This window comes from Zootoca vivipara, chromosome 4 (genome assembly GCF_965207765.1).
Source record: "Zootoca vivipara chromosome 4, rZooViv2.hap1.1, whole genome shotgun sequence".
NCBI lineage: Eukaryota > Metazoa > Chordata > Lepidosauria > Squamata > Lacertidae > Zootoca > Zootoca vivipara.
Genome location: NC_142587.1, coordinates 82,570,782 through 82,806,374, shown reverse-complemented (window position 1 = coordinate 82,806,374; position 235,593 = coordinate 82,570,782). Strand labels below are relative to the sequence as shown.

Below are 235,593 nucleotides of genomic sequence, written 5' to 3'. Positions count from 1 at the left end.
TTTGCTTTTCAAGTCTTGGAGCAGCGATGGAAATGTTTGCTTTGGCCAGAGCCCGCAGAAGTTATCAAGCTGTGAGGTAGCCAGGACATAAAGCTATCCAAAGGATGGAGGGTGTGTGCAGCCAGCCCAGACCCTGCCAACCTCCTGCTCTCCAGATGTTTAGGACTGCAGGGGCTGATGGGAGTTGTAGTCCGAAACGTCTGGGAGGCACGTGGTCGACACAGGTTTCACTGGTCAGCTCTGCTCACATTTAGCTTTTTTGGATACACACTGTTACATAGCTGTCAGTGTCAAGTTTTCCCTTTTCTCACGAGGAAGCCTATTCAGCATAAGGGAATTTCCCTTAAAAAAAAAGGGAGAACTTGACAGCTATGCTGTTATATTATTAGTTGCCATGGATATGCAGTAGGCAAACTCAGGTGGCCCAGCACCTATTTGAAAGCACTCTGCTGCTCACCATCAGGAATGGATTTCTACTTCCCCAGGGGACACTCTCTTCTGGTAAGTGGAAGTAGATTGTAAGCTTGCAGGAGGAAGCAGTGTCTGGCTGGAAGCCTGAACAGGAGCACCTGTATTAGGGGAATAGGGATGCATTGAAACCTTTGGTTGCGGGTCCCATCTGCATCCTTTATTTGCAAACAGGGCCTGCAACAAAAGATTGCAGCACAAATTGCTGCTGTTCAGCACTCCATTCCCCACACGTGGTGTTCTTTTGCGGGGATGTCCCACATAACCTTGCTGAATGTTTCTATTAGACTTGCACAGTGTCCGATTTCAGTGGGTCTATTTACCCCCAAACACACTTTCCGAGATCCAGCTTCCAAACTACAGTACCACCTGCCCACCAGAAGCAGGTCCAATTAGCAACTGAAGCCACGCACTTGCTTCCCCCCCTCTTTTTTCATTCAGTTTTGCATCATTGTGCAGCTGCAAAGGAACAGATGACACTAATGTTGAGAGAAAAGTGTGTGTAGGGAAAGGGAAAGGACCCCTGGACTGTTAAGTCCAGTTAAAGGCGACTATGGGGTGCGACACTCATCTAACTTCAGGCTGAGGCAGCTGGTGTTTGTCTACAGCTTTCCACTTCTGGTGCAACGGGACACTGATGAGTGCCAGAGCGCACGGAAACGCCATTTAACTTCCCACCACAGCAGTACCTATTTATCTACTTGAACTGGTATGCTTTCGAACTGCTAGGTTGGCAGCAAGCAGCTGGGACAGAGCAATGGGAGCTCACCACCGTCGCACGGGTTCAAACCGCTGACCTTCCCATTGGCAAGTCCAAGAAGCTGAGTGGTTTGGACCACAGTGCCACCCGCGTCCCTTGTAGTGGTCCCTTGTGTGTAGTAAGGAAGTAAGGGTATATAATTTGCCAGGGATGGACATTGGCCTTTCAGATTTCAGTGGTGCCTTGTACGAAGCCAAAATTCAGCGCCCTTCCCGCCTTCTGTTCTGCTCAATTCACTAGGTCATAGTTGCGATGCCCTGCAGGGGTTTCTAGGCCCAGCGCCCAGGGCGGCGGAACTGGTAGCTCTACCTTAAATCTGCATTTGCATACAGGCACATGCCTTGCCACACATTCAGAATGTAGATAATGTAAGAAGTGGAGACAGGCTAATTACGACTTATGGGCACTGCCCCATCCTTAGTCTGCCCTCACCCACCTTGCCTGTCTACTTGCAATCAGCCCAGGGAGTGATGCTGGCTCTTGGCTTCCTCTTCCTCAATCTCAGTGCTGCTCTTGTAGAATTCAGCAAAGAGGAGGATGGGGACAAACCTATAATTAATTGACCCCGCTGGCGATACCTGCTGTTGACTCTGGAACCATCTACTGCTGAGCTCTTTTCTTTCCATTCTAACCAGTCCCAATACTAGTGCATCAGACAGGGTATCCCCTTAGCTTCGCCCCTGGCCTGTGTGCATTCAGTAGTACAGTGTTTCCCAACCAGTGTGCCTCCAGGTGTTTTGGGACTACAACTCCCATCATCCCTAGCTAGCAAGACCAGTGGTCAGGAATGATGGGAGTTGAAGTCCCAAAACATCTGGAGGCACACTGGTTGGGAAACACTGCAGTAGTAGGCCTGTAAAGCTGCAATGGGGTACATGCAATGTGCTTTTTTGGGGGGGGGGGTTCCTTAGCGCTTGATGCAGAAGCTGCCAAATGGTGCAGCACAATTGCTAACAGAAGTCAGACCTTGGCTGGATCTAGGCCACATCAAGGAAGCGTTTCATTAAATATGTTGCAAACTTTGCATGAGAAATCGGGTTGGCGGAATGGAACCCCACAGCGCCATCTGGTGTCACAGTGTAAGAATGCATAAACAATGCATATAAAGCGTTTTTTCTTTGCCAATGTAGCTGAGTCCCTTGATAGCATTATAATACCTGTGTTCAGATATCTGCACTGATTGCCCATTTGCTACTAGGCCAAGATCAAGGTATAGATTAGTGTATAAAGCCGTTAACAACTTGGGACCAGTTAACCCATGACACTACGTTTCAGTGCCTGCTAAAAACATTTTTGCTTAAACAAGCCTACCCAGCATGACTCTTCCCTTTGGATGTTGTATTGCTGGAATCATTCTCTGGCATCAATCGCTGGCTTAGCATCTTGGTTTGGGTAAGCATGATGAAGTGAATTGGTTTTTCCAAGTCCTGCTCCTGTAGAGGCTGTTTCCAGCTTGCTTTGAAGTGGTTCATGAACTGCAGAATCGTCATTTTAAAAATGCCATCTCCTCTGATGCCCTACAGTGAAACTTATTCATCCAGAGACAGTATTCCTTAAGGACTTCTGCTTTTAAAACTCCCCCCCCCTCCCAAAACAAGCTGACTACTAACATGTTTGGATATATTTCCCAGACTCATTTAGACACATAAACATGAGTGGTCATTTTGATTTCACTTGTATTCTGTCAAGCAACAAAGACGCTCTTTTGTGTGTCATGCATAAAGTCTCTGCACCTGGCCAAAAAGAAGGGGGGGGGAAGCCTGACTGGGATGGTTACCACAGCCATAATTTAATGTTGCTGGTGGCAAGTCCTGCTGACACATATAGTTTTAATGAATGGGAAGATGTGAGAAGTTCTTCAGCTACCACTTTGTTACGTTGCTCGCATGTTCACATACAGTGCTATAGCGTGGGATACTTTAAACCCCCTAATTCTCAACGAGTGTTTTCAAAGTTGTTTTTTTAAAAAAAAACAAGCTAGAAGGTATGTTTAAAAAATTAAGGCAGAGTACAGGAAAGTGTTCCAAAATAATCGGCAGGATCTTGCAGCAATTAGCCCAGAGGCGCTGAAGAACTGTAGGATCAAGTCTGTTCCTGTTTGAATTAATTGCTATATGAGATGAACTGTGAAGATTAGCAGGTATTATGCCAGGCAAGTTTAATTAAACCCATGCATTAAATTAGATGGGAGAAAATCACGCTGTGGTGCGGATGTAAATACAAAGCATTTCCTCTGGATTGGTGTGCTCAGCTGTGAATTGGAATGAATTTATACGGACTTTCCCCCACCTCTAATAACTAGCTCATGCCAGGGGAGAGGGTGTTCAAATAGTAGTAATAATAATAATTATTCATGTGTTCAAATAGTAGTAATAATAATAATTATTCATGTGTTCAAATAGTAGTAATAATAATAATAGTTTGGATTTGATATCCCGCTTTATCACTACCCGAAGGAGTCTCAAAGTGGCTAACATTCTCCTTTCCCTCCCTCCCCCACAACAAACACTCTGTGAGGTGAGTGAGGCTGAGAGACTTCAGAGAAGTGTGAGTGTGACTAGCCCAAGATCACCCAGCAGCTGCATGTGGAGGAGCGGGGATGCAAACCCAGTTCACCAGATTACAAGTCCATCACTCTTAACCACTACACCACACTGGTGTGGTGCAGCGCAGAGGGGCCAGGGGGTTGCACATGCCCCACCTCCAACATACCTCTCTCTCTGTCTGCTGCATCCTCACCTTCCTGCATTAACAGGCTTCCCAGGAAGGCCTCGAAGCACATTCAGCCAAACTTGCTTAGAAATCCCCTTTTCAATGTGAGAAGGTCCGTATTGGAGTGAGTGGGGATGGGGAATTGGGGGTGTTGGACAGATTCAGGGCTCTGCTCCTGAGCTATATTGGGAGCTGCCCAGAGTGGCTGGGGAGACTCAGCCAGATGGGCGGGGTACAAATAATAAATTATTATTATGTTATTACTTTTAACTATGATAGAACCCTCACTAACACCTATATACTTGGTGGAACAACTGGAATGGACTGAGTCATGGGCTGGTGAGGCTCGAACCCACAACCCTGAGATTAAGAGTCTCATGCTCTAACAACTGAGGCAGGCATGCCCAAAGTCCATTTTGGGTGCCTAATCTGTTCCGCTGGTCGGTTTAATCTGGCCCCTGCGGTAGTCTATTTCCTGGAGTAAAATCCTAAAAAAAAAAGGTAAATAACTTTGGGGTAAAATCATAAAAAAGGTCAACAACTTCAATCCAACAACTTTGGTCGGCCCTCATGCATGTTCACTTCATCAAATCTGGCCCTCTTTGAAAAAAGTTTGGACAACCCTGACTGAGGTACCTCAGCTTGTCCATGGGTAAATAGCCCTTGCCTTGCCCTAAAAAAAGTTTAGCCAATATGATCTAAAATGTCCGAAAGCAATTGGAATTCCAGGGAAGGGCAAAGTTTCAGCAGGTACCAGCCCAGCCTTTGTTGATGCCAAATCACAAAAGACAGAGTTGAAATGTAGGTCATTAAAAAAAAAAAATGATGGCCTCTGAAGAACATTCTGATCTGCTGGATCACGAGGTAGGCAAAAACAGCATTGTGGAAAAATTAATTAATTGGATGTATTACTACAATGATATATGAAATGCAACACAGCCCACAGCTGGTCCAATCATTACTCCAACCAGGAAAAAAAATCCAATTTGTATGTATCCTCTCATATCTGATGAATGTAAACATTGCAATGGAACCTACTGAAGAGGCCGACCAGGTGGGTGGGTGGGTGGAGGATGTCAATACTCCACATCTGATAATAATTATTCCTAAAGTCACAATAATTATAACTCCCACTATTAACAGAAAACAGTTTGTGCTCCCAGCTGAGTTCTGTGTAGGCGTTTGCCTCTATGCACTCTCAGAAAACATGCACTGGTTAATCCTGCTGTCCATTCTGGCTTGACTCCCAGCTTCTGCATATTCTTCTGAAAGCAGAATTTTCACTCTGTCTAGCTGAATGCATTTCAAAACAACACTTATCTGGTACCCACCCACATCCACACTTTGTTGTGAATGTATTGTATTCATTTTGAGATGAAATGATTTTTTTCCCCATTTAAAAATTGGTACCACGGTTTCCTGAGAAATCTCTATGTGGGACAAAAAGCTACAGTTAGAACTGGATATGGAATAACTGATTGGTTCAAAATTGGGAAAGTAGTACGACAAGGTTGTATATTGTCTCCCTGCTTATTTAACTTATATGCAGAATTCATCATGCGAAAGGCTGGACTGGATGAATCCCAAGCTGGAATTAAGATTGCTGGAAGAAATATTAACAACCTCAGATATGCTGATGACACAACCTTGATGGCAGAAAGTGAGGAGGAGAACCTTTTAATGAGGGTGAAAGAGGAGAGCGCAAAATATGGTCTGAAGCTCAACATCAAAAAAACCAAGATCATGGCCACTGGTCCCATCACCTCCTGGCAAATAGAAGGGGAAGAAATGGAGGCAGTGAGAGTTTTTACTTTATTGGGTTCCATGATCACTGCAGATGGTGACAGCAGTCACGAAATTAAAAGATGCCTAATTCTTGGGAGAAAAGCAATGACAAACCTAGACAGCATCTTAAAAAGCAGAGGCATCTCCTTGCCGACAAAGGTCCGTATAGTTAAAGCTAGGGTTTTCCCAGTAGTGAGAGCTGGACCATAAAGAAGGCTGGTCGCCAAAGAATTGATGCTTTTGAATGATAGTGCTGGAGGAGACTCTTCAGAGTCCCATGGACTGCAAGAAGATCAAACCTATCCATTCTGAAGGAAATCAGCCCTGAGTGCTCACTGGAAGGACAGATCCTGAAGCTGAGGCTCCAATAATTTGGCCACCTCATGAGAAGAGAAGACTCCCTGGAAAATACCCTGATGCTGGGCAGGGCTGTCTCAAGCAGGTCGGGCGCCCTGGCGTCGTGGTGCGGAGATTGCTCTGGCGCCCCCACCCTGGTGGGCGGACGCAGCACGGCTTCTGCACAGATGATGAGATGGTTGGATAGTGTTCTAAGCTACCAACATGAGTTTGACCAAACTGCGGGAGGCAGTGGAAGACAGGAGTGCCTGGCGTGCTCTGGTCCATAGGGTCAAGAAGAGTCGGACATGACTAGACGACTAAACAACAACAACAACAAGTCAGGAATTTGTCCTCTCAGTTTTACCCTGGCCAGAGCCACAATAGACTCATGGATCATTATCTTATGATATTTATTGCCAATCCCCACAGTGCAAGAAGGACATTTGAATGGATGTAGATTTTCTGCAAGAGAAAGATCAAGCGAGCAAGAATAAAAGGCGATAGCTTTCCAGTGCCAAGTCTGGCAATACAGTTCTGTTACCAGCAATTGTAAATATTTGACGTGGGCCACCTATGACTGCTGACTACCAGAAAGGCAAATATTTAAGAAATCCTTGGTATACATTAGCAGTGACTAAACTACGACAAGCCTTCTGATGTATATTTTGCTATAGGAGTCTTGGTTTGAGTACCCAAATGAAATGAGTACAGTGGTACCTCGGGATGAGTAACCAATCAGTTCCGGGGTGCCGTTCGCACCCCGAAAAATACTCAACCTGAGCGGCGTTTTAGCACCTGCGCAAAGAACAATTCTGTGCATGCGTGAAGCACACAGAACGCTTCTGTGCATGTGCGCGCGGCGGAACCCGGAAGTAAACACTTCCGGGTTTGCCGTGTACGCAACCCAAAAGTACGCCACCCGCAGCATACTCAACCCGAGGTATGACTGTATACACTTCCAGAGTTAACACTAAATGCATTACTTCTGGTAAATGAACCACCATACCTGCTAGAGCAGGCATCCCCAAACTGCAGCCCTCCAGATTTTTGGCCTACAACTCCCATGATCCCTAGCTAACAGCACCAGTGGTCGGGGAAGATGGGAACTGTAGTCGAATACATCTGGAGGGCCGAAGTTTGGGGGTGCCTGTGCTAGAGGGTCCCGGAAATTTGTGCCCCTGGCTTTTTAGACTCGTCTACCCATGTACTATCTGAAACCAAAGGGGCACATTGGTGCCAAATGTGTATTTTATTCCAGTTCTCCTGTCACTGCCCATGAGTTCTAGCAAAGGAGCAATTGGGAGCTCACTTTAAGCTCCTGATTGGTGTTTTGTAGCCACTTAGATTACCTGCTACACACCTGGTGCCACATATGATGATGTCAGGTGTAACGCAGGTGGGTTTGGTTTGCAAGGAATGAGCCAGAGGTTCCCCACTCCTTGTTTACATGGCATTTCCCATTCTTGTTTACAGAAAGGTGAGTTCCATCACAGTTACAATGAGGGTCCAAATACTGCTCTCATTCATTTCCCTAAGGATACGATAGAAAATAACTGAATGGAAGAATACCCTTTTCCCATTTGGTCACAGAGAAGTGGTCTCGGGCATATTTCCCACCTGCAAAACCCACCATTTATTTATTTTTTTGATAAGTATCTATCAACATTATTGATTGTATACCAGTTTATCTGCCATGGAATTGTGAGTTTCACAGACTGGTAAGGGTGCTGAGATTATCTGAAATAAATCACTATCTCCTCCACAGAACTACGATTCCCAGGGTTCCCTGGGAAGAGGGACTGACTTAAATAGGTTCTCGCCTCTTCTCGTTCAACTTTCTTCCTCACCACTCTTTTGACATTACTGGTTTGCATCTTTTTGCAGCTCTTGCTCTGTTAGTGAGGCACAACCATAGTTTGCACCTAGCCAAAGGAGGTAAAAAAAAAAAGTTGTGTAATAGGCTCAAATCTGGAATGAACTGAAGAAACAGGAACCCAAAACAATGGGTTGGTTCAGGCTAAGGCTATATTACTGCTGGCACTTAATTGTAAGCCTACCTACATATATCTGTTGAACAACAAGTTCCATTGAGTTAATTAAACCCAGATGAGTGAGTACAGGATTTCAGCTTAAGACTGCAACCACACTGAACCCCATGGGGCTTGCTTTTGAGTAGGCACTAATTTATTTCTTTATTTAAATTGTACAAACCTGCCCTTTATCAGTTGATCTCAGGGCAGGATACATATTGCATGAAGCAACAATTCAGCACATAAATACTGCTTTGCGGTCATAACTAATCCGGGATAAAGCCCTAAATGTGCCAAACAGATAAAACAATACTGCACTGTAGTCAACAATCCCCATTGCCTGAGTAAACAACCAGGACTTAGCCTGGCATTGAAATGAACTCACCCACAGGCACCAGGCGGGCATCCAAGGGGCGGGCATTTCAGAGCTGCGACACCACAGCAAAGAAGACCCTCTCTCTCATTGTCATGTAATGGCTGGGCAGGACAACAGAGGAAGATATGCTCCCTCAAATATCAAGTTCCCAAGTCATTCAAACTTTAGGGCTTTATAGGCAATTACGAACAGCTTGGAATTGGACTGGAAGTATACAGTATTGGGAGCCAGCATACTTGCTTTAGAACTGGTGTTATACATTCCTCTTAGCAACCTAGCCACAGTATTCTGCACTAGCTGCAGTTTCTGGGTCATCTTCAAGGGCAGATCTAGATACAGCACAGTATGGTATTCCAGTCAGGTTTCCAGAGTATGGACTACTGTGGCTAGGTTCACCCTGTCCAGGAATGGTCATAGCTTGAGGGCCAACCAAAGTCAATGAAATACAAACTCTGCCAGTTACAAGGTTGGATCTCACCATACTCTCCCGTTCCACACTATGCACCCGTTCCTTTAGTGGGAGTGCAACCCAGCCATTAACAGATGGCCTTTCTCATTACTGGACACGGGAACTACCAACTCTTGTGTGCTCTTGTGTGACCAGGATTCAATATCTGTTTATTGGCCCTTGATCCAGCTAATTACAGTTTCCAGGCAGCTGTCAAGGACTTGCATTGCATCACATGCGTAAGATTCCACCACAACTGAGTTCCATTTATTTGGTGGGAACCAAATTGTTGTGACTAGGCTGTCCCACTGACTCCAAGGAGATCTGGCAAAGCCCTCTAAACCCTGATCCACCATACAGATGGAGTGAAGGTGTCCCTCTGCCCAGCCCTGCCTGGCTGTGCCATCGCAAGGAAGCCCTGCTGGCGAGGGGTACCCCAATGGGCCTACACAGATGGGGAAGGGAGGGGGTGCAGAAGCTACTGCCGTAAGCATCTCCCAAAGCAAATGACAATGGGTCTGTGCTGGGAGTTGGCACAGTAAATGGGCATTTTTTTGCTCTGCAACTTCTGATCTGGCTGGTGTGAGTGACAGGGCTGCATAGCTCCATCAAGCTCACCCCTGTTGCCCAGAGGTTAGGACTGTAGCCAAAATTCAACTAAGTTACAGCACAATCCTATACAAGTTTTATCCAAAGTGTAATTGAATGAAGTTTGTTCCCAGATAAATGAATCTTAGTTGCAACCCTAGTTCTGGATGCAACCCAATATGTTTCCCCTGAGAGTAAATTTACCTATCCCAGGAGCTGTATCTCTGCTTCCAAACACAAGCTTTTTTTAAATTACTGGTTAGATCCAATTAAGTTCTACTCAGGGTAAATACACTGAAATTAGTGGAGCTAAGCAGTGTCCATTAATTTCATCGGGTCTCCTCTGAATAGGACTGAAACTGGATGCAACCCTAAATTTTCCGTGATGAAGAACTGGCTTGGGAGTTGGGTGTTAACTGGCATGTTTTAAGAGTTGGTTTCCTGTCTCCCTTCCTCCCATTCCAATCAACTCCATTTCGAACAAGTGTCAACTGATGAGAAAAAACGCAGGACCTATGCTGCTAAAGGTACAGGAGCCCTGTTCTCTTTTTCCCAGCTAGCTAGCCTAATCTAGGACAAGACTGCCATTGTCTGCTGTAGTCTAACTGGTATACATAGCTTTGCCAAGTCTCCTGCAAATGCTCTCACTAGCCTTGCTTGCTACCTGATCACCTTTTTAAACTGGGGATGCTGAGCATGGTATGTGCTTTAACCACCTTTCGTTTCATTTTTTCAGAAATGTCTATTGGCTTGGATCATGGATGTACTCAGTACTACCCTGATGTTCCTGGGTTTCTATGCAACATTATCAGCTTTCATGGACAAACTAGCACATTACCTATACACTCCTTGCCTTTCAATATTGCAGCTAAGCACACACCTCCGTTTTGCATACTCCGCCAAACCCTTCCCTAATGTGGGTTGGTTGGTGGCATGGATGTAAGATTGTTGTTTATGTATTCACAGACAGAACAATTCAAAACAACCAAATTCCCCGAAACTGTAGCAAAGAACAAATGACCAGACAACACACTGTACTGTACCAACAAACTGGATGGCCGTAAGCAGCGCTTACTTCGTTTATTTAATTTTGAAACTGCAAATCCAACTGCTCAGTCTCCAAAACAATTAAATTATACTGAATTTTGGTATCATATATTTGACAGTATCAGAGGAACTAATGTGTAAAACACACACAGCCAAGCGCTATGGCAGTAAAGATCAATTCATTCTTGTTTAATGGACCCAGGACGGCTTTACTTTTTAAACAGGTCAACTTGCAACTTCTGGTTCAAGGTACTGCCACCCAGCAATGACATCTTCCATTATATTAAAAACTAGCATATGGTAGGTAGCTGAAATATATTAATTGTGCGGTAGTGACTATCCAAAGAAGAAGAGGACGACTAAGAAAGGCCATGAGATTTAATGATCTGAGCCCTCTTCAGAGAATACCATATAATTTCAATACCTCTAATTGCCATCAGGTTGCAAAGCATGAAGAACAATTGCTAAATTAACCACACCAGCCAATGCAGTTGCTTAACCACAAAATCCTGAATGGCATCTGAGAACAAACCAATGTGGGCTGCTGGTCAAACACCAAAGAGAAAATAATGTAGATAATATTTGCTACACCTAAGCCACGTTTTGGAGGGGGAGGCATAGCTCAGTGGCCAAATCCATATTTGGCATCTAGGAGACCCCAGATTCAGTCCTTAGGATTGCTACTCAAAACATTTTAGGGAAGGCCAGGAAATAGGCATTCTTAACAACCTGGAGAGCTGGGTCTAATCAGATCATCCTGGCCTAAATAGATTAATGACTCAGTACAAAGCAGGTTCATCTATATATATCAGCTGAAATATCAACATAATATTTAAGTGTATCTCAAAGGAGGAGACTTAATTTCAATTGCTGGACCTCATGGCTGCAAGAATATGATTATCACCGTTTTTGAAACTTCCAATGGATTTATTTTAGGGTCTGACTTTTATTTTCCTATAACCAGCTAGTGCCTCCTCAACCTACAAAGCAAATATTCCTACTTTCTAGTACTTATCCAGTCTTAACCCAGCTTCTTAGTTTCTGGAGGATACATTAGAAAAGGAACTAGAACAAACCTTTCTCTGTCTTTTGTGAACATCCAGAAATCAAATTGCAGAAGTCAAGTTGGGTCTTCTCTGTACTCCTTTCCCCATCAGATAGATATCCATAGCGAGTATGTCTGCCATCAATATTCAGCTCTTCTTGGCATGATTTAAAAGCTGAAACTATTGAATTAAAGAGACTCTCAAACAGGAAGTATTAAGAGACATGGGAGAGAAAGTACTGGGCGGAGCAACACCCTAAGACAATGCAAAAGTAGGTCATTGTAAGAATGGCAATTAGGAGATGAATCAATGGGTTTGGCTTCAAGTTCTGCCACTGTGGAAAATATGATTAAGGAAACAGATCTGTGTTTTGATAAAGTGGCACTTGATTCTGTTGTTGCTTCTTGAGAATATTTAAGAAGCAGAACGTAGACGTTCATTTCAGGTTAGTCCAGCTTTTTCAGCATCATGCGTTAAGTTTCTACCAGCTCTTTCAAGTTTTATTTGCAATTAATGTCATGTCATGCCACTTTCAGAGCTTTTATGAGTTTTTGAATGATAGAATGTGCTCTAGCCATTCATTTCTAACCTGCAGGCTCAGGTGTATTAGAGGAGAGAGGAACCCGTGGTCCCCCAAATGAACCCCCAGCTTGGTTCTTTCCCAGTCAGCATAGACAGTGTGGCCAAACCTGGATTTCTAGAGCAATTTCGCAATAAGGAATAGGTGAATCACTGTCCCTAAATACTGGTAGCTCACATCAGGTCATCTTGAACAATTCGAAGGTAAACCATACAGTGGAACCTCTGTTTACGAACGCAATCCGTTCTACGGAGGCGTTCATAAACGGAGGCATTCGCTCCCCGAAGGCACGCTTTTGCGCGATCTGCGCATCCGAAAGCTTTTACCATATTGTTTTTCCTAATTTTTATATTATCTTTTTTTAAATTATATTTATTAACATTTTCAACTTAAAATTTCCATTCACATCACCGTCTTACATCATATCATAAACGAACATCAAAAAAGAAAAAGGAAAAAAATACAAAAAGGCAAAAAACAAAACAGAAAAAATAAAAAGAAGGGAAAAAAACAAAGAAAAAAGACATAAAAAGAACCAATCTAATGTTCATAACTCTATAACTTTGACTTCCTCGCTCCTCCCTTCCCGAATCTAATTATAACCTCTGTTTAGCAATTTTTCATAATTAACCAATTCCAAACATCTCCATTTAATTCTTAAAATAATACCTTATATAAAAATTACTTATACCACATAACAAATTTCTTATTACTCTAATTATTCCCTTCAGCCTCTTAATTGTTCACTAAAATTATTCTAACTTATACAATTAACATTCTAGCATCTCACTTATCCACTGTTCTAAAGTCCCCCCTCCTCCGCCCGGTGACCAGCCTCTGGAAATCCCAAACCAACTCCTGTATGCAGTCCAATTCCAAACCGTTTTATCCATCCCTTATTTGCACTACATCTCAACCCACTCCATCTCTCACCCACTCCAACCCAACTTCTTCCATCCAGCACCCCCTCTGCCAACCCCGTCTATTTTTTCTTTTTCTTGTCCCCCCATTTAACAAGTCCTTCGCCTGGATCTCGCCTCCCTTCTCTCACTAAGGAGGTTCGAATCCAGGCCACCTCTTTGTTCTTTGACACAGCTTGGTTGTTGTTACCAGGAACCCGCTCTCCCTCTCTCACTGAGAGAAGCAGTTCCTGGAAATCTAAGTCCAATACAGCTCTTTTATCATGGCGCAGGTCCCGTGCAGCCTCTCCCACCGGTTGCACTTTGTTCAAAATATAGAGCTCCTCTTGATCATCTTCTTCTAATAAGTTTAAGTTTTGGTCCTCTAAAGTTTCAGGCTGTGTCTCAAAGCTGTCAGTTGGAAAGAGTTGGTGCTGGGGTTCAGTCAGTAACTTTGTAAGTCTTTGGTATTCCTTTACTCCCGTCCATACTTCTTGAACTTTTTCCCAGACACTTTGTATCTCATTCTCACACATCTTGTCAAATTGTTTTGTCTATCTATATCCTTTGTCTTCTCAAGTTACAATATGGCGAATAGGCTGTTGTGTCAGAGACGGAATCCAAGCTAAGCTGGCCAGTGCCTCCAGGTTCCTGTCACCGGGCTACCGGAGAGCTCGTTAATAGTCAATTCCAAATTTTGCAGAAATCCACACAATAAATCCTTCACCTCCCCTTGGTTCCGCTACCCCAGGGAGAGATTCATTTTTTTTTCTTTTAGCAAAGTTCAGAGTCCCATTCCAGCATAATGGCTGCAGGCTCGGCAATTGCGTCTTAGTTTCTCGGTAAGGGGGGGGGGGGAACAACCTCCGTTATCTTTTAAATTCCCCTCCCAGGTCCAAATTCTTTCCAAATTGTTAAGATATCTTACTTGGTAATCCAGATCATTTCTTTAAAAGGTATCTAGCGCATGATGTCGCCGGCACGGAGCTTTATACCTCAGAGTTAGTGAATTATCCCACGGCTCCGTCCCGCTCTGCCTGCGCACGTCACCCCTAAAAAAAAGGGTTAACAGGCGGCGAACGGGGCTCAAAGGAGCGCTGCTGGGTAGCCACGTCCCCGAAAAGCACAATTCGGGGGTTCTCCGGGTGGCCGCTTCGCCCAAGCGGCTCTACCCCACTTCTGAGGTGCCGGGAACCTTGGACATCGAGAATTCCCCGCCGGCTTCCAATGGCGCCAGACCGGAAGGTCCCTGATTGTAAAGCAAGTATGTCTTGTTGTGTCTATTTTTATGTGTATAAGAGCTTAAAGCTGAAATAAATCTATCTATCTATCATTTGAAATGCCTCCCTTTGATTAGGTTATCCCTACCTTTTCCTCCCTGCAGCTAAAATGAAGAAGGATGATCTTTACAGTGGTGCCTCGCAAGACGAAATAAATTCGTTCCGTGAGTCACTTTGTCTTGCAATAATTTCGGCTTGCAAAGCGCAAAAAAAAACCCATCTCGCAAAGCACAGCCATAGAAAACTTCGTCTTGTGAGTCACCAAAAACATCACAAAACGCTTTCGTCTTGTGAGTTTTTCATTGCGCGAGGCATTCGTCTTGCGAGGTACCACTATACTGTGATCTTGCTCCACACCCACCCACATCCACTTCGGTTTTCAAATGGACACACTTCAGGCATGGGCGGAACCAATATTCATGGGGGGGGGGTCCAGGACACCCACCTGTCATCATCCTCTGTCTGGAAGATTCGGAATGAAATGTCTCAAAAACAGTTATTTTAAATTACTTTCTTTTGATCCCAGAAAAATCTGTCAAAATCTTTCTACAATTTCTTAGGTGTTTCCTGCTTGGCAGGGGGTTGGACTGGATGGCCCTTGTGGTCTCTTCCAACTCTATGATTCTATGATTCTAAGTGCTTAAGAAGCACTTTTCAGAGCCAGAAATATGCAATAAAAATAAAAATAATTAATAACAATAACAATAATAATAATACATTTTTATTTATACCCCGCCCTTCCTGGTTCAGAAACCTGGGCTCAGGGCAGCTAACAACAAATTTAAAACACTTAATTGTTGTTGTTGTTGTTGTTGTTTAGTCGTTTAGTCGTGTCCGACTCTTCGTGACCCCATGGACCAGAGCACGCCAGGCACTCCTGTCTTGCACTGCCTCCCGCAGTTTGGTCAAACTCATGTTCGTAGCTTCGAGAACACTGTCCAACCATCTTGTCCTCTGTCGTCCCCTTCTCCTAGTGCCCTCAATCTTTCCCAACATCAGGGTCTTTTCCAAGGATTCTTCTCTTCTCATGAGGTGGCCAAAGTATTGGAGCCTCAGCTTCACGATCTGTCCTTCCAGGGAGCACTCAGGGCTGATTTCCTTAAGAATGGATAGGTTTGATCTTCTTGCAGTCCATGGGACTCTCAAGAGTCTCCTCCAGCACCATAATTCAAAAGCATCAATTCTTCGGCGATCAGCCTTCTTTATGGTCCAACTCTCACTTCCATACATCACTACTGGGAAAACCATAGCTTTAACTATACGGACCTTTGTCGGCAAGGTGATGTCTCTGCTTTTTAAGATGCTGTCTAGGTTTGTCATTGCTTTTCTCCCAAGAAGCAGGCGTCTTTTAATTTCGTGACTGCTGTCACCATCTGCAGTGATCAAGGAGCCCAAGAAAGTAAAATCTCTCACTGCCTCCATTTCTTCCCCTTCTATTTGCCAGGAGGTGATGGGACCAGTGGCCATGATCTTGGTTTTTTTGATGTTGAGCTTTAGACCATATTTTGCGCTCTCCTCTTTCACCCTCATTAAAAGGTTCTTTAATTCCTCCTCGCTTTCTGCCATCAAGGTTGTGTCATCTGCATATCTGAGGTTGTTGATATTTCTTCCAGCAATCTTAATTCCGGCTTGGGATTCATCTAGTCCAGCCTTTCGCATGATGAATTCTGCATATAAGTTAAATAAGCAGGGAGACAATATACAACCTTGTCGTACTCCTTTCCCAATTTTGAACCACTCAGTTGTTCCATATCCAGTTCTAACTGTAGCTTCTTGTCCCACATAGAGATTTCTCAGGAGACAGATGAGGTGATCAGGCACTCCCATTTCTTTAAGAACTTGCCATAGTTTGCTGTGGTCGACACAGTCAAAGGCTTTTGCATAGTCAATGAAGCAGAAGTAGACGTTTTTCTGGAACTCTCTAGCTTTCTCCATAATCCAGCGCATGTTTGCTATTTGGTCTCTGGTTCCTCTGCCCTTTCGAAATCCAGCTTGCACTTCTGGGAGTTCTCGGTCCACATACTGCCTAAGCCTGCCTTGTAGAATTTTAAGCATAACCTTGCTAGCGTGTGAAATGAGCGCAATTGTGCGGTAGTTGCAGCATTCTTTGGCACTGCCCTTCTTTGGAATTGGGATGTAGACTGATCTTCTCCAATCCTCTGGCCATTGCTGAGTTTTCCAAACTTGCTGGCATATTGGGTGTAGCACCTTAACAGCATCATCTTTTAAAATTTTAAACAGTTCAGCTGGAATATCATCACTTCCACTGGCCTTGTTATTAGCAATGCTTTCTAAGGCCCATTTGACTTCACTCTCCAAGATGTCTGGCTCAAGGTCAGCAACCACACTACCTGAGGTGTACGAGACCTCCATATCTTTCTGGTATAATTCCTCTGTGTATTCTTGCCACCTCTTCTTGATGTCTTCTGCTTCTGTTAGGTCCTTACCACTTTTGTCCTTGATTATGGTAATCTTTGTACGAAATGTTCCTTTCATATCTCCAATTTTCTTGAACACATCTCTGGTTTTCCCCATTCTATTGTTTTCCTCTATTTCTTTGCATTGCTCATTTAAGAAGACCCTCTTGTCTCTCCTTGCTGTTTTTTGGAAATCTGCATTCAGTTTCCTGTATCTTTCCCTATCTCCCTTGCATTTTGCTTGCCTCCTCTCCTCCGCTATTTGTAAGGCCTCGTTGGACAGCCATTTTGCTTTCTTGCATTTCCTTTTCCTTGGGATGGTTTTCATTGCTGCCTCCTGTATAATGTTACGAGCCTCCATCCATAGTTCTTCAGGCACTCTGTCCACCAAATCTAAATCCTTAAACCTGTTCCTCACTTCCACTGTGTATTCATAAGGGATTTGATTCAGATTGTATCTTACTGGCCCAGTGGTTTTTCCTACTTTCTTCAGTTTAAGCTGGAATTTTGCTATAAGAAGCTGATGATCTGAGTTACAGTCAGCTCCAGGTCTTGTTTTTGCTGACTGTATAGAGCTTCTCCATCTTTGGCTGCAGAGAATATAATCAATCTGATTTCGATGCTGTCCATTTGGTGATATCCATGTGTAGAGTCGTCTCTTGTGTTGTTGGAATAGAGTGTTTGTGATGACCAGCTTGTTCTCTTGACAGAACTCTATTAGCCTTTGCCCTGCTTCATTTTGAACTCCAAGGCCAAACTTGCCAGTTGTTCCTTTTATCTCTTGATTCCCTACTTTAGCATTCCAGTCCCCTGTAATGAGAAGAACATCCTTCTTTGGTGTCATTTCTAGAAGGTGTTGTAGGTCTTCATAGAATTGGTCAATTTCACTTTCTTCAGCACCGGTAGTTGGTGCATAAACTTGGATTACTGTGATGTTAAAAGGTCTGCCTTGGATTCGTATCGAGATCATTCTGTCATTTTTGAGATTGCATCCCATTACAGCTTTTGCCACTCTTTTGTTGACTATGAGGGCCACTCCATTTCTACTACGGGATTCTTGCCCACAGTAGTAGATATGATAGAAGGATGAAGAAGGATGATCTTTACAGTGGTGCCTCGCAAGACGAAATAAATTCGTTCCGTGAGTCACTTTGTCTTGCAATAATTTCGGCTTGCAAAGCGCAAAAAATTCGTTCCGTGAGTCACTTTGTCTTGCAATAATTTCGGCTTGCAAAGCGCAAAAAAAAACCCATCTCGCAAAGCACAGCCATAGAAAACTTCGTCTTGTGAGTCACCAAAAACATCACAAAACGCTTTCGTCTTGTGAGTTTTTCATTGCGCGAGGCATTCGTCTTGCGAGGTACCACTATACTGTGATCTTGCTCCACACCCACCCACATCCACTTCGGTTTTCAAATGGACACACTTCAGGCATGGGCGGAACCAATATTCATGGGGGGGGGGTCCAGGACACCCACCTGTCATCATCCTCTGTCTGGAAGATTCGGAATGAAATGTCTCAAAAACAGTTATTTTAAATTACTTTCTTTTGATCCCAGAAAAATCTGTCAAAATCTTTCTACAATTTCTTAGGTGTTTCCTGCTTGGCAGGGGGTTGGACTGGATGGCCCTTGTGGTCTCTTCCAACTCTATGATTCTATGATTCTAAGTGCTTAAGAAGCACTTTTCAGAGCCAGAAATATGCAATAAAAATAAAAATAATTAATAACAATAACAATAATAATAATACATTTTTATTTATACCCCGCCCTTCCTGGTTCAGAAACCTGGGCTCAGGGCAGCTAACAACAAATTTAAAACACTTAATTGTAATACAACATAAAAGCAGCATAAAATACAGTATAAAAGCATGAATAACAATAAAATTCAAAAATCAATTTGGGGGAAGTCCATCCAATAAACATTAGATAGTCACCAGGGCTAGCTGGCTAAATCAGTCCTACTTGGGCCAGTGAGGAGGCCAGGGGAGAATTAGTTGTGGGGTCCCAGAGCGGGTAATCTTCATAAAGGGGGGGGGGGAGAGAACGGAAATAAAAAATCAGGCTGAGTTCAAATTAAAGGCCAGGCGGAATAGCTCTGTCTTACAGGCCCGGCGGAAGGAGGTTAAATCCTGTAGGGCCCTAGTCTCATGGGACAGAGCATTCCACCAGCTCGGAATCATCACTGAAAAGGCCCTGGTGGAGGATAGTCTGACTTCCTTAGGGTCCAGGACCTCTAAACTATGGTTATTTATGGACCTTAAGGTCCTCTGCGGGGCAATAGATCTAGATGGTGTGAGTACTACATAAAAAACACACCCACGTACTCGGTTTCCGTTGGTTCTATAATAAAATGCATGTACAGAGCCTTGGATTCCCATCTGGAAGTAAGTTTAGTTAAATACAGTGTAACTTTCTGCACTGTAAGAAAGGCTGGATCTAGACCAGGCATCCCCAAACTGCAGCCCTCCATATGTTTTGGCCTACAACTGCCATGATCCCTAGCTAACAGGACCAGTGGTCGGGGAAGATGGGAATTGTAGTCCCAAACATCTGGAGGGCCATCTGAACTAGACACATGAAAAAAAGTGTTTCAGGAAAACGCTTGTAAGCTTCATAAAGGGAAATCATGTTGGCAAAAGACGGGACTCCCCAGCGCCATCTGGTGTCACAGTGTTATAACGCATATAAAGCGCTTTTTCTTTACAGTACTAATGTAGCTGAAAGCCCCGATCAGAACCATGCAAATGTGATCCCCCATGGTCCACAATAGCCCCCATTGGTTTCTCTGGAACAAAATTTATCTTTATTATTATATATGGCGCCTTCAGAGCCCATGATGGAAAAAAGTTTATAAATAGTTTTCTTCTGGATTTCAGGTACTAGGATCTCAGCAGTTCTTGATACTTTATGCATGCTATCATGGGCTTTCCCATAAAATAATGAGCATGATCAGCTGATGTTTTCCTTCTCTGTGTGCATGGGGGAAGCTTAACGGGCAACCTTTCTAAGAGTGCAAGGATGAATTGGGATGAGCTGTGCAGGAAAGGCGCTCTGCACATGTACAGAAATACTCTTTGTCATCCTATACTGTATGCTCCAAACTTCAACTCAGGTTTTGGAAACTCAAAGCTCAAGTCACTTCTGTCAGCTATTATGCCTGTTCCACATTCATGAGTACAGTATTACTGTATACACATATGCAAGAGTTACGACCTCTAGTGGTTTTTACCGCACAAACGTAACTTAAGCTCAAAGGTAAACCTGATCGAACAGCAACAATCGTCCAGGCAATCTGCGGGGGGCAATCCATATGTTGCTGGCTTTATTTCAAAACGCGAAGCAGGCAGTCTCCTCTTTATTAACGCTACACATCCCCACAGGGATGAGCTCAAACCACTTTGAGGTTGCCCCCCCCCCAAATAAAGCAGCAGTGTATAAATTTTGTGAAAGCAGGTTTGGATTGGATAGCCCAAGTCACGAGGGCACAAGACTCTTAATTTCAGGGTCGTGGGTTCGAGCCCTACGTTGAGCAAAAGATTGCAGTTTCCCAAACTTGGGTCTCCCGTTGGACTACAACTCCCATTATCCCTAGCGACCGGGACTAGTGGTCAGGGGATTTGTAGTCCCCAAAACAGCTGGCGACCCAAGTTTGGGAAACCCTGAACTAGGTGACCCTGAACATGATGATTCCAGGGGGCGGGGGGCGGGCAAAAAAAGCAAAAAATAAGGTTCGGATGAAGCCTCGCTCTGCTGCCTGTCCAATAATTTCTCTTTCTGCCCCAGCCACCCCCGCTCCCTGTTCTCACGGCTTTTAGCAAGCGGCTGCATAGAAATATACCGCACATTTTTAATATAAGTTATCCAGCGCAAAGACAACCATTTGGAACGAATCAATGGACGCATTGAAATCAATGGACGAATCAAAGGATGCATTAAGCCCACGCGGGGCAGATTCCCTCGCAGATCTGGGGATCTGCGGGGAGCTTCCCGTAGGGCAGGCTCCTCTCCCGCCCGCGGAGGGGTTGGGCTTTTCCTTCCCGTGGGGCGGAGACGGTGAGGCTGACGCGCTCTCCGTGCGCCCAGCTCCTCCTCCGGCCGCCGCGCGTTACGCTGCCAGGAAGCGTGTTTGCCGTCTCTCCCCACGCCGGCTGTTTCCGAGGTGGGATGGAGAAAAGCCGGGGGACCTTCGGTGGGCCCGGCCCGGACCCGGTGCGCAACTTCGAGCGCTGGAAGAAGAACTACGCCAAGCGCAAGGACCGGCTGCGCCAGCAGCGCCAAAAGCAGAAGCGCCCCGCTTGGGAAGTGGAAAAGGAAGGCATCGCCAGACTGCAGCAGAGCTACTCGCAGGTAAGGGCAGAAACCCACCCACCCCGGTTCGGTTCCATTCCCAGTAGAGCTGGGAGAGACCCCTGGAGAGGCGCTGGCAGTCAGTGCAAGCAGTACGGAGCTAGATGGACGAATGGTCTGAGCCGCGAGAGAGAAAGAGAAGGGTGCTTTGAAAGCGCACCCCTTCCTTCAAAGGATTCTGGCCCCTCGCGGTGTTTAAGAACTACAGCACCCAGGATCCTTTGAGGGAAGGAGGGCGCTTACTCCAAATGTGTTTTGGAGTGGTTCTCAAACTTACCCCCCTCCTCCGGCCACACTTTCAGAATAAAAAAATGCCTTGGGGATCGAAAAGAAACAACAACTTGATTTGGAAAAAAGACATCTATCTATATTCTGCAAATAAAATTATTTTGATACTAGTATACTACACTGAAATGTTCAAGTGTTCCAGAAGAGGCGGGGGGGGGGGACCAGCAACCAATAAACGCTCCTCCTCCAACAGCAATATAAATGTAAAAAGCTACATTTTAGCAGTTACTGGAAGGCATATGCTGATGTTGGGGGCCAGGCGGACTTCCCTGGGGAGGGCATCTAGTGCTAGTACCAACCTGGCTTGCCTCCATTGGAAGGCAGACTCAAAACCGGATGTCCGATTACATGAAGTGTAGAGGGTTGGAAAAGGTGTTCCTTAGGGTTCTCAGGCCTTGTTTCTAATGAGGGTGCAGAAGGATGGAGTGTAGTTCCTAATAGGGAAGTAGAAATACAGATTGGATCACATACATTCGTTTTTTGAGGGTACTGCTTGGTACCAGTGTTTGAAACTCCCGTTGTTGCAGGCCAGGCATCCCCAAACTTCAGCCCTCCAGATATTTTGGACTACAATTCCCATCATCCCTGACCACTGGTTCTGTTAGCTAGGGATCATGGGAGTTGTAGGCCAAAACCTCTGGAGGGCCGCAGTTTGGGGATGCCTGTTCTAGGCGCATTTTGCAGCAGGGAATTTCATTAGCGCAAGCAGTTTCTGAGCTTTGGGTGCAGTACTGCGCTTAAGATTTCGGATTAAAACTGCAAAGTGGAAGGAAATGAGAACCTTTTTCTGCCTCCCCACTCCCCAGCTACTCTCTGAAGACTGGAGAATAGACCCTCTTAAGAATATTAAGGGGGTGGGCAGGAGAAAGACACTAGACCATGTGAAAAATGAACATATTTTAGCTGCAGTTCATTCATTTTCAGCTTTGTATTCTTGTTATTAAAAAGTGTGCCTAGACATTCCGTTGTTGCACCCTAACCTAGGCGTAAGGTGCCATTTAGCTCCTAGCTTTCATATCTCAGTTTGTAACACTGCTTGATACTGCTGGGGAAACCCAGTCAGATGGGCAGGGTATAAATAAATAAAAAAATATTATTATTAGGTGCCTGGAACCCCTGGATTCTTGTGTCGCTCGGAGATTGGAGTTGGGTACAACATTATAAAAATGTGATAGAGCACTCTGTGTTCCTTGCATGCCTTCATGTTGTGAACCAAGAAGGTCTATGTACACATGCAAATACTTTGAACAAATACAGTTGTGCAATTTCTTTGTGAAAGGTGTTAGTGTTTAACAGTAGTGGCCAGTCTTCTATAACACGTGAGCGAAATCTAAAGCACAGGGTTGTATCTAATATATATATTTTCCTCTTGCCTCATTTGCTGATGTCATGTGGTGTGGAATCCACCCCCTCCCCCGAAACCTATGTTTCAATCAATACATCATTTTATTTGTATGCCACCTTTCCATAGTTAAAGGCATGCTTGAGGCAACTTACTACATGGGAAAAAAACATAATTTAAAAGATAACGAAAGTAGTCATAAACAATAATAACACACCGATAAACTATACCACCAAATTGAACAACATAAATCATACCATAGATACAAACAATTAATATCTTTTAACAACAACCCCCACCAACAAACCCCCTAAGCAGCGCCTCAGCCCAAGAGTCTGTTCGGCAGCCTCAGCTAATAATTAATAATAATAATAATAATAATAATATGATCTATGGGTCCTCCTGCACTTTCCTCTCTTTCAACTACAAATCTCTCCTACCTGTAGCATGTGAAGTGGATGGAGTTCGACTTTTCCTCTAGACTAGAGGAAGGAGATTTTGCTGCTGGGTCATGTTCACCTGGCTCTCGCTTTTCCTGTCCTGTGTGCATGATAGAAAGCCCGTTTGCTGGCTCCCCATGCCTGCTGGCTCCCTTTTACAGCGATTTTATTTAATTATTTACCATACAGGGGTACCTCGGGTTACAGACACTTCAGGTTACAAACGCTTCAGGTTACAGACTCCGCTAACCCAGAAATAGTACCTCGGGTTAAGGACTTTGCTTCAGGATGAGAACAAATTGCGCGGTGGTGGCAACAGCAGTAGACCCCATTAGCTAAAGTGGTACCTCAGGTTAAGAACAGACCTCCAGAACAAATTAAGTTCTTAACCCAAGGTACCACTGTATTACTGTTTTGCCCAATAACAAGAGTTCTCTGCGCAGCTTCCAGTAACGTTGAAAGCATTAAAATGCAATTCTGCACCATAAAACAAATAAAAATGCAGCATATAGCTGCAGCAGCAGCATCAGGGAATGAAATCGTTCAGTAACAAAACTCTCAAAACGCCACAGCCAACACATTACAGTGGTGCCTCGCAAGACGAAATTAATTCGTGCCACGAGTCGCTTCGTCTAGCAATAATATCGTGTTGCGAAGCATGGGTTGCCGCTCCAAAAAAACAAAAACAAAAAATAATAATAAAAAACCGCCGAAAAACTTCGTCTTGCGAAGCGCGGCCATTGAAAACTTTGTCTTGCGAGTCACCAAAAGCATCGCAAGACGCTTTCGTCTAGCAAGTTTTTCGTTGCGTGAGGCATTCGTCTTGTGAGGTACCACTGTATTTAATTTAGCTCAATTTTAAAATGAAAAATCTGGGTCTTTAATAAAGTTCATATCTTGTTGCTATACAGACCACAAATCTTTTCCCACTCTTTTTTTCATGGGAGGCTGCTGATATACTCAAAGCACCCTATGTTTACCATGAACTAATGCTACTGTCATTTCAAATACCAGTACATTAAGTTTTTTTAAATTATTGAGTTATATTGCAAATACATACAAATCAAAACTTTTAAACGTGAAAAGAAGAAAAAAGATTTAAAAAGGTTACAAAGAACAAAAGAAGAAAGAAAAGAAAAGCAGAAATCTAAATAAATTACATAAAGTAATACAATTAAATCTTAATGAAGATAAGAAAAAATCATAGATGGGACAGCGTTCATTCATTATTAAATTAAGACTTTAATAATGTACAAACAGTTACCTTTTACATACCGTCTGTTTTCCTAAGAAGCTGACACTTCTTAGGTATTTCATTTTTCATATTATTTTGTTCTTTGGGCTTCCGTCAGTCTCATGACAGTTCATTATTCCTAATTAATCCCAACTTATCTGTTTTTCAGTACATCTTCATATTGGTATCAGGGAGTTTTTTTTTTTACCTTTGCAGGGTTATTCTAGACACAACCAGATCCTCACTGCTGGATCTTGACTCATCAGATATTTATTTAGGTACTCCCATTCTTTCTTAACTGTCTTATTTGACTTGTCTCTTTTTTCATCTGTCAGCTTTGCGAGTTCCAAGTTCTTGCTCAGCTTACACAACCATTCCTCTTTGGTGGGTATGTGTTCCTCCTTCCAATATTTAGCCACCTTCTTGCTGCTGATGTAGCATAGAGAAATAGTCTTATTTTATCTTTAGGGAAATTGTTTGTCAAAATTCCCAGAAGAAATGCTTTGGGGTTTTTGTAAAATGTGGTTCTTAATAATTTTTTCAATTCCTTGTAGGTCATGTCCCAGAATTTCTTTATCTCTTAGCATGCCCACCACATATGGTAGCAGGTTCCTACTTGTTTTTTGCATCTCCAGCACTTATTGCATTTTCATAAAATTCTCAAAATTCTATCTTATTCAATAACAAGCTGTAAATTTTAAGTTTTAAGATCTAGTTTCCACCACTCTTCATGTACAGAGTTATTCAAGCCAGTATGTTCTCAGCCAATGGTTCTGAAATATCCCTTCCCTTAACCCAGCCCCTCTTTTTTTGAGACAAACTTTTTTTAAAAAAAAATTCTCCCACTGAAATGAAAGCTATGTGACTAATTTCCATTTTGATGATTGCTCTGCATGCCAATAAACCAGTTTTGAAACTGTGGCATCATGAGAGATGCTGAGAGAAACCTGTGGAGTGCAAAAACAGCAGCCGCTTTTATATATATATATCCTTATCCCAAGAGTTAGAAATGATTAGGCAAATTTGTAATGAAGATATAGATGTGCCCGTCAAGAGTTCTAAGCGAGGCAGGTCTGTAATCAACTTTTTTTTAATCTCTGCAGATAGACTCCTAATGCAAATTAGACGCCTCATTTCGGGGGAGGGAAGTAGCAGGTTGAAAAATGTGGAGATAGCATCGCTTCCTCTTCATATTAAAAAATCACACATAAGACGTGCACCCTCTCATCTCATTACTTTCAGGGAAGCTGTGAATATTAGAGTAGGGTGCAGTTACTGTAGGTATATTTAGATGATGGCTTTGATTGAAGTGAGATCTCTGGGTTGTATGTACAAACCAGGAACAGGTGGCCTCTGGGTACATGGCAAGAGCTATATAGTATTCCTTCTGATTGCCATATTTCCCCCCCCCCCAAAAAAATGTTGGCTTTACATTTCCAAGTGTCCTTTCACAGCCATTAAACAGGGAGCTGTAATTTTGGGCTGGCCTAAGAAGCAGGAATTCGAAAACCAATGACAGACTGACTAGCAGGCTGCTTGTTCCCAAATAAACTGTGACAAACCAGCAACGCTTTTTTCAACTCTGATGTGAGAATCTTTCTCACAGCAGCTAATTCTGTGTAATTAAGAAATTTGAGAGGGGAGTGAGTTGACAGATCCTCTTGTTCAATCATCTAAATGAGATCCTTTCAGATTTCACTTTTCTTTGCTTGTTTTCAGATAAATGCAAATGAGGTTGTAAGATTTTCGGATTTTCCATTATCTAAGAAAACACTGAAAGGTAAGCACAATACTTTAGCAAGAATCTCTATGGCAGTTATTAGCCTACAACCTTATGCCAGGCATTTTCTGCTCCCAAAAATATTTTATAAACGTTCCTTTCTTAGTTGCATAGGGGTGATTTTTTTTTACTTGCCTATAAGTAACCTGGCAGCAGTTATGTACAAGCCTGCATGATTAGCTGGTTGAAGAAAGCATATTAAGAGCAAAATAAGAAATGCTGGCTCAGTCCAGAATGAAATTTCCTGTGTGCAAGTCTCTTCTGAATAGGGTAGAAACCTCCAACCCACAAAAGGGTCCTAATTAGGCCTGCAAGCCTGTTTTCCCCAAGCCACTGCCATCTGCCATCATAAGTGGCATCAGGTATGTGTCAGGAAAAGACGTCGTTGCAAAAATCTTCGGGCTGAAGGAAGACTCCACGCAGTGATGGAAAAGGAAAGGTGTTTATTTAGTGCTAGCTAGCAGAATGTGTCAGAGGAATTATTTCCAAAGTCTGAGCCCAGAACACAGGGCTAAAATACCTTTTATAGTTCACTATGTATCAATTAAATCATGCCGTACATTATCCAACGAATCACTACCTGCCCAGTAATACCTTAACTGTTACTTTCCAACTAGGTATCACTTTTCCAACAGTTTTCCTAACATGTGGTACCCTTATTTGGTGTCCTAGGGTACGTGTCAACTTCATATAATTGCCGTATATTCCGGCGTATAAGGCGACTGGGCGTATAAGACGACCCCTAACTTTTCCAGTTAAAATATAGAGTTTGGAATAGACTCGCCGTATAAGAAATACGACCCGGCGTAAAAGACGACCCCCAACTTTTGAGAAGATTTTCCTGGGTTAAAAAGTAGTCTTATTCGCAGGAAAATACAGTATATATTCTGCACTAATATTCTCAACTTGTTAATAACTTTAAGTGATATCGCTGCCTCAATGTGACTAGGATCAACTGCATGTGGAGAGGTACAGTTGGACAATGGGACAGATCCAGTTTCCCACCCCCCGGTGTAGCACCTTGCAAGAATCCCATGTGGAGTTTGCCGTGTGTGACAAATGCGCACATCTAAGGTGCACATGTGGGGTGAATTGGGCCCTTGCACATTGATTACACATGGTGAACCATGTGCGAGATCTAGTGAATGTTCTTTGCCTTCAACTATAGCCATATTTGATACACAGGCTTGCAAAGCAGTTCACATAAATGTTTACCAGTATGCATGCCCTTCAGTTATTTTTAACATCCTGAAACCCCGAAACTGCAGCCACCCACCTCTCAGGTCTTTTTTCAGTTTATAAATCGTCCCTTGCCTTAGTTGTTAAGAGATCATTCTTTACTCATCTCAGGTCATTGGAGGATGGGAAATTCAGATGAACCTTCTCACATGTTGGGTAGAGGTTGAAGTGCCCTTCAGATGTTGTGGACTGTAACACTCATGATCTGCAGCCAGGAGTGATGGGAGTTGTAGTCCACAACATCTGGAGGCAACCATGTTGGCTACCCTTGTGTTAAAATAACAGGCTAGGGCAGTGGTCCTCAAACTTCTTTCTCTGGGCCACTTTGTTATCTTAAAGGTAAAGGTAAAGGGACCCCTGACCATTAGGTCCAGTCGTGACCGACTCTGGGGTTGCAGCACTCATCTCGCGTTATTGGCCGAGGGAGCCGGCATACAGCTTCCGGGTCATGTGGCCAGCATGACAAAGCCACTTCTGGTGAACCAGAGCAGCACACGGAAACGCCGTTTACCTTCCCGACAGAGCAGTACCTATTTATCTACTTGCACTTTGATGTGCTTTCGAATTGCTAGGTTGGGAGGAGCTGGGACCGAGCAACGGGAGCTCATCCCGTCGCGGGGATTTGAACCGCTGACCTTCTGATCGGCAAGCCCTAGGCTCTGTGGTTTAACCCACAGTGCCACCCGCGTCCCATCGTTATCTTGTACCACACCAAATTACCGGTACTGTACAATAAATACACTATACCTATCGGATCTATCCATATTCTGAAAATAAAGAAATATTTTGATTTTAATACAATACTGCACTGAAATGTTTTAATGTTTCTTTGATTGTCCTTGAATCTTCCCGCCACCCTTGCCATCGTCTCCTGCCACATCCTTGTGGTGTGCCTCACCCTTTGAGAACCACCAAGGGCTTGTGGGGTTACAAGGAGTAGCCCCGGAACCCCATCAGCAATTGTGAGAATGGTCCTTTAGCTGTGTACATTGGGCTTCTCCATTTCAGAGCTGGGGTGGCGGTGGGGGGCTTTAGGTCAACCAGAGTCCCCTCCTTGCACAGAAGAGCAATATTAGTACTTCTCACAGCGGCTGAATGCAGTCAGTGGTGGCGGCACTAGGTCGCTTTTAACATGAGGATTCCCCCCTCCCCATGAATGGTTGATTCCAAGCATGTTGATATATATGGTCTTCCTCACACCAGGATTGCAGGAAGCTCAGTATCGCATGGTGACTGAAATCCAGAGGCAGACCATAGGTTTGGCCTTGCAAGGTAAAGACGTATTGGGAGCTGCGAAGACTGGATCTGGCAAAACTTTGGCTTTCATTGTACCTGTAAGTAATGTATCTCATAATTTCATATTCTACTTTCGGCCCAGGGGGAGCCAATATGACGAAATTTATAGGGCTTCTAACTGGCATTTTTGTCAACTGTCCAGGCTCTGGAAATCTTATACCGTCAACAGTGGACTCCCATGGATGGACTGGGAGTTCTGATCATATCGCCTACCCGAGAGCTGGCATACCAAACGTTTGAGGTTCTGCGTAAGGTGGGGAAGAATCACGAGTTCTCGGCCGGCCTTATCATTGGTGGAAAGGTTTGTTCCCTCCTTTAAAAAAAATAAAAACAAAAACACAGGATCTCCCCCCCCCCCACCGCTCCCTCTATCTAACCCATGATTGCTTATGGTTTGAAAATTATCCTGGGGTGTTGTACGAAGTGACTGGGAAGTAATTTTCTTAGAACTCGGTGCGACATATTTCCAAGGAAATGGGTTCCAAGGAAACAGTAGCACATACATACCTCCATTTAAAAGGCATGAGCCACCTGATGACTGACGTATGCAGCCTTTCAAGAAAGCTCTGTATTGATTTTCCGCCATAATGGCACATATTGCCCATTGAAAGCTGTCCCAGTCAAGTGAGTTGTCACAGGCTTGCCTGAGAATGCTTTGATTCTGATTTCGGTGTCCCTCTGGGTGATGGATGTCCCACAGAGACTTGATGCGTGTAAGCAAGCTTTGATGGAGTCACTGAAAATGTCCCAAATAGAGGCAGTGATTTGGTTTTACTGGAAAACTCTGGATTTGAAAAAGTTCAGTCTGTATCGGAAACAATTCTGATGCCTTAGAGAACGACCTAAACATGTTCATTTACTTGGGAGGGGTGGCTAATACCCCAGAGGACAGGATCACACTTCAAAATGACCTTAACAGAGTAGAGAACTGGGCCAAAGCAAACAAGATGAATTTTAACAAGGAGAAATGTAAAGTACTACACTTGGGCAAAAAATAAAAAAATGAAAGGCACAAATACAGGATGGGAGACACCTGGCTTGAGAGCAGTACATGTGAAAAGGATCTAGGAGTCTTGGTAGACCACAAACTTGACATGAGTCAACAGTGTGATGCAGCAGCTAAAAAAGCCAATGCAATTCTGGGCTGCATCAATAGGAGTGTAGCATCTAGATCAAGGGAAGTAATAGTACCACTGTATTCTGCTCTTGTCGGACCTCACCTGGAGTACTGTGTCCAGTTCTGGGCACCACAGTTCAGGAAAGATACTGAGAAGCTGGAACGTGTCCGGAAGAGGGCAACCAAAATGGTCAAAGGCCTGGAAAAGATGCCTAGGGAGCTGGGTATGTTTAGCCTGGAGAAGAGAAGGTTAAGGGGTGATATGATAGCCATGTTCAAATATCATGTTCAAATATATAAAAAGATGTCATATAGAAGAGGGTGAAAGGTTGTTTTCTGCTGCTCCAGAGAAGTGGACACGGAGCAATGGATTCAAGCTACAAGAAAGAAGATTCCACCTAAACATTAGGAAGAACTTCCTGACAGTAAGAGCTGTTCGGCAGTGGAACTTGCTGCCAAGGAGTGTGGTGGAGTCTCCTTCTTTGGAGGTCTTTAAGCAGAGGCTTGACAGGCATATGTCAAGAATGCTTTGATGGTGTTTCCTGCTTGGCAGGGGGTTGGACTGGATGGCCCTTGTGGTCTCTTCCAACTCTATGATTCTATGATTGTACTTAAACAAATCGAAGCATTTTGAAGCTGCCACTTTCGCCTAATAATGTATTTGCAATTGGCGTTCATTCCCAGTTACTTGCAGACTTGTGAACTGGAAAAATAAAGCACTGGGAAATTTTCTTCCTTGAATTGTTAGCTAGAGGCTGCTACATCTCTAAAGGTGCCTCTGGGTTGTGGCTTGTCGTGTCGATAGAGTTTTTCTGTGTGCCACAAGACACATAAATACACAGTTTGAAATCGCTTGGGGGGCAGGGGAAATGGTTAGATCATACTGCGATCTGCTACACCTGAATGGGCTTGGAGAGGAGCTCCCTGCTTCATAACCATGTATTCTGAAATCATGCCCTCAAACCTGCCTGATATTTCAGGACCTGAAACAAGAATCGGAAAGAATCCACAATATAAACATACTGATATGTACTCCGGGACGGCTCTTACAGCACATGGACGAAACATCCTATTTCCATGCCTCCAATCTGCACATGTTGAGTAAGTGAAATGCTTCAATTTATCTTTTTTTTGCTTTTACTGAATAGGCTTAATCTGAAATCTGAATTTGGTCCAAAATGCTTGCATTGGAAGCCACTGCCCAGAGCTGAAGCTCCATTAAAGCACACAGAGGATGAAGTGGGGTTGTCGCTTCAGTGCTTGGTCTTTGTAACATACAAAAGCCTTTCCATGAATTGGAAGTGAATGGGAAGAACCTGTTTGTGCTCCATTATTTGGTTCCATTTCTGTTGATCCGCAGACAGGACTTCTACTAAATGCTTTGCAAATAAAGACATTAAACATTGAAAAAGTGTTTGGTTGGTGGGCAGTGGAGAGGTGAGCAGGCAAGAAGACCAAATCAATGCTCAGATATGGTTTGGTGCACTTGGATAAGCTAGTCCTAATTTATTTATTGCTTTTGTAGTCTGCTTCTTCGCCAGCGTGTCAGAGTTGGCCTGTCGTTTTAGAATACAAAAAAATGAACAAGTTCAATAAAAGCAGCAGAACAATAGGTCAGGCTGCTGTAAGGTTCCCCGCCTTGGGAGCAGGTAATCTTAAGTTATTGTTCTAGGCAGGCACGCACATACTTAGAGCTCTTGGAACAGCCAAGCATATGAAGCTTCTAAGATCACTGCCCCATTGAACCCAGTACTGTCTACTCTGATCGGCAGCAGCTTTCCAGGGTCTCAGGCCCTCCCTTACCCTGGAGATGCCAGGGATTAAACCTGGGACCTTATGCTTGCCAAGGATGTGCTGTGCCACATCGCTGAGGCCCTTTGTCTCTGTCTGTTACAGATTAATAATAATAATTTATTATTTATACCCTCCCCATCTGGCTGGGTTTCCCCAGCCACTCTGGGCGGCTCCCAACAGAATATTAAAAACATGATAAAACATCAAACATTCAAAACTTCCCTAAACAGGGTAACCTTCAGATGTCTTCTAAAAGTCAGATAGTTGTTTATTTCCTTGACATCTGATGGGAGGGCGTTCCACAGGGTGGGCACCACTACCGAGAAGGCCCTCTGCCTGGTTCCCTTTAAGTGAGGGAACTGCCAGAAGGCCCTCGGAGCTGGACTTCAGTGTCTGGGCTGAACGATGGGGGTGGAAACACTCCTTCAGGTATACTGGGCCAAGGCCGTTTAGGGCTTTAAAGGTCAGCACTGGCACTTTGAATTGTCTTCGGAAAATTACTGGGAGCCAATGTAGGTCTTTCAGGACCGGTGTTGTATGGTCTCGGCAGCCCCTCCCAGTCACCAGTCTAGTTGCCGCATTCTGAATTAGTTGTAGTTTCCGGGTCACCTTCAAAGGTTGCGCCACATAGAGCACATTATAGTAGTCCAAGCGGGAGATGACTAGAGCATGCACCACTCTGGCAAGACAGTTCGCGGGCAGGTAGGGTCTCAGCCTGTGTACCAGATGGAGCTGGTAGACAGCTGCTCTGGAAACAGAATTGACCTGCACCTCCATGGACAGCTGTGAGTCCAGAATGACTCCCAGGGGCGCAGTTACCCCATTCAGGACCAAGGAGTCATCTGCACCTGCCCGCCCCCTGTCCCCCCAAAAAACAATACTTCTGTCTTGTCAGGATTCAACCTCAATCTGTTAGCCACCATCCATCCTCCAGCCACCTCCAGCCACTCACACAGGAAAGCTATGATACGTGAATGAATTTTCAGATGTGGAAGTAGGCTTGACTGGGGATATTTGAACAGTGGCTGGACGGTCTTCTGTCAGGGATGCTGTAGTTTGCATCCTGCGTTGTAGATCGTGTATTGAGCAGCGGGTTTGATTAGGTGACCTCCCAAGGCCCCGTCTGTGAAGGCTGAGCCCAACAAATCCCTTCTTGTGTGTATTTTGGAGCAATGCCTTTCATGCGGCTAAGCCCCTGCTATCAAGTGTGGAAATTAGTCTCACGCTCTTTCTGAAGGTTAGAAGCTTGGGGGGGGGGGGAATCCAATTCCCTTCAGCTGGCCTTTCTCATTCCAGTACTTGATGAAGCTGACAGAATTCTGGACATGGGTTTTGCTGATACGATGAACGCAATCATAGAAAACCTTCCCGAGATGCGCCAGACTCTGCTTTTCTCAGCCACGCAAACCAAATCGGTGAAGGACCTGGCCCGGCTGAGCTTGAAAGATCCAGAATATATCTGGGTACACGAGAAGGCAAAGTTCAGGTAGGAAAATTCTTCTTTGTCTAGACTTCGAAGGAAATAAAGGGTAGCTCTTTTTTACTCCATTATGTGCCTGTTTTTTAGAAGGGGGCGGGATGGAGAGTCATGTTATTCAACCTGAGGCCTTGGGGTAACACAGGCTAGAAAATTGAAGGCACACACACACACACACACAGAGAGAGAGAGAGAGAGAGAGAGAGAGAGAGAGAGAGAGAGAAATTAATTGGGTCAGTGGAAGTGTGGTTGTAGAATTCTTTGCTTCAACTCCTGTTCTGTCATTTTAAGTACTATGTGTGCTACAAATCACTGTGATCTATAACTTTTTGGCCCTGCGGCAGGGAGCTGTAAGCTGAAGTAAGTATATAAAATAGCCAATTTAAAATAGATGAAACTGGCTTAACTGTGTGACTGTCAAAAGCCAGCCTAAGTAATTCTTGATTTGATACTCTTCTCTCTCCATCACCAAGGCTTCAACAGGTGACCAGAAAATTTAAAGATGCAGGATTCAGTTTGTAATTGAATTAAAGAATTATAGTGGAACCTCGGTTTATGAACACCTTGGTTTACGAATTTTCGGTTTACGAACGCCGCGGACCCATCTGGAACGGATTAATTCACTTTCCATTACTTTCAATGGGAAAGTTCGCTTCAGTTTATGAACGCTTCAGTTTATGAACAGACTTCCAGAACCAATTGTGTTCATAAACCGAGGTACCACTGTAATTGAATTAAAGACCAGCCCGGCAGGTGAAAGCAATAATGCATACTTATGCATGCTTAGGACTACAATCTGTGTTCCGTGGCTTTCAATAAATCAGGGGTGGGGAACCATGTTTGTTTATTTTTTGCCAGAGGGCCGCATTCCCTCCTGTGTAAACCTTTGAGGGCCACGTGGCAGAGGTGGTTGGGATCAGAGGCAAAATGGGCAGAGCAACAAATTTATTACTGTTGTTATTTATTACATTTCTGTACTGCCTGAGGTTCACAGGGCAGTTTACAATATAAAAACATGAAAATACATAGCATAGCAACAAACAAAAACAGTGCCCCCCCCCCCCAATTTAAAATGCCAATGATAGCTCAGTTGGGCAAAGGCCTGGGAGAAGAGGAATGTTTTTGCTTGACATCTAAAGATAGGTAACAAAGGCAACAGGTGAGCCTCCAGGGGGGGGGGAGCATTCCACAAGCAGGGAGCCACTGCAGAAAAGGCCTGTTCTTGTGTTGCCACCCTCTGGACCTCTCATGGCGGAGGCACATGAAGATTGAAGCATCGAGGCCAGTTCGTAAGGGGAGAGGCGGTTCTTGAGGCATGTGGTCCTGAGCCGTTTAAGGCTTTACAGGTCAAAAGTAGTACTTAGAAATGGGCCTGGAAACTAATTGGCGGCCAGTGCAGTTGGGCCTAGATTGGCATTCTATATACCCCCAAGCTACATACCTGCTCCTTCCTGTGGGAATGTAGCCTCATGAAGAGCAGGTCCACCTCCCATCCATTCTAGTCCATGACCACCCACAAAGAGTGCTTCAGTCTTATCCTTCAGTTTGTTGGCTCTCATCCAGTCCGTTACGCAGGCAAGACGACGGTCCAGCACTTCCACTGCCGCACCTGCGGGATGTAAAGGAGAAATAGCTGTGCGTCATCAGCATATTGCCTACAGCGTACTCCAAAAGTCTGGGTTACCCCACTCGGGTGAAACAGCATGGGGGGATAAAACTGAACCCTGAGGAACTCTACATTGAAGGCTCCCTGGGGAACTACTGCAAAGCAGTGGAAAAACGTATATTTTACCATTGTACACTAGGCTAGTTTCTACACACATTCAGAGACCGCTTTCTAAACTCCATCCAGACTAGCATGAGGTGCTTTTCATAGATTTCACAGAATTGCAGAGCTGGAAGTATTACCTTGAGTGTCATCTAGTCGAACCTTAGTCTGATTTAATGTGCACTCTTGCAGGGTAACGCCTTTGTGATGACACTTCCGTACTCTTTGGAAAAATCCAAGCAGCTTGAATTGGGACGATAAAACAAAGCACGGATATTTTCAAACAGGAATTACTGCTTTGAGAAACAGTATTTCACAGTTTACCAGAATGAGGGGGTGGGGATTCCGAGCAAGATTAGTACAAGGCAGCGATGTCAGCTGCGTAATTTACGGAGCAATGGGCTGGATCAAATTATTACAGATCACTGCAATTTCGGCAGAGCAACAGCCATCTTCAAATAAAACACCAGGGATTTTTTTTAAAAAAGGTTTCAGGTTCAACCATGGCCAGTGTATAATGAAGTATTTTGCATAAGCTTTGAGCGTGCTGGGGGAGCATTAATTTAAGGCACCTGTATCTCAGCAGTGCACAATCTGATTGGAAGGTACCCTTGCATAGGTTCACTGTGAGTTGTATTGATTCTTTCTGCCAGAGATCAGTGAGAGAGGGTATGATTTGTGCGAAGGAAACTTTCCAGTTAGAAAAGCATCTCTAGAAAAGACTTCTGTTCCAGACCCTGAAGAGCAGGGGTCAGCAAACTTTTTCAGCAGGGGGCCGGTCCTCTGTTCCTCAGACCTTGTGGGGCCGGACTATATTTTTTTTTTGGGGGGGAATTATGAACAAATTCCTATGCCCCACAAATAACAGAGAGATGCATTTTAAATAAAAGCACACATTCTACTCATGTAAAAACACCAGGCAGCCCTACAAATAACCCAGAGATGCATTTTAAATAAAAGGACAGATTCTACTCATGTAAAAACACGCTGATTCCCGGACCATCCGCTGGCCAGATTTAGAATGCAATTGGGCCGGATCCGGCCCCCGGGTCTTAGTTTGCCTACCCATGCTGAAGGGCACTGCCGGGTGGAGTAGACAAGCCTTCTCCATCCTGGTGCCCACCACGTGTTTTGGACTATAACTCCCAGGCACCACATGAATAGATCTATATGATTTAATATTATTTCATTTGTATGCTGACCTATACATACATTCTTTGGTTTTAATGACTTATGCCTTGTTCATCTACTGTATATTTTGTTCTTCTATAGTTAATTCATGGGTTGTGACTGAGATAGATAGGGTTGTGTATGTGTGTTCATATACGCACTCACATTTATACATAAACATACATATTTCATATTCTACTTGTATTGGCCACCTTGTGCACCATTTGGTAGAAAGGCAGGATGATAAATTGTGCCCAATAATAATGATGATAAATATGTGATTATTATTATTTTTTAGTACTCCAGCAACTTTGGAACAGAACTACGTTGTTTGTGAACTGCACCAGAAAATCAATATGTTGTACTCCTTTTTGAGAAGTCATCTGAATAAGAAAAGTATTGTATTTTTTGCAAGCTGTAAAGAGGTATTGAATATCTATAATTCTGTCTCTTAACCATTTATAAAAAATGCTTTCACTTTTTCTTTTCTTTTCAAATATCAAGTTAATACCATTCCTGCCAGGACTTCAGGCAAGGGTCTTGCATCATAAATTAAAGCACCTGTGAAATATTCTCCTGTGCCCAGCAAGCAGGAATATGTTAATAAATACTTTAAAACAGGAGATATTAAAAGTTTGCTATAGCGGGTAAAGGTTTGTGCAGAAGTCCAGCGAAATTTCTTCCTGTTTGAGTCCTGAAGGTGAACATGCAGTTCTACTAGAGATTACACTTAAGTGTCCTCAAGCCAGTGTTTTTCTCTCTGTGTGTCTCTATATCTACCTATCTAAACTTTAGGCCTAGTTCATTTACAAGCAGAAGATGGAATGGTAAATATGCATCCCAAACAGGTACAGCGGGGATTCTCAAACTTCTGTTGTCATAGCCCACTTGAGACGGCTGAGAATTACAGTGGTACCTCGGTTTACGAACTTAATCCGTTCCGGAAGTCCGTTCTTAAACCAAGGTGCGCTTTCCCGCCACCGGTGCCCTTCCACCGTTCGGATTCCGTTCATAGACCGAGGTAAAGTTTGCAAACCCGGACACTACTTCCGGTTTTGTACGTTCATAAACTGAATAGTTCATAAACAGGGCTGTTCTTAAACTGAGGTTCCACTGTACTGAGGTCCATCGGTTAAAAATAGTGCTGTGCAGGCGCATAGCCAGGTATAAAATGGTAACCGCTGCAGGCAGAGTTTGGCATAAGCATTTACTGACTACAGTGGTACCTCGACTTACGAACGACTCGACAACCGAAATTTTCGACTTATGAATGAGGCAAATGGCCGCACGCTTACGATTTTTTCGACATCCGAATGGAAACTGCGGCGGTTTTAGATAGGGTCTTTTTTACTTACGAATTTTTAGATGGGGTTGCTTCGACTTACGAATTTTTTGACCTACAAAGGTGCCTTCGGAACTGATTAAATTCGTACGTCGAGGCACCACTGTACTTTTTTTCACCACAGCATTTTCTTTGTGGTGTTTTCTTTGTGTCGAGCTTTCCTCACAATGAATACAGACCTTTGCAATGGAGGTATTGAGACTCAGCCTTCCTGCTGTTTCAAATAAGTGTTGAACACACAAACACACCAAATGCCCCTGGGTTAAAAGAGTTTTGGAAAAAGATACTGCTGTTTTTGTAATTACGAAGAGGTAGGATCCTCTTCCTCTGATACAGTATTGTTGAACTTAAAGAAAATAATTTTTTTAAAAAATCACAGCACCTCTGATGTCCGTAACTGTAAATCTGTTCGTGACACTGGATTGTGATTAAAAGCCTGGAAAATTTGTTTAAAACATGAGAAGAATTCTGCTGCATCATACCAAAGGCCCTTCTAGACCTGAATTCTGTTCTCACAATGGCCAGCCAGATGGCCATGGGAAGTTTGCAAACAGGGCAAGATTCCTCAGGGATTCCTCATGAACCTTAGCAGCTGAGTTTGAAATTTCTATTCAAACTGCTCCCTGATAGATCGGGATGCCTTTTTTGGTCATTTGGAATATTTTAGTTAATCAATCAAACTGAATAATTGAAGTAAGGACAAATGAACTATTTAAGCTGCAACTTTATAGTAATAGTGATTGCTATTTCTGAATTCACGCATCCCTTCCCCCTCAGCGTAGAGCTACCACAGCTTTGATGATAAGATTGGAAGGAATGGCATGTCAGCGGCAATGGGCTTGAACACCCTTCCCTCCCCACCCAACCCCAGTGCCTGGCTAATGTTTTTCAGATGCAGAGCCCTTTGCTGCAGCTAATAAATTAAACACTGGAAGAGTCAGTCAGGGTTCTCCCCCATCATGTACAGTTTGGTCCTATCACCCCATTATTGTACATGGCACGTTATAGAGCAGCATAAGCATAAAACAAGTCCCTGCCCCAAAGAACTTACAGTCTGAATTGTTACTGGTTTCTAGGTCCAGTATTTGTTTAGAGTCTTCTGCCGTCTTCGACCCGGGCTCCCTATACTGGCTCTTCATGGCAAGCAGCAGCAGATGAAGAGAATGGAAGTCTACACTGACTTTGTGCGCAAGAAATCGGCAGTTCTCTTTGCTACGGATCTTGCGGCTCGGGGCCTTGGTAAGCACTCTCAAGTTCTTCCACCTTTATATAAAGTTGCAGAACTACCTGTACCGAGGGCAGGTGCCCTAGACTGTGAACTTACATTATATAAAAAAGAAAAGACCCTATAGTTTGCTAGAAAGAAATGTATAGAGCAAAATGTGCTGGTACCTCCTAAACAATGCCTGTGAAATGAGAGTTGCGAGATTAACTTGCATATTTTTTCTGCGTACTAAGGATTGTTTCCCAGTTTCACTAGCAACAACATCTATGTTTGTGTCTGCAATCGCCATAATCAGCAGGACATAGCTGACTTTCCACGGTAAACATAAGGTTGTTGAGGAATTGTTGCCTCTCTTAAGTTTGTGCTCTGCCATGCTCCCCATGGCAGCCATTTGTGTTATGCCACGCCCCTCCATGGCAGCCATTTTGTGACTGGTGCCCCAGCACTCTCAAAATTCAAAATGCACCCTGTCACAGTGGTCTGATGGGACTACTTCAGAGTAACGACTCTCCACCGCTCTGCATTTTATCTCTTTATTGGTGCTGCGTATTTACAGTGCTAAAGGTAGAGCTATTTACAGAGACACATCTTTTCAGCTTTCATCAGAACCTCCGAATGGCTTTTGGCGCGTCTTGCACCAGCATAACAACTTGGGGAGCCCCATCCTCTTCCCCCGACGCTTTCTGCGAAGTTCCGGAGTTGGGGGGATGGGTCTCCCCCCCTCTTTCCTCCTTCCTGTCCCACCTGGGACGCTGGCTCTTCTACCCTGCCAGAGCCTTGGACCCCACTTCCTGTTTCCCCACTGGAGCTGGAGCTTTCCCTGCTCTCAGTCGTGCTCTGGGCTGGGCTGGAACTCAGGAGGGGAGGGGCTTCGCGATACCCCTTGCCCCTCACATCCATCCCCCTCCCGGGCCCCCCTTCCTCCCTCCCGGGCGGCTGCATAGGTGTTGGTGGTGACTGAAAGCCTATAAACTCCGTGCTGTCCGAGCCGGTTGGTGTGAACACCTCCCCCCAGTTCCCTTGGCCCCCTTCTTCCTCCTGGGAAGAGGGAAAGCCCAAAAAGTCCGTGGCCTCAGAGCTGGTGGGGGTGAAAATCTGCTGCCAGTCCACCTCTTCTCCTGATTGAGTGGACCTCGGAGAAACCCACATCTCCTCCTCCGGGTCCTCAAACTCTGCTTCCCATCTCCATGGTGAACTGCTTTCCCCCTCCTGTGCTTCCTCCTCCTCCCCCTCCCTTTCCATGTGCCAGGGCTTGGGCCTGTGTGGGAAGAGGGCGTGGAATTCTTCCACTAAGAATTCCTCCTGTATCTGGGTGGCTGGGACCCATTCATTTTGGGATGGCGGGGCGTCCTCCCATGCCATTAGGTACTCCAGGCCCCCCACCCCCCTTCGTGAATCAAGGATGGCCGTTGCTTCATTGAGTGGCTCCCTGCCTCCTCTCTCCCCCCCTCCCTCGGGGGTCCGTGCGCTGTCCCGGAACCTGCTACTTTCCCTGTACGGAGACAGCAGCGATCTATGAAACACTGGGTGCACCCTCATGTCCTCTGGCAGTGCCAGCCTGTATGCCACCGGGTTTACCTGCTGCGTGACCGTGAAGGGGCCCAACCTTCTGGGTGCCAGCTTCTTGCACCTCCCTCTGGTGGGAAGGCCCTCCGAGGACAGCCAAACCTTGTCCCCCACCCTGATGACCTCCCCCGGTCGCCTGTGGCGATCTGCCCCCTTCTTGTACGCTTCCTTGGCCCTCTCCAAGTGTTCTCTGAGCTGCTGGTGCACCGTCTCCAGCTCCTCTGCCCAATCCTCTGCCTGCGGGCCCTCCTCCTCCTCCCCCTCCCTCTCCGGGAAAGATCTGAGGTCGCGCCCGTAGTTGGCCTTAAAGGGCGACACCCCTGTGGAGACGTGCACCGCATTGTTGTAGGCAAATTCTGCCAGTGGCAGGCGATCTACCCAGTCCGTTTGCCTCTGGCTGACGTAACATCTCAGGTACTGCTGCAGAATGGCGTTGACCCTCTCCGCCTGTCCATTGGTCTGCGGGTGCTGAGCCGTCGACAAGCTGACCTCCACCTGCAGGAGGTTCATGAGCCGCCTCCAGAACCTGGAAACAAATTGGCGGCCTCTATCCGAAATAACTCTTAAAGGTAAGCCATGCAGTCTGAATACGTGGTCAAGAAACAGTTTGGCGGTCTCTTCTGCAGAGACCGCCCTGGCACACGGTATAAAATGGCACATTTTGGACATAAGGTCCACCACCACCAACACTGCGGTCTTGCCCCTGGACGACGGCAGGTCTGTGATGAAGTCCATTGACACTACTTCCCACGGCCTGTGCGGGGTGGCTAATGGCTCCAGCAACCCTGCTGGTGCTGCTCTGACCACCTTTGCCCGCTGGCAGGTGTCACAGCCCCTTACATAGTCTCGAACATCCTCCCGCACCCCTGGCCACCAGAAGTGTCTCATGACTAGGTGAGTGGTTTTGTCCCTTCCAAAATGACCCGCCGTCGGGTTGTCGTGCATCTGCTTGAGGACCTTACCTCGGAGCTGGTTGGTGGGCAGGTACAGGGCTCCCCTGTAAAAAAGCAACCCCCTCCTTTCCTCAAAGTCTTTTGCCTGTTCCCTCCCCCCTCGCAGCTCTCTGAAGATGCGGGTGGCAAACTCATCGGCTGCCGTCAGTGCTGTGAGTTCTGCCTCGCTCACCACTGCTGCTCCGCAGGACCATGCTGACGGGGGGAAAATGTGTCGGGGTGCTGGTGGCAACTCCTCCTCCATGTACTCTGGCTTGCGGGATAGGGCATCCGCCCTGACGTTCTGCTCCCCCGGTATGTAGTGGATGGAGAAGTTGAAGTGCGATAAGAACTCTGCCCACCGTATCTGCCGCTGGTTGAGCACCCTGGCCGTTCTCCAGAACTCCAGGTTCTTGTGGTCCGTGCACACCTGAATGGGGTGCTTGGCGCCCACCAAGAAATGTCTCCAGTGTTTAAACGCAGCATGGATCGCGAGAAGTTCCTTATCAAACACCGTGTAGTTGCGTTCTGGCTGTGTCAGCTTTCTGGAGAAAAAGGCACAGGGTCTCCACTCTCTGTTGGCATCCAGTTGCAACAGGATCGCTCCCAAAGCTTTGTCTGAAGCATCGGTCTCAATGCGTAGGGGCGCATCCTGCACCACGTGTAACAGGTTCTGGTCGGAAGCGAACACCCTCTTGAGGCTTTCGAACGCTGCTTGCGCCTCCTGTGTCCACCTGAACTTCTGCTTGCCTCTCAGGCAGTCCGTGATGGGAGCCGTAACGCGAGAGAAGTTCTTGATGAACTTCCTGTAGAAGTTGGCGAAGCCTAGTAGGCGTTGGGCATCCTTGCGCGTCCTGGGGCTGTGCCAGTCCAGGATGGCCTGCACCTTGTCCTTGTCCATCGCTAGCCCCTTGTCTGACAGTTTGTAGCCCAGGAAGTCCACCTCTTTGGTGTGAAACTTACACTTCTCCAGCTTCACATACAGGTGGTGCTCCTTCAGGCGCTGCAACACCTCTCTGACATCCTTCACATGCTGCTCTGGGTCAGTGGAGTAAATAAGGATGTCATCCAAGAAGACCAGGCATTTCTTGAAGAGGAGGGACCCCAGGACGTGGTGCATGAAGGCCTGGAAGCATGCTGAGCCCCCTTGCAAACCGAAGGGCATCACCAGATATTCAAAAGAGCCGAGAGGCGTGAACATCGTGGTCTTCCACTCATCGCCTTCCCGGATCCTGATCAAGTTGTACGCCCCCCTCAGGTTGAGCTTGGTGAAGATCTTGCCCCTGCGTGCCGCTGTCAGCAGGTCGTCCACTCTGGGCATCGGGAAAGCCACCGGTTCTGTCATGTTGTTCAGGCGCCTGAAATCCACCACCAGACGGCGCTGTTGCGTGTCTTTCTTGTCCACCCAGAAGACCGGGCTGCCCCCTGCTGCCCTGCTTTCTCTGATGAACCCCCTCTTGAGGTTCTTGTCTATAAACGCACGCAGATCCTCCAGCTCCTGATCTGACATGGAGTACAGCTTGGCTGGGGGTAGCGTGGCCCCCGGCACCAGGTTGATCTGGCAGTCAAATGACCTGTGCGGGGGCAGGTGGTCGGATTCCGCTTCACTGAAGACCTCCTGCAGGTCCCAGTACTGCTTGGGTATCGCCTCACCCCCCTTGACGTGCATGGTGGCCACCGTGGCTATTGGAGGCCCCTCCCCTGGTTGGTGTTGCATGCAATGCTCCAGACAATAGTCTGAGCCAAACGTGATGCATCTCTGGTGCCAACTGATGGAGGGGTCATGGCGCGCCAGCCAGCTCATGCCCAAGACGATGGGGGGGTCTGAGATGGTGGTGACGTTGAATGCCAGTGTCTCTGAGTGTCGTCCCACCGTCATTCTCATGGGGGGGGGTCTGGTGGGTGATGGCCCCTCCCAGCAACTCCCTGCCGTCAATGGTGGAGACGTGCAGGGGAAAATCCAGCTGCAGAAGTTGGATCTGGTGCGCTTCTGCAAAGTTTCTCGAAAAGAAGTTGGCCGACGCCCCCAAATCGATTAACGCGAGGACCGTCAGGGGATACCCATTAGGGAGCGTTAGCGTCACTTCTAGAACCACCCCTGCTCTGGGGGGTGGGTGGGCTGGCGCTGCTCCTCGCTGTGCGGGCGGGTGGGTTGGGGCTGTTGCGTGCTGACTGCGCCTGGCTGCTGCCCCTTGTCTCCTGCAGCCAGGCTGTCTCGTTTCCCTGCTGTGGTGCTGCGTCAGTGGGGGAGGGCACAATCGTTCCCGCCTTTCCTTGCCATTCCCTGCGATGTGGGCAGTCTCTGACGAGATGCTGAGGGGAGTTGCAGAGAAAGCAATTCCCGCCTCTTCCCTCCTTGCGTCTTGGCGCCGCTGGGGTTTGAAAAGCCCGCGCGCGCGCGCTATCAATTTGCATGGGTTCCTGGTCTTGGCTGGCCCCTGGCATGGCGTGAGATGGCTGTTGGGGGAGTGGCTTCTCCTGCGACCGTGGGAACCAAGCCCGCTTTGCGCGCGTTGCTTGCTTGTCGTTCCACCGGGATTCCTGTCTCACCCCCACCGCCAGAGCCGCTTTGCTCAGCTGATCCATACTACTGGGCTTTGGACCTCTCGAGAGCTCATCTTTCACATCCTCATTCAACCCCAGGTAGAATGCCGCTTCCATCGGAGGCGAGTGCAGTTCCCACCCCAGTCTGTGCACCAGCATGGTGAATCTTGACCAATATTCGCGAACTGTCATTGTTCTTTGTCTTAAATTATGCAGTTCCTCTTTGGTCTGGTCCAAATGGCTATCAGCCGCATACATGGTTTTTAAAGCCTCCAAAAATAGTTTGACATCCTTCATGCAAGGATTTTTTGTTGCGATTAACGGTCTGAGCCACTCCCTGGCTGCCCCGGTAAGGTGTTCCACAATAAACGCTACCCTGTGCCCATCATCAGGGAACTCATCATGGTGCAGCTCAAGAGCATACACGATCTCAGTCTCAAAGCCATGATATTCCCTCGGGTCTCCATTGAACTTGCTTACTAGGGTCCCCGCTCTCCTTCCTGGCAGCACTTGGACTTGGGCTCCCCCTCCTCCCTTGTTTCTCTCTGCATCCAACTTGTTTTGGAGGTCCACGGCTACCGCCCTTAACTGCTGCTCTTTCTCCTGAAGTGCTCTCACCTGTTCAGCAAGGTTGTGCCTGTCTTCTTTAATTTTCTCCGTTTCTTGCTTCGCCGCCTTTAATTCCCCCTGTGCCTGCAACGCCAGTTCCTGCAGGTCCTGCTGGGCTTTCTCCGCGATCTGCCGCCATGTCTCCGCTTCTGGCGCGCTCATCCCTGCAACTCCAAAGTAGCCCAAAAAAGATTCGGAGGTTGCTGTCACAGTGGTCTGATGGGACTACTTCAGAGTAACGACTCTCCACCGCTCTGCATTTTATCTCTTTATTGGTGCTGCGTATTTACAGTGCTAAAGGTAGAGCTATTTACAGAGACACATCTTTTCAGCTTTCATCAGAACCTCCGAATGGCTTTTGGCGCGTCTTGCGCCAGCATAACAACTTGGGGAGCCCCATCCTCTTCCCCCGACGCTTTCTGCGAAGTTCCGGAGTTGGGGGGATGGGTCTCCCCCCCCTTTCCTCCTTCCTGTCCCACCTGGGACGCTGGCTCTTCTACCCTGCCAGAGCCTTGGACCCCACTTCCTGTTTCCCCACTGGAGCTGGAGCTTTCCCTGCTCTCAGTCGTGCTCTGGGCTGGGCTGGAACTCAGGAGGGGGGGGGGCTTCGCGATACCCCTTGCCCCTCACACACCCAGTCGTCCGAAAGGTTTGCTGACGCCTATTTTAGCCTGATGCTTAAAAGCAGATAACGATGGTGGCAGGCATGCTTCAAAGGTGAATGCAATAATTATATTCAACATGGCGCTGAGGAGATTGCTGCATCAATGCAAGCATTTTTGCTTGCTTGATGGAAAATTTTTCTCTTTCCACCCCCTCACCTTGTTCTGGGAGTTTTCCAACCCCATCCCTGAGGCGACTTGTGAGGAAGCCCCATTGCACCAGAAGAAGTCCTTGTGCTGGCTTTCACTAGTAGGACTCACTATTTGAAACCAGCCCAAGATAAACAATTAAAAAGTAGGCTCAGGTGGCACATTTGGGTTAAGGGTGGTTCCTGGCTATTGAAGGGTTGAAAGCCAGCGTTTTAAATCGTGAAAGATTTAACGCGGCTTTTGAATTTGAAACAAGCAAATTATCTGCCTGTCCATGTTCAGGTATAAAATTACACTGTCATTACTTAGGAAATGAATAGGCTATTAATTTTATTCCTATCTTGACAAATAAATGAAGGTGATTGATTCAATTTTGAACAGGCTCCGCTAATACAGCACAATAAAGCAGAACTGAATTTGTAGCAAATTGTACAGCTGTTTTCTCCATGGATGGATTTTCAGTGTTTCCTGAACTCAAGGCCTGTCCCTTTCTCACTTCTTTGCAGATTTCCCTGCTGTGAATTGGGTCATTCAGTTCGACTGTCCGGAGGACGCAAATACTTACATTCACAGAGTTGGCAGAACAGCCAGGTATGTTCTTCAGTGTTCTGGGATTCTGTGTGAAAGCAGAACTGTTAATGGTTGTAGAAAAGATGACAAGCCCCGTGTTATGTTAGGTTAAAGGTAAGGTAAGGGGATCCCTGATCATTAGGTCCAGTCGTGACCGATTCTGGGGTTGCAGCGCTCATCTCTCTCTATTGGCTGAGGGAGTCGGCGTACAGCTTCCAGGTCATGTGGCCAGCATGACAAAGCCGCTTCTGGCGAACCAGAGCAGCACATGGAAACGCCATTTACCTTCCCGCTGGAGTGGTACCTATTTATCTACTTGCACTTTGACGTGCTTTCAAACTGCTACGTTGGCAGGAGCTGGGACCGAGCAATGGAAGCTCACTTCATCGTGGGGATTCGAACCGCCAACCTTCTGATCAGCAAGCCCTAGGCTCTGTGGTTTAACCCACAGCACCACCTGGGTCCCTAGGTTAGGTTAGGTTAGGTTAGATTAAAGGTCATGTCTCTGTCTCTCTTTTGGTCCAGTACCCCAACCAAGATTATATATTTTATTGAGGAAAGGCTACACAATGCCTGTGTTGGACCTTCACTGTTGGAGGCAATATATCCCTTCAATAAATCCCTCTGAGCACCAGGTGCTGGGAATTGCAAGTGGAGAGTTTTCTTGCGCTTTGGTCCTGCTTTTGTGGGCATGCCATAGGTCAGCCACTGTGATAACAGGATGCTGGTCTAGATGCAATAGGGATGTTCTTCTCATAGAATCATAGAGTTGGAAAGGACGCTGTTTTTGGACTACAGCTCCCATCATCCCTAGCTAGCAAGACCAGAGGTCAGGGATGATGGGAATTATAGTCCAGAAATAGCTAGAGACCCATGTTTGGGAAACAATGATCTAGTCTACCCCCCTGCAAAGCAGGAATATGCAGCTGGCCCTTCCAGGGATTGAACCTGCAACCTTGGCGTTGTCAGCACTGTGCTCAAACTAACTGTGCTACCGTGTTTCTCCGAAAATAAGACACCGTCTTATATTTATTTTTCCTAAAAAACACACACACACACACATGGTGGCTTATTTTCAGGGGGTGCTTTATTTTTTAATTACATGTCCAGCCTAGCCTTTTCCTTGGCGCCCTCCAGAACTGCGCCTATCACTATGTCTTATTTTCAGGGTATGGCTTATATTGTGCAAATGCTTAGAAATCCTGCTACGGCTTATTTTATGTGTATGTCTTATTATCGGAGAAACAGGGTATCCAGTAGTTCGTATATTCTTAAAGCCATGGATTAAATTACAGTCAAACCTCGATTTACACCTATCTCGGCAAGCGACTGCCACGGACCCGGAAGTGTTTACATCTGTGTTCCGCGGCGTCGGATGCGCAGACGCGATCTGTGCAGCTCGTGCATGCGCAGAAGCGATATGCACAGCATGCATGTGCGCAGAAGCGCTATATCGGTGCTTCGCGCACACGCAGAAGCATGCCTTCAGCGAGCGACCGCTTTGGTGAGCGACCGTCTCTGTGGAGCAGATTGCTGTCGCAAACCGAGGTACCACTGTACAGGAACTTTCACAGCTCATGGGGGCACAGCTGATTCCAATGTTCAGGTCTCAGAATCCCCTGCTCTGGCTATATTAAATTTGGCTGAAAATGTGATATGTTAGTATACCTTAATATAGCACATTAGTAGCAAAAGTATACTTTTTGCCTGGATTTTTAATTATTTATTGCTCCTGCGAGAGAGACTGTTGCCTGCCATTTGGATTACTGTGCAGGTTCCTGGCTGCTTAGCTTCAGTAAACATTGCTTCTGAATCTTGTTTCCAGACCCTTCAGTGGGTCCATTATTAGTATCTGCTTTGCATTTAAATATTGTGTTCATCATTGTTTGCTCTTTCAAAGCTAATTAGAAACAAGTTGGTTCAGTTTACAGCGCAATATTCCAAATGCCTACTCACGTGTCAGCTTAGTCCACAAGTAAGTGGGCACAGGATTGCAGCCGTAGGCTCTTATTTTGGTTAACATTATTCCTGAAGGTTGTCTGCAGGGATAAATAAGCAGCTGCAGTTTCTTAAGCACTCTGCAGTTGCTTGTTAGGATACTGAGAATCTTGTATTTAATTTATTAAGCTTCTAGTGCTTGTGACAGCAGAGCAGAGTGACAGCAGAGGCCTCCCCGGAGAATTTGGAAAAACTAGGCTAGAGGTGTGAAATTGAATTTCTAAAGGCATCATTAAACTATGTCTTTGGGTATTTTGTAAGAAGACGAAAATTTTCAGCGAAAAGCGCAGACACCTGCAGTATTTATTGGTCTATCCATATCAAATATAGTCTTGTTACTTGGGCTCCAAAACAGCACATGATATAGACCGGACCTGACCCGGCATTTATTGTGGGTTGTGCAAAAGAATACAGAGAATCGTTTGGGAAATATTTTATACACTCTGATGCATTTAATCTACTCATTCTTGCTTCTTTCCTCATCGTACGCAAAAGGTCCTAGGAGGCTCATATTATAGACCTCTTTCTTTTGGTGCTTTTTAAAAATACTATTAACAAAATACAAAAAAAGCAGGTAGGTAGCCGTGTTGGTCTGGGTCGAAGTAAAATAAAAAAATTCCTTCAGTAGCTTATTAACTTAGTTGGTCTTTAAGGTGCTACTGAAGGAATTTTTTTATTTTACAAAAAAAGCAGACAATCATTTTTCTGTGCACCACCCTGAGATCTACGGATGGAGGGTGGTGTACAAATGCAATAAATATATACACCAACCTGCACCAGCCATTCCAAATGAGAGTTATATTCAATGATGGGAGTTATACCCTGTGATACAAAAAAAGCTTGAAACTAATCATGTAACAACAACGATAAACTGCTGGGCTACTTGACGGAAGGGCATTACGGGAAGGAACAAGGCACAGAGTTACAGAACAAATCATACAATCTGTCACAAATAGCAGAACCATAAAAATGTCAGAAGCAAATACGAAAAGCCATAAAGAGGAATTACCATCAATGTCAGCAAAACGGCAATACTTTCGGAGGCTTTTTCCTCCCCCACCCCCAATGCCTCTCTGTAACCCAGGAAGGAAATCAAGAGGTATGGCTTAATTGTGGCCTTGATGGATGTGAAAGTATCTTGAAAGTAACAGATTGAGGTTGAATCCTGATGAGACAGAAGTGCTGTTTTTGGGGGACAGGAGGCGGGCAGGTGTGGAGGACTCCCTGGTCCTGAATGGGGTAGCTGTGCCCCTGAAGGACCAGGTGCGCAGCCTGGGAGTCATTTTGGACTCACAGCTGTCCATGGAGGCGCAGGTCAATTCTGTGTACAGGGCAGCTGTCTATCAGCTCCATCTGGCACACAGGCTGAGACCCTACCTGCCCACAGACTGTCTAGCCAGAGTGGTACATGCTCTAGTTCTCTCTCGCTTGGACTACTGCAATGCGCTCTACGTGGGGCTACCTCTGAAGGTGACCCGGAAACTACAACTAATCCAGAATGCGGCAGCTAGACTGGTGACTGGGAGGGGCCCCCGAGACCACATAACAGCAGTCTTGAAAGATCTACATTGGCTCCCAGTACGTTTCCGAGCACAATTCAAAGTGTTGGTGCTGACCTTTAAACCCCTAAATGGCCTCGGTCCTGTATACCTGAAGGAGCGTCTCCACCCCCATCGTTCTGCCCGTCACTGAGGTCCAGTACCGAGGGCCTTCTGGCGGTTCCCTCGTTGCGAGAAGCCAAGTTGCAGGGAACCAGGCAGAGGGCCTTCTCGGTGGTGGCGCCCGCCCTGTGGAATGCCCTCCCATCAGATGTCAAAGAAAAAACAGCTACCAGATTTTTAGAAGACATCTGAAGGCAGCCCTGTTTAGGGAGGCTTTTAATGTTTAATCGATTATTTTATTTCATTTTTCTGCTGTAAGCCGCCTAGAGTGGCTGGGGAAACCCAGCCAGATGGGCGGGGTATAAATAATAATAATAATAATAATAATAATAATAATAATCATCATCATCATCATCACAGCACCTAGAAACATAAGGTAAAAAACCTATCTGCTCACTAGCAATGTCCAGCTGTGCCAGTTCACCCTCCGTGGCATTTTCCTCTGCTAAAACTTCAGAAAACTTTCTTTCCAGTCCTAATTTGCAGAGCTTGATGCGCAGCTAGAAAAGTAATTCAGCTTCAGTGTCTAGAAATTACTTTCGGTGACTCCTTCTCATTAAAACTCAGATGTTTATTTTAAGGTAAACTCCCCAGCCGAGAGATGCTTCCTCTCGGCTGTAAGAGCCACGACACACAGATACAGACATAGTAAGGACGTTTCATATTACAGAGAATTACAACAGCAACCGAGCACATCACATTCCTGAATGAAACGTCATCGGCCTGCGATTGCAGGGCAAACGCTGGGCTGGCTATCTCCCACAGCTCACAATGGATCCAGTCCTCTCTCCGCTAACATCATGTTTTAGGCATCAGCCTTACTTCCCATGCCTTCCCTGGGTCAGATACTGTATTTTTGTCCATTCCAATCTATTTATATACCGCAAAGTCTGTAAGCAAATCTGTGCTCAAAGTGCTTTGCAGAAAAATTGTAGTCTTAACACATTATTCATTAACAATTAATGTAACACATATTTTAATTTATTAATTTGTTATTTTATTTATTGAATGTCCATACCAGCCTTCAGCCGAGGAACACAGGACGTGTTCCGATACATTCTCTTTTTTCATCCTTCTGTGTAATATCTGTGGCATGTAGGGTCTTTTACAAGATGGCAGTCACAACACCTAAAAAACCCCTACCCAGAGTAATACCCATAAAATTCCAGACATATCAGACCTTGGGACAAATGATTGACATTGCAACCAAATAAATAAAAATAAAAAACGATGCAGATTTTTTGCAGCTGGAGAATGTCGAATTCTCCGGTATGGTGTTTACAAAGTACCCCTGCCTCTTCCATATCATCCATAATGGGAAAGTCGAATGTGGGCTGTGGCCTGAGTCCTAATTTGGCCTGGGAGGCTGTTCCCAGGCTGATGTCAGGTCTGTGGCAGGTAAAGATGGGGCTCCCTGCTAACAGTGGAGTTTGCAGACTGATTAGCTGATTGGCCATGCTTGTTACCGGTAGGTAGCCGTGTTGGTCTGACGTAGTCGAAACAAAAAATAAAAAAAATCCTTCCAGTAGCACCTTAGAGACCAACTAAGTTTGTCATAGGTATGAGCTTTTGTGTGCATGCACACTTCTTCAGATACCACGCCATGCTTGCGAGCCCCTGGGCCTTTGCACAAATGTTTTGGTTTCAGAAACCCCCAGGCAGAGAAAGGTGTTTCACCTGCTGTCCTGATGACGTTAGGTGACTTGTGGTTTGGTGGGTCTGCTCACCTGTCAAAATGGCCCTGGGGGTTGGAAGAGGTCAGCTAAATCCAGTTCCCCATCCCAGAGCTCCCACCATCCCTGTATTACAGAATCCACTTCTGTCAAAGAAAACTGCTTTTGATTTCTTTCGACCTCATGTTTCTGACCTCTGAATTGCATTTGAAAGGAAATACTGAGAAATATATTCAGGCTGTGCTGCTGTGGTATGTGTTTGCTGCTGTTCTTTGATCGTAGGGGTGTGTGTGTGTGTCTAAGTCTAAAACGGGTTGACAAGAGGATCAAACAAGCTTTCTAAGTATCAGAATTTTGATGGAAAGGAGTGCGTTTGAGACTTTCAGATTTTATTTCCAGAGACATAGCTAGGTTAGTCCCCATGCATCAAATACAAGAAAATTCCTTGCAGCACCTTAAAGACCCACACATTTATTATGGCGTAAGTGTGGATTCAAGCACACAGATGAGCCCATGAAAGCATATCACATAATAGCTCCAGCTTTTAAAAAAGAAATTCTCTTTTTTATATATATTTTTAACAAGGTTCAATACATATTACTTATACCATTACGTTTTAGAGCAGAGTTTCCCAAACTTTGGTCTCCAGCTGTTTTCTGGACTACGACTCCCATCTGGCAGGACCCAGTGGTCAGGGATGATGGGAATTGTAGTCCAAAAACAGCTGGAGGCCCAAGTTTGGGGAACCCTGTTTCACAGCAAAAAGTAGAAGAAAATTTGAAAGAAAAAGAGGAAAACATGCCCCAAAGAATCGACAAGTACATGGATTTACAAAATCAAAACAAAGCTACATTTTATCTTTTTCATTATATAAAGACATATCAGTCATAAGCCACAGAAAGATTTACAGTATAATTGACTTAAGCAGGTAGAAGAAAGCTTATGAGTTGTTCCATATACATAAATGATGTATCGGGATACAGTTTTTGTGTGAATCACTTATCATATGATTGATAAAAGGCCACCAAACATGAGTTGCTGCCTTTGTGAGCTGAAATGGCCTTGGGGGGACAAGACCATTTAAAGGAAGCGGCCTATTGAAAAATATGGTCACAACTTCACAGTGTTGATTTGCATGCATACATCAGTCCCTGTTCAATATGGAGCCATTTAAAAACATCTGTGTGAATGTGACAAACATTTCGGATTACTTTATTTCTCCATCTTTTTTTAAATTTACGAACTCCATTGACAATTTTAAAAACAATTACCAAACATAAAGTGTAGTATTGCAGGAGAAATACATGGACATATGTTTGAGTCTTGTAAGCAGTCATCTACATGGCATCTGTAATGTTTGGATGATTTCCCCATTTTTTGAGGTGGCCGGGTTGGAATCTATAACAGTAGTATATTTTTATTAGGACCAACTAAATGAAAAATAGCGAACAAGCTATTTGTAGAAATGCTTCGTCAGATGGGATGTTGAGAAGAACAGAGCAAATCAATGGCAAAGGATGGTAGTAAGGAAGTTGAGAAAGCCCTAATTGATGTTGTAATATTTAAATAGAATTGGTGTGGTTAGTTATAGACTTAATTGGATTAAGCTGTGCTTGGAGGGTGGGGGTGGGGAGGTGGGAGCTTAGGTTACAACAAAGATTCCAGCAGGGATGGGATGTCTGTGGCCATCCAGATGCTGTTGGACTACCATGGGAGTTTGTAGTCCCACAACCATAGCTGCCAAGTCTCCCGTTGAAAAATCCGGGATCAGCAGCGGCGCGGCACCGGAAGTCGCTGGACATGCGTAGAAGCGACTTCCGGTGCCGCTCTGCCCAATTTCCAGTGCAGCGGCACCCGAAATCGGTTCTGTGCATGTCCAGACATGTGCAGAAGGAGCCTCCCTGGCAGGTAGGAAATCGAGGGATTTACGGGATATTTTTTCTATTCGGGATAGCAGAGGGAAACAGATTAAAATCCGGGGGTTTCCCGCGAAAAACGAGAGACTTGGCAGCTATGGTAGTCCCACAACATCTAGAGCAGGCATAGGCAACCTTGGCTCTCCAGATGTTTTGGAACTACAACTCCCATGATCCCCGACCACTGGCCCTGTTAGCTAGGGATCATGGGAGTCGTAGTTCCAAAACATCTGGAGAGCCAAGGTTGCCTATGCCTGCTCTAGAGGCTGCCGATTTGCCAGTACTGGTCTATGGAGAAGAAACGTGACTACTTTTGCTTTGAAATGATGAATGCCAGCAGCTAAGTTCCAGTAGCTGCCTTTGCAGACTGAAATACAATCTAGTCATTGTCCTAGATCTTATTTTGTTGACTTGATAATGATTGTGCAACAAATCCCCATGGTCAGCAGCTAATCAGGGGTGATAAACCAGAGTTTTCCCCTCCAATCCCTCATCAGGCACAGAACATGGGCACAGCTACAACTTCTTCAGTAAATTTCCCCTTGCTTCAGAGTTGGCAGCTGAACACCAGATTTGGCTCAGTGCAGCCCGTTGCTGCACCCTAGGCCAGTTTTTGGCTTTTTTTATGTCTTTGTGTTCCAATACTGACACTCTTCACTCCCCGACAGGGCTCGAGACAAGATGAACTCTAAAATAAATGAGAGTATGCTTGGCTTCCCCCTCTCCATATTTTCCTATGCATATGGGTTTTCAATTAAAAGCATGATGTCAGAGAGGTTAATTGCTCAACAGAAGCCAAATAATATTAAACATCCTTAAGTGTCATTGAAATATTGAGCAGCCTGGATTGCACCTCTTCATTTATTTTGCAGGGTAGGGTTGGGGGGCGGGGCGGGCTCTTCATCCGAGTCTAAATGCTCCAAATACCAGACTGCATCTCTTTAATCCACTAGAAATTAGTGAGCGAGGTTGTGGTGTAGACTTTCAAAAACTTCATAAAAATTATATCGACAGTTTTAGTGGCCGTTAATGAGGTTAGAGATAATTAGAAAGTTTCGAGAGCCGTGAGAGTGCATAACTGCGTAGAACGAAAGCCAAGTTAAATACCTTACCTAATTAGGAACCTGCGTGCTCGCAGTAATTAAAATAGAATGGACAGATACTATTCTAAGTCTGAAATCAAATTATTAGTGCTGTGTGAAAACTTGGCTAAAATAGAAAATGTCCTAAACATTTCCTGAAGGAGTAGTGTTTGGCATTTGTATCCCACCTTTCTCAGAAGGGAGCTCAGGAAAGCGTACACTGGCCTCTCATTTAATCTTCTCCAAAACCTCATGGGACGAATTCTTCTTTTCCCTCTTTTGCAGCGCCCAACGTCCATCTTTGGATATACAGTGGTGCCTTGGTTCTTGAACTTAATCCGTTCCGGGAGTCCGTTTGACTCCCGAAACCGTTAGAAAACCAAGGCACGGCTTCTGATTGGCTGCAGGAGCTTCCTGCACTCAAGCGGAAGCTGCATTGGATGTTCGGCTTCCAAAAAATGTTCGCAAACCGGAACACTTACTTCTGGGTTTGCGGCGTTCGGCAGCCGATTTGTTCGGGAGCCAAGACGTTCTACTGTAGTACCAAGGTACCACTGTATACTTCTTCAGGTTCTCACTAATAATAATAATAATAATAATAATAATAATAATAATAAATATCCATCCAGCTGACTGGATTGCCCCAGCCACTCTGGGTGACTTCCTTCATCCATGTAAACTCCACTGTTAGTTTTAAATTGTCCACCCATCGCACAGGTGGTCGTCCACCTGGTCTTTTACAGTTGTAGGGTCTGAGTGCCACATGTCCTGCACATGTCCGTTTTGACTTCACAGCCTTTTCCACTGCATCCATGACTCATGCTATGTTGTTCTTAAGCTGTTTGTGTTTCTGTGTTATGGTCCAGTTCTCTGCTCACAGGCACTATGCACACTTTGAATACTTTAGTTTTCAAATCTAAGGAAATACTTTTCTTTTTCTTTATGATATGGATAATGGGTTGATCAAAAAAATCGTGGCTCTATTCAGACATCAGCCTGACCACGTTTTGTGCTAAACATGGTTTAAAAACCCAAACCATGGTTATGGCTTGCATTAGGTACAGCACGCAAATAGTGCTTGTTGGCTTTTGTGTTGTCTCAGTAGTAGTAATTTTTGCCACACACCAAAGGATAGTCTACAAATGTAGGCAAGGGTTATTGATCATATATATATATATATATATATATATATATATATATATATATATATATATATACAGTCATACCTCTGGTTACGTTCGCTGCGGGTTGCGTACATCACGGGATACGAACGCACGGAACCCAGGAGTACCAGAACGGCTTACTTCCGGGTTCGGTGATTCGCGCATGCGCAGAATTGTGCAGCAAGCATGCACAGATTCAGCGCTTCAGGTTGCGCACTGCTCAGGTTGCGAACGGGGCTCCAGAATGGATCCCGTTCGCATCCAGAGGTACCACTGTACACCCCAAAGAGCAGCCGGACATCGTTTGATGCCTAACCTGTTTAGATTAGCATGGCTGCAATCCTGTTCCGAAAGCCTGTCCACTTCAAAGGTGAACAAAGCTCTGTCATAATATGATTGGTCCAAAATGATAAAAGTAGGGAAAAAGTGAACCTTTTTTTGCTTGCATTCCATACTCATTCTGGTTTGGGGCTAGTTTGAAAGCTATGTCACAGCTTCAGTCGTTGGGGAATAATTCTGCTTTAAAAATGGTAGCAAAATTTCCGCCTAGCCTTCTGACATTTTAAAGAAAATGAGAATGCTAGGTAGTGTTTAAAAATAAAATCCCGCAATAAGGTTTCCACTGAGTTCTTATAAATATTCATAGATTTCGACCATTTTTCTCTAGACAAGTTACCATTAACATTCTGTGGAGTGTCTTCATGCAGAAACATCTTTAAAGATACACTCGTCACCCCAAATCTGATTATCTTGTTGCTCATGTGCCTTCCTCCAGCCCATGAAGCCTATTTTGATCATGTGTGATATAATATAATATAATATAATATAATATAATATAATATAATATAATGGAATACAATGCCACTAGAGGACAGCAGTAGTTAGCTTTCATTTTTGGAAAGTTATGCTAATGTATTTTTGTCCAACTGTTTCAGGGCTTCCTCACACATTCTATATTTTTAATGCATACTTTAAGGGGAGACTTAAAGCTCAAATGTGTGGATGCAGCAGCTGATATTTGAAATGCTGTGTAGCATAAAATGCATTGTCCTTATGGTGGTTCTGAATGTTTGTGCGATTCAGTTGCACACTTGCCTTTATTGCTTTATTTCCATAATTTTGTTGGGTGCATATGAGAGTTCATGGTTGTTGGTGTTCACATTTTAAAAGTTATGCTGTGGGCTGGAATCGACTGCTCACTCTTCCATGAACACTTATGGCAAATTTTAGATCGCTGCTCTGTAATGTGTGAAATGATCCTCAAAGACCGAGGTCTGATTCGAAAGTAGCCACAAATAATAAAATACATAATTGTAAGAATGAACAGGTACAAGCCTCAAGCGTGTATGGTTCTTGCCTGCCTCCACTTACCAGGTTATGGTGTAGCTTGGTAGCAAACTATACTTGAAAATGGTTAGGCTCACCGCCTGCTGCTTAACGGATAGGACAATTACTCAATTTTACATACACATATTTTGCATATATCAAAACTTCGCTAACAGCAATTTTTGAAGAATTTTGAATGAAGAGAATCTGGGGCATGAGATCTAAACTTGTAAAAATCAAAAGCTGCTGCTCTTTTGCACAAAGAGTGGGAAGTTGTCTATAGGTTATTTCTGTAAAATAGTGGTGGGGGGACCTGTGACTCTCCAGGTGTTGTCGCACTTTCAACTCACAGCAGACCTTAGTCAGCATGGCTAGTGGTCAAAGAGGATGGGAGTTGTAGTCCAGCAACTTCTGAAAGGCCACAAGTTCCCCATCTCTGTAGGAAGCCGTGTCCCTAATCTCTTTGGTTTGTGAGTTTTTAATGGGTGGTTTTGGAAGGCATCATTCCTAATTGTCCTGTATTCTTCAGTCACAAATGTGGTCCCCAGCTTGCCCCTAGCAAGCATATATTTTGGAGATTTGCTGTTTTCCATACCTCAAAAAATGCTGTTTTGTTGTGCAAAGCCTTGGGTAGCAGCAAGGTATTTTGCTGTTTTCCCAGTCCCAGTTTGGTAAGGAGGGAATGGATGGTCATGTGACAAGGAGGAAAAGGGGGAGCTTGGGGGAGTTGGAGGAGGCCAAACCAGGAAAAGGTCCTTCTGGGTTGGAGGTGGTGAGAACTAGGGAACCCCAGAAGGAGACCAACCTAGGGGAGGGTCCCAGCGGATGGGGAGCCAGGAGATCTGGAAACAGGGCGTAGTGGTTTGTCAGAAGAATGTCTCATCTCTGCAATACCAGACACCCCAAGTGCTATGTAACCATAGTCTAGATGACTTCATTGTCTCCCGCTATAAGAATCCAAATCTTTTACATTTCCATTATATCTAACATTGAACATTAAACGATATGATACGATACGGTACGATAATCTTTATTGTCACCGTCCCATGCAGAACAACGAAATTGAAAATCTACATCAAACTTACAACAACCACCAGCCTTCTATCCAAAAAATGCATATTGACTTACTTCCCATCCCGCTATACATAATTAACCCCCTAAAAACTCTTAATACCCCTCCTGATTTACCCCCTAAAACTCAGATGCCCCACAACTGAATACAGACCCTCCCTCACAGACTGCCTTTCGCTGCGTTCAAAACCGAAATCACTCTTGGATAGAAGCTATTTCTCAGATGGCTTGTTCTGGTCTTTATAACCCTATACCTCCTTCCAGAAAGCAGAAACTGAAAGAGATCATTTCCAGGGTGCACACTATCCTGCACAATATCTGCAGCTTTCTTATAGCACCTGGAGGCATAGATTTGATCCAAAGCAGGAAGAGAAACTACAAGTGTTCTTCTAATTCTACTAATGATTTTAGCTGTTTACAATGGTTTTTAAGATAAAATATAGATTTCCCCCATTCCCTATTAAAATTTTGGTCTTCCTGATTTCTGATTCTTCTGGTCATTTTTGCCAGTTCGGCATAATCCATCAACTTAATCTGCCATTCTTCCCTGGTAGGGACATTGTCTTCTTTCCATCTCTGAGCCATTAACATCTGAGCAGTTGTGGTCGCATACATAAATAGCCTTTTCTGCTCCATTGGGATTTTGGCACCTAAAATTCTGAAAAGAAAAGCTTCGGGGTATTTTTTATAGAAAAGGTTAATTTAAACATTGTTTTCAATTCATTATATATCATTTCTCAAAATTCCCACTATCGGCGGAGAGCCTTCCCTTTCAGGGGAAGCATTTGGGGATAATTCCACCTCTGTCTCCAAGGACATGGAAGCAACAGTGTGAGCAAACTGTGTGTGCCTTTTATGGAGGAATACCCTGTTGCTTGTTGTTGTTGTTGTTTAGTCGTTTAGTCATGTCCGACTCTTCGTGACCCCATGGACCATAGCACGCCAGGCACTCCTGTCTTCTACTGCCTCCCCTGTTGCTTGCCCAATCCCAAAGCTCAGGATGTAACTTGCGAGAATAGTCATTCCAGCTCGGCTCTTCAAAAGGTGTGTGCCTGATGTTTGATAGGCTTAACTAAGACACTGATCCGTGTCTCTTGGGTCTCTGTCATGCTTTACCTGCCTGTAGTCTGTAAACTCATGTTGGGATGCAAATAGCTTCTGCTGGCCAGGGTGGAAAACTCTGGGGATCCCAGCTGGTGTGATGGAGGAATTGAATGCTTTCTTCTTCTGCCACCACCTTGAGAAAAAGCCCCTTTTTTGCATTTTAAAGAAAAACAGCAACCTGCACATTAGATGTGAAGATGCAATTAATGCCACGTTTGGTTTGGCCCTTAGAAGAGTCTGTCAGTTTTTATTTACCATCTGGAAACCTAATCAGGAAACATTTTGTTTTCTAATTCCTTTCTTAGGTACAAAGAAGGTGGGGAAGCTCTCCTTGTGCTGCTTTCTTCGGAGGAAAAGGGAATGATGCAGCAGCTGTCACAGAAGAAAGTTCCCATCAACAACATCAAGTAAATTCTTCAGCTCTTTTTTTAATAAAAAAAATCAGTGCTTTTTTTGTGAAAACGAGGTGCCAGTACTCATTTATTGATAAAGGTGCCAAGGGGGCCTGCACAAAATAGCAGCCATGGACAGCAAAAGGGGGGGAAAGTTGCTGCTATTATGCATTATTGTCTTATTTATTGCATTTACACAACACTTTTCTGCCAAGGCACCCAAGGCAGTTTACAATTTTAAAATGCTTACATTCTGTAAAATGTAGAGTGGCAGAGTCCTCTCAGGCCCACTGATGATATGTGGTCTGGATTCCTTTGCTTCTACCTTCCCTGGGAGCACACAGGTCTTTCTTAAGCAGCCCCAGGGAAGGTGTTGTACTGGTGAGTACTGTCACAAAAAGGCCCTGGTTGTTGTTGTTATTAACTATGTGGCTTGAATTAGACTTCCTTCCACCCCCCCCCAAAAACACCATAATTAAGATTAACCACGGTTCACTGGGTGTGGTCAACACAGTAAACTGCGGTTAATCTAAACACTGGGTGTGGTCAACACAGTAAACTGCGGTTAATCTAAAGCAGACTCTTCCTATGCAGGCAGGTAAGCATCCTCCATTCTCTGCATCAGATGTGAATGGAACGTCCAATCTATTCCAATACATAGATGTGATAGAATTGCCCATCCACAGAAAAGACTTCCTGTTGCACCTCCTGCATGGATTGCTACCCTGCTTCATTCTCGCAGAATGAATGTGGGACGCTTCCTTTAAGCCAGGCTAGATCACTGGCCCATCTAGGTCCATACTGTCTGTGGCAGGGGCAGAGAAGCTGTTTGCTTCAAACGCCACAACAGCTTTCTTTTCGGATGCCTTTCTAATGTTCACTAGTGAAAATAAAGGGCGAAAAGGAACAGAGAAGACTCTATCCCGTGCTAAACTCCCCCATAGCGACCTTCCAACATTTCCCCCTCCCTCCTTTTGAAAAATTGCAGAAACTTCCCATCCTTCTGGTGAATTTAGGACTTAGGCAAAATGCCCAATTCTTCAAAGAAAGGAAAAAGGAAGTGTGCTTCTGGTTTTAATTCAGGACAAAAGCATCTCGGAGTTCACAAGTTTGAGGAACACTGCTTCTAATACACAGATTCCTGCGTTGCTGTATTAAAATGCTAATCTGAAACATGGCAGTGCTAAGTCTGTAGTATTAGTTCTGTTTCCAGCCCTTTTCCTCTGAGGAAGGTTCAACTGAGTGCACTGATAGTTTCCTTTCTGTACTTGTAATGACATCTGTTTCATACCTTCATGCATACAGACCTAATTACCATTTGGTGCCTAATATCTCAGTCACTCAATATGCGTTGAAATCGGTTCACATGCTCCACTGAAGTAGTTATAGGCTTTCAGTAATGCTGTTTACAATACTGTTCTAAATCATGGGTGATAATGTGGGGATGCAGTAAAGCTTGCAAATCCTTGTAAATGGCCCTTTTTAGCCTTTGTTTTTCTCTCTCTCTTAAAGGGATATAATGACTTGCCAAGGTGGTTTAAATGGTTTACTGTGGAGAGGAGCTAATTTTTGCTGTGGAACTGATGAGCCGTGGAAAACACTGTGGGGGTGGAATGGGGAGAAAAATACAGATCATATTTAGTGTTGGTTGCAGATCTCATTTGCTTTGAGAGAGAAGCTTCTGGTCTATGTGGCTGTGAAGAGATAGGCATAAGAATGTTCAAGTCAAGTTTGGGGAAATCTCAGAAACCGGAAGAGAGCTCAATAGGATTTCCAGGGGTCAGTGCTCCACATAACTCATTGCTAGCAGGAGGAGATGTAAATTGACTTAGCTTGCAATATTTATATGGGTAACAGGCAAAGTTCAACCTGTACAGGAGCCCTATGGGCCAACCTGTCCACTTGGCATCTCACCACATAGGACACCTGTGCACTGAGATGTGAATTTCTGGTTCAGGTGTGCAGTTGGCTGCTAAGGGAGGCAGGAGTTTCTTCCTGTTCCATCCTTTTGTCTTGCACCAGGAGCTAGGCTGGAATACCCAGCCTCCTTTCCCAGTTTATGCCTTGACAAGAAGGAGATCCTAGCTCTTCTCAGCCAGCTTTTCCTTTGTTGAACAACTCTTAACAGAACATGCCCCCAATATTTAACCAAGATCTACCTTGGTGTGATTTTAAGCATAACTTTCAGCTGGCTCGCATGTGATGCTCAGCCAAACCATGCCTTTCCGCAAATGGGAGAGTTTCTGGAGGAAGATTTTGAAGCTGTTGTGCTCCTGCCCCTGGTCCTTCTGCAGCTGCACTGGTGTGAACAAAGCTACCCAAACCTGGTCTAATAGTTTGCCCAAACAATGTTTGGTTACAGTTCATGGTTTGTCTGGAGTGAGACAAACCATGATTCCGGGTTTGGACACCATGCTTAGCTTAGCTCACAGCAACATGGCAGGAGGGAAGAGGACCATAGCAGCCACAAATTCCTTTCTGGGAGCCCACATGTTCATACTAAGCTGTAGTTTGGCTGAGCGTTGCTTGCAAACTGGCTGTATGTGGCTTATTCAGAGCATGTTGGGTGGAAACACTCTCTCCTCCACCTTCTTTCTGATAGTTTTCCAAAATCTGAAAAGGATATTGGCATCTCCATCTCTGCTGCCTGCGCCAGTAAATAATGTTTCCTCCTCTCTAGGCTAAATGCACATAGCTTTCTTTTTCTTTATTTCTTAGCTACATAGGATTTCCGTCTCAGCCTTTGCATCGTCCTTGTACCTCTCTGCTGAATCTTTTCCTGCTTGCCAGTATCTTTTGAGACACCTGGTGCCCAGAACTCACAGCAGCATTCCAATCAGGTCACACTAATGCTGAATAAAATGTCATTATTATTCCCCAGTTCTTGGCAACCATTCTCCGGCTGATAAAACCTAAAAATGGCACTGGCCTTTCCAGCCACAACATCACATTGCTGACTCATATTCAATTTGTTTATGTACACTGTAGATTCTGAATGCTTCTGCCGCCTAGCCAGTTATTTCTCCTTTTGGGTATTTTGTTCCCCTTCCTGTATTCATTACATTTAGCCTTGCTGGATACCATTGCGCTGCTGCTTTCTCCTCACTTCTCCAACTTATTAAGAAAGAGCAGAGTTCTTTTGAGCAGCAGTGGGGAAACATTTTGAGCCACAAAATGCCTTCTGGGCAATTTTCTGAGGGCAATGCCTTCTGGGCAATTTTCTGAGGGCCTCATGCCAGCAGTGATTGGGGCCAGAGGCAAAAGTGGGTGGAACAGCAAATGCAGTAGTCGTTTCTACACATGTTTACAAACACCTCTCTGTCCTCCATGTATACAAACAAGAGGCATTGTCCAGTCCACCACTGGATCCAGGCATTTGTCCCGGGCTTGTACAGCCTCTTCTGCCTCAGATGTACTAGGGAAAAAGAGCTGGGTCTCATCAGTGTACTGTACTGATGACACCTTGCTCCAAAACTCCTAATGACTGGCTCCCAGTGCCTTCATATAGACTAGGGCAGGCATCCCCAAACTGCGGCCCTACAGATGTTTTGGCCTACAACTCCCATGATCCCTAGCTAAGAGGACCAGTGGTCAGGGATGATGGGAATTGTAGTCCAAAACATCTGGAGGGCCGAAGTTTGGGGATGCCTGGACTAGGGTTTCCCAAACTTGGGTCTCCAGCTGTTTTTGGACTACCACTCCTATCATCCCTTGCTAGCAGGACCAGTGATCAGGGATGATGGGACTTGTAGTCCAAAAACAGCTGGAGACCCAAGTTTGGGAAATACTGATACAGACGTACCTTGGAAGTTGAACGGAATCCGTTCTGGAATGTTTGGCCGGATGTTTGGCTTCTGAAAATCATTCAAAAACCAGAACAACCACTTCCAGTTTTCGATTGTTCGGGAGCCGAAACGTTTGATTTTACAGGCATTTGGCTTCCGAGGTTCCACTGTAAAGATGCTGAATATCACTGGGGACAAAATAGTGCCATGTGGCACTCCTAATGCTAATCTGTGGACACCACATTGCTTTTTTTAGGGGAGCCACAGTTGTTCAGCTTCTTTTGGGGGAGCCAATGATCTACCAGAGATCTACCGCAGACGTCCAGTGATCTACCGGTAGATCACGATCTACCTGTTGGACATGCCTGTTCTATAGCTTTTTAAACGTGTTTGTGGGAGGGGGGATGGTTGTCTTGTTGTTTTGTTTTATTTGTGGTTTTACCATGTATTTCTTTCTTGTGAATTGCCCTGAGATCTTGTGAAGAAAGGTGGTATAATAATAATAATAATAGATAATGGCACATGGTGGGGAAGAGGCAGGATGAGCAAACACAGCCCCTCTCTCCTCCCTCATGCAATTATTGTTGGGTATTATTATTTTTTGAATAATACAGCTTTAATCTCCACATCAGTTGGTGTACTACCTATCTGCGAAGCCACAGTTCTGCAGAAATGCCTCAGGCTCTGGAAATTCCCAGCAAGAGTCTTATTTAAGTGCTGGGGGGGGGGGTTGAACCCTCATACTGTTTTCTCATGAGAGATACCGTGTCAATGTGAGGTATTGTTGCTGTATATTTTGCTCCCCCCCTCCTTCAGTATGAGCTCAATTTTCCACCTTTTTATAAGCTCAAGAAGCAATTTAATGTTAATTGTGTGGCTTTACCTTGAAAAATCGTTGGCTCTTCCAGTTTAAACTGTTCTCTAGATAAAAGGCCTGAGCTTCTGTTTGCTTTCCCTGCATTATTCATGGGAGGAGAACGGTCTTCATGCCTGACATAATTTCAGCTGAGTTTTGTTCAGATGGGCAGTACCTTTTAACTATTTTGAAGTAATGCTTTTAAAAAAATAAAAATGAAATGAATTTTTTTTTGAACCTGTTGAACAGGAGTCTGTGACCCTTTAGGAGGAGATATTTATTCATTTGAAACTGTTTTATACCATCTTTCAACAAAACTACCATCAATTAAAAAGCAGAATGAAACTTTGTTTAAAAATAGTCTGGAATGAAGCCAAGCAGAAGGTCTGCCACAGGGATGGGGCCATGATAGAGAAAATCCTGCCACTTATATCAATCTGATCTCCCTCTCCCTCTCTCTCCCCCCTCCATCTCCCCCAACCCTCTAGAATCAATCCTGAAAAGCTTATGGACATTCAGAAAAAGATGCAGTCCTTCTTGGCTCAAGATCAAGAGTTGAAAGAGAGAGCACAACGGGTAAGCTGTCTATTATGAAACTTTCTTAGTATACACCTTTGAAGGTGACCTGGAAGCTACAACTAATCCAGAATGCAACAGCAAGACTGGTGACTGGAAGCGACCGCCAGGACCGCATAGCACCTCCTGTCCTAAAGGATCTTCACTGGATTCCAGTGCATTTCTGAGCACAATTCAAAGTGTTGCTGCTGACCTTTAAAGCCCTAAACCCAGGGGTCAGCAATCTTTTTCAGCTGTGGGCCGGTCCACTGTCCCTCAGACCATGTGGTGGGCCGGACTATATATTTTTTTAGGAGGGGGGGAATGAACAAATTCCTATGTCCCATAAATAACCCAGAGATGCATTTTAAATAAAAGGACACATTCTACTCATGTAAAAACACGCTGATTGCCGGACCGTCCACAGGCCGGATTGAGAAGACAATTGGGCCGCATCCGGCACCTGGGCCTTAGGTTGCCTACCCCTGCTAAACGGCCTCGGCCCAGTACAGTCATACCTCGGTTTAAGTACGCCTCGGTTTGAGTATTTTCAGTTTAAGTACTCTGCAGAAATGTCTGGAACGGATTAATCCACTTTCCATTACTTTCAATGGGAAAGTTCGCTTCAGGTTAAGTACGCTTCAGGTTAAGTACGGACTTCCGGAACCAATTGCACTCATACCTCGGGTTAAGTGTGCTTCAGGTTGAATACTCCGCGGACCCGTCTGGAACAGATTAATCCACTTTCCATTACTTTCAATGGGAAAGTTCACTTCAGGTTAAGTACACATCAGTTTAAGTACAGACTTCTGGAACCAATTGTGTTTGTAAACCGAGGTACCATTGTATACCTGAAGGAGCATCTCCATCCCCATTGCTTAGCCTGGACACTGAGGTCCTACTCCGAGGATCTACCGATGGTTCCCTCACTGTGAGAAGCAAAGTTACAGGGAACCAGGCAGAGGGCCTCCTCGGTAGTGGCGCCCTCCCACTGGAAAGCTCTCCCTTCATATGTCCAGAGGATAAAGAACTGCACAACCTTTAGAATACATCTGAAGGCAGCTCTGTATCAGGAGGTTTTTAATGCCTGGTGTTTTTTATTATGTTTTTAGACATGCTATAAGCCGCCCAGAGTGCCTGGGGAAACCCAGCCAGATGGGTGGGCTATAAGGGAGCCTGTTGTCCTCCAGATATGGTTGGAGCTTTCATCACCCCTGACCATTGACCATGCTGCCTGAGGCTGGAGAAACTTACAGGCCAACAGCATGTTGGTATCTCAACTATGGTGTAGAACAGGCATCCCCAAACTGCGGCCCTACAGATGTTTTGGCCTACAACTCCCATGATCCCTAGCTCACAGGACCAGTGGTCACAGAAGATGGGAATTGTAGTCCAAAACATCTGGAGGGCCGAAGTTTGGGGATGCCTGGTGTAGAAAATCCCACGCAATTTTCTATCTATGTCAGTTCTGCCACGCCACGGGAGGTTCTGCGTGAACCTGGGCAGTCAGGGTCTTCTGTGTATTAAATTGGACTTTTATCAAGCTTCCTAGTTTCCGTGGAACATCTGCTAGAGATGAAGAGAGGGATTTTTCATGAACTTTAAATAAGCTTAAAAATACGGAGGAGCATTCAGAACCTGCAGCCCCTTTGGCTGCTGTTTATTTTAAACTTTTTGCCTGGGTTTCTGCAGAGCCAGGAATTCTGGAATGAGCTACAGTGCTGGTGGGTAGTAATAGTGATCAGGAACGCCAGCATCCTCTCAGCTAGTACCAGCTGCCAATTTTAGTGGTATAAATCCAGCTCTTTTGGTGGCAATACCTTATCTGTCAACAGCCAAGGTAAAAGAGGTGAAGAGGGCTAACATCTAATACAGTAACCGCTATGCCACACTGCCTTTTTCTGAGGAATAATGAATGGGCAGTGCAGAAGTTCAAAGAAATAAAATTAAATGCCTCTAGTTCCCAAGCCTAGAAAGCTAGATTAATGATGTGGTGATAACTGAGAAATAGGAACATATAGTGCCTGAACAGCTCATTATGTAAAATGACAATACTTTTCAAGATAATTTTGCCTTTGTGGAATGTGCCAGATTGCTCACTGGCTGGAAAACCCTTTGTTTATTACCTTATTATAATTTACCGTGTTTCTCATATTATAAGACATGTCTTATATTAATTTTTCCTCAAAAAAACACGACATGGCTTATTTTCAAGGGATGTCTTATTTTTTAATAAAGTGCACGCGGGCGCTGTTTGCCGGGCTTGTCAAGCCCAGCAAACAGCGCCCGCCGATCTTCGGTGACAGGCGGGGGTGGGCGGAGAGCGGAGAACGATCTCCGCTTCCCCCCCACCCCCGCCTGTCACACAGCACAGGGCTGAAGATCGGCGGGCGCTGTTTGCCGGGCTTGTCAAGCCCAGCAAACAGCGCCCGCCGATCTTCGGTGACAGGCGGGGGTGGGCGGAGAGCGGAGAACGATCTCCGCTTCCCCCCCACCCCCGCCTGTCACACAGCACAGGTCCGAAGATCGGCGGGCGCTGTTTGCTGGGCTTGTCAAGCCCAGCAAGGAGCGCCCGCCGATCTTCGGTGACAGGCGGGGGTGGGGGGAGAGCGGAGCACGATCTCCGCTTCCCCCCCACCCCCGCCTGTCACACAGCACAGGTCCGAAGATCGGAGGGCGCTGTTTGCCGGGCTTGTCAAGCCCAGCAAGGAGCGCCCGCCGATCTTCGGTGACAGGCGGGGGTGGGGGGAGAGCAGAGAACGATCTCCGCTTCCCCCCCACCCCGCCTGTCACACAGCACAGGTCCGAAGATCGGAGGGCGCTGTTTGCCGGGCTTGTCAAGCCCAGCAAACAGCGCCCGCCGATCTTCGGTGACAGGCGGGGGTGGGGGGAGAGCGGAGCACGATCTCCGCTTCCCCCCCACCCCCGCCTGTCACACAGCACAGGTCCGAAGATCGGCGGGCGCTGTTTGCCGGGCTTGTCAAGCCCAGCAAACAGCGCCCGCCGATCTTCGGTGACAGGCGGGGGTGGGGGGAGAGCGGAGCACGATCTCCGCTTCCCCCCCACCCCCGCCTGTCACACAGCACAGGTCCGAAGATCGGCGGGCGCTGTTTCCCGGGCTTGTCAAGCCCAGCAAGGAGCGCCCGCCGATCTTCGGCTCTGTCCCCCGATGCGCTACGGCTTGGGGAAGCAGGCAGGGAGCTCCTGCTGGGTCCCGCGCCTTCGCCTCTCGCTCGGTCGGGGCTTTGCGATAGTGCTTATTTTCGGGGTATGTCTTATTTTTCACCAACCCTTTGAAATCCTGTCATGGCTTATTTTTTGGGGATGCCTTAAAATATGAGAAACACGGTATTACGGATAGCACCTGCTTTCTTCGCAATATTTTCTTGTTGAGGTTCAAACCAGGAGTGCTTAGCTATGTCGTGTAAAAGCACGTAGCTGTGTATTTTTGATTTTTGTCAACTATATAAGACAGGATCATAAGTGTGTAGCAACAACAGGAAAATGTGAATGGAAGAACGGAATAGAATACTTTGGTTTGTGCTGAAAAAAAGAAGCAGCAATAGCCTTTTCTCATTTAACAGCTTTTGTGTAGCCATTTTTTAAAAACCCTTCTAAAAAGATAGATAAAATTAAATTGAGTGGAGTGAAATAATCTTGGAGTTTTGGGATAGCAATGGAAGGAGCTCAAACAAGAGCTTTTGTCACAGCTGACAGATCCAGTGATGAACCTGCCTTGTAAATCCAATTTTTATTGTTTTATTTAAACTGCTTTTTGCTGCTGCATAGCACTGCGAAACATAGGGATGCGAGTGGCGCTGTGGGTTAAACCACAGAGCCTAGGGCTTGCTGATCAGAAGGTCGGTGGTTCGAATCCCCGTGATGGGGTGAGCTCCCGTTGCTTGGTCCCAGCTCCTGCCCACCTAGCAGTTCGAAAGCACGTCAAAGTGCAAGTAGATAAATAGGTACCGCTCCGGCGGGAAGGTAAATGGCGTTTCCGTGTGCTGCTCTGGTTCGCCAGAAGCAGTTTTGTCATGCTGGCCACATGACCTGGAAGCTGTACGCCGGCTCCCTCGACCAATAATGCGAGATAAGCGCCGCAACCCCAGAGTCGGCCACAAATGGACCTAGCACTGCGAAAATATAGTCTGTTCTTCCATTCTGTTGAAGGCTTGTGGTCAGTTTCAAATGGCTTAAATGAAGGCAGAGGGGAGGGGAGGGGAGGGGAGGGGATGGTTATGATAAATGCCGTGAAGGCACCTGCTTGATATCAATAGGCAGGGAGTTCCAAAGTGCCGCATCAAATGATTTGTGTTCTTACTACAACTCCCACTATCCCTGCCATTGCCCGTGCTTTCTGGGGCTGATGGGAGTTGTAGTTCAGCAACACCTGCCTTATGATCTTGTGCCTACTTCACAGGAGTGAATTCTCCCCGTCCTCCTTTAATTGTGTTTAAAGACTTCATACATACACGCTGGCACTAACTGCAGTTAAGTTTGACGAGGTTTCCCTGTTAACCGGACTTTGGTTGAAAGAGTCCTGGTTAAAGCAGAGCGTTTATCTACTTATCTAGCTATAGTTAATGTTGGTTCCCATAGCTGCAGCTAAGGCTGTAGGAGTAGGAGCAGCAGCCCTGTTAAAAAAAATCTTTTAACTGTGGTTAAAAGTGGCCTGATGGTATATCTCTGCAGCAGCCCACAGAGGAGTAACTTTTATATTATCTCCAACTCAAAATGTCTCTCCTGCGCAGGAGTGGATTGCTATATTTACTGCCTCTTCTGAGTCTGTTCTGTCTGTGGGAGCCTTCGGTAGTCGAGTAGCATGTATCCATCACTTTGTCATCAAGCCCTGCGGCACTGTTAGAGATATTGCGGTGGAATAGCCAAATTGGATTTTGAATTCAATCAAGCTTTATTGCTTCAACTTTGGTTATAGCAACCACATTAAAAGAAAAAGCAGCACGTTGTTGCGTAAGTGCATAAAATATATATATTAAGTGCATCATCCCATGAAAATATAAACACTTTCCTCTTCTTTAAATACTGCAATAGTATTTTCCCTTTTTAACCATTATATACCAGTTGACTGTATGGGGTTCATGTTTAATACCAGCATTTTCAGCAATGAACTTCTGCCTACCATGGTATAGAACGCATCAAAATTCAATCTGGCAATGCTGTAGGGAATGGTTAGAGTTGTAGTCCAAATATGGTATCTGGAGGGACCACTGGTTCTCATTCCTGATCTAGCAAGCAGAGGCCCTTCCCAGTAATCTGTTATCTGGAGTTTAAGGGATTGAACAGAAGACTTTATGCCAGGGGTCCCCAGACTACGGCCCGGGGGCCGGATGCGGCCCAATTGGCCTGCCAATCTGGCCCGCGACGACGCCCGCCGCGCTCTTATGGCGCGCAGCGTGGCAGCTCTCTTCTGGGTCGGGAAAAAAGCGCCGAAAATCCTTTGTGCGCATGCGTATGGGCCTCTCCCGACCTGGAAGAGGTCATTTCTGGTGCACTTCCGGGTCGGGGGAGGCCCATACGCATGCGCACAACGGATTTTCGGCGCTTTTTCCACCCTGGAAGCACGCCGCCGCGCCAGTAAGCGCCCGTACGCATGCGCACGGGCGCGCACTCCCCCGCCCGCTGGCCCGCACAGGCGCGCGCTCCCCCATCCTCCAGCCCGCCGCGCGATCGGCGCGGTGGGAACCGGCCCAAACGCCGGTAAGTCTGGGGACCCCTGCTTTATGCATATGCAGGAGATGTAGCCCGTTCTGTAAAACTGCTCCTGCTGGTATCCTTGTGTGTCACTAAGGGAAGACAGTGCTAATTGGATGGAGACACTCTGCTTGACTTCCCAGTCCTCAGGGCCAGCTCGTGCATGAGGCAAGGTGAAGCGACCGCCTCAGGCGGCAGGACCACAGGGGCAGCAGACCCGGCCTCCAATGAATGCTGCTGCCACACGTTCCTTGACAGGAGGGTCTGCCTCCTCCTCAGCAGACACCTGTCCATGCCACCTCTAGAGCGCCCCCCCCCCCTGATTCCTACTTCAACCATTGGATAAGGTTGACTTGATTTGATTCCCTCACTTGTTTCCAATGTAGATCTTCACTCACCCTGGTGAGAGAGGAGCACCGTTTTGTGGTTTTCCTTGGGTACCAAAATGCTGGGCCTGCCAACCCTTAAATGCATAAGTTTATATAACTTATAAATAAGTTATAAGGTGGGGATGAGAGGCGATGAAGAAGGAAGGAATTTTGACGGGGTAAAAGAATGGAGCAGCTTCAGGGGACTTTGGAAGGTGCATAAGATGAGGCTGGGGGCTGTAAACAGGATGTAGCCACCGGCACTAATGGTTGTTACATAAAAGCAAAACTGCATCAATTTAATTTGACCGATACTCTGCAAAATGCAAGCAGAAAGGTGGTTGTAGTGCAGGATTTTTGTATAGTGTAGATCAAGGTTCATGTGTGAGAGAGATGGCGATTGAGTAAACAAACAGCAGTGAGCTATTGTAAATAATAATTTAATAAATCTATTGGGTGTTGTTAAGATTGGAAAAATTCAGCAGCAGTTTGCAGGCAGTGCAAGAGCAAATGAGGATTCCGTACGTGAGCCAGTGAATATATCTGTAAAATGGTTTCCCGCCCCCCTCTCCTTTCCCAAACAAAAATTACAGAACAGTTCTGTGGAAACATAAACAGTATGATTTAATGAATGATACACTTGAGTTACCAGCCAAACGAAAGGGCATGCTGGTAGCAGCAGGTTATTCGGTTTTATAGAAGTGATTTTCCAGTGTTTTATTGCAGTCTGGGTAACATGAAACTACAAGCAAAATCTGTTACTACAATTCTTCTTGTTGTTGCTTCAAAAGATGGGTTTTAACGGCAAAGGCATCCCATACCACAAGTTCTATTAGCAGTTTAAAAGGGGGTTTCAAGGACGGAACAGATACCTTCAATTTTAAGAAATACAGGAGAGGAAAAGGTTATTTTGAAAGGCAAGGAAAGAAGCCTGCTATAAGGCCAGTGGGCATTGAGTGAGAGGTGGATGAGAACATAAAAATGTGCAGAGACACTGAAAAAGAGAATTGAGGTTTGAAATGTCAGCTAGCGGCTGGGAGTAAGTTCCAGTGGGGCTTACTCCCAAGTTACTGTGTTTAAGGTTGCAGCCATAGTTAAGCTTACCTTTCAGTAATTTAATTGGTGTTTTCTTAAAATTGCATTTATATCTGTACCTTTGATGGGCTCTGAGCACACGGAATCCATGATAATTCACTTGGCTGTCTCCTTGCCTTCAAATTCTTAGGTTCACAGTCTGAGTCCACAAGCCCTTGATGTTGGCCTCCTGATTTTCCATGTACTCTTTAGGTTCCTGTGATTATGTTTTCATATTTAATATGTAGATACCATAACCACTGAGAGAAGTTTGGAAATGCAACACTCCCCAAAGCTCAAAACGCATATAAAGCATAATTGAAAAAAGAAACAAACTCTTAACTTTGGGACTCATAATGCAATAAAGAATAATCTGTTTTTATAAGACTAATTAGTTTTAGCTGAAATGCAGTGTGCTAATTTTGGTTCTTTAACATTTTGGATCTCTTTTTAGATGGGGAGTGTATCTGTGTGCCTTTTTTTTTTTTACTGTTTTTAAACAAAAACCTCTTTTCTCTTTTTCTGGTAGTGTTTTGTTTCCTATCTGCGATCGGTCTACCTAATGAAGAACAAGGAAGTGTTTGATGTATTCAAGTTGCCCATTGCTGAATATGCCCTGTAAGTGCTATTATCCCTAATCATTACGAAAAATGCTAATTTAAAAAATTGGATTGGGTGGTGCTGGGAGGGAGTGTGTGATTTCTTTTGAACTGCACAAACCAATTTTCATTCCGTGTTTTGAATTAGGAATGAAAGATTGAGATGCATACATTTTATTTATTTCATTTTGAAATAGATATATGCCACCTCTCATTAGAATAATATGAAAGCTGCGCTTATGAGTGCGACACTTGTATAAATATATTTTATGGAATACGAACCCTGCCTACTCCCATTCCCTTTGTACCTGACCAATGCTCCCCTCCCTTTACATCTCTCCACCCTATCTCTGTGACTCAACAACTGGGCTGCTTCCCTGCTCACATCTCCATCCTTCAGTTCCCCATTCCTCACCTTGCCTGGGTGCTGCTCTCTTGCCTGTATCTCCTGGTTCCCTCCCTAAATTGCCTGGGCTGCATCTCTTTCCTCTGGATCCCTTCTCCTCTCCTTGCCTGCCCACCAGAGAATTTCATTGATTCCGTATATGTGCTCATAATATGGCCCTTTTGGCTAACTCTCCTATCAGGGTTGCAGTTGGGATCATTTTTCATGCCTTTTTATCAGCAATCCTTAAGGTGGCCTTCTAAAGAAGGTCACTGTTGTCCCCATACTGCAAGTAGGACATGTGTGCTCAGAAAATAGTATGAATTTGTGGATTAAGACAAAATTGAATTGGAAAATCTCTGGCTCTGAGGTCACACCATCTACATCACACGTATGACCATGGTATTGGAAGTTTCCTGGTTCCTTTTTGTTAAGAATCATGACCTTTCATTTGCCTGCTTGGTGGGAAGCTGCCCAAAATGCTAGAATCTGTGTTGCTTGGGCGCAATCATGGCTGCGGCAGTTGTATTGCCAATTGTGCCTTCATATAGTTTGTTCATGGGCATTTCCATGTTCAGCCCAGATCAGAGGAAGCACGGAGGAAATCTCACATTAAGAATGGTCTCTTGTTTTCTGGTTCCAGAGGAAAGGGACTGCACATTAAGAGCCATTCTACTTGAACAGCATAAATATGTACCTGTGGCTAAGGCAAAAAAAATGTGCTTCTTTCATTGTAACCACAGCCCCCATTCTACATAATGAATCCTAATGGCTCAGTCAGTTCAGAAATCTAGGTCTGAAGTCAATGGGCTTCCTCTCTCTACGAGCTTTATCAGAACTGCTTACTAGGTCGATTTTTTTTGCATACAGTAGGTATTAAAGCAAAGCCTGCGTCCACCTTTAAACCCTGCCGTGCCGTTCCTGAATACCAATGTGAATCTTTACCATTACATTGTCATTAATAAGTCTGAAACCTGGCTATGAGAGACACTTTGGAGGAATTGGGATTATTATAGCAAATTGCTTTCATGCAAAGAACATTTGTTAAGCGTTTTTAAGGCAGGGTGGTAGAAGGGCAATATCTACAAACTGCCAAGAAGAAAACATAGTGGACACATCAGATGGCATTTCAAGATACGATGCGAATCAGATTATTCTCGGAAACCAGAATTAAAATTTTGCCCTTCAAAAGACTCGTCCATTATTCTGGTGTTGACATGCCAGATAAGGATGCTTGATGTAAGCTTGCTTCCTACAACTCAGCAGTTAGCACTTTGAAAATGCAGCTGCTTGAGGGACAGATTTCAGAGGTATCTGTTACAAGATAGTTTTATGGTGTCTTAAACTGAAACACACAAACACACACACACACCAGACTCTCCCTTGTGTCTAGCAATATGTGTGCATAGATAAGAGGGACCAGTCTGGAAAACCTCTTGCACGCAAGATCGTGTGAACCATGGGATGGATATTGAAAGGCACAGGATTGGGTCCTTAGGCCCAGTTCAGATGTAACATTCCTAGTTTGCTGAACCACAGCATAGTTTGGAGAAGATAAGCTTAAGGAGAGATGCGAGAGCTGCATTTAGATATCTGAAGGCTGTTGCATAGAGAAGATGCAGAATTTTTTTCCCCTGTTGCTCCAGAGGGCAGGACTACAAGCACAGGTGGAAATTGTAGGGAAGCAGATTTCGGCTAAATGCCAGAATAAACTTCCTAATGGTAAGAGGTGTTAGATAGCAGGAAAGATTGCCTCCAGATATGTTGGGTGTTCTTTCACTGGAAGTATTCAAGCAGAGGCTGAAGGGCCTTCTGTCAGGAATGGTGTAGTTGCATTGCAGATCCTGCCTAAAGCAGAGGGTTTGATTAGACAACCTCCCAAGGTTCCGTCCAACTTTGTGATTCTGAATCTGGAATGAGAACTATCTTCTCGTTCCTCAATTCATGCACAGGTTTCTGTCCCAGCGTAGATTAAAAACTCTGGGTGGAATTCAACACCACACTCTTCCAGTCGTTCTGTCTGCACAAGCGTCGCAACATCTAGATGGAACGGCTGATAGGGCAGGAAAAGTCAATCTCGCCCTTTGGTTTCCCATTGTGTTCGAAGTAAGGAACAGTGATTTGATGTTGGTTTACTAACTAGGAACTTAAAAGCACAGTTTTGACAGAATGCACTCCAGTTACTGAAAACAGACACGTAAATAATGTTTTTCTAAATATTTTGAATTTGGGTCATAGAATCATAGAGTTGGAAGAGACCACAAGGGCCATCCAGTCCAACCCCCTGCCAAGCAGGAAACACCATCAAAGCATACTTGACATATGCCTGTCAAGCCTCTGCTTAAAGACCTCCAAAGAAGGAGACTCCACCACACTCCTTGGTAGCAAATTCCACTGCCGAACAGCTCGCTCTCTCTCTCTCTCTCTCTCTCTCTCTCTCTCTCTCTCTCTCTCTCTCTCTCTCTCTCTGCCTGTTTGTTCCTGCAGCTGCACCCACCTGTTCCCGGCCCCCCACACAGATGAGTGCTCAGTGATATTTAGACACAGACCGTATGTGTGCAACTTACTGTTCTATTCAATGCATAAGTCGAATGCTGGCACAGGAGAAAGAATAAAGTAGGGCGTGTCTAATGCTCTCCTAAACATAAACTTAGATCTAAGCATTAGTCATGGGTGGGGAGTGTTTGGCCCTCCCAGATAAGGTGGGCTCCAACTCCCATCAGCCCCAGCCAATGTGGCCAATGATCAGGGGTGATGGGGTCCAGCAACATAAAAAAGCCACAGGTTCCCTACTGTTGCCTCAGGTCTCATGGAGGAAGACATCTCCCAGTCACCCCAGAATTGTCTCCTTCCCAGGAATTTCACACCTCACATCCAGGTGGTTTTCACTCCAAGATGTGGGTGCCATCTTCCTCAGTGGTGGGAACACCACAAGGGAGAGCAATGGTGTTAACTCAGCATAAGTCAGTTCCCTAATACCCTTGCTCTCCCTTGTTCCTTATTGTTTGTACTGTCTGGGAGCTGCTTTGTATGGTTTCAGACATTTTGAGATTCTGGGAACTGAACTCGGAATCTTTTGCATGCAAAGCATGAGATCTGCCACAGAGCTACAGCCCCCCAAACCTAGAGCACACTATATATTGGTCCAGAACATATGAGGTTTGTGTCAAAAGGTAATACTGTCAAATTCTCCCGGCTATGTGAATCCCTTGTTCTAAAAAGTAATGTGTGACCATTTTATTATCAGCTAATATTCTTTTGCCTGCCAGTGTCCACATTTAAATTCTGTATAACCTCATACTCGGTTCTAATCATTACGCTCTTGGGGATTAGCAAGAGTTTATCTTTTGATATTAAAATGGTTCCAAATTCATTGTCTTGTCTCCATTTCCTGAAAGGGTGATGGTTTCAGTTGCCCATATGTGTTCTCTCTCTCTCTCTCTCTCTCTCTCTCTCTCTCTCTCTCTCTCTCTCTCTCTCTCTCTCTCTCTCCCTGAAATAGCGAGCACAGTTCTATCAAATTGTGCAGAGACTATATGCAGTTCTGCAGTAATTAATTTGAGAGTGGAGCCGGAGAGAGACCAATAGGTCTGTGGCAGATAAGTGCCTGACGAAACATTTCAGGATTCTTCTCATAGAAATCTAATTTTGAACTCCCTCACCCTTTTCTTTGGTTTGAAAGCATCTTGCTATTTTCCATCTCAGTTTACAAATGAAATGCTTAAAAAATGTGCCCAGTAGCGCTTGAAAAGATTGTGCACATAGCAAAGCGCAGTTTCATTCATGACTATTTTACACGATTCTTCCACTAGAGGGGAATGGGAAGCTATGCTCCATAATTATTGAATTAAATGGTGTCTGGAATATAAAATAAAGATCCTAAAGAAATTTTGCTCTGGCCTTTTCCTTTTGTTAAAAGGGAGAGCTGAAGGGAGAAAATTAGGTTGGGATTCCAAAGCATTCACTGGTCCATTAGAGTTCAGGAAATCAGTATGGCGCCTCCCACAGTTCTCCCCAGCTGTGTATGGCCTTGAGCATTGTGGTGTCAGTCTGAAACAGCCATCTGGTTATAGTTTATTATAGGATTAAGCTGATGCAGGAGCTAGTTTCCCTATCCTGAAGCTTGTATGCCAGCTGCGGACCCTGCTCCGTGAGAGAGGTTTCCTGGCCACAGTTATCCATGCTCTGGTGACTTCCAGGTCAGGTGTCCACCTTTTCAGACCCAGGATCCGATTTTAACCCAAACATGCCTTTGGGGTCCCATCTCTTAATCTTTTAGATGCATGTATTTGCGTGGTGGTAGTGCTCCTGCTGCAACCCACCTTGGAAGAGCCAGCTATTGAGTCGCGACCGACCAGTTGAAAGCCAGTGCCAGGTGCTACTGTGATGTGTTCTACACTGGGCTGCTTTTGAAGGTTGCTCAGTTCCAAATAAAGCTGCTAGGCTACAATTCCCATTATCCCTGACCACTGGTCCTGCTAGCTAGGGATGATAGTTGTAGTCCAGAAACAGCTGGAGACCCAAGTTTGGGAAGTCCTGCTGTAATGTAGAGGAATGCATTTTAAGCTTAAGGTAGGGAGCCCCGTTCTTAAGTATCATGCATCTCTGTTTTCTAGCTCCCTCGGGCTTGCAGTGGCCCCTCGTGTACGATTTCTTCAGAAGTTGCAGAAGAAAACGCCTGAGAATGAGCCTGAAAAAGAAGGACCATTGCAGCAAACAGATGAGCCCCAAAATGCCCCCTTTTCTGTAACCAACGATGATGTAGAGAGATGCAGAGCACTCTTCAGCGAAACGGCTGTGTTGGGCGGAGATGAGGACATAGAACTCTCCAGCAAAGATAGTGAAACTGAGGACGATGCATCGCAGGCTCAGACTGAGACTGAAGAGGAGCCCATAGCGGTCAAGGGTTCGGAAGCTGAACGCCTGCAGTTCTTTGAAGAGAGCAATAGTGATGACGATGACACTAAGGACCTCGATGTGCTGACGGTGAAACGGCGGAATGTCTTTGGCTTGGAACCAGGAGAAAAAATAGCACCAGTAAGTTTTCCCCCCTTTCCTTAAAAGTTCGATTTTGTTGCTATTGTTGTTGATGTAACTCAGAGTTGATGTAACTCAGCATGGTGCCCTCCTTACATCTGCCATCATTCCTGACGATTGGCTGGGCTAATGGGAGTTGTAGGCCAAAACAGGGAAGTGTCTCCCATGCCTGTTTTTGGGTGTGTAAAGGAAACCACAGAAATAATTGGAAGGACCATTCAACAGGTTATTAGGGCTGGAGGACAATTTAATTTGGTCCGCATTTGAAAGCAGACTGACCAAATTTGCGTTCACCGGACTAGAAGATACACAGCTATCCTTCAGATTGCCTACACCTCTGGGTTTTGTGGTGCAAGCCCATCTCCCCCCCCCCCATTAAAGTTCCTTGAAACATCACTGAATGAACTTATAATTGGAAACATGCAAAGCAGACATTGCTGTGTCCATCTCTACATATTATAAATTGAGAATGATGCTCATGGGCCTTTCCCCCCAACACCTCCAGAAGTGCTTGTTCAAAATCTTTGTTCAAAATGCTTTCTGTGAACACATGAACTGTGTGTGTGTAAGACAACTCAGATTTTTCTCTGTGAAAATCTGGATTTGGTGACCTATATAAATCATTCAGACTAGTAAGATTTGCATATATTTTCTCATTTTGGTGACTTCATTCTGCATGTGCTAATCAGAGTGGCAAAGGCTACAGCATCACCTACTGCTTTCAAGTCAAACCTCATTGCTTTAGTGGGCTAGAAACTCCCTTTTCCCTGCCCCACCTCAAAAAATATCAGGTTCCTCACAAAGTTATGGTGTGACATTTTCTGGTTTAGGAACTCTGGGAGCATTCCACCCTGGAAGCACATTATCTAAGCCCCTTCCCATCCAGGTCGTTGGCTGATATGGCTCTAAACATAATTTCTCTAATCTCTGATATGGCAGCCAGCCAACCAGCCCCTAGCAAAACTTAATCACTGAGCCCTCCTAGGGAAACACTACTTGCATGTAATCCATATTATCCAGCATTTGGCTATGACAGTTCCCAGTGGCCAAGAGGAAGAGTCGTGAGGAAGCTCATAAGAACAGCTTGTTGATCCAAGGCTAGTGGTCAATCTAGTACAGTCATACCTCGTGTTGCGTCCGCTTCATGTTACGTCTTTTCGCGTTACGTCCCGCAGCAACTCAGAAGTACTGAAACCAGTTATTTCCGGTTTTCGATGCTCGTGCATGAGCTAAATCGTGCTTCGCGTATGCGCAGAAGTGCCAAGTCGTGACGCGCACCTGTGCAGACACCGCGCTTCGAGTTGCGGGCATTTCACGTTACGGATGGGCTTCCAGAACGGATCCCGTCCATGAAACGAGGTACCACTGTACAGCATCCTGTTCTCACAGTGGCCAACCAGATAACTGTGGGGAGCCGGCAAGCAGGACATGAGAGCAGCAGTACTCTCCCCTTCTGCCACTTCCAAAAACTGGTACTCACTGTCCCTTGGACAGTGGAAGTAAAACACAACCGTCATGATTAGTAGCCACTGATAGAATTGCCCTCCATAAATTTGCCTAATCCTCTTTTAAAGCCATCCAAGTTGGGGACCATCAGTGCCTTATGGGGTACTTTTTAAAAAAAACTCTTTCCAACAGCTCAATTCTGTGGCATAACATCTCAAAATCTTATTTGTGTTAATATAAGTATTCATCATAGACTTTGTTTTTTCCAAGACTTTCGCTTTCAGGAATTCTTCCAATAACTGGGTGGGATATTGCTTTTTAAAGCACAGTGTTAATAAAGGTTTATATTCTCCTATTTCAGCATTCTCATAGATATTTGGATCTTGGTATTGCTTTAAGAATGAAGAGATGATACAGCTTTTATTTCATTAGAGAGAAATAGGCACTATAAGATTTGATGCGTAAAAAGCATACAACGTAAGTTATACTTTGTGCTTTCAACTTATGATTATTTTTCCCTTTTGAAATGTTTTAATTGGCGGTATGTATTGGTGAGAACATTGACCCACTTTATTTTTCTTGAGGTAGATGATTGCATGGAATCATATTCGCTGAGAAAAAATAATTGTCTAAATGGGGAAAATACGTATTATGAAATACATAAAAGGCCAGAAAAAGGTTCGGCTCATGAGCTTTCACTGAAGGATTAAGGAAGAAACTCACGCTCTTTATGGCTTTTTACTATGGGAGAGTTTGGCTTAGCTTTTGGGTGCTCGCCTCCTAGGAATGAGAGCAAGGAAAGAAGGAAGGTTCAAAATGGTACTGAAAATAAATAAGTGCAACTTTAATGATGCAACAGGCTCAACATGTGTCCCTGGAAATGTTTCAGTTACTTGAGTTCCAGAAAACCAGCATCTAATAAGCTTGAGAGAGTTTTTCAGTGGAAATCACACAATAAATTGATATTTTTTGTGCACCTGGGGAACGCTTCATTGAAACTTGCTGGACATTTTACCATAGGATCATTTTGCGGCTTGCAGCTTTGAGGGAGGGGGTTATACTTGGTATCTCCCACCCTCTTTTCCCTCTCCCTTTTTCATATGAATGACACAGTCATCTGAACCTATGCCTATCTAAGGTAGGGGTGAGAAATTGAGAATACAGATATTTGGGGGAGCCTATTTACCTTATTGAACAGGGATGGGGAATCTTCATCTCAATCCTGTAGCCTACATTTGCCCCACCAGCCTTCCCCATTTGACCCGTGAGACTGTTTCCCCTAAACCAGGCACCCCCAAACTGCGGCCCTCCAGGATGTTTTGGCCTACAATTCCCATGATCCCTAGCTAACAGGACCAATGGTCGGGGAAGATGGGAACTGTAGTCCAAAACATCTGGAGGGCCGACGTTTGGGGGTGCCTGCCCTAAACCATACCTGCCTCCCTTGCATCTGATATCATGTTGGGTATCACGCTTGGTCGCCATCTTCCCCTCATCCCCAAGGGCCAGCTTTAACAGGTGGCTAGGATGACTTACCTGTCAATCACCTGATCTCATTATAATACCAGTTGATTGGCAGGTGAGCGGTTCCACCAGTTTGTCAAATCTGGCCAAGTAGTGGGAGGTAAAGATCTGGTCTGCTGGGCTAGAAACATTTCCCGCCCCCTGAATTAAAACTTCAGAACAGGGAAACAGAACAAGGTAAAAATTCGATATCTTCCTCAATGATTTTTCACGAAATGTCTGGCCCATGAGGTAGAATCATAGAATCATAGAGTTGGAAGAGGCCACAAGGGTCATCCAGTCCAACCCCCTGCCAAGCAGGAAATACCATCAAAGCATTCTTAATTTTTACATTGCAGAGTGGGGTCAGGTGGAGAGCCTTGACATTTCTTTCAGAAGTAAGAGAAATTGCAGAGATACGCTGCATGTCAAAACTAGCTTTTTCTAATTTTAGCCTTTAAGAAAAATCAGTTCCATTGGGCACATCTTTTTCTTACATTGACAACTCATTTACTAAGTTGTCATGGAAGCAACAAGTTGCTTTATTTATTTTGAGGGGTTTTAAAAAGTCTGCACTATCTTTCCCCACCCAACAATCTGTTGGAATTGGTCTTGAAGTCAACACTATTATGGGTTGCCATTGTTCTGATAGTCTGCTGAGAAAAGCATAATTTTGTCTCTATATGGATTTGGAAGGTGCTTCTTTGTTAAAGGGACCCAGGTGGCGCTGTGGGCTAAACCAACAGAGTCTAGGGCTTGCTGATCAGAAGGTTGGCGGTTCGAATCCCTGCAATGGGGTGAGCTCCCGTTGCTCGGTCCCAGCTCCTGCCCACCTAGCAGTTTGAAAGCACATCAAAGTGCAAGTAGATAAATAGGGACCGCTCCGGCGGGAAGGTAAACGGCGTTTCCGTGCGCTGCTCTGGTTCGCCAGAAGCAGCTTTGTCATGCTGGCCACATGACCCGGAAGCTGTCTGCGGACAAATGCTTGCTCCCTCGGCCTATAGAGCGAGATGAGTGCCACAACCCCAGAGTCGGACACAACTGGGGTTTTCTTTCTTTCTTTACCTTTTTTTATTTGTTAAAAGGAGAGCTATTTCCTCTGTTTCATGTTGGTTGTTATGTGTCAGGAAGCTCTACAGTTGGCCAGCTTATTTACAAAGAGCCCTTAAAAGTGTTCCAGTTCAATTTTAAGTAGTTGTGATAGTGTATTGGTTAATTTACATAATATTAAAAGGTAGAACCAACAAGTAAACAAAGAAACAAAATAAACTCCAAACCCCATATCATAGTTTTTCTGAAGGAAGCATGAGGCAGCCAGAAGGAAAATTCCCCACCTTCCTTGCCAGCTCCAAGCTGGGCCCTCTAATCACCCCTGGTTTTCAGGCTGTGGATCTTTACAGCATTAGTTATGTCCGTTCTTCAAAATTTAGGTAATAATGACCCTAGGAATCGCTTACATCAGTTTCATTTCCCCTCATCTGAAAATATCCACTTTCTTCTATAGTGGATTTATCTCAAGGACTTTGCCTTTAGATCGCAGTGCTGACTGACTTCATTTTCCTGTAATAAGGGAAATGTGATTACTTAAACTGCACTGTCCAAGTCTATCACAAATTGGAGTTGGGTATGTGACTTTCTTAGAACTACTTGTCTGTGTTATTGAATGTTGAATTTATGTAAGTTGACAGCTAAGGTTAGAATGCATATGGAAAGAGACAGTTCAAATAAAATGAACTATTTTATTAGTCACAGAGCTTCAGCCAGTCCTTTAAATTTAGCTATTGTATGCCCTTTCCCCTCTTTTTTGCATTCCCTCTCTCCCTTTTTTTGAAATAACAAACGAAGACCAGAACTGTGGCTCTCCCTGTTGGAGCAGAGACCCATGACTGAAGCGAGAAGGGTCTGAAGTCTTGGGGGACAGGTTTAAAGCTGAGATTGAATGCTGTAAGTGGGGGGATCAGCTACATCTGTCTTAAATGACATAGTAAGGCAGTAAAGTGGTTTGGATGTAACACCAACCCATAGTTTAGTGCAGGGGTCGGCAAAGTTTTAGTGGCTTGGGCCGGTTCACGGTCCCGCAGATGCCGCGGTGGGCTGGAGTGTGTGCGCGCATGTGCCAACGTTATTTTCGGCGTGGAGGAGGTGTGCACAGCTTCCCAGCCAATGGGAAGCCGGCCAGCGTAGTGGAAGGCGGTCCCCGCTCTGCTCCACACCAGTTTAGCGCAGCGCACGGGAGCCGACCAAGCGGGCGGCGGGGGTCCCCGAGCGGGTGTCAGGCGTCCATGGGCCGGTTAAACGGCCCCCATGGGCCGCTTAGGTTGCTGACCCCTGGTTTAGTGCCACAAGGATGAGTTGCAAGGAACTCTTAGTTTTTTCACTCTCCTCGAGGAAGAGGAGGAGTTCAGAAGCTTTTGCTTCTATTTTACATTACCTGTAGGTTGCCTTGTTACCTGAATCTGACAAATTGTATTTAATCTTTAAATGAACAAACTACAAACCATAGTTCAAGAAGCTGACAACAAACCACAATTAAGATTAATATTACATCCTAACCTCAACTGTAGTTAATCGAAAACAGAAGGATAAGTTTCTGATTTCCTTGAGTTTTGGCTTGGCTCATCCTTGTAATGTTAATTCATAGTTTACCATTTTGTGGAAACTGTGCTGATGTCTTGCTTGGACATCAACAGGAACATCAACTTGATAACTATACAGAATGATTGGTTGTTAATTGTGTCTGAGGTGGAATGGAGAGGTGTTACTTTTGGGAAGGCCAATTCACACAATGCCAGTTAACACTGATTGAGAACGAAGTGATGAAAAGACAGGTGTTGGTGTTCAGTAGTTTGCTTGGAAATGCTGCTTATAACTTTACATTTAATGATTCCTAATGGACCTATTTGTTTCCTCTTTTGAAAACTTTACAAGAACACACAAGTTCCATAAAAGTGTTATGTGGGCTTTGCAAATAGGAGAACTCGTTCTTTTGAAAAGGTGGCTCTGCGGCTGTGCTGTTTTAATTAGAGGACTTATTGCATTGCTGAAAATCTACAGAGTGTTTTTGTTGTTGTTGTCATGCTTTTTATGCTAAATAGAAATTATAATGGAGTGGTTTATTTCCTAAAAAGTACAAATCACTCAAACAGTAAAATGTTAGCAAAAAGAATCTGTCTTGGATTTTTTGTGGCCTCGTAGTTAGATGCAGTTACAGCTGAGCATCAGGAGGGGTCTAAGGCTCCAGGCAGATATCCTCAGCTCAGTTTCAGGCTCTTGAGAGGGATGGAGGAGCATGTTAATAGTCTTCCAAGACTAGTAAATTGTGGAGGTCGCCAGCTAGTAACAAAAGTAAGCTTTCAGAATGGTGGTGGTTGTATAGAACGTAGTTTGCACCCAGAAGATATATGGTCTGAAGCGAAAGCGCTGAGGGTTACTCATCTGAATAAGATGGATAATCAAATAAAAAAGGAGTCATGCTCTCCTCTTTGATGTGGTTCCACCCCCCTACCCTGCCATGTGGGAATCCCTTGCAGACAACCGTATTGCCTAGAGACAGCCAGCCAGGTTGTGTATCCATAGCAGTGACCAGATCAGAAATGACTGCTAGGAAGAGTGCAGAGAGAAGAAACACCATGGTGTGTCTGCACCAGCAAAATCAGGTGCCTTCATCTGCCCCGGCTGCAACAAAGCATGTCTCTCCCATATCAGCCTCTACAGCCACAGCAGGTGCTGTAATTCTCGCAACAGTGTGACTTAACTCCCAATGGCTATTCCATTGTCTCTCGAGACAGACGGATGCTGGCAATACTCCCTTGAGTTCATTTTTTTGGAGGCCGTATGTGTAGGAACCTGGCCCATCAGGCTCAGCATCCTGTTCTCACTGTGGTCAATCAGAATGAACTAATGAACTGAATTACTTTTAAAGCCACGTAAAGTCCCTCCCCGACTTTGGTTCATCCTGATGCCGTTTTGGCATACCATGCAAGTTGCACCAAGCCCTTTCAGAATTCTGCTACTTGGATTGTATATAAAAACTGCCAGAACCAAACACACAGCCTCCTTGACCAGCATCACAACAACCTTGGACACAGCAGCACCCATACAGCTGATGATAAGTGTAAGCCGGGCCTAAGTTTCTGGATAAGTGGTAAATCTTAGGATTTGTCCTCACTTGTGGAGGACCTTAATGCTATTTATATTAGAGTCTTTTGGTAAAAGTATAACAATGGTGGTGAATTTTTAAAATGGCAAGGGAAATTACTAGGAAGAAGTAAAGATAGGAATGCAAAGCCTTACGGCCTTTTAAATAGGCCGTGAGTGGGGCAAAGGATGCAACAACAGTATGTAGGAGGAATGCGTAGGACTCGAACAAGAGGAGCAACTAATTGAAATGTTGAATGGGGAAGATGTGATGAAGACAGCCCTAACAATTAAATAAAGCTTTAAAAAACTTATGAAACACGTATTTCCTTGACAGACTTTCTATAACTCTATTAAATATGGGAAAGAGAGAGTAGGAGTTGGTGATGTATTTTGATGGAATAATGAAAAGAGGGAAATTGTTGGCTTAAATATTGGGCATACAATCTAACAGGCAAGTGATTTTAATTTTTTTAAGCAGGCAGAATCTCAGCCTGCCACATCAGCGTGTGGCTTCTAAACCTCAGGTTGTACACAGCAATCTATTGGCATCCGTCTGTGTTAAGAGACAGTGGAAGAGTGTACAAGGAAAATTGAAATTTGTATATAGGGAATGAAAGTAGGATTAGAACCTGCGATGTTTGATATGCAATGAACCGTTAGAGGGGGGCCCTGTGGAGGTCCATTATAGATACTATAGAAATTTTGAAGTATGATGTATTGTTTAGTTTTTTTTGTTTTTTCTTTCTTTCTTTTTTTACTTATTTTTTATTGTTATTATTATTTGTAAATTGGATGTGGTAATGGGACATGGAATTTGAAGTGTATTGGTGTGTGTTCATTTTTTGTTGATTCTTTGTTTTTGTATTTTTTGTATTTAAATTTCAAAAATCTTAATAAAAATTAATTTTTAAAAAAAGAGACAGTGGAAGAGTGTGCCTTCAGGGGTGAAGTCAAACTGTTGGAGAATCCCAGCGCCTGCTGTGGCTGCAGAGACCAATATGGGAGAGACATGTTTTATTGCAGCTGGAGCAGATGAAGGTGTCCGATTTCGCTAGTGCAGATGCATCATATTGTTTCTTTTCTCTGCGCTCGTCCCGGCAGTCATTTCTCCTCTGGTCATTGCTGTGGATACACAGCAAACAACCTGTCTCCAGGCACTGTGGTCATCTGCAAGGCAGAGTTAATGTTGCTAGCCTTCGGGTCATGTTTGCAGACATCGTTATAACACAGAGTTGGTCTGCCAACAGGCCTGGTGCCCGGAGCCAGCTTCCTATAAAGCCCACCCTTGGGGATCCTGCCATCTTCCATTCTATGTACATGACCAAGCCAGCCGAGACATCATTGAGATGGAATTGTGAACATGCTGGGAAGGTGGGCTTGTTTGAGACCCTGTCCTGCCATGTGATGCCTCAAATCTTCCCGACACAGTGCAGATGGAAGTCATTGAGGGTTCGCTTATGGCGGGTGTAAGTTGCCCATGCCTCACTTCCATAAAGCAGCATTCTCAACTCACAAGCCTGGCAGACCTTCATCTTGGTATTGGTCATCAGCATCACATTCTACCATATTGTTCTGATTGCTGCCTCCTGCATTGTTTCTGCTGCATTAGAAGCACCAAAGTGAACTCTCCTAGGTGCAAGCCTGGGCAGTGAGCCCAGATGACAAGGCACACACCCCGTTTCGGCCTTGTTGATGTAATCCGAAGGAAAGCAAAACAGAACATTTGGCACCAGCTTGTCTGTAGGAGTTGCCGGAAGGAGGTGAACAAGGCACCATCCAACTGCTTCATGCACTCCACTCCAGATTTAATAATAATTTTGATCAGTTTTCAATTGCAATCCAATAATATCCTTATTGTAACAATACCAATTTATAATAAAATTATTAATACCAATCGCTCAAATACCGAATTACGTAATTTAGATAAAGTTGCCCCCCCACGTGCTAGATTTGATGGATTGATTATTTGATTTATTTCTGCATTCCAAAATATTATCAATTTCCATTACATTCCAGTCAATAATAATCCCTCATACAACAGCTGCAATATTAATAGCTTCTATTCGTGTTGACACATTAAATGATTTATAAAGCTACAACTGAGAAACTCAAACTATATCCTTGTTCTTCCTCTGTGTGGCAATTATTCTGTCCATGGTGTTTATTCCTGTCCTTGTAAGATCTTATGTCTTTCTTTCCCCTGGTTGTTGCTGTTATCCGTCATGCCTTGGGCGGAGCTGATATCCCATTGTTGTTCCAGAAATTTCTCCATCGCTCCATCTGGTGCTTCGTGGTTTTGCAACTTTAACAATAGCTGCAAAAGTCACTCTGTCCCAATATCCTCTGCAGATTTATGTAGTGTTTACTCCTCGGCCTTTTATTCTCCCAAAGATGTCCTGCAAGGCAGTGGATAGAGATTATTCCTCTGGATTTACTCCCAAAGCCTTTCCTACAAATGCAGATAGCTGCAAGATAGTGGGGGGTTTAAGGTCAGAGTTTTCATTCTCCTAGGTGGGCTACCTTTCCAGGTAAATGAGCCCCATCTACAGGGAAATAAATTCCCTCTACTTCAAGAAAAAACCCTCCTTAGAATGAATCTCCATCTTTCAAACCATCTGTGTTGGTCCCCCCTTTCATTTTTGATCAAATATTTTAGGCACTCCTGCTTCATCTTTCTCAAGAAAGGGAGCTTGTTAAAGTTGGCTGCTTTGAACCCTGCTACCTGCAAAAAGTTTGTAGAAATAGATGGATGGATTGGTAGATGGTTTAGAGGTTTATTTTTCTCTCTCCTCCATGCTGTTAGATGCTTGGTTTGGCCAGCAATGTTAATTGATCTTACAATCAGCCTAGCTTTTCTTGCCTCTTATGATGTGGAAAGAATAATTCATATTTATTTCATTTCATTTTTTGATATCTTTATCAAAGTATTTCTCAAGCTGTGTAGTGTCCTTTGTAGAGAGGTTCAGTTCCTACTGTGGAGCAGATACTTGCTGTCAGATTAGATAAAGCTTTAAGAATGTTATCTGCAAGCTGATGGAAAAAAAGATTATTTCAGGCAATAATTCATCAGGTGTTTTTGTATGTGAGAGAGAGAGACTGAAAGAGAGTGGTACGTCTAGACATCGTTAAAACATAAGAATGTGACTTCTTAACGAGTGAGGTTTTGAAAAATAGTTCAAAATTACAGGCAACTCCATGTATTCTGGGTCATCCACAATTGACCAGACGAAATCTCAGGCAGTTGAACAATTTTATTATTGGTTTGTCGGCAAAACAATATGGAGCAGTAGGGAAAAAACCATTCCTCATTCTGCCCGACCCATGGGCATACACAGAGTGCTTTTATACCTTTTTGACAGAGTGAAGTGAAGATCAGCCTTTCTGCAGTACTTCATCAACCAATCAAGAGAGAGCACCCCAAGATGCAAAGTCACCCGCCCAACTCTACTAGGTGGTGTTATGTACCTGGTACCTTCATACACGTGTCTATGTGGAATTTTACAGGCACAATTGTGGTTGTGCTCTACTTATAATTTGCGGTGGGCTACATCCTCTTGCTCTTGTGGTTTATGCTAGAATTTCTTAGAAGTGCTGTGTGTGGTTAGATCTTTGCATTAGATGTGCAAACATGCTGTGCCTGTGTGCAAAGTGCTGTCTAATTTACTTTCTATCAGAGGCAGAGAGATTTAGAAAATGGAGTTCCTCTTGCTTTTAGGGCCTGCATGGTCTGACCAGGATTATTCTGGCCCTGGTCATTGCCACCCTATATTCCCTCCTCTTCAATATGGAGATGAAGAACAGGTGTGTTTCTGCATCTCCATTTGATTGACCCATCGCACTACAGTGTTTCCTGGTGTTTCCTGCTTGGCAGGGGGTTGAACTGAATGGCCCTTGTGGTCTCTTCCAACTCTATGATTCTACAGAGGAGCCAGCAGCTTCCCATGCTCCAATGTTAGGCCAAAGGATGGGCAACAGAGAGCAAAGTAAGTGAGGAAGCTTCTGCTGACTTTTCCCAGGCTTGTTATTCAGCTTGTCTCAGAAGGGTTACCAGAAGGTTTATACAGACCAAGGTTCTGCATAGGGCTAAGACAATAAGAAAGAAAATTAATATTATGAGCAGAATCTCTTTTAACTATGACCAACCTGGGAGCCAAGAACTAATCTAACTCCATACACTGGGCAGACCTTCACCGTCTAGGCTAACCTTGTGGTACAGATCAGCCTGCTTCTTAATGTTTTTAACATCACTCTCAACACGTTTACTCTGGTTGTATACCGATGTTAGTTCCCTGATCCGTCCAATATCGGTCACCACGCGTTGAGCCTGATTGATGTACACACAGCAGGAGGAGTTCAGAAGGGCTACCTGGCCAGCTGCGTCTAGTCCTGAGAGTCTGGCCAAAACCTCATGCTTTTTTATTGAGAGACTTCAGAGCCCTCAGAAGATTGCTGGGCTTCAAAGAAGTATGTAGGGCAGAAGAAGGCTAACTGGAAGCTTGCTCAAATGTTAGGTTTTTGACTTCCAGGGAAATAGTGCAAGGCAGATAGATAACTTCGGGGTGGGGGCTGCCTTTTCTACTGAACAGTTAAAATACCTGACCAAGGCTGTTAAATGTTTCTTAGTGTCACCAGAACTAAAAAGGTTCCAGGAACCTCCGGCTGTGATCAGGAACTAGCAGTCATTAAAGACATAGTACATTGCTTTTCTTAAATCAAATAGCAAAATATTTTACAAACAGACCTAAATTTTGTTACCTGGCACATTCAGACCTTCATTTTGAAACTTCTTAACTTAAGGTATACAAGCTAGTGTTTCTAAAACTTGTGAATAACGTGCATTACTAAGCAGTTTCTTAAAAATGCTACCACACATACACATGGGGTTGGAAACTTTCCTAAGGGGGAAAGGATAATTCATTGTTAGGATAGACACCATCAGCTAATTCATAGGGTTATACACAAACTCTGAGAGCCTGTAGATTAAGGCATTCAGTCTGCAGAACTGTCAGTGTAAAATAACCATGAAAGTTTTTTTTTTCTGCTTCAGCTTGATGCTATAAAGCAGAGTAAAAATGCTTGCTGAATTTAAGCCTGGTTCAGCTTTTGATTAATCTATTTCCATAACTCCTAAGCATTTTCTGTTGAAGTTTTTAGCCTTCGTGTTAGACCTAACTGGGAACACATATTTGCATTATACAAACATCATTTTTGTCGAAGCACAAGTGCCACTTTCTACTACATTGCATTTCCATTTGAGGCACAACAAAAAAAATCGCAATACAGACTTTTGGCAACAAAGGGTTCTTTCTCTCAGGTGGGCCATGAATCTATAATGGCCACACTAGTCTTCAGAGATACTAGGATACTATAGTTGCTGGAAATCTAAAAGCCAAGGGGCTTTAGCCACTGTTTCCAAAACTTTATGTCAGCAGGAAAATACACAGTTCTCTCTCAGCTCAGTACTGGGCTTCAATGCAAATCAGTGGGTTTCAAAAGTTCCTACACAGTTCTAAAGGCCAGGAATATATATATATATATAACAATTGGAGGTTTGTCCTAGCTGAGCATTTGGCTACAGAAAGAATGGCTATTGTTCCAGTTTGCCAGAATCAGGAGAGGCTTGCATTAGATATCAGTGGGCTACCAGAAGCTTCTCCCATCATTTCCAAAGCCAGAACTGAGGGGTGCACCTGGCCAGCTCTTCCAGTTACATCCCCAACCCAGCTATAGCCCTGTATCACCTAGGGAGTTGCTGGAACCCTCCCCATATCTGTATGACCTAGGGAGTTGCTGGAACCCACCCCATGGTTCAATTTCTGAAACTGTTTTGGGTCTGTTCGCTCAAGTGAGGCAGGTACACTGCCCTTCCTTCCAAATTAAGGATACTGCTTTGGGGGCAGGTAGACTTCTACTGTGGGTCCCACTCAATTGATGCCTCCCATACAAATATACATACATACATACATATATAAGGGTCTAAGATTTACTGCGTCTCCTTGTCTCCTTGATGTTTGGTGCTGCATAAGATGGACATTCCTCAACCCGTGCGTCGAGTGACAGCGTCCGGAGTGTCACAGCAGGGGCTACTTCGGTTTCCCATGCGCTGGGCGTCTTTTGCCGGTCAGACGCTGCAAGGGGAAACTGGTGCACCGTGCGCCGGGTACCCACTCCTGATTAGGTACAGCAGGGTGTGGATCCAGGGGGTCATCTCAGGCACTTTCACCGGATGGAATGGATACCTCACCACCTAGGAATGAAGAGGGTCTCGTCTCCCTTCCTTCAAGGATTCACTCAGGGACTCGCTAGCGTCAGGCTGGAACCATCGTGTCAGGCTCCGCAAGGCTACACGCTGTTCGCTCGAGTGATTTCCTGTAGATAAAAAACAAAGGAGGGGGGGGAGAGAGAGATTGTCCTTGTAGCTGCCGCTGCTGTTTTAGAACTTCTTGCTGGTTAGTCCACCACCAAACTCTCCGAGGTAGTGCGTCCCACGTATTGGACATTGAGGTGTGTCTGGCACACAGAAGTCATCTCTGGGATGTAGCAGCAGTTAGTTGAGAAGTCATCTCTGGGATATAGCAGCAGTGCCTTACAGCAGTCTTTGCCAAATTTCACAAGGCTTGCAACAGGATTCCACGTCTGGTCCATCTTTCAGGATCTCCCCGTGGTTTCTCTTTCCTTCCACAGAACTTCATGCATGTGCAGGGTTAAGGAGGGGTCCTTTAAATCCGTATTTGCCTCCCATCCAGCTGCCGACGGCTGAGTTCTGCTAGGATACTGAAGCCTGTTTTTCAAATTATGCAAAGTCTTGTGGTTTCTAGAAGAAGAAAAAACTTACAGCTGCTTTGTAGCAACGGGCTGTTTCCGTGAGACATAAAAATTTTTAAAGTCAAAGCATTTAGAGCAGTAGTGTTTTTGTAAGCTGAAACGTGGACCTCCAAAGCATAACATCTTTTTCTCCCTACTTTCACAGCAACGGTCTTGGTCACACAATGTCACACAATAGAATGTCCGAAATGGCAACACCAGCCAGGCACAGCCACAGTCTCTAAGTGCAGGTTGCAGGAGAAAGCAAGTTGTGCAAATACAAATCATGCAGAATCGCTTGTGTAACCAAATAAGGGGGGTTACGCCACACATCTCTGCCGGAGGTTTGAGAGACTGCTTGAGATTTTTCGCAGCCTGTCTTCCAATGGTAGTGTTAGATTCAAACAGACAATGTCTTTACACACAAATCTCCATTCAGTATAACTTCCTTCTACCTTATCCTGAATTCTTTAGTTGATAAACATTCATTTCATTAAAATATGCAGTTCTACAAATTTTCCAACGTTGCTGTCACAAAAACATATGAAATGGGGTTGCAGGTAGGAGGGTAAAACCCTTTAAACGTAGTTTGCTTTTAGAAGGACTCAAATGTCTCTTTTTCCCCCATTCTTGTAAGTTTCCCCAAAAACTAAAGTCTGCACAGCTACAACAGGACTTGGGGAAAAGATTATAATTGTTCAAATAAAATCTATTGTCTCTTGCGTTGTGAACTACTTAAGTACATGATTCTTTTCTTTTCTTTTCTTTTGAAGCCAGCTGAAGCATATGAAAACATTTTCTGAGCACCGTTACTGGCATTTTGTCAGTTTCCTGTGGGGGGGGGGGTAGCCTCATTTCTAGTATGGTGAATAGCATTCTAAAGGTTGCAGAGATGATTTTTCTGAACCAATCCTCCGCTGTCTGTTTGTACAGCCCTTTTAGGCATAAAATCAGTCTGATGCTTCTTTTGGTGTTTTTTTTTGGGGGGGGGCTGTTTCAAGGATATTTAAAAGCAGAATACTGGGTGCCTATATTTATAACAAAGTCCAGATGCAGGTAACTCTTAAGTCACCTTGACCATGGCTCTTTGCCATGCCTGCCAAACCGACGAACTCTCTTCTGCTGGGACCCCCTTGTCCCATCTTTCTCCGAACACTCTTCCTTCCTCTTTTACATTGACCGAGACATCTCCGTCCTAGCAACTGACCTTCACCAGTGACCTTTGAACCCCTTCTGGTTCCTCACTGGTCCTTGAGCCATTATTTGTTGCTGTTTAACCACTGCCTTTCTCTTCATCTTCTTTCTCAAAATGCCTTTCTTCTCTCTGGGGGGGGGGAATACTGGTTTGCGCCACCCTTTTTCTCTGAACTTGTTGTTGGCAGGACTTGTAAATTAAATTTCTTTTATGACATTCTGAATTTATCTACCATGAATTCTAGGGAAATCACATTTTTCCCTCCTCTTGACCATACTCCTCCCATTTATGGCCCTGTAAAGTATCCCCTCATTCAACCAGAGCATGCACTGCAAACTTTGCCACACATACCATGCATTGGACACTTTACCACACTCTACCTCCCAGTTTTTCCTTGTTTCCTAAATGTCTATTTGTCAGGGGACCTCCTCCCTACTGACTACTAACATACACATTTTCCTCCTCCCTTTGCCTCTTACCCAAAGCGCATGGTTTTCCCAGTTGACCTCTAATTAACTGAGTACTACCAACACGCTGGAGATGTGATCAGGATCTCCCTTCCCCTCATTAAAGGGGGCCAATTCCCTTCAAGGTACCTTTTCCCTTTCTACTTACCCCAGCCGGCTTTTCCTGTTCTTCCCTTCCAACCTCGGTCCTTTTGCCTCTTTGTCCAGGGCACGGAAACTCAAGGGCCACCTCTGATCCTCCGGAAAAAGTCTGCCGGTGTGCACCAGACCAGAGGCGCCGTTAGGAATCTGCGCCCTGTCCAGTGGGGCAAAAGGGGACTGCCTCTGGTTCAGGGAAATGCCCTCATCCGAGTCACGCATGGCACCAGAAATGTAAGGTGGATGACTGGCTTCCCAAATTGACCAGACGAAATCTCAGGCAGTTGAACAATTTTATTATTGGTTTGTCGGCAAAACAATATGGAGCAGTAGGGAAAAAACCATTCCTCATTCTGCCCGACCCATGGGCATACACAGAGTGCTTTTATACCTTTTTGACAGAGTGAAGTGAAGATCAGCCTTTCTGCAGTACTTCATCAACCAATCAAGAGAGAGCACCCCAAGATGCAAAGTCACCCGCCCAACTCTACTAGGTGGCGTTATGTACCTGGTACCTTCATACACGTGTCTATGTGGAATTTTACAGGCACAATTGTGGTTGTGCTCTACTTATAATTTGCGGTGGGCTACATCCTCTTGCTCTTGTGGTTTATGCTAGAATTTCTTAGAAGTGCTGTGTGTGGTTAGATCTTTGCATTAGATGTGCAAACATGCTGTGCCTGTGTGCAAAGTGCTGTCTAATTTACTTTCTATCAGAGGCAGAGAGATTTAGAAAATGGAGTTCCTCTTGCTTTTAGGGCCTGCATGGTCTGACCAGGATTATTCTGGCCCTGGTCATTGCCACCCTATAATCCTTCATCAGCAGTCGCGCATAAGCCCATTCTGCCCCTGCCCCATTCCTCTGCCTTCTGTGGCCGAAAACAGCTTACACATTGGTGATGGTGTGCAAAATGGTTGTTCCCTGTATGACAGATTGCATCCAATGTTAGCTTATGGACATGACTAACTTAGGTACCGTACAATGATTTCAGTGGATCTAGCTCTGAGTAGAACTTAGTTGGAAAAATCATTGTATCTTGTAGATGGAATCATAATTAGCTTGGAACAACCTGTTTACGGCCACAGTTGGGATTTAAGGAATAAGAATGTATAAGTTGCCTTACTGCGTTTGATGAAGGCCTATCTAGTCAGGCATTAATCTTCTGCCGTTGGTCCGTCATTTGCTTCCAGAAGCTGAAAGCAAATCACAATATAGGATCCCAGTGTTATGGGATCCCATTCTGTTATTTAGTCTTCTCTTAATACTTTGCAAATGTGTCCAAGATACTACAAAAAACTGTATTCTCTCAAAGGCCTTAAGGTGTGATACTTCCATTTCACTAAATCCATATACTGTAGTGAAATCAGCTGTCATCGTTGTTCAGAGAGGCCAAGTATGGAGATGTGGGTTGGGACATCAAACTCAAAAGAACAACTCTTGTTGTTCAATTAATTTGTATTTTTGATACTGTTTTGACATGAATTTAGCTTTGACTTGAGAGAGAGAGAGAGACTTCTCATATTTTGTATTAATTGAGTTGCTTTGGTTGAATTGCTTTCTGTTAGCATATTTGGACTTCCCTTGCAAAGGAAAAGCAGGATATAAGCAATGAATGAAATGAAATATATAGACTTGATTTAGGTTGCTCACAAGTAGTATATACAATCTGCTTTGTTGTTTAGTCACTTAGTCGTGTCCGACTCTTCGTGACCCCATGGACCAGAGCACGCCAGGCACTCCTGTCTTGCACTGCCTCTCGCAGTTTGGTCAAACTCATGTTTGTAGCTTCGAGAACACTGTCCAACCATCTCGTCCTCTGTCGTCCCCTTCTCCTAGTGCCCTCCATCTTTCCCAACATCAGGGTCTTTTCCAGGGAGTTTTCTCTTCTCATGAGGTGGCCAAAGTATTGGAGCCTCAGCTTCACGATCTGTCCTTCCAGTGAGCCCTCAGGGCTGATTTCCTTCAGAATGGATAGGTTTGATCTTCTTGCAGTCCATGGGACTCTCAAGAGTCTCCTCCAGCACCATAATTCAATTTGCTAGGTTGTTTCAAATGTATTACTATTGTCTAATTATATTTAGATGGTCGTGAAAGGAACAAATGAGGATCCTCTCTCCCCCCCCCCACTTTGGGGACCTAGGTTTTAATATGTGTTCTTGTTCTCACTTTTAATGTGGCACTGCAGCTGAATCGTGCTAATGTCTCAGTAAATTACTGTAGCGAGTGCATCACACCATAACACAAGAGGACAATTAATGTGCTACTTTTTAATTGCTTAGTGATGATTAATGGGACGCCTATATATTGTACTTGGCTTGTTCTGTAGTTGGGGGCAATTACAATTCTGCTTACTCCTGCCTCCAGAAACCCACTAGTTCATAATGCAGTGTCACATCTCCCACCAGGCTAAAATTGGGCAGCTGTTTAAGCCTTCCATCATAAGGAAGATAGCCTACCCTCCCTATCAGAGGGGAAAGCACCAGAAGTTCTGAGTAATGGGACTAGGATTTGACTGGCCAAGGGGGAAGCCACATACTGTGGGATTGCTACTGAAAATGTTTCCCCAGACACTCTGGGCGGCTTCCAACCGAATATTAAAAACTGTACAGCATCAAACATTAAAAACTTCCCTAAACAGGGCCGCCTTCAGTTGTCTTCTAAAAGTAAAATAGTTACTTATTGCCTTGACATCTGCTGGGAGGGCGTTCCACAGGGCGGGTGCCACTACCGAGAAGGCCCTCTGTCTGGTTCCCTGCAACTTGGCTTCTCGCAACGAGGGAACCGCCAGAAGGCCCTCGGTGCTGGATCTCAGTGTCCGGGCTGAATGGTGGGGGTGGAGACGCTCCTTCAGGTATACAGGACCGAGGCCGTTTAGGGCTTTAAAGGTCAGTACCAACACTTTGAATTGTGCTCGGAAACGTACTGGGAGCCAGTCACTAGTCTAGCTGCCGCATTCTGGATTAATTGCAGTTTCCGGGTCACCTTCAAAGGTAGCCCCACGTAGAGCACATTGCAGTAGTCCAAGCGGGAGATAACCAGAGCATGTACCACTCTGGAGACATTCTGCGGGCAGGTAGGGTCTCACTCTATATGGGGGAAGAGGGGTGCTGGTTTGCAACACGTGACTTTACTCCAAAACTGATTTAACTGTGTGCAGATAGCGGGGTTTCTGCTGTAATAGATATTTCCTTCCCCTGTGGTTTGTTCTTTCCCAATGTTTTTGAGAATGCCACTGAGTCAGTATGCCTTTGAAATCTGCAGCTTGTTTATTAAGTCGTTTTAAAAGCAGCTTTAACCTTGCAAATATACTTAGCGAAATGTCCTTCTTGCTTACGTATCGTTTTTAATAAGCTCAGCCACAGCAGCAAGGAATAAATAGGTATGATGGAAATAAACTGTGCTCTGTTCTTAGACATCTTCCTTGCTCACCCTCAGTGATTTTGGGGGGCAGAAAAAGTAGAAGTGTGGTTGACCTTGTGTGCCTGCAGTTCACACAGAAATTTCTGACCTAGGCCAAAGCATGCTAAAAGCATTTCTTCTGCAAAACCAGCTTCATAAAATGACAAATGAGGCACTCGGTATTTTCATCCGGCACTCATAACTGGGCCTTTTATCTGATTGTAATCTCCCCTGATTTTTCGGTTCTGGTAGTCAAGCTACCCTTGCATCAGTTTCCTGGATGACACCCCCCCCCCAAGTGATATTTGTGAGTGAAGCAGATGCATTATTGCATTCTAGTGCCGCCTCAAACGTGCACCGGTTTTTAGATTGGTGTACAGTCATACCTCGGTTTAAGTACGCTTCAGTTTGAGTACTTTCAGTTTAAGTACTCTGCGGACCCGTCTGGAACGGATTAATCCAATTTCCATTACTTTCAATGGGAAAGTTCGCTTCAGGTTAAGTACGCTTCAGGTTAAGTACGGACTTCCGGAACCAATTACACTCATACCTCAGGTTAAGTACGCTTCAGGTTGAGTACTCCGCGGACCCGTCTGGAACGGATTAATCCACTTTCCAATACTTTCAATCGGAAAGTTCGCTTCAGGTTAAGTACGCTTCAGGTTAAGTACAGATTTCCAGAACCAATTACACTCATACTTCAGGTTAGTACGCTTCAGGTTGAGTACTCCACGGACCCGTCTGGAACAGATTAATCCACTTTCCATTACTTTCAATGGGAAAGTTCGCTTCAGGTTAAGTACGCTTCAGGTTAAGTACTCTTCAGGTTAAGTACAGATTTCCGGAACCAATTGTGTACTTAAACCGAGGTACCACTGTATCATTGAGAGAGAGAGAATGCTCATCCTTTTCTTTGGAATAAAGATACATCGAGTCTCTTACTAGTTTTATTTAAAATATATAACCGGCTGAACCTAGTCCCACCAGGCTCCTGAATTAGTTTACAACAGATGCCTTAGGGTCGCATCCAACGTTGTCATTCTACTTGTGCAACAGACTTCTGCTTGCACAATGGAGGTTTCCCCTCCTTTTCTCCTGCAGCTCCCCCATGCCTTCTCAAAATCTACTCAAGAGGGTTGGAGAACCCTCAGGAACATACTGTACTTTTGGGGGGGGCATGTAGGAAGAGTAAGGGGAACTCCCATGGCACAACTGGAACATAACTCATGCAGCATTGGATACTACCCAATTTTTTTGAGTGCATTGCTGCCCTACCCCCAAATCATTTTTTTTCCATTTCATTTTCATTTAACTTTTAATTTGTATACAGTCAAACCTCGGTTTACGTCTACCTCTGTTTGCGACTGCTTTGGCGAGCGACCGCCGTGGACCCGGAAGTGTTTACATCCGGGTTCCACGGCGTCGGATGCACAGATGCGATCTGTGCAGCTCACGCATGCGCAGAAGCAATCTGGGCAGCGTGCGCAGAAGCGTGCGTTCGGGGAGCGACCGCTTCCGCGAGCGACCGCCTCTGCGGAACGGATTGCGGTCGCAAACCGAGGTACCACTGTACTGCCTTTTTACATTACTGTACACAAGGTGTTTTGCAAGCTGAAGAAACAGCAAAACTTACAACACGCACCTTATAACAATCTGATCTAATACAAAAAAGTCAAAAACGTAACTTTAAAATAAACAACATACTATATATAAGATACAACAACAACAACAATTTATTATTTATACCCCGCCCATCTGGCTGGGTTTCCCCAGCCACTCTAGGCGGCTTACAGCAGAAAAATGAAATAAAATAATCGATTAAACATTAAAAGCCTCCCTAAACAGGGCTGCCTTCAGATGTCTTCTAAAAATCTGGTAGCTGTTTTTTCTTTGACATCTGATGGGAGGGCGTTCCACAGGGCGGGCGCCACCACCAAGAAGGTCCTCTGCCTGGTTCCCTGTAACTTGGCTTCTCGCAGCGAGGGAACTGCCAGAAGGCCCTCGGCGCTGGGCCTCAGTGTCTGGGCAGAACGATGGGGGTGGAGATGCTCCTTCAATAATATTTAATACTCCATTAGAACACAATAAAATAAAAATATCAGCATATAATAATTAAACAGAAATTCATAAACCACCACAATACACACAAAACCATGTAAAAGGAGCAAATTGAGAAACAAGGACAAACAACTTATAAAATTATTTTTAAAAGTCATTAGACAATATCTATGCAGGAAAAATGTATACTATTGTGTCATAAGCCTTTATTTTGCATTTAATACATAGATTTGGTTTCCTGAGAGGATGACAAAATAAACTCAAGGTAGGAACAAGCTTGTGTATGAAAGAGTCTATTTTGCTTCCCGAATTGCAAATTGAAGTAACCTATATGCAGAGTCAAGTGGGGGCAGTTAATAAGAAATTATTGATGCCATTTTTATAAAGTGCTTTTAAAAAAACACTTCCATATTTACATTTCCCTTTGACCCTTGTCTTTCATCCTTGGGCTTCGTTTTCTTAAAGCATGAGCCATGAATGTCAGTTACATTTAAGATTTCACACATCATATAACTAGCAACTTTGTGGAAGTGCTCCCATCAGAAGACACAGCTATTTAAAACTGTGAAGTAGAAAATTGGGTTTAGCTTTATACTTTTAAGCCACTCTGTTGCTTGGATTAGCATTCATCAAGTTAATATTGGAGCAAAACCATTTGGCAAATGTCTCCAGCATAACAGTGGCAGGAAAAAGAGGGCATATCTCCAAGAGCCCTTTCCCAGATGTGTTGGGCCTGGAAGAAATCTTACTGCAAGGGCTTGAAGATTTTTCTTCCACACCTCGCCAGTCAGTGGTGTGTTTCTACTTTTGCGGTTAGAAACATAATATTTGCCACAAACGTTCAGTTCCAGCTCCCTGGTTAGTGGAACTGGGAAGTGTTACAGGGGCATAAATTCTTAGTTTAATATAGTTAATGTTGAAAACAAGAAGCTGAAATCTGTCTTGATACTTGGAGTAGAATCTGGCTCTTCCACATAGCAAGCACATCATTGTCTGTTTGTTTTGCAGGTTAGTCATACCTAAAAAATATTAAATACATAAGTTTTTGTTTGTAAAAAAATTGCTCGCCCCTTTACTTCGACTTCACTTAACCACAGCTCTATTCTTGACTTGCAGTGAGAGTTCACACAGGATAATTTAAGGGTCAGCTGTCTAATGCAGCCCAAGTTGTGGTTACGTTATTAGGCAGCCTCGGGTAAATTCTGTCGCTTTGAGCTTTTGTAGGGCAGCTATTTAAATTTTGCAGAACATTGCCACTTTGACACTTGGCCATGGAGAAAATCTAAATTGAGCTGCGCTTTTGGGAAATGAGCAGTTCTGAAACTCTCTCTTGAATGAAGGCATCCTTCCTTAATAAGAGAGCCCTTTCCCAAGTATTCTCATTTTTGGTATGTAAAAGTTCCTAACTAAAAAAAATGGGCTTGCAATTGTTTTGCTTTTATCATAGATACCTACCGGTAGAGGTGATAGAGATAGCCTTTACAAACAAAATAATCTACCAAATGGTGAGATTGCAATGTGAAATAACTGTTCTTGTACCCTTTTGTCTCTGCTTCCAGCAGTGTTAAGGTTGTCAGTAGCCTGGTTCATGCACAATACAAAGCCGCTGTTTGTTTAACAAACAACAACAACATCAACAATTATCATCATCATCACCACCATCATTATTATTTCTGTTGTAAAAAAGCAAGGTGCTTAGACATTGTGGCAGCCATAACCTAGGTTTAAGGTGCTGTTTGACTATTAGGTTATATATCTGAGTTTCTAACACTGCTTCTTAGTCATAATTTCACCGCCGCCCCCCCGACCCATTTCATTGTACCATGACAGTCCCTACCTTGAAAACCATGACATTGGGGGGGAACCTCTGGTCCTCCAGATGCTGTTGGACTACAACTACCATAATCCCTCATCATTGGCCAAGCTGGCCGGAGCTGATGGTTGTTGTAGTCCAACAATATCTGGGGAGCTCTAGGTTACCACCTCTACGTTACGATCATCTGAGCTTCATTTTGTGGGTGTGCTCTGCGTGGGGCTGTCTTTGAAGGTGATTCAGAACTACAACTAATCCCAGAATGCAGCTGCCAAACTGGCAACAGGTAGCAAACTCCGGAACCATATAACAACAGTCCTAAAAGATCTACATTAGCTCCCAGTACGTTTCTGAGCACGATTCAAAGTGTTGGTGGTGTCCTTTAAAGCCCTAAATGACTTCAGCTCTGTATACCTGAAGGTACACCTTCATTCCCATCGTTCTGCTCAGACACTGAGATTTAGCTCCGAGGGCCTTCTGGCAGTTCCCTTCCTGCGAGAAGTGAAGTTACAGAGAACCAAGAAGAAGACCTTCTTGGTAGTCACACCTGCCCTGTGGAACACCCTGCTAGCAGACGGCAAGGAAATAAACAACTCTCTGACATTAAGAAGACACCTGAAAGTGGCTGTGTATAGGGAAGTTTTTAATGTTGTATATTTTAGTGTGGTATTATAATTTGTTTTATAATTTGTTGGAAGCTGTCCAAAGTGGCTGGGGCATTCCAGTCAGATGGGTAGCATATAAATAGTAAATAATTGTTGTTGTTTTGTACCAGCAAAAACATATAGCCCCAACAGTTTTTTCTTCTAACTATTGGCCTTCAAGGCAAGAAAAGATGCTTAACTTTCATGGACCATAATTGTATAATCCATTTTCCTTCTCTGAAATTCCATCAACATATAGTGCTACTAAGCTTTTGAATGTCCAGAGCTTAAAATGGCTTCAGTGCAAAATTGAAATTCTGCGCTTGTGCCGTGAGACGTGGGGCACCTGAATGTCACATTGTACACGAGGAAATTGTGTCCTTCCACTTCAGTAGGATTGTGGGGATAATAAAGTTGCGATTTATAGTTGTCACAAGGAGAAGGTCAGCAGGTTGCTCAGAAATGAATTGAAACTGACCCTGTTTCCTCATCTGTTTGAATTAATTTGCTGGCCTGTCGGATTACTTAGCCTTTCCAAAGAACCACATTCACTTACAAATTTAGAACTTTTCAAGTTGCCATGAAATCCAATTTTGGGGGGAAACCAAGATTGTCTTAGGTAAGTCTATGCTCAGTAGCCAGCTTTCCATAGTATCATTCAGCATTCTATTTCCCTATGAAAACCTAATGCTAGATGCATACATTTCTATATATATATATATATATATATATATATATATATATATATATGGATTTTTTGAAATACAAAATACAAAAATTTTGCATCGCCAATGATTGCAGAAAAAAGGACAAAAAAGAAAGACAAAAAAGCAGAGCAAAAATAAAATAAAAATAAAATAAAAATAAAAAATAATAAAAAAGAAAAATACTCATTCTAATTAATATCACTTAATTATAACCATTCCGACCTCCCCGTCCCATCCTTCCTGAGTAATTTAATCCCCAAATGCACAGCTTCCATGTTGCTATAAAAAACAACTTTTAACACACCATTATTCATCTCTATCACATCAATATTCCACCTCTTCTTATATAATCATTTTAATCTTATCTATTATTTTCCCCCTTGGCCTCTAATTTCTCCTCAAAAATGTTCCACTTATTATCAATTCTCATTTTACTTCCCTCGTTTTTTCTCTATGTCTAATCCCCCCCATCCCTGGTTTTGGTTTCCCCAGATGCCTCAACTAGCTCCTTAGAATTTTCCAATTTCAAACCTGTTTAATCTGTCCACAAATTAATCAGAGATCATTTTCATCCTATCCCTGCTCTGGCCCATTCCAGTCCAGTCTGTTTCCCCCCATTCATCCCATTCATCTTTATTACATATTTTCCAACTTTCCAGTCTCCCCCCCCCCCCCCGATATATTGTCCGCTGCCAGAACTGCGCTCCTCCTCTCTCACTGAAGGAGTGCAGCTCCCAGCCATCTCGTTTTCGGCTTCTGGAGCTCCTTGAATCCCGCTTGTAACCTCAGCTCCCCCTCTCACCTGCAGCTAGATGCATAAATTTCTGCAGCAGGCTGTTCAGTACTTTCTCCCATCTGTCCGAATATGAATAAGGGGAGGTGGGGGGAGTGATGTAGATAGGATTGAGTAGGTAAAGCCTATTCCCCATCAGGATCAGAATGTGCGTCCCCTCCCGCATGTCTTTGTGGGAGAATGGGTCATTGAGAGCCGAGAGATGGATCTTGCTCCTTCCTTCCTTTCTCCATCTCTGCTCTTCATCTGTTTCTTCATAAGAAGTTATACTGCAAAAAGAATAGCTGGGGAATTGTTAACCAGCAGGGTTAACAAACTCACTTGCTTAACCCTCATAACAATGGACCTCCTCTGGCATTTTACTTTGAACAAAGATGGCGCCATTCACTTTACAATCCTAAGGCTCACATTCCTGATACTAGGAGGGAAAGTGTAGGGTTGTTGTTGTTGTTGTTGTTTTAAAAACAAAACCCCACACGGGTCACATTTAATGCTATGCCGTACTGCAGAGGCAGACAAACTTTTTGGCTCCATAGGCAAAAATGGCTAGAGAAAAGTTCACACTCTCCCTCAATTATACTAGAACCCAGGGTCATACTGAATGTGGCAATATTTGGTTAGACAAAAGGAGGTACTGTAGCCTTATTAGCTACTAAGGGTTCTTAAGTTGCGCCCAGACAGGGACAGTCAATAATGACACCAAGGGTTGAATCCAGAGGAAGAATTTAATTCTTAAATTTAAGAGACTCTTGGTGATCAGCTCATGACAAGAGTAAAGAAACACAAATTTGGAAAGATTCTTATACACTTCTTGGGCTCCTTCCCCCTCCTCTGTAAATGTGTGCACGCAAGGGGGGGTCACAAGTTACAAGTCTATATAAGGATCTTCCTGTGTCCGGTTCTTCTCATAAACACAAGGGGGTCACAAGTACATATAAGGATCTTCCTGTGTCCTGTTCTTCTTGTAAACACATGCTGACTCATGCTACCCCGGTAGCATCCTCAAGCAGCCTTGAGTGCGGGGCTTGAGTCCCTGACTATCTTGCCTGTTCTGTGCGTCAGACTGATAGCGTCAGACAAGGCCAGCCATCCGGCCTTGATGGCAAGCTGGGCATCCTGTTCCTTTTGCTTACATTACACTTTGGCACACAGAGGCAACAAAAAACATTTTAAGCAAGACATCCCAGGGATATTGGGGGGGGGCGCTAATCCATACAATCAGAATTATACAACGCAACTATATGATCAGATTTAGCTCAATAATACAATTGGCAAATCTCTCCCTTCAGTACTTCTTTACACAGCACATAGTTAAACTAAGGAACTGACTGTCACAAGATACATCAATGGTCACCAACTTGGATGGTCCCAAAAGGGGTTGTAGATGACTTCATGCTAGCCACGACGGCTGTGTACCATCCCCGCTGCCTCTGAATACTAGTTGCTAGGAATCCCAGAATACTAGACTAGATGGCTTTGGTCTGATCCAGCACACCTTCCTTATGTTTATAATGGTTGTAGCTGCCTTGGGGCATGGGGAATCTTTCTTACGTAAAGGCAAGGTGAAAATTAAAAAAAAAGGAAGTGAAATAAAACATTTTTTGAACTGTCAAGATAGTAAGATTTTAAAATGGAGCAAATCGTTTTCGTCATTACTTTCTGTGCTGGCATTTCCCCTTCATAGTTAGAAACCTAGCCTTTAGAACCTCCACCTTTTGTCGGTAATAAAACATTATATCCTTAACTTCTTTGAATTGGCAAAAAAAGTACATTCCATGAGATGATAAAAGCTTTTTGAATTTGCTTTGTGGGAGATGGGCTGGGCAAAAGCTGCAAAAAGGTCAGTTAACTTTCAGAATGTTGCAGCCCTAGACTGATGATCAGAAGCTTCAAATTCTATCACAGGGCTGAAGAGGAGATATTTTTCTTGCTTCTGAAAAATGCTTTTTTGGAGGGAGGGAAAAAAAACCAAAGCAAGTTTTCTCTTTGGGCTTCTGATTGAAAACAAAAAACCAAAAACGCTGGGAGGCCCAGCTGTGTATTAAAGTGTAACTTTAACAGCTGTCCTAAAATTGAGTTTGACAGCTGATTTGCTACAGGCTTGTCTGAGGCAGCAGGGTTGGCAAGCAGACAAGGAATAGTTTTCTATACTGTTTTTTCCCCTCCCTGAGGTCATTCAGAACAGATTGATAGGGGGGAAAGCAAGGATTGCATCTTGCACCAGTGGTGCAAATGATGTGCATTGTGATGATGGTGGGAATAATAATAGTAAACAAAGTTCTTTTTATGGTGCTTGCTACATATTTTAAAATCCCTTAGACAACCGCCATAAACATAAAGCAGCATATATGGTGATCTGGTTTTCCTTCCTCTTGTAATGTCAGTTACACTTCTCAGTTCTTATTTAATATATCTCTGTATCTTTTCAAGTGTCTCACAGTTTTGAGGCTTCACTGGTAGGAGAAAGCACAGCAGAACTGAGGCAATGGAGGTCCAATGAATGTTATATTGGTACAGAAGAGACATGTGAAGTGGCGGGATGGAGGGAAAATCACCTTGACATGTAGGAAGACTAGGGTTATTGCAGAGCATAATGGTTGAAGACAGGAATGGGGGGGAGGAAAGAAAATGGCTTAATGCTAGATGACCTCACGGGGAAACGAGTAAGAAAGTACTATGGGAAGATGAGATTAAATTGTAGTCAGACAAATAAGAAGAGAGCCTAAAAGTGCAATCCTGTATGTATGTGCTCAGCAACAAGTTCCTTTTGGGTTTCTATGGGGCTTGCTTTGAGTTAAACAAGTACAGTGGTACCTCGCAAGATGAATGCCCTGCAAGACGAATTTTTTGCAAGACGAATGCATCTTGCGATCTGATGGTGACTCGCAAGACGAATTCGTTTTGTGAAAAATTCGTCTTGTGAATTGCGGTTTCCCATGGGAATGCATTGAAATTTAATTAATGCGTTCCTATGGGCAAAAAAAGAAATTTCAATGCATTCCTATGGGAAACTGCGATTTGCAAGACAAAATTTTCGCAAAACAAATTGACTTGTGGAACGAATTAAATTCGTCTTGCGAGGCACCACTGTATAGGACTGCAGGCACACATGCGAGTCCTAGGATTCTAATGATGAAACTGAAAGGAACAGGGAGTTCACAAGAATTCATGGAAATTCATGATGCTCGGCTCTGATCATGACACCCAAATGTATTTGTTGCAGCAGCGTCTTCTTAGAATGTTATGTATTCTCCGCTCCTTTTCGTTTTAATTAAAATGTCAGGGAAGCATTAGCCTATTGATTGAAGGCTTTATGGTGCAATTCTTACAGCTGGAAACCCCAAAGGTGCTCGAACACGTATGTGCAATGCCAAGGGGTGTCCAAGTGAAAAATTCCTCACATCACAGCGTGAAGGTTATCGTTATAAATGTAGAGAGGAGGCTGCAGGCTTAGGAAGAAGTATGCCGAAGCAGTGGCTGGTGGCTATTGCTGTTTGTTTAGTGAGTCTGTAGCTGGTACAGCTGTGCTATTTTGTGATGGATGCAGTTGTTTTTCTCGGATAATCACATATTTATTGCTGCATTTGCTTTTCTTCCACTAGTAAGAAGTTATTCTGCATAAATGCTGAAATGCTCAGTGTTAAAAATGTTCAGGTCTGTTGGGAAGTACGTAACATACTTAAGAGTTTCAAACGTCCCTTGTTTGCCTACCTGTATGCCTGATGAGATAGCAGTGCTGCAAGCAGCCATATCTGTTTCATCGAGCTTCAGTGTCTCCTGTGTTTAGTGAGTGCCTGGACTCTAAATTAGTTCATTGATTTATAATATTTTTAGTTTAATCACTGCATGTAACTTTGTACTGCTTGAAATACTGGGGAGATGTTGCAGATGCCGTAAAATGATGAGCATGGGTACCTGAAAAATTAATCATAGTAGACCGAGCAACCATTATTAACGTAGCTCAGTTGGTTAGAGTGTGGTGCTGGTAATGCCAAGGTTGCAGGTTTGATCCCCATATGGGACAGCTGCCTATTCCTGCATGGCTACATAATCCTCAAGGTCCCTTCCAACTCTACAATTCTAGGATTCTAACATACAAAGTTTAGAACTTTTAAAGGCATGCCTTTTCAAATGGATAAGGAAATAGACAGGTAACAAGTACGGCTGTTGAAAGGACTGGCAAATGTGTTCCTTGCTGGCCTACTTGGCAAGTTTCTCTTAGAGGTTCTTTGGTCTAGGAAAGGGCTGTAGTTCAGAGGTAGAGCATCTGCTTTGCATGCAGAAGGCCCTGCCCTGGTTCAATTTCTGGCGTTTTAAGGTTGAGTTGGGAATGTTCCCTGCCCAAAACCTTGGAGAGTTGCTGCTGGTCAGTGTGGGCAGCCCTGAGCTAGATGGACCATGATCTGACTCTGTATAAGGCATCTTCCTATGTTGATCCAACATGACTTTTACGTTCTTAAGTGTCTGCAACAAATTCTCTTGAGCTCATTTTTTTCTCTGAAGAAGCTCCTTCGTATTTTTGAAGGCGCCAGGGAAAAGAGGCTACCGGAAGCCATCATTTTCTTTGGAAAGATGTAAATAAATTTAGGTGATTAGAATTCCATGCAGTGGGTGGCATTAGGAATCCTTGGCTAGATGACCTTCATCAAAGGACTCCAGGGCAATTTACAGATTTGTGAACAAAATTTTTTTCCACACAATGTACAATACAAAAACCCAACAAATAAGCACAACAAAGGGACAGGCTGAAAATCTATAAAGAGGCAAAATTTGGACTATAATATCTAAAATGACACTGAGCATGCAGTGTTATGGGCACTGGTTGTGCCACAAAAGCTTTGTAAATATGCCCACAAAAATTACTGGCATGCACAAATAAATAAATAAATCACTGGCTTGCCATAAGTGCTTTGTAGCCTGCTTTTTTCTGAACACAGAAATGAAGCAGGTTGGCATAGGAGGGTGAGAGCAATCCGTCAGTCCTCTGCCAGCTTGCTTGCTCGCCTTCATGGAATTCATGGAATTGGCTATGGCTACCGGGCAAGTTGTTAAATACAAGGCTGCTGTGCAAATAAATTAAGGTTAATTTTCTGAAACCGTTATTTCCCTAAAATGTGAATCAGTTCTTTTTTTTTTAATAGCTCTGTTCCAAATCCAGCGGAGAATATAGCAAATCCCATTTCATACGTAGATGGAAATAAATGTACTTGGATCATAATGGAAGCATTAAAATTTGTTTCTGCATTGGAGTATATTATGTACGCCTATTCAGACTGATTTAAAAACATGCAAAGCAATGTTTGTGCATCTGGTCCAGATATAAATTGACAGATGCTACTGTAAGAGGCCTCAGGAAGCCAATATGGATTTTTTTCCTTTTTGGCAAGCAAAATTGAATGCTCATACCATAAGAGGATAAATGCAACTTAGAATCTTCCACCAGGCTCTTGAATAATTATTATTATGCTTGATCTAAAATTACCCAGTGTATCTTCCTTTTGATAGAAAGTGCTGCTTAAAAAATCTGTAGCATGGAATTGTTCAAAGTGGAGATAGAATCATATATTAGCATTTCAGTGAAATAATTTGAAACAATAGTTTCAAGTGCACTTTTTAATTTAAAATCTAAGCTGTGCAGTTTGATGCTATTTAAAATGAAATTCTTTTAATTCAGTAAGTTGTCATGCAAAGCCTTAGCTTTATTACAGCTGAAAGCATAGAATGGGAAGTCACTTTCTGCATTTATCCTGCTGCAAATGTTCCAGGAATATTGGTGAAACTCATGGCAGCAGGTGGGAAAAGCTGTGCAACAAGTCAAATAAATGTGTTGGAGGAATGGAAGGACAGAGATTTTGTTTGAAAAGTTTTACATTCAAACGTTTCACAAATGTGTAGAATTGTGCAGCTCTACTCATTTTAACAGCTCTTCCAACGCTTAACAGCTCGGAACACTCCTATGTTCATAACATTTCAGTTCTTATACTGGTGACACCACACTCAGGCTCACACTCTCCTTGGATGCTGGTACACATTGCTGAATGCTTTCCTCAACTTGCTGAATACCATTGTCATCTACTCTGTAGTAGCTTACCCTGCACCGATCTAAAAGTAGAAAGGGTTCGTGTGTGCATTTTCAGCTATATATATTTAAAAAACAAACCAACATGGTATCTTAACACCTGAATGGGTCTTATGTCTGTAACAAAGGTATTGTCTTGTGTCTTCTCACAGTGTTCTAAGTGTTTTACTTAGAAATTGCTCTTATTGGAATACTTGCATGGCAACCCAATAGTGTACACTTCCCTTATAATATACTAGCTGGCCCGGCCACGCATTGCTGTGGGTCAGTCTGTTAAATGGACCCTCAGAGTGCCCCTTCAGATTCCCGTGACCTCCAGAGCCCCCCTTCATTTTGTTGAAATGTTTTACGTGTGTTCTGTTTACACAGGCTCATACCTGTGACCCCCCCACCCTGTCCCGAACCATGAACTACCTAAATATTAGGAAGAACTTCCTGACAGTAATAGCTGTTCGGCAGTGGAATTTGCTGCCAAGGAGTGTGGTGGAGTCTCCTTCTTTGGAGGTCTTTAAGCAGAGGCTTGACAGGCATATGCCAAGAATGCTTTGATGGTGTTTCCTGCTTGGCAGGGGGATGGACTGGATGGCCCTTGTGGTCTCTTCCAACTCTATGATTCTATGAAATGAGAAAGAGCCAGCAGGAAAGCTATTACATATGTGCATACAATTTTTTCCATAGGATATATTGACAATAAACCAGTATTAGTTGCTGGACTATCAATGAGATCAATTTAGCAGAATGCATTAAACACTGGGCAAGCCCACCACATATTGTAAATTCCATTTCATATTGCATCCCCTCCAACAGGTATATGGCAAGTTATTATTGATTTAATGTAGCTTTACCGACATGAAATACGCACCGGTAAACAATTTCCAGCATAGTCTCTTGCAGGCATCCCCAAACTTCGGCCCTCCAGATGTTTTGGACTACAACTCCCATTTTCCCCAACCACTGGTCCTGTTAGATAGGGATCATGGGAGTTGTAGGCCAAAACATCTGGAGGGCTGCAGTTTGGGGATGCCTGGTCTCTTGGATACAAGCAGAGGTGGTTTTGACCACACCAGCCTCCATTGGGTACCATCAATGTGCACAGACGGGTCCCCTCCTCCTTGGTCTCCCTACCCCAAAAGATTTTGTTGTACTTCTGCAAACCTCAGATTTCTTCCAAGCCTGCTAATATCTCCCTCTTGATGGTGCTCTTTTGGCTTCATAACAGTCCATGCTCTGAGAATGCATTTGCAATTAGTTTATAGGGTTTGGAACCAAGTTTTGAAGCTACTTTGCAAAATATTATTAGTGTTAGTGCAGATGTCACGCTGCACTGTGTGGTTAATGCTCAGGAGTGAACAGGGCATGAAAGGTTCACAGTGAACAGCAGCCAGATAGCTTGGAGCATGTTTGCATTCGGCTGAAGTAAACAGGTACTCCTGCCTGGAGCTTTCTGTTGTCACCCTGATGCTCAAACCCCACAGCTTGCTCCTGCCTGTGCAGATTACTAATTTTTATTTAGTATTTGATTCAAACGTGAATGCAGATGAGGGATTTATTTTGGTGGCATGATTGCTGTGACAATATGTTTAAAATACTTATTGGATTGAGTCTTCAGGGTAGATTCAGAACTTAAGAAATAGTGTGCATGTGTGGACAATCTGCCACATTTAAACTTATAGATGCTGTGTTAGTTTCTGCATTCTGAGCATTTTGCAAACTCCCAGATTTCACGAAGCTTTGCACAGACAAATCTTTATCAAATAATTGGATTTATAATTTGTCAGTTTAGGAGAAGGGCCACGAGTATCATTATTTTATATGTGTGCCTCGAGAGACACTTCGGTTATGTACTGGATGAATATAAATATCTGTACTCTTCATAGCCATACTAAGTGCATTAAAAAAACCCACACAACCACCACCACCACACATTGCTGCTATTGACAGTTTGTTCTGTTTTGCTTTGGTTAGGGCTGTAAATAAAAGGTGCTTAATTTACATAAGCCTGTTAAGTGGTATCCCCAGGAGAGGAAGTACTAATAATTTCAAATGCTGTATGCAGTGTTTTGACAGCTTGATCCATTTACAAATTAGATTGCCCGGGAGCAGGTAGTGGAGGGCATGGCATGTTCTGAGTATGCAAATAATTCTTCAACTTTCGGAGTTGCCAAAATGGACAGCTCTGAACAAGAGAGGTGGTGATGAGATTTTGGAAAAAGGAAATGTGAAAACTGTTGGAATGCACCTCTGCAATGAGTTTTGATGCGTTTTATCCATTCTTATTTACTTTGCAAAAGAAAAGCAAGGTGGTCCCAATGCAACAAAAAAGAGGCAGGAACAAACATGTTTGTTGAGCCCAGCATGTTTTGAATATAAATCCTCATTCAGGTGGCACAGCCAACCTGAGTTTCTGGTTTCCAGTCTGCGTACCTGGAGCCTTCCTTCTTTATTCCTTCCTCCTATGGGAATCATGCAGGCTCACACAACTTGCGACCCACCAAGCAGAACTAATTCTTTTTCTCTCCATAAACAACTGGGAAAATCAAAATGCCATTTTTTTCCAGGGGAACACAATCCTGCAGACACATATATATGGACAATGGCAGCTGATCTGGATGCAGAGACAAACATTGGTGAGACTGAGGAGGCAGAGCAGCTGGGCTAGGTGGAGTAAGAGAGCCATGGGGTGAAACAAGCAATAGGAGCATGCAAATTATAGCACTTGAAAAGCTAGATCAGCAATGGGGAACGTTGGCTCCCTCCAGACCTCTCTGTCTGGCCCTTACAGGGTGTGCTGTTAGCAGGTAGGAGGTGGCTGAACCAAATCTTCCAGTCCTTGCCACAACAACAACTTTATTTATACCCTGCCCATTTGGCTGGGTTTCCCCAGCCACTCTGGGCAGCTTACAGCATATATAAAAACACAGGAAAACATCAAACACTAAAAACTAAATAAAGATTAAACCAGGAGTAGGCAACCTAAGGCCTGTGGGCTGGATGCAGCCCAATCGCCAGATCTTTTTTATTATTATTAATTTTTTTAAAGGACTTTATTGATTACTTTCCAAACAGAAATATAAAACATACATAACATAAATATACACATAAATCAAATGTAAATCATAGATACACTGAAAAATCAAATCAAAAAACATATATAGACAATTTGAAGCAAAGAGAGGGAAAAAAGAAAAGAGAAAAAAGATTTTAAAATATAAGATAATATCATTTGCAATACAGACATGAGAGATATAACGATGAAAAGACGAAAAATAACTATATACAACAAATAAAAAAAATTGAACCCTCCACCCCTCCACCACTTGTGACTTCCAGCCTCTCCTATATACTGGTTTTAATATCCTTGACAGACTGCATACTTTTTACTATATTTCTTTTCCTTTATGCATAGAGAAATAGAGAAAGAAAGAAAAAAGAAGAAAGAAATGCATAAAAAATGCAAAATGCCCAATCGCCTTCTCAATCCGCCCACGGACGCTCTGGGAATCAGTGTGTTTTTACATGAGTAGAATGTGTCCTTTTATTTAAAATGCATCTCTGGGTTATTTGTGGGGCATAGGAATTCGTTCTCTTTTTTTCTTTTCCCAAAATATAGTCCGGCCCACCACATGGTCTGAGGGACAGTGGACCGGCCCACCGCTGAAAAAGGTTGCTGACCCCTGGATTAAACTATTTACAATCTGCTGTTTAAGGCTCACACCATAAGAGTTAATCTTCCACCACAATTGTTTCTAATTCAGAGTTAGAGAGGTTGACCAGCTATCTCGAACAGGCATGGCTCGAGCACAGGTTTATCCCTCACTTTGTTTCTTGCTAGTTCACAACCAAGAGGAACAACCTCTGAAGAGGAAACTCTGGACTTCTAAGTCACAGAGTGCCTTAGTGTTCGGTAGGCTTACTGAAAAAGGGTTGCATGCTGTGAAAATTTATTGATTGATGCTCTCACTCAAGGCAAGAGAGAAGAACCGCTTTTGTCACCAGCAACCTAATGTAGAGCCATGCTGGCTGTGAAGACTTTGACACTATGCAAAGTTGTTATCATTGTAGTGCCATTTCCGTGCGAGGTCTATCTCTAGGGTACATAAGAACTCCGGAGAGGTTTCACTTGTCTCACTTAGAGCTGTCCATGGTCTCTGTCTCCTGGGCTCCTTCTCCGGACCAGAGCAGAATAGTTAGCCCTCGGCTAGCCTGTTGCGCTTCCTGTCACTGATTCCACATACCAACAGGTATGAGATGAAAAGGAGAATTAAGTATCATTAGAATATGGATGACAATGTACCCCAAATATGCAGATGATTTGTACTAGAGGGTCAATGTAGGGGGGCAGGACTCATCCCTGCAAAACACTGCAGGCCAGTGGCCAAGGTTCTGACCAGGAGGTTGCCCAGTGTGCCGGAGGCAAATCCCTGGAGAAATGTGAGGCACAGAAGCAGGACTGTCGGGAGCCATGCTGTGTTGCTGGAGCTGCAAAATTGATTCCATGCCCTTACCCTCAACACAGATTATTGTCCAGAAAAGCAAGGACAACAGTTGCAGACCTCAGAACACACCGAGGTTGTTGTGGACGGTGCAGTATACAGAATGATTCCTGCCGCTCCCCAGAGGAGGAAGAGACTAAACATCGGGAAGAAGTTTCTGATGGCAAGAGCTATTCAGCAACGGAGTGAACTGCTTTGGAAAGTGGTGGACTCTCATTCCTTGGCACTTTTGAAGCATTGGTTGGATGGCCACGTGTCAAGGATGCTTTAGTTGAGATTCCTGTATCACAAGAGTTTGTACTAGACCAACAGGTAGATCGTGATCTACCATTAGTTCAGTGAATGTCTGTGGTAGATCACTGGTAGATCACTGGCTCCCCACAAAGAAGCTTTACAACTTTGGCTCCCGCTCAACATTTTCACCCTGCACCCCAGGGTTACAGGGTTTTCCTTCCCAGAAAAAGCTCAACAACTTTGACATGAACCCCCCAAAAGGGGGTAGATCACTGCCAGTTTTAAACTCTGTGAGTAGATAGCAGTCTCTTGGGAGTTGGCCACTCCTGTACAGTCATACCTCAGGATATGTCCACTTCATGTTGCATCTTTTCAGGTTACGGACGTGCCGAACCCAGAAGTCCCGGAACGGGTTACTTCCAGGTTCGGTGCGTCTGTGACCTGTGCGCATGCGCAGAAGCGCTGCATTGTGGCATGTGCAGATGCGGCGCTTCATGTTGCGGCCCTTTCATGTTGTGAACGGGCCGCTGGAACGGATCCCGTTTGCAACATGAGGTACCACTGTACTAGATAATCCTTGGGTCCCTTCCAACTCTACAATTCTGATTCTGTGATTCTATTATTCTAAGATTCTTACATGTTTACTCAGAATTAATCTTCGTTGACACAGAGATCAATGGGACTTCATCCCATTAAATGTGTATAGCACTGTGGTCTTAGGACATGATATATGCACCCTTAGTAAATGATATATGAAAACCGAAAGCCTAGGAGGAATAAGAGAAACCAGAACAAAAAGCAAACAAACAAAAATCTTCATATAGGCTATGAAAAATTTATTAGATGTTTAAAAATATAAAACCTTATTTGCAACTGGGGTTACGATTGGGGGTGGGGTTGAGAATATTGTTGGAATGGTACTGTGCGATGAATTCAAATGATTGCATAACGCTTTAAAATATTGTTTCTGAGAAGTGAGAATTGCAAATGAAAACTAGAGCGGAGGCAAGGGAATAGTTCTGGAGGAAGAGTTATTTCATATCGCTTGAATGAATACCTCTAACCTTTCAGCAGAAGCAACAGCTAAATGTAGTAAAAATATATTTTAAAAATAAAGGATTTAAATGGGGTTATGTGTAATCTGCAGTGAAGGATGCGTACACAAGCAGTGCAAATTCTGCAACATCTTTAAATGGGGCTAATTATGCAGATATGTATTCCCAGTTGCTGGGAATGCCAAGTGGAGGAAGTTGCACTCGAGTCCTGCTTGCAGGATTCCCGCTGGCATCTGGTTGGCCACTGTGAGAACAGGATGTTGGACTAGGTAGGACTTTGGTCTGATCCAGCAGGGCTGTTATCATGTTCCTCTGCATGGTTTATGTTGCTTTGCATAATTCATTGCAAAACATTTTGCTGTTTTGTATCTTTCTGGTTTTGCAAGTTATGGGGAAGAACAAGGAGATAGGTTGAGGTGCAGCCCCAACCCCAAACAGAGAAAATAAATTGTGGGCACTTCTGCCTGGTTCGTTCAATCTCTGCACAACTCATTCCTCAGCTCCTTTTCATTCCTACAAACACTCACCTTCCTGCCTACACATTCACCCTGCCTATCCTGGTATTGAGCCGATAGTAGAGTCTTGAACCCTCGTCCCGCACTTTAGAAAAGCTCATCCCTTATCTGTCTTAAATCCTAATGCAAAATGTTTGTGCCAGCCTGAAGATACCGCATTTGCCTCTACTCTTTAATTCTGCTTTCATTGTTTGGATAACATAGCAATTTATCATTTTCTTGATTTTTGCTTCAATAATACATTGTGCAAATCCTCATCCTGGTTTCCGAGGGTATAGTTTTTCAGATCTTCACCAAATTGCTTGAAGATGGATTTTTAAAAATAAACCTAGCACTTACATCTGCTGCACACAACCGATTCCTTCTGAAGCATTTGCTGAAACAGTCGCATTGACACTTACCGATGTTTTCAAATTATCATAATTGTTTAGCGTTGTGTTGAACAAGCAGGAATTTCTGTAAAAACGCATTCCTCTGGATCTGCTTATGGCAGCTTTAACATGCTAGGATAACTCGCTTGAAATGAGAAAAAGATCAGCGTGTTAATTTTCTCAGGGTTTTGAACTTGTTGCCTATTCATCTGGTTTTTAATGAAAGAGTGTGAAACTGCAGTTGAATGAATATTGAATTGTGTGTGTGTGTGTGTGTGCGCGCACACACACACACATCTTTTTGTGTGGGAAACAGCTATACACTAGAGTTTCTTACTTTGATCATAAGACAGGATTTTCTGTCCAGCATCTACCTGATTAATTCACACCAAAAAGTGAAATTTAGCCCCGACCCTCAATCCTATAGAGCACCAATAGGAAACCTGTGACCCCGCAGGTGGAATTTGTTGGACTCCCAGCTCCCATAAGCCACAGCCAGTATAGCTAATGGCAAGGAATGGTAGCCCAACAATGGCTGGAGGGGGTACAGGTTCACCATCCCTGCAGTAGGGATTCTCTGCTGTGTGAAAAGCTCCCTTCTTTTAGAATACAGTCGTACCTTGGAAGCCGAACAAAATCTGTTCCGGAAGTCCATTCGACAAGCAAAGCGTGGCTTCCAATTGGCTGCACGTTTGGCTTCCAAAGAACGTTCGCAAACCGGAACACTCAAATCCGGGTTTGCGGCGTTCGGGAGCCAAAACGTTCGACTCACAAGGTGTTTGGCTTCTGAGGTACGACTGTACTAGCATGTGAGGGAGAAAGGGTTGAGTGTAACCTTTTCTGTGATGTGCTGCTTCCTATGTGAAGTCATTGGGGCGCGAAAGGCTATAGCTCAGTTATATTTGGCATGCAGCATTATACAGTATTTTTCAGGCAGATGGTTGCATGTTGAATCCCTGGCATCTACAGGTAGGACTGATAGAGACTCCCTTCTCAAACACTGGAGAGCTACTGCCTGCCAGTGTAGACCAGGGATAGCTAATATGGTGCCCAGGGCTGGGCGATACCTGCTTTTCAACATTGTGCTATATCACCAGTTAAACATTGCAATATACTGGTATATTATTACAATGTTTGAAATAAGGATGGAGCTATGTTGAGGTATTGGCTGGCTTCATGGTTTCCCCCACACACAGGGACACAACACGATTCACAATATATTGCCAGGTCAAAAATTATGAAACCAATACAGTATCATGATATGTACTTGAAACCAGTTTGGGATGATATTCCGTGTTTCTCCGAAAATAAGACACCGTCTTATATTTATTTTTCCTCAAAATAACACACACTATGGCTTGTTTTCAGGAGATGTCTTTTTTTTCCCTCCTCCTGCCGCGGCCGGCATTGCTGCTGCGTCTATCACTGCATCTTATTTTCGGGGTATGGCTTATATTCCTTGAATGCTTAAAAATCCTGCTATGGCTTATTTTATGACTACGTCTTAAAATAGGAGAAACAGGGTACCACCCAGCCCTAACATACACCGTGATTCGCGATATATCGCCAGGTCAAAAACTATGAAACTGATATCACAATATGGACTTCAAACCAGTTTGGGATGATATATCAGTACAGTAGTACCTCTACTTACGAATTTAATGCGTTCCAAACGCACATTTGTAAGTAGAAAAAATTTGCAAGTCGAATCCCATAGGAATGCATTGGGAGAAAAAAATCGTAAGTAGAAGCAACCCTATCTAAAAATTTGTAAGTAGAAAAAATCCTATCTAAACCGCATCCAAGATGGCGGACGGAGCTCCATTCGTAAGTAGAAACATTTGTAAGTAGAGTTATTCGTAAGTAGAGGTACCACTGTATATCATCCAGCCCTAGTGGAGCCCCCCAGATTTTTTTGGATGGCCTGTCCCAGCATACCTTGCTGGCTGGAACTGAGGTTGGTAGTAGTCCAACAGCATATGGAGGGCACTCTGTTGGCTATCCAAGGTGTAGGCAGAACTGAGCTAGATGGACCAATGTTCTGCCTTAATATAAGGCAGTTTCTTATGTTCCTATATGCATTGGGGAGCTTTCAAGCATGTACACTTACATCTGAATTGTGAAGCAGTACAGTCCTAGGAGGTCTGTACAGATGGCTGCCCCCCCCCCCCGCTTCAAACTTTTTAATTTTATTCCTTTTTTTGATAACAGTAGAGAGTAACAATACCCATAACCAACTGAGAACATAGTTGTGCTTTCTTTAGAGACACTGGGCTCTTTATCATGACAGTGTTGTCATATCTGACTGGCCTTCTATTCACACATGGGCATAGATTGTTCCAAAATAACTTCTTTGCGCTCGGTAGAATGAGCCTGGGGGACAATGAAGATATCTTTTGCTTTTAAGAAATGGGGATAAAATAGCTGAAAGTAGCCATAACCTGGGAACTTTAAGTAAATTGATCATGTGAAAGAGGTAATTATGAAAAAGTAATCTTGCAATGTCTGTATATTCAGGTGCCTTTAGAAGTTTTTATAGCTGCTTTATTTTGCCCCGTGAACCTTGCATTTAAATTGTATGTATGGTACTTGATGAAGAATCTTCAAAATACAAGTTACTTCCACATCTTGAAGCTTCTGAATTGGGGTAGTAAGTTTGTATATTTAATTGGTAGTAATCTCAGGAGAACAGAAAACATACGAAATAGCCTTCAGTTTTTGTTTTGAAATATTTATTTTTTACAAGCTTCGGCTGTGAAGCTGAATTGAGATTTCATATCCGTAATAATAGGAAATTCATTTTGTGTAGTGTATCTGTGGCTGGGCAAGAAATGAGAATTCTTAAATTATAAATGTTACCCCTCTAATTGAATAATGCTCAGGTAGGTAAAGTAAATCGAGCTTTCAAGGTTAAGTGCTTGATTTAAATGCTTGACACAGGGCAGCAGTTTGCTTGCTTTAAGAGGCCACAGTGAAAAGCTGAGTAGATGTTCCTAAGGCTTTATAGAACATTACAACAGCAGAGCTATTATTACTGCATGAGTTTTATTGCTCATTTTCTTTTTCCCACTAGCTAAGCATTTTAGCAATGAAAGTTATTGACAAAATGATAGGGTAATGCCAAAGGCCAGGATTCAAATACTCATGCTACAAGATTGTTCTTTGGACTGGTGTTTTTTGATCAGTAGCTCTTCTTCAACACATTTCCCACCTGTCAGGATGATGGGCAGATTGCTATTAAATCGTGAAAAGGTTTTTGGAGGATGCCTTTTGAACTACACCCCCCCCCCCCGCCTCCTGGCATGACTCCCTGTGTTTTTATTTGTTTTCATTTAATGCCTTTTGTTCCTGTCTTAGCAGCCGACAAAACCAAAACGATAAAAATGTGTAAAACCAAAAAAACAAACTCAAAAGTATCCACATTTCTCATTATCGTCTTCCTATGCAGAATTTTCTGCATGAACATTCCTTCTCCTTCATATCTTGGTTGCAGACAGCGATGCTCAGTGTTCCCTCCTTAGCTTCCTTCAAGTGCCCCCCCCGCCCCCGCTCCATTTTTTTTTGTCACTTCTGACATGCTCGACAGCCTGAAAAGCTGTGTGAGTGGATGATGATTTCTGTATAACCATTCTGGAATGAAAGACATCGTTTTTAATATCCTTTTATTTTTCAGTGTTTTAACTGTTTTTAACTGGGTTGTGTCAGGGACCCAGGTGGCGCTGTGGGTTAAACCACTGAGCCTAGGGCTTGCTGATCAGAAGGTCGGCGGTTCGAATCCCTGTGATGGGGTGAGCTCCCGTTGCTCGGTCCCAGCTCCTGCCAACCTAGCAGTTCGAAAGCACGTCAAAATGCAAGTAGATAAATAGGAACCGCTATAGCGGGAAGGTAAACAGCGTTTCCATGTGCTGCTCTGGTTTGCCAGAAGCGGCTTTGTCATGCTGGCCACATGACCTGGAAGCTATACACCGGCTCCCTCGGCCAATAATGCGAGACGAGCGCGCAACCCCAGAGTCGATCACGACTGGACCTAATGGTCAGGGGTCCCTTTACCTATAACTGGGTTGTAAGGGCACTTTGTGTGGGATGTGCCTGGGAGGAGAGGAGTGGCGGGTGGCAGGGGGAGACCCAATTACAGTGGTTCTGTGGGCAGGGGGAGGTATGGTGTGGGAAGTGGGGCAGACCAGGCAAGGGGCACACAGCAACCTGGGGAATTGTGGCTGTCCTATCAGCCAGCCCTTGGGTCTGTGTACTGCTGCTGTTAAATGCCAGGTCGGCCCAGAATAAAATCTCCCTCATCCATCATCTGATTATGAATGAGGAGGCTGATCTGGCATGTATCACTGAAACCTAGGTGGGTGAACAGGGTGGTGGTGTTCTCACCCAGCTGTGCCCACCTGGGTACTCAGTGCAGCATCAGGCCAAACTTGAGGGTTGGGGAGGGAGAGTTGCTGTGGTCTATAGAGATTCTATCTTCAGGCTCTCTGTCCAGTTGAGGGGTGGGTGGGAATCTAGAGTGTATGTTCCTGGTGTTGGGCAATCGGGACAGACTAGGGATTGTGCTGGTTTACCACCCACCTTGCTGCCCAGCAGTCTCCCTGCCTGAGCTGTTAGAGCTGGTCTCTGAGGCGGTGTTCTGGGAGACTTCAACATCTTTGCTGAGGCAGCTGGCTCAGGGGCGGCTCAGGACTTCATGGCCGCCATGACAACCATGAGGCTGTCCCAACATGTCACTGACCCAACACACATGCTCCGGACCTTGTTTTCTCAACTGGGCAGAAAGAGGATGATTTGAAGGTGGGGGACATTGACCTTAGTCCGCTGTCATGGTCAGATCACTTCCTGTTGAGATTTAGGCTGTTGGCACATTTCCCCCCTCCACAGAGGCGGGGGAGCTATTAGGAAGGTCCGCCCATGGAGGGTGTTGGATCCAATGGGATTCCAAATAGCGCTGGGTGGGTGTTCTGGCTGATATGAGGGTGCCCCTGTCGAAGCCCTGACTGAGCTCTGGAATGCCCGAATGGCTCGGGCTATTGACACAATCACCCCTGAGTGCCCTCTTCTACTTTGTGGAGCCTGTTTGGCCCCTGGTGTACTACGGAGTTTAGGGCAAGGAAACAAGCTGGGAGACAGCTTGAACGCAAGTGGAGGAAAGATCTGAATGAATGCAACCGGACACTGGTAAGGGCTCATTATTGAGTCTACCTAGTAGCATTGAAGGCAGCCAAGAAGGCATGCGTTGCTGCCTCCATTGCATCCTCATTATGTCATCCGGCAGAGCTTTTTTGGGTTGTATGGGGCCTTTTACAGGCTAGCCCAAAGAAGGTGGAAATACATCAGATGTGCTTGCAGAGCAAGTAGTTCCAGGTGACTCAAGCAAGCAAATCCAATGCTTACAGAGCAAAAGTGTAAAGCAAACTGGCATGGGATGTAAGATTCCAAAATCCTACCTCAATAGATCTGCCCTTTTGCAACTCTTTATGACAAATAGTTTGGAAAGCTTGCAATATTGCAAAGGCTACTCAAAAATGGACAACCTTTTATCTGCCGAGGGGCTAATTTGTCAGGGGCTGCATGTCAGTGATGGGAAGTGAGATTTCTTTGTATAGAATTGTAGAGTTGGAAGGGACCTCAAGGGTCATGCAGGAATCTCAGAGCTAAAGGATCCATGACAGATGGTCATCCAACTGTTGCTTAAAAACCTCCAAGGAGAGTCCACCACCTTCTGATGCAGTCTGTTCTTCTGTCAAACAGCTCTTACTGTCAGAATGTTCTTCCTGATATTAAATCAGAATCTCCGTTCTTGTAACTTGAATCCATTGGTACGGGTGCTGCCCTCCAGAGCAGGAGAAAGCAAGCTTGCTCCATCCTCCATGCCATGTGACAGCTGGGCGACATGGATCATATTCTTGAATTGTGTATGGCTAATTACAAATGATTGCATTCCAGATTATGCTCTTTCCTCAAAAGAAATTTTCACTTAACGTTTTTGAAAGCTTCTTGTCCAGTTACCATTCGAATCAATATCATAGCCTAGCTGAGAAACCTGAAGATGATTAATGTAATTTTAAGGTCAAATTGGAATTGGCTGTGTTAAAGGCTGCTCTTAGAGGTAGACAGCAGGAGGATGCAGTTAATTAACTGCGGTGGCTTATTAAATTCAAGAGAAATTACTCTCTTCACATTTGACGGGAACTTTTATATTATTATTAAACTTCATCCCATTTGCTTGGTTTGGACATACCACTTAATCACAGCTTGGTGTTATACACACGAGGTTTGCACACTACTTCTCTTCCCTTGTGCGCACAAGAGGAGGAGATGAAAAACCTCCATTTTTAATATTTAAACTAACCAGACTTCCACAGACCAGAGAGCCAGTGTGGTGTAGTGGTTAAGAGCGGTAGACTCGTAATCTGGGGAACCGGGTTCGTGTCTCCACTCCTCCACATGCAGCTGCTGGGTGACCTTGTTAGTTAGATACACAGTTAGTTGTATCTGCTGATGCGTTTGCACAGTGCCAACTTTGCAACAACTGTGGCCCTCCCACTCTGTTTCCTACAGTGCAGCAGCGACTCAGCCAGAGGGAAGTCAGGTGAGCAGTACAGCCCCCAATGTCATCCATTGCTATCCCCCTATGCCAGAGCTTTCCAAACTGTGTGTTAAGCATGTTGGCTGCAGTGTGTAGGTGTGCTGCACGATACGTGTCCATATCTCTTATAAGGGGTTAGTTTAACCTCTGGTTTGCTAGTAAAACTGAAATACTGTGTCGCGAAATGATGCAAGTCTGAAAAGTGTGTCACCAACACGAAAAGTTTGGGAAGCTCTGCTCTGTGTAAATATACTTCCCAGTGCATGTATGGTAATCAGTCCTGGAGACAATATGTCACCTGCATATATACAAATAACTGCACAGTGCTTTCTTTTAGGCTGTGTGCAGCCTGAGCCTGCCCATTTTCCACTGAGCCTCTCTTAGAAATAGTATAATCTACACGGGCCAGCAGCATCTCTTTTGGATTTCAGACAAATCTGGAGGGCTATAGATTCCCTGCAGATTAAGAGGACAGGAAGGAATCAATCAAGTTTGAGTCTACCATGGTTTTTCCATGGGCGGGGGGAATTGTCTAAACATTGCCAATGCACTTCTTGCTTTGGCTTTCAGAAAGCAGTTCTTTTTAAGAGGCAGCCACCCTCAGTTTTAAGAAACAAGCATCTCTAAATGCGGGTGAAACAATGCTGCCCAGCCTTTCCAGGACTAACAAAGCGTCTGTCTTGGTGAAACAGAAGATTGTTTTCTGCATAAATATGCTCAGCATGTATATGTTAACCAAAGTAAATACACTCTTAAGATCCTTTGTGAAAGCCTGCAGAATTCCCAGGGAAATCAAATCGAAGGCTAACTGCAGATTTCCCTTTTACCTTATGTGGAAGATTTAGACTGCTTACAAAGCAATTTAATGTAAATTATTTTACCAAATCAGCTAATACGCTGATATATTCTTTGCTTAAAGAGTCCATTAAATGCCACAGTGACAAAGTTAATTGCATAGTTACATGCTATGAAATCTCACAATAAAGCCCTTGACTAAAAGACCTTTTATTGCCAGCTGTACCCAAGGCTGTGTGTACTCTGTGCCAAGGAAACTCAAATTGTGTGCTGTCATAAATTATGCACATTTGCATCTCGTTACTCCGTCTCTTTATTTAGCGTACTCTGTCTTGCTTCCAAGGTTCAGATTTTTAGACCAGCGTAGGCTGGTTTGGTACAGGAGGAAGGGAAGGCATGTTGATTGGGATACCAAATATGTGGGCCCACTGGAAACCCTCTCAATGCAATACCTGGGGAGCACCAGGTTGGCGATTGCAGCCGCCACCTTGCACTAGAGCCCTTTAAAGTTAGCAACTCCTTGCTTGTTTGGGCTGGAGAAGCTTTGTCTTCTGCAACAGCAAACCCTGTTTTGCTCTTGCCTTTATTTGAGAAATCAAATTCTCTCAGAATCTCCATTTCCAGGTATGCCATTGTACAGTGTCTGGAAGAAGGATAATGAGGAAGTGTGAAGTAGTGCGATTTTTCTGAATTAATGATGTGACACCATTCAGGTGTGCTTTAATACCACAGTCTCGCACATACGCAAGCCGAAACGTTAGCAGCTCTGCTCCCTTCAATGTAACTTAATTCAAAAAGGCATACATTTGCATTTGGGACTGTATAGATAATTATTTCCCCTGCCCGTTGTTTTTCATAATTCACAATTTGCATTTGTCAGCTCGACAGTATAATAAACTAAAAACCTAGCAGGCCACCTTTGTCAAACTAATAGCAGTTGTACAGCAATTCAAACTATTCAATTAAACCCTTCTTGGCAATGTCATCCCAGATATTTCATCCGCATGCCACCATCCGTACTCACTTTCATCTATCTTTCCTGATTGTATCATGCTTTCTGAAGTTCTCCCTTTATCCTTGGGGGCATCTGCTCCATGAAACCTCTTGAGACTTACCATCTTACCAATAATAATAATAATAATAATAATAATAATAATAATAATAATTTATTATTTATACCCTACCCATCTGGTTGGGTTCCCCCAGCCACTCTGGGTGGCTTCCAACAAAATATTAAAATACTGTACAGAAATCCTATACTATGTAAGATTATGTACCTCCTGAACCACAGTGGGGGAGATTAGAGGTCGAGGGTGTGTGTGATATCTATGAGGGCCTAGGGGAGCAGCACTTGCCGGAGTTACCCCTATTGTCTTCCCCCACTGTGAACTTTCACATTTTCAGGCAAATTCTTCTGCATGCTGTGTGTGTGTGTGTCTGTGTATCGCAGTTGTACTAATTTTGCGAGTGGAAATGAATTTGTCAGCATTAATTGGCATTCCATATAGCTTGCAGCCTTTCATCTCATCATAGAGATGCCCTTTCTCCCATCAAAAGTACTTTCCCCACAACTTCGAAAGCAAAGGTTTCTAAGGGTTGTGGGGCAGAAAGAAAGATTTTGTTATTGTCAGCAAAATAATGTTCTTAGTTCAGCATCAAAGCTCATACCTGCCCTTGGTAAACGTTTTTTCTTCTTTTAACTGGAGGCACAACTCTTTAAAAAAAGAAAGAAAAAGAAGATGAAACATCAAAACAGCTGCTTCGTATTTTTCTCCCAGCCTCTTTTATGTCACACGTACTGGAAACACAGACCCTAAAACAGATTTTTCTGCAGTATTATCCCTCACAGAGGCTGTTTTGTGTGGGTGTGGAGCGGATGAGGGAACCATTGCCACGGTAAGACATTGGTCAGGCACATCGACTGCCTCACCTGCAGATGTAAAGGAAGTGTAGAGCTGTGTGTCACCAGCATATTGCTGACATTGTACTCCAGATCACCCCACTTGGCGGTTTCATGTAGATGTTAAATAGCATAAGGCAGTGGTTTTCAACCAGTGTGCCATGGCACCCTGGGGTGCCTTGAATGATGGTTAGGGTTGCCACAGGCAACAATGGCCTCTTTCCTTCTTTCCTTCCCTCGCTTCTTCTGATGCCCTCTTGCGTCTCTGCCTCCCAAAGGTTTGCACAGCTGTTTGTTGCAGCAGCCCTGGCTACAAGCTTCCCAGGCAAATGGTTCATCTGGGGCTGGCCAGGGGGTGCTTCCCAGGCCCCTGTGGAGGGGTGTGCTAAGGGGGCAGGAAGAGGGCAGCTCAGAGACCAGGGACGACAGCCAAGAGGACTCCCAAGGAGAGGGGAGAGGAGAGGAACACTCCACAAAGGAAAGGGTTCAAAAATGGGTGAGGGGCTGCCGGCTCTGCAGGCAACAGGTGACATAACTGGGCTCCTGAGCTTCACAGGGGTACCACAGAAAGAAGGTAGTTGGTCAAGGGAACTGTGTACCAAAAAAAAGGTTGAAAACCTCTGGCATAAGGGATAAAATTGAGCCCTGAAGAACTCCACATTGAAGGCTCCACAGACCTGAAAAAGACCCCCAAAGCATCACCCTCTGGGAGTGGCCATCCAAGTAGGACCGGAACCACAACGAAGTAGTGCCACCAACCCCAAACTCAGAAAGCTGCTCCAGATGAATACCATGGTTAATGGTATCAAAAGCTGCAGAGTGGTTGAGGAGAATTAACACGGATATATTTTCCCCGCCCCGTCTCCCTCTTGATGAAGGTCATCATACAGGGTGACTAAGGCAGTTTCTGTGCCAAAACCGAGCCTAAACCCTGATTGAAATGGATCTGGAGAATCAGTTTCCTCCAAGAGCACCCGGGTCTGGTCCATAACCACCCACCCAAGAACCTTGCCCAAGAAACGGAGATGAGCAACTGCCCAGTAGTTGCTTAAGTTTTTTTGAGTCCATGGAGGGTTTCTTAAGGAGTGGTTTTAGCACTGCCTCCTTCAAACAGGCAGGAACCAACCCCTCTTGTACGGAGGCATTGATCACCTTCCTGGCCCAGCCAGCTGTCCCCTCCCTGCAAGTTTTTTTCAGCCTCAAGGGTCAAGAGCGCAAGTGGTTGTCCTGACCGATCCAAGCACCTTGTCCACATCCTCGAGCCTTACCAACTGAAACCCATCCAACCCAGCAGGACTGTACTAGGATGTGAAGTGCTATAAAGTAGAACCTCTACTTACAACCGCCTCCACTCGCGGACGTTCCAAGTTGCGACCACGGCAAGCCCGGAAGTAACTGGTGGGTTTGCCGCCATTTGAGCATGTGCAGGAGCAGCGATCGCTGTTCACGCATGCGCAGAAGCAGGCAATTGCCGCCCATGCCTGCACACAACAGCGCCTCTCCCAGCGACCCATTTCGCCATAAGGACAGGCCTCTGGAACGGATTGTGGCCGTGAGTAGAGGTTCCACTGTAGATGCTGAAATGTTCCTGAACAGTTGAAATAAGCCACTGACTCCCTGCTCACCTGTTTCTGGAAGGCAGCAGAGTCTCTTCCAAAATGGAATCAATATTGCCCTTGCTGAAGACCTGGATGAAATCTGAATCAGTTTTAAGCCCTCCCCGCTGAATTGCCTCCGGCTGCCTGTTTTCCTAATGTTAGAGGTAGTTATTGAAAGTGGCAGGTTAAAAATTGGATTCCAGAGGGCAAGATATGATTGACTGTGTAATTTTCATTAAAGCCCACAAGGAAATGTATATTCATGCCTTCATTTCTCTTCGCCCCTTTTTTGGATGGAAATCATTGTGGAGAGCACACTTAACGATATCCATTTCTTGCTTACTAAGATGGAAGCAATAGAACAGGAAATAAGGAACAATTTTCTCTCCTTGTTTAATTTCATTGCTCTTGGCCTGGGGGCATGCTATGCATCTATTTCAAATGATTCCAGCAAAAAAGGGTTTGGCATGCAAGATACCTATGCTAAGTTTGTTTGGTACCTTTTAGTGTTAAATTTTTCTTCATCTTTCTTCTTCTTCTTAGTTTTACTTTGAATATTTTGTGTTTTAGTGGTCTGTAAGAAACTTTAAAAGAGTGGACACTTTCCATGCCATACAGGTGTCCCATATCACAAACTTTTCTTCACATTTCAGTAGTGGAGCTGCTACTTGAACGTGAAGGCAGTTTTTCACTGCCTCTGTAGTGTCTTAGAGGGGTTCTTTTGGCAACAGAGGGCTGCTTGGCAAAGTTATAAAACTTTACTCTGAAGGCGATTCTGATGTGTGCACATCAGGCAGTCTTCAACACCTTTGGAAGCTGTGTCCAGTTGTGAAATCCCAAACCCAAACATATAAGACGTGGCAATCAATTCTTGGTTTACGTATTAATTCTTTTATGTTAAATGCAGCATCTGAAGATATATTCAGAATTCCTTTCCCCCCACAAGGTTCACTAAAGGCTGAGCCTGAGCGTCTTCTCAAAGCAATGTAGCTTCTTGTTTTATGGGTTGGGCATCAGCCGGTGGGAATAAATGTGAGGTGATTTAGACTTATTTTTGCTGCAGTTTTTAAATGTATTTGTGGGAGGGGGGGGTTATTGGTTTGTGTTTGTTTTTGTCTTATTATGTATTTTGTGTTCTTAACTTTTTTACGTTGTGAACCATTGTGTGATCTTTGGGTGAAGGGCGGTATAAAAATTCAATAAATTAATTAATACAACAACAACAACACACCTGCTCTTTGTAGCACAGATGTGCCTTTTGGTTGGTGGCAGCAGTGTTGTATTTTCATCCTTGTCCTGGAATCCCTCTTTACGAAATGTTAACCACGCTGTCTTTCTTCTGCTCTTCTTTTATAGAGTACATCAGATTCAAAGCCGAAGAAGAAAATAACTAAAACAAAAGAAGCTAAAAAAGTATTGAAGAGAAAATTTAAAGTAAACACAAAAATTGTGTTTACTGAAGATGGGGAGGTAAGATCTAAGAAAAGTGGCTGGCTTATACTTTCAAATTTTGGCACACACTTCCCACCTTGGGGTCTGCCAATAAATTCTGATCTGGCTTTGGAATACTGAGACCTTGCAAAGGATTTTGGTCATATTCAGTTGATACTGTCCTTGCCGATTAGAATTCCACCGGTATTCTCTGCACACTGTAGGGAAGATGGATAATGGTTGTCAGGCTCTTTTTCAGATATATTTGTCATTAGTGATCTTATTCTCGTTGAACGCCCCCAAAGAAAGTTCCCAAGAGGAACCCCAGAGTTCATCACGGTTTTGAAAACTATCAGTTTAGCAAAAAATATCTATTGTTCTTCATAAGCCTGAGCAGTGTGTTTTCACTGGAAATATAAAAAATATAGCCTAGTCTTCATTATCAGGCACTTGGATGTGTGATTTGTAAACTGTTAATTACCAGGAATGTGCTTTACGGGGGTCTGCAAAACCACAATAAAACTAAGAGGAAGAAATACTGGTGGCCTTTTCCATAGCAGATGGTGACAATTGTCAGTTTCAATTCCTTCTGCAATCTAATGTGACTATACAGTAACATGTAGAGTGGAAGGAAAGAGGAAGTGTTGCTAGGTTGCAGGTAAAGGTAAAGGGACCCCTGACCCATTAGGTCCAGTTGTGACCGACTCTGGGGTTGTGGCACTCATCTCGCTCTATTGGCTGAGGGAGCCGGCGTACAGCTTCCAGGTCATGTGGCCAGCATGACTAAGCCGCTTCTGGCAAACCAGAGCAGCGCATGGAAATGCCGTTTATCTTCCCGCTGTAGTGGTACCTATTTATTTGCACTTTGATGTGCTTTCGAACTGCTCGGTGGGCAGGAGCTGGGACCAAGCAACGGGAGCTCACCCCGTGGCAGGGATTTGAACCGCCAACCTTCTGATCAGCAAGCCCTAGGCTCTGTGGTTTAGACCAGAGCGCCACCTGCGTCCCATAGGTGTTGCTAAATTTGCACATGTTCCTTACCAGTGAAATAGTGGTTAGTCACAGTATGGTTTGGAACAGAGGCCCACCTCTCCCTTCCTGCATGCAACAGCTTTTGACCCCCTTCTATAGTCTCAAGGGCACAATGGACCAAATGCAGTCTTTGAGACTACACTGACCGATGGATTATCACTGTGGCCATGTTTGTGGTACTGAATTTCTATGGAAATGTATCGCAAGCAAATTACAATGGCCCATGATTTCTTGCCTGAAAACGAAGCATTTAGTTTGGCTGCACAGAAGGCTACGACAAACGCTCTGATTAAGCTGAAGTCGTAATGCTTTGCTTCTTAAAATAAATATAGCGCATTGCTGTTTCAAAGGCTAATTTGAAACTGCAGACGATGGATAAGTGAGTATAGTAGCTTCATAAAAAGTTGCCAAGGTTTTTCCCCTTCTTTTTAGGAAGCCCTATAATGTGTTTCTGTGGCAGCCATGGATGCTGAACTGTCAGTTTCTATAATTAGGTCGATGTATTAAGAGTGGTTTTTATGAATTTGTGTGAGGAATGATTGTGTTGGATGTGACGCTGCGTTCAGAATGTGAAGTAGCAATATGGGCTTTGGTGATATATTCTGAGCTGATCTCAGAGGGAGAGAAATATGAAAAAAAAAGACTTTAAAGACACAAGGATGGCCTTTTCAGAAGCCTCTGCAGTTGAGATTATCAGTTTGTATAATGCTTGTATAACTCAACACATACTTTAGACAACACATACTATATGCAGCACCTAGTTGTTGTAGGTGCTTAAGAAGTACGGTATGAGATATCTTATGTCCATGTGTGCATTTCTGCGTGCCAGCTCAGTGCATGCTGCATTGCAGATCCTTCACTGAGGAGCGGGGCTGGACTAGCTGATTTTCAATGACTCTTCCAGGTCTATAATCCTATTGTTCCAATGTGCCTGAGAGACCTTGCATTCACCATTGCACATCCATTGGTTCTTCCTTCCCCACTCTCTCTCTCTCCATGCAGTAGACCTTGAGACTTTTGATTCTCCAAACTAACTCACCATTTCCCAATGATTCCAAGAAGCTCATCATCCTGCTGCGCCCACTTTGCCATCCCTCCATGCTGCAAAATCTTTTTGCAATTAAATGTTCAATTACATTGAATTTACCAGTGGGACCTGCAACAAACCTGCAGTATGGTGTGCTCCTGTCCATTGTTATCTACAGTGGTACCTCGGTTTATGAACACAATTGGTTCTGGAAGTCTGTTCATAAACTGAAGCGTTCATAAACTGAAGCGAACTTTCCCATTGAAAGTAATGGAAAGTGGATTAATCTGTTCCAGACGGTCCGCGGAGTACTCAAACTGAAGCGTACTTAACCCGAAGCATAGGTGTAATTGGTTCCGGAATCTGTTCATGAACTGAAGCGTTCATAAACTGAAGCGAACTTTCCCATTGAAAGTAATGGAAAGAAATTAATCTGTTCCAGATGGGTCCGCGGCGTTCGTAAACCGAAAATTCATAAACCGAGGTGTTCGTAAACCGAGGTTCCACTGTACTGCCCCAACTATCTAGGGTTTTTTGGGTGGGTGGGTGGGAGGCATTTGGTCATTATTCTATGGCCATTGAGGACACTCAGTGCTCACAGGGCTATTTTCAGGGTCCCCCAGGTTAGATTTCCTAATTCATTTTACTTCTGGACCTTGAGGTTACTCCAGCTCTGTTGACACCTCTCTTGCTGTGCTGTGGCTGTTGCTGTTTTGGCTACATAAGTGACAGCACTTGTGTACTTCAAGCCTGATTCAAGTCTTGAATCAGAATTAGAATGTAGGGTGATGCAATGATAATTTTCATTTTTCTTTTTAAATCCAGTTAATTCAGCAGTGGCCACCCGCACAAAAATCTGTCCACGACGAAGCAGAAGATGACGACGACAGTGGTGGAATCAGTCTCAACAAAGCAAAAGAGAGGCTGCAGGAAGAGGACAAATTTGACAAAGAAGAATATAGGAAGAAGATTAAAGAAAAACACAGGGTAAGTTGATTTCCCTCCATTTGTCAGAATATTGGAGACAAAACACTGTGAAATGCTGACATGTGTACCCTGGGGAATGAAGGATTTTGCACGACATTTATCCATTTCAAACATTTGGATTTTTAAAGCATTTTATAGAGTCTGGGTGATGTTTTCCTGTGCTTCTCCACTGTATTAACTGGGGAGATGAGGCAGTAGAAGTGGGCAACATGACTGCTTCTCACACCACCATTGCTATTCCCTGGGGACAGGAACCATGGCTGACAAGTGACTGTGTTGGCCTGCCACTCGCATTTGACCTTCTAGCTTCAATTATTGTGACACGGAAGCCAATATGCAACCAAACCACGCTGGTTAGTTGCCTAACAAACCCTTACTCTATTTCAGAAATGAGGAAACTGTGTCCCTTCCAACTGTCATTGAGCTACAACTCCCATATCCATACTGACTTGAGGCTGAGGAGAGTTGTAGTCCAACAAATTCTAGAGAGCCAAGGTTTCCATATTCTGACAATGTTAAATTTTGGTTTCTTGGTGCTCATAGGCAGAAAGCAGGGCAATGTTTGAAGGGTCATTATAGCAGAGGACATGATATTGTAAACCACCAAGAAGAGACCACTAGAGAGTCCTGTATCAATGAGGCCTTCGGCATAATACATTTTATTTAAATGCCTACATTTTTCATAGATGTGATTGAAACTCTAATGAATTATTCAGGAAGTGTCATAGCTATAGTGTGATTGATTTCAGCTATAATGTAAAGCTTTAATGTCGGTACTTTAAACTCCATTTTTGGCATTGAAAAAAAAAAGTAAACGGTAGGTCATAAAAATGCAAAGATTGTTTCTGGACCATTTATTTGTCATAAACCAGAGCTGAAGGTTTGTGAACTTGACAGCAGAGAATAGTTACAAAGGTTACTCTATCTCTATAATGCTCATTGATCATTCTCCTCATTATTGTTATTTATAGCATTTCTGTTGATAGGGCTTAAAAATCTATAACAGGTCAGAGCCCTGTTCAAGATAGATACAAGAACAAATAATCCATGTTTCAAAGAATCTAAGGAACTATTAAAAGTTTACTGAAAGGTTCCTGACAAGGAGAGGCTGAAGAGATGGTAGCAGAATGTTTTATTATTTGCCAGGGGGTGGAAATAGCATGCCTACTTTTCTCTTCTGTAATTAGGCAAGGTACATCAGCTGCAATTTAACATTGCATGTTGGTGTTGTGCATGTGGGGCTTAAGGCTAATACAGTATATCATTTTTTATTTTGCTCAAGCTAGCCCCACACCCCAAGCTCTTGAACTGCAGAGTTAACATAATTTTTATTTTCCTTGATTCCTCATTTATTTTACTCACATCTTCCTGCTTGCCTCTGCTCCCTAAGTAGCCATGGACCAGTGCACGTCCAGTGTTGGGATCCTTGTTGACTACAGTTTTATCATATCAGGAGCCAGGCTCCTCCTTGCACTCTCTCCCAAAAATGAATTTACCCTCTCTCACATTTATACATTTATAGAAATGTATGATGATATCACCTCATTTTATGTTCCTTCTCCCCTCTGCCCCTGTAGAGGCAGTCAGTAATGTGGGGTATTAGTGGGAAAACTGAGAATGTGATAGTGGCCTATCTTCATAACTATACATTAGGGAAACAGGAGGAGAATTTGACATGAAGTTGCCATTCTTGGCAGCAACCCCATGTATTGCTGTCTAGAATCCTGGTAATCTCTGCTGGCAGAGATTATGTGAACTATATCTCCTGTCATCTCTGACCGTTGACTGTATCATTGGAGTTGATGGGAGTTGAAGTCTAGAGGACACCATTTTGGCTGCCTCGGCTGTTGGGTCTTAGTACCTCCTCAGGTCTTTCCCCTTTACTTGCAGACTGCTCTGTAATTGGCTGGGGGCATATGACACATTCCCCTGGGACTTAGTGATCACTTTCTCAGAAGCAAGTTCCTTGGACTTTTGTGAGACTCCCAAGTACATATGTAAGGTTTCATAATGAATCACAAAATTGCTTAGCAGAATTGTCGGATGAGAACATGAAAATGCAGCCCACAAGTTCTCCAGAAGGAATACTTCTGCATCTCTTTGAAACAGAAGTAAATTGTCTGATCTGTATGTAAAAGCTGCAATTATACAGGAATCCTCAAATGCAGTATAAAAATTGCAGTCGTATTCTAAATCAAGAGTCACTTAGATTCTTTTGTCAATACTCCTGCTAATACTATTTCATTACCGTTTCAAGTTCCTTTCATTTCATGAAGGATAATGAAGTCCATTGTATAAAAATAAATACCCTTTGAATCCAATAATAAGGGTGCTAATAACTTTGATTTTTTTTTTAAAAAAATGCTTTTCATTGTGAAGAATGTACTATAACACCATTCTTCCAATGTAACTATTAGCTGGTTTTATTTTTTTAAATAAATGTCAGATTAATGTGGGTTGTTCACTTATGCATTTTTAAAAGTCTGAAGGAGTGGCTGATAAAGTATTTTGTAACTTGGCAATAAAAGTACAAAAAACTAATTTTCAGAGTTCATGAATTTGTCAGTGAACTGGTTCATTGATTTATAATACTGCAGTCATTCACCTCACACTTCTTAATTACCTCTTATCCTTGGAGTTTAATTGCTTTACTTGTATTTTCAAATGATTTTTTTATGAATTGGGAGTTTGTATTTTAATGAATTATATTGTTCTCGGATTCCCCATGCTTGGAAAACTGCGTAATTGGCCCATTTTCCATACCACAGCTGCATGCATAAAGCTATGAGCAAACTAATACTTGACATACCAAAGTGCTAGAAATTAAGAGATAGTTACACTGTGTAGGAGACATTCAATTATGTGCAATAGAAATCCTTCAAAATTATCCCCAAATAGTAGATGTTAAACAAAAAGGCGTCAAATACTGAATTTCCTGGTTTTAAACCCAGATATATAAAGTTGGAAAAAAAACCAAGCAGCTCTTTTACCAAGCTCTGAAGAGAAGGAAAATGGAACTTGTATGCAAATCTGGTGTCTCGAATTACTTAACCTTGAAAGAAGAGTTAATAGATTTGACTTAGGTACTTAAAATTATGAAGAGCATAATAAAACGCAGATCGATCTTGCTTTCCGTACTTTCACAGCATTCAAACAAGAGGGAGCTGAAAGTTAATGGCAAATGCCTTGTATCAAAAGGGAAGGATGAAACTATTTTACCCAGCAAGGCACTGTCTGCAGTGGGGGGTGGTTGACTTTAATATTATGCAGTTGTAAGTTTTACAACACCCTTACCAGGCTTACCAACAACAGGAATGCTTTTTAAAAGATTAACGGTATATATATATGATACCTTTTTGAGTGCCCAGAGTACTTCACACACATCTCATTAATCTTTACAACAACCTTGCAAAGTAGGTCAGTATTAATTCCCCATTATTGCAGATGGGGAGTGAGGGTAGAGGCTGCAATTTGATGGCAGAGGTGAAATTTGAGCGGAGTTGCTTTGCCGTTCTAATGCAGGTAGTATGTATTTATAGTACCATTCTGATCCCACCCTAATGTTGGTTGGTCCCCTGAAGGCAGAAATGTTCCTCATTTAAAGTAGGTAAAGGTATAGTTAAATTGGGGAAAGTGAGATTTTTCCTTCTGAATCATTGAAAGTTTTTCTATAGAAGTTACTCATTAGAATTGCTTCGCCACGCACTTGCCTCTAAATTACTTCCTTAGAACTTGAAATGGTCCGATAGTTAGGTGAATATTTCTCTTGGTCTCCTTTAAGTATTTGACTGATTTGGATATAAATTCGAACTGGGATTAATTAAAAACAAACACTTTTGCTCAACAAGAACTTGGAAAACCACTGTTTTGGAAGATCTGTCTTTAAACAGCACCTAGTATATAGAGTGGACTCTTCGTGACCCCATGGACCAGAGCACGCAGAGACAGGAATGCCTGGCGTGCTCTGGTCCATGGAGTCACGAAGAGTCGGACACGACTAAACGACTAAACAACAACAGCATATAGAGTAATAATGTACAGCTGCATTCTCCTACCTGGGATCTTCCAGACATTTTGGACTACGACTCCTATCACCCTTAGCCAGGATGGCCAATAGTCACAGGGGAGTTCTGGTCCAAAAAGTCTGGAGGACATGAGGTTGGGGATGGCTGGCATGCAATGATGCAAGGATATATGTTTGTCTGAAAATTGCTGCCGTTCTAGGCAGCAGTCCTACATGCACTTACTTTGGAGTAGTAGGCCCCATTAGACATACGGTTGTTGTTGTTTAGTCGTTTAGTCGTGTCCGACTCTTCGTGACCCCATGGACCATAGCACGCCAGGCACTCCTGTCTTCCACTGCCTCCCGCAGTTTGGTCAGACTCATGTTGGTGGCTTCAACAACACTGTCCAACCATCTCATCCTCTGTCGTCCCCTTCTCCTTGTGCCCTCAATCTTTCCCAACACCAGGGCCTTTTCCAGGGAGTCTTCTCTTCTCGTGAGGTGGCCAAAGTATTGGAGCTTCAGCTTCACGATCTGTCCTTCCAGTGAGCACTCAGGGCTGATTTCCTTCAGAATGGATAGGTTTGATCTTCTTGCAGTCCATGGGACTCTCAAGAGTCTCCTCCAGCACCATAATTCTAAATGCATCAATTCTTTGGCAATCAGCCTTCTTTATGGTCCAGCTCTCACTTCCATACATCACTACTGGGAAAACCATAGCTTTAACTATACGGACCTTTGTCGGCAAGGTGGTGTCTCTGCTTTTTAAGATGCTGTCTAGGTTTGTCATTGCTTTTCTCCCAAGAAGCAGGCGTCTTTTAATTTCGTGACTGCTGTCACCATCTGCAGTGATCAAGGAGCCCAAGAAAGTAAAATCTCTCACTGCCTCCATTTCTTCCCCTTCTATTTGCCAGGAGGTGATGGGACCAGTGGCCATGATCTTGGTTTTTTTGATGTTGAGCTTCAGGCCATATTTTGCGCTCTCCTCTTTCACCCTCATTAAAAGGTTCTTTAATTCCTCCTCAGTTTCTGCCATCAAGGTTGTGTCATCTGCATATCTGAGGTTGTTGATATTTCTTCCGGCAATCTTAATTCCGGCTTGGGATTCATCTAGTCCAGCCTTTCGCATGATGAATTCTGCATATAAGTTAAAAAAGCAGGGAGACAATATACAACCTTGCCGTACTCCTTTCCCAATTTTGAACCAAAATTGACATACGGTAGCTGAACTTAATTCTTCTGAGTGTGTTGGCCATAAAAACAGGTGCAGCTCTTGCATATTAACTGATGTGGCTATACATAATGTGTGCAAAATGCTCAGAGCAGAACGTTCGCACTGTTGTTCATTACTGCAGTAAATAGAATAACCTCCTTCATAACTGTCAATATGTCTTTTCCTTCCAAACAATGCAGGAGCAGCTGCAATTTTCATTTTCTCATGCACATATTCATAATCTTTCCTGTAATACTTTTCACCCACTTACTCTGGTTATTTCTTCCTCTGTCGTCTTAAGGTTCTCCCCCCCCCCACTTTTGACAGTGCCCCAAATGTGACATCTTGGCAGGCATATTAAAATACTTAGGAAGTACAGTATGTCTTCAAAGTATTGACTGTCAAGAGTCTGGAGGTTTGTCTGAATCCCACTTGCCTGTAGAGTTTTGACATTATGATAAATGTCCCAACCTACAGCAGCCTTTCAGTGAATAAATCTCATACTCTTTATTTAGGAGGAGACTTTGGCCTTTTCTCCCCACCCCCCACCCCTTTATGACAAGAAAATTAAACACATTTTAAAAGTAATACTGTTCCCCCACACGCACATACCTTATTTCACACAGAGATTTTTAAGATTCTCCCCTCCCTCTTTTTAATGGAAAGCTAAGGTTGACAAATCTGTAGGCTGCCTAATTTGCAGGTACGGTCTGACAAATATCCCCAGGCAAACAGTAAGGTCATATATTAATTATGATTAGAAAATTACATTTTCCCTCTCTTCAAATAGTGAAAATTTACTATGTGCATACAAGAGAACATTTATTTTTTAAAAAATTCAGTGGACGGGTAATTTATTTTGCATCGCAAACATCCACCAATTTGCCCTTAGGCTACAACGTCTACATATAATGGAAAAGGTTCTGCAAGTCATTCCCCATGTGAGTTGATACAGAGCTAGTTATGTAATGTGTGAAAGTCACTCTAGAGAATTCTGCAGCTGAAATGCTCAGCCAATTCAGTGCAGAATGTTACTCTGAGAACGAAAGGTGGACCTGGAAGCAGTAGCTTGTTCCCTGTAGTACCTCTATAATCCCCACACCCTGCGATTCCAATGCCTGCTAGTTTGGCTAGTCTTAGCTAAAATGCTATGCCATTCTGATCATGGAATTAGCACCTGTGTTTTTATATATGTAGAATCTAAGCTTAAACTTTGAGATCCAAGGCTGGATTCTAGCCTATCCAACTGCACTAGCTACCGACTAGTTTCTGGGCCCAATTCAAAGTGCTGGTTTTGACCTATAAAGCCTTAAACATCTCAGGACTGTGATACCTAAAGGACAACCTCTTTTCGTACCCTGAGATCATCTTCTGAGGTCCTTTTTTGTGTGCTGCCTCCTCGAGAGGTCTGGAGGGTGGCAGCATGAGAACGGGCCTTCTCTGCAGTGGCTCCCCATTTGTAGAATGCTCTCCCCAGGGCGGTTTGCCTGGTGCCTTCATTATATACCTTTAGGCCCCAGGCAAAAATGTTCCTCTTTAACATACCCTTCGGCTGATTGTCATCCAAAGCTCTTTTAAAATGTGTTTCTTTTGGGGGGATATTATACGGTTGTTTCTGTTTTTGTTTTTATTTTGATTGTGTATTGTTTTTTATATTGTGATTTTACCCTGTGAACAGCCCTGAGGCCTGCAGGTGTAGGGCACAACAACAACAACAACAACAACAACAACAACAACAACAACAACAACAACATGATAAGGTCTTACCGACCTCTTCAGCCCAGCAGGATATTGCAGTGCCTTACAGTTAGTTGCTGCTTTGAATCTTTCCTCAAAACTGACCTTCATTTGGCAATGCCACAATTTCACCTATGTTGCACCAATGCTACTTCACATTTGTCTTGCCAGTCTTACTTGGCTCCCAGCCAGAAATTTCACAGTCTTGTGCCATATTCATGTTCTGCTAAGTACCTAGCTAACATTTTTTGCTGTGGAGAAATATCTAGTTCAGCTGTTTGGCTGGGTTCCCCTGATTTTGAGCTGAGTGGTTTCTTCTTAACAGTCATGTTGTTGTTGTTTAGTCGTTTAGTCATGTCCGACTCTTCGTGACCCCATGGACCAGAGCACGCCAGGCACTCCTGTCTTCCACTGCCTCCCGCAGTTTGGTCAAACTCATGTTGGTAGCTTCGAGAACACTGTCCAACCACCTCGTCCTCTGTCGTCTTCTCCTTGTGCCCTCCATCTTTCCCAACATCAGGGTCTTTTCCAGGGAGTCTTCTCTTCTCATGAGGTGGCCAAAGTATTGGAGCCTCACTTAACAGTCATAGGAACGAAGGAACTTCTTGTTGGCTAATTAGTTGCCATCAATTGTGAAGACATCAGTCAGATACAGCCTTTAAAAGCAAAATATAATACTTGGCCAAAAAAAGAGCAGTGTGGGTTTAAAAACCACCTCCTTGCTTCTGCTATCTGGCCAGGTGGCTTCTGGTGCAATGTGGTCATGTGTTGTGTGCTCATTGAAAGCCTAGAACGAATGCAAATGTGAACATAGAAGAAGTGATCCGTGGGAAGGCCCCCCACAGAAAAGAGTTGATGGCCCAAGCGAGGGGGGATCAATAGTTCCTGGTTCCCCAGAAAGGCAGGAGAGAGAGACAGAGAGGGGCATTATCCACACAATCTATTGAGGGTTATGGACTTACAATGGGGACGGGTGTGGAAATGAAAGCAGGCAGAGCTCGTGGTGAGTAAAGGGTAAGTTGTGAATGAGATATTTGACACAGAAAAAAGAGCTTTCAAGAATTAGCAGAAGTGGCAGAGATGACCCATCACACTAATCCATTTTACTGAGGGGACATTTCATTAGTTGCAATATAATGGGGGGGATATAATTTGGGTTGCTTTTTGCAAATTGTGAAACATAACAAGGTTTTAATAACCAACCGAAAACGTGGTGTTTATAAAATTTACTGTTTGTATTTTGACATTGTTACATATTTGCAACGGGCATGCAATGCCCCCCAAAATGAATTACTTACAGGGACTTTGTTGTTGTTGCTTTTTTCCCATTAGAGATGTGTAACATGAAAAGTAGAACTGCGTATCAGAGGACATTAGCATGCCTAGCGTCGTTTCAGAATAAAACACAGTGCTTCCCTTTAAGGCACAATAGCTCTATTTTTCAAGCGTACAAGTCATTTGATTTTAATCACCAATTCTTTCCATGTAAATGGCTTATGGTGAAGCAAAAGCAAATGATACAATCTCATATTCTTAATGTGAAATATGGACACGCAGCCTCCCAGAAAGCACTGCCTCTTGAATAAGTTATGACGGTTTAGCAAAATCTGAAAATCTGAGTGATAATCGAGCATTGTGAAAGCCTGCAGATAAAAGCCGAGTCGTAAAATAAGAGCTACCCATTGAAGCAAAAATAGTATGATTATGATTAGTGTTGTTTCTTCATTGTGTTTCCCCCATTTTTGTTTCTGGCACCACACAGCTCTGATTTTCACTTAGGAGCTTCTGCATAACTTCCATCACACAAATTGCAGTTTCAGTTGCTTGGAGTCCAATCTTGCCGAGGCGGATTTCATGGGTGCTCCCTTGAATAAGGAAGCTGAATAAAAGAAAGCCATGTTATTTTCTGTTTCGAAGCGTTATTCATTCTTTACCTTTTGCCCCACAAATTACATCCGTCTCACACGAACTGGGACCTGGTGGCAGTGCCTGTCCTTGCATAAACCTTTCCTCTGAAATGCCACTTGCTATAAGTTTCTTCAAAAAGCCTTCTGCTCCCTTACAAGCAGGCACATAACCCGATTTCTATTAAGCCTGCACCATCCCTTTGTGTCTCCCAATCTTTCCCCCCTATAAATTATTCCATATATTATGTTGCCATCTGTCCTCCTATCTAATACATTGCCCTGGTTCTGCATGTGTTGCTACCACTCTTCCATGAAATGTGATTCCATCTCCCTTTCCCCATCAACCATCTTCTCTGGGTAGTATTGCATCTTGATGGATAAAATCTACAAGAGGCTCCTGCTTTGTAACTTCTACGCAATTCAGTGGGATTTGCACCTGAGCTTGCAGAGGAGCAATGCCAGTTAACTTGCTCCCTGCCATTTCCATATGACTCAATTATATTTGGTTGACATGAAATGGGAGACAAATGAGTGTCGCCAAAATAGCAAAGGATAACAAAATAACCCGGTGCCTAGAAGAATCTTTCCTCTGTTGAATTTTTCATGTTGTCCTCTTTCAAATCTGTTTTCAGCTTGTTCTGGTTTGTCAGCTGTCTGAGTTCTTCTTCTTCTTCTTCTTCTTCTTCTTCTTCTTCTTCTTCTTCTTCTTCTTCTTCTTCTTCTTCTTCTTCTTCTTCTTCTTCTTCTTCTTCTTCTTCTTCTTCTCCTCCTCCTCCTCCCCCCCCCCCCCCAGGTCACTGTTAATGTAGCTTGACTCCCCCTCCCCCCCCGCTCCTTTTTCAAAGGTAGCACTTTGACAGAGAGCAGGTAGTTTTTCAGAGAAATGGCCAAGTGACACAGGTTGACGAGCTACAGCAAAGCAGGTCACGACAAAGTAGTTTGGAAATTGGATTGGAGGAGGTAGAAAATTGAGTCCTGCCTTATAGAGGGGCCAGGATCGTGTACAAAATGCACCAGAATTGAACAAGTCACAGTTGGGTTGCTGGGGCAGTAAGAAATGACCTACATCGTGGGAACACATTGGTGGAGAGGCAGGGAGGAATGAGTGGGTTTGCTGCTTGTATTTGCCGTTTATTCTCAGTTTGTTTCCTCCTGCTGCTGCGTTATCGAAACAAACACGATCTTCTTAGAATAACTTAGATGAATTGGGTGTTCCAGGCAGTGATCGCTTAGGCATGTGCATGGATGTGTCCATATACATTAGACAGGTATAATGTCTCTTCTTCATTGCACAGCCGCAGAAGAGGGGTTTTTGTAGTTACATTATGGAGTTCCACAGCATTATCTCTGGCTCAAAATGGGCAGCATTTTTTGCAGACCAAGGATGGGGAACCTATGGTTCTGCAGCCGCTATCAACTCAGACCAGTGGCCTTGCTGGCAGGGGTTGATAGGAATTGTAGTTAAGCAACACCCAGAGGGCCAAAGGTTCCCCACACTTGCTGTAAATCAAGGACAGGGAACCTATGGCCCTCCATAGGTTGTTGGGTCATGGCTCCTGTCAACTCTGTTCATTGGGCACGCTGGCTGGGAGTTGATGGGAGTTGGAGTCCAGGATTTTGCACGGTTACAAATTGTGACAACTTTGCTCTGTTCAGAGGACAAATCTACGCTTGATTTCAATGTAGCGGAAACGGAGTCCGGCAGTTAAGTTTTGCACCTTAGTTGCCTCTGCAACGACTGCCATGTCGAGGGTGGATGGGAATTTAGTGTTCAAGGATGAGTCTTCGGGCATATACATTTCCTTTACTTAACTTAAAAGTAACTTAAGCATTACAAAAAGAAGATAAATAAGGTGAATAACATTAAAAAAACCTTATAAAATGCTAGTATTACAAATCTAAAATACTGATTATTGATATACAGTTGAGTAGCTCTAATTAAATCATAATTATTTGAATCAGCAATGCAAAAATTGGGCTGCAAGCAAAAGGTGATATGAAAGGGTGATATACGCTGAGAGAAAGGGATATTTATACCCAGTTTTTCCTTTGGGAGAAAGATACTTTTCTAACCTTTCTCGGTTAGCAAAGAAAACCAAGACTACATTCCACAAAATATCCAACTTCATGAAAAGGTTTGGTAAATCAGATGCCCAAAATACATACACTGCAACTTCTGCAATAATTTTGATTAAACATAATTTACTATCATCAAAGCAAAATAATTTCAGCAGCATCTTATAAAACTGCATCAATTGCAGACAATTTCTGTTTTTTTAAAAAACCTACCTGGGTAGAGGTTACACAGACCTGAATTATACAAGGATGCGTTTGGCTCACATCTGTGCATACTTGAAGTATAAATGTATAAAAATAGCATTTGCCTTGAACACCACTTGCTTAACTAACCTATAAAGGCTGATTGATTAAGCCAGCCAAATTCAAGGTTTTCTTTTTATAAAAGGCAACAGAAGCAAGATAGGGAATGGAGAAGTCGTGATGTGTTGCATTGGAGTAAGGAAAAATCAGCAATAGGGCCTGTTCCTAGCCAAAATGGATGCATAAGTGGGAATATGTCAGGGTCCTCATCACTGTCATACTTAGTATGCAGAGGTTAATAATAGACTGCTGTAGACTTTCCAAGATGTCAAATATGGGATCTGCCCTGCTAGAGCTGCAGCTTATCAGTTTAAACTTCTGTAGCTGAAATAGACTAATAGGAGAACATTGAAGAAGATTTTCCTCCATTTCTGCCTTGCTTGGTGATATGCATTGAAGTATCCATGAAAGTCTCACCCCTGTCCTCTTGTCCCTCCAGTGTCCAACTTGAGTTTATAATCTCTTGATGCACCTATTTTAGCATCCCCTGCTGAGCAATGGTGCAGGGGGTCTTTGAAAGATCTACATTGGCTACCAGTACGTTTCCGAGCACAATTCATAGTGTTGGTGCTGACCTTTAAAGCCCTAAATGGCCTCGGTCCAGTATACCTGAAGGAGCGTCTCCACCCCCATCGTTCTGCCCGGACACTGAGGTCCAGCGCCAAGGGCCTTCTGGTGGTTCCCTCGATGCGAGAAGCCAACTTGCAGGGAACCAGGCAGAGGCCCTTCTTGGTAGTGGCGCCCACCCTGTGGAATGCCCTCCCATCAGAGGTCAGAGAGAAAAACAGCTACCAGATTTTTAGAAGACATCTGAAGGCAGCCCTGTTTAGGGAGGCTTTTAATGTTTTATCGATTATTTTATTTTTCTGTTGTAAGCCGCCCAGAGTGGCTGGGGAAACCCAGCCAGATGGGCGGGGTATAAATAATAAATTATTATTATTATTTCATCTGCAGGTTTGTCACCTGAACATGTGCACAAGTGAAAATTCCATCACCAATGGAAGCAGCACAGGCAGAGCTTGTTTATAAAAAAGAAAAGTTGGCATTGGGATGGGAGAGTCTTGTTTAAATGCCTTAGTTAGACATCATGTAGGCTTTGGAATCGCTGCTGCCGCAAGATCATAGACTTGTAGAGTTGGAAGAGACCACGAGGGTCATCTGGTCCAAACCCTTGCCATGCAGGACTCCTCCACCCAACAAACTCATGACCCTGAGCTTAAGAGTCTCATGTTCTACTGACTGAAATGTCCCAGCTCACAGACATACTAAGTTGCTGTTGGTTGTGTATGGTGGTGGGCAACTACCGGTATGTGTTGAGAAGGCAGGGCAGCTGCAGTGTTTGGGAAAAGTGAGCTTTTGTTAAGGTGAAAATACCAGAGACAACAAAGCTGAGTTGATGGGAGGAACTGAATTGCTCATAAAGCATCAGTCTGGCTAAATCCATCGTAGAGTGTAATTTTTATATAAACACAGGAGGTTTTGCAGTTCCATAGTGACTGTTCTTCCATTTTAAAAGTTGAATGTGTAATTTGCTCTACAGGACATACTTGCTGATGTTGAAACCGCTTAAGCTGCTCCATTATATACTTACTCTTCCCCATATAAACCAACCTGGACCCTGAAGGCCCACCTGAGGTCCTTCTCAGTGTCTCCCCTCCACAGATGGTATGGAGGATAGAAACACAAAAACAGGCCTTCTCAGTGGTGGCTCACTGCTTATGGAATGTTCCGCCCAGGAAGATTTGCCTGGCATTATCTTTATCTATTTTTAAGTGCCTGGCAACAAATTTTCATTTTATTTGAACTTTTATTTGGCCTAAATTTGAAGGGTTTCCAGTACTTCTGGCCTTTTAGAGTGGCAGGACGTGCAAGACTTGCCTTTTATCTCATTATTATGATTATGATTATGATTATTATTATTATTTCTATGCCGCCCATCTGACTAGGTTGCACTAGCCACTCTGGGCGGCTCCCAACAGAATATTAAAAACATGATAAAACATCAAATCTTAAAAATTTCCCTAAGGAAGGCTGCCTTCAGATGTCTTCTTTTTTTTAAGGTTTAAAATAAGCTTTATTGAAGTTCATATTAAAATACACTTTCTTAAATTCATACATACCCAAGCAAAACAATAATATAAATAAAGAAATCATAACACACAAAATCATATATAATGAAATAATATTGAAAGTATAACATATAATGAAATAATAATGAAAATATAACATAAAAATTAACCTCACACCACGTCAAACTTAGGTTAAACTTAAATAATCACAATACTCATGATCGTGGCGAAATCAGGATAACAAAAGGGAAAGAAAAAAGAACAAAAAAACAAAGAGAAATTACACTCAAATACTCATTCATTCCCATAATATAACATAACACAAAAGAACGTAAAAAGGGGGAAGAAATGTAAGAAAAAAGAAAGAAAGAAAGAAAGAAAGAACAAAACAAAAGCATTTAAAATTAAACTATAAAAAACTTCCGATTGTCGACTTAACGCTTATTCATCCTTTTCCTCCTTTACTTGTTTTCGCCTAATTCCCTAGAAATAATACCTCTTCTCCTTAACTTTAATGATTCACTCTCTTCATGCATTCTTTAAATTAAGCAAATCACCAACTCTGTTTTAATGCCTTCTTTTTTAAAATAATCTTCCACTAATTGCCATGGTCTGCAAGAAGATCAAACCTATCCATTCTTAAGGAAATCAGCCCTGAGTGCTCCCTGGAAGGACGGATCGTGAAGCTGAGGCTCCAATACTTTGGCCACCTCATGAGAAGAGAAGAATCCTTGGAAAAGACCCTGATGTTGGGAAAGATTGAGGGCACTAGGAGAAGGGGACGACAGAGGACAAGATGGTTGGACAGTGTTCTCGAAGCTACGAACATGAGTTTGACCAAACTGCGGGAGGCAGTGCAAGACAGGAGTGCCTGGCGTGCTATGGTCCATAGGGTCACGAAGAGTCGGACACGACTAAACGACAAAACAACAACAACAATTGCCATTCGTTTTGGGTCTTTTGTCTAGGTACATTTCTAATTGCTGCCATCATTTTGGCCAGATTCATGTATCCCACCATTTTAATTTGCCATTCCTCCACCCCTGGTAATTCTTCACCCTTCCATTTTTGTGCTAGCAATACCCGGGCTGCCGCCCCACCATACATCCGTCTTCTAAAAGTCAAATAGCTGTTTATCTCCTTGGCATCTGGTGGGAGGGCGTTCCACAGGGCGGGTGCCACTACTGAGAAGGCCTTCTGCCTGGTTCCCTGTAACCTCACTTTTCGCAATGAGGGAACTGTCAGAAGGCCCTCAGTGCTCGATCTCAGTGTCTGGGTTGAACAATGTTTTTTTTTTTCCTTAAGAAATGTTTCTATTTGTTGTTATTGGTTTTAGTGTTAATAATGTGTTCATCAGTCACTTTGGGTCACTTTTGTGAGGAAAGCAACTAATAACTATTGGTAATAATCATAATCATATTTAATTTTTCACCCACAGGAAAAACGACTGAAAGAAAAGGCAGCAAGAAGAGAAGCCAGAAAGAAAAATTCAAAAGTAAGGCTATTTTTCATTCTTTCACAGAAAATTTATGACCTCTGCATACTATGAAGTGTAAGAGGAAACTATCTTATTTTAGGAATCTAAATAGGCAGTATGTATCCTGGAAAAGAGATCATTGTAGAAAGTTCACTGAAGATGTCAACTAAGTGTTCTGCCATGGTGAAAGCGGGAGAAGTTCAATGCTGAGAATTGCTGGAGAAGGCGCTGGAAGCAAAACAGCAGATATAATAACATGAATTGGCAAAACAATACAGAACTATACAAAACTGCATGGTAATACACTGTTAGAACCAGCATATGAAGATCTCCCATCCTTCCGCGCCAGTCATAATTGTGTTTAAGTGTTGGTTAAGTGTTGGCTTCTACATTAACTGCAGCCATCACTAATGAAAGTTTCCTCTTAACCTGGTTTTGAAGCTAGGTAGCGTTCCCGGATTGAGAACCTTCAAGACAACTTGGAAACTTCACCTGGTTTAAAATGCAGTGGCCAGTGTTCCATTTAGAACTCTGGAGCCAGCTGCACTGGTGACCAGTTCATTTCCAAGCCCAAACCGAGTTGTTCACATGAATGATGGGAGTCCTAAATTGCTTAGGCCCCCAAATATCTAAAAGACCTCCTCAGACCCTTTCAGGTGTTAAGATTGACAGAGGGGGCCCTCTTTGTAGTTCCACTGCCCTTGTGTCAGGGGGAGACAGACAGACAGACAGACAGAAAGAAAGAACTCTATTAGGGCATTTTATTTTATTTTTTGTTATTTTGCCATTAGTACTGCTTCATTATTTCTATCTTCCTTTGTACATTATTTCTATGTTCTTTGCACGACATGGGTTTTGTCTCTCCCCCCCCCCCCCCCAGAGTGTAAATTTTCATTTCCCTTGGATTATGTATGAACCCATTTGAATGTAATGTAGCCATGACTAAAGGAAGTGCAGTGCAACGTTACTGATTTAGTGTTCAGGAAGAGTTTTCTTCTAAGTGAAGTTTGGAATCCTTATGCCACACATAATTCCCAGGAGCCAGCCTTCCAAAGAAGATGTGAATGCAAACCGCATGTTTAGCTGTTAATTTTGCATTGGCATATTTATTGGGGCAAGATGTTCATCCTGTTCAAGGGACATACTGATTTTTTTCCAGGACGAAGGTCCAATTGTGTGTGTCATTTCGTTTACCTGAATAACCGTGATTTGTACTTGACACTTAGCAAAGATTAGTTTCCTCTGAGAACAGAATCAAGGTGCTGCTGTGCTGAATCCCCTTTCTGCATTCTCTTCATATTGTCAGTGGAACTTGGAGAACTGGACTGGGAAAATGACTTGCATTGTAGTCTAGAAGTTGAGAAACCAGTGCTCTTCTTTAAGAAACAAAGACAGGCTGTGATGAGTAACTCTTTATTAAAATGTAGCTTTCGGAAATAGCATATTGCAGCATGGCGTACAAATCATGTCTGGGGTTGTGGGTACTGGTCCTATAAGCTAGATCTCAAATATGTTTCTATTGTCCAGCCCAGGGCCCTCACAGTCAGGAATTGAAGCCTGATTATAGCAAGATGTTTCTCTGTGCTGACCAGGAATGGGCAGAAGGCCAAACTTATAGTATTTACACTTCACCTGGCTAATTCAAGCACTTCAGGTAGTGCAGAATAGTGACCTATGTATTAACAGGGACCAGCCACAGAGGGCCTTCGAAACCTATGTTAGGGGAAGGGCCATAGCTCAGTGCTAGATCGCATGGTTTGCTGGGCAAAGGTCCCAGATTTAATCTCTGGCATCTCTAGGTAGGACTGGGAAAGACTCTTGACTGAAACCCCAAAGAGCTATTGACATTTAGTGTACACCAAGGATGGGGAATGTCCTTGACTCGATGGACCAGATTCTTACCAGCATCGGCCTTGTTGGCCAAGTGACATCAGGTGGAAGATGCTTTGATTTAACCCTCTGGCCCATCAGCTGATGTCGCAAGTGGTTGCCTGATGGGCCCAAGGACTCGAGGCTCCCTACCCTTCTTATAGACCAGGGGTAGGCAACCACATGGACACAAGTACAACTCCCATCAGCCCTAGCTGGGATGATGGACAGTCAGGGATTATGGGGAGTTGCTGTTTACCAACTTCTGAAGGATTACAAGTTCCCCTCTCATAACCCTCTCTTTGGGAACTGTTCCTCTGTTGGCATCTTCTGCCAGCACCATTTTTTCCTAGTAATTTATATACCACCTGATTTTAGTGAAGCCTTTACTGAAACCTTCAAGCAGTATTTAAAAACAACACATTAAAATGATCGATAAAAGACAGTTAAAGCAGGTATTCCATTCCTAATTAAAATGAACAGTAAACCATGCACAGGTTAAAACACATGTAACTTCTGCATGTCCAAATGTGCTTGTTTTAAATGCACATTGAACGGAGTATTGAACTGCGAAGGCGCCTGCCTGACGTCAGTAGACGGAGAGTGTAGCCCACAAGGTCAGTTTTTTATCATTTATATCTTGTAAGTTTATATTTCTTTCTCTCCTGTTGGAATGTTGACGGAATGGGGTCAGGGCGCTTGCTGGGAAGTTGACCTCACTGTGGCCAAGTTCCAGAAATGCCTCAAAAGCACTTCTTCTTTACCTTCTTTTTCTTGATCAGATCCCAATCCCTACCTCTAGCTTAACAAAGACTGTTTAGCAGTGGCTCACGGTGCAGTGACTGGCATATTGTTTTTTTGAGGTGTTTCCCACTCCCTGCAGAGCCCTAAAAAGAAACACCACCTTCATCTTTGGTTAGGCGTGAAAGAGAGAGCACAAGAATGGTCAGCCCTTAGTCAAGAGATTTTGACAGCTTGGAACCAAGAGTCAAATTCTTGTGAGATTCCTGGGGAGCCAACAGTGATGTGTAGAGAAGGCAGTCCCAAACTGACAGGAGCCCGAGGGATTCTTTTAGAGCTTATCCTTGCATCAGAAATCAGTCTAGTTTCAGCACCAGTGCCTGAAGACTTTCACAAGTTCACCCAGGGTCAGGATCAAGGAGTCCCATGTGGGCTTTCATATTTAACGCTCCGGAAAGAAGCTATAAAACCAGCACTGACTCTTACAAAAGAAACTGCTGCTGCTGAATCAAAAATACAGGTTTTCTCTTTGCACCTCAGAACTCTAAACCTTTGTTACATATCTTTAGGTGCCAGGCAAAAAAAAAAATCCTCTTCTCCCAAGCCTTTGGCTAATTAAACTTTTAAACTGGGGAGCAGAGGACGGTATTGTTTTGTTTGTTAGTTACTATGTTGCACGTTTTTGTGTTTTTATATTGTAAAACGCCCTGTGATCCTTGGATGAAGGGTGGTATAGAATAATAATAATAATAATAATAATAATAATAATAATAATAATATCATCCAATCATCCACAAACAACAAAACATTGGTTAGTGCAAATGATTAAGCAATCACTGCTGTATAAGGTTGTGGGCACACATCCCATTCTGTGTAATTTGTTAATTTGGAACAATTTCAAAGGAAGGATGCTTGAATATTTTTTTAAGTTTACATGGCCGTCCATCAATCATATTCTCTAGGCAGCTTACACAATAAAAATAAACATTTATGCAGTGTTTAAAAATACAAAATACGACAATTGAAACAAAAAAGATAATGTAACAACATAACAAAATTCCCTAATTGAGACATAAAGAATTTGCAGCTCTGTTTAAAACTATGCTAAATGAGTGAGAGCATAAAGTTTTAAATCTGAAAACAGATTAAAACAGAAAATAAGCCTAGGGTTTGTTTGGAGACACAAGTGTAAAATGGCCTTCAGCTTAAATCGAGTTTAGTGCAATTTCAGTTTCGTAGCAATGAAGGAGTCGTGCCTAAGTACAGTGGTACCTCTACTTACGAATTTAATGTGTTCCGAACACACATTTGTAAGTCGAAAAAAATTGTAAGTCGAATCCCATAGGAATGCATTGGGAGAAAAAATTTGTAAGTCGAAGCAGCCCTATCTAAAAATTCGTAAGTAGAAAAAATCCTATCTAAACCGCATCCAAGATGGCGGACAGAGCTCCATTCGTAAGTAGAAACATTTGTAAGTAGAGTTATTTGTAAGTAGAGGTACCACTGTACCAAATGTGTCCTAGGTACCATTTCCTTTCTTTGCAACCCTAGTGGACTGCAGAGTGTCTTCTGCATCCAGGAATCCTTATCTGGATGAAAACATATTTGGGCATAAAGCGCCACAGCATTACAAGATGTTTTTGAAATGGCTTCTGTGAATAGCTGGCTCTGTAGGTCTGCTTATCACCACTTTGTGATTTGTGAAAGCATGCACAGTTAGGGCTAGGATCCATGCCCTTATCTTGAACTTCTTTCAGACATTTTGCATATCACGAAAGATAACATTGCACACAGAATACAAATCATGGCGGTCTTATTAGAGTTGGTGGTATAATAAAGAGGAAAGAGATTATCCCAGCTCAGTGTGAAACTGGAGGCGAAAAGTTATATTAGGTTCAAGCCAACAAAGAGAAATAATAGAGATCTCAGAGTCTGTTTTTATGCCACTGTGTATATAAAAAAATTGTGCTTAATCTGCATTGACTTCCATAAATGATCATCGGTTTACATTTTCCTTTCAGGCTCATGGCTCTGAAATGTTCCACATTACCTATTTGGTGTGTGTGATGATATACCACAAGGGAGAAATGCAAAAATATATTGGGGTGGGGGGTGTCAAGTTGGTCCAGTCCTATTATCATACCTTTTGAAAGAGGACAGATTTGTGGAAATTGCATTAGGGCAACACAATAAAGAAGAATGGGAGTGGAGAAAGGGTAGGGAAAAGCTTAATCTTTCTGCCTCTGCAGCTGCTATTTAAAGTTTAAAAACCAGTCACATTACTTGCACTCACACAATTCACATCAAACCTAGCTTGTTTCTTTGATATTGCTGGGATATGCAACAGGCTTCTCCCTGATGCTCAAAAACTTTCTGTAGTTATATAACACTTCCAGATATTCAAAGCATTTTGCATTCATTATCACGTTGCATTCTTTAGAACAACCTGTAAAGGTTGGTCAGTTGCCCAAACCTTAGTGTTGTGTTATTGGGGTTCTCATTGAAAGTGTGGGCCTGAGTTAGACTTGATGCTGAATGAGTTAATGGAAACGGTGATTTCAAAACCAATGACTTTCTGAATCATAGCTCAAGCCATTATCCTACACCAGCTCTCACCACTGAAAACAATGACTTTCTTCAGCCCCTTTTTCATTTGGTAGAATATGAATGGAGTGACCTAATCTTATATTCCAGGTCTTTCAAATATTATTATGTCCCTTTTCATCAAGCTGTTATTATTCCCCTGCCCCATGCTCTTTGTTACATTGCCCATTTCAAAAGCATTTCTTAATTTATTACCTGCCACTTAGTGTTCATGGTTCATCCATGCAAATCAATATTCCTGGTTCTTGTTTGGTTATCTCATTAATTTTGGAAGATGCAACTGTCTCAAGCAGCTTCTGTGTTTTTAAAAATTTTCAGTACTCGTTGGCCTGAGAAACTACTCTCTCTCTCTCTCTCTCTCTCTCTCTCTCTCTCTCTCTCTCTCTCTCTCTCTCTCTCTCTCTCTCTCTCTGTGTGTGTGTGTGTGTGTGTGTTAAAAGTTAATCAAACTCCCAAGTCAAAGGCTTCCAGCATTGGCTACCAACCTTCAGGGCTGCTTTGTAGTAGTCCATCTCTCACATGAAAGGTGTAGGGTCTTCTTCCCTGATCATAACAAGTTCTGTTTGGACATAGTCTGCACTGCCCCTACCCACTTCTGCTCAGGGATCGAAGGAATGAATGGGAAGGGGGCCAGGCTTGGGTCAAAATGGTCACCACCAGTTTACAGATGGAAAACTGGGGGAAGCCATTTTGATTCTGCTCCAGGGGCTCACAATTCATGTTCTGAAACTGTTTTGGATGGGAAGGTTCTAGCATCCAGAAATAATGATAGTGACCAAAGCTCCACAGTGGCAGTCATGTGTGGTATCAGCATGCCCTGTCAGTACAATTATTTCCACTTGAGCAACAGGACTGTTCACATACACCAGGCACCCCCCAAACTCGGCCCTCCAGATGTTTTGGGACTACAACTCCCATCATTCCTAGCTAACACCCAGTGGCCAGGGATGATGGGAATTGTAGTCCCAAAACATCTGGCGGGCCGAGTTTGGAGATACCTGACATACACCCTCTTGCGTGCCCTGCACCCTCTCCAAATCTGCTCCAGAGGTTTGGAAAATTTAAAGGAAGGAAAGGGGAAGAACATTCCATTGTGCAAGCAAAAATCCTTGCTTTGGCAGAACATTGACATAGTAGTACTCTGGATACAAATCCAGCAGCTTTGAAAATGATTTTATTTTATTTTATTATGAAAAAAGGGTTGGGAGAAAGGGGGAGCCTCGCCATGCCACAACTCTAAACCCATTATCTTCCATTTTGCTTGGGGTGGGGGGTTATCTTAATGACATCGGCCCCCAGAAAATTGAGGCAAATCTGCCAGAACCAAGGGAGAGTGGTCCTAGTTGTCATTAGCCCATTTCAGATGACTAATGTGGGTGGGTGTGATGATCATGGCTGTTAGCCCTGACCAACAAGCATCTATTGAAATGTCCCAGCTGATCCTATGTGTGTATGCATGTGTAGATTCTGTTTAAGAGGATAGGAGACCTGTGACCCCCAGCTTGCATCAGCCACGGCAAGTACATAGCCATTGGTCGAGTATTGAGCCCAGCAACATTGTGTGTGTGGGGGGGGGAATGTGACAGAGGCACAGATGTCCCATTCCTTGTTTACACAGATAGCTGAATGCATGTAGGTTGTTGGTGTGTCTGGTTGCCATGACGTACACAGAATTGGTACACAACATGATGGTTGCCATAGTTCGGTATTCCCAATTAAGGTTGTCTGAAAAGGGCTGCAAGTGGTCTTGTCCTTGAAGGAGCAAGACCCTTCTCCCCCCCCGCTCTCTCCAGCCGCTGGTCAGATCTGTGGCTATTGAGCAAATCAGTGTTTGGGGGAACTTTATTTAGCAGCCTTTAAGAATCCGAGCTCTAAATCTTTCAGTGAAGTCCAAGAGAGGATTTGAGAATTAACTTGCCTTGAATGAGCCTCACGATCTCTCCTCTCTAGCTATTTTTCTTTGGCTGTGTTCAGCAGTTTTGTAGATCAAAGAGCCTTCAAGTTTTAAAGCAGAACACTCCACTTACTGCTCTTTTCCCTCCTACCCCAAAGTTGTTTGTGGCTTACATTTCTACATGACCTACTGCCAGCACGCCTCCCTATGCCATCATCGATGCCTCAGAAAAAGTAATAATAGTTACAATCAGCAATCAGAAAAACATTGTCTCTGTGTTGGTTAATTATTTTAGGAACGATTATTCAATTTAATTAAGGCTGTGAGGATCATTAAGATTCCAGCTGCAGGAAGGGTTTGCTGCTGAACCTTTAAGCTTCTCCTTTTGAAATATGTTAGGGTTGTTTCAAAGATTTTGAAAGCACAAAGCACCCTCGTTTCTTCACCATTATGCCCCATTCAAGAAGCAGTACACAACTGCTTGGTGGTTCAATCACAGTGGTTTAGTGCCTAAGTATAGAACAAAAGAACCAGAACTTGGGAAACCCTGAGAAGATTTTGTTGAAGATTTATTAAGGTTGCAATCTTCACACCACTTGCCTGGGAGTAAGCCCTATTGAATTCAGTAGGAGTTGCTTCTGAGTAGTTACGGTTAGGTTTGCGCTGTAACCTGTTACTCAAAACTTCCGTTTCACCTACAGCAGGGGTCCCAACCTAAGGCCCGGGGGCCGGATGCGGCCCAATCGCCTTCTAAATCTGGCCCGTGGACAGTCCGGGAATCAGTATGTTTTTACATGAGTAGAATGTGTCCTTTTATTTAAAATGCATTTCTGGGTTATTTGTGGGGCCTGCCTGGTGTTTTTACATGAGTAGAATGTGTCCTTTTATTTAAAATGCATCTCTGGGTTATTTGTGGGGCATAGGAATTCGTTCATTATTATTTTTTCAAAATATAGTCCGGCCCCCCACAAAGTCTGAGGGACAGTAGACCGGCCCCCTGCTGAAAAAGTTTGCTGACCCCTGACCTACAGTATGCAACACTCACCAAAACCTTTTTTGTTTTTGGACCTCTTTTGTCCTATCCATCAGTTTTCTCTCCCCCCTCCCTCACCCCCCCCCCCATAATGCTTTTTCTTGCGAGATTCTTTTCTTTTAGAGGTGAGCTATACAATCAGCAGAATTATATGGCAAGCTCTTTCTAGACTGTCCTGCTTCAGCTTGTAAAGTGGGGTGGGAGCTTCCCCCCACCACCACCATAAAAGTGTCTGGTGCATAAAACGACTCCTTAATAAACTACAAATTGTGATGAAGGCAGATTTTTAAAGCAGTGTTTTTTATAACAAAAAAGAAACTGTTACAATTATAATTAGTACCCAGAAAAACCAGCCATCGCCTCCCTTCTTCTAGTTGGTATAAAATGCTTCAGAAACATTTCAGATCGCAACTTGAATATTCAACATCTGAATAATTTTTTACATGTTCTTCTAAGGCTGTGGTGCTCACTGCTTGGTGCAGAGCTCCTTAAAGAGGTAAATCATTTTGAGCTCTAATGAGTGTAAGCATGGCATATGAAGTGGGATTGAAGTAAGGCCTGTCCTTGGCCCCTCATTCTGCCGTTTGTGAGCTTTTCACTGGATGTTCCATTGTTAATATAACACATTCTGTTTTCAGTGGTCTTCCTGCCCATCTCCTTTCCTTATGAATGGCGAAGTTGTTTGCATATTTGTACTGCAGCATCATTAAATATGGGTACGCTTGCGAGCTTCTTTGACTTAAATGACTGGTTGTTTGTGCAGGGCCGTTTGAAGTTGTGTCAGCAAAGCAGATCACCTATAGATAAGAAAGAATGATCACTAATTGTAGCCTGAGTCAACTCATGCTTATACAATTGATTTACCATTTAGCTGCTCTTTGAGATGGAAATCCATAAAGAACATTAAGTTTCTTTTTAAAAGCTCTCACACAGTATCATTTTCTCGGTAATGAATGTTAATTGCGTGATACGGGGGGGGGGGAACGTACAACTGTTGTTTTTAAATAACCCTTTCCTGAGTCTTTTAAATGGGGGACATTTGCAGTGAGGGTGATTTTTGCTGTTCACCCTTGACATTAGTTGTTTTGGTCATGTGTCGATGTACCCCGGTCCAGATTCTGCAAGGAACTGCCACAAATGCCTACAACCCAATGTTCAGGTCCATCTTCCACACACTTACCTCTAGGCATTTCGGTAGTAGTAATAGTAAACAAATTTTGAGAGTAGGCTGAATACTACAACCAGTAACCTGTAATCCAAACCTCCACCATCATTTTTCATTTTTTTTGCCGGGGAGGGTAATGAATGTAGCTTGTAAGCAATCTTAGCAGGGAACCCCCCACCCCCCTTGGTTTTCCCTCGGAGTCAGAATATGTGGCAGAGTCCACTGACGTACTATTTGTTTTTCAATGGGAAAGTGGCATCTGCTTATTTGGAAACATAATACCCCTGGCTGTTTGGTTTCCTTCAAATACATTTCTAAGCAGCTAAACTGCTTTGAGTCACAACTTTTTTTTGTTTTTGATTAAACAGCCATATGCTTCCGAATGGAACAGTCTCAGTTGTTATATTAAATTTGTAGATGACTCGCTACCTTACCAAACTCAATTACCTCACATCCCCCCATCAGCCCTTTTAGGAGGGAACAGATGGAAGAGTTCTGCTGCCCTGTCATGTTTTTCTTGACTTACGATCAGAATTTCTAAAGATAATGTGTCACTCGCATGTTTTGTATTTCTCCCCTCTGAAGATATGCTTTTGATTGCTCTCTTCCTTAGCCTGCAGATTTTACGCAGCTGGGGTGCCTTCTGGCTTATGATATGTAGCTGAAACCAGCATCAGTTCAAGACTGGAGAAAATGGATCTTAAGTTGGCTCTTTCTGAGACTGATCACCCCAACAGTAATTAAGCCCCCCCTACCCACCCACTGGGCTCTTTGGCTGGTGGCTTTTGCTCTCATCTCCATGTCAGGGCCACGTAAATAAAAATAAGATATGCAGGCAGAGGAAGGCCTGTTGAATTTGGCTGGGGCTCTTCACACATTCTGCATTCAGGGCACACATTCTGTGTTAACCATTCTGTGGAGGAGCCTCTACCCAGCACATCATGGTGGTTCCTGCATTCTAAAACACGAGTAGGCAGACTTTAGGCTTGCGGGATCTACTTTTTTAAAAAACCCATCGGATCCTGAGATCCACCAGTCAGAGCCAAGGGCAAAATAGTAACTCAGGAAGGTGACGATTATCCTAATACAGTGGTACCTCGACTTACGAAGGCGATCGGTTCCGCGGCGCTCTTCATAAGTCGAAACCTTCGGATGTCGAAGCGTCCATTTTGCGCATGCGCGAAGTGAAAATACTTCCGGGTTTGCCGACTTTGTAAGTCGAAACTTTTGGAAGTCGAGGCATTTGTAAGTCGAGGTACCACTGTATTAGTAGAGGGAGCTCTCTTGGCACTTCCACCACCACCAGAAGTTCAGGAATGGTGGCAGCTGGGGAGTGGAATCTCCAAGGTTGTGGAATTCCTTCCCTACAATGGTACATATGTCTTGCATATGTACTTGTTGTACATGTAGTTTTCACCTTGCTTTGGACATCTGAGTTGTGTTCAGGTCCCACTCACACAATTATTTTGTTGAATACTGCCTGTTGTTGTTGTTCAGGTACTGATGAGCACATGCTCAGCCCAGGACAAAAAGAATGTGTCCCACTGATGCTTCTTAATATAGTTCCTAAACAGTGGTGCAAATGTGACCACTGAACCAGCTGTATAGAGTGTTACTTACACTGTTGTTTCAGTCTTAAAACCAGCCCCCCCCTTGCATCTCTTTGTCACATAATATATATATTTTGAGTGCTTTCTTTTTCACATATAGAGGAGATGCCTTTGAAATAATTTCCATATAGAGTCTTTCCTTCAGCACTCAACATAGGTAGACCTTTCCACAATATTATCCCACTCAAAAGATGAGAGCCGCCAAGGAGAACACCTCTCCTTTCTGGTGTTCCTAAGTTCACTATGGCGACATGCACGAGCAACATAACACGCATGCAGTTTGGTGGAGGCACCTTCCCTCGAGGTGAGCAATATCCTTAAATAGTCATGATAGGAAACGACTAAAAATAAAAATGCAAAGTTCCCCGGTTTCCACGATTTGGAATTGCTAATGCTACTCTCAAAACTAAAAATAAGTATTTGCGTAGAACTTAGTTTTGTCAGGTGATGCCTATGACTCACTAACACACATTTTACAAGTTTGAACTATTGCAACCTTTTCTGCTGCTTTTCATAGAATGGATACGCCATATTGAATTGTAGCTTCAGAGAGGGAGGCAAAGGGTCACCCAGTCCAACCTCTCCCCCCCCCCAATAGTCCAACATCCCTGACAGATGGCCGCCCAACCTCTGTTTAAAAAACCTCCAATGAAGGAGGGGAAAGTGAAAGGTATGAAATAAAATTGGTTGGAGGGAGATCTCCCCCCCCCCATTTCATGGTTTGAGGCAGATAAATACTTTGGCTTTTCTGGTTCTTACCTGCCCAGTTCCCTCTTGATACACAGAGCTGCAATGAATGCTGTCCTGTGTCATCTTTATTGCTCTTAAGGGTATAGGAAGCTGCCTTATATGAAGTAAGTCCATTGGTACATCTAATTTGGTAAGATCTACACCAGGCATCCCCAAACTTCGGCCCTCCAGATGTTTTGGACTACAATTCCCATCATCCCTGACCACTGGTCCTCTTAGCTAGGGATCATGGGAGTTGTAGGCCAAAACATCTGGAGGGCCGCTGTTTGGGGATGCCTGATCTACACTGATGAGCAGCAGCTCTCCGGGGTGTTCAGCAGAGACTTCCCCCAGCAATTTCCTAGAGATGACAGGGATTGAGCTACATTTCCCCCCTGCCAGGTTGATCTGCTGCCACTGAAGTTGTCCTGGGGCATAAAACAGAATATTTTTTGACATTAAAGAAATATGGCCTAATGGCGGTGGCAGAGTTTGGGTGGTTCTCTGTAGGTACATGTACTGTTGGGTGGTTGGAAATAATTTAAAGATCTGTTTTATTTTACAGTGGTACCTCGGGTTACAAACGCTTCGGGTTACAAATGCTTCAGGTTACAAACTCCGCTAACCCAGAAATAGTACCTCAGGTTAAGAACTTTGCTTCAGGATGAGAACAGAAATTGTGCTCTGGCACCACGGCGGCAGCAGGAGGCCCCATTAGCTAAAGTGGTACCTCAGGTTAAGAACAGTTTCAAGTTAAGAACTTAATTCATTCCGGAGGTCCGTTCTTAACGAATTAAGTTCCGGAACAAATTAAGTTCTTAACCAGAGGTACCACTGTATTTGCAATGTGCTGCTTAAAACAGTTTTCTCCTAACTGAAAGTCCACCCTACAGAGTTAATCAACTAAGATTCAAAGGGTCTGGGATATGACTTTATAAGAAATGCATGAAAAGGCCGTATAGTTCCAAGTCTGCTCAGGAAAATATGCTATATTGTATTTTTTCATATGCATTTGAAAGACAATTCCCAGTGCCATTAATTAAACATTGCCTTTCCAAGTAACCTTCACTTAATATTTTTCATATTCTTGCACATTGCTAATTGCATTTGACTGTCAGTCTTTCTGGTGAATTAAATTTCTGAAAGCCATCTTGGTAGGAATACAGAAGGGAATTAAGAAGATAAATGCAAACCTGTATAAATGTTAGAATGGTCTGAGACGGTATCAAAATAATTCAAAATTCTTGGCATGATATCTCTTCTCTTTACTAACTAGTAAATTTGACGGAAGATTATTATCTGCATATAGGAGATAAAAAGACAAATGAGCAGTGTTACAGACTAATGCAATGTTTAACCAGAGATAATTCTCTCCCAATGTTCCTATCCAACTTGGTCGTGATTTATCACCTAAGCCAGGCATGAGGAACCTATAGCCCTCCAGATACTGCTGGACTCCAGTTCCCTTCAACCCCAGCCAGCAGAGTTAATGGGTATGAAGCAGAGCCAGTTAGGGATGTGGCCTGGGGAGAGGAATGGTAATCTAGTAAAAGTGTTGAGGGCCAGATAGACCTGGAGGGGCCACATTTGTCCCTCAGACCTTAGAGTCCCCGACCCTGCCCCAAGCTAAGGAGCTAATGTCCCTCGAGTGTAATGAAAGATCTATCATATCTCCAGTGTTGAAATAAGGATTACCTGCAAGTCTGGTCAATTTCTGTACATGGTTGTGTGTGTGTGTGTGTGTGTGTGTGTGTGTGTGTGTGTGTGTGTGCACGCACACACACACACACACACACACACACAATCTTGTCCTTTGTCTGGACCACCTCTGTTCCTAGTCTTAGACTGACTAGCTAATCGCTACACAATACTGGCTATGTCACCATATGAAAATTAGGATAAGTTATGAATGGAGACTGCCATTGTGCAAGCTGTTAATATTTGTCACTTTTTACTGTAACTAATAAAGGGTGAAATACACCATCTTGCATAATCCTGCAGGTCTAAAAATAAAACAATTAGCCAGTGTGGTTGAGTCATAAACCATTCATATTAAAATCTGGATGTTGGTAGCTAGCCAGACAGTGTTGGCTACTCTGCTGATGACTGCATTGTGATTTTTTTTTTAAAAAAACAACTATCCAGCAAAAACTCAGACAGTCTGTCCAATTACAAATGTTACTGCTCATAAAATCTATTCAGAAACCTTTTAAAAATGTGCTGTGTTTGGCTTTAATGTTTTGCTGCTCATGAAGAAAAGTATAGCTAATGTGATAGCAACTTTTTACTAGACCAGCTTCTGTGGGTTTAATTACAATGTTTGAGTTGCGTGCTATTGACAATGAAATGGGAAGGAAGGAATGGAGCGGAAAGGCAATTCTCACCTCTATACTGATGCAACTCCTGTCTGCTACATCAAACCAGATAATAGCCTAGTTGAACTATAAGGTGTCTCCCTGCACCCGGGGTGCCGCGGGGGCGGGCGGAGAGATAATTTTTTTTAATGGCAGTACAATATGGAGTCTTCCCATAAATACATGCGCTACAGACTCCTATTTCACAAGTCACAAAAATGTTGCTACAGATGCAACCTGGCAACACATTTTTGAGGGGGCAGGTTGTGTTCACATCAATTGCTATAGCACAGGGGTGGCCAACTCCCAAGAGACTGCGATCTACTCACAGAGTTAAAAATTGGCAGTGATCTACCCCTTTTGGGGGGGTTCAGGTCAAGGTTGTTGAGCTTTTTTTAAGGGGAGCCAAAGTTGTTGAGCTTCTTGGGGGAGCCAGTGATCTACCAGTGATCTACCACAGATGTCCAGTGATCTACCAGTAGATCACGATCTACCTGTTGGACGTGCCTGCTATACCATGTTCAGGGAGCTTGAAAAATGAGTAGTGGTTCTTGTGGGAACCCATCCCTAGGAAGCTAGGGCTGAATCTCTGACATGATTAATCCACACGTTACAGTTTTCAATGTCACTGGGTCCTTGGGAACTCTGAGCTTTGGTGTTTGCAGAATGGGAGAGGTGATGCCTGCGAGTGCTTTTGCCAGCATACATTTCTGTTTGCTAAGCCTCTGAAGAAGAGTGTGGCACAGTTAATAAAGGTTGGTGCTGGTGATGTTCAGTAAACATGACCGACTGCTTTGCTTATTAGGTCTGCAAATCTTTGTTTATTTGTGCTCACATTACCTGTATTCAGTACATTCACGTGTACCAGAACAGTCATACATCTCACTGCTCTTATTGAATCTGTTTCTCTTCTCCTTGAATTACTGATGATTTAGTGCAGGACTTTCCAAACTGTGTGTTACGACATGTGGGTGTGTCAGCTGCAGTGTGTAGGTGTGTCGTGCGAACGCTCTCCGCACTGCTCCTGGGGCTGGAAAGGGCTTAGTTCTACCTTTGGTTTGCTAGTAAAACTGAATTACTGTATCACGAAATGATGCATGTCTAAAAAGTGTGTCATCAGCATGAAAAGTTTGGAAAGCTCTGATTTAGTGTGTCAAAGTGACCTGCACCAGGCACGTTTATTCATTCCAACTTACAATTGACCCACAGAAGTATGGTTGAGTTTCCCCCATTAATTCTTATATCTTCTGTTACTTCTAAACAGCTGTTTGTTGCTGAAGCATGGGTATGGAGAGATCAATCACATCTTTCAAATTTTAGTGAAAGGATGAAGACCCATCTCACAGCTGCAAAAAAAGAAAAGCTAAGAAGAAATAAATGCTTCTTAGCTATTTATGAGCAAGCCTAAGTAGGACAAAAATGATTAGATTGAGGATGTAAATCTAAGCATAATTGTATGAAAATAGATTCCATTCAAATAGATGGGATTTCTCTCCCATGGGACTTACGTTCATACACACACACACACACACACACACACACTAGCTGGCCGACCACGCGTTGCTGTGGCTCATCCGTGTGATTCCCCCCACTCTGTGCTGATCCATGATGTATCCCTCCACCTCCCCCCACCCCGGCTTTTCCCTGTGATACCCCCCACCCTGTCCTGATCCATGACGTATCACACCCCCTCTTCCCCCACCCGGCTCATCCCTGTGACTGTTCCCACTGTGTCCTGACCTATCCTGTCCCCTCCTCCCCCCAATCCCCATCCAGGCGAGTCAGTACCTCCATTCGGCCTAGTCTGTAAAGGCTTCGGCCTAGTACAGTATGTAAACAGGAGCTGAGGTGCTGTTGAGAGGGAAGGTTTTATGGGTGCAGTACCAGTGTAGCCGCTAGAGGGCGATGGTTTGCAACCTGGTTCTTTTCCCAGCATGCATTTTCATCTGAGTGGTGTGTTTTGAAACACGGATTTTGGTTTTTTTAACCTGGCACAGGTGTGACATCTGTCTTTGAAAACGGTATGGGGTCACTCTCATATTCACATGCGGCATTGTGTCAAAATTCGAATGCAATCAGTCAAGCGGTTTTGGTGAAAAGTGGATACTAACGGACATGGCCAGTTTACATTTTTATATATATAGATGAATAAAAATGACATATTGTTCACAATGACAGCTAAGATTTCCTTTGCATTTCATGCTCCTCCCTCAGCAATTCACCCTTTAAGCAAACTGCAGACTTTGTGCCTTCCAAAATGTTCAAAAACCAAGGTGCGGCTTCCGATTGGCTGAAGGAGCTCCTGCAGCCGGTCGGAAGCCGCATCGGACATTCGGGTTCCCAAAAACGTTTGCAAACCGGAACGGTCACTTCTGGGAGCCAAAATGTTAGACTTGCAAGGCGTTCGGGACCCAAGTTACAACTGTACATAACTTATGATGTATGTACCTTAATAAAGTGTTTTTTTTTTTTACAATGGCTTCACTCAGCACTTGTCAGAGAAAAGGCACGTCTTTATTAGGTCTCTTTCTCTGCTCAACACAGAATTTGGGCCCTCCCTAAGAGGTTTATGTCTCCGAGTTGCATGTGGAAGCCAAAAAACTTGTATGTTCACTGTGACTCAGTGCTAACTGAAAAATTTCCTCTCATGAAGAGAAGTTCAGGGCTGTTTTCTCCATCTGCCAATTTTGTTTCATTATGGGAAATCTACACAGAGCCTTCAGTTATGTCAAGCGTTTCAGTTAAACCAATTGATTTAATATGGTCAGACAACAATGATACAAATTGACCTACCAGAATTACTCTCCGTGTTTCACTGTGTGTATTATTTATTTACTTACAAAGCTTATTTATTGCCTTTCTGCCTGTGGAAGACTCAAGGCATTGTACAGTAACAGTTGAAATTGGAGTTCTTGGTGAAGTCCAGAAATAAACAGTAAATGGTCATACTTGGTACACTCTGACCATTAAAACATTGCTGATGAAGAATTAGCAAAATAGGGCCTTGTCCTGGGATTTTTTTCACTGGAATTAATTTTTATTTGCCTCTCTATCATACTGGAATTGATTCCTATTTGAATTCATCCTATCATTGCATAAATTAAATCTTTTGAAGACTTACTTGAAATTCATCTTCCTCCTGGCCCGAGTTCTTGCATTGTACAATAACAGCCTACCATGTGTCTCCTGCACAGGGTTGTCTTCTGCACACAGAAACACAACATTAAATAAAATTATGGTTGTCTAATGGTATAGGCAGGCTAGGCCTTGATTTGGTCCCCTGGACTATATCACTCTCCACTTGTGTACTTTGAACTTCTGTTGGGCTTTCCCCTTTGATAAAGCAGGCTCCTTCCTGAAATAGTATGTCTGTGGCCTTGTGTCACCTTTGGCAAAAGCATAAAAATATTTGTATAGTAGCTCACAGTAGATTTGTAATGCATAAATGATGCCGTGTGTCAACTTGAGGGTTTTGTTTCCGTGCTAGAATAATAATGTTTTTGTAATTCTAGCAATTGTTACAGATAAAATTGGTACTTACAGTTGCCTGTGCATTAAATTAAAATGGCCTCCAATCTTATTGTTGAATCTAGCATTACAATGCAATTAAACCAAAATGGTAAGTAGCAGCAACACTGCCTTTGCTCAGGGGTAGTCTTGGCTTCTTTCCCAGAAACTATATTTGACATAATTCTAGATGGGCCTTTCCACTCCACTGTAATTTTATAAAGTCTGATTGCTAAAAGTAATATATATATATATTGAAACCTCAGGTGTTGATTACCTTTGCAAACTTCCTTTCTCTGCCCACTGAAGTGACTGGTTTATATATCATAGGATTTCTGCCCATTTCTTTGGCGTATGTGGGAGAATATTTGATCACAGGCATCCATTCCATTTCCTATGTAATTGTAGAACTAAATAATACTTTGGCTTTGCCAGTTGTACAGCCATCCGCGTCCACAGGTGTTGCGGCATCTCTCCCAATGCAGGGAAGCAGGAAGTGGAGTCCCCCAAGAATCAGCATTGGGATCTATTAATTCTAACTTTTTCATAAATGATCTAGAGCAGTGTTTCCCAACCTTGTGCCTCCAGCTGTTTTCGGACTACAATTCCCATCATTCCTGACCACTGGTCTCGCTAGCTAGGGATGATGGGAGTTGTAGTCCCAAAACATCTGGAGGCACAAGGTTGGGAAACACTGATCTAGAGCTAGGGGTAAGCAGTGAGGTGGTTGTTCATGGTGGTTTAAAAAAAGGAAAAGATAATGAGGCGCATCAAAAGGCTCTTTCCAAAAAATGGTAAACATGCAGTAAAATGGCAAATGCAATTCAGTTTAAGCAAGTGTAATGTGATGCATATTGGGAACAAAAACCCAAATTTTATATATATGCTCATGTTGTCTGAACTTGCAGTGATTGCCTATTCACCCAATGGCCTTACTCAGTATAATTATTGCAACTTCTTGTGTTTTATGAGCTGCTGTGTTGTAGGCTGAAATTATTTAGACCCTTTCAATGAAACCTTGCCTAGATTGTTTTCTGTTTTAATTCCCCCCAATGCACTTTCATTGATATCTAATTGACCTCAAATGCCATTTTAGCTAATTACCCCACATTAAAAACAACCAACAAGAGTGGAGATTTGGGTGTGTGGAGGGTTGAAATGGCACAGAGCAGTTGAACCACCTCCTAAAGAAAAAAAATAGATGGAATATGAAAGTGCTCACCTTGGAGTGAGATTTCCAAGGTTTTTCTCTTATCATTTTGTGATTGCCCTTAAGTCTAAATATCAGCTTAAGAAAAATCATTGCTTGGTATGAATAGTAATTGTAAAACCAGACTTTTCTGTAGGAGGTGTTTTCAACAACGTTGTGCTTATCCGCTCTCTGAAAATCAATGCATTTCCAATGAAGAGAATATACTTTAAAATCTTTCCATCTTCCTATGCAATGTGGTTAGCACATAATTAAGGAAAGTGCAACTAAAAAATAGCAAACTGTCCTCCTCCTGAGAAAATAAATGTGTGACTTTTGTTATGCAGACACTAATAGAAAGCACCCAAGCAAGTTGAATAATAAAATAACTGTTAATTAAAAACAATAAAGAAACACAGTTCCTGGCAAAAAATAATTTGATTCCCAACAGGTAAATGCCGTAGATCAAATCTAGTTACACTGCTATAAAACCTTTTCTAATTTACTGCACCATGATAGTTAATTCTTCTGATTTAGTGCTCCATATTAGTTAATTTTATACAAGGTGGATACTTGGGTCAGTCTGTCTGAGCATATCTACTAACTAGAATAAAATTACCATTGAGAGAAATTGCTATTAAAACCTCATCTCTTTTTTAATTGTTGCTGAAATAAAAATTGTGTGGTACTGGGATGAGTTTCTTGTGTTCGGGGGTAGCGGAGATAGATGTTCATTAGATTACAGCAAGAGACCATTTTTCATGTGTGAGCAAACTGACTGGTTCTTTTTTGTTTTTTTGTTTTTTACGACTGATCACTTAAAGTGTTCATTTTGCCACAAAGATATTCTGAACAAGGAGAAAGGTACACAAGTTACTTTGACTCCAGCGACTTGATGTATTTGCAGTAGTTTTCCGGCAAAGGGGGGGGGGGTCCCTTCTAAAACTATTATGTACTTTAAGGATTTTGTGGCAAGGCTATGCTGACTAGGGCCAATAGAGAGTTGTACTCCAAAACATCTGAAGGGCAGCAGATTGGTGAAGGCTGCGCATGAAATATTTTATTACAAAGTACTGATGGATTATAATGGTAACGAGGGTTTTTTTTTGTTTTGGTTCATAGAGTACTCTGTATTTTTATGTAACAGTAGCGTACTGATGTCCTCACAGTGGGGAGGGAATACCTTTCAGTGAAGACTGTGTTGCCTAGCATATTTGGGGAAAGGGGAGAGTTTTCGCTCACAAGGACAGTGCTTGAAATTTCCTCTATTCAGTCATTCCATATCAAGTGATCCAACTTTTTTTTACTTCCAATTTTCATAATATTTTGTACACTTGTTGAATGATCAAAACTAAGTTCAAATCTAAAATTTTATCTCATCCCTTTTTTGAGTTATGAGGGTTTGATTTATTTATTTTTTAATGACAATTTTGGTCTTCGGTCTACACAAAACCTTTACAAGCTCAGCCCATGATTAGGATACGTCAAAACAAAAAACACCAATCTCTTTAGGACTTCATGGCCTTTCATATGATATGTCACATAATAAACCTACACTAAAATTTAAATTTAAGTTATAAAATTTAAAAAGTGGTCAAAAATTAATATGATTTAAAAATTCCAAAAAATTTATTGATTATTTAATATTTTAAAGAGCTACCTGCAAAATTTCATCTTAGGATCTCAATGGGATCCCATTTAAAAAATATTTTGTACATACATGTCTGCCTTATTGGTTTCTATGTAGGATAAATGGGTCTTCATGGAGTAAAAGAACAACCAAAACTTTGATTATAATATAAGTTGCTTCAGGCATTTCTTTAGAAAGTTACTCAATTAAAGGAGGTCTGAAAAGCTAGTCAGGCTTTTCTTTTAAAAATGTGTTCCAAAGTCGAGTAATAGCTTGCTATTGCTTTCAATGAATTCTTGTTAGTACGTACTTCATTTCATGAACGTTATACCAAATGCATAGCAAACAAAATTATTTTTTGGGGGGGGAACCTTACACGTGAAATTGAGCCCAATAAGTTAGGGTTGCCATATTTCAAAAAGTAATATGTTAAAAGGAAATATGTTAAAAGGAAATAATATGTTTAAAGGAAACCACCAAAATTTTTGAGCTCCCCCCCCCACCAAAAACCCCCCAGTTTTTTTATTGACTTGCCTAAGATCCAGGACAAGGTGCCACCTTTCTGAAATTCTACCTGGACGTCAATTCCGCCTTTGAAATCCCAGTAATATCCACAAAAATCTGGACGTATGGCCTAAATATGTTATATGCTTCAAGCGTGATTTCAGGGGAGGAATTAATTATTGGTACACACAGCAGTTATAATGATCATTGAATAATCATATATGAGAGACATTCCTCCCCCCCTTTCCTTTTTAAATGAAGCTGAGATTTTCAAGGGCAAGGGTTTGGTTTCTTCAATGCCTGAAGAAGAGATTTAAGACTGGTTAGGTGATAAAAGCTCACCAGATTTATTCCAGGGTGTTTATTTTTGCATAGTGCATATCTTTATAAAATTACAAGTTATCTTTAAAACATTCTCCTCTTTAAAACGTTCTCAACTTTATTCCAGACACCGGAATTGCTGCTACGTAAAAGGAGCCAGTGCCAGGGATAAATGTTTACCCCAAATTTAGTTTTTGCTTAAGTTCAGTGGCCATGTTTAAAATGCAGGAAGGTTATTTCATTTCGGTTCTCATTATTTCCAAACCTTACAGTCTGCAATTTGGATATGTACCCGCCAAATAAAACATCCTTTGGCAAATCAAAACCTTCCCCAGTATTTCTTATGCAAACTAATGCAAGTTTTGGGATTGAAAAAGGTTGGGGGATAGAGAGGGAGTATGAGAAATGGACATAATGATTATCCTGGAGAGGGAAAGTTGCATATTCTCCAAATACAAACACGCCACATTGTTAACAGTGCTATAAAAAAACCCAGTTTGAAAAATATTGCAGGGAAAATGAGATCTGACTACAGTTCTGTGTCTTTATCAAGCTTTTTTATATGTAGCAATATGGCAGGACGTCTTAGGAAAGTATAGATAGAGGAGCTACAATCTCCTATTTACTATTTATCCCAGTGCAGCATAATATGAAGGCTACTGGGATACCGGTAGTTCAGTCAGAAGAGCACGAGACTCTTAGTCTCAGGGCCATGGACTCAAGCCCCACTTTGGGCAAAAGATTCCTACATTGTAGGGGGTTGCACTAAATGACTAGCCTCTTTCAGCGTATGATTAATGCATGAAAGGGACTTCTGCCATGCCATCTTGTTGACTCTGCCAGTCTTTCTCAGCTAGTAGCAGTCAGCACAGTGCTTTGGTCCTATTTTTCACTTGGGTGCTAAGATTGGCAGAACTCTTGGTAGTTGCACCCCCTCAGAAACATTCTCTGTGGCCGCCCCTAAGTCGTAGAACTTCCTCCCCACAGAGGTGCAACTGGAAACTTCACTATTCAATTTTTAGAAAATGCTGAAGACTTATCTCTTTACCCTGGTCATTAAACACCTGAACTGTATATTTTCAGGACCATCCCAATTTTTCACAATCGCATGTTTAGTAATGTTGCGTCTCTTAAAACTGTTTTTAATGTTGTATTTTATATTGTTGTAACCTGCCCTGGGACCTTAAGATGATGGGCAGTTAATAAATTGAACTAAAAATGATAAGCACATTTGCACGTAAGTTTAAGCCAATGTGTGTGGTCTGTTGCAACCATGAGAACCCACCTTGGCTTTGCATTGTGGTTTGTTTGGAAAGAAACAAGCCAGGAGTGATGGCTAAAACACATGATTTGTTGTTGCTGGTTGAATGAAGGGAGGAGCAAAATGGAAGCACTTTGGTTGCATATACTTGTGGTTTGTGCCACATTATAGTTTAATTGCCCGGCTAGCTCAGAACTGCCCGGCTAGCTCAGTCGGTAGAGTATGAGACTCTTAATCTCAGGGTCGTGGGTTCGAGCCCCACATTGGACGCACACTTTAGGGCACTGCGAGTTAAACCACAGAGCCTAGGGCTTGCCGATCAGAAGGCCGGCGGTTCAAATCCCTGCGACGGGATGAGCTCCCGTTCCTTGGTCCCAGCTCCTGCCAACCTAGCAGTTTGAAAGCAAGTCAAAGTGCAAGTAGATAAATAGGTACCGCTACAGCGGGAAGGTAAACGGCGTTTCCGTGCGCTGCTCTGGTTCACCAGAAGCGGCTTTGTCATGCTGACCACATGACCCGGAAGCTGTATGCCGGCTCCCTCAGCCAATAAAGCGAGATGAGCGCCACAACCCCAGAGTTTGTCGCAACTGGACCTAATGGTCAGGGGTCCCTTTACCTTTACCTTTACAGTTTAATTAAACCATTACCTTGCCTCCGCAGTGCATGCAAATAGAGCCACTGAGTTGAGGGAGACCTCTAGGTGCGCAAGAATTTAAATTATTATTATTTTAAGGAGCCCAATGTATCAGGCATGCTAAACCTGCAGAAACATCCCTCTAGAAGCACCGTATCTGTTTACCTTTTGAGGCCAAGTCTGTTGTTCATACAACAGCATCTGTTCTTGTAACTAGTTAAGAACATAAGAAGAGGCTGCTGGATTAGGCCATTATCCCATCTAGTCCAGCACCCTGTGGCCAACCAGATGCCTGTAGGAAACCCATAAGCAGGTCTGGAGCGCAAGGGCACTCTCCCCCTACTTCTTCCGACCGTAGAGGTAGTTGATAGTCTAGTAGTTTAAGCACCCACGTGTGTTTGTCCATGCAGTTCCAAGATAAATTTCAGTTCATCACCCAGTTTTAGAAAGTTCACTTTCATTTTTTAAAGGAGAGAAAAAGATCTTTTTGTGGTGAATAGTTATTAACAAAATTATGGGCATTCAGTAACTGATGATGAAAACACAACTCAAAAGAATGCTCTTCCTCGGCTCTTTACTTTGTCACAATATATAAACATTGTTTTGGGTAGGTATTGGATTATTCAGAAGATCCATACTGAATATTTCCCATTTTGTGGGAGGGGAAGAGTTTTTGGCTTGCTTAATTTTTGTTGTTGTTGTTGTTAACTTAAATAGGCTTTTTTCAGCTTAGCTCACCAACACCTCCCAGGTGGGCACTATTGCCATTCTAAGAGAACAAGGGAGAAGTTCTTGGTGAGCTCCAGCACCTCTTTTTCTAGAAAAATAGCACTGGTGTTAGCTATTCCATGATCATTTCATCCCACACTCAAGAGAACCAAGCTGTTGTTTACTTCCACTTTGGGCATCCTTTTCTTTTTTTGACAGTCCTGTACCAGCCCACATATACCCCTTTCAAGTAAGAAATGTTTGAGATGACTTTAACAAGTCAGTGTTGAAATGTGGTTCAATTCCCAAGTGACTTTCTGTTGGGAAATCTAAATCTCCCAGACACTTATTAAATTGTTCTTTTTCCCCCAGCTGTCGCTGAATCTCCACACTGTTTCTTTGGGTTGAACAACAACAGTAAAAAGCGATATAAGATACCATTCAGGATGGATTTTGTTTGGTCTTTTTCCAGTTTCGACTGCCTCCCACTTTTCAACTGCAGTAAGAAGCCACTACGTAATAAGATCTGAGTTAATGGTAAAATCAAGATTAATACTGAGAATTAATTAGGTGGATCTATGATCATAATTTCATGCTATCCTCCTGCCTTTTGGAGATTATAGTTGAGTTCTCATGTAAACCACAAATGGTTAGGTTTTTGACCTCAGTATTTTCTTTCCTGCATGGATAAAAACTTTTTGGGAACACTATTTCATTTTGTTAAAATAAGAAAAGAAAAGAATTCTGTGCTCAATTACTCAGAACAAAGCTACTTGTTAGCTAGTAATGCGCACACTTATACAAGTAGTCCAACCTAGATATTTCAGGAAATGACTGCGATTTTAAAAAGCAACAAAAGCAAAAACAACCAACAGCTGATTAGGTTGGAGACATCTAATTTAGATGGACATGTTATCATACTTATGTGTGTTACCATTCTCTGCTGAGCACAAACAAATGCAAGCCTAGTTACATTGGGACGGTGGTTATAAATTGACTTTAAAGAAAAACAAGTTTCACTCCTGGCTCTTCTGAAGGCATAATTCCAACCTGGGGGGAAATGCCACCCATGCTGGTTTAACACAGATCACACTCACTGGATCTCTGGTCTGAGTTGCGCTCCACAAGAGGGTCCTGCCTAGACCTTAGTGCCTCATATTTGTGTGTTTGCATGTGCAAGGACATGTGCGTATTTATTTGATTTGTTGGGTGTTCATCCTATTCTAAAAAGAGCACAGTGAAGGCAGCTGCTTGATCTCAATAGGCAGTGTAAGTTCCCTACTGTAAGCGCTGCCATCCTAAATGGTCAAGTTCTTACAAATGCGAAACAGGTATTATGTGGCCACCTTTAGTAGTGCCAATTCCGCTGACCAAAGTGGGCACGTGTAGAATAAGGTGGCCTCGTAGGTTGTGGGACAGCCACTGAAAATACATATATTTAAGTGCCCTTGCTGTTCAGAATTGATGTGTCTATGGCAGTGTTTCCTAACCTTGGGTCTCCAGCTGTTTTCAGACTACAATTCCCATCATCCCTGACCACTGGTCTTGGTAGCTAGAGATGATGGGAGTTGTAGTCTAAAACAGCTGGAGGCCCATGGTTTGGGAACACTGATCTACCGTATAGTGAAGAAGGCACCTTTCAGGTAATCCTAGATGTTGTGATGGTACAAAGGAGATGGTGGAGCACCAATGTATTCTCCAAGACCTACCTGAGAAAATAGCCCCAGGTGGCCAAAGAATGGCAGAGGCCAGACTGGTACATAATAGTTTGCATTTTCCATTTCCCCTACCAAATTGAGACAAATGTTTACTCATTTTCCATCTGTAAGAGATTTCCTTGGCACGCTTGACAGATAACTACAGGGAAGGGATATGAACAATAAAACAAAGTCTTGTATCAGATATCATTACTTTTCACTAAATTAATTTAAGATGTTTCAATTGCATAAGACTTGAAGTATAATATATAGCATTAATAACTGCAGCCTCAACAGCCCTTTGGTTTGATCACTCTTATCCGCATTGTCCCCAAATGTAATCTTCTAGGAGTTGAGAAGCCTTGTTTCCTATTTTTATGAAAGCTAGACACAAGTCATCAATCACAGAATGTATTTCATCTTGCTTGCTGTAGATAAGTTACACTCTTTACACAGTATAAGGATTTGTCAAGTATTCCTGTAATAAAGAGACAAATGAATGAGCAGCTTGGAAACGTAATGTGCTAGCAGATGAAAAATTGGTGTTTCATAGACTACCGTATTCTGCAGAGACAACTTTTAATACCTGCATTAAAAAGAGAGATATGAAACTGACCTTCTGTAAATGTGGGGACGGTTCACATGTTACAAGAGGGTCATATTTGCATGGAGAACTGTAATATGTGGACTATGCTATGCACAAAAACAGCTTTCCGGCAGCAGTTTTTACACTGGCTGAAAAAAATGCAATATGACCTCTAAATGAGAGTTTACTACGGTTGTTAGAGGAATTCCAAATGGGACATTTCAATGGTTGCTGTGGAAGGCTTGGTTTTCAAGCTAAAGTGGTCCAGGCAAGTGCATTCCATGGAAACATTTAGGGAACCCTGTGAGCAATGCTTCCTGCTCATACATTTCTTATTGGGGATTCAGGAAGGTCACATGCAAACCAAAGACTTGGATCTCACACATATATCAGATACAGGAATGTTTGTCCGAATATGTTTGGAGTGTTGATCTTGTCAGCTTGCTTTTCTCCATAGTAAAACAGATATTCTTGTTATACAGGCATGTAACAACGGTTGCATGCGAATTGATCGCGTGTAAAAGGGCAGAACGCCTGTATATTCAGAATTATAAATTACTATATCCTCCAGGTGTCTTTGGCTCAATTTTTGAAGATTTTGTTCTGCTGAGGTTTGAAGGCTGCAGGGGAAAAGTGGATGCCTTGAAAGTCTCCTGGGTAAACAGGGTTACCTATCAGGTCACATCTTTTTAAGCATGTGTCTTATTAAGTCAAAACCAGCGGAAGTTCCTTGTGGGTCTTGCTGTCTGGAACTCTTTCTCCTGCAAACATAGAAAGTTGCTTTACACTGAGTTGGGCCCTTGGCCCGTACAGCTCAGTATTGTCCAGACTGACTGGCAGCAGCTCTGCAGAGAAAAGTGTGTTTCAGCCCTACGTGAAGATGTCAGGGGCTAAACCTGGGACTTAGCTGTGCTAAGACTTTTCCCCAGCGCAGCTGTAAAGAGATGTTGCTTCAGCAAAGAGCTTGAAGTCTTATTACACTGACAAGGGATGTGTTGTCGTTGACCTTGCCTTGTTGCAGGAACCAGCTGTGTGTTTGTAAGTGGCACTACCTGGTTTTGTATCCATCAGCTCCTGCAAGGTTGGGGAGGCTCAGGTGCTGTTGGGGGCTCATATTCTGAGTCCGAGGACAAGGGTAAGGATATGGGAGAACATACTGAAGGTTCTCCCCTGTATGGAGTAGCCTCTACCCTATATCCTTGTGGTATTGCAGCCCCTACTGAGGTTAGGCGCCATGACACTGGCCCGTAACGAATCAGTACTGGTATCTGGAAGTGTGCTATTTGAATATCCAGGAGCTTAGTTTATTACTTCCAAAATCTTTTGGGGGGAAATGTTTTGGGACCTCCAGTATATAACACATAGCACGCCACACTAAACTTTAAATTTCATGTTGCGTGTGACATTTTCAGTATCTATGATGAGCCATCCTTATTTTATGTTCAGGGCCAACATAGGAGGAGTGTGGGCGGAGGGGGAAAACCCTCATTTTTTAATACCAAAGGTCAAAACCATAGTGTGAAATTAGATATTTAAACTTTATGTTGTTGAGGTTTTTTTAAATTGAATTTTATTTTCCTTGGTTTAAGGACTTTGAAAAGTCAAGTGTGTTTTCCAAGTCACAAGGGGTCAGAAAACTACATATCTGTTGAAAATAAAACTCAGCTGTATAAAACACAAGATAGTTGATTTATGTGCCACACACAGAGTAAAGTAATACACACAAGGATAAAAGAAAGAGAATAAAATCTTAAAGCAGATTAAGATTTTGTCAGATGCAGTGAATTAAAATCTATTGAAATATCCAGATACAGAAAAACGTTTTGCCCTGTATCTAAACTATTGCAACACTGCTGCTAAATAAACCTCTTTGGAGAATAATCAGGGCACAAATAAATCTGAGGAACAAGGTACATGGAGAAGCGCCTTGGCAGAAGATATTAGAATATAAGCAAGTTGATTTGGGAATAGGCACTACTGCAGGTGTTTGGTATGCAAACTGTTTAAGGTTTTAAAGATACACATCACCTTTTGCAATTGATGAGAGCTGTAAGTTTGTCATATGGCATAGGGAATTTGTTGTATAAGGAAAAAAAGCAGTTTTTTAAAAATATCCACCGGCTAACATAAGTCCTTTTAAAAGTAGCTGTTCCCAGATATTGTTTATCCATATAGTATTCCTTAATGGGTTTTCTTAGCACTGAAAAAGAGAGGGAAATGTGGCATTTTCTGCATCATTTTCCTTCCAACTGCAATGTAAGCAAAGTTACTGAGAAGTTCCATAGAAGTTACATAAACCCATTTCTCTTGTGCACACATTTCCCCAGGGGGCAGATATTGAGCTCCCTCCCTGAAGGAGGCTGATGTGTTGAAATGTTTGAACGCAAGAGACTACTTTTGAGAATTACGTTCTGTACATGGGCTGACAGCCGTGACCGCCGTGACCCCTGAAAGTGACAAAAGGGTGTGTGAGATAAGAGAATGTAGGCATGTCAAGTACATTTTGTGTAATGTGGAAGAAGAATAAGAATAAGAAAGATTTAGGCTCTGGGTGGTTGTGCTTTTCTGCCTTAAAAGGAAGATAATTTCTCTCTGCATTTGTTTCCATGTCTTTACTTGTCAGTTTTGTCATATTTTATGTTTCCCTAATCTTACTGAATCTCATCAGAATGAGGCACAGAGAAGAGAGAGCTTTGTTTTTCAGCATCCTGTATTTTGGTATACAATAGATTGGGAAGGTCCTCATAAAACTTAGACTTATTACTCTGATCATGTTTATTTGAACGTAGACTCCACTGAAGTCAGTGCAAATTAGTTTTCAAAACAGGGTGTCAACATTGCAAAGGTTCTGAATTGCAGAGTAAAAGTATTTTGTCAACTCTTTATTGAAGAGACCTGCAATGGCTTTTCAGCTATCCTATTTTTTTTTTAAGCAGTGCTTCCTGAAGATACCAGAATATTTTCTCCAATTTCTTTTAAAAACAACACCTTAAAATATGTAAATGCTAACACACATCATTCCTCCCTGCTCCCCATATCAGCTTTAGAGTTTCTATGGTCTTCCAGCGGTGATCCCAGCCAGTCAGGAATTATTTGGTGACATGCTCCAGAGCCCATCGCAATTGGCTGTTGCTAATGTCACTGAGGGCAAGCGAAAATTATTTGACTAGAGCAAGGTCAATGCTTTGTGATCTAGTCATAGAATCATAGAGTTGGAAGAGACCACAAGGGCCATCCAGTCCAACCCCCTGCCAAGCAGGAAACACCATCAAAGCATTCTTGACATATGCCTGTCAAGCCTCTGCTTAAAGACCTCCAAAGAAGGAGACTCCACCACACTCCTTGGTAGCAAATTCCACTGTCGAACAGCTCTTACTGTCAGGAAGTTCTTCCTGATGTTTAGGTGGAATCTTCTTTCTTGTAGTTTGAATCCATTGCTCCGTGTCCGCTTCTCTGGAGCAGCAGAAAACAACCTTTCTCCCTCCTCTATATGACATCCTTTTATATATTTGAACATGGCTATCATATCACCCCTTAACCTTCCCTTCCCCAGGGTAAACATACCCAGCTCCCTAAGCCGTTCCTCATAAGGCATCGTTTCCAGGCCTTTTGGTTGCCCTCTTCTGGACACATTCCAGCTTGTCAGTATCCTTGAACTGTGATGCCCAGAACTGGACACAGTACTCCAGGTGAGGTCTGACCAGAGCAGAATACAGTGGTACTATTACTTCCCTTGATCTAGATGCTATACTCCTATTGATGCAGCCCAGAATTGCATTGGCTTTTTTAGCTGCTGCATCACACTGCTGACTCATGTCAAGTCTGTGGTCTACCAAGACTCCTAGATCCTTTTCACATGTACTGCTCTCAAGCCAGGTGTCTCCCATCCTGTATTTGTGCCTTCCATTTCTTTTGCCCAAGTGTAGTACTTTACATTTCTCCTTGTTAAAATTCATCTTGTTTGCTTTGGCCCACTTATCTAATCTGTTAAAAGTCATTTTGAAGTGTGATCCTGTCCTCTGGGGTATTAGCCACCCCTCCCAATTTGGTGTCATCTGCAAACTTGCTCAGGATGCCCTCAAGCCCATCATCCAAGTCATTGATAAAGATGTTGAATAAGGCTGGGCCCAAGACAGAACCCTGTGGCACCCCACTAGTCACTACTCTCCAGGATGAGGAGGAGCCATTGATGAGCACCCTTTGGGTTCGGTCAGTCAGCCAGTTACAAATCCACTGAATGGTAGCATTGTCTAGCCCACATTTTACCAGCTTCTTTACAAGAATATCATGTCACGAGGGTCATGTAGTGATATTGTGATAGCATCACACAGGGCAACTAAAACCTACTCCGAGTGATCTTGAAAAACCATGAGGGCCGGGGGATTATGCCATACAGATGATGATGATGATCATCATCAGGTGTAAAGAAATAGCAATATGGAGAAAAACAGAATAAATACAAAAGTCTCTTTCTACTATACAGTAGCCTCTGCCAACCCAGTAGGACTGTTTTGGCTGGTCCTGATGGGAGTTTTACTCCCAAATGTCTGGTGAACATATGTTGGCGAAGGCTGAACTATAGGTTATATAGCCATAATGAACCCGCCGTACTAAACCTGCCATATTTCAGGCAGTATCTTCCCCTCTTGTTGTGTTCTGCTGGGCAAAATATTCATTCAACAGAAGCGACTTTGAGGTGAACGAATATCTCACCTCTATAAATCTTTGTCGTTTTGTCTGCAGAGTTCTGTCTTGGGTGCATTTCCCTCTTTGCACATTGCTCTTCCTTTTCTTTTTAAACTCTCTCTCTGCGTTTTGTGGTGAGGTGGAGGTAGGAAGTGTGACACTTCATCACACCAGTGGGAAAGCAGATGGCTTCGCTTGCTTTGCACCTGTACTGTAACCAGAATGCCGGGTGACAAAATTAGCTGTGGTGTTGTACTTCACACGTTCACCTCTACGTGTGAGGTTGGTAGGGAAGAAGGAAAAAGGCCAAGCAACCAATCTGTCAAGCTGCCCTCAGTAAGGCATCTGTCTGTTTTGTTCCCCTGCCCCCACTCCTCCCTCCCTCCCTCCTCTTTTTGGTAGTTTGCTGTGTAGAGTGAATCTATCTCTTGGTTTTATTGATCGTTATGAGCCATGGTTTACTGTTCTTTGTTGAGAGTGAACGTTCCAGGCTTAACTGCCCCCCACCCAACTTTATATATTGGCTTTTTATAATAAATCTGATTTCCTCCTCCTTCTCCTCTTTCTCTGTGACCTTTAAAATAGCACAAGAGAGGGGTTTTTTGGGGGGGGGAGCAATAAGGGACTCTTGCAGGAGTGTCAAAACCATAATTCACCTCCATGTCCCCTTGCGCTCTCCATGACTCCAAAGGTCAACCAGAGGAACTTTGCAAGAAAAGCACAAAATTACTGTATTGTTGGCTCTGCTTGTTCATAATGTAGAAGCAGAGGGAAGAACACATTTTTATTGTACTGTCTTGCTGTTTTATTGGGCTGCTTTGGAAGGATAGAAAACTAGTAAATAAAAACAAGTTGATTGAAATGAAGTTTTCTCTTAAAAAAAGATTTTGTAATCAGAGATTAAGGCCATTGGAAAGAGATAGTTATCGTAAAAAAATAAAATAAAAAGTTTTTTTAAATATTAAGAGATGTAGGTGAAACACTCTTCTTTTTAACGTTAGAGTATGCTCGCAAAGTGCCCATCATAACTGTTAGTGGTAGATTTGGACAAACATCTTGTCTTCTTCAAGGATCCCCGAGGGGAGTAGCGGTGAGTACATAATGGGCTGGTTTGCACATAGTGCTAAACCATGCTTTAGTGCTATGTGAATGAGCAGGATGGAGGCTGTAGCACCCAACCGAACCATGGCTTGGTGCAAACGTGAGGTCTTTGCTCCTCTTGGGTCCTTTTAGCTCAGCACAGCAACTAAGTCAAGGTTTGGCTGAGCCTGTCAACCACACCCGGACTGGTGGTTAAGCTCTCCTCTGATGCATCACCAGCTGTAGCCAAGTCTTGGGTTAATTGCTGGGCTGAACTAAAATGACCAGGGAGGAAGAAACACACCGACACACACATTTTTGAAGGAACATGAAATATGGAGGTGTCTAATTCTGTACATTGTTTGTTTCACTCAGGTGGAAGAGGAATGTGTCGCCTTTCTGGATCGCAGTGAAAGTGATGATGACTTTGACCCAAGCATCCTTCCAGACCCTGACAGATATACAGACTCGGACCAAGAGGCTGATCCAGAAAGCCATGAGTACGTGTTGCATCTTGATAATATGGTCTCTCTCTCCCTCCCTTTGTCTTCACCCTCCATGTTATCAAAACCCTTAACCCAGTGTTTCCCAACAGGTGGTCCGTGGACCCCCAGGGGTCCGCGAGCTATGCCAGAGGGGTCCGCACCGCTGCCCAGCGCTGCCTGGGGCTGCTTCCCGCATCCGCAGGGAGGGCGTAGTTCAGCACGGCTACTGATTGGCTGCAGGAAGTGCCAATCAGAAGGGGCAGCCAATCAGAAGGGGCAGGAAAGAAGTCTCCGCCCAGGCGAGGGAGGGGAAGGCTGGCCGGCAGGAAGAGCGAACCGGAGCGTGGGAGTGTGCGGAGGAATACAGCGCCGCGCCCCGCCGCGCTCCAGAGGACATTTCCTGGCGCGCGCCTCCGTCCTGGCTCCCTTGGGGATGATGGGGACGAGGGAGCGCCCTTCCCCGCCAGGGCCTGCGGGAGCTGCGTGCCGGTTCGGCTGCCTTTGGTCCTCGCAGAGGCTGCAATGCACGGCCTGGCGCGCGCGGCGGCGGCTCCGCAGCCTCCCTCCCACCCGCCAGCTGCGTGCCTCAGCTCCCGCCAGTAGCAGACAGAGCGCAAAGCTCTTCCCGGCCCCGCATCACTCTCCTCTTCCCTGGTAGCTCCCGACCCTCTGCAGGAGACTCTCCCGAAGGGGCAGGAGGAGCAAAAGGGAGCCCAGCGCCCCACTTTCCTGGGAATGGAAGAAGATGAGTTCGCCTTCAAAGTGAGCACTTCTTCCATCTTCCATTGCTGCTCCTGAGCCGTACAGAAAAAGTTTGAACGCCAAGAAGGTTTAAAAAATGTATTCTGTGTTTTTACTTGTAACCAGGCAGTTTATATTTTCTTCTGTGGCTGTTCTCCTATGACAGGGTGTTTTTATGTTAATTTGCACATGCATTTCCACCAACTATGAAAACTATTTACTGTATGATATCATAAATACTAATGTCGATCTGATTCTCAGGGAGCTGTACCACTACAGGAGAGTTATGAGCTGCCTTGCTGAAATCTAAGTAAAAAAATTCCTTCCAGCAGCTCATACCAAAATAAAAAACTTAGTTGGTCTTTAAGGTGCTGCTGGAAGGAATTTTTTTTATTTTGTTTCGACTACGTCAGACCAACACGGCTACCTACCTGAAATCTAAGGTTTGTAGGTGCACAAAAATATTTTGAAAACAGCTGCCTTGGGGTTAGAATCATAGAGTTGGAAGAGACCACAAGGGTCATCTAGTCCAACCCCCTGCAGTGCAGGAACCATCTCTAAACAAATTAATGGGGGTCCTTGTCACAATAACAGCTCGGTGTGGGGTCCTTGAGAAAATTTTGTTGGGAACCCCTGCCTTAACCAATCAAAGGCTACCCGTGGCGAATAACTATTCTGCCACAATCAAATAAACCCATGATCTGAAGTTCCTTCAGGTTTGCTGCCGTTTGGATGTTCAGCTGGTTTCATTCATGTATCTTTATGAGAATATGAAAACGGCAGAGAGCAATTTTGTGGTGTTGGACCCTTGAAGAGGTTGTGGAACCTAAACTGTGCACCTTGCTTGACTAATCATGATGGTGTCTTCAGCACCAATACTGGTTCATTTGGTTTATGTGCTGCTATGGCAATTTACCATGTATTTGGGGATCAGGTTTGGAAAATCCCAATTGGCACCTTATGCTAACTGTTACTTATTTGCTTCTGTCCCACTCTTCTCTTAGAGCAGCTTATAAAAATGGTTTTGTGCCAAGTAGCCTAGCTTGAAAAATAAGATGAGCAGCATAGCTTATCTGTCCATTGTTCCACAAAAGCATGTTTTCCTGTCCATCTTGCATGTCCCTAAAGAACAGAAATTTTGCTCAACCGGAACCATTGTCAATTTCCATCCTTAAACCATGCAATGTATCAGTCGGCCACTATGTTCTTTCCTACCAAGTTCCTAGCTATTTAGTAAGCAAGTCAGATTTAAAATCCCTGCAGCATAGCAGTGCTTTCATGGTCTTGGTAAGGATTTGCTTGTTCATATATTTATATTTATTTATGACATTTCTACACAGTGCTGCCCATTCAACGAAGTCCTCTGGATGGTGAAAAAGCCAATACACTTTTCAGCTTTGTTTAGTTAACTTTCATCATATTGAGCACCACATCACTGACTGCTGGTTTGGGCTCTACCCCACCCCCTGCAAAAACCCTTCAGAAAAGGCTTACAGTGTCAATTTTTGCCCTTATTTTTTGTTCATTACCATACCATGGAGATCAAGAAAGACCTGCAGGCCAGTGGCATGCTGTCATTTCTGAGGCTTTCTGCTTTCTGTAGCTGTGGGAACAAGGGATTACAAGTGGACCTTGCACGGTTCAGGAATTTGCTGCTACTAAGAGCCCAGTGGAGTCTGTTGGCAGGCTCCATGGCACAGCATAAAAGCCTTGTGGTTGGCTGGGCTATTGATTAACTGTAGAATAAGAGGGAGTAAGTCCACATCAAGTGCTTCTTCTCTTCTGTGTGAAATATAATTGGGTCACACATTTCTTTTTTGCACACACCATGTTGCACCGAATCGTTTGTGTGGAAGCTCAATCGGAGATATTCGAGATATCCAGTTTGTCATTATTTTCACAAAGCTTGAGGACCTACTCTTGGAAAGAGTTTGCCTCCTGGTTAGGAGAATGCATATATGTAATAAAAAAAGGGGGGAGATTATAATGTATTCACTTCCTGTCCATCTTCACAATTGAACTAAGATGTAAGATACAAGCACACCATCAGTCTTGATACATCTAGCCTACCTCTTCCCCCCTGTGGTACTACTGCCGCCATGGTTTCCTCCCTCCTGCCCTGGTCAAAGAAAAGTAATATAATTTCCTGCATACAAATGCCTGAATCCAAGACAAACCTATTCCAAGAGTCCCATTCCTTTATGTTAAATTAAAGGTAAAGGTACCCCTGACCATTAGGTCCAGTCACGGACAACTTTAGGGTTGCGGCGCTCATCTCACTCTATAGGCCGAGGGAGCCGGCGTTTGTCCGCAAACAGCTTCCGGGTCATGTGGCCAGCATGATCAAGCCACTTCTGGTGAACTAGAGAAGTGCATGGAAACGCTGTTTATCTTCCCACCAGAGCGGTACCTATTTATCTACTTGCACTTTGATGTGCTTTCGAACTGCTAGGTGGGCAGGAGCTGGGACCGAACAACAGGAGCTCACCCCGTTGCAGGGATTCGAACCGCCAACCTTCTGATCGGCAAGCCCTAGGCTCTGTGGTTTAGACCACAGCGCCACCCGCGTCCCATTACGTTAAATTAAGACAACTTAAATTTCCCCCTTTCCGCACTCTGCTCAGGAGCAAGGCTGCTACCAGAGAAGAGGAAAACAACCCTTGAAAACAGAATTTGACTTATGCCACCCTTTTCCCTGACCCAAGTTTTGTCATGCTGCCAGGTCATGAGACCAAGCGGAACAGAGTTCGGATCCAGCAGAAGTCCTCCCTGCCCTACCCTGCCCTGCCCTGCCACTCCCCTGAAACACCCATATGCAGGGCTTATGCCAGTATAAGATCTACTGATCTCTGGCTGAACCAGGACATGGGGCCTATGTCAGCATAGTCCAGCTGCATCAGGAATCATCTGGTTGAGCCAGGAATCAACTGGACCCTAACTTGCCCACCCTTGTAGATCTTGGATACGGATTGCTTCCTTAGAAGCTTTGTATGAAAGAAATAGCAAAAGGTAAATGATCTGTCTCTGGTTGTGGAAAGCTTTCTGTTCTTTCCTTTAAATTGCTAATTTTTTCAGCCATACTCCTCTCCCCACCACCACCTCCTGCGAGGGAAGCTATATACAACCCACTCTCTTAAATTTGCCTTTAAATGAAAACGCCTTCGAGCCATTCCCTCCACCAGATGAGTAATTAAAGAATCCAAGCATGTAATGTAAGATGAATTTTTGGTATATCTAGGAACATTTATCATATTTCTGTTTAAGGCTATCATAATGTTAAATAGTTAATGAGACAAAGCATTTGTCGGGGGTCGAGTAGGGTATGGAAGCAGTAGGTGAGTGCCCTAAATATTCATTAGGCAGCCAGATTGAATTCTTAATAGATCCAGTTCCTCAGCTATTTTTGAAAAGAAATTTTGAATTAGAACGAAGTTGTGATTGGACTTTGCATCACCTTCTTATGTATAGGACTATTCATCTCAGCATTCACTTTTAAATGTGACCGCCATGGTCTAGGCCTCAGATTTGTCAGTTCTTTTAGGGTGAATTCGCATTCCTGACTATCACTAACTATGTGGTTTTAATTGTGAGCAGTTAGAGGAGTTATTATATAAACCAGGATTATTATTTTTTTACAAGCTACAGTTTGAGAGCTGTTATCCTATGGCACTCATATGCAGATTGCGCCATAATCCCTGTTCATTCTCAGAATGGACTGGTGAAGTGGTCCTCTGCTGTTTTCCTACAGTGGAGGAGGGAGGATTTCCTCCCCTAAATTACTTCTTCCACTTGCTGCAGAAGGTAGGGCCTGAAACCAAGGAAGGAAGGCTAGAGGAGGTAGGTGCTCCCTTCTCCTAGAATCTGGAAGCTCTGGGTGGCCTTCTCTGACAGGACACCTCAGGGAGCATCTGTGGGGTCCAGGGAGGGCATTGACCCAACTGCTGGGGGTGTAAGAAGCAAAGTCAGAAGGACAGAGTGCTGCCAAACCACCCAAGACTCTGCAGCTCTTCTGCCACTGGGAGTAGACCCATTTTCCTCAACATAATGCATATCTGAATGCTAAGCATTCCAGTAAAGCACAGGAGACTAACAAAGGAAATTTGCTTCACCTTGCCTTTCAAAGCTTGGCAGGCAGGTGTGTCAACCTGTTGGGACTGCTCCATTGCTTGCAAGCAGTCCTGATCTTGGACTGCTGCTTCTAATCTAGCTAGTCCGACCTTTCCTGTTGCTTAGTCTGAGCTTTGGGGCTGCTCTGACTCTCTACCCATTGCTGAGCTTGTACTTTTAATCTGCCTCAATAAGGACCTCTTCCTTACTCTCATTGTGGTCTGAGTGGGAGACAGAACGCTGAGCTTCTTTGTTTTCTCCATTTATCCCATGTCTTGTCTGTTGCTTTGTTTATTTATGGTGAAGCTACGTCCAATAGGCAAGGTGCAAGGGAGCAGAGGCTCAGGAGGCCAGTGTTAGAAATGCTCTGGCCTCGTTACAAGTTGGTTTCAAACATGGCCTCCATCCTAACACCTTGAAACAGGGTCCCTTCCAACTCTACAATTCTATGATTCTATGCTCTACCAACTGAGCCATCCCAGTATATCTGCCTTCCTCTAGCTGCACTGATTAAGAAGAAAGGTGAAGGCAAACCTGCTTCCAAGCCATGCCCAGTAGCATTTTCCAAAAAACGTGTGAATAAAGGCATATGAGGACTGTGGATTGAGCCCCATGCTCAACACAGAATGCAGAAGCCCTGCAATGGAGTATATTATTTTTATTTATTAAATTTGTATGCCGCCCGATTCCAGCAGGCCTCAGGGCAGTTCACATAGTACTTCACTTATCTCTAGTGCCTTTTGTAGTTGGGGCCCACGTTTTTTAAGTGTGCTTAGCCCAGAAGTAGGCACTGCTCCAAAACAAGCAAAGGCCAGTTTTGCTGCCTAGATTGCGCTGAGATACTGAGATCCTTTCTGATAGGATGTAAAGGCCTTCTTTTCTAAAAGGCCTATGCTGGCTCAGTTTTTATGAAGCTAGCTAGCTAGCTTATTTATTTATTTATTTTTGCAATTGCCCTTTTGCAAATGTTACTAGTATTGGGTCTTTTGTTTTAATAGGGTCCCATTGCAAGCCACTTTGAGCTTCAGAGATGTGACACAGATCTATCTGTTTAAATATATAAAGTAAATGCTCCGTGATGGTTCAGAATAAGGCAGGGAGGAGGGAGGGAAGAAAAACAAGAGACGTAGCAGAGAAGACAGGAGGAGGAGGAGGAGGGTGGGTCCTAGGAATGGGTAGAGGTGGTTTGAGGTCTTTTAAAACATAGGCTGCTGAAGGACGTTTTAATCTCGTGTGCAGCGCGGTGGAGAGGGCACAAACTGCGTAGCAGTGAATGATGAAGAACGAAGACAGTTTTGGCAGCTGCAGTTTCAGTGGGCTGGAGATGAAGTTTAGTGCCTGAAGGAATTGGGAGATGAAGGTTTGGTGACCAAAGCAGAAGGTGATTGGTTACTGGCCTCATTATGAGCTAGTGGCACATTATGGTTTAGGTTTCAGTATGTTTGCTGCTGCTTCTTTTTTGTGGGCCATTGTTTTTATTCAGCCTTGATTTTTTTGAACATATGCTATATGTGGGCTTTGCTATTTTTAAAGGTTTAAAACCAGATAGACCTTTAGTTTCTAAAATAATGAGATCTGTTGCTGGAAGAGATTATCAAAGGGTGAGGAGCATGGTTATTTAGTAAGTCTTGGTGTAAGTAACATCTAGAAGTTCACGAAAGGTAAGTTTTCCATCTTCTACTCTCCCACACCTCATCCCACGTTATTTAGGTGAGGACCCCCCTTAAAAGGAAGAAGCACTTCCTTTTAACCCCCCCCCCCAAATTTCCAGCAACATCTAAATTTGGGGGGTTCTGAGCTAACCACAGTTCAAACTAACCAAGCAGGTCAGAATCAACCTGAGCTTTATGGACCTGACTTGTACATACCTGCCATGTTGTATATGGCTATTCATTCGTCTAATTTTAGTTTAGAATTAAGGGAGGTTGCCCTCCATTAAGCGGTAGATGTTGAAGCGTTTCCCCAGCCTCAGAGTGCTAAGAGAGTATACTTGAGATGGCTGAGAAGCAAATTTGCTTCTGATCCATTCTTGCTTGGCTTTGAGGCTGAAAGACTTTATACATTACCAGTGATGACTGTGTGCTTGCTCCTGCGCCCCTCCAATATCTGCTCAACCTGTGCAAAGGAACAAATGATTGCAAATACACTTCATGTCTCCGGTGCTTTCCTCCAAAGGAAACTAATCTCGTAAAGGCTGCCCTGAACTTTAGACCAAGCAGGAATGAGAGAAGGAGAGAACGAAGCACAACTTTAGGGATCCCACTCTGACTTTTGCCTGGGACTAGCAATGCAAGCTGGCAGATGACAACAAGATTGCTGATGCTGAAATAACTAGGTTTGGTATTGCAGAGGAGCCCATTTGAGAGCAGCTAGAGTGAAAGCAGACATAAAACAGCCACGGTTTAGCACAATCTAGGTACTCAAATACCCATTGATTCTCAGTGGGCTTAATTTGTCAGATTGTGCTCATTAAATCCATTTTAACATGCCATTCTGATGCAATAAGCATTGCAAACTACAGTGGTGCCTCGCTTAACAAACGCCCCGTAAGACAAAATTTCCGCTTAAAGAAAGGATTTTTCTAGCGGAGGTTGCCTCGCTAGACAAATTCGTTTTGCGAAAAATTCGTCTAGCGAATCGCGGTTTCCCATAGGAATGCATTGAAATTCAATTAATGCGTTCCTATGGGCAATTTTTTTAAAAAAAAAATATTCAATGCATTCCTATGGGATTTGCTAGACAAATTTTTCGTTATAAGAATAGACCCGTGGAACGAATTAAATTCGTCTAGTGAGGCACCACTGTATTTTAAACAGTCACTGATAATAAGAGTGTAATAATGTGACATCACCTGTGCAACTGAATCATACTGGTAGGCGAGTAGAATTTGTTGTTGGCCGTTTAATCCATTAAAGGAGAAACAACCTTCATTTTGCCCAGATTAATTTAATTTAATTTCCATTTTAATTGACTTTGGCTCGTCCTGTGTTCTTGTTACTTGAGTTTGCCCAAAACAGCCTCATTGAGTCTTCTGAATTCTGGGGTACTTGAACCCAGGCAAGATCAATCTTATTCCTTGCTTCCTTCATAAACCTCATTTTAGAACTTTTTCAGTGTGCGTTAGGGAGAATGGCTGGGGGGAAAAGGAGAATAACACAACACACAGTGTATTTTCATTACTACCGCGGTGTGCAGTCAACATTCTGACACTGAGTGAGGAAGAAGCAGCGCAGGGGCTCTGCAGAAGGGTCTGCATTAATTAATCTTCATTAGAATTCTTGCCGTGGCCTTGCAAATTAAAATGTATGTGTGTGGCTTGCCGCCCAGTGTCCTTGATTAGCAAGACGGCAGTTCTTAAGGGACCGGCTATCCCTAAACTCCCTGTTCTGCGTGCTGCTGGCAGATCAGCTTCCTTAAGAACCAGAGGAGTAGCCATGTTAGCCTTTTGCAGTGAGAAACAATGGAAACTCCTGTGGCACCTTATAAACCAACAAAAGTATTATGGCATAATCTTTTGTTAATTACAGCCCACCTCATCAGATGCATGAAGCGTTATCCTGAGTTGCAGGTACCCCTATGCATAGTTGGGATGTAAAGAGTGAGGTCATAGGGAAATGAAATGCACAGAAGGGAGCGGAAATTGCATTTCATTTCCCTGTGATCTCACTTTTTGCAATCCACACGCACACACCTTCCCCCATGTGTATGCATATCTGCAGTTCAGGATATCATTTCACGCATCTTATTAAGCGGACTGTTGTCCAAGGAAGCTCACAAAATAATAAATCTGCTATTCCTTAAGGTGCCACAAGACTCATTGTTACTTATGAAACTAAGGGATATCAGGCCGGAAAGTGCATGACTAGTGTTACACGTAAACGAGGCTGTCTTTTGCAATGCTGCCTTTTACTGGTTTATTGTATTTGTTTGGGTTTGTTTGGTTTTTTTAAAACAACAACAACAACTGTCCCATGAATCCAGGAGGAAAGTTTGAGGGACCATTATCTATATATGTGCTGGAAAGAAATTTTGGTTTTGATTTAAAAACCAACAACACAACACAGCTCAGGAGGAGGTCAGAGCTTCACTGGTGGTGCCTATATTTTCACCCTGCCTTGCAGACAACAATTGTCTCCCAAAGCAGCTCACATCAGTTAAAAGAAAGAGAGAAGAGAGAGAGAAATGGACCCTGCCATCAGGTTTACAAACCCTAAGTGATGTCTCCTCATTCTCATCATCCCTGTCACTGCTCACACACTTGGAGAAGGACAGCAGGTGGACAGGCAGGAAGAGTGAGGAGAAGCAGGACCTGGGCTCCAGGGCAGAGATTTGCTAGATGGGCCTGATGGGAGTTGTAGTCTAAAATGTCTGGAAGGAACCAGGCTGAGAACAGCTGCTCCAAACTATGCAGTTGAGGATTGTCTGTGCTTGTGGATTTTGCTGCTCCACTGTTCGCTACACAGCCTTGAAAGCTCTTTTCCCTCGCTCTTTGGTTCTGTCATCTTGCTAGTGCTTAAAACCTTTTCTTCCAGATTCTTCCATTCACCTCTTTTTCACTTCAAACGCTAAGCACTGTGCTCTGGGCCCAGGACTTCTCAAAGCACGTCTGTTCTGAGACATGCCAGAAAGGCTGATGGACTTGCTATTCATTCACTATATTTTCATCCCGCTTTTCAGGCAGTGATTGGAGAGGGGAGGGGAAAGGCAGAGGAGGGAGCGAGCAGTGTTTCAAAGCAGTGAGCCATAAGAGGGCATTGATTCCCAGTTCAGCCCTGCTTCATCTTTCCTTTGCTGCTGCTGCTGCTTGAATAATGGTTGGTGGCTCTTGTTACTCCACCCAAATGCCCTCTTCCTTCTGCAGCCCCAAGGCAACTGTCCGTTGGAAAGGAGTGTTCTTTTAGGCAGCAAGAAGCAAGTTCCTCCCTTGGTTTATGGATGGGAGACAGCTTGGTCTTCCTGCGGGGCAGGGGGAGCCGACACCCAGTGGCCTTGGTCCCCTGACTGGTGGCAGAGATAACAAGCCCTGGTCATTCTCTAAACAAGCCAAGTTATGGGCGAGGACAATAACCTTCTTTTATAAACCACAATGTCTGGTTCATCTGGTTGGACCTTGCCCTGGGACTAGTCGGATGCACTGCTCCCTGGGCTCCGCAAATGACTACAGTTTGACCCTCTCTTGCAAGTGGCTGCAGCAGCAACTTAGCACAAGTAGGGAAGGGAATCAGGCTTCCCATCTTGTGGAGGGTTGTTTCCTTTTCAAAAAGTGGCTACAGCAGCCATAGGAGGAACCTGTTGTGATCCTCTAGTGGCGGGGGGTGGGGTGCGTGTTGTACTCTGCAAATTGCTGTTTGAGTGCCTGGCTTGGACCAGTAAGTAAGTATTCTGTCTGCATGCATGGTGTTAGAGTAGCAGCCAGGTTGCTTCTGTTGCCACTCAGGGCCGGTCCTACCATTAGGCAACCACCTCACGCTGTTACCCCCAAATCTCTTAGGCATTTTATTCTATTGCCACACAACCTGCCCTGTCAATCCTCCACTACCTTAGGTGCAGTGGAGGATGCTATCACATCACCTGTGTTCAAGGAAAGTTCATCTGCAATTCCATGTGGCTTCTGTACCTGGAATGGAGAGGGTGCCACCTTGTCCTTTGTCTAAGGTAGTAAAATGTCTTCAGCTGGCCCTTCCACCCTCTCCTGATACTCTCCAACTCATCAGCAGCACCCAGTGGTAGGAACTGTAGCAGTTGCCACAAGAGCTGCCACTAATGTCTGGTCTTCACGCAGCTTCATTATGTGAACCTCTCAACCCCAGAGTCCCAGCAGTAATGTAGGGATAGCAGATACTTTGATTGATGTGCAGACAATCTCAAGAGCTGGGTGTAAAAAGTCTGCATGTCTCAGTTTTTCCTCTTAAAAAAATGTCAACATTAGATCAGTGATATATTAATAACAATCTTCTTATCATTTTGCCACCCATCCTCTGCAAAGATGAGGTTCTGGGCTTGCACAGAGATCTTTCTTTAGTTTACTAGAATATGATACGATGTGGTCTTGTCGACAAAAACAGCTCAGGTAGGCAGAGCATATGGAATGCGCACCTGCAATCCCACTGCAAAACAGATAGGTCTAATTTTATCTTTTTTGACAGAGACAGCAAAATGAAAATATTTTTCCCCAATTTTGTTTATTTGGGGAATGGGAAGTTTTACTGTGCTGATACTGCTTCGCAAATTCACATTTTAATATGCTGTGTTATTATTGTTAAAGCCCTGCTAGGTGTTACATAATAGTGGGCACTCTGTTGCCCCTGCAATTATTTGTGCTTGCAATAAAGTCAGTATAAACAGTGCTGACCTAAAGAAAACACATTTTAAATTTTGGTTTTATAAGGCAGGCAGGAGGATGCTTCTCTTAAAAACAAAAACCTACCTATACACCAATGAATGGTTTTCAGATCAGACTGGGAGTGAATTGCCCGTGCTGATAGCATAACCAGACCTTCTTTTTTTTTTTGAAAGATTACCAACCCATGATAGACAGTTGCCCTCCAAAAATCCAGAGAAAATTCGACCAGCTTCCTATTAATTGATTGCTGTCCCCCTCCACTGTGCTTACTGAATTATTACAGCAGAATATCATCCCTAATATAGATGTTGGTGCTGGAGGAGACTCTTGAGAGTCCCATGGTCTGCAAGAAGGTCCAACCTATCCATTCTGAAGGAAATCAGCCCTGAGTGCTCACTGGAAGCACAGATCCTGAAGCTGAGGCTCCAATACTTTGGCCACCTCATGAGAAGAGAAGACTCCCTGGAAAAGACCCTGATTTTGGGAAAGATGGAGGGCACAAGGAGAAGGGGATGACAGAGGATGAGATGGTTGGACAGTGTTCTCGAAGCTACCAACATGAGTCTGACCAAACTGCGGGAGGCAGTGCAAGACAGGAGTGCCTGGCGTGCTATGGTCCATGGGGTCACGAAGAGTCGGACATGACTAAATGACTAAACAACAACAACAAATATAGATGTTAAAATATTAAAAGCAGTGTTTGTCAATAGAATCCAGGCAGGAGCAAAAACAATAGTCCTTCTGGACCATGGGGTTTTTATTCACAAGGAGTGGATAATTTAAGAATTTAAGATTGGTTGCCAATGTTTGACAAGGTTATTGCCAATTTGCTTTTGTTATTTTGTAGAAATTTAAATTTGGAAAGTTGGGAATAGACAAATTCAGAGGCTAGTTCTATCACTTGGTGATAGCTGTGATGGTTGTGTGGAGCCTGTATGTTTGAAAATGGTATATCACGTAGCAACTGGTTGCTTAGAGGAGGAAGAGTGGCCAAGGACTACTACATTTTAGCTCTACTTATGGATTTCTCGAGGGCACCTGGTTGTCTACTGTGGACTAGATGTTGCTTTGCTGTGATTGACCAGAGCTCTTCTTAGTCGAAGTCACACGAGTCACAACGCATATCTGATTACGAGGAGCAAGACATGTTTAGTCCACAATATTAGCGAGCGTTTAAATTTACACGTGTTCATATTTGTTGCTTGCCAACAACAAACAGTAATAGTAAATCTGTGTTTCTTGCAACTAATTACACATTTTCCTTGGTCAGCGGAATTGGTCTCAACTTTTGAGCTCTTCAATCTACGGTTCCTCTTTTTACAGCCATCAACGTGCTTGTCCCTTATCTGTGCATAAACCTGCCTCTGTTAAAAATGAATTGTGTGCTTGCATGATGCTTAATTGGTTTAAATGCACTTATTAAAAGGGTGATTTATTTGTTTCTACAGTGGCCCTGGGATGGACAAACAACGTTCTGGTGGAAGCACATCAGCGGTAGAAACAGTGCCAAGAAGAAAGAAGATCAAACTCAGCAAAGAGGACTCGTTTGCAACATTAGATACAGGCCTTTCCCTTGCGGAAGATGAAGCACTAGTATTACATCTGCTCAACAACCAAAGCTAATTTCCCCCCTCCCACTCTTATTTCAAAGCTATTTTTGTCTTTGTATCAGAAAGGCACCTGGCCAATTTGGTTGCCAATAAATAAATATTGCTGCAAACATTTCTGAGTTCATGGTCTTTCCAGCGAGTGGCTCTTGTCCAGGTTTGTTAAATAATAATAATAATAATAATAATAATAATAATAATAATAATAATAATAATAAATTATTTATACCCTGCCCACTCTGGACGGCTTCCAACTGAATATTAAAAACAGTACAGCATCAAACATTAAAAACCTCCCTAAACAGGGCCGCCTTCAGTTGTCTTCTAAAAGTAGAATAGATGCTTATTGCCTTGACATCTGCTGGGAGGGTGTTCCACAGGGCGGGCGCCACTACCGAGAAGGCCCTCTGTCTGGTTCCCTGTAACCTCACTTCTCGCAATGAGGGAACCGCCAGAAGGCCCTCGGTGCTGGATCTCAGTGTCCGGGCTGAATAATTGTCTTACTTTAAATGTTGTGAGGATCCTATCCCCCTTTAAAATGTGTTTTTTTGGGGGGGGGTTATAGGGTTGTTTTTATTTTGATTATATATTTTGTGCTTTTCTATTTTGGTTTTATTCTATGAACTGCCCTGAGACCTCCAGGTATAGGGCAGTATATAAATTCAAATAATAATAAGAAGAGTTTGGATTTCATATCCCACTTTATCACTACCTGAAGGAGTCTCAAAGTGGCTAACATTCTCCTTTCTCCTTTCCCTTCCTCCCCCACAACAAACACTCTGTGAGGTGAGTGGGGCTGAGAGACTTCAGAGAAGTGTGACTAGACCAAGGTCAACCAGCAGCTGCATGTGGAGGAGCGGAGACATGAACCCGATTCCCCAGATTAGGAGTCTACCGGTCTTAACCACTACACCACACCACACCACACCACACCACACCACACCACATAATAATAATAATAATAATAATAATAATAATAATAATAATAATCTTCTGATATTTCCTAAACAACCATGCATGGCGCTTTGAAGATGAGAGGGACATAATTGCAAAGCAGCTTTCCCCTAACCTGGTGGCCGCCAGATGTTTCGGACTGCAATTCTTGGGCCCAGCCAGTTTCCATTATCCCCAGCTGTGCTGGCTGTAGCTGATGGGAGTTGTAGTCCAAAACATCTGGGCATGTCAGCTTGGGGAAAGGTGAAGTGCAATGCTGGTTTGCGCATGGAGACCCATCAGAACAACAAGACTGCTCCATGCCAGACAGCTTTTTCAGAAGGTAGAGAGACCAGAAAGGGCTTCATGAACGAGCGAATATTTTTGTAAAATTTTAATTGTAATGAGCAATACCATTTTGTTCTTTTGCAAAATAAAACCAGGTATGGGTTCCGTGTGCTGATTTGCCTTATAGGCCTTTGATTTGAAATTCTGAAACTTTGGAATAATGTTTTCACTCTCTTCACTCTATTTAATATTCTCCATCATTTTAAGACATTGCATCTTAAACTGTGGGCCCTTTCACAGTGGCATAGACCACCTGGAAAAGATGCATGTTAGAAGTTCCAAGGAATCCTGAGGAAGGCCATGTCAATATCTGGGTGGTTAGAATGCCCCACCGGAGGGTCTTCACTGATCCACCTTGGATTTGGTGGTTGTGGGCACAATGGCACCGTCCCATTTATCCCAAAGTTTTTTTTTTTTTGAAGAAAGGAAGCTCAGAAAGTCCTGCCGGTTTCTCCTAATAATGCTTCCATGTGTGTGATTTCCCCCCTATTCTTTTTCTAGTGCCACTGTTGGGATTAGTTCTCCAGTCCATAGATGCTTGTATGTTGCAACAGGCTCTGTTCATTCACTGGTGTGCAAATATCTCTACATTCTCAGAGGTAAACATAGATGGTGGGTTGGGAGACTACAATGGTATTTGCATGCCAAAATTCCTGCTTACTGTGTGTGTGTGTGTGTGTGTGTGTGTGTGTGTGTGTGTGAGAGAGAGAGAGAGAGAGAGAGAGAGAGAGAGAGAGAGAGAGAGAGAGAGAGAGAGAGAGAGATACTCAGGTGCAAAAATATTTAAAACAGCAGAGAGTAGAGATTGAATTTTCATAGCCCCAACTAATCCCTCTCAGCCACTGGCTGAAAGGTTGGGGTTAACAAAGATCAGAAACTTCCAGAATCACTGTAGTTTGTCCTGTTCTCATCCTGCCTAGAGGACTTAAGTTTATTAATTAGAGCATTTGAAATTTGAAATACAGGTAGAGGATAAGCAGGTGTATTTGGATAGTGGCGACAGCCTTGGTGATTTTCTACTGAAGCTTATATTTTCCTGTAAGCCTCCTGAAGTCCTTAAAAGTTAGGGATCTGGAAGCGGGGATGCAAGTGTTAACAGCATCCTAAGGTGGCATTTCAGAGGCCTGGCTTTGATGCCCTGTTGATTGGAGTGAGCTGCTGAGCTTATCCCTGGGTCTGTCGCACTTTTAACAAGCCCTATTAGGTTTGATGATCCACACCATGAACACGAACAGCTGCTGTCTCTCTGAATCAAGCTGCTGCCCGCTACACTTCTGTGAGCACAGAAGATGCGACCAGAAAAAGAAAGGAAGGAAATGCAAACAGTAAAGGAGGTCGTAGATGCAAAGACTTGCTGGTGGAGGGAATAACAATTACCATCCTATTCCGTTTCGCACCTCTACAGTGCATCATTTTTCTTACTGGTTAAAAATAAAAAGAGTCTCCTGGAGCCTTTCCTCAGAAGATCGGCTGCTGATGATAAGGGAGCAAATTTGCAATTTTGGAGGAAGATGGAGCTTAGAATGTATTTATCATTTACATATACAGTGGTGCCTCGCTTAACGAATGCCCTGCTTAACGAAATTTCCGCTTAACGAAAGGATTTTTCGAGCGGAGATTGCCTCGCTAGACGAATTCGTTTTATGAAAAATTCGTCTAGCGACTCGCGGTTTCCCATAGGAATGCATTGAAATTCAATAAATGTGTTCCTATGGGATTCGCTAGACGAATTTTTCGTTATAAGAAAAGACCCGTGGAACGAATTAAATTCATCTAGCGAGGCACCACTGTATATCCCGCCTTTCCTGCAAGGAGCTGTTAAAGGAGGTTTGGTTGAGAGAGTGTGTCTGCCTCAAGGTCACGCAGTGAGTTTCATGGAGGACTGGGGTTTTGAACCTGCTCTAATTCAACACCCTCGCCAACATACCGCGGCATCCGAATATGCACCAGCTATTCCACCCCCTCACTTAACAGGGGGCTGCTTAACAAAAACATCCTGAAGCTTATCAAAACTGTGTTGTAAAAGGGATTGCTAAAAGGGATGGATTTGAGCCTTTCATATCCTGTGTCAACAAAGATGGGATGTCTGTTGCAGCCTCCAGCAAGCCAAATCACGATGTGGAGGGGTTATATCAACAGACTACGTTCTGAGACATGATTTATGAAGTCCCCTTTAGTGCTTCTCTGCTCAATATTGTCATGAATGGTGCGGTAGGGTACTTTGTCAATTTTGCTTTTCTGTTTTATTGTTTTGACATGTGACCAAACCAGGCTAAGGAAGAAATTATCCCCTTGCACCTATATGCCCTGGGTATCCTGAAACCCAAAGTGGCCCTGCATAACTGTATAATGGACATGCTTGCAAACATGGATTGGCCAGCTGCACTCTCCCATCTTTGTTTCTTTACATATCTGCCCATTCTCTTCTAAAACAGGAGGTGTTGGGGATAGACTTCAAACCAATGAAGCACTTGAGCAAAGTGAACTGAACCCAACAGGTAAAGGGCCTTCTCGGTAGTGGCGCCCGCCCTGTGGAACGCCCTTCCATCAGATGTCAAAGAAATAAACAACTATCTGATGTGTAGAAGAGATCTGAAGGCAGCCCTGTTTAGGGAAGTTTTTAATGACTTATGTTCATGTATTTTAAATCTTTTGTTGGAAGCTGCCCAGAGTGCCTGGGAAAACCGATTATTATTATTATTATTATTATTATTATTATTATTATTATTATTATTATTATTATTTCCCTGATCTCAATTCCTGCAATCGTTTTGGAGTTGTGCTATTGAGAAAAGTGTCTGAAGTAAGGATGCAAGTTCCCCTTTGCTGTAAATAATTTTTTAAAAAAACCATCCTCAATTTGCTGGGGTTTTTTTTTAGAAAAAGAGGGGCCAGACTCAACAGGAACACCTCCCTTGTACTCTTATAATGACAATGGTGCCTACCTGAGAGGTGCTGGAACTGAGTTCCGGCTGAAAAAAAAATGCCCTGCTTGGTAAAAAAGAAAGATATAGACCCTTGGATGGTTAAGTCCAGTCAAAGGAGACTATGGGGTTGCGACGCTCATCTCACTTTCAGGCAAAGGAAGCCGGCATTCGTCCACAGACAGCTTTCCGGGTCATGTGGCCAGCATAACTAAACCACTTCTTGTGCAACGGGACACCATGACGAGTGCCAGAGCACACGGAAATGCCGTTTACCTTCCCGCCGCAGCGGTACCTATTTATCTACTTGCACTGGTATGCTTTCGAACTGCTAGGTTGGCAGGAGCTGGGACAGAGCAACAGGAGCTCACCTCATCACGCGGATTCAAACTGCCGACCTTCTGATCAACAAGCCCAAGAGGCTCAGTGGTTGAGACCACAGCACCACCCACTCCCTGCTTATAACAACCCAGTGAGGTAGGTTAGACAGAAACAGTGACAGACCCAAGGTCACCCAGTGAGCTTCATGGCTGAGGGGCAGGATTTGAACCTTGGTCTCCCAGGTCCTGCTCCAACACTTTATCCACTACAGCATATGTTGTTGCGATTGTAATTTGGTATAGATTTTTTTTAAAAAAACTATTATTAATCATGGAATTGTAGAGTTGGAAGGGACCCCAAGGTTCATCTAGTCCAGCCCCTTGCAGTGTGGAAATATGTAGGGGGAAGCAAACCTGCGACATTGGCCATTATCAGCGCCATGCTTTAACCAACTGAGCTAACTGGAAAATCAAGTTTGTATTTGCTTTATTTCTGCACACTGCCTTGTGTAAAGTGAAGGGCATTATATAAATCTCCTTCCCCTCTCTCTCTCTCTCTCTCTCTCTCTCTCTCTCTCTCTCTCTCTCTCTCTCTCTCTCTCACACACACACACACACACACACACACACACAGCCTGGGTGTTCCCCAGGATTGAACCCAGACCCTCCGGCATTCAAAGCATGCGCTCTACCACTGAGCCTGTCTTCCAGGAATACTATGTTTTGCTACTACATATGGACTGTTTACTTCATTTCAACCCGCTGTTTGCCATTTTTGGATTACAGCTCAACTATGCCTTTATCCTGCTAGCATCTGATATCAAGGGACGCTGCATGAGTGACTGCAGTAGAAATTCTTCTTTTGTCAGATATTGAGTGTTCTTTAAAAAGCAAAAATACCCTCTGGCTTGCAAAACGATCTACATGCATACATACATAGCTGAAAGCTTAACACTCTTATAATTTTTCTCCATTTAATACCTTTCCCTGCAAGGGTGATTTGACAGATGACAACAATGTGGATGAGAGCTGGACAGGGTGGGGTGGGTGGGGGTAGCTGATGCTCTTCCTCGATCGATCTTCTGGGATTTAAGTCCCTTCAAACTGGGTAGGGTTGCCAGGATGATGAAAGGACGTTGCAATCCTTGACAACAACAGCAAGAACCAGCCAAAGGCAGAAATAAACTAATCTATAAATTAACAGCGTGATCATTGACTGCTCACCCAGCCGAGCCCAAATACTATGATCTAGTGAGAAATAGAGCAGCTTCTGGATATATTGGCTGAAAACACCCTTTTGCTCATATAATAAGGCTTACCTTTCAAATGACAGAACTTGGTTTATACGCAGGACAGGAAAAAATGATTCACCATCAGGTACAAGCCGACACTATTTTGAACAGTTTATTCTGAACACAACCCTTAGTTCAATCTGGCATTTTATGCACACACAGCACTGGTTCACAATTGGCTATCCAAATTCAATTTGCCAGGCATCAAAATGGCTAGTGAATGTCATTCTTTCCCACCTCTGAAGCTTCCTAGTCACGTGAACGTCCTCTCTGCCTATTTTCCTTCTTGCTAGGCATTGCATTGTGGTGCACAAAAGGGGGGGATCACAGTTGAGCAGAACCCAACACTGTCTGGCTCCATTTTTCTGATGCCATGTCCTGAACCTCGGCATACCTGACAGCAACCTGGTCATGACATGGCAGCACTGCTACCCTGGGTACCAGCTGGCCCAGAGCAAGAGACCAGCCGTGGCTGCTCAGCAGTTACAATAAGAGAGTGGAGCCACTATTTACAATATGGGTTGGGGCCTGGGAAAGGTTGTTGCTGGGTGGGACCTACCAGTGGCATTAGTTTGCCTGTCTTCCCAAGTGATGTGTAAAATTTTTCAGAGACATCGCTGATGGAATCTTTTGAGAAGTTGGAGGTGGTGTTGATAAATGGTCTATGCTTCACAAGCATAGACTTGCTCTCTAAGGTGCTACTGGGAGGAATTTTTAAAATTTTGTTCCAACTACGGCAAACCAACACGGCTACCTACTTGTCACAAGCATACAGTAAGGTTGGTAGTACAATAGCTTTGTAAACAAGCATTCTGGCTTCCCTGCAAATGTCCTGGTCCTCAAGCCCTGTGGACTTCAATCGGGAGGAAGCTGAGGCGATGCTGGATTTCGGCATCAACGTTAGCCCTTGTGGGAAGATAACTGCCCAGGTAGGAGAAGTGATTGACATTTTCCAACGTTACACCATTGAGTTGGATTTGTGGCACTGCAGAGGCCAACCAGATGCCTCTTCTGGGAAACCTACAAGCATGGCCTGAGCACAAGGGCCGTCTCCCATCCCATGGTTTGCAGCAGCTGGCATTCAGAGACATTGCTACCAACTGAGGACGCAGAGTAGCCTTTGATAGCCCCCTCATCCATGAATTTGTTTAATGCTCTTTTAAAGCCATCAGAGTTTGTGGCCATCGCTGCATCCTGTCAGAGTGAGTGCCATAGTTTAACTATGTGCTGCGCTAACTTTATTTTTCCTCTGTCTTGGGGTCTTCCAACATTCAGCTTCATTGGCTGTCTGTGAGTTCCAGTCGGAACAAAAGAAAAAAAATTCCTTCCAGCAGCACCTTAGAGACCAACTAAGTTTGTCATTGGTATGAGCTTTCGTGTGCAGGCACACTTCTTCAGAGGTGAGTTCCAGTGTTATGAGAGATGGAGAAACTTTATGCATCTCTTACTTGCCTTCTCTCATAACTAAAAAGTCCCAAAATGCTGCAACCTTTTCTTGTAGGGGGGTCGTTTCACATCAGCGTTACTTGAAGTCTCTCCCCCAGGCTCCTCTGAGCTTTCTTCCTCACGAAATCCCATGAGATCTCAGTGGAACCCACTATTGCTGCCACTGCTTTGTGGGTGTCACCACACAACCCAAATAAGAGAGGCTTCGGTGACGGGTGGGGGGTGCAGCACATTCCTGTTTCACCTCAGATGATGAAATGGGACGCACCACCCCTGCCTTGTCCTTTATGATGTCATAACATTTCTTGGTGATAACTCCCTAACAGTGGTCGGTGCCTCAAGTTTATTATTCTAACATCCAGAGTTTGTGCAGCAATAAAAAATCTCAGCAAAAAGAGTTTTGGAGCATGATGAACATTTGCAGAAGATTTTTTTTCTTCAGAGCTGATAAAAGCTATCTAATCATTAATGCCATTAAAACTGCTGTATCGATCCCTATGTCAGGAAAATAAATTGGTCAGAGGCCTGCATGATACAAGCCTATTGATTCCATGGACGTTGATGAGATGGATGCTTTCATCACAAGATAGTATGTTTATACTTTAATTGATATAATCTGTAATTTAATTATAGAGCTGTTGGGTTGGTTGAGGGGGCAATATTTCTTTTTGTTGTTGATGAGCGCACCAGAATACAAAGACATATAGTTGTGAACGATTCAAAGTTGGGGGGGGGGGTAAAAAAAGAGCCCACTACTTCAGCGGTCTGTCAGACCTTTGCGATTTCCTTCATTAAATCTACCCGGCAACAAAATACAAAATTGTAAGTTCACTGCTGCCGTCTCCAGGAAAACTTTCTGTGGCACTCTTTCCAATCTCCAGAAAGTTTATCACATAGCTGTTTAACCAACCTGCACTCAAGTATGGCCTCTGCAGTTGTGAATGCTTTGGAAAAGCGATGATAGCAAACTTCTTAGGATAGCAAACACAGAAGGTGAGTGCCATGAGGATTTCAAGCAAATTGGTGAATGTTTTTTTGGAAGTCAAACATCTAGCACAGCTTCCAAATGAGTGCAGGACGCTCCTGCAGCCAACCGGAAGCAGCGCCTTGGTTTTCGAACTGTTTCAGGAGTCAAATGGACTCCCGGAACGGATTAGTTCGAAAACCAAGGTACCACTGTAAATAACAAAGTTGTTGTTGTTGTTGTTGTTCCCCTGGTCAGGCTCTCTCCCAGTCCTCCACCTTGTACAAAATCAGTCATAGTGACTTTTTATGAAGTTATGAAGTAGGGGTTCCAATACTCTCATTTTGTCTTTTCTTATGTATCACACACACGCCAAGTGTTGAACTCCAGCATCAGATTTAGGGCGTTGCAGGCAGTTCTTCTGCACAGGTTGCTGAGCCGAGGGGCTACAAAATCGAGAAAAAAACATAACTGAGTTGGGGGTTGCCAAATTTTGGGCTTTGCTCCGGGCACCATATTACCAAAGACTACCGAAGTCCACCCTTGCATGCATGCATCTAGAAAAAAGAAGCACGTATCTCACAAACAGCCTCTGGATAAGATTCTGATTCAGAACCTATATAGATCCAACCCTCCCCGCACCCACCTCAATATTGCAAACACTATTTCACAAAAGTCTTTTCTTGACCGCCCATCAAGTAAAGTGTGTTCTTCTCTCTTCTGCTTTGCCGCTTTTGAATTCTGTCCACAGAGGATTGTTGGACAAAAGCCTTGCTAGATCTCTGTGCAGAGACCCCTCTCCTTTGTCTCTCTCAAACGCAGTTGCGTGTCTCTTTGTCTCTCTTAAACGCAGTTACTCTCTTAATCTTTTACATGTCCAACCCTGGAGAGGCTCTGATGGATGACATACAATTCAAGAGCTGATGTACGTATAAGGTCCCTCCAGAGCTTTCTGTGCTTCCTGGCAAAAAAAGAAAATGAAACCCTGCATCTTCATCTCTCTGCATTCCAACTCCCGCCCTCCTTTTAACAGAAACAATTCTTCCCCACTGCCAATACTTCTTTGAGCATTCCACAAGAGGATTTTCTTTTTCTGCCCTGGCGCTGTGTATGCTACTGGCTGACAACGCTGCTCTTTATGACCGTTGAAGGTCCTGACCTTTCTTTTCCATTTTCTTTCATCGGCAGCAGGTACCAGCCCTATCTCGTTTGCTATAATTGATTCCTGCTCTGATCTTTGCCTTTAAATTAGCTCTCGCAGCTTGCCCATTCCTGCACTCCAAGGAATTTGCCCATAGCTGCTGCTTTTCTGGCTGGCAGGATTTCCCCAGTTGTTTACTTGTGATTCTTCAAGGATATATGTATATTGGGGTGTCCCTTGGTGATGTCATGGGGTTGGGCCCTGATGATGTCACTAACATACCCTGCAACAATTTTCCAATGAAAATAGAGACGTCCTATTCCACCACCACCACCACCACCACCATCGTATTATTATTATCATTATCATCATCATCATCATCATCATCATCATCATCATTATCATTACTACTACTCCACCCATCTGACAAGCTCGCCCCAGTCACTCTGGGTGGCTTCCAACATATATAAAAAAATAAAACATTAAGCATTTCAAAAAACTTCCCTATATGGGGCTATCTTCAGATGTCTTCTAAAGGTTGTATAGTTACTTTATCTCTTTGGCTTGGGGGTCACATAACTCCATACTCTCCAACTTTTCTCCAACAGAATTAGAGACGTCCTATCATACCCACCGACACTTCTCTGATGAAAATAGGGCTGTCCTAAGGAAAAGCAGGACATTCTGGGATCAGCCCCCTGCAACGCAAGAATCTGATCCATGAAACCTCCAAGAAATGAGAGTCCGCAACCTCCCAAGGGTGTCTGTTCCACTGTCGAACAGCTCTTACTGTCAGAAAGGTCTTCCTGATGTTTAATCAGAATCTCTTTTCTTGTAACTTGAAGCCATTGGTTCACATCCTACCAGGAGAAAACAAGCTTGCCCCATCTTCCACACGACAGCCCTATAGATATTTGAATATGGCTGTCATGTCTCCTCTCTGTCTTCTTCTCTTCCAGGCTAAGCATACTCAGTTCCCTCAACTGTTACTCATAAGGCTTGGTTTCCAGCAGACCCTTGGTCATCTTGGTCACCGTCCTCTGCACACGTTCCAGCTTGTCAACATCCTTCTTAAACTGTGGTGCCCAGAAATGGGTGCAGTACCCCAGGTGTGATGACATATGATGTCAGGGGTATGACAATTAAACCTTCAGGGTCTCGGACAGACAAGCTTCTTTTCTGTGCCGTATTATCCTGAGATCTTTATCGGGAAACACACAAGGTACTCCAGTTTTCCCCTTGGAGCCCTTTTGCAAATAATCCACCAGGAGGCTGAAATGGGATCTGTCTTCATGTTTATATTAAGTCTCTAATCGGGCTTAAGTCCCTTATTAATAATGTAAAAAGCCCCCTGCTCCTCGAACATATGAAATTGTCTTTTTCACAGGGGAACCAAAGACGCAAAATCGCTCTGATAGAAATCTTGACTTGCCCAAGCAACTGCTCTTGATACATTCCATTAGCAGGGCCTGGCCCTACCATTAGTCATGCTGAACAGCTGACTCTGGGTGCCCTGAAAGCTCAGCGACTTGTGTATCACATTTCATTCCGACATCCCAAGGTTCAGAGGATTTATCACAGCACAAAGTTGCAGTCAGGATGCCAAACAGAGCAGCACATAGAAACATAAGGCATTGCCTTCTACTGAGTCAGGCTGTTGGCCCATTTAGCTCAATATTGTCTACACTGACTGGCAGCAGCTCTCCGGGGACTTCATGCAGAGAGTCTCTCCTGGCCCTTCCTGGAGAAATTTTGGGATTGAACCCCAGACCTTCTGTCGCTGAGCTACGGCTCAGCCCCCAAAGCAAGGCCAGTTAAAGAATGCAACCCTCAGCCATGTGGGGATGTGCAGAGCCCAGACAGAGAAGAGGGGAATTGAGGGTTACCAGACTCAATAGACAGACCTCATCTGTCTCCTGAGAAATCTCTATGTGGGACAAGAAGCTACAGTTAGAACTGGATATGGAACAACTGAGTGGTTCAAAATTGGGAAAGGAGTACGACAAGGTTGTATATTGTCTCCCTGCTTATTTAACTTATATGCAGAATTCATCATGCGAAAGGCTGGACTAGATGAATCCCTAGCCGGAATTAAGATTGCCGGAAGAAATATCAACAACCTCAGATATGCAGATGACACAACCTTGATGGCAGAAAGCGAGGAGGAATTAAAGAACCTTTTAATGAGGGTGAAAGAGGAGAGCGCAAAATATGGTCTGAAGCTCAACATCAAAAAAACCAAGATCATGGCCACTGGTCCCATCACCTCCTGGCAAATAGAAGGGGAAGAAATGGAGGCAGTGAGAGATTTTACTTTCTTGGGCTCCTTGATCACTGCAGATGGTGACAGCAGTCACGAAATTAAAAGACGCCTGCTTCTTGGGAGAAAAGCAATGACAAACCTAGACAGCATCTTAAAAAGCAGAGACATCACCTTGCCGACAAAGGTCCGTATAGTTAAAGCTATGGTTTTCCCCAGTAGTGATGTATGGAAGTGAGAGCTGGACCATAAAGAAGGCTGATCGCCAAAGAATTGATGCTTTTGAATTGTGGTGCTGGAGGAGACTCTTGAGAGTCCTATGGACTGCAAGAAGATCAAACCTATCCATTCTTAAGGAAATCAGCCCTGAGTGCTCCCTGGAAGGACAGATCGTGAAGCTGAGGCTCCAATACTTTGGCCACCTCATGAGAAGAGAAGAATCCTTGGAAAAGACCCTGATGTTGGGAAAGATTGAGGGCACTAGGAGAAGGGGACGTCAGAGGACAAGATGGTTGGACAGTGTTCTTGAAGCTACGAACATGAGTTTGACCAAACTGCGGGAGGCAGTGCAAGACAGGAGTGCCTGGCGTGCTATGGTCCATGGGGTCACGAAGAGTCGGACATGACTAAACGACTAAACAACAACAACAACAACAGACTCAACAGAGGACAGGACTTCTGTGCCTTTAATTGCCCTGCTCTATTTTGAGTCTGGAAACCTTAAAGAGAAACCAGAAGACCCTTTGCTTGGAAATTAAACAAAGGGTGGAAAAAGCAAATCCCCATGGTTTAAGTTCCCATAAAACCTGGATTGGTGGGAGCTCTCAGCAGCCAGCCAAGCCGAGGTCAGCATCTATTTGGGCTTCTGACAGCATCTTGTCCTTTTGCCCAGCCTACTGAGATTTAAGTGTGAGTGTTTATGTTAATTAGCTGGAGAAGTTAGTGTTTTGTTGTTTTCTTGCCTTTTGAACTATTTTAATCTGTGTCATTATTTGGAGCTTTTCTTCCCTATAGAGTTTTCATTTTTTTTTAGTGAAGTCTGTGTATGATTTTATGAAATTTGGTTTGGTCTGAGTTCCTGAACCCTTTAATTTTGACCTCGCTTTTCGGAGAGCAAGGGTCATCCACCACACCCTCCAGCAGATCTTTTTGCACCAATTTTTGCAGGGGGAGAGGGCTGTGTGTGAATGCAACAGTGTGAGGTGGCCGCCTTACCACTGTTGGCATGCGGCCCTCCAGAGTGTTGGCCAAGGGTGAATGTGGCCCTGAAGGCAAAAATAGTGAGCTGTCTCTGCTTTAGAACTATAGAAATCCAGATCTCCAGCTTTCGCTCTGAAAGTCTGAACAGCAAGAAGAATCTCATTTCCTGCCAGAACTTTGATGGATTTCTTCCACACCGAACGCTCTAGTCTACTCTTTTGTTTTGGGTTGGGGATCATCTCAAGAAATATTGGAAATGCACCATGTCTCATCAATTAGATGTATGTTGTTGTTGTTATTGTTGTTTAGCCATTTAGTCGTGTCCGACTCTTCGTGACCCCATGGACCAGAGCACGCCAGGCACTCCTGTCTTGCACTGCCTCCTGCAGCTTGGTCAGACTCATGTTCGTAGCTTCGAGAACACTGTCCAACCATCTCGTCCTCTGTCATCCCCTTCTCCTAGTGCCCTCAATCTTTCCCAACATCAGGGTCTTTTCCAAGGATTCTTCTCTTCTCATGAGGTGGCCAAAATATTGGAGCCTCAGCTTCAGGATCTGTCCTTCCAGTGAGCACTCAGGGCTGATTTCCTTCAGAATGGACAGGTTTGATCTTCTTGCAGTCCATGGGACTCTCAAGAGTCTCCTCCAGCACCATAATTCAAAAGCATCAATTCTTCGGCGGTCAGCCTTCTTTATGGTCCAGCTCTCACTTCCATACATCACTACTGAGAAAACCATAGCTTTAACTATATGGACCTTTGTCGGCAAGGTGATGTCTCAATTAGATGTATATGTTAACATTTTATAACACTTTGATCTGTGCTACTCTTGAGCCAATGCCTCTGATTGTGGATTATCCATGTGTGCTTGAGGCAAGTGACCTCACCTCACAAACTTCGGCATAAGCGGCATAAGCGCAGATCAGAACAAACACCCATCTTTGTGTTTCAAAGAAAAAGGAGGCTTTTGTGGGCTGAGGACATTTCGGCTCTTCCATCTCCTTGATTTGGGATTTATTCATTTGCATCTTTCCCTTCGAGGCAGTTTCACGTCTTCACCTTCCTCCCAGCCAGAATCAATTCTGAGTTTAGTAGTTCAGAGAAACATGATTACAAAATGAGAGACATAAATATAGACTTTGGTGTAAAGCTAATGTGCCTCCAAAATGTTTGCCTGAAGTAGTTGAGCAATGAAGCTTTTTTTGAAGCCACAAGGTTTCTAGCTTACATATATTCACAGAATTGGAGAGCTGGAAGGGATCCTGAGGGTCATCTAGCCCAACCCCCTTCAATGCAGGAATCTCAACTAAAACACCATGACAGTTGGTGGAAATATGTATTAAATAGATAAATAACTGATGTGTTTGTGTGAGGGGAGTTATTAATTTGTTTTTGTTTTGTTATGTATTTTGCATTCTCATTCCATATTTTTATGTTGTGAACAACCCTGTGATCCTAGGAGGAAGGGCAGTCTTCGATAAATAAATAATAAATAAATATCCAAAACAAATTTACTCAATTCTCTGTTTAACGGCATTACCAGACACTGAAGTGGCTATTATTAATCTCTCACAGATTCATGATTTACGTTTCCTGCTTCATTGCAACTGGTAAAATATCGAATACAGCTCGAGTCCTTGATAAGGGTTGTTTTTGTACCATTGTATATCTTATGGAACTGAAATGTTCATGTTGCCTTTCAAAACATGCAGACTAAATTAAGTGGCAGTGGAATAATTTAAAGAGATTGAGATGCGCCCTTTATAGCAAGAGTATGCTCAAGAAAATTATCCAGAGGTTTACCAGCCGCTGTCTCTTGATTAAAGTAAATTGGAGATTACCCTCAGTAATTTAGTGAGCACTTGAATGGTATAGCCAATTAGAAAATCTAGATTTTGGGCTCCTGGTTTCTTTTTTTAACACCTGGATGCATATGTAGTAGATTTTGAGACATCTGTGCGTGGAGGATAGAAGTGAGACCTGCAGCAAACATGGTCACAGGGTTGAGCCCTCCTGTTCAGGTTAGGGATAACTGAATCCACCTCTGTCTCACAGGTGTCCGTCCATTTCATCCTGCATATGCTAAACTCACTGTATTCTGAATAATGCGTTTTGCTCCTTTTTTTCTGAGCCAAAAACTGTATCCCAAAAATCTGAAGGAGCGCGAAATGGATAGGATAAGTACATTCTGCTCAGCGTGTTAGTTTGGGAGGCGTAGATCAGGTCTGTTCGCTTTAGTGTTCACCAAAATCGAATCCCTCAAGCACCCCTAGTTTGGACCTGTGTTAAGTCCTCTTTTTTTACTAACTTGGAGGTAGGGAAGATGTTTCTGGTTTATTCTTTATCCTGCCTAGCCCAGCCCTTGCCTGAACCCCATAGCACAGCTCCACGCACTTTGAAAACAATAACCAACAAAGCACTTCAGAAATGTTTACAGTACATTGCATTATGTAATGGAGTTATTAATGCGCTTGTCATCGGCTTAGAGGACCAGAGAGCATTTCAGTGGCTTGCAGCTATAGCATCTTTGGTCTGCCAAACCTTCCTGTCCTTATCAAGGTAAGTGCAGCTGGAATGGGGACACCTCCAAGGAGCAGCTGGTCGCTGCAGGAAGTCAAGTCTGTGGCGCTCTTCCCGCTGAGGCATCACTGAGCCAGCACCCTGGTGGATATTGTCTTTTTGCTGAGCACTTCGATGGCATCAAAAAGAACATTTTGTCAGATACCAATTAAAAATTGTACCTCTGCCAAATTTGCACAGTATGTTTTTCAGTACATTCCTTAGCTCCTTCCGTAGGCTCAAATGAAAGGCGCATTGAAGGGGAGGAGAAATTATTTTAAACAAGAAGAACCTTCAAGCAGGGTGTGAAGAAAGTTATGAATAAAATGTAAAAGGATTATTGCCGTTCCCACATGGCAACCGAAGCAAGCACACAAGCGAGGCTTTTCAACAAAACGTTGCAGCGCGAAGTGCTTCTGTTCAGTAAGTCGCTATTCCATGACTGAGCCCTCATTCAACTGTTTTTGAAGAAGAAGAAGAAGAAGAAGAAGAAGAAGAAGAAGAAGAAGAAGAAGAAGAAGAGGAGTAGTAGTTTGGATTTGATATCCCACTTTATCACTACCCGAAGGAGTCTCAAAGTGGCTAACATTCTCCTTTCCCTTCCTCCCCCACAACAACCGCTCTGTGAGGTGAGTGGGGCTGAGAGACTTCAGAGAAGTGTGACTAGCCCAAGGTCACCCAGCAGCTGCATGTGGATGAGGGGAGACGCGAACCCGGTTCCCCAGACTGCGAGTCTACTGCTCTTAACACCACACCCTTTTTGTTTTTTGTTTTATTTAAAAAATAGGCATTAAATATTGCGTAACCAACTGCCGACATACATATTAATTTAGAAATTTAAAAATTCAATAAAATATTACAGACAATCGCTTCTCTGAAAGCAACAGATATGATAACACACCCAATAGGTAATTCCATTAGGCCAATATAAACAGTAATATTGCATCACCTCCAATGTTACTTTTGGGGTTTCCACCTCCTGTTTTGGAGGGGGGGAGTCAGCTGTTTTTCCCTACACTGAATTGTTTAATTTCTTCATTGGTGTTTATGGGCAGTGCCGCCTTCCATTGCTGGGGACATTTAAAATAGCTGATCAGCATGAATGAGGATGTGACCTTTCAAGACAACTGTGTGGTTCACACAACACAATAAGCTTACCAGAACCATGTCAATGTGAGGATTCCCAGAGAGGACTGAACATTGCTCCATTGCAGGTGGTTTTTTACACTCCTGTGCTGCGCTAGTTTGTCATCCGAACCAGGGTTTGTGGTTAAGTTTCTTTCCTCGTCAACAGGTCCCCTACCCATAGTGAATGTCAAAGGGGCAAACTCTGCAATAATCTCCAGGAAGACTAAACTTTCGTTTTCATATCACATATCACATATACCCCCTTTCTTTGGGAGCTGCCAGCACATTGCCCTCTCTAAATCAAACCTCTTTGCCCTCGGCGACATAGGTCACCACATTTGACTATCTGTGAGGCAGAGTCACTGTTACTAGGTGGAAAAGGCATCTTCGAAACAAAATGTGGCACAGAAACTGCTGCGGATCACAGCTGCAGGGATTAAAAAGAAGAAGCTTATTTTGGAACAGTGCCAGCCTAACGAACAACTGCACAAAGCGGGGAGGAAAATGTGGTGTTGCCTGGTTCCCCTTGAGCAGGGAAAGGTGGGTTTCCTTTCCCTGCTCAAGGGGGGGGGGGGTGTATGTTTCCATGCCTCTATATGCTTTTTTTCTCAGGGGTGATACATTTCACAATAAGTGACCCCCTCTGTTTTGTGACAGCTCTAGTTTTAAATGCACCCCCCTTGGTCATGCTCACCTTTCCTACGAAAAAAAAAACAAAGGAAGCCCCTGTCATTCAGGAACCCCATTTACTGTGGAAATGCCTCTGCCTCTAGAAGTCTTCCATGGCTTTTATTTCCATTGCTTTTTGTGAATTGCTTTCATTAGGTCTGACAGGAATGAGATGGGGCCAATACATTTCCTTGAAGGGGGAAAGGGATTGTCTCCTTGTCGGGCGCGCGCGGGGGGGGGGGGTAACTTGGCAAAGACAAGACAGAAAGTAGAAAGGTGGATGCTGCTATTCAGAAAACATGTTTTCTGCCGTGAGAAAACCACTCCTTTGAACAGCATAATATGAGTGTTTTGTGCTTGCATGAACCCATGTAGGCCCTATACGTTCTTCTACTAGTGTCAAATTTAGGGCTGTGTCAAATGTTTTGCACCTGAGTATTTTCATGGTGAAAAACAACAGGCTTTTGAGGGATGCAAAGAGCCCCCTGGAAGCCTTTCTGCCTTTCATTGACACAAATGGCTGCTTTGCTGCCATTTCAGAGTTGCCTCCCCCATTGTGTGATCCCAGCCAATCAGGGATCACTCGGTGAATATGAAGACGCCACAGTGCATTGTAGCCAATCAGGTAAGGGCTTGTGACAGTGGCATTGTGGGTAAATGGAGCCCTGCCGCTGAGACAATTGGTCTGACTCTGACACATCCCTTTCTGCTGCCTTGAATCAGAGCAGTGCAAGTAAGGAGCACCAGCTCCTGTTGCCTTGGAATGGGGGCTCTTAGCCCCCCACAAATCACCCCACAGGGGCTGTTTCTAGGGGAGCAAAAATGTTGGTGGAAACCTGCCTTCCGTTTCAACTCTGTTCTTTTGCAAACCCAAAGATCAATGCAGGGATCTGATTTAAAAGCCTCATGATTTTCTAACTATTTTCAGGGACCATGGTTGTAATTTAGATCTTAAAATAATTTGACAGCATCTAATGTGTTTTAATAGAAGTCAGGGATATATTGAACATCTCCCATTATATTACATTTCCATGCCAGGGAAATTAATTATCCTCCAATTCTCCCCCCTTTTTTTTCTAAAAAGTTTTTTCTCAGCTACTTCAGAAATTGACTTTTAGGAAAAGCAGTTTTGTAAATAACTCATAGTTTATTCAGTGTTATTGGTTTGGCAGAATGTGATAATCTGACACTGTCCTATAATATTTTTTTAAACTCCTTCATTTAATTGCAGTGATTTATAAAGCAATATTTATTTTATCCCTGGCATTGGGTGCTGACATTTTAAAATGGTTAATCTTTATAAAAATCTAAGAAGCCCATAACTTATAGGGATCTTTAACTTTTACACCAAATCAATGTAACAGCGGTAGGGATTGCCTGTACAGTGGTAACTTGATTTACAAACTTAATCCGTTCCGGAAGTCCGTTCTTAAACCAAAGCGTTCTTAAACCAAGGCGAGCTTTCCCATAGCAGTAGGGGACTCAATGTACAAATGGAACGCACTCAACAGGAAGTGGAACATGTTCTGCTTCCAAGGCAAAGTTCACAAACCAAAACACCTACTTCCGGGTTTGCAGCATTCTTGACCCAAGTTGTTCATAAACTAAGCTGTTCTTAAACCAAGGTACCACTGTACTATTTTTCCCAGGGACCTCATCTGCAGGAGCCCTGAGCTGGATCTAGACACTTCAAAGAAGCGTTTCAGTTAAACGCGTTGCAAACTTTGCATGAGAAATCAGGTTGGCAAAAACGGAACTCCACAGCACCATCTGGTGTCACAGTGTTAGAATGCATAAATAATGCACATAAAGCGCCTTTGCCAATGTAGCTGAGTCCCTGTTTCTTTGTGCACCACTAGGGGGCGCTCTGTGCCAGTTATGAATTGTCGGGTCTCAAATTTCAGCGGCTCCCAGTATCAGAGCAGGAGACAACTGGGCATTGGTGGGTGTGGGGTGTGAGAGAGATAAGAGGGACTTTATAACATCACATTTCGTTAATCAATATGTTCTACTGTACTAAAGACAGGACCTCAGCTATGGGGCTGTGTGCTCTCCTGAAATTCGTCCTTAGAGCCATAATTTTAGACGTCCATTCAAATGCTCATTCCCCTATTTTGCAGTATTAATGGTGCTAATTATTACTTTGTTTAGTCAATGGCAAAAATCCTGGCTTCTACAGCGAGCCTTGGCTGCAACCCAAGCAACTCAATCAGTGTTAATTTGCCCTCCCTGCAATAGATACAATAGCTAATAATTTTAGTATAAGTTTATTTAATAACGGCAAAAATGTTCAGAATTGAGAATATTCCTCACCCAAATTAAATTAATTAGGGAGAGCTCTACTGCAGAGGATTTGTCCAAGCACACAAAATCAATAAGATGTATTGCCTAGGTCAAAGGGTTTCCTTGATACACACCAAAGAAAACTGATATTGGGTGGTCAGTTATGTACTTGGTGTTGAATTGCTATTGGCACAATGGCGTACTCCAAAGGATTGCTGCTGCAAACCATGAACTTCCACTACCACAGAACCTGTCCTCCAATTGTTTTACCTCAGCTCACCCTGTTGAGTACCTGAATGAGACTGAGCTTCAAAAACTTCTCTTATTCTTTGGAGGAACATGTGTCTGAAGTACTCAATGTAGGGAGACAGGAAATTAGATTTGTGAGAAGACTTTTATACTGGAAAGAGTAAAAAAAGAAAAGAAAGTAATTTCCAACACTACTTAAAAATGTAAGAACGAAGGCCTATCTAGTCCAGCGTCCTGTTTTCCACAGTGGCCAATCAGATGACTTTGGAAGGCCCACAAGCAGGACGTTGTCCTCTCAGTGTTGTTCCCCATTGACTGCTATTCATTGGTAAGCTGCCTGTGATCCTCAAGGGAGCATATAGACATTGCAACTGGTAGCCATTGACCTCTCTTTCCTCCATTTTGTCTATTCCTCTTTTAAAGCTAAGTTGGTGGCCGTCACCATGCCTTGTGGAGCTGAATTCCATTGCTTTAGCTATGTGCTGGGTGAAGAAGTCCTTCGTTTCTTCACGGTGCCTTTCCACAGCGACGTTTACCTTGGGTTACCTGGTCTGGGTTCAGCTATGTCAGGTATGGGACGGTGAACTCAAGTACGTTGGAAAGAGGAGAGTAATCAGGTCCTTAAATGACTCTTGCGGAAGAGGGCGAGAAAGGGTAATGAAACAAAATTAGGAAGCTTATTAGCTCTCCAGCTTCAGGGAAATACTCCGATCCAGATGGACTCCTGACAGAGCCCTATCAAATTTTCATAGATGCAATTAGTTTACTCCATTTAAAGACATTCAATTAGAGGTTTCCAATTAAGTTGCAGCCCCTTTCATTAAAACATTATTAACCCTCCCCGGCTATACAAGTAACATGAAAGACGTGCTCGGTAGAGATGGGCAAATTGGTTTGTTTAAAATGAACGTCTCTTACCTGAAGCAGATGTGCCATTTATTCAGGAATGTCCTCTCACTGTACTGAAGGGGCTCTGAGAAGGTTGTCGCCCCTAATTACGTACTTATTTGTTTATTTGCCATGGGCCCGTTGGGCAAGTCCTATGGTGCCTAGTACCAATACAAAACGAAATGTGGTCCTGGGATAACACACTGAAAAGGCAAGAATTCTAATCCATGTTCGGATCTTGCATCATAAGTGAGGGCGAGTCACAGTATCCCATCTGTAAAATGGGAACAACATGCCACTTTCTTCAGGTCTGTTGCAGGACTATGGGCAAAACAAAGGAACAGGCATCTCTCAGAGACTTCGCAATCTAAATAAATAAGAATAGTGGCGCCTTATTTAGGAATTAAGTGCTCCCTGGAAGGACAGATCGTGAAGCTCAGGCTCCAATACTTTGGCCACCTCATGAGAAGAGAAGAATCCTTGGAAAAGACCCTGATGTTGGGAAAGATTGAGGGCACTAGGAGAAGGGGACGACAGAGGACGAGATGGTTGGACAGTGTTCTCGAAGCTACGAACATGAGTTTGACCAAATTGCGGGAGGCAGTGCAAGACAGGAGTGCCTGGCGTGCTATGGTCCATGGGGTCACGAAGAGTCGGACACGACTAAACGACTAAACAACAACAAATTTAGGAATTATTTTAGTGAGAAAATTCATAGACCGCTTGCTAAAATAAAAATAAAAATGACAACCTCTAAGTGGTGTGCAGTTTCCGTTATGTATAAAACATGACTAAAATTCACAGACCCATTAAAAACACATATGCATAAAACCATCATGGAAAACAATAAAAAAACCAATCAAACATTGAAAGAAATGAAAGTAAATTACGTGCCTGGATAGGCTTTTCTGAAGCAGAAAGGTTTTCAGCGGCAGCTAAAGCAGTACAGTGCTGCCACACTGAAGGAATGACTCATTACACATGGTAGAGATGAACCACAATGCAGCCCAGACTGAAGAGCTTTCTCTTTTATTATTATTAATTTTTATTGAGTTTTGCTTTACATTCTTTTTTATTATTATTAATTTTTTATTGAGTTTTGCTTTACATTCTTTATTATTATTATTAATTTTTTATTGAGTTTTGCTTTACATACATCCACAAAAAGATCAAACTAAAAATAAACAAATACATAAAGATACATAATAACTAAATATCTTTCCCTCCACCAGTTACCCATGATTAGTATTCTGCATTATCAAACCTAAGCACTCTAGTCTTTTGAGTTGACTTCCGTCCACCACCTCAATTTGAGTCATACTTTTCTTTCCTTAACTGCCTTCTTTAAATGTTTTTTTTTCATTTCTTGGTATTAACTTATTTAATTATAGTAACCGTTTTGTCTTTTCCAAAAATTAAAACTAATCAAAGCATAATAAAGGTTTCATTTGAGAACCATGTTTTTCTAGCTAATTTTTATAACACTCCCATTTCTTACTGAACTTTTGGCTTGTTCGGTTCCTAATTATTTCTGTCAGATTATTATTTTTAGCCATCTCAATGTATTCAAATAACTTTGTCTGCCACTCTTTCTTTGTTGGAATCTCTTTCCCCTTCCATTTTCTAGCAATTAGCATTCTTGCTGCTGTGGTGGAGTATAAAAATATCCTTCTTTTATCGCTTGGAATTTCTGATGATAGTAAACCCAAGAGAAATGCTTCGGGCTTTTTGACAAAAGTTTGTTTAAACATTTTTTTCAGTTCTTCATAAATACTATCCCCAAAGTTTCTAATTTTCTTACATCCCCACCACATATGTAACATTGTTCCTTTTACCCACTTACACCTCCAAGATTTATTTGAGTTTGTTTTGTACAACTTTGCTAGTTTACTAGCTGTTAAATACCACCTGTAAAATTGCTGACTGAAGAGCTTTCACAATGCTGCATTTGACTGTGGTTCAGAATGGACAGAATGTTGGATTGATCTGAGGAGATCTGTGGTCCTATTCCTGCTCAGCCATGAAGCTCAGCCTAACCAAACCTCACAGGGCTGCTATGGGGATGAAATAATATATATAACTTCATTTTGTTAAGGCATTTATATACCGCTTTACAAGCAGATCTCGCAAAGACCACGTAACACCGGTCCTGAAAGACCTACATTGGCTCCCAGTACGTTTCCGAGCACAATTCAAAGTGTCGGTGCTGACCTTTAAAGCCCTAAACGGCCTCGGTCCAGTAAACCTGAAGGAGTGTCTCCACCCCCATCATTCTGAGGTCCAGCGCCGAGGGCGTTCTGGCGGTTCCCTCACTGTGAGAAGCCAAGTTACAGGGAACCAGGCAGAGGGCCTTCTTGGTAGTGGCACCCGCCCTGTGGAACACCCTCCCACCAGATGTCAAAGAGAAAAACAACTACCAGACTTTTAGAAGACATCTGAAGGCAGCCCTGTTTAGGGAAGCTTTTAATGTTTAATAGATTATTGCATTTTAATGTTCTGTTGGAAGCCACCCAGAGTGGCTGGGGAAACCCAGCCAGATGGGCGGGGGTATAAATAAATTATTACTACTATTATTATTATTATTATTATTATTATTATTAAAAAGGTAAAGGGACCCCTGACCATTAGGTCCAGTCGTGACCGACTCTGGGGTTGCACACTCATCTCGCATTATTGGCCGAGGGAGCCGGCGTATAGCTTCCAGGTCATGTGGCCAGCATGACAAAGCCGCTTCTGGCAAACCAGAGCAGCACATGGAAACGCCGTTTACCTTCCCGCTGTAGCGGTTCCTATTTATCTACTTGCATTTTCACGTGCTTTCGAACTGCTAGGTTGGCAGGAGCGGGGACCAAGCAACGGGAGCTCACCCCGTCACAGGGATTCGAACCGCCGACCTTCTGATCAGCAAGCCCTAGGCTCAGTGGTTTAACCACAGCGCCACCTGTTGCCAAAAGACCATTATAAGAATGAGCATCAATCTGATTTTTAAAAGCAAAATCGCCATATATGTTGCAGTCTTAACCATGTCTACTGAGAGGTAAGTCCAACTGAATTCAGTGGGCCTATTCCCAGATAACTAGAGTTGGGATTGCAGCCATAGTTCCTTAAGAGTTTAAGAGGAATAATCTGCTGGATCAGGCCAATGGCCCATTTAGTCAAGCATCCTGTTTTCAGAGCAGCCAACTAGATGCCTATAGGAAGCGTCCAGGCAGGACCTGAGTGCAACAGTACTCTGTTCCTCCAGAAGTTTCCAGGAATTGATATTTTTAGAGACAGTATTGGAAGCAGAACATAGCTGTGGTGGCTAGTAATCTCCTAGGAGGAAGGGTGGGATGCTAATATGATGGGAAAAATAATGATTGATGTTTAAGGTATTGGTACAGGTTTGCAAGTTCTGTGTGTGTTTGTCTGAAAGCAAGCTGCTTTCAATTATTATTTCTTTGCTTACAAAAGGTCCCCCCCAATGTTGATTAAAAATCCAGAGCATATCAGTTGCATATAAAATGCTAATTTGAATCATTCAGGCTATATTAATTTATAAACTTTACTTTTCTGGCACTGCTTATGCATTCACTTTTTAATAATTTTGAAAAAACAGGGGAATAGGATATGCAGAATTATCTCTTGTAGGTGAACAGCTTATTGAGAGATTATAAAGCTGCTATAAATCTTTGGAGCCAGGATGCTTGAAGGAACTACTTTTGAAGGAACAGGCACTTATAGGCAGAGGAGGCTATTAATTGAAATGAGCTAATAAAACATAATACAGTGTAAAATGTCACACACTGCCAAATCCTTCCCATAATCTAGCAGTTGTCGCTTTCAGACTGTCAGTGTTTTACAGGGATTCAAGAGCACACTAGGAATTTTGGTTTGCACAACTAGAGTGGATTAAAATGCTCTGTTGCCCTGCCATAACAAACCCACTTTAAAAATCAAAGCAAAGCCATACGTTTTGCAGTTAGGGAAGTGACAGGGAAAGCAGGGCTGTAAAATGAGATGAAACAAATGAATAAGGGGAAGTCGTGCAAACACCCTCTAAGCAAATCAAGAGGAATGCTCAAGAAAGATTGCACATTGTTGAAACTCCATGTAAGCTTTATGCAAAAGAAACAGGATGAAAGTGGAGTAAATCCATCTCTCAGTATCCCTCGCCAATCAATCCATGCTTATATCCCAGTATGTCCCGGTTGTTGCACTTCACTTCTTCAGTTCCATTAGCCTCCATCCAAAGGTCTCCTGCTTCCTCCAAAGTCTCAGCATCTGGGCAATGCTATCTCATTCGAAGCCATAGTTTTACTTCCTTCAAGGCCATGACAGCTTTTAGAACTCCACTGTTGGAGAGATGAGAGGTTACCTTGGAGCTATCTTCAGAGAGGAGCAAGCACTCGATCTTCTCTAGATTTGCTTGTTAGGTTAGAACTAGAAACTTTTATATCCAATTTATATAAACCAAGCCTTATATATAAACCAAGGGTTGAAGGAGCTGGGTATATTTAGCATGGAAAAGAGGAGACTGAGAGGAGATATGATAGCCGTCTTCAAATCTCAAGGGTTGTTACATGGAGGAGGGAACAAGCTTCTTTTCTCCTGCTCTGGAGGCTAGGACTCGAACCAATGGCTTCAAGTCACAAGAAATGAGATTCCAAAGGCTTCAAGTCACAAGAAATGAGATTGGGGGAAACTTTCTGCTAGTAAGAGCTGTTTGACAGTGGACCGGTCTCCCTTGGGAGGGTGTGGACTCTCTTTCCTTGGAGGTTTTGAAGCAGAGGTTGGATGGCCACCTGTCATGGATGCTTCAGCTGAGATTCCTGCATTGTAAGGGGTTGGACTTCAGTAGGTAACTGGCCCAGTTAATCTCAACAGAAAAATGTGTAATGAAGATGCCAGATGCATCTCTGTGAGATCAGACGTACATCTCATGTGGTTGTATGTGATGTGGCGTCTGTCCACGGAGAAGTACTTTTTCACTAGCAGCTACCCCACGGAACCAATCCATAAAATAAAATAATAAATGTCAACTGAACCTCCATTTTGTAAAGAGACCTTTAACCTGGTGACATATCCTACACTTTCCCACCAACAACCCTTTTATTAATCAGGCCATCTGTCATGGATGCTTTATATGAGATTCCTGCATTGCAGCAGGGGGTTGGCCTAGATGACCCTTGGGTGCATTCCAACTCTAAGATTCTATGATTCTTCTGAACAACAGCCCAGCTCTCTGAGACTTCACTGGAACAGCATGTTGAAAATCCCCCAGGACTTAGACTCTGAAACCTAAGATCTAATCAAATACAGAATGACTTATCTTTAGGGCATGCTAATTCTCCCCTCCCTTTTTTGTATTATGTTTTTGTGGAAATTGGTATTTTATCTTCATGCTAATTAAAACGAGGCCTGGAAATAAGCATTTGTTAAAACCAGGACTTCAAAGGAGGGTGGAGGGAGAAAAAGTGTATGCTTTGAATTTCAAAGGGATGTGGGTTTTTCTTTTTACTGTTTAACATGGTCCACTGACACTTGTTTGCTGGTGAAACAGAGGGTTGTGACAGTTCGTGCCCAAACCCCAAAGGGCCCTTGCACGTTTAGAGTGCCCTGAATCACTTTCTCCCTAGCTATAGAAATTCAGAGTACAGATTTGGTACTGCACAATAGTTTGTGTTTCTTCCTTCTGGTGGGCTTTGAATAATTCCATTTCCCCTTTAAAACAAGGGAGAGGAACCTGGTATCGCCCAGCTCTTGTTGGACTTCAACTTCCACCAGCCAAAGATCAACTTCCGTCATGGCCAAAGATAAGAAATGATGGGAAACATAGTTCAGGAACTTCTCGAGGACCTTGTCCTTGCGGGAAAACATCTTCTGTTTGGAGATTCAGAATTGGAATTATGCTTGTGCCCCTTGACCAAATGAAATGTGCCACTGAATCTTATTTATTTACTTGCTTGCCTGCATCCTTATTCATTTATTCATTGCATTTGCATCCCACCTTTGTTCCTCCAAGGAGCTAAAGGTGGCATTCTCCTCCTCCTCATTTTATCCTCAAAACAGCCCTGTTTTAGGCTGAGAAGCTGTGACTGGCCCAAGGGAGGTTCATGGCTGAGTGGGGATTTGAACCCTGGTCTCCCAGGTCCTGGTCCAACACTCTAACTGGCTGTCTTGCCAACCATTATCCACAGGACTCCTCTGGCCATGAAGCCAGGGCAGTGAAATGGTACTGTATATGGTATATATACATGGGTATATATATGGGATCAGACTTAGTCATAATTAGTGGAGACCCTTTGAAATCAATGGGACTTACGTTAGCCATGATGAGCAGTGAGAGTCTCATTGATTTCAGAGGGTCTAGAAGTCCATGTATGGCTAAATCTGGATCCTATTCCCTTCTCCTCCTCCTCCTCCTCCTCCTCCTCCTCCTCCTCCTCCTCCTCCTCCTCCTCCTCCTCCTCCTCCTCCTCCTCCTTCTTCTTCTTCTCCTCCTCCTCCCTCCCTCCCTCCCTCCCTCCCTCCCTCCCTCCCTCCCTCCCATCTGACTGGGTTGCCCCAGCCATTCTGGGCAGCTTCCAACATATATAAAAACATAATAAATCGTTAAACAATTTTTAAAAAAATTCCATATATATGGCTGCCTTCAGGTGTCTTCTAAATGTTGTATAGTTACTTATCTCCTTGGCTTGGAGGGTTGCAAAACTCCATACTCTCCAACATTTCTCTGATGGAAATAGGGATATCCTAAGGAAAAGCGGGACATTCCAGGATCAAATCCGAAACCAGGATAGTTTCTGTAAATCAAGGACTGTCCCTGGAAATTAGGGACACCTGGAGGGTCTGTTAGGGGTGGGATCTGGTCAGCAGTGGTGTGCAAAGTTGTCTTCTTCCTCTCCTCGTCTCTCTCTATCATTTGAGTCCGAAGTGGTGGCAGAAGTCTGCAGGCAGCCGCCATGTAAACTGGCACTGCGTCTTGGTGTTATTCTGTGATCTCGATTATAGCTTGCCTTTATCCTCTTCTGACAGTACCTGTCGCTGCTTGTTGCATACCAGTGGGAGCGTCAGTTTGAGGAGGCAGCTTTTAATTTGCAGGAGGGCAAAATGTGTCAACTCCTCCTAACTACTCTATTATCTTCCATTCCTTCAACCTCAAGGAAACAAATGAAATGGCTTTGCTTCACTATCTCCACCTCCCTTGCTGTTTGCACTCAGGTGTTGCAAATTGAGATTTGGCCGACAGGAGATTTACACGACAGCACTGTTCTCATGTTGCCAATGCCCATGGAGTTGGCACTCGAAAAAGGGCCTCAGATGTACATGTAGATTCCTGTAGGGAGAGGCAGTCCTCATATGCACCTCTGAACTGTGTGCGAGGAAGGGAGTGGATCTTGCCCATTGTAAGCAGACCCAGCCATGCATTCTGTAAAGTCTTGCCTGCCTTTCATTCATTTCCCAGGGCTCATCACGGCTACGGTTTGTAATCCTATCTCCTGCGGGAATTAACGTCATTAGAGAATGTCACAAAATGTGTTTAACATTTAGAATATTCTCCTTTCCTGTCACTTCCTCCCTCCAACAGGTAAGTGCTCCCCCGTACGAGCTGTAACAGAAAGCCTCTCGCAGAGATACCCAGTAAACCATGAAAAATCTTATTTAATGCCCCTGAATTGGAAAAGCAGATCATGTAGCAGGCAGAATTAAATATCTGTTTTTCTGTCTGGGTATTCTAACTTTTTGGAAAGAGCTACAACTTTCTTCCCTTAGCAGAGAGAGAACAAAAACTTTTGACCCGGCTATTTAGGAGTTTTATCGTTAATTCTTTTATAGGTCATAATTATCATAATTCAAATTGGTATTCTCTAATGTTTTGACCCGAGTGAACTTCGCTGTAACGCTTAAGAACTTTGGATGCAATCCAGCAAGCTCTCCTTCTGCCCAAGACCCACTGAAGTCGGCAGGTGCTGTATACTGGATCAGTTCATTGTGGTTTATTACTAAAGCTTGAACAGGAGAAGAGACTATTCTGAATGACTTCTAAAATTAGTTCCAGCCAGTGCTATCTTTCTAGAAAAGAGGTGCCAGAACTCACCATGAACACCTCCCTCATTCTCTTAGAATAGCAATGGCGCCACCAGAGTAGCAACCCTCGCTGGCGCCTGGGGTTGGGGTATGTGCGCATGCGCACCCCCCACATCATGGGGGTGGGGAATCTGAGTGGGCAGTCAGCGCTGGGCCCGCCCACTGGAGGGCCTCCTGCAACCCATGGCACCCCTTCCTCTGCTACTGAATAGCGCCCACCTGAGAGGTGCTGGAACTGAATTCCAGCAAATTCCAGCTGAGAAAAAGCCCTGGTTCCACCAATTAAAACCATCAGATGAGGGCCAAAGTTTTAAAAGCCTGAGGTTTTATTGTGCTTTTTATATTTTGCCGGAAGCTGCCTAGAGTCGCTGGGGCATATAAATAATGATATTATTATTAGTATCACCACCACTACCACCATCATCATCATTACTTGTCCCAATCTGTTAAGAGCTTTCTATTCCACCAGGAGCCCCTTGAACTTGGCCTGTAACAAACTGGCAGTCAAGGCAGATCTCTGAGCGGAGGTGATTTACGCTGATGGTAAGGAGTCTCACGCTTGTCAGCACAAGGGAAGCCCCACAGAGAGTGCATTGGGACACGGGTGACGCTGTGGTCTAAACCATTGAGCCTCTTGGGCTTGCTGATCAGAAGGTCGGCAGTTCGAATCCCCACGAGAGTGAGCTCCCATTGCTCTGCCGCAGCTCCTGCCAACCTAGCAGTTTGAAGAGTTTGGATTTGATATCCCGCTTTATCACTACCCGAAGGAGTCTCAAAGCAGCTAACAATCTCCTTTCCCCTCCCCCCCCCAGAACAGACACCCTGTGAGGTGGGTGGGGCTGAGAGACTTCAAAGAAGTGTGACTAGCCCAAGGTCACCCAGCAGCTGCATGTGGAGGAGTGGAGACGTGAACCCGGTTCCCCAGATTACGAGTCTACCGCTTTTAACCACTACACCACACTGGCTCTTTGAAAGCACGCCAGTGCAAGTAGATACATAGGTGCCACTGTGGCAGGAAGGTAAACGGTGTTTCTGTGTGCACTGACATCCATCACGGTGTTCTGCTGCACCAGAATCAGTTCAGTCATGCTGGCCACAATGCCAACTCCCAAGGCCTGAAAGTGACATGAGTGTCACAACCCCATAGTTGCCTTTGACTGGATTTAACCATCCAGGGGTCCTTTCCTATTTACCTTTTTGCCTTGCTGCACTCCAGCCTTGACGTCACCAGTGCCTGAACTACAGTGGTCAAGCTCTCATGGTCTGGAGGGACCCCGAGAGTGGTGTGGATGTTGACTTCTCCTGCCCCAAGAGAGGATCATTGTATATCACAGGCATGTCCAACAGGTAGATCGTGATCTACTGGTAGATCACTGGACATCTGCGGTAGATCACTGGTAGATCATTGGCTCCCCGCAAAGAAGCTGAACAACTGTGGCTCTCCTAAATAAAGCTCAACATTTTACCTCCTCCCTGAAAAAAACTCAACAACTTTGACCTGAACCCCAAAAAGGAGGTAGATCACTGCCAGTTTTTAACTCTGTGAGTGGATCGCAGTCTCTTGGTATATCACATTTCTGGACATTCAGGAAGTCGGTTGAAACTTACCTAGGTGAGTGAGGGGAGACCTCCATATTCTTCACACCTCTCTCTCTCTCTCTCTCTCTCTCTCTCTCTCTCTCTCTCTCTCTCTCTCTCTCTCTCTCTCTCATTCTTTTTTAAATACCCAAAGGTCTCAACTACCCAAAGGTCTCAACTACCGGTAGTTGTGCATCAATTCTCCTGTTTGCATGTGGTCAAGGCCTTTATCTTCCCTGGTGGGTTCTGCTGCCGCCGATCCATCCCTCCTCGTTTGCCCAGATGGCTGTGCAATCGTATTGCACTGAGTCTGTGCTCGCTTAGCAGCTTGCCGCCGTCGGCTCACAACACTTCCCACCTGTGAATGGCTCCAGCTGGAATCAGGGGAACAGCCCTCCTCCACATGCCACCCCTTCAATCCATCATGTCGACATAGGAGAACAAAAAGTACAGTTAATAGAAATGACGAGCGAGACCAAACTGTTGCAGAGCGGAGTGCCTCCTATTCAGCGTTTCAGCCGGCTACACCCTCTCCCAGGACACTCCATCCCATTCACCCTCTCCCCTGTTCTTCTCCTGCTGACCCTGGCAACAACCACTCATAGTTGCATGGCTTGTCCTCACTAGGCTGTTCTGGGGTCATTCGTCAGAACAGGGTCCTAGTGCAAAAGATCCAGGAATCGGGCTCCACAGGCTGCCTTCTCACAATGCCCCTGATTGTGCAGTGGTTGTTTTCTTGCCACCCTTTACTTTTTTGGAATTGCATAAGTGGCTTATGCAACACCTTTAGCACCCTAACTAATGCTAATGAATTCCAAGCTTCCTATTGTTTGCAGTCCTTAGAGGGAAAGCTAACCTGTAAGCCTTAGGAGAATTTAATATACTTCAGCAGATGCCTGCGCCCATTCCTCCTCTCCCCCTCTCCTCATTTACAAATCCAAACAAGGAGAAACATCCAGTTAATTGGCAGCCTGTCATTATATGCTCATCCAGTGAATTTATGGAATTACTGTCTGGTTCTGCATCCTGGTACATCTGCTCTTTTTCTTAACGCTCTATAAAATGGCATGGAAATGTTTCGTTGAGTGAAAGGACATGCTAAAGAAAAAGTTGTGGGTCTCTTTTTGGTGGCAGGGCACAACCTAAAAGGGTATTTAAAACATTTCTTTAAAAGAGTATTTGGAAAGGGAGAAGAGCTGGAGCTCAGCTGTTGAGCATCTGCTTTGTAGGCAGAAAGTCCCAGGTTCGATTCCTGGCATCTGCAGGTAGCGCTGGGAATGTCCCCTGACTGAAGTCATGGAGGGCCACTGCCACTCAAGCTAGACAATGCTGAGCTAGATGGAACAATGGCCTGGATAAATATAAGCCAGCTTCCTACATTCTGGTAATTCTATCCAAGGAATTCTATCCCTTGGAATTTGCTGCCAAGGAGTGTGGTGGAGTCTCCTTCTTTGGAGGTCTTTAAGCAGAGGCTTGACAGCCATCTGTCAGGAATGCTTTGATGGTGTTTCCTGCTTGGCAGGGGGTTGGACTGGATGGCCCTTGTGGTCTCTTCCAACTCTATGATTCTATGATTCTATGATTCTATCCCAAAAGGACAACCATTTTTGAATTACGAGCATCCCCTTTCACCCAAGAAAGCATTGCCAATGGATTAGGAGGCCCAAACAAGAATTGTTCAGCCCATTTAAGTATCTGATAAAATATTCTGATGACAGCCTATATTCTGTCCATGCTGATTGCCAAAAGTTTTGCTCCCCTCCTTTATTTTATAGTAGTAGTAGTTTAGTCATTTAGTCGTGTCCAACTCTTCGTGACCCCATGGACCAGAGCACGCCAGGCACTCCTGTCTTCCACTGCCTCCCGCAGTTTGGTCAAACTCATGTTCGTATCCTTTCTTGTAACTTGAAGCCATCGGTTCGAGTCCTACCCCCCCAGAGCAGGAGAAATCCACAGCATCCTTTTCTACATGCTCATATACCAACCCATCTAGGACTTCTCCTGGTGTAGCTGTCAAGCTCATTATTCGGTAGCTACCTGGGTCTTCTGTTTGCCCCGTTTTGAAGGTGGGGACAGCATTTGCCCACCTCCAATCTGCAGGGACCTCACCTGTTCTCCAAGAATTCTCAAATTTGCACAAAATTGCACCGTATGTTCTCTGACTCTAGAATGTGTTGGTCACATAACCACATTGTCAGTGTAAAGGTAAAGGGACCCCTGACCATTAGGTCCAGTCATGGACGACTCTGGGGTTGTGGCACTCATCTCACTTTACTGGCCGAGGGAGCCAGTGTACAGGTCATGTGGCCAGCATGACTAAGCCACTTCTGGCGAACCAGAGCAGCACATGGAAACGCCTTTTACCTTCCCGCCGGAGCAGTACCTATTTATCTACTTGCACTTTGACGTGCTTTTGAACTGCTAGGTTGGCAGGATCTGGGAGCAAAGGGAGCTCACCCTGTTGTGGGGATTCGAACTGCCGACCTTCTGATTGGCAAGCCTAGGCTCTGTGGTTCAGACCATAACCACATTGTCAGTGTACAAGCATGCAATAAGCAAGACACCATAACATTTGAACATTTTAGTCTATCATAAAAAGTTTTTAGCATTATTATAGTTTTCTGTAATAATTTCAGCCCTGAGTGCTCACTGGAAGGACAGATCGTGAAGCTGAGGCTCCAATACTTTGGCCACCTCATGAGAAGAGAAGACTCCCTGGAACAGACCCTGATGTTGGGAAAGATTGAGGGCACTAGGAGAAGGGGACGACAGAGGACGAGATGGTTGGACAGTGTTCTCAAAGCTACGAACATGAGTTTGACCAAACTGCGGGAGGCAGTGGAAGACAGGAATGCCTGGCGTGCTCTGGTCCATGGGGTCACGAAGAGTCGGACACGACTAAACGACTAAACAACAACAACATAGTTTTCTTTCTTCAACATACTGTAGTCCAATGCATAAGAAGGAGCTACAAGATTTTTTTTTTAAAATAGCATCTCCTTCCAAATATTGTTTAGGAATTCGCTTTTGACAAATGTAAGTCGTCTTCTGAAAATATTATTGCTGATAAAAAATTCCAAGCAAATCATTTGCAGAACAAAGTGTTCTGCCTGCGGCCTGTGCAAAGCATCATTTTTCAGCTGCTGACCAGACCTTGAACATTTATGTTATATACAAAGTTTGAAAACTACCTCATCACTGTTTTTCTGGGCCAGTTCTGTTATACGTTTTTATGGTCCCCTTCCCTATCCACAGGAAATGATTTGTGGTAATGTTATGGTTTTCTGCAATCTGTTGGTGCTTCTGAGAAAACAAGCTGCACTGATCTGTTCCACACGCCCCCATCCTGCACTCTCAGGTGCCAATTTTGAATCTTTATGCTCCGAGGTAAAGGTCGTGTGGAGTAGTAAAATTACTGCATGGAGCTTGTGTGTTTAAGGTGTGTTTCGGAAAGCATCAGCAATGGTTGCAAAGGTCAATGGATGAATGCAACCATTGCCACCAGCAGCAGCCCTAGCCAGGTATGGCCCGACCAGTTCTTTCTCTTTATACTGTTTACTGTATGGGCATACTCACACTGCACGGTCTCACACATAACAGATGTTCCCCAAAAGATCACTGCCTGTACTGAAACAGATTGGCTCTTCACCTGTTTAACTTTCATGGTTTCCTCCAAAGCATCCTTGGAGTTTGAGGAGGGTACTGAGAATTTGATTAACTAGGGAATGAGTTTTAGGTCCGTTTAAGTCTGTAGTGCAGATATGCACCCCAAAACTCTAGGTTTCCTCCTCTACATCTCTCCATTATCAATGGAGACTTCTTTGGATTTCTTGCCCAGTGTGGAACTCCTGTAAAGATCACATCCCTCAGGACAAGCAATTACATCTATTTTATTGCATTCATATCTCACTTTTCTTCCATGGTATTCAAGGTGGTGTACATGGTCCTCACCCTCCCTACTTCATCCTCACAACAGGTAGGTTAGGCTAAGAGACTAGACCCAAGGTCACCCAGTAATCTTCATGGCTGAGGGGGCTTGAACCCCAGTCTTCCAGGTTTATACCATGATACCACACTGGCTCTCAGAAAATGTGTTGGGCTGTGAAATCTTCAGCACCCTTCTTTTGAAATCAATTGAGCTTACTTTGCAATCATTGCGAGAGGCACAGACATTGACCTCTCTTTTTTGGTACACTTGGTTATGGTCAGAGAGGCTTCACATTTGTACTGGCTTTATCCACTATCCCCCTGGCAGAAAAGAGAATTCAGCCTCTGCAGTGCAGAATGTTGCATTGCTTTGCACTGATAGCATATTGGGAAATTGCACAGGTATCACAGGTATCCTATAGGGCAGGCATGTCCAACTCCCAAGAGACTGCAATCTACTCATACTGTTAAAAAACTGGCAGTGATCTACTGTTTGGATTGACCAAGTTGTTGAGCTTTTTTGGGGGGAGTCTTCGCCAAAGTGGTTGAGCTTTTTGGTGGTTTTTTGTGTTTTTTTGGGGGGATGAACGATCAGGATCACGCGATCGACCAGGATCGACCAGGGATGACCCACGATCGACCGGTAGATTGCGACCGACCAGTTAGATATGCCTGCTATAGGGGATATGCCATTGTACACATACAATAATCTGACCATCTTGATTTCATCTGACCTCCCTGATGGCAAGTTTAGCAATGCAGCAGAGCTTGTGTCAACATGCTCGTAAAAGCACTGGAGTGAACAAACATATAAAATCAGATTAAAAGGTGGCAGCATTTTTATTATTATTATTTCATAAAATTTATACACTGCTTGATTGAAAACAAAACCAAAACTACAGAAACAGAAAACGCCCTCCAAGTCATTTACAATGATCTCTTCTTACTGACATACAGCAAGGGCAGGGAACGGGTGACCCCCTAGATGGCATTAGGCTATGCCTTCCATCAGTCCCAGTCAACGTGGCCAATGGTCATGGATGATGGGTGTGGGAGTCCAGCAACACCTGGAAAGCTGCAGGTTGTCCATCGCTGGTGTATAGGATTGCTCTGTAAATGATGTAGCCAGAAAGACAGAAAAGGCATGTCCTTCATTCAGCATGATGCATTTCAAGTGATTTGTCCTCGCAGTTCTTCTTGAATAGCACACTAATGATCCATGCGCTGTCCTTGTATCTAGATCTCTCTATTCGAGCCAAATTTCCAGTGAATATAGAGACAATGGTGTGAGCCACATGAACCCTATAGTTATTAGCCACCTCACATTAGGATTGCAAATACATTATTCTGGCAGGACTCTCCTACCTTTAATAGCTTCATGGCAAAGGGCAATTCAGCAACGGAATTTCCCAACAGTGGTGCAAAAGGCTTCTTCGAACTGACTGAGGAGGCATCAGACATAATATTACGTGTGGCCATATAGCAAAGAGGATCATGATCTATTTTGGGAGCTGTGTCCAAAAGGCAAGGAAGGAAACTTTTACACAACAGACAACAGGTGCCAAGTGCTTAGGAATTCATTCCTCTTTAAATCCACAACTATACAAAGGGGGGCCATTCTTACTTTGCAGATCTTTAGCTGCAGAGGCTTGCATCTCACTTGGAGAATTACGGCCATGGTTGGTAGATCACCACCAATGGATCCTGCCTTATGCTAAGGTTACAGTGTCTTCCCCCTCCCTTTGTAACTGCTTCCACCAGGCAAAGCCTCCAGTGGATTTCCGTTATTTACATTGCAAATGCAAACACCCCTGCTGCTCTGGAGCATAGCAAGAGCTGTCAATCACTTGCCCCTACAGCTCATCAGTTTGTCCACTCATTAATTACACATTTAAGCCGCTCCTTTAGAGCCTGCAGCCCATTTGATTGACAAGGAACCTCGCTAGGCTAGAGGGACAGAAAGGAAGGTCTTGTTGGGTGTTTTTTGTTTTTGTTTTTAAACTGCAGGTATCAGCTTAGTTTAAATATGCTACATGCAACTAGGATGGGCATATAGATATTGATATATCTATCTATTCTGCTAGCTCATAGAAAGAATCTGATGGCTCTGACATTTCAGATGCCACCTTAAGTCATTAAATGCCCACGCAAAACACCTCCTTCCTACTGACTGATTGCAGCATCGCCTCAAACTCACAGACTCCTTTCCGCTGAATTCCTGGACAGCTCCTTCATCCCATCTTCTTGCTTTTTATATCCCTGCACCCAGGGACCAAACCATGGTTATCAAATGGTGTTTCCAGCGCTCTTTTGACTTGGTGGCTTGGGGAGAGAGGGTGTGGGTCCCAAGAGCCCGTCCAAATCTGGAAGGCTGCGCTTGACTCCCCCAGGCCTAAGGTTCTCCACTCCTGTGGTAGAAGGTTGAATCCTGTGCTTCTATGTATTCACTCTATGTTAGTTATTTTTGTGCCAATATTCTCTCTCTCCCCCCCATACCTTTCTTAACCCACATTATTTAACACAGCATCTGTCTTTTCTTCTCCTGGCGGAACCTCTGTGCCTTTTTGCAGTTGCACAGTGAGTAGAATTTCAGAAGATATAATGTTTCTTATCACGCCATCTTTAATTTCTCTCTGCCATGGAGCTGTTAAAGGCATAGATCTTCAGCCAGGGGAAAAGAAAAAGAAAAACCCACAAGAGGTGGCAGCCTTATAATTTTAGAAACAGCAGTCCTTTCGGGGAAAACTATGCCAGGATTTGCATTCTAAAAGCACATGGAAATGTGTTAAATACTCCAGCATTGTGAGATGGGAGGGAGAGTCAACTGTAAAGGGATTTGGAAGAAAATGCATTTTATCCAGATAACTGTTACGGTAGTGAATTCATAATCGGAAAGATGCAAGGACAACTGAAAGGTGGCTTAGAACAGTCCCACAATCCATTATAATACAAGAGATAAGGAACATCTGCTAACAGAGGGAGGGGATGAAAAAAGACCTGCTTGTGAATGGACATAAAATATTAATATTCGTATCGTATCTGAGCCCCGCTATGCAATGGGGAAATAAAGGGCAAAGCAAGTCCAAGCATGACTTATGGGGGGGGGGGTTCTTATTGAAGTAGCCCCCTCTGCTGTGTGAAAAATTGATGTTCTATTTCGAGACAAGTGGGGATGCCATGAGAAATCATGATGGGTGATGGGGCAAAGGAGAGGGAGGAAAGTTTGTCAGTGTTTGAACTGCCTTTTGTAAGATGCCGGTCCCTTTAAGAGCTGCTTCATCTGCTGAAATGATGGGTGTTCCCTGTTCAGCAGCCACCTGGAAAAGGCTTCACCTGGTTATTTCTGCACCACGGGTTTTCCAACCCTGATGTAACAGCAGTCAGGGGTGGGGAACCTGTGGTGTTCCAGGTGTTGCGATTGTTATTGGGTGGGATTCAACTAAGCTTTACTTGGAGTAGACCCACTGAAATTGGTGGACATGACTAAGCTAGGTCCATTAATTCCAGTAGGGTCTGAGTCAGTTTTACTAAAAGTAAGCTTTGTTGTTACTCAATTTATTACGTATCCTTCATGATAAGGTCCAAGAGAGGCATACACCAATTTGAAATACAATATTTAAAACAGTTTGAAATGAATTACAGTCACAATAATACAGTGGGGCACATAGAATCATAGAACAGTAGAGTTGGAAGAGACCACGAGGGTCATCTAGTCCAACCCCCTGCAATGCAGGAATCTTTCACCTAACATGGGGCTCGAACCTACAACCCTGGGATTAACAGTATCTGACAGTCTTCTGCAACCTGGTTTCAAACTATAGCTCCCATCATCCCTGGGCATTGGCCATGCTGGTTGGGGCTGATGGGAGTTGCAGACTTCAACATCTTGGAGAAGGCTAATGTAAGGTAATGCTTTTTAGAGCAACACACCCCTTCTTAATCACTTTTTGCTGCAGATATGCAGCAAAATACAAGCCTGGGAAAATCTAGGTCTTTGAAGGCAAAGGGGGAAGGATATTAAAATCTTATTTTCATATTTCCCACCTGCTATGATTTTTATTTTTTTGCCTGAGATGACTCCTGCGTACAATCTGAAAAACCATTTGTTTCAATGAAGACCTCCAAACACTACTAAATTCCTTTACAGAACAAAAGCTGACAGTGGCCCAAATGCATTTATTATGACTGTTTCTTTGCCAGTAGGTTGATCCTCGGGAGGAAACAGTAGTTTCAAGTCGAAAACAAAACAAACAAGCGAGAATGTGGCACAACTCCACAGAGGAGGTGTGTGTTCGTGTTGTGCTGCTTTCCATTATTCCGTTTCAGATTGCATCGGAGTCTTAGAGGCGATCTACATGTTGAGGGAGGGGGAATCAACTGGTTCAGTTGTGCGATGATATACCGTACCACTTAGGTATTCAGGTGGTGGGTTTAATTGATGCTCAAAGCACCCCCACTTGTGAAAAGCAGGAGAATTGGGAAAGAGTATCCTTTCCTAAAGGACGCAGGTGGCGCTGTGGTCTAAACCACTGAGCCTCTTGGGCTTGCTGATCAGAAGGTCGGCGGTTCGAATCCCTGCAAGGGGGTGAGCTCCCGTTGCTCTGCCCCAGCTTCTGCCAACCTCACAGTTTGAAAGCATGTCAGTGCAAGTAGATAAATAGGTATCACTCTGGCGGGAAGGTAAACAGCATTTCCGTGTGCTGCTCTGGTTTCAATGCACCAGAAGTGGCTTAGTCATGCTGGCCACATGACCCGGAAAAACTGTCTGCGGACAAACGCCGGCTCCCTCAGCCTATAAAGCAAGATGAGCGCTGCAACCCCAGAGTCGTCTGTGACTGGACTTAACTGTCAGGGGTCCTTTACCTTTCTTTTTCATCTTTCCCTAAAACTAGTGATGTTCTAGCCTCCTATGTGCACATAATGTGCACAGATATCATTCAAACTGACTCCCCAACCTTCAACAATATAAACATGCAATCTCCCACCTGTGTCCTAAAATGGCTCGTTCTCAGGAAGGCGATGCCACATGTGATTAACTCTTACTTAGTCACCTTGGCAGCCCACATTTGGAATCATTGCTGCTGGGGTTGCAAAGTGTGATCCATTAACCGGATTAACGTGTTTAAACCTTTTCAATTACTACAAAGGCATCCCCAATTAATTAGGCGGCATCCCCTTAAAAAAAGAACACACACTGGTAGATGTCAGAGACCATCTTACAAGAGACATGGTCCATTTTTAATTGCATGCATATTCTAGTCTAAGAAAACCTCTGCCAGCCCTACAATAAATTTGTTATGCTGTTATGCTTGTTCTGTTCGTTCCTCAACATTTCCAGTTAGGACTGGGAAAGGCCTCTGTGCAAAACCTGGTGTAAGTCAGTGTAGCATATAGACAATATTGAATATGATGCACCAATGAAGTTTTAGCTTTTTAGTTTAAGTAATCCAGGATGTTTAATGCAGACTGGATTTTCCTGCTCGTTCTGCCTTTAAAACAACAATCACACAAACAGTCTTGTAAAAGGCAACAAAAACATTAACTGGCACAGAATGCTTGTTGAAGAGTAACAGACACAAGCAGATTTGTTCAGGCAGGCTTAAAATGGTAATTCGGTTACAAAGACGTACTTAAGTCATAGCTGTCAACCCTTCCTTTTTTGTGGGAAACTCCCTTATTCCAAGCCACAGCTGTCAACCTTCCCTTTTTTTTTTGTGCTGGAAATTCCCTTATTCCGGCACCGTTTCCCGCTGCTATCCTGGATTGTTAGATATACCGTAGACTGACCCCGGGAGAAGTGAGGCTGCTGATCCCTAATTTTCAAATCCGAAAGTTGACAGCTATGACTTAAGTCTAGCTTAAAATCATAGAATTGTAGAGTTGGGAGGGACCCCAAGGATCATCTAGTCCAACCCCCTGCAGTGCAGGGATCTTTTGCCCAACGTGGGGCTTGAACCCATGACCCTCAGATTAAGAGTCTCATGCTCTACCAACTGAACGCAGTCTAAACTTTGAGCTCAGACTTTGTAGATGTTCTCCCATTGCTGGCAGAGCAGGAAAAGGATGAGGAAGAGAGTCTGTTCAGGCAGGCAGGAGAATATATATATATATAGCCACTCCTTCCCCATGTCAGGGCACAGTGGGAGTGTCTCTCACAGAGTTCTCTCTAGCAAACTTACAGGAAAACTCTGTGAACTTCAGCTCCTATCATGTGCCTATCTAAACATGAATTGTTGGTTTTGACTGCATTTTATATATCCCACAGTAGTGCAAAGCCATCTGGGAACGGGGGGGGGGGGGAGCTTGCTAATGTAGGATTCACATTGCAAAAATTAATGCTGTTGTGTATTTAGTCATCTTCAAAGTGCCATGGGATTCTTCCCACTGCTGCTGCCCTGAATAGACACATGCCTTCTGAGTCTTAATAATGGAGTTTGTTAAATTTTTACAGACTCACTCCTTTTCTTCAGCAGCCTATCAAAATGGCTGACGTTCTTTTGATTCCGTTCCAGGCATAAACTGGCAGTGAGAATAGCAGCAATGATCTTCCATGATTGATAGCAGATTAGGGGGACTCTTGATAGTGAATGGATGTTTCCCAATTGCTTTCGGCTCTTTGTTCTCCTGCATCTGAGCCAGCCACTGAGATCCAATTTGGCATCTGGTTTGTTTGTGCTTCGACTCAAGTATCAAGGCTTGGAGGGTTTTGCTTCTGCTTTTTGTTTTGTTTTCAAATTCCTTCTGAAAGCGACAGCTGGATTTGAGTGCTCCAGCTTCTTCTTGGGTGCATCTGGACTGGGTGACAAGTTGGTTGGGGTGACTCTGTGGGTGGCATTTGCTTTTATGGGGGCTTTGCTTGCTTTACTTAATTTTCTTAATTTCTTAGGGTGCTACCTTTCCCAAAGGAAGAGATCCCAGGTCTATGAGGAAATACATGCATTTGTGTGCAAAGTTGAAATTTTTAATTGCCTGGCATTGAAGGGAATATTGGAAAAGGAAAACATCTGCCAAAGGCAAAAAACCAAACAAACGTGTGAATGAAGTTGAGAAAAGGAAGGGCGGTTAAATTAAAAACTTCCCAAGGTGGTTTACAAAACATAAAACAACACTATTTCAAATGATTTGTTAATGCTGTGTCATATAACCCAGGTCCCGCTTTACGAAAGTTCTCTGTGCAAAAAATTCACTTATCCAAACACAAGGAATTAGAGCCCTCACTATACACACACCACAGATTCAGTTATCCAAACAGAGCCTTTTTTATTTCTTTGTTTGCTTTCTGCTGTTTGGCTGATGAACGGAGGGAGAGACAATTTTGAGAACATTTTTCCTGGATTTCCCTAGGTTTTAAAAAAGCTTTTTGGGGTTGGAATTTTGTGGTCAGAAATACATTAGAAATTTCCCCATAGGAATCGATGGAAATCGCCAACCCGCTATGTGAATGCTCACCTAACAAATGATTTCCAGGGAACATAATTTGCAGGTGCTCATTTGGCACTTGAGCTCTGTCCTTGCACGCTCAGTACAGTTTCTGCTATCCCAGAGGGTGAAAAGGGCAGTTAGGAAGTCGCTTGGTGCATATTTCTAAATATGGACAATGCTGTATAAAACTGGAATTCAGTAAGCAAGATCTGTCCCATTCAATATAACAATCTGTCTCTGTGTGTGCAGAATCTGGCTTTCCTTTGAATTCCTTCAGAAGGCACGGTTAATTTTGAGACTACTACAGGTTTCATATCTCACAAATTCTCTCTCTCTCTCTCTCTCTCTCTCTCTCTCTCTCTCTCTCTCTCTCTCTCTCTCTCTCTCTCTCTCTCTCTCATATTTGGGTCCTCGCAGCCGAGTGGGTCTGTTTTGCCAGCATTTTACCAGCAAAGAGCCAAAGCCATTGCTCTAATCCAGGCACCCCCAAACTGCGGCCCTCCAGATGTTTTGGCCTACAACTCCCATGATCCCTAGCTAACAGGACCAGTTGTTGGGGAAGATGGGAATTGTAGCCCAAAACATCTGGAGGGCTGAAGTTTGGGGATGCCTGCTCTTATCCCAAAGAACTGCTGAACCCAAAGCCCCCTGAACAAGCTGTTGCTTCGACACAATATTTTTTATGCCCCGTGGTAAAGCTGGAAATAATGTGTTTACAGACCACAAAAGTCTCATTTATCTTATTGATGTTCGGCTCTTTCCATAAAACATCTTTTTCAGTCAGAAGTCTCTGTGTATAATGCTATTGACATAACATTTCCTCAGGGTCTACCAACAGAAATGACAGCTGGAACGCAGAGCCCTGGAGTGCTGTGTGTGTGTGTGTGAGAGAGAGAGAGAGAGAGACATCAAGTTATTTATGAGTATCTATCTATCTCACAGATATCATAATCAGAAGCTAAGACACTTTGTGTAGCATATGAATAGAAAGCTAGATTTTGGTACAAAAATGTCTGGAGAACTGGAATTGCGAGACTGGGAAAGCTGCGCATCCAATGGGACTATTTATTTATTATTTCATTCCATTTCTGACTCGTTTCCCATAAAATTTCTTGAAGCAATTTCCTAATTAAAAAAGTCAGTAATAAAAATAGTCACAACATTTCATACAGAAACATTATGTATATCTGTATATGTATCCATCTTACACTTTCATATGTTCAAAACCATTTCAAATCCAATATTAACATAGACTGGGATAAACAAATAAGAGTAATTAGGGCCAGAGGCAAACCGGAACCCTTTTTTCTTTCTCTCTTTTTGCATCTCAAAATCCTTTCATTTACAAATCCATCTAACATAAATTATCCTCCATCATCCAACACTTTAAAGATATGAGCCTCATCATAAAGGTTTCTTGACGACAGCTTTTAGTCCTGCCAGCTTTTATTTCTTTTAGAATATCTCCATGTGATATCTGATAGAAATATGTATGATTTACAAATAAGCATTGTATGAGCAGCATGATATTACTACTATTATACTACTGCAACGTACCCAAGAACTGCAGGGTTTGAACTATTTTTTATACCCCTTTTCCCTGTTATTTATGGTGTTTCTATTGTGTTATAACTTTTGCATATAAATAACATTCTGTAAAAAGCAAAAGGAAAAAAACAAAGGAGGCAATGTTTTGTCCTCAAACCCACAGTTTGTTTTTCACAATCACTCTTCATCATTCTAAGAAGGTTATTCTTTTTTTAATCCAGGAAATCACCGGCTTCCATGCAAATGAAACATACTTAGAATCATAGAACTTTAGAGTTGGAAATGACCCCAAGGGTCATCTAGTCCAACCCCCTGCAATGCAGGAATCTCAGCTAAAGCATCCATGACAGATGGTCATCCAAACTCTGCTTAAAAACCTCCCAGGAAGGAGAGTCCACAACCTCCTGAGGGAGACCGTTCCACTGCCCAGCAGTGTTTAGGGAAGTTTTTAATATTCTGTTGAAAGCTGCCCAGAGTGGCTGGGGAAACCCAGCCAGATAGGTGGGATAGAAATAAATAATAATCATCTTCCTGTCAGAAACTTCTTCCTGTTTAGTCGGAATCTACTTTCTTATAACTTGAAGTTATTTCTCGAGTCCTACCCTCCAGAGCAGGAGAAAATAAGATTGTTCCCTCTTCCATGTGACAACCCCTTACATATTTGAATATGGCTGTCATATCTCCTCTCAGTCTCCTCTTTTCCAGGCTAAACATACCCAGCTGCTTGAACTGTTCCTCATAAGGCTTAGTTTCCAGACCTTTGATCATCTTGGAGGCCGTCCTCTGCACACGTTCCAGCTTGTCAATATCCTTCTTAAATTGTGGCACCCTGAACTGGACACAATATTCCAGGTATGGTCTGACAAAGGCAAAATAAAGCAGTAATATTATTTCCTTCAACTGGACACTATACTTCTGTTGAAGCAGCCTAGAATGGCATTCACTTTTTTTGCTGCTGCATCACACTGTTGGCTCATGTTAAGCTTGTGGTCCACCAAGACTCCTAGATCCTTTTCACATGTACTACTACTACTACTAATAATAATAAATAATAAATTTTTATTTATACCCCGCCCTCCCCAGTCAAAACCAGGCTCAGGGCGGCTAACACCAATAAAAATACAATAAGACATAAAAGAAAAGAAAAGAATTAATTAAAATACAGATTAAAATACAATATTAAAATTTAAAATGCAGCCTCATTTTAAGTAGTCCATAAATCCTAACCACGAGGAAGGAAAGCACAGGGGTCAGACTGAATCTAACCCAAAGGTCAGGTGGAACAGCTCTGTCTTGCAGGCCCTGCGGAAAGATGACAAGTCCTGCAGGACCCTGGTCTCCTGTGAAAGAGCGTTCCACCAAGTCGGGGCCAATACTGAAAAGGCCCTGGCCCTAGTTGAGGCCAATATAGCCACCTTATGGCTCGGGATCTCCAGAATACTGTATTGTTGTTTGTGGACCTTAAGGTCCTCCACGGGGCATACCAGGAGAGGTGGTCCCGTAGGTACGAGGGTCCCAAGCCGCATAGGTCAAAACCAGCACCTTAAACCTGATCCTGCACTCTACTACTGGTAAGCCAGGAGTCCCCCATCTTATAATTGTGCTGCTGGTTCTTCCTGCCTAAGTGCAGAACCTGACATTTGTCCCTATTGAAATCCATTCTGTTAGTCTGGGCCCAGTTCTCATTTTGAATAGTGGACCACTCATTGGAACAGAGTCTTCTTAGGAAGGTTGCAGAACCACAATGTTTGTGTGTGTGCCTGCACTTTATAAATACTCCGGGTTGTGGTGGGGTTTCTGAAGAAACAGAAGAATCTATTTATACATAGGCTAACATGACGGGGGGGAGGGGTAGCTGACATTAATTAAACCTCTTTTCTCTTGATAGGGGGAATGATAGAGTAAGCTACACAGGCTGATTGGCTCATATATTGCA

General features: G+C 43.6%; 1 protein-coding gene, 1 long non-coding RNA gene and 1 other non-coding gene across 3 annotated transcripts; 2 read left to right on the top strand and 1 right to left on the bottom strand.

Moving 5' to 3' along the window:
- Positions 1 to 20,814: 20,814 nt before the first annotated feature.
- DDX10 (DEAD-box helicase 10) lies at positions 20,815 to 190,625 on the top strand. Its single transcript, XM_035114420.3, has 18 exons — positions 20,815 to 21,124; positions 26,148 to 26,208; positions 28,651 to 28,781; positions 28,886 to 29,044; positions 30,841 to 30,961; positions 32,951 to 33,140; positions 36,368 to 36,494; positions 38,488 to 38,650; positions 45,606 to 45,690; positions 58,969 to 59,070; positions 64,185 to 64,272; positions 71,935 to 72,023; positions 77,006 to 77,426; positions 127,520 to 127,633; positions 130,479 to 130,640; positions 145,387 to 145,443; positions 177,603 to 177,727; positions 190,352 to 190,625. Exons 1-18 carry the CDS (start codon positions 20,942 to 20,944, stop codon positions 190,524 to 190,526), a joined length of 2,553 nt encoding a protein of 850 aa, XP_034970311.3. The 5' UTR covers positions 20,815 to 20,941; the 3' UTR covers positions 190,527 to 190,625.
- LOC148686023 (uncharacterized) lies at positions 89,914 to 91,729 on the bottom strand. Its single transcript, XR_015949703.1, has 2 exons — positions 90,295 to 91,729; positions 89,914 to 90,256 (listed from the first exon to the last, which is right to left on the bottom strand). It is a non-coding gene; the product is annotated as an uncharacterized LOC148686023 (long non-coding RNA).
- Positions 168,034 to 168,106, top strand: TRNAK-CUU (transfer RNA lysine (anticodon CUU)). The gene has a single exon. It is a non-coding gene; the product is annotated as a tRNA-Lys (tRNA).
- Positions 190,626 to 235,593: the final 44,968 nt, after the last annotated feature.

What these genes read in the sequence shown, in the direction of transcription:
- DDX10 (XM_035114420.3), top strand. Translation starts at nt 20,942, where the DNA reads ATGGAGAAAAGCCGGGGGACCTTCGGTGGGCCCGGCCCGGACCCGGTG. An exon ending in TGCAGCAGAGCTACTCGCAG is followed by an intron (nt 21,125 to 26,147) that starts GTAAGGGCAGAA and finishes GCTTGTTTTCAG; the next exon opens with ATAAATGCAAATGAGGTTGT. An exon ending in ATCTAAGAAAACACTGAAAG is followed by an intron (nt 26,209 to 28,650) that starts GTAAGCACAATA and finishes TCCTCACACCAG; the next exon opens with GATTGCAGGAAGCTCAGTAT.